We start from the raw sequence: 288358 nt of genomic DNA, 5'->3' as shown, positions 1-288358 counted from the left end.
AACCTTAATATAAATTTGTAGTTCTCCCATGGTCTCTCTTAAATAAATTCCTTCCATTTGTTGCAATTCTGAACACCTCCAGAAGTATAAACCCAGTAGGGATACAGAACCAACAGCCCCGTTACATTTCCTTTTGTAGTTTCTAAACTGATGATATATTATTGCAACTCCTTCAAATTACATGGGTTTAATAAATGGAATTTTGAAAACATGATTTCTCCAGTAATTACTATTACTTGAATCATCAAGAATATTTTTCATTGATGGAAGCAGATATCAAATAGCAATCACACATTAGTCCTCCAGTTTCAAAGCATCAGTTATAAAGTACCTGAATGGTTTCTCCTCTCTCTTAGGCATGTGTGTGTGTGTGTGTGTGTGTACATAGAGAAGATTCTGCTAAGGCTAAACACTCCCTGAAATGGCTGTACCACTATCTCTATTTACGAATGCAAATACATATATGTATACATGCATTTGTATATGTGTGTGTGTGTATCTCAAACACTGAGCCTAGTACGAACATAGCATTGCAGACCACTGTTAGTACATGTGTAATTCTGGCACCCTCTCTCAGTGGATTCGACCTCTCCAACCAGAGAAATCACTGAATGCCACATTTTATGCAATAACCATACACTACCTGGTTTCAGGCAGACCACTGTTACCAGATTATGGATGAAGAAATCACCCAGCCTGACTTCGAGAACAAGAAGCCTGCCACCCCTCTCTTTCCTTGAATGCCTAGAGAGTGTATTGTCAACAGTCCTTGCAGGGATTTGGGCTCAACGACTGAGAGATTCTGTTGCAAACTTATCCAACCTAATGTGTTCATTCAACAAATGCCTGAAGCTTTTGGTAAATAAAACTTTTGGTCAATAGCCACAGGTAACTGGACTCAGTGTGAGGGAAAGCTTCCCCATATCCTCAACAACTGCTAGGTTTAAGAAAAAAGTCATTCTTAAGCCAAATGCTACCAAATAGTCAAACACTTATTAGCAAGCAAGCACAAAAATAGTCTCCTTGAACTGGTAAGCTTGGGGACATTCCACTCTGTCCTCAGACATGCCAGCAAGCACTTTGCCCGGAAGCTTTCACTCAAAGCTGGAGGCCACGATGCTCTAATGGTGAGAGCAACACTATTCTAATCAAGACAGTGGTGCTCTGTGAGGTGTGGGGCCCAGGACTACATGCACTCTATGCAGAAGGGCTTTTCCGAATGAACTGGTGGCCAAGCTTGCCAGATTTCCATAAGTTTTCATGCGAGAATGGTTGGACTTGGGAGTCACTCTATATGTTGAACACCACCCATTTCAGCAGTGAAAAATTACTTCTTATATTTCTTGTGCTAATTAACAAACCCTCATGTGCAGATTTCCATAGCAGTATTTAAAGTGGTAATCACAGCTAGAATATCCTGATCAGGACACCTAAGGGCTAATGAACTGCCACTGGGATATAAATGAAAAATTAATTTCATTCAAACATCATACTATTTATCATGAGGTGGTTTTTTATTTTATTTTTTTAATCTACAATTACATGAGCAACATTATGGTTACTAGACTCCCCCTATTATCAAGTCCCTTCCACATACCCCATTATAGTTACTGTCCATCAGCATAGTAAGATGCTATAGAATCACTACTTGTCTTCCATGAGGTGTTTTTAAAGTAAAGTTTTACAATGGTGATAAAAATAATCGAAGGCCCAACTCTGGAATGCTGTAGCTTTTTATCTATTTACATGACTGATAATTGATTAACACTGACAGCATTATCGGAAATCCCAAGGCTGCATTGACATAGGCAAAATGGTGAGTCAAGTTTCTACTTTCTTTATCCCCCACCTTAAATTTGGCATCCAAAACTGCATGATAAAAACATCTCTTCTAATGTCCCCTTTCTAGGTGTTTGTCACCACAATCTTCCCATCTATCCAGATCAGAGATTTGGGGTTCACCCTCACTGGCACTTTCCCAGTCAAACAAACGAATGTACTCAAGTGGCCACTGTCATGAGCTGAATGGTGACCTTGAAAAAGTGTCCATGACCTAACCCCCAAACACGTGACTAGGGCCTTATTCAAACAAAAGGTCTTTCAGATACAATTAAGTAAAGGGTTTTGAGATGAGAACATCGTGGATTATCTGGGTGGTCCTTAAATTCAAAGACAAATGCCCTTTTAAGAGAAAGGCAGAACATTTGACATAGAGGACAGAGAATGAGAAGAAGGCATTGTGAAGATGAGGCAGAGATTGGAGTCATTCAGCCACAAGCCAAGGATCACCTGAGTCACTGGCAGCTGGGAAGTAGGGAAAGATTCTTGTCTAAAGCCTTTGCAGGGAACTTGTTCTTGCCAATACCTTGATTTCACACTTCAGGCCTCCAGGTGGAGAGAATAAACGTCTGCTGTTTGAAGTCACCAAGTTTGCGGCGGCAGCCGTAGAGAAATAATGCAGTCACCAAATCCTCTGGACACTGTCTTCCGGGATCTTTGAAGTCATCCCTTTATCTCCATCTCATGCCACTGACATAATTCAGACCACCATTAATTTCCTCAAAATTTTGATTACTGGGAGAGAGGTTGATAGGCAGTGCAAAGACAATCTTCTAACCCGAGTTTTACTAGGGTTACAGGCCCTATGCTTTGTACTCACTGTCTACTCACTTCTGAAATGGGAAAATGCTGACGTGCTGACTGTCATCATCAGCTGCGTCCTTACCACACCTGGCCATCGGGCAAGCCATGCAGCAGAAACACACAGAGTTCAACTGTACCTGAGTTTGAGAAACTATGAATATTTCTCATGTATCCATTGAAGGAAAACAGTTTGCTTCCTTTTTGCCACATAGGTTTGATATTGGTGCAGTATGCTGGCAAACACAGACCTCTTGCAAATCTAAATATTTTTCCCTTCACCTGGGACTGAGGCAGAGCTACAGCCGAAGAGGACTCCAGCGCTCAGTGGGACTAACCAGAGTAGACCCTGAGCTGACTGATTGTAAGGGGACTTCAGCAAAAGCTTCAGGGCAGGGACAGCAATGAACCCACCTATTATACTGATAAGTAGTTATTCAGCACATGGAGAGCTGTTTTTCTGAATTCTTCTGAGCTTTAAAACCTACTCAAACATGATCTCCCTGCTAAGGCGGGTGCCCGTGCTCAGATATTCTGGCAACTGTACCCCTCTAAGTCTAAAGATCCCAGTCTCCTGGAGCTAATTATGGTATTGATTCCCAAGAACAATTTGGCTTCAGGCGAGCTACCCACTCCCAGAGACTGAAATCTATTCTAGAGTGAATATGGCAGTATGTTTTCCCACTAGCTTAATGCAATTTCAATAATCTTTATCTATAATGTAGGTATTTAACAAATACCATTTCAATGGGTTACTAATTACTGATTACATGCAATGATGCCAAGAATGAATTCTTTAAACCTTCTCCAAGCTTCAGGACACTTCAGAATTTCTCTTGACAGCTGTTTACTCATTTTCAGATTCCAGCACTTCATCTCTTCTTTCTCAACATCTCCACCCTGACACTGTAATAATAAAACTAAAAACATCACTGAGTATCAAATTTGGAGGGAGGCGGTGAGAAAAATCTGGGGGAACTTTCCACTTGAAGCCTCTTCTGTTAATGTCTGTCACAGCTTCTCATTACCCAAGAACAGAAATCACAGTGAATGCTTCTGTCATAACACATGAAGAAATAACTAACTGGATTGTAAAGAGACAGTTTTTATTGCATTTATTTTGGGTTGGGTATAGAAATAGGCCATAAAGGAGCATGTATATAGGCATAAACACAGATATACATTTTGGCAAAATAAAATTGTACTGTCATAGAAGTGTGACCATAAAGTGACAAGATTCATTTCCTCATCAGACTTGTGGAAATCGTTTGTCATTCTGCATATGTATGTATTCTATAATTGTATTTCAGATACAGCAACACCAAAATAGCTAAACTCACAAGTATGCTGGGGTCCCTTCCTAGTCCAACACTCACCTAGTTAGTTTTATGACACTCACAAATGCTCCAAAAACTCAAGATCACAAAGAGCATGAAGACAACTTAAGGAGACATACACAGTAGGGCATAACACACACATCCACCCTAATTGAGTAAGCAACCATCACTGCTCATTCTGGTGACCCAGTTTCCGTTGTTCTTGAAAGGTCCTCTTGTCAAAAGGAAAAGAAAAGCCAAAGTTTCCATCCCCTGCATACGTGACACTTACATGGGTGACATTCCTTGACTATCTAGGCACCAGGCACTTTATGTATACGATCTATATATAATTCCTACAGCCAAAATGTGCAGATTATAAATAATATCATCAGCACTTTACAGATAAGCAAACAGAATCATAAAGGTTAAATGACTTGCCTACAGGCTCACAGGTGATAGATGTTTACAGATTAAAACTTCTGTGTAATTACCAATTTTCTGTCTCATTACCAAGCCTTGTGACTCAAAGACAAAGTCCTTCGTGCCTACAATTAATGTTAAACCATAAATGTATATAACACTGATACTTAAGACTCTGTGTAACTCACCCTACAGATTTAGTAAGGAAAACAATGGAAAGCCCATACGTGGTAAAGATGGGGCAGGAAGAGGTTCTGGGAGAAGAGGCAGGGTGTCTGGGGGCCTAGGAACACAGCGTGCTTTCTCACAATTCTGTCCAAGAAACCTGTGAGTTCTCAAAGCCCTTTATTTCATCTCATTGACTGAAAAATTCCACTTTCATTCTAGAGCTTCAAAAGTATCAAGCACATTTGAATTACCCAAATAATTGTGAAGGATTGCCAACACTATCAAAGACGAATTTAATTTTTCTGACACTTGAGTCGGACTCATGTTACTGGATATGGATTTGTTATTACTTGGGTTTTCGCAATCTTGATAACTCTGCTTAGCTACCTCTATGTCCTAGAGGCAACACCCCCAGCCACCAGGATATCAAGTCAGGGTTCAGGTCTTCCTGTCTGAGTTCCAATGTTCAGGGTTAGAAGGAAGGCAGCCCAAAGGTCACTGAAATGATAATAACCAAAGGGAAAAATACACCAAGTGAGGCTTTATGTCTTACTCTCCAGCACACCCAAGAGAAAGGGGTAGGAAATAAGATGGCTTGCGTGACACTTTTTGTTGCTGTTCCTACAGGTCAGAGTTTCTTCAGCTCTAGGTGTATTTTCAGCTTCCGTGACTCCACATGTCCTGCTCAGTCCCGGGTATCTCCGCAGTGTTGGGATGGTCGCTAAGAGAAAGTGATGAGTCACCAAATGGGACATCAGAGGCAAGCAGCTGAGAACACCTATGGGCGTCACAGTAAGATGTAGTGAAGTCAAGAAGTTGTCTTTTCAGTGAGGCAAAACTATTCCCCCTGGTGTGGTTGTCTCACTTCATGGCTTTCCACTTGCAGCATTGGTGACCAAAAAATAAAAGAAGAAGAGGAAAGGAGGGAGGGAGGCGGGGAGGGAGGGAGAGAGATAGGGAGGAAGGCAAGGGGGAGGGAAAGAGAGAGAAAGAAGAAAAGAGGGGGAGAAAAACGCATAAAAGGATTTGTTATTAGTGCCCGCGTTTGGAAACACGCTGAGGGTGACTCAGAATCCCAGAGCTTTCATCAGAGAGCTAAGCGGCTCCCGCCCACAGACAGCATCTGGCTGCCGGGTGTCGCACGTCACTTGGCTTTGGCATGATGTAGTGGCAGGGCCTGGACTTAAAGATTAGGAATTTTGGATTTAAATCCAGCTTTTGCTCCTAACCTTCTATGATTTGGGGTATGTTATTTAAATCCTTTGGTTCAGTGTCTTCAGTATGGAAGGCGACAGATCTGGATTAGAATCACCAGAGGGTATTGTTAAAAGTGCAGAATCCTGGGTCTACTCCATTGTTGGAATGAAACATCAGGAAGAGGGATAAATCTGAATTTTAAATAATCTCCAAGGAAATTCTTAAGTTACATTCTAGCTTCAGTTTTCTGATCTGTACAATGATTTTCAAATAAGTAACCTATAAAGCCCCTCACAGGTTTAACACTTTGTGATTTCACAAAACAAAAGGAATGATTATGGAACAGGTTAACAAATTATGACATGTCCATACAATGGATAACTACTTGGCAGTAAAAAGGGATGAATTATTGATACATGCAGTGACATGGATGAATCTCAAAGTTATTATGCTAAGTAAAAGAAACCAGGCCAAAAGAAGAGAAAGATTCCACTTACATAAGATCCTAGAAATGCAGTGTAATCTATACTCACAGCAGTTGTTTAAGGATAGGAATTACCAAGGGTCACTGTAAAACTTTTAGGGTGAAGGATGTGTTCATTATCTTGATTGTGGTGACAGTTTTTTGCATAAATGTACATGTCAAAATTTATGAAACTGTACACTTTAAATCTGCATAGTTTATTGTATGTCAATTGCCTCAAAAAAAGATTTTAAAAAATAAAAACAAGGAAAGAAACAGACTAGGAGCTTGGGGAAGCTTGGTTATCCAAGATTTCCTGTCCTAGTATGGAGGATGACTGAGTTTGAGGGCAGAAAGAACAAGTGTGCCTGGATAGAGAGCAGGGGGCATTCATTACACACAGAGGATCTGAAAGGCGTTGTAAATTGCTCCACTTCAGAGACCAGAGAAGTCATCTGGAAACTATAAAAGAAAAGCCTGTCCTGTGGCCTGTATACAAACGGGTGCCAGAAGACTCTGCCTGCTGCCCAGCCTGTTGAGCCCCGTTGCCAGCACCACCAGGCTACTCCTCACTGTCTCCTGGTCCTGCCTGAGACAGGAGAGTACCTGAGCCTGTGCCTGCAGTTATGTCACTGGACTGCCCACCATTCAGCCCAGGCTGGCACCAGGGCTTTTGAGACTCTAATACCAGGGAGACAGTGCCCATTTAAGATGGCCTTTCTGGCACGAAGGACTCTCAAACTGAGACCATGTTGAGGACATGCTACAAGTTCTTCCAGAAGTCCCCAGCCACTGCTGTCACCTAGACTGACACTGGTGCTGCCGTTTGCATCCAGCTGTTTCCTTCTACCCAGCTGGCTTCCCCCACCCCTTCCACATGGGGGAAACCTAAAAATAACTGGCCTCGTTTGGGGTGGAGTGTGTACACTGGCATGGGAGTGCAAGGGAATTGCCTGTACCCTGAGCTGAGTTCTGCTTTCTGCAGACTTGAAAGAACTTACTGGAAGCTCTGGCAGAAAGTGAAATTGAATAAAGATCAAAGTTGATAAAATTCCTGGTAAACCCACAGATGATCCACTTTAAATGCAATAGTCCCATTCATTTCTGATTAAAATGGAAAATGTCTATAAAGAAACTCCTTGAAACAAAGTCGAATGATGGCCCTAGATTAAGAGAGAAGTTCATTACTCTTAAGTGAAAAATGCATAAAGCCATCATTCAGAGGAAGTAAAGGGTGGTAATATAAAGAGATAATTAAAAGGACAACCTAAATTCAGTTGAAAATTTTTAGAGATCTTTCAGGACACTGAAAATAGAACAAATTCCCCCCAAATACATAATATCCTCAGACTAGCTAGGTGATCAGATTTTGTATGTCCGTTTAACTAACTTTGAGAATCACAATACAAATATTACGCACAAGTTCTGCCCATGTTCTCTAGTTTTTGAAGAAGGCATTTATTTTTGTTTCCTTAGCAACTAATATTTATCTCAAGCGGCAGGTGCACATTTTACCTGACCAGTACTGGGGAGGCATGTATTTGCGGATCACTCTTCTCCCTTCCCCCCATTACCACCACATCACATTTCCAAACTCCAGGAACAATCAACTTGATAGAATCTTATCACCTTTATTAAAGAATAGAAAGAAAGGTTAATTACACAGAAACCATTGGCAACATTAAGCTCTAGATCAGGGCTGTCCTTCACCTTTCCTTCCATTTCAGCAGAGCACGCAGCCTCACTTACAAAAAAGACCTTTGTAGGATAAATAGAAATGATAAATTCTAAATTCCAGATGTTAGCTGCTGATTGTTTTGCAAATCTTGGTGGGTCTTGTTTGGTAAAGAGCACGATAACCTCAGAATAGTTGGAAGTTTGTAGACCAACTTTGGTCCAGTTTTCCTATCCTCTCTGCATTTCAGAGATGAGAAGTACTAACTTTGGGGTGGAGTATTTCCTGTATTTATATAGACACACACTGTATATACACAGACACAGAATTTCCTGCTCACAGAGTCAAGAAACAATTGAGCCTATATGGTGACAGATGTTATGGTCAAAGTTCATCTTAACTAAGCAACCAGGCCACTCAAATCTTACCCCAATTGCTGGTGACTTAGAATGTGCTTGGGGAGGTCAATTACCATCATTGTAACTCCTTTTTCTTCTAACACCACTACCAAATTCCTCTAGGTATATGGAAAATCATTAACAAAACACTTTGATTTCCTCAGATGAAAAGGAATCCAGGCAGATTAATAAAGCAAAGTATTATAATTTTTAATCATTGAGATTTCTGAAGGCTGGCAGCTGTAATTAAATAGTCATCAGCAAATAAACTGCAGGGTGAGAGTCCAGTGTTGATGCATGAAGTTGGACACAGTTAACCAGAAGTTTCACCTGAAGAATTAAACTGGTAGACACTCAAGCTTTTAAGTGCCCCATAAAAATCAGGCAGTAATTATAAAATAGCATTCATGGAGGGCTCTTTCAAATCACATTGAAAAGCTCATTTTGAAGCCATTTGTTGTTATTGCTTCTGACTATCGCCATGACTGCAATCTCTTTTGCAGAGCCAAAAAAGAGACTAATTTTAGCTACATCTTCTTTAACCTCTTACCTTTCCTAGGAAAGAATTTTCCTCAGAGAATCTGAAAGTTGAATCTTCTAGTAATAAATACTTTAGAAGAAAGGAAGAAAAAATCTAAGTTGAGAATCTTTTCACAAACTAACCCAAGAGGCATTATTAAAAACACGTAAAAAGAAATGTCATACTGGTCACAGCTGTAGCTGCCTGATCTTAAAAGTAGGAATGTGACAGAAGTTACTTTTATGGAAAAGTTAGCAGTACTATTGATGGTAGAGATGCTTGTTCTAGGCTATGTAATCACCCACTTGTCTTTAACCAGCATAAAACCCTACAGAGCATTAATGTGGCTCTCCTTAGGGCTCATCACACACATCTGGGCACTCACAAAAAAAGGCATTGCCCATCTGGGGGCATGATGGTGCTGCTTCACGCAGAGGCCTTTTCATTATTTAGGAACACAGTGAGTAATTTAAACTTACTCCAGTGCTTGGGAGCAAGCACTTTACCCCACACATAATTTTTTGTTTTATACCACCCAAAGCAACCTACAGATTCAATGCAATCCCTGTCAAAATTCCAATGGCATTTTTCACAGAAATTATTTTTAGAATAAATAATTCTAAAATTTATATGGAACCACAAAAGATCCCAAAGAGCTAAAGCAATCAAGAATGAAGAACAAAGCAGGAGGTCTCACACTTCCTGATTTCAAACTGTTACAAAGCCATAGTAATGGAGACAGTATATTAATGGCACCAAAACAGACACACAGATCAGTGGAACAGAACTGAAACCCCAGAAATAAACCCACACATATATGGTCAATTAGTTTATGATAAATGAGCAAAGAATATGCAATGGAGAGAGGACAGTCTCTTCAGTAAATAGTGCTGGGAAAATTGGACAGTCACATGCACAAGAATGAAACTGGACCCACATCTTATACCATATACAAAAATTTACTTAAAATGAATTATAGACTTGAATGAAAAACCCAAAAGATAAAATTTCTTGAAGAAAACATAGTTGGTGAGCTCCTTGACACTGGTCTTAGTGATATGTTTGTGATCTGACTCCAAAGTCAAGGGAAACAAAAGCAAAAATAAACAAATGAAACGACATCAAACTAAAAAACTTCTGTACCACAAAGAAAAAAAATCATCAAAACAAAAGTCAAGCTACTGATTGAGCAAATGTATTTTATAAATCATATATCCAATAAGGAGTTGGTACCCAAAACATATATCTCACACAACTCAATAATAAAAAAACAAACTGATTAAAAAGGAGGTTTTGAATAGTAGACATTTTCCAAAGAAGATATATAGAAAGCCAAGAGGTATATGAAAGATGCTTAACATCACTAATCATCAGGGAAATGCAAATCAAATTTATGATGAGATGTCACCTTATACCTGTTAGAATGGTCATTATCAAAAAAAGATAAGAAATATCAACTGTTGGAGAGGATCTGGGGAAAAGAGAACCCTCATAGATTGCTGGAGGGAATGTAAAGTGGTACAGCCATGTGGAAAACAGTATGGAGCTTCCTCAAAAAATTAGGAATAGGTCTATTTTAGAATATAGCTATTCTACTTCTGGGTATTTATCTGAAGCATATGAAAACATTCATTCAAAAATATATATGCACCCCCATGTCCATTGCAGCATTATTTACAATAGCCAAAATAGGGAAACAAGCTAGTATCCATCAACAGATGAATGGATTAAGAGGATGTGGTATATGGATCATGGAATACTACTCAACCATAAAAAAGAATGAACCCTTGCCATTTCGAACAACATGGATGGACCTTGAAGGTATTATGCTAAGTGAAATAAGTTGGAGAAAGACAAATACCATATGATTTCACTCATATCAAATGGGGAATCTGAAAAGACAAAACAATACAAAAGCCAACTCATAAATACAAAAAGCAGATTGATGGTTACCGGAGGGGAAGGGAGGGAGAAATGGGAAGAGGAGGGGGATGGTGTTGAGTCATTTGCTCTCGGTCATGTTAGGCCTGCAGCTTGGGATGGACATTAGATGGAAATGTAGATCTGGAACTCAGGTATTTATGATACCTATTTTTGTATGAGAAAACTGAGACTAGGAAATGTTAGATAACATGTCTAAGGATCCCTAGTAGGTGGTGATGTTTTAATCATCTTGAGTCCCTGGGTTTTATTATGGTACCTGAAATTAATATTTCACTCTGTGATCCCAAATCTTTGATCCCAAATCTGTGATCCCAAAACTGGGTCTCCCCTAATCTTTTAAGGTCACATATTGTGAGAAACGAGAGAAGGGCAGGATCTGGAAAACACTAGATTCTACAGACAGGCAGAATGAGAATGAGCCAGCAGAGGCTGAGAGAGAGCAATGGGCTTGGTACTGCAAAAGCCAAGGAAGAAGAATTCCAGGAAAGAGGAAGGGCTAGGAATGTCAAGTGCCTTAGAGCTCGGGGGAGAGGAGAATTTGGCAACCTGGGATCATTTTTATCTTCACAGAGAGAGAAATGTGAAGGCTTGTTTGGAAACAATCAAAGGAGAATGGGAGATAGAGCAATAGAAGAGAAAAATTCAGACTACACTGCCAGTGAATTTAAGATTTACAGACAGAAGGTACAAAGGGTTGGGATTGGAGGGACGGTTTTCTGCATTGGGTGGATACTCGGTTTTAAAGGATGAAATAGACTAAAGTGTGGTTATGGGCAGGGGAAATGGCTTTGGTGGACAAAGAGAGGCCATAGATATAAGTTGGTGGATTATGTGAGGATAAACTAAAGAGAAGAGGTAGGGGAGTGACTTGTGGAGACCATGCTCACATACAATCCTCCAAAACAGGAGATGAGAAGAAAGTATAAACAAGGAGACTCTTTAAAAATCATCTCCTAGGTTTGTGATTATTTCTTGATTTCATGTCATGAATTTCTCCAGAAGTGCCTAGTTGGAAAAACCTTCTATAGCACTTGCTCTAATGCTTGCTTGATGTTGAAAAGTCAAAAGTCTGGGTTTTCAGTTCTATTTGGCATGGGCCAGAGATTTTACTTGCAGCTCTTATTTTCAGGTTTTTATTTTGTTCTATTTCAACCTTGAGTTAACAACTGAAAATACCAGACAAAAAGTGACATAAAAAGAAAAGGCATTCGGTTTCACCATTAACTCAGCCTTCCAGGAAATACTACCACTCAACTGCTGAGGTAAGCAGCACTGCAGCCTTTCGCTGAACCTCTCCACCTCTCGGTTGTGCAGGACCAATAAGGGGCCACTGACATTCTCCAAAACAATGGGGCTCAAACCATAGTGCTGACATTACAGACAGGAAAAAATAAATTGCTTCTACTCCTCATCCCCCTAAATGGGATCCTTCTAAAAGAGCAAGAATTTGGGAGTCTATGGTTTTTCACAGCTTCAGTTTTATGATACACCCCAACCAATGAGGGTTTACTTCAGTCACCATTTTATGTGGCAAAGAAGCTTCGGATTTTGTCGTAAGTTTATTTCTCTAATTTTATAATAATTATCCTACTTCCTTATCTCCATGTACTATCCTTATCCTAAAAAGATACCAAAGCTGAGGTTCTATATAACTGAAGCTTTGGTTTGGATATTATCTAGATGAGGGAGAAATGAAAAAGAATTATTTTTCCTAAACCACTTGCCTCCTAATACTATGAGGATTTGATGAATGTTGCATATATCCCCCTACTGTCCCCAAATGTACCTTAAAAAGTTCTGCAAATAGCAAGTAATGAATGGCACGAACACCACATACCTTTGGCAGAAAGAGCTATGACCAATTTTAAACAAAACGTATGCTTGAGTCTTTAATGTTCTGATCAGACACATTTGACAGCTTGATGACCACAGCGCTCCAGGCCGTGCGGTGTCCTCATCAGGGTTCCTCTGCCATCGGTCAGACCGCGTCCCACTCTGCACTCCGCTTGGATCCCACATCTGCAAAGCCTGGATGCATCTTCATTTCTTGTTAAACTTTCATTCCACATTATTTATCTTCCCCTTTTATATACATAATCGTTCTTTAAAATAAGCCAGAGAATTTTAGATGAAAATGTTGCTTATGTGAAACAAAAGAAATCTCAAAACTGGGTCTCCCCTAATCTTTTAAGGTCACATATTGTGACAAGAAGATTGTTGGCTAATGACCCAAAGGTCGCCCCCTAATGGAGAAACGTTTTCAGGAGCTGAACTGTTCAAATGTACCATCCTCAAGGTCATTCAACTTTTTGTTCTGACTCCATTTAAAATTTGTTCTGACTTTAAAAAAATTCCTTTACACTTCAAACTAAATTCTAACTCTTCACCTTTTTTCTAACAAACCAGTTCCTCATTTTATTTCTAACAATTTTCCTTTATAGAACTGATACATGTTAATTGCTTGTTATTCAGAAAACAGATCAAAGATAATAAAAATCCCATGAGTCAGAAATAATCACTGTTAACACTTTGAAATTGACAATCCTTCCAGTCTTTTTCTCTACACCCATATAAATCAACACACACAGACATGCACACATATCTAATTTTGGATTGCTTTTCAAAATGGGATTTATATATTTTTTTCTTTTCACTTAACAATAAATTATAAATAACATATTATTTAACATTATTTTATCTTTAATAAAAAATTTTACTTTCTAAATATACATACTTGCTGCAACCAATGAAATAACCTAAAGTTGCATAAAGGTGCACACACACATGTACATATGCACACGCACACATGCATGCAAGCACACATGTGCACACACTCTCCCCTTTATGTTAACCACCTGAGGTAGCCACAGTTAATATCCTGGTTTGTAACCATCCACACCTTTCTCCACAAATAAACTTTCACACACAAATACAGATTCTTGTTTGTTTTTACAAAATGGGATCTTGCTCTACACATTACTGTGAAAGGACTTTTCACACACAATGTATCATAGACAATATATTAAGATCTAATTCATTTTTAAAGAGCTGCATTAATATAACATAACATGGATGTACCATAATTAGTCACTGGCCTATTGATGGACATTCAATTATTTCCAGAGTTTTACCTTATGTAACTGGGTCACATTCTATTATATAGAGTCTCATAAATAAGAATTGTTGGTCAAAGGGTTGCACATTTCTAATTTTTAAACATTTTAGAAGTTTTTGTCAAATTCATTTACAGAAGTCATCACAATTCCCACTCTCATCAGCAGTGTAGGAACATGCCTGTTCCTGCATCCTTGTTAGCACTGAATGTTACGTCTCCACTTCATTTTTTCCATTCTGATGGGTAAAAAAAATGGTATCTGGTTCTTCCTTTGCATTTTCCTGACTAGGGAAGTTTTGCATTTTGTGTGTGTGAAGATTGTTTAAAGGCTCTGAGTTCTAACACAACATACCATTGTTTATTTATTTATTTAATCATTCAGCTCTTATCAAACATAAACCTAGTATTCAGTTTTTTCAAGTCATTAGAGATATTGCAATTAAGGGCCAGGTGCATTATTTTCTGTATCTAACAATTTACTCGGATTAAATTTGTGGAATGGAAATCATGTTCACAAGCATTAGAAAGCAGAGAGATTAAGGGTGTGGGTTCTGGAGTCAGAATGCTTGGACTGAATTCTAGATTTATCACTCTAGTAGTGTGGCTATAGGCAAGTTATGTAGTCTTCCTTGCCTCAGTTTATTTATCTGCAAAATGGAGATGATTATAACTTACTGGATTATTGAGAAACTAAACCTGTTAGCACAGATAAAGCTCTTGGAACAGTCCCTGGGAGAATCATAAGTGCTAAATAAGCATTTGCTATTAGTATTACATCTTGAAGCCTTTCGATGCAGACATAACAGGATGTAGGTGAAGTTTCGAGTGTGTCACTTGGAAACAATGGACTCCAGAACCCACACTCTCGCCCACTGTGCTTACTAGCTCTCGTAAACACAACTTCCAGTTCTAGGCACTAAGTCTGAGAAAATAGACAGACATACATAAACTGACGTACATGGACCTTAACTAACAAATGTTCCACACCAAAGTTAGGTGCCCAAACAAAATATTCAAAGGATGGAAACAAAGCTATTCCTCCTCCCTTGGATCACTTGGGCAAAAGGACTGAGAGTTTGGAAGGGGAAGTGGATCTGTGACAAGGTTTCTCTGGCTCAGCTGTGCCATGGAGCCCACCATGAGGGTGGGGAGGGATGAGCACAGTGACCCTGACCTCACGCTTGATTTCCTCTGCCTCAACCATGGTCCATCTTCTGAGAGGCCAAAAGGGGCAATTAGCCAGTGGAAAGAGGGGAAGAGAGGAAGGAGAGAAGGGGGCCGCCCAAGGTAGGTGGCCCATCAGCCACAGGCCTCAGCTGGGGAAAGAGGAGGAAAAGGCTGACCTCCCAATGAAGACTGAAGCTTGATTAATAGCTTGGACTGTACACTCTTCATTTCTGAATTGAGCCAGTTTTGGCAATTTTGACCACTGGCCAGTCTATTCCGTATGTGTAATCAGGAAAGTCAGGGGGCCCGGCCAAGTTTTCAGCCAGTGACAGGGGCATAAATTTTCAACAGTTGACAGAAGACATAAATAAAGGACTCATCATGCTTATTCAGTGTAAGGTATCCGTATAATAAAACATTGTCTTCCAGAAAAGTTGTCTCAATTTACATTCCAGTGAGCAGTGTATCAGAGTCTGTTTTCTGCTCACCAAGGAAGCTCATGACCTATAATTTGGTTTCCCACAGACTTTAATTGTGTGAAGAGAATGAACTGAGGAACTGACACAGCTATATTGCTTGACAAGTATATTTCTAATAGTAAGAAAATTGGCGTTTTAATTGATCAGGCAGTCTTTTATGAAATGGGTTTACATCAGTACAGTCCACAGTATGAAATCATTTTTGGAGTTGACAACTCGAGTTCCCCCACACCCACCAGAGGACCAGACCTGGGTCTCCAGCAGCCCACCAGCTCCAGGGATCCTCAGAGGCCCTGCGGGAAGCCAGCTGGCTGCCAGGTCTGCCTCTCTTTAGCACCGTTTAAACGGCAACAAGCAGAACAGCGGGCTTGGAGGAGCGAGGACATGAAATGGCCTCCGGAGGCCAAGAAACTGGATGTTCACAGACTAAGAGATCTGGTCTCTAATTGCAAAGCAGCTAATCGTAGAGCATCTAATTGAGAGGGAGCATGTGAACAAGGAGTAGAAATAACCCTGACTCCCTTCAGGGCAGAAGGAGACCTGGGCCTCACAATGAACAGCTCCTACAGATAAAAATTGCAGGTCTGCGGGGCTGGGTAAAGGTGCTGGCAGTGGGGCGTGTGCACGTTACCGTGACAGGCAAACACAACATCAGAAAAACACTTAATCTTCCTGTTTATCCCCAGAAGGACTAATAACCAGAGGGAGAGGGAGAGCTGCATTCTTCTTCATTTAGAAGCGAGCTACCACTAATGCTGTGCTCTCCCAGTTTATAGACCAAATACCTACTTGCACTAAAACTGCCACATATTATAAACCTCACTGCGGAAGTGAATCCATCACATCCTTGCTCCCTTAAGAATAGCTTTTCCCTGGAGTACATAACCCATTACTGCATATCTTGTAGAAATCAAATGCAGACTCTATCTTTCACCGCAGAACAAATCGGTTTTGGAGAAAAAAAATGCACAAATCATGACATTTTGTTTTTCCTTAGCTTGAAGGCTTTTATTTCATTATGGTTATTGTTTTGTTCTTTTTCTTTGTTTTAAGGCAGCATTTCCCCTGGCTTCACTGCTCTTGGGTCTGAGCCAGAGTTAAGGAAGGAATACCATTGTCACCTCGGTCTTTGGGTACAGAGTCATGGGTGGCATTCAGGCCCGGGCGGGACCACAGTGAGAGGTAGATTGAGGGACCAAAAACTCCCTTTAGTTTATCTAGTATCCTTCTCAGACTGTGTCCACCTCTCTCACAAAGGTCCCTGGCTCCATTCCTCCTCCAGGGTAGCAATCTCAGCTGAGTCACTGATACTGGACTCGTTGCTTGGCAGGTTCAGGGGTGGTTCATTCTCCACTATCCACATGCCCAGCACCAGCTTGGCCCACAGTAAGCCATGAACGAATATCTGGTGGAAGAATCTCTATGTGAATGAAAGAAAAAGTTGAGTATATTTCAAGAGGACTTAAGAAAGAATCCAAAGATTGATTCAAATGCTGGACTTTGAGGAAATTAGTATTTATCCAACACCTTCTGTGCATCCATGATAGGCAAAAGGCTTGAGATCTCATTTAATTCCCATACCCCTCAAATCACACCACAGGCTTACTGCGGATAACTGGGCTTGCTTCTATCCGCACAAGCTGCTGCTAGAAATTGGGTTATTTTCATAAATTTTAAAAGATAAAAGGAGTGATAACTTTAAGAAATAAAGCTGTCAGTGGTTTCTTGAGTCAACCTCTTCCTTGTCTTACTTTTTATCAATATGCCCAGCCATGTCAATTGATCTGTCAATCAATTTGTTTAAGGTAAATTATGCAGGGAAGGTGGGAGGAGTCAAAAGTCATGTTTTATCAGGGGAAATTTTATACCCTTTGAGAACATTGTAAACACCTGGGGCTTAGCTCATTAAGTCTATCCTTGGTTTTAAATTTACCCAGGATGGGTAGAGATGATTAAAGAGAGGGAAGTAGCACAACACAGCTAGGAAAATGACATGGGAGTGGCTTAATTTCTAACCAGGTACAAGCACCCCGTGTTCCTGGGGGCACCACCAGGGAAATCACACAAAAGTGACATCATCTCAAGCATGGGCTTAAGCCAAGGAAGGTGACTGTTGCTTTGCTGTATACCCTAAACCATACAACTGTAATTATCTCTTTGTTTTAAAGATAGAGTATGGGCAGAAAGGATTTTCTTGGTTTCTGTTTTGTTAAATTGTGGATAAACAAGTGTACATAGTGTTTTACTTTAAGGAACAAATAATGCCTGGTGTGTGCTGAAACCCCCACTGGCATGGGGTCGCTCCTTGTAGGACCAAGTTTTGACAGATGGCCATGATGAGATTGGATAAATTTCCAATCCCTAGTAAACCATATTTACAGTCAAGTAGTTTTTCTTCTAACTTCCCTTCCACTGTTGCATCCAGGAGGCCACAGTGTTAAGCAGGGCTGACCACTACAGTCTCAAAGGAAGAACTTCTTGTGTTGTGTGGCTGAGCGGTTGAGGCCTGCAATTGCAGCTGGAACCTCACTCAAGATAAACCGTTATCGCTAAATTTTTGGAAGCTAAGGATAAAGCACAGCTGAGCCCTGCTCATTTCAGCTCAGAGAGAGCTCAATGGGCATAAGAACTCTTTTTAAATATTTGCTTTCAAGAGAATTACTCAGAACCTGCCTATTGCACACAGTCTATGAGAAATAAGTTAGCCATTTTAATGATAGCAAAACCTCATGGCCAAGTGAATTTAAAATAATCTCCAAAGTAATTATTTAAACACAAAGTCATATCAGGTTTTAAGTGTAGGTTCTTAGGAGAGCTTCGGGGGCCATGAGCTAAGGACTTTAATCTGTCAGCTCATATAGAAATGGAGCAACGGGGGCTCTCCTCCAGGTCCCTATGTTCATATTCTCGGTCTTTGTGTTGCTGCACAGGCAGCTAGGGACTCACAGGATACTATTTCAAAGTCTGCCTCAATATTCCATGGCAGAAAATTTGACCATCTCCATCATTTTCATACCCTTCTTTCTTTCTTTCTTTCTTTCTTTCTTTCTTTCTTTCTTTCTTTCTTTCTTTCTTTCTTTCTTTCTTTCTTTCTTTCTTTCTCTCTCTCTCTCTCTCTCTCTCTCTCTCTCTCTCTCTCTCTCTCTCTTTCTTTCTTTCTTTCTTTCTTTCTTTCTTTCTTTCTTTTTAATACTAGATTTCATCTCCATGGAAACTTTTTATCCCCTCCTCCATCTAGCCTTTGAAACACAGAATCAAAGGAACAAAGCTTTTAATGGACTTATCTTGGATTCTCCACCAAACATCCATCTTTGTGCATTTTCCACACATTAAATTGCTTAGGAGATGGCTCCACTGTTCCACCGGGCCTCAGACACTAGCACTGCAGAAGCTCATAGACCTCATTACACACAGCCCTCTGATCTCAGTCCAGGAAGCCAAGGCCCAGCCTACAGGACCCATGCTGATGAGGAAAGGCAACTCCCCTTCCAGTCAGGTGAGTTCATGGATGCCCCCTCTCTGTCTGCAAACTACCGTCCCATCCTGCACTGTTCTCAAGCCTAACTCAAGAGAAATTCAAAACTGAGAAATCTCCCCCGTGTCTTATTGTGTGCTATGCAGTTCTAAATGCTTCGTTTCAAATACCTACTAGATGGGTGCACTCAAAATACTGGTGGACTATTTAGTGCACCAATGTTGATTGTTATTTTTCTTTGTATCCTTTGAATACTATAGAGAGAGACTTCCCCTTCTCTTCTCTAATGCCACCCTCTCTTCACCCATCACATCCATGGCTGAACACACGTTTTGATCAAAACTCCTTTCTCCACGCATCTCCTAGACCAGGTCACTAGCATTTTTTCTTTTTTTTCCACTTCAAATCTATTCTTTTCATTCCCACAAAGCTTTTAAAAAGGACCCATCTCTATGGCTCCTCTTCCATCAACCCTAAGTGACCACCTCTTTCTTTGGACACCTGTTCGCCTCAGGACTGCCTTGAGGCATGTCATCCTAACTCATATCTTGATACTGATGCTTGCAGACACGCACAGGGGGCTTGTCAGGGGCCCAGCAGTGTTCTTGGTTCTCCCAAAGGCTAACTCAGTTAACCTTTACAATAACCTGACACTAAGTTCTACTGCTATTATCACTTTACAGAGTGGACATCTGAGGCAGAGGGGACGCCTGAGTTGCAGAAAGTATGAGCAAGGTGGCCCAGTGTTCCTCAGCAGAGAAGTGGCTGAGATAGGATTTGAACAGAGGCAATCAGGCCCTGCAAACCCCATACTAACTGCTGTGTGACACTGCCTCTCCATGTGTCGGGGGATGGACAAAGAAGTGGGCTACTTCACCCACCAGGACAAACAAGTAATTGTATATCCATTCAGGTATTACTGAGATCATTAGAAAGAGAAATACAAAAAATATTTTGGTCTGTGAGCTTTATTTACTATAACCATTTAATAACAACTTTAGTTCTATTGGCAGGAGAATTACAGATTCCTACAGTACTAACAGCTATGGACTGGGGCATAAATAAAAAGCTTTAACCACTTTCTCTCTCTTATAGAGGGGAAAAGGAGTTTTCTGAAGCCCGTAGGCATTTTATTGGTGGGGGGGCCAAGGGGTCCTTCTTTATGCAGATGGACTTTCTAACTTTAAGTCTACTGAAGCCTTTATTTTCTAAATCTTGCCTGACAACCAGTGTCTCACTCATTCTGGGCTCCACACAGCTTCACACAAAATATTTTGCTTCGGAGTGAGTTGTGGAAATGGGATTCACAAAATGATGACAGAAATATTGCTTTAAAACCCCTCCAGAATTCTTCACGGTAACAAAATAGAATGTATGAGGCAACAAAATGCCTGGTTGGTGTTACAAAGGTGTAAAGGAAATGGAAGAGGGTTTCTTTTTACTGGAAGCAGCTAAAAAGATTCATTTAAAACCATAATTTGCTCATCTAATCTCTTTTGTTAAAAATAATATTAAGATGGCACTGAAATAATTTCCACAGAAATTACTTAAGACACAGTTAACAGTAATTTCAGTGACTTATTACTAGATTAAAAATAAGGAAGAACTAAAAACTGTTAGAGAAATTAGAAAAGCATTTTCTTTATGAAATTTCAACCAAAGGTGAGTGACAAGAAGATATCCCAGATATGCAAACCTTCAGAAAATATACTACCCATGCACTATGTCTGGAATAAATATTAAGGATGTATTTCAGCAAAACACAAAAGCAAATACAACTAAGTAGGAAAGCTGAGATCTAACAAACAGGGAAACCAGTCACACAGTGCAATGCAAGGAAACCCAGAGTAACAGAGGCAGAACCGACCCACCAAGTCCATGCTGCGCCATTCAATTGGTCATGTGCTCCTGGGGCCAAGTCCTAGTGGTTTAACAAACAGGCACATTTTCTTCTAATGATCAGAATAAGAAATGGCAAACTGAACCTTTAAGAAAACAAAATAGTACAACAATGTCATGGTCCAGATGCAAATAAACCAAACATCGTATGATGTTGACATGTTGGAGAAGAAAATCCATGGGACTTTGATGATTGAAGAATTCCCCTTACAAGGACATGAGGTCAGTCAAAGAGCAAGACATGTTTTTCCTACTGGCCATTCACAGTGCTCACTCAGTTAGTTCTGTAGTAAATACTCCTTGTGTAATTATATCACGACTGCTCTTATTTACCAATAAGGTTGTAGGACCAAATGTAAAAATTACAAAACTTGACAACATAAAGGTATAACCAGCCAAAATCTGGGAAATTTATGAGTAGTAGAGGTATAGAAAAGCCTGGGGAGATAACTTCTTCATCGTGCCTGATAAGAGTGAGGAGATACTTTGAAGAAGTAGAGATTTAAGTGTATTATTTAGTAAAAGTGCAAGAATAGATAACCCCCCACTCATGAATATTCCCACAGACACATAACACGACATAAAATCTATAATGTACTTCAGGCTCATATAGTCCTAGAAAGAAAAAAATCACTCTGTCCCGTCTTCAGAGCACAGTTCTCCCTCTGGGTCAGAACTCCTCAGATGCCTAAGAGGCTCCTCCTGATTATCCAGACAGCTCAGATTTAGAAAGCACTATCAATCTCTTACTTCTTATGACGAGCACAAGTACTGGCACATAAAACAGAGAGTACACAAGCAATAATCGTATTTCGTCACCATCAAAATCTCACTGTATATTTCCTGCTATATACTGGTAGTTCACCCTGACCCCCAAGCCCCCTGCCAAAGCATACTGTGGTCCAATGCCAAACCACCCGTCAAAGGCTATTTTGGCCAGTGCTCAATACTCCCTGTTGCAAGAGATGGTCTGACAACAGAAAGGTCATGGATTTATGTGGTCCAGCTAAGCTCACATCCTGCCTCTGTCACTTACTTCTGTGACACTTGAAGTTATTTAACCTACCCCAACCACAGCTTCCCCATCTGTAAAAATAGAGACAGTGGTATCCATTTCACAAGGTTGTATTGATGATTAACTGAAATACCATATAAGGCATTTAGTAGAGAGCTTGGCACGTAGGAGGTGTCAGGAAACGTTACAATTTCCCTGCCTTCCCTTCACAGATTGAATTTATTGTGCTGGATATGACCTGTTCTTAATATATGCATTCTTTTTCCTTCATTCAAACATATGTGGTCATCAATAGAACTTTTACGAAATTCTCTTCCATGCATTCTATGACCGGCACACTAATTAAACAAAACAGAGCCGTCCTAATTCAGCGTTGCCCAGGCTAGACCAGAAACTGGATTGCTGCTGCCACCTGATGGTCACAAGGGGAATTTGAGGCAGCGTTTCCTAGAAACTTGAGTGTACAGTCCAAATGGCTAAGGGCTGCCCTGCACCCCCAGCTCCCTCATTGTGTTAGAGGGAGCTTAGAGAAAGCAAGAAGACAATAAACAATTTTCTGACAACGGCGTCTGGAAAGCGGCTACATACTGGTATTTTGGATTATAAATCAAGGTCAAGACTGACCATGGGCAAAAATGTAAAGTTGGCAAAGGTTGACATTGAGGATCTGAGATTCTTTCCTATTCCTTTTCTCCCTACCATCTTTGATTTCCCTTGTCTTCATGACATATACCCTATTTGTTCTTCCTCAGATCAAAATCTGCTCAGAAAAAAAATTCTGATAAAATAATTCACTTTATGGTATAAATGACTAATAAGGTTTAATGTGACTTCTCTCCCTGCACTGTTTGCATTTTGGATTATTCTTTTTTTAGTAAAGGAATTATATGTACATAGCACAAATTACAAAAGGTGTCCTCCATCCCAAGCCACCCAGTTCTATTCCACAGAGGCATCTCTTTATCCATATCCTTCCAGAAATGGATATGCCTGCAAATATTACTTTTTATTATGTTTAAAAGAAAAATGCTATACAAGCTATTCTGCATCTTGCTCTTTTCACTGAATGTTATCTTGGAGATTATGTCATAGTATTTGCACTTCAACAGGAATTAAAACTATCTTCCTCAGGCTAAAAGAATAAATCTCTCTTTGTGAAAGCTGAGGGATCAGCAATCTGGGATAGAGGAAGTTTGAGGCACTGGGTCTCAAACTTCAGTGAAGATGTGAATCACCTGGGGAGCTTGTAAACTGGGTGCAGTCCCACTTCTCATTCAGTAGGCCTGGGGTGGGGCTGGGAATGATATGCTTAATGAGGAGCACAGCTGATTCTAATTTCGGCTCTGTAACCACACTGAGAATCACTGTCTCAAAGTAGAAGTTCTCAGGCCTGATTGCATATTAGATTCAGCTGAGGAACTTCTGAAACCTAATAAACTTAGCCTAGGCTGGTTCCCTGGTGAAACTGAGGCCAGAATTGAGAATCCAGGCAAGATTCTCAAATGTGGCTGCTTATTTGAATCATTTAGGAAGCCTTAAAAAATACTGATGCCTGGGTCACACTCCCAGAGATGATGATATAACAGGTCTAGGGTGAGGCCAGAGCACTCTATGCTGTCAGAGCTACCCAGGTGATTCAAGTGTACAGTTACGGTTTAGAAAACCTGATTTAAGACCATGCTTAACTAATTAATCCAGAGTCATGACAGTTTAAGGCTGACAGATCAAGGAACATGTCTTCCACTGGCACCACTATTCTAATAGATGGGAAAGCAAAAGTAAAGCTAACATGTCCCCCTCTATTCTTTGGTTATAAACAGTTTGTGCTGTTCAGTAAGCATTTGTTCCATCAGAACTCTTGTTTTCTGTCACTAGAATAAAAGGAGGACAATACAATGACTAACTCTCCATCCTTGATCAACAAGATAAATGAAATGAATTAAAAGTGAAGACAGGCCCAAACCCCACTTCCACCTGAACTCAGATTTGGGCTGGTTGTGCACCTGAAGAAGCGTTTGCTCCGATGGGGCAGTGACTCCCCTATCAGAGAAATCTAGTCTTGGGATCTTTTCTGTCATTCTACCCAAAGGTATTACTGTCTCTGCCTCACTTCCGCTGGCCAGAGGCACTCCTCACTCCTCTGAGCAATGATGATTCCATTGAGGGAACCATCTCTGAAACTCTTCCATGATGAGACCCCATCAAAAGAAACAGTTTCCATGTTAAGCTCCATTAGCTGCTTTCTACAAAGACCACCTTAGAGCAAAGACTGACCAAGTTTTCTATTTCCAACTCCCAAAGTAAGTTGACAGTTTTTTTTTAATTGGGGTATCATAGACATAGAACATTAGTTGCAGGTGTACAAATAATGATTTGATATTTGCATACACTGCAAAATGCGTTTCTTTTTCTTACTCATCCTTTCTAATGACCCCTTTGGATGGTAAACAAATTACTTTTCTGTTTTTAACTTGATATGGTGGAAGAACAAGGAGAAAACTGTTAACATTTCTCTGGCTGTGCATTTTGGCAATACACCAGCTTAGGCTGTTTAGTTTATAGCAATAGGGCTGCGGGCAAGTCAGCCTAATGATGGAAACTAAAGCTTTAGAGTGAATATTAAATTTATCTTAGTCTTTATTTCTTGCTGTTCCAACCAATAAAAAAAATGCCTCTGGGATATTCTAGTGTGAACATATCTAGAACATAATTTGAACTCTAAATTACACATGGAGCAGCCACAGTGCTGGTTTCTTCTTAATTTATCTACTAGTTGGGAATGTGTTACACTAATAGGGTTCATGTGGGAAGTAGCTTGGCCTAGGTTTTCCACTTTAGGATAATAGTAGGTCTTTTTCTTTGGGGAATTTCCCACAAACTGGTGCACTGAGTAAGCAGACCAGCAAGGATGCAGAGGATGGCCTACGGTGGAGGCTTTTTCTGACTTGGGCGTCTTGCTATTTAAATCCAAGTTCATGGTTGCTGACTAGGTGCTGGTGCCATGATCAAGGAAGGGGAACGGCGGTTTGCTTTCCTCTTACCGTTCACTCCCTGAAGCGCCACACACTGAATCTCACCCTTGATATACTGGTGAAACGACTGTCCATCACTGTTCCCAGTGCCTTGATAAGGTGCTGCTTTCTTCTCCAGCCTTTCCCGAGTGGCTCCTCTCCTGCTCTGGCTACCCACGTCCCCTGCTTTCCTCTGAACATCTTCCTCAGCCTTTTGAACCTCCTCAGTTCCTGCTCTCCTCCCTCATCTGACTGACGCTTTCTTTTTTTAATCACGTGAAGATCTTTTTATTATGGGTTTGCTCACTTAAGGATCCAAACAAGCTATCATTGCATTCAGTTGATATGACATCTAAATTCTTTTTTTTTATTAAGGTATCATTGATATACACTCCTATGAAGGTTTCACATGAAAAATATTGTGGTTACTACATTCACCCATATTATCAAGCTCCCCACATACCCCACTGAAGTCACCATCCATCAGTGTAGTAAGATGCCACAGAGTCACTACTTGTCTTCTCTGTGCTGCACTGTCTTCCCCGTGACCCCCAGCACACCATGTATACTAATAATACCCCTCTGTGGGGAAGTTGGGGTTCCTATGGCCAGGATCCTCACTGAACTTAAACCACCTGATGATGTAACTGGCCTGTTGCTAGGCTACTGCTTCCACACCTTTAGGCAATAAGCTATTATTGTGCTATATAGAGATGGGCCCAGTGCTCTGGGTGGAGACAGAGACACTAGTGCTCGACCTACCACCGTAGAACAAGCCGGGTAATAAACCCTTTCACCCCAAAGAACGTTTTGCTGTCAATTTCTTTGGTTGCACTGAATCCATAGCCAACTTGCCCAAGGCTGAGACCCATTGGCAAGACACTCTCAATTCCCTTCTCCCTCCCTCCCCACCTGCTGCTATCCAACACCTCCTCTTTGGTAACCACTAGTCCCTTCCTGGAGTTTGTGGATAGTCTCTTTTCTTTACACTCTCTCTCTTTGATAGTTCTCGACCCTTCACTGCCCCCTCCAGCATAGACATTCACAGAGTTCTGTCCCACACCTCTTCTGCTCTCAGCCCAACCTCTGCTCCTGTGGTCTCCACTCGGCCCATGTGCTGATGACTCTCACCTTCACATCTCTAGCCCCAGCCTTTCCCAAGCCTCAGGTCCAGGAGTCCAGCTCAGTCTGCATCCCACATCACTGCAAAGTCAACCAACCTGATTGAACCACTTTGGTCCTGTCTTGCCAATGGGTCTCAGCCTTGGGCAAGTTGGCTATGGATTCAGTGAGACTGAAAAATGACAATGGAACATTCTTGGGGTGAAAGGGTTATACCCAACTTTATTCCCACAGTGGCAGATGAATCACTTGAATCTCCCATCCACTCAGAGCGAGTCTGCATGCAGCAAGCCAGTCTCTGCTCTGGGCCTCTCTGCCCCACAGCCATTTCAGGCTGTCCTCAATGCTGCCACCACTCCAGCCTCTTCTCTGCTCTCCTGCAGCTGTGCAGCAGTCCAGAACACTGGGCAGACCTCTTTATACAGAGTCAATAGCAACATATTGCCCACATGGGTGTAGTGAGCAAGCCAACCAGGGCCAGGTGAGGATCCTGGCCACAGAAACCTCCACTTTCTCCATGCTCTGGGTAGAAGTTACTTCAGGAAATGAGGACAGCATGAGCAAGAGGGGGAGGCACTGAATCACAGGGTGTCCAACAAAGTCAATAGATTTAACAGATCTAGTTATTCACATTTTACTATGTTATCAAAAGAATGGAGTCAGATTATATAGCTAGATAAAAACCAGACCATGGAACCAGGATTAAGGGTGGTTGACAAAGGTGAATTTCTGTTGTATTCCTGGCAGCAGCTCAGAGCTGGTGTTATAACAGATGCTCAGTAAATTTTTTTTTAAAATGAAAACATGGAATGGTGTTTCAGGTGATAGAAAGAGTTTGGCACAACAAAGCATGGGAGAATGGCAGGAAATGATGCTGAAATATTGGGCTTGAGCCCTGTTGTTGGTAAATTTGTGCCTTGTTGTAGAAGTTCTCCAGTGTCTTATTCTGTACACAGTGGTATGTCAAAAGATTTGAACACATTTTATTTTAACAAGATTTAAAAAGCCTTATGGAAAACAGAAGGGGAATATCCTGGAATTAAGGAGAACCAGGCAGATAGTTACAGGAATAGTCCAAGTGGGAAATGATATAGTACAGAAAGACAAAGTGGAAGTAGAGATAGAGAAGATGAATCTGGGTGCTATTTCCCCCATGGTAGGTGTCTTGCCTGATGGCTTCATCCCTGGACAAGTTCACTACAGATTCTGTGAGACCTAGAAATCACACCAGAATGGTAAAAGGGTCTCTACCTGACTTTATTGTCACAGTGGCAGGTAGAACACCAGAATCACATCTGCATCCAGCAGTCTACAAGTCCATAATCCACCTCCATCTCTGCCTCTACCTGAGCGCTGGGTGGGGCTCTTTATACAGGGACTCAGTCAGTAATAGCTCATTGCCTACGGGTGTGGAAGCAGTAGCCTAGCAGCACGCCAGTTACCTCATCAAGTAGTTTGGGGTCAGGTGAGGATCTGGACCTTGGTAATCATATTATAATATGTACATGCATCAAAATAACACAATGTACACCTTAAATTTACACAATGCTACATGCCAAATTTATTCAATAAGATGAAAAAAAGAAGGAATTGGTTATTTGAAACTGTGAATAAAATGAAGTGTGTTCTTACGGCCAGGATTCTCACCTGGCCCTGGTCGGCTTTCTCACTACACCATGTGGGCAATATATTGTAATTGCCCCTATATAAAGAGCTCCACCCAGGGCTCTAGGCTGCTGCATGGCTGCAGGAAAGCAGAGGCTAGGGCGGTGGCAGGGCCAAGGACAGTGACTGAGACAGCTTTGGGGGCAGAGAGGCCCAGAGGGAGAGACCAGTTTGCTGCATGCAGACTCGCTCTGAGTGGAGGGGATTCAAGTGATTCATCTGCCACGGTGGGAACAAAGTTGGGTATAAACCCTTTCACCCCAAGAATGTCCCATTGCCATTTTTTTGGTCTCATTGAATCCTTAGTGAATTTGCCCAGGCTGAGACCCATTGACAAGACAATTGGTAATGTTGGCATGATTCGATTCACTGTAGACATAAGAAGGGAACAGGCTGTGCTCATGGAATGAGTGTTTCAGTGGGCTGCCCCTATGGATGGGAGACCTTCGAGTGTCCCCCAGTGGACATGTGGTCTGAGATGACTTGCCTCCTAGAGGAATGGGCTCCACCCCAGGACTGGGAAGAGGTGGAGGCAACACCTGAGGTAACTGGCATGTCCCTTGGTATAATAAGGAGGTCCTTACAGAGACAGAGTGCCCGTGAGGCTGGAGGAATGGTGGGGAATTTTCCTCTCACAATATTGAGAAAGGCCATAGGGGAGAAAGACATCCTCCTGCAGGAAGCACGAGAAGAGGAAGCATGAGTACATGAGCTGTGAAGTGCCGCAAATGAGGGAAAAAATGTGTTGCTGACTGAAATGGCGTCACTACGAGGTGCTGTGGAAATGGTAAAGGATGTCATGGTAGCCGGAGAGGAAGCAGTCCAAGAGGTGGCAGCCAAGGAAGAAGCAACATGAGAATGTGGGCTGCGAGGAGCCCTGGGGCAGGTGAGGGATGTAGTGGAGCATCAGCCCCAGAAATGAAGGAGGAGCTGAGGTTTGAAGAACAGGTGGGGATGGAGGCCCTGCTGGTGCCAGAGGCATATAACCTTCTGGGTTGAAGCCTGCCTGGTTATAAAGAAATAACAGCCGGGGGTTCCTCCAGGAGAGGTACAGTCTCCTCCCCAGGGCATGGAGCACTCTATGCTCCGCTCCTATACTCAGGCTCAAGCAATGAAAGCACAAAAGGAAATACTGTCTGCTACTCAAAGGAAGAATTTAAAGGGCCTCATGAAGGTTCTGAGGGCCCAGATGTGGGCTGATTTGGTAAAGGCAGGAGACAGAGAGAAACTGGATGGAAAGTCAAATAGACTCTTACAGGAGCTGCAGCAACAACCAAAACTGGAGCAGCAGTTCTAGCAGCTGAGGATGAAGGATAAGAAGCCAGAGACAAAGCAACCAGACCAGCCTGTTTGTCTGCAGGACTTTCTGCTGGAGAGGCTGGAGAAGGCAGGTGTTATAAGGGTCACCCCTGGTCCTTTTGGTTAATTCATCTGCATAGAACTGGCTTGAGTACAGCCAGGATGACAACTTGGAGGCAATGGATCTCCTCAGGTTTGAGAGTTATAATTTCTGTTATTTGTATATTGTTGTACCTTCTGTTGTTATTGTGGAATTTGGTTACAATGTTCCAGCTTTCTCACACAAGGGACCATTACAAAAGATTGAGGTTTGCATAGATTGAGAGGCGAGAATCCTGGAGGGTTGGAGTGTAGAGAAAGTGAAGGTTCCTGTGGAGTGTGGAGAAAGTGAAGGTCCCTGTGGCCAGGATTCTCACCTGGCCCTGGTTGGCTTGCTCACTACACATGTGTGGGCAATACATTGTTACTGACTCTATATAAAGAGCTCCACCCAGTGTTCTGGGCTGCTGCACAGCTGCAGGAGAGCAGAAATGAGACTGGAGTGGTGGCAGTGCTGAGGACAGACTGAGACGGCTGTGGGGATGGAAAGACCCAGAGGCAGAGACCGGCTTGCTGCATGCAGACTCGCTCTGAGTGGATGGTATTCTAGTAACTGACCCGCCACTGTGGGAATAAAGTTGGGTATAAATCCTTTCACCCCAAGAATGTTCCACTGTCATTTTTTCAGTCTCATTGAATCCATAGTGAACTTGTCTGGGGCTGAAACCCATTGGCAAGACACTGAGTTAACCTCTCTTCCTGCTCTTTCACTTCCACCCACTTCTCATCTGCCTGGAAGATTCCTGCGTGGAGAAGGGCAATGGGCTGCGGCTGAGAAGGAGGCTGTCCTAGCTGACATTCACTGAGCACTTATCACCCATCAGGGCCTGTGCTGTGGACTCAATGCTTTGTCTCACTGAGCCCTCCCAACAGCCCTCTCAAGGAAGTTTCAATGTATCCTCACTTCACAAATGAGGAAACTAAGTCTTAGGGAAGTGAAGTGACTTTCCAGGCAGCTTGATCCAAGTTCTAGCAGTCACTAACCATCTACTGCCCTATACGACTCATAGCAGGTGACAAGTTTGTAGAATACAAAATTATATTTGAACGATGAGTGCAACCGCATATAATAAACGTTAGAAAGGAGATTGTTAAGAAATACCACAAAGGGTACAGTGGTGATTGTGTGCAGTGGAAGGAATATTGAGGACCTCACTCCCACCCCAACACCTGAAATGCCAGCTGTCTGTCTGTCAAGACTGGCCCATTCCTCCACTGCCCAAGAAAGGTTGCGTACTCTGTGGTATTGTGGCATTTTTCATACATCTCTACTAAGCACTTATCTCAGAATGCAGTTTTTCTATATACCTTGTTTCATCTGATAGATTGAGTTCTCCCAGAGAAGAGTTCATGTTTTTCCATGTCTTTCAACCTCCAATGTCTAGCAGAGTGCCTAGCACATTAAAAAGTGCCTAGTGGGTATTTGATAAATGAATGAGTGGTCTCTATATTCTAGGCTCTGTGGCCCATCTGATATCTTTCACAACTACTCAACTCTGCTTTTTTGTAATATGAACGCAGCATTGACAGTACATAAAGGAATGCCTGTGGGTGTGTTCCAGTAATTCTTCGGGGGCAAGAAAATTTTAATTGCATATCATTTTCATATGTCAAGAAATAATATTCTTTCTTTAATTTTTTCCCAACCATTCTTAGAGTAGCAGGACAAGAACAGGAGGTGGCCAGATTTGGTCCACAGACCACGGTTTGCCAAACTCTGCTCTGAGCCCTTCAAATTCCCGACCATGGTTCTCAGCCTGGGCACTGTCTACTGCCCCACATGTAAAAACTGAGTGGGATACAGCCCACCACGCAGGCTACTCAGCATGCCAGAGCATGGCGACGGCTCTGCCAAGAGCCAGACCACTGTGACTGTGGGAGACGCCCAACCCAACATCATGAAGCGACTTGAGGGGTGCCACAGAAAGTTATATTCTTCTGTTCATCCACAAACTTTCCAGTTAATCTCTTAGGGAGCAAGTTGAAAGGTTTGCAAATAGAGGGCAGTGGGCACACCACGAGCATTTAGGAAGCTGCCAAGGCCCGTTAGAGATCCTGCGTCCAAATGCAGCTGGTGTGCCAGATAGCTTTTCATCTGTTACAAATAAAGGAATTTAAAATTCCCAAATAAAGCAAAACTCCTGAGGGTAGTGCCAAGGTAATGGAGTTATAGCACTGAAAACAGGTCAATGGAAAGACACCTGCCTTTAACATCGACACAAACAGCTCAGAAGTGCTGGGCTGTTGCTTCTCTTAACCTGAAAGGGTTTCTGGAGCTCCATGGAAGGCCACTCCTTACATAAAACTTGGCTTTTCTGTTGAAAACTGGCAGTCATTGCTTCTTGAGAATCTTGCAAAAAGGTCACTAGGGCAATTTGCCAGACTTCAAAGCAAGGAAAAGAAAAAACTTAACAAGAACTCATTCTGGCATCTGTGTAAATATGTCACCTGCCCCTTATCACCACTACTAATCTCTCACTCACTAGGGTCCTGAGAAGTTAGAGACAGTGAAAGCTAACACTTTAGGAGAATGTAGTGAATGGGGCGCCTGCAACAGCTAACTGCCGGCTTCTGTGTCACAGGACCCGCCTTTGACTTCTTTGTGCTTACTGTGTATGGGTTTGTAACATGAGGTGGTTGCATCAGACTGTGAGGTTCTTTTCTGCTCTAAAAGTCTGGGATTATAATATATATATTCCCACATGTGCGTAACCTGAATTTTACCAGATCTCACCAATACTTGGGTAGGGAAAGATTATATTACCAATTTATTATTCTAATCAAAAATCTTTTGCCTAGACTTAATCATGAGAAAACAATCAGGCAGGTTCTACCTGTGAGATAGTCTACCAAACAACTGGCCTGCCCTTTTCAAAAAATGTCACTGTATGGAAGAGAAAATTTGAAATTTTTTCAAAACAAGTCACAGGTACTATTCCAGATTAAAAGAGATTAGAGAAACATGATAACATACAACTATTGGGACCCTTGGAGTAATTTGACTAGGAACTATATATTAGTTAAAATATACACAACATATAATTACATATATTACATGGTATATAATATAATGATACTGTGGTTATGTAAGAGAATGTCCTTTTTAAAAAAAAAATACAAGCTGAACTACTTAGGGGTAAAGTGTCATGGGATCTGTAGCTTACTTTCAAATGGTTCAGAAAAAATGTGTGTGCATATGTGTAGAGAGGATAAAGCAAATGTGGCAAAACGTCAGCGAATGAGTACAGAGGAAAGGTATACAAGCTTGTGCTGTACTATTCTCTCTACTTTTCTGTGGGTTTGAAATTTTCCAAATTAAAAACTGGGGGAAAAAACATGTCAGACTTCCTGCCAGGGCATGTGCCCCAGAGGACGGGAAGGCAGTAAGGGTAAGCGGTGGCTGTGGGGTAGGGGGCTGCTAGGGAAGCATGCCGTTTCTCTGGGGGAGCTTGAGATCTTGGACACATCCAAGAAGGAAAATGAGCTCTCAGAGGCTGGGCTGGGCAAATACGGTCAGAGGGATGTGTTCCAGGTGCCACTGCTTCTGAGGTGGGACTAGGAAAGAGGGCTCCCTGGGGCCTGAGGACACCTAACACAGGAAGAAAGGGCCCCTTCCCAGAGCCAACCAGAACAATCCTCTATGGGGCACAGGACTCAGCACCCAGGAAATCCTGGTAAGACCCTCATAAAGCTGCAGGTGGCATCCCTAATGGGAGCAACCGGAGCATCACCTAAATGATTAGGGTAGTTGTGGCACAAACTTCCAGTTAGAAGATAAAGAAGTACTGGGAAGGTAACGTATAGTTAACATTGCTGTGTGGCTTTTTTGAAAATTGCTAAGAATAGATCCTAAAAGCTCTGATCACAAAGAAAAAACAGGCTTGCTTGGTGACTCTGTGAGGTGGTGGATATTAGCTAAGCTTATGGTGGTCATCATTTTGCAATATACGTATGTGAAGTCATCATGCTGTACACCTGAACCTTACACAGTTATGTCAACTCAATAAAACTGGGGGAAAAAGAGATTGGGGCAATTGTTCCAAGTAGATACTCTGGACAAACTCGAGCCGGAAAATCCAGAAAGGTCATTGTGGCCCACCAGAAGAACCACTGGGGTCTTGAGATGATTGAATTAGTGAAAGAGGGGAACATAGGTGGGCAGGATCCTGAGGAAAGACAAAAAGCCAGTTAGGACAGGAATCGGTGTCTGCGTAGTTGCTAGCCCTGGAGGAACCCTTCCAGATCGGATTGTCCACCTCAGGCTAGCGAAGTCCTTAAACAGCACTAGATGGAACAATGGATGCTTTCGTCAGATACATAGTCCTTACTTCACAGCCGTCACTGTGGGGCTTCCCAGGACAAACCAGAGAAGCATGTTAGAGGTAGAATCTCAGGACACCGAGAGCTGGTTCTCGCATGTCAGTGGGGAACGGAGGACTTGTTCAAACCCAGACTGCTGGGCCCCACCCAAGAGTTTCTGATCACTAGGCGTGGAGTGGGGCCCAAGGATTTGCATATTCAACAAATTCCCAAGTATTGCTGATGCAGCTGGTCCTGGGACCACGCTTTGAGAGCTACTGACAGCGGGGAAAGGAAATGAGAGTCCCATCCTGCAGCTGCGCTAGCCCTGCTCAAGAGAAAGGATGAGGGGCCAACCTTACCTTAAGCTGCATCAAGAACAGGTGAAAGTATTAAAAACCTGGTTTTATGTCTTCAAAAGAGTTATGGAACAATGGAGGACATTCCCTTGCTGCAGGAAGAGAAAGAACCATTACTGGAGTGGTGGAATTGAGAAGTGAGGGGAGACAGCAGGCTAAGGAGCAGCCGGCTGAAGTCCCAGACCTCAGCAGGCCCCCAGAAGCATGGGCTCCAGTTCAGGAATCTACTGAGGGCGACTCTCCCGGAAACCAACAGGAAGAGGCAGATGCCTAGCGCCGAGCTGCGCAGCGGTCCTCAGCCAACGGGGCCGACCCCTCCAGGCTGCACGGTCTGCTTCCTAAGGCCTTTCCTGACACCTATACCGGGTACGTAACAGGTGAACCGAAGGTGAGTAAACTATTATCTCCCTGGCTTATCAAACTATTTTCTTAATAATAAGAACTACCATTTATTAAGTGTTTACTAAGTGCCAGACCCTCCTCGTCACCCTATGAGTGGCATTATGTCACTTCTATTACAAATAAGAAATCTGACACTTGGACAGGTTGGGTGTTGGTCACACAGCAAGTAAGCATTTAGGCACTAAGCGCTTCCTCACTTTTCCTCCAGGGCAAGGAGGGTCTGCTTAGGAAACAGGTGTGGGGGCATAAACCAGGAGGGACAAGGCATGTGGAGCAGGAAAAGACAGATAGATGCCCACAGCAAAAGGAAAGCATTAGCATTTTGTGAAAACCTAGCCGCTCCTGCAATCATCCTATGAGAAAAATCTTCCATGCATGAACTGACCTATTTTCATCTTGGTCTTATAGTTAGAAATCCCTCAGAATGTAAAGCAAATAAAGCAGAATGTCTGAGTCTTGTGTTCCTCTCAAGGCCTGCTGCCTAACCAACAAGACTGGGTTTTTGGTTCAAGCCTGTTCTCACTTCCCAGTGCCAATAGCTGGCCCCTGAGCACGTTGCTGGCAGCTGACACTGCGAAGGGAGGAACTGTAGTACCTGGGGGAATCCTGCAGGACTGAGAGGTGCACTGTGGTTGGAAAAGGCAGGCAGGCACCACAAACATGAATAAAAGCCTGCAGCCTGGGCTTAAAGAGCTTTGATCTGTTTGCAAAACCAGTAAAAACTGCTCCACAGGAGCCACAGCCAAACCCAACACTGGAAAGGGACGCTTACGAGACAGCAACTGCCTCCTGGGTGCATGTTTGCATGAGGAGTAAAACTGCTAACCATCTGAAGAAGAAAAAATGTGGAAATTTTAGGGCTTAACTACAAGATTTACTAATCCCCCAAGCCAAGTTTAAAACAGAAACAATGTCTTCAGCCTCTACAACTACGCCAAGTATTGTCAAGATAAGAATTTGCTTATTTTTGTCATTATGAGCAAAAACAGAAACATATTCATGTATCAACTCTAGAAGGAAGTTTTACTTTTAATCCTGTTTTTAATGATAAAAAAATCAAGTAGAAGAGCATTTTTCCAGCTTTTTGCAAGTCAGTGATGACAATTTAACTTAAATTCTTACCTTCTAAATTATTTCTTCACAGAACACCATAGTTCCTGGGTAAATAATGAAAAAATCCTGAATAACTGAAAAATGGCAAATATCAATTGAGCTCACAGAGCACTAGGGACAAGCACGTGAGAAAGGTTTAACTTTAACTCTTTAACTCCCATGGTGCTTTCTCAAAAGAATAAATGTCCTGAAAAGATGTTTCATCTATCAGTTGACAGAGTTTCAGTGATACCATGTGATTTCAAGAGAACCAGGAAGAAACTGCTGGCCACTGGAGTTTAATGAAAAGCAGTAAGTAATCAGCCCAAAAGGAAGAAAAGCAAGCTTGATATTTTATATTCTATGTCAGTACCCTCTGCTATATTTAGTTTCATGGGTAAGATCTATGTGATGAGTCTGTACAGTTTTATTCTTGGTAATTTCCCTTTAGTCTATCAGTTGATCACATGCCATGAGAGTTGCAAGCAGGTGGTTGGCCCCAAATTGCTGCAAAAAATGGCATCAAGCCTGTGAGAGGGACAAGCAGAAGGAAAGTGTCATGAAAAAGAGGATGGAGAATCATACTGATAAGGAGTACAACCCATTAGAAAGAGACTGTTCCTTTTTATTTTGTTTGCAGTTGCAGGACAAAAATAGGCAGACTAGGCTATCTATGGTTCTTAAAGTTAGTAACTCACTGCACTCAAGTCATCTTTGAATCATTCAATAGGAGGTGACTCAGAGATCACTGCGGAATTCCCATGGAAATTCCAGAGGGGAGGGAACCTCCATTCCCCAGTGAAGCCAAAACCCGCTGCCCTTCTCTTACCGCTCCCAAGGAGTACGATGAGATGCACAATGCATGAGCTAGGGAGGACGAGTTGATCACGTCCAGCGCTGTGCCTCTTGCCTCTTGGCCATTCTGTGGGCCTCCAGCCTGCCAGGGAGGCAGAGAAGTATAATTTAAAAGACAAAATACTTGGAAGCCCACTGGGCAACAGATCTTTGCTTGTTCACTGGTCAGCATTATTTATAAAAAGGCGGATAGTTTTCGTCAGTCTCTCTCCCTAAGAGGACAAGGTTGTCCCCTACCCCAACATCTAGGAAATTCGAACACATCCTTTTTCTTTGTCAGCAAAAATGGTACAATCTGATACAGTTTCTCTCAATACAGATGGGTCAGCAGGCGGCCCGTTGAGCATTAGCCCTCTGCTGAGAAGAGACATCCCTTCTGGCGCAGGCCGCACCTCAGCTCAGACCCTCTCTGCATGGTTGTGTATCGCTGGGTCAACTGAAAACATCACTTCTACCCAGGCTGCTTGCTGCCACCCTGTTTTTGTTTTCCATTCAGCACAGAGTTGGTTATCATGTGCTCCTTTACTCTTTAGACCCACGTAGAACAATGCCAAGTAGCTCTTTATGTGGGAGAGTTCAATTGCATTTCAGGAACATGACATTAATGAATCCATATGGATCAAAAGTAACTTGCAAAAATATTCATGAGACTAGAAATAAAGTTATTCACAGGCCCAAGTCTTGTGTTTGTCTACTTTGTAGAATACCTCAATCTCTATCAACTCTCTCTTTGGTCTTTACACCACATCACCTTCTGGGCTTTCAAAGAACTGACATAATTAATATTAAATAGCTGAGAAAGTAATGTGTATTTAATAATGTTTATGGAACACCTATCATGCAACCAAGTAGAAACCTGGACACTACACACAAGACATCAATAGGGAAAAGATTATAATCTAAAAAATACAATAATGTTTAAGTGTCATAATAGAGAATAAGAGACATAATAGAGAATAAGAGCTGTGTGGCATTATTTCAGCTCTTTGAGATGGGGTGGGTATAGTAATATATCATCTCTTAGGTTTATATTGAGGGGATAAAAGAAGATTGTATACATAGAACCTGGCATAAACTAGTATGTATTTCATGTAAGTTTTTTAGTCTTGTTATTGCTCCTACTACCTCTCCCACCCCCATACCTATGACAGAATTATGAGTGATTGCAGCACACCCAGATAGTATTAAACCTTTAAATCTCTAAGGGAAGACTGCTTGGTCTTCCTACTATGGTTGCTAGATGTGTACTGTCATTGTCAGCTGGAGTCTGCTTGGACCGAATCATTTGGTTCAAGGACATAAAATTAAGTGTAAATTATTGAACCCACACAATAGATGAGAACCATATGCAGATAACTAATGTACAACAGAATATAACAATTATAAGTAGCATAGCTCAGAGCACTATTATTGCATGAGATTCCAATTTCCTTCCACCAGGAATTGCGGGAACCCTATGCTTAGCATGACTAAGGAAAACTGCTCCTACTTTGATCCGGCCCAGATACTCTTCTTGTTCTTTCAACAGTGGGATCCACAGATCCCCTTGTACGTACTTCTGCTGCCTGAGATCCAGGCTAACAGGCCCTGCCTTGGACTCAGAGCTGAAGAGAAGCCCATCCTGCCCTCCCTATGAGGCACATCTGGAATCCAGGCCCCCTTCTCGTCACTCTGTGAGTATCCAAGACTCTAGAATTCTCTGTTCAAATAGCTGTGAACCTACTTCCAAGCTACACATACTTCTTTCCTGGGCTGTCCTCTAGAGGGTGGGACCTTGCTAATGGTCTAATGCAACCCTAATGCCAAGAATGACTACTGGCAGGGGTTATATCTAAATCTTGGACATGCAGACAGGCCATGAGTATACAGAAAAGCCCTCTCTGAGAGAGAGCCTGAGGATAAGGAAAGGGTCATAGGTCTGAGGACAATAAAGTGTCTCAATTTGAACCTGACCCTCCCCATCTTTATGAAATTGCATTTGTCAAGATAGGGAGATAGAACGTATTCTACTTAGGAATTTGTAAGCCTGATTAATAATTTTTTAATATTTAGCCATATATTATGTGGTCCTCCAATTGTACTCTTGTCCTGGATTGTCACTGGGATAATTGTCCCAACAAATGTTAGGAGTAAGGCTGCCGCTCTGGCCCCTTACCACTATGTGTCTCGTGATTGTTTCCTCATATCAGACCCCCATTTACTAACTGCAGAATATTCTCTGTGTCTGCAGCTGCTCACAGTTCAGATTTTATATATAGTCTTTATCAACTGCAAATGCCACTAATAAACATCTGCTGCTTATCGCTTATTATGGCTTTTTATATATTCAGGGCTTCAGAGCTTAGACTTTAGTCTCTTTCTCAGTCCTTTCTATTTTCACTCTGTCATTTTACTGGGAAATGCAGTTTCCAAATGGAACATGGCCTCCAAGTCCTGGAGACATGTTCTGGGTGTCACTGTGGAACGTGCCAGCTGGCTGAGACAGGCCAGGCCACACAGTCAAACCACTTCACACCTATACCAGGCCTTCAGCTGCCTGCCATGCAGTGGGTGGTAGAAGAGGTCCTGTCTGCCTTGCTTGAGGAGCTCAGAAGGAGGGAACTAAGACAGGAATTTCTATCTGTGGGACAGAATGCTAAGGTTACATCCCAAATTTAGGATGCACTAGGTAGATTAATTAAAAAGCACAAAAGCAAAAAGAGTCAGGTACATATTTGCTCTAGGGAACCACCCACAAACAACCAGAGATTTAATCCACGCTACAGAATTGGAAGCCCTCTCCAAGTGCTGATTCCTACGTAGCAGATGGAACGGGGATACACTGATCAACACAGTGCTGAAAAATGAGAAGAGATTGGGTCCTAGCAGCATCCCCGTGGCCACGCCCTGCTCTTGGTGATAAATATGATTCACTAAGAGATTAAGTTAGAGAGAAGACAGCTATGGAGGTAGGATTACTGTGGCTTGCACAAGTTTTGCATCCCCCAGGCCCTTGCATAACCCAGAAAGATGATAGTCATTTCCAGATTTGTATGCAAATTATTCCTGTGCAAGTATCTGAAAGCAAAATTGGTCCATTGAGTTAATCACTAAACAGGACACTTCAGTGTGCTCTAGTTCTGACATCTAATCAGCAATACAGCTGCACTTAAATATTGAAGACTTAAAGGATTTTGGCTTCTGAAGCAAGGGATTCTCTGGATAATCTTGCCTATAAGGTCCTCGACTTGGGCAGTCAAATGCTGCCAACTGCAATCCACACGAAAATCCAGAGCAGTACTTACAGATCTGTTTTTCTCCTGTGTATATATGCTTGGGAGGTTTTCATAATAATTAGCATGTACTAGTAAAAAGCTCATTTCTCAGTTTTGCTGTTGGCTTGGTATAAACCAGATGTGCAAGGATGCCTGCACGCCTGCCTCCGCCCCCCTGTGATTACCTCCCACACCAAACAGGGCACACGGTGAGATCCAGCACCGGGGCCCTGAAAACGAGTCAGAAGGTTTTGCTCCAAACCTTTCTAGGCTGGAGCTCAGGCCAAGATTTTGTTTTTTCTGTGATCTTATTTTCTGAATGGAATGAATCTAACAGAGCAGAAACCAAAATTTTAAATTATGCTAAAATAAAAATGCTTCCAAGTTATTGCTATGTAGATTATGCAAAAAAAATAATAAAGAAATAAGAACCATTAAGATAGGGTAATCAACTTCCATTAAATAAGCTTAAAATAAGGAGCTGGAGGATAAATAAAGAAATAAATAAGAAAAGGGAAAAAAGAAAAAGGCATGCTGAGACATGGTCCTGGTGCCCCTGCCAGAGCTCTGGTAATTACACTTGTTGGAATCTTTAGCATAATTAGTCTTTAGCTGCCCATTTCAGTTTTGCTCAAGATATAAATGTCAAGTCAAAGCTATTAAAAATCATGTTTCTGAGAAACAGATACTCAGAAGGCGAATTGCCCAGGTAGCAAATGCGCTGCCGGAAATCACAGACGTCGCTGTACACCCGCATTGTGCCGGCTGGCTGCACTCATTGCTGTAATTCTTTTATAGCATATAAACTCTGGGCTGCTTGATAGCCACATAAAATTAATTTTTATGTTAATTGGCCTCTTGTTCAAGGAAAAGCTACCCAAAGTCACAAGCTCTGCCCTGCGCATCCTTTGTGTGGGTTATTTCCTCTCAGAAGATCTGCCATGTGCCATAGGTCAGTATCTCCTATTAAGCGGCAGGGTTCCTCTTGACCCTGAACTACTATAAACCAGGCATATGATTTACTGTCCATTGATGATCTCAGTTCAAAATAGATTTTTGTTCTCCCCCCACAGGCAGAAAACACAGCCTGGTGTCACCAGCTGAGCAGAGGGCCGTTGTGCTACTTTGCCTTTATCGCAGGCACTTCCTTTGGGGAAGATGAGAAATCCCTGTGGGTGACAGAAAAAAGGAGGCTGCAGTTGCCAGCAGCTTCCAGAGCAGCTTTAAGCTGAGCCCCGAGTAGGGATGGAAACAGAAGGCCTGATGAAGGACAGCCTGGGGAGAGGTCCCCACCCCAGCAGAAAGAGGCTATCTGGGAGCGGGAAATGCATCATGGGTAGGGCACTGGGATGGGTCGACTAACCGAAGCTTAAAAGGCCTTTCCCCCTCCTCACTTTACAGCTGAAAGAACTAAGGAACATTACGCAGGGGGTAAGGCTTCCAAAATGATGCACTGAGTTGTTGGCAAAGTTGAAGGATGTGTGCATATGGCTCTTTTTATCACAAACGTCAGAAAGGATGAGCTCTGCTCTGACCATCTTGACAATCAAGTAAACATGCCTTAGAAAAAACACAATATTTTGAAAAATATGGGAACTTGGGAATAGGGTGCAAATGTGAGCATAAATAAATGTAGCTCCATAAATAAAGGGGATGAAACTATGAGAATAGGCAGGCCAGATGAGAACTCTGGCACATTTTTCAAATAGAGCCCAACCTTCCAGTTGTCTAATAATTTCTTTCTGTTATTTGTGAGATTAAGTTCCACAAACCTCACTTAACATGCAGAGAAGTTGCCCACCTTCAGGCTCTGAGGTAATGGGTGATTGAAGGTGGTAACTGAACATAAAAGACACGTGCTTTCTAGAATTGCCAAGGCATACTTCCCAGGCTCTCTAAGTGGGGCCCAGGGTCCTTGTCTGGTCACAAACCAATTAAGTTAAGTGCTATTGAAATTGCTTTTTATCATCCAGATAAGAAGCAGTTCACAAGTGAGATACAAAGCTTGACACATAAAAGCTTATTCATAAGCCTGGGTCTAGTGACTTAATAGCCACACTAAGACCCATATAACACATCTGTGACTTGGAAATGAGTTGTCAAAGAATGAGAGATCTCTGGGGGACCACAGATATTAGAGCTATATAACTCCTCCTCATTCTCCACAAAATTGTTTGGAATCACCAACTTTAGCTCTCTAATAATTCCACTGATGACCATGACTGTTTACAGCAAAGGAACGATATCTAATCTGCGTGGCTGAGCTGGTGGAGGAGGTGCTGGCATCCTGTGGCAAGGTCCTGCCTTGGCGGCCCTGGAGAACATGACCACCTCCCACCTGCAGCAACCATCATTCTTCTGCACCTAAAATCTCTGCTTCCTTTGGGAAACCACTTCCCACAATCACTGCCTGTGGAGGGAACAGTTTTGGTTGGTTCCTTCAGTGTAGCAGGAGACCATGCTCCCTGGCCATGCCTGTGAGTTTGCATTCATTCTTCCAATAAATATATATTAAATACATAGTCTTGGCTCTGGGGCTTCAGCAGTAAGCCAGGCAGGCAAACTATCTGCTTGTGTGGAGCCTGCATCCTGCTAGAAGAGGTAGACAAGAGCTCATAGTGTAAGACTGGAGGGAGCAAAGAAAGGGACAGGTCTCACTGGAGGAACCCAACTCGAGCCAAATAAGGAAGAGAACGGCAAATGTCACTCAAATGATTCAATGGGAGGTCCCTAGCCACAAGTCCCGCCTAAAACATGCTTCACGGTACTCTCTCCCCAGCAACCCAGCATGGCCAATCATCAGTGATCATGCCCTCAGAGCTGTCCCAGTGCCCTTGATAAGCCTGTCGCCCCTCTTGCTGGGCGCGACTTCCCTGGTCCGTGCAGGGACCAGTGATCCTCGCCCGGGATTGCGTTAATAAATTTTCTTTTTGGCTCCTTTGTTGCCGCTTGCCTAGTCTGGTTTCGTTTACCTTATGCATAGAATGACAAGTCATCTCATTTCTGCAGTGCTTAGCGTCAAGAGGCCCATGAAGCCAGGTGGCTGGTGGAGACCCTGTGGGATCCGAAGAAGTGACCTGGAGCAGAGACCTGAATCATGAGAAAGAGCTGGTGTGTGAATACCTGGGAAGGAGTGTGTGACCTGTGACGAGACCAGCCAAACATTCCCCAGCCTCAGCCACTGCTCCAGAGCTGAGTATGTGACCCAAGCCAAGCCAGTCAGGAGGGGTTTTATGTGAAGCCAAAGAGAGGGACCTTGTCTTTTGGGTTATGGGGAGGCGGCCAAAGCTCTTCCTCTCTCTATAGAGGAAAAGCCCACCTGAAGTCAGAATGAAGCTGACAAGAGCGCATCCTGGATGCAGTCTCAGAGGCCAGGCCCATCCTGGGCAGACAGCAAGTGACCCTTTAGGTCCCCCTTCAGAAAAGCCTTCATTTTCATTTGTGGGGATGTGCTTGGCTGTGGATAGTGTGGTTGGCCTCCAGCCGCCAGCTGCGGTAGGGCTTCCCAGCACTCAGACTGAGGCCACACTCCTCGGATGGCCCCAGCCCATGACAGAGCAAAGCAGTGATGGCCACGGTCACATTCTCTGAGAGCGTCCCAGGGTGCCAGGGCCTGCCCCAAGAATCCTCCAGCTTTCCCAGCTCATGGCACACTTCGTGTCTCAGAAATGCTTTCACGGCCCTCCCTGAGCCAGAAGAAATTGCCTATCAGTTCATTTTATGAAATAGGTCCAAACAAGGTAATAGTAGTCATTTGCGGGGTGACTGACAAATGTTGCTGTGTTTCCCTGGAAATTTAAAATATCCTCTGGTGCCCCTGTGTGTTCACCACGGTATCTTGGAGAATCTGAGGGCACAGTCCAGGAATCACAGGCCTAACCATTTCTGTTCAATGCGGGGCTCCCCCAGCCTGCAGCCCGTGCTCCGGAGCTCCCTGGCGGGCTGGCAGAGATGGTCAGATCTGCGCGGTCCACACTGGCTTCTTCCCTTTTCCTTTCACAGGTGTCACTGCCCAACACCACCTCTGCATTCCTAACTCCATGTGTGCGTCTGCTTCTGGAGACACCAACCTGCAACATACCTCTTGATTTTCAAAAGGCTGACAGTTACCTGGGACAACGTAAAGGAACTTCACAAAATCTATTCCTGAGGTGACATTTAATGAACAGATTCCAAAATGATAAAACCGATAAATTTACCAGATCATCATTCCTTCTACTGTAAGCTCATTATGGCTATATTATCCACCTTTATATTGCATACTACTGGTCCAAGAGAAAGCACTCAATAAATGTTGTATACATTTAATGAGTGAATAAATCATGCATAAAAACACATATTATATGTCAGCATTTTAACCAGTTTTGAATAAAAGTAAGACAGCTACAATACACTGAATTATTCTCTTCTGCTAGATTTCACCCAAATCTTTAAAAAGTTCTACCTATCAATTATGTTTTCCTCCCCAAAACTATGTCATAAACTAGTAGAAAAATTTCTGACAGAAAATAAGAAGTTGGGGAGAAGCTATTTCTCTGCTAGGTGATATATTGCATCATTGACACTGCATGTGGTTGATCTCATCAGTAAGATTAATAAATAGAGTGGAAGGAGGATTTTTTACTAGATAGGAGGAAACCAAGTGAATTTCATAACCCAATCATTAATGGATGAGGCCAAGCTTGAAAACACAACTAGACAAGAAGTTATGTCTGTGCTCTGTAGTATCTGTCCCTAGGCATTTTATTGCCATATTTAATATACATTACAAGAAACACTAAAAGCATCTAAGGAAAAGAGCATTTAATGAAGGCAAGCTCAACTTAGAACAGGATTTCCAAAGAAAAAAGTGTTTAGCAAATCCTATGATAAAGCTCTCGAAGCATTTTCCCCAATGTGCTTCATTTATAAGCAAGAGCTTTCTCTAAATCAGATTAGAAATGAGAAAGGTATCAATTTGACTTCAGTTTCCATACATGCCAGGTCGACCTCGCCTCTCTGGGACTCCTCTTTATCATCTACAAGCAGTGTGTATCTTGTAACAGAGAGAATCTTCATTATAAGTAACCCAAACTGCATTTCTATTAGTGGTAAATGCTCTTTTAAAGTGAAATTCTTTTTCTTTTTTGTCATAGTAGACAAAAGACAAAGCTCCCGGAGGCTTGGCCCTATGTTCCCACTCCCTTTGGATCCTTCTCGAAGGCAGTAGTGGGGAGCTATGATACCATCATGGTTTTAACACTCCAGTCATTTTTCACACTCTTCTAGAAGCAATTCTGGTTTCCAACTCAGGTGTATCAGTAGGTGCCCTGGGACTTCTTACCTGCTGTGATGGAAGACATAAACACAAGTTAATTAAGTCTATTGTTCAAACAATTTGTTTCTTACTGAGGCTGATGCACTTGCAACTACTTCAGCACAGTTTTATTTCCAGAGGTAGGCTGCCACCTGCACTCTGGTGTGAAGATGCCTTCTTTAGAAATTCATTTTATTTCAGAGACTTCCAGGTCGCTGTTTGAGTAACACTTGAAAAAAAAATCTATTACTAATGGATGACAAGCTGTTTTAAAAAAAAGTATGTGTTGCTGGTATTTTTTTTCAACGTCATAAAAATTTTCAGAGTAACAGCACCAAGGTGGAACTGGAATAAGTCTCATGTTGAGGATTTAGCATTGTGTAGCATTCTCACTCCAAGTCAAGACTGAAAACAGCTTTTGAAAGGTTTTCATAGTCTCTCTGGCAAAGTGAAGCATGGAAAATGAATGGAAGCTTGAGTCCTAGGAGAAAAATGCAGGCAAGAGACCCACATGCAGCAGGTTTTGTTTTTATAGGAAGGGATCAAAGGACATTTCCAGCATTAATTGCTTCTGTTTTTACTTTGTATCCTTATTGTGCTTCCATTTGTTCTCTCTAACTGATGTTCTGGAAACTCTTTTTGTCCTTGTTACTCTCATGTCACATGCCACATCATTTCTGCCTGGGATCACCTGTCCTCTCTCTCATGAGATCCTCTATTGCAATGCAGCAGATATGGCCAGAGACACCCTTGTGCCATCTTCGTCTTCCATGGTGCAGAGATGTTCCTGGGAAGCAGCTTAACCAGCCAGGGACAGCATTTCCCAGCCTCTCTTGAGTAAGTTGAAGCCAGGTGACTTGAGTTCTTCCCAGTGGAATGTGAGAAGATGGATGCACTCTGCTTCCAGACCCTGGCACACCACACCTCTGGGCTCCCATTTTCTGCCCCAGCTGGCTGGGTGTGGATGTCCTGGGACCTTCAATGATCCCCACCTTTAATTTCCTTTCTCCCTCTTTTGGCCTTTCTGTAAATAAGTAATAAACTTCTTTTGTATTGTGCCATTGAGATTTCAGGCATTACTATTAAAACAGCTAGTGGTACCATAACTAATGCATGAGACTGATGAAAATAATCAAACCTACTACAGTAATTATTCATGCCATAAATATTCACTGAACATCCTATATACTAGACCCTGCACTAAATTTGGGGGCTAAAATATTTTTTTAAAAAAACAGATAGTCAAACCTTTGCAGAGTTTATACAAAAGTCCTTATTTTCAAATGACCTTATTTTCCTTGATAGCATCTCTTCTATTGAACTTCATGTGAAACCTCTGAAGTTGGAGAACTACTTATGCTTATTTTACAAATAGAAACTACAGCCCAGACTGGTCATGGCATTATGATAAGCCACATCCAGATCTCCCTACTAGAGCATCCCACACAGCCTGGTGTGTGGAGCCACCAAGAAAAGTAGAACTGACTTCTCCACAAGTCCTACCAAGTCAAGAACAAACCACAGTTTCTAACCACCAAACCATTAGACCTCAGCTGCTCACTCAGTAGTACACTATGGGTTTGAAACAAAAGAGAGTGAGAATCAATGGATAAACAGATAATTTCTTAAAATACAAAGTCTGGGTATTTTTCTTCTGTCATCTTGTTATACAACTTGAATAGATAATTCATTTTAGGAACATCTGCATTTAGCCACTTGTTTTTACAATTTAAAAAACAGCCTATCAAGAAAAGAGGCATAGCTAACTCAGACAACGGTAAATCTAGATTTGTGAAACCTGAAATTTAAACATTTTGGAGCCTCATTTTAAAGAAGAGAATACAAGATTACAAAAACAAATTTGTTATAGGGCCTAGATAGGGCTCTGGCAAATGAAAGATGGTAAAAATTAAGCTTCATTAGTTTTATGGCAAATCCACATGCAAGCTAAATTTTTTGAAAGGATAGAAAATTTTCTAGATATAATCCCACTTTGATCCCTAGCTCAGTTAATTATGAATCAGTTGTCTATAACCAGATGGAGGAACAATCCATCAAAACTGTTGAGTTCCTGTTTTCTGAACCATTTATCATGTTGCATGCTTCTGCTTTGAGTATCTATTTATATCTACATACATAAGAGAAGACAACATGATTTTTTTAATGAGACTACAAATATGGATCCTGGAACATGAAATAATAATGATGGAAGCCTTGTCATAAATTTAGGAAATTTATTTTAATCCTAGTTGGAGAAAAATGGTATTCTCACTCATTCTTGGACCAATGGAAAACCACTGTGCCATTGTGTATGTAAATCAGTTAAGTACTGTAATTAGAAAATAAGCTAATTTGGTCCCTGCCCTCTACCCACTCCCAACAAATAAGATTTTATTTTTAAAATTTCCCTTTTCCCATCTCTTGAGAATTAATGACTTTATGCTCTGTTGACTTGGGAAAGCTCAGCTGCCAATGAGAACTGTCTACAGTGAACTGTCAGCTTCTAGCTCTTTAGATTGTAACCCAGAGAGCAATTACCAAGAACACATGGCTCATATTTGCCACCAGGGGGCTTGGGAAGCCCAGACCTGCAAACTGACCAGCTAATTGTACTTGTCCTCAGAAGTAAACATGTCACCTAGTTAGAAAGCAGACGATTTCCACAAGTGCCAAGGTAAATGTTCTCTTTTTAAACCCCTAGCGATCAGCCACAAATTTGAGTTGACATTAACAAAAAATTATCTTCTAAGGTCCTAAAAAGTAAAGGGATATCAAGATACTTATTTTCTGGGTCATGACTTTCAATTTAGTTCAGGCAGTTGTATGTTTTACTAAATTACAAGCTCTTACTATGACCAAAAGTTCGAAAAAATCTGTTCTATATGATCAACATATAGGAAACCATTGTTAGATCACCCCACCCCAAAGACAATGGAACCACATTTTCTCTCAAAGTCACCTTAAAAGACAGGCTACCTCTCTGGTTAACATACCAGAAGAGCAGGTCCCAGAAACTGAATAATATGATGAAACATTCTAAAATACTTTGGATATTAAATGATAATGCCTAAAAATATGATTTTAAATGTTTTTAAATTTTTTCTAAAATTAGATAATGGTGATGGCTGTGCAACCATGTGAACATACTAAAATATGGCCTTGATATAAAAAAGATTTGCAACCTACTGAATATTTACAGAAAGATCACGTGAACAGCAAAAAACTAAAACAGAAAAAAAAATCTTCTTTGAGCCTAGAAGTTTCAAAAATAAAGAATTCCATTAGTTAAACCACTTCAGTTCACCCATATATAAAAATGCACTTAAAATGGATCAGCCCTAAAAGTATGAGATAAAACTCTTCAAAGAAAACATAAGCATAAATTTCCATGACCTTGGATTTGTACATATCACATCAAAAGCACAAGCAACAAAAGAAAATCTTTATAAATTGGAGATCATCAAAATTTAAAACTTTTGTGCTTAAAAGTATACCACTAAGAAAATGAAAAGGGAATGTACAAAGTGGGAAAAACTATTCACAAATCATGTATCTGAGAAATGCTTATACTCAGAAAATATAAAGAATACTTACAACTCAATAATAAAAAGACAAATAACTCAACTGAAAAATACATAAAGGATTTAATAGACATTTCTTCAAAGAAGTCTTTTCTACAAATGCACAATAAGTACATGAAAAGATGCTCAACATCATTAGTCATTAGGGGAATGTAAATCAAAACCACAATGGGATGCCATTTCATTCCCACTAGGATGGTTAAAGTTTAAGAGATAGACAATAACAAGTGTTGGAGAGTATGTGGAGAAATTGGGCCCTTCCTACAATGTTGGTGGGATTATAAGAAGGTACAGTCATTTTGGAAAACAGTCTGGTAATTCCTAAAAAAAGTAAAACGCAGTTACCATATGACCCAACAATTCCACTCCTAGGTATATATGCAAGAGAAATGAAAATACATGTCCACACTAAAATGTGAATGTGAAATGCTCATAGCATCATTATTCATAATAGTTGAAAAGTAGAAACAACTCAAATGTCTTCAACTGAAGAATCAAAAAACAAAATGCAGTATTATATCCCTACAATGGAATATTATGTAACAATAAAAACGATGAAAAACTAAAACATGGATGAGCCCTGAACACATTGTGCTAAGTGAAAGAAGCTAGACAAAAAAGACCCTATATTGTAGTATTCCATTACATGAAATGTCCAAAAATGGCACAGCCATAGAGACAGAAAGTCAATCAGTAGTTGCCAGAAGCTGAGAGGGAAAAGGGGAAGGAGTGACTGCTAATGGGTCCAGGGTTTCTTTTTGGGGTGAGAAAAATATTCTGAAATTAGATAATGGTGAAGGCTGCACAACCTTGTGAATATACTAAAAACCACTGAATTTTACTCTTTAGGAAAGTGAATTTTATGGTTTATAAATTATATCTCCATTAAGCTGTTATTTTTTTAAAAATAAAGAACTCATTTCTGTTCAGGGACTACGGTGCCCTGGTGTTGATTCGTCTTGGCAGAAAGAGTCAAGGCAATGGATGCCATGACAGCACTGGGGCCACCGGCCAACACCTTAGAGATGACTCTCTTTGTTCTGAATCTAAATATAATTTGGCTTCCCATTTAGGTTTTCTCAGGAAATAAGCTTTTTACCAGTGGATGTGAACATGTGTTCCCCTTTCATTCACGCATTTGACAAACATTTCGAGCCTCCTCTGTGTGATGCACTGAAATCGTGGTCACAGAAAAGTGACTAAGACAGGTGTGGCCCCCACCTTCACAGTTCTCCAAGATGGGGGCAGGAAACATGAAATACAGGAGGAAACAAATAACTAAATAGCATTCTGCTTCACTATCTATTGCCTCACAACCTATCTCCCCAACTATACTCCTAATCTGTCCTTACATAATAATAATTATTGTATCTATATAATCTTTATATCTCATTATAATTAATATATATATAATCCATTAAGATAAGACCTATGAGCCAGGCACATAGTAAGTGCTGAGGGACTGTCACTGTTATCATTACTGCCTCCTGAAGAAATGTCTGCGATCGCGGCGCTGTACCCAATGAAGACTACTTTAGGCCTTGGACAGGTCTGGTCTCCCTCATGGGAGTGGAGCCCCCTGGCATCTGTCATCGCAGAAAGCAAAGGACCAGTCAGGAGACTCGGTATGTCTGAGGCAGGGGTGGCGGTATTGTGGGTAGACCTCCACTCTCTCCCCTGACCTCATTCTTTCAGGTCTGAATTTCAAGGACTTTAACTTGTGTTTCCTCACTCCAGTTAATCAGAATCCTTGGTGAAACTTTTGAAAAAGGTACTGGACCCAAATCTGGGTACATCCTAATGCAACAAGCTAGCAGTGAGTGTGCTTAGGGCATTCCCGAGTGGTGGGGAACAGAGGTTAACAGAGGCAGGCCCAGATATAAGCCACTCCACATTCCCACAGGGACCCCACCCTGAGCCCTGCACACAGTATCTGGCAAGGCACATTATCCAATTCATGTAATTCTCTACAGCGTTGCTAAGAACAGGCATCACACCCCCTCTGCCCAGAGAAAGGACTAGGAAGTTACTGCCGTGTTAGGGAAGCCGCCAGGGACTTTCCAGTAGAGAAGAATGATTCAGGCCTTAGCAGGCCTGCACCTTCCCAGGGATTCGTACTCCACGGCCTGTCAAGGGGCACAGGCAGTCACTGGACCTAGGCTTCATATTCACAAAACAAATGATGGGTCTATAGTCACACAGATACACTAACAAGATTGAATATTTAACTAAACCACAATTTTTGTAACCCTGAATTGGCATTTATTTTTCTCTTAACATACCAAGAGCATTTTTTATGTCATCATTATAGTACCTGAACTTCATTCTTTTTTTTAATAGAATTAACATTCTTGTTTTTTATTTCACTAAGGCTATGTGATTTAGAGCATATTCCTTAGCCACTCTAAACTTCAGGTTCTTCATCTATAAGAAGACAGATGTGGGAGCAATGACCGCAGGAAGTTGCTATGAGGATTAAATGAAACATTTAAGATACAGCCTGGTGCATGATTAAACCTCTAAGAAATGTTAACTAACAGTACTGGTGGGGGGCGGGTGGGGGCAGTAATTTTTGAGATAGTGGGAACATCACTGTCTGAGCAACATCATGCAGGTTCTGAATCTGCAATGTTGGTGGCCAGACCTCACACCATTGAGCCCTCGCCAGCCAGTCAGCTGTCTTCTTTCTTAAACATTCCTGACAAGTCTCTAGCTAAAGACTTTAACAGCATCTTTATAAAAATGAAGCCACAAATATTACTCCTCACAAAGTTCATGGTAATCTTTTTTTCTAGGTCTAAGATATAGATGGAATATATATGTGATAGATGGATAAATATAGATAGACAGACAGATAGATATAGATAGATAGAAAATAGATAATAGATATAGATATATAGATAGATGATTGATTAACAGATCAGTAAATAGACAGATGTAAACAGTAGAATGTTAAAAGTATTGTCATTTGGATGCTTTAGATTTTGCCATGCCAGCTGTCACTCATTCATTCCTGCAACAAATATTTATCAAATGCTTATTACATGCTAGACATTTTGCCAGATACAGAGGATTCAATAGTGAGCCAGCAGGGCTTCATCACATAAGCTGGTGATCTGTAAGATGCACTCCTTTCTTAACATATAAATGTATAAATCCTTTATGTTCCTCAAGAAACAATATCAAATAATTGCTCATTTTAATTTGCCAGGGTATAAATTACCCATGTTTTGTAGATCATATGGAGATCAGGTTTTGCTGGGTATCATAACTGCCCTGCAGTGGAAAATTTATAAAAGGATATTCTGGATCCCCAGACTCTTAGTGTCAACAATCCCACAATAGGTCATCCAGTCCATCTGCGCTCCTGAACAGGGAATGTCCCCATTAATACATCTGAGAAGTGTTCTTTAGACTTCAGAAAAATACAATTACCTACAAAAACACATCACTCCCAAAAATAGATTTTTCCTGATAACATCATGCAAATTAATTGGAATGCTTGCCCTTAGTGAACATATTGTAATAAAATGATAAATTCCCTCAGGCTGAAATTTATCATATCCAGTATTGCGGTAGTGGACCTCACTAAGCTTCCTCAGTCAACTCTACAAGACAAATAAAATTAGATTCATGATGTTTGAAAAAAACAGAATGATTATAGTCATCATTTAGAAGAAAATGGGGGAAAAAAACTGCTAAAAAAATAAAATGAAAACAATAAAAAGAAATTAAATCCACAAATCTAGCCCCAGACAATCCAAAAGGTACTTAAACTAAAACAGAGACAGAACCCAGAAAGTTTTAACTCTGGTTTCAGCTCAAATCAAGGGATAGAAGATGTTGAGGGGAAAAATGTTCAATTAGAGCAATTGGGGAATATTTGTTAGGATTACATAATTCCTAAATTAGCATAAAGCCCTGACTGAGGGCCGAATTGCTTCTTACACCTGCGCTAGATAACCACTAAATTCTCTTTTGTCAAAACCTTTGGTGAAAACACTGGAGTGGTAAGGAGAAAATCTAGAGGGAAATGAGGGAACTATTTAGTACTGAGTGATTTTTACTTTAAATCTCCAAGATAGTCAATATCCTCAAGCATGATTTTATAAGCCTTTAGTTTGTATTATTAGAAAGCATTTAATTTTCATATGTCATTTGAATTTTTTTTATCCATTTGCCTACAATCTCAATAAGGCAAATAACTGTTAGACTAAACACAAAGAGCAATGCATCTTTCCAAGTCCAAAAAATGATGAACTTCCTGCATTTGATTTGAGGTTTTCATTTTGACATGCAATGTAGACACTCAAACACCAGAGGACACTGTGTGAGTGAAAACAAAGTTCAATTACTATTCATCTAACTCAGTTCATTTACTTAGTATGTAAAAGAAAAATCTTAATTTTAAATTCTTTCCCCCAAAGACATTTTATGTCATTTCATGCTTCAAAAGTTAAAAGTAGAGGTTGATAGAAATGTGAATCATGAGACCAACTAATCATGTTAATTTGAATCATAATGGAAATTAGAAAGATTAATTTCATAAGCAATCATTAATAATGGAAACTCTCATGTACGAATAATCAAAGCTTTAAGTATTATATGGTAATTAATTCATTACTATGGGTTGCATATTTTAAAATAGCTCAAATCTTTCTTGCTTTGGTGTACTTATTAATAGCAATCCTGAGGGAAGAAAAGCTAAAAGGTTTCTTTAGAAAAGTTTTTTGTATGTGATTTTAAATGGGCAAGAGAGAAAATGGAATTAAATGATATAATAAACAGGCTTGCTCTTTGGTAATTTGCTTTCAACCATGGATGAAATCAATTGTCAGCCCTTTGTGAAAGAGAGGAGCATTGTGCTTTTGGTGAAGAGATGGCCTAAGGTGGAGGATTGATGTATTATTTTATTTGTCCAATATTGATGCTAATATTTTGTATAGGAATATTTTAATGTTGTCATTAAAGAGTTGTAAAAACCATTATATAGCTCCCTAGTGATGATATGAGCTCTAGAAGATAACATATCATACGCTGAAATGATACCTTATGTATAAAAACCTTCTTATAGATAAATAAAATCGCCTTTGTTTTCTACATCTCTTCCTCCATTTTGCTGAGCTTTCCAGGTGGCCTGGATTTGCCCTGTCCTTGATGGTACCGTGACTGCAATATGTGACTTCTGTAGTGCTAACTGTATCCAGTCCTTCAGCCAACAGGCATTGACCGAGTCCACCGCATTCCAGTCATCCTTTCTGGGACTAGAGATATCAAGGCAAGTAAGACAGATTAGATCTAGGGAAAGAGTTCTAGGCAGAGGCTTGCAAAGGCTCTATGTTTCTGAGAGTCTAAAAGGAGCCCTTTATGACTGACCCACTGAACTAAATGGAGGAGAAAGTGACAGATGTGGTCAGGTGTCAGAGGGTCTAGGCAGGCCAGGTAAAGGCCTCAGAATTTATTCTAACTGCAAGGGAAAGCCACTGGAGGTTTTTAAGCAGGGAAATGAGTTGACCCGATTTACCTTTCTAAAGTGTCACGTTGTGAAAGCGGCAAGTTGAGAGGCCACTGCAAACATTGGATGGTGGTTGGGCTAGTATTGTAGCAGTCAGGATGATGGGAAGCAGATCGATTTAGGACGTATTTGAGGGTTTGAGCTGACAGGGACTTCTGATGGATCAGCTATGGTATCGGGGAGACAGCTAAGTCAAGGATGGCTCCTACGTGTTCACTGAGAAACCTGGAGACCAAGAAGCCTCAGTGAGAGGCAGATTTGTTGGGGAGGAAGAGTTGCTTTAGCCATGATAAATTTGAGATGAATCAAATATTCAAGTAGAAAAAATTGGGTTGGCAACTGGATATAGTAATCTGAAATTCAAAAAAGAGGTCACGGCTTCGTAGATGGGGATACCCAAGAAACTGAAAAACTACTGGGAGAAGAGAGATATTTAGCAAATATTTAGCAAAACAAGAAGTCTTCTGAAAAAGTGCAATAGGAGAACTATATATAAGTGAAGGATTTAAGACAGCCTCTTAGAATGCTGAAGGCTCTGGAGACCATGTGATTCCTTTAACAGTATCATATTAAAGGGTTAAAGATCTTAGATTAGAAACAGGACCTTTACCTATAAAATGATAATTGCTTAGGGAAATAGATCCATAATTACATGCACTTTCTTTTCACAGCAGCACTCGAGACCACTTTACTTCCAATTACAGAGATCATCCCTCATAAATATTATATGGAGCATATGCTCCCACAATGAATTATGGCCAAGGAGCTAAGCCCTTGTTGTCAATTCTTTTATTATTCTCTTTTTCATAACTCTTTGTAGGGAAAGAGGGGGAAAGCAGCATCAATGAATAAGAAGCAATAGATGTTGAAGAAACTAGCATCATACGCTTTACCTTTCCTTCCAACACCTCTCAAAATTCCACTTTTCTTTTCCACTCTGAATACCCATTATTATAATAAATTAAAGCCAGCCGTCAAACCTCATTTTCCAATTTCTCTTCCTTTCTTCGGGAGACTTCAGCAAAGCTTTTACCATAGTGGATGTCATGTTGGTCACAGGTAACAGGACTCTCAAGTGGCCGAAATTCAAAAGAGCAACTTGCTAAGCCTCATCTGCCACATAATTCATTACCAGGGTTTTTTTTTAATCTTTTTCTTCTAGAATAAGAAGTTATACCTCAGAAAAGAAAAAAAAAAGAACTTTCCAAATAATATTTCATAATTCCCCTTAAACTCCAACCTTGATGAAGCTAAGACTACCATTTTCAAACTAAAAAGCTCCTCCCCACCCAGAAATTAACACATGAACACACACACATAAACACCTAAGATGCGGGCAGACAGACTAAATCACTGGGCATCTAGTTATTTCTCCTGAGTTGATTGAAGCAACTAGTTTGTTGCCTCAAACTCTAGCAAAACTACTTACGTGCTTTCTAGCTGGTACTCATATTTCATTAATCTTAATTTAGTTTTCATTAATAAATATTAGTTTCTCAGCGACAAAATCTGACTGTTAAAATTTCTTCCTTCTCTGTGTCAGCACTGGACTGGATCGTATCCCACTGAACGCCTTGCAGAGTTCTTCTGCTTTACCTGCTTTACCTGCAGCACCTCCAGACCCTTCCTGATGCAATCCTTCCCATCCAACCCCATCAGATTATGCTTCTGCAATTACCACTTTGATTATGTCACTTCCCTGCTCAAACGTACTGATGATGGTTCACTACTTGTCCACAAAGTTCAAACCCAAAATGTAACAGCCACCGATACCTCACTTCTCTGGTACAGAGACTCTACAGGTCAGCTAAGCCCAGCCACCCCCCAACACTGTGCCTTATTGGTAAAGAATTCTCCCTCCACATCTTTGTTCAAGTACTATGCTTCCTTTAAGGCCCAGTTCAAATGCCATCTTCAAGACAATCTCCCTGATCACCTATCCCTTAAAAATATCTCACATTCTCTGTAGCTATTAGCAGATGGTCCACAAAGTGCCACTTCTCAAGTGCTGTGTACCCTTGTACTATAGATCCTGTGTTTGCATACGTTTTTGGTTTCTGCATTTTTTAAATCTTTCCCAATAGAATGTGAAGTCTTTGAAGGCAGCCTCTCTCTCTTTGTCATCTCACTCTACACTCAACCATAGAATAGGTACTCAGTAATATTTATTAGCCTGAATTATAAAAACTGTCTGCAACTTCAGTGACATTAATTTATCCTGATCCAAAGAATGGCTATTTTTAGATTATTTATATGGGAAGAATGATCCTTCCTATTCCCTCCCTCAGAATTCTCTTAAGAATTTTTTGTGGTTTATGCTGTGTATTTTCACTTTTGCTGTTTCCATGCATTCCATGAGAAGAAGCAGGCTGTCTGTTTTGATAAGATGAGAACCATGTTTGAGAGATTTTTAGACAGAACTCCAGCTCCATTCCTCAGTAAATCAATGGCTAGGCAATAGGAACATCGAAACCAGTTTTCAGTCTATAGCATTCTATTTCTACCCACTGCAGAATTTAGCTTGAGTCAGAGAGGAATTGACTTGTTTCTCTAAGAATTTCTAGCCACTAAGGTTATCCATGCTGTCTTTTTAACAACTTAAATGTAATAGACAAAAACTAACTAGCATCTAGTCATTTCAGTTTTGCAAAACTAAGTTAACAGGCCCATGGCAGCCAAAGTCATGATGTTTACTCAAGAGGTTTCTCATCTGAATGTCTATAAGAGCTCCCTACAAAGGACTGCTGGAGTCATATTTGCAAAATAAAACCCAATTTGAGATTCTTGTAAAAATCTGCGCTCTTCTGTTTCTCTCTCTCTCAATCTCTGTCTCCCTCATCAATGAGTACTATACTGCCCACACCCCAGTTGCCATTTAACAATAAATTACATCGATGCCCAGCAGGAAGCACAAATCAACCAGCTGTCCTATATTCTTTATTTTTCTACAAAGAGTTCAGGTTTTTTGTGGCAACAAAAGATACTGAAGTGGGCAACAATTACAGGTTTGATAATTTTGAGAACAAGAGATTCAAGAACAGTATTCACTAGGGAGAAAAATATTACACCTATTTCTAGCCTTGAAAACCAAGTACGAGTGGTGTGGTGATTGTTGTGTAGCTCAGATCAAGTGGTCAAACAATGGAACTTAAAGGAATGTGCCAGGATTTAATCAAGTGAGTACAATTTTTGGATTTTCAAATCCTTTTTTTTTTTAAGCATGTTGATTAGTTTTCAGGAGATCAGCTCTTACCTAGCTGATGCTGTCTGCATCCACACAGCTGCTGGGCTCTCCCCACAAAAGGATGGGAATGTTCACTTTGCCCCAGACAATTGGCCCCTCCACCCACACACCTTCATAAACCATTCAGATATTTCCCTGCTCCGTTACATGTGGCACAATCACCTATGCAATCATCACCCTCCTAACTAGATGTTAGCATAAGTAACCTCAGTAACACTCATGATAAACTAGGAACAAGGAAGAAGGGCTCAGCCAGGATTTCACAAGAGGGTTTTAGCAATAGACCCTGTCTGGAAGCCAAGAATGATTATTACTACTAATAATAGCTATCATTTATTAAATTTCCACCAGGTGCCAGCTGCTTCATTTATGAAATAATAATGGGAAGTAACATTTACTGAGTTGCTTATCATATGCTAGGTACTGTTAAAGATTCTTTACACATATTTTCTCTTTTAATCCTCCCACCCCAACTACCCTATGAGGCAGATGATACTACTGTTTTTAGTACCACTGGATGCATGAAGAAACAAAGATACAGACAGGTTAAATTACCTGCCAAGGTCAGATGAGTAGTAAGTGCTGGAGCTGAGAAATGACTTCTGGAAGCCTAATGTCTGGAAATGCCAATAGCCAACACCGTTAACCATCATGTTATTTTATCTTCCCTGTTCAGCCACTTTTTATCCTTATAACAACTCTACTTTTATATCAGGTTGCAGATGAGGAAACTGAGGTTCACAGCCATTAATTAAGATAGGTAGTAGCTGGGCTCACTGTTAGGTCCGTCGGACTCCAAAGTCTTAGCCCCAAAGCAGGTGTCTGGCCTTGGACAAAAATGTCTATTTTTCTTTGAGAGCGACCACATCTCTCTTCTCCATTCTCTATCCCCTTTCCATCTCCAAACCCCTGTGACCCATCTTCCCCTTCCCAGCCACCCCTAAACCATCATCATGAAACTGCTCTCTCTTTTGTGTCCTCAGGAAGGGCTCCATAAGAGAACAAGTAATTTATTTCTCCCTTTTTAATTCACAGTCTAATGTAGCACTTCAGAGGGCTCAGTCTGCCAAAAATACAAACCCCAGGACCTGGGAAAGAGTGGCTCTGATGAGGCAGAACTGGGTGGGGCCCCAGGATGTGCATTTTCAGTAAGCATCCCATCAGTCAGATGCAGGCAGCCTGGCTTCATTTACACTAGTCCTATATGCCTCTACTTTCTGGCAACAGATTTGCATCATAGAGAGGAATTTCCAGTGATAATTTCAGACCAGGGTGGGAAAGATATTTTAGAGCAGAAGGGTCTTTGTTTTCCTCCCCTGCTATCATATAGGTCAGTCTTGAGTCTAGATTTTATATATGTAGATTTTAAAGTAAGGGTCTTTCAAATACTCTTTTCTTATATTAAATTCAATGAATTGGTATTTTTAAAAAAGATTAAAAGCAAAACCTTACATTTATTACCATAAAATTCACTATTTTTTTCCTTTTTGATCATTAAATATATATGTATATCACATATGTGAAATAAACAATGTTTCTTATATCCTTCCTTGTAATCAAGCTTCTTTCCCCAGTGCTCCAAAGGAAGCTTCCTGAGGAATAATATAGTTCTTAAAGACACGCTTTACCAAAACCCTAAAAGTTGTATTATGAAAATGGATCATTTTTCTCTACATTTCATGCACTTTCCTCTAATAACATTCAACAAGAAAAAAGCTAAAGATACTGATTGTAAGAAAAATATATAGCTAACAGAGAAAATAAAGAACTAATTCTCAATGCCAATAGAATATTGAATACTTAAGCATTTTGGACTGTTGGGCATCATGAAAAGGATGAAGGCACCCACCCCGAGGGGACATAACAGTTTGACAAGGACAACCATAATATCATAAATAAATTAAGCCAAAATAAATACTAATATATGCCCTCACTCTTTTACTTGAGTGCAGAGCTTTCTTACAGAATTCTTATTAGTAATAAATTCCCTTTGCTACCATGGTGACCTTATAGTTTAAAATGTTCAGTTATTTTTCCAGGCAACTTGGGTGTATTCTGAAGGCTTTATCTGTACCTTTTTTTTCCAGCTACTCCTCTGGTTGACATTTGCATAGTGATTTGCATAATGTTATTCCTGATAAAGCTCTGGTTCTCTGAAGAAGAAAATTAGCAATTATTATTTTGCCACGGAATGAATGATAGCACAGGATGTTAGCTACCAACCTTATTTAAAAACTTTTGAAACAAGGGCATAAAAATAATATGAAGACGTGTAATATTAAAAAATTACCATCCCATCACACATAGCACAGGCTCCTCTTTTAGTGATTAAGGGTAACCACCGAAGGGCTGGGGGGAGCAGGGGAGGGGCGGACTTGTCAGTTGCTCAAAAGACAGGGAGAACAGGAAAATTATTCCGCACAAACCATTTAATGAGGGCTTTCTTAGCATGGAGGGCTGCCATGCCGTATGACAGCTGGCACTTAAGAGCCACATTATTAAGGCAACATAATTCATTCCATCTGCAGCTCAGCAAAAGGGGCAGTAATGGCTCATCATAGCCCAGAGCAGCACTTGGTTTTAATTAGAATTTTCTCTTATTGAAAAAACACTATATATGATATGCTACACACACCCATTCACCCACACATTTTTGTTTAGAGATAAAAGAGGATTTTTAATAATCTCAACACATCTTTTAAGTGACTCTCCATCTTCTTATAGCCATCAGAGAAGACCTCTCCAGTTCCGTGAGAAAAGTGCCCAGCTGTACTTTTTCCCCAAGTCACAGTGACAGGCGTCAAGTCACATCATTAGCAGGGCTGCCACAGATGATGGGGTGAGGGAGAGGGGGCTGCAAGCAAAAGCTAATCAGCGTTGTCTCACACACTCAAAATAGGAAACAACTTCAGAATTTCTAGTGGGTTGAAAAGGCCAACACTATTTAAGGGGCAATAACAAACTCTATAATAAAAGAATGCTTAAAAATAAATTTAAATTTTCTCTTACAACTGAAATTGTAGAACATTTAGAAAATGAAAAAAAAATGAAAGAAAAATACTGCAATTTCACTTCCTGGAGCTAAACAATATGACATAATGATATCCTTCATTCTGTATACTAACTATCATCTATTTACTATAATTTGTTAAATGGTGGTATCCAATGATAGTGGTTTATAACCTGTTTTTTTCAATATAATAATATTCTGCTAATGTATTTTCTTCATTATTCAATATTTTACTCTACACATGGTTTTTAGTTGCTGCCTAATATTCCATTTATAAGAATACACCATCTTTTATTTAACCAATTCCCTAACGTTGGGCTTTTAGGTTTCCATTTTGTTTTGCTATTATACAAACCCTTTCTTAAACATAAAAAGAAATTATCAGATAACCAAATGACAATAGTCATACTCCTAGTATCTCACTGACTGAACAAATTTCTAAAAACAAAAGGCTACTAATAATTTAGCAGTTCTTATCAATGAATTTGTATTTTATTAATCACAACAGTGTCTACACACATTTAATAAGTAGTCATACATTAACCCAGGTAGAAAAACTATTCAGTGCCTGTATGATTCCCAAATGCCCTGAAAAATTATGGAGGCTAATTGAGGGTCTGGTTGCAGCACTCACTTGGGAAGGATGTTGCAACAATAGGCATGGAAAAGTGGCATTAACATTACCTGAAATTTTAGAACCACAGTGTTATTGGTGCCTTAAAATAAAAGGCAGGCATTAATTTGCTGTCAGTGGTCTGTATTGGTTTTATGTAATATTTAAGAAAATCCTTAAACCTCAAGGTTAGAAATCATAGTTTCAAAGAGGGCACATCAGAGAACAGGTCATATGAAGGAAAAGAGGGAAATCTTAAGTCCCTGTTTTGAACCAAATGCTCCAGCTAATGCTTTCATGTAGGTTACCACAGGCCCATGCGTCTGTTTGTGTTAACAGCTGATATTCAAGATCAATATTTTGCATTAAAAAAACCAAAGAGTTTGCATCTACTAAGAAAATCTGTCTATATTGGTAAAAAAAAAAAAAAAAAAAGAAAGAAAGGAAGGAAGGGAGGAAGTAAACTACTCTCATGGTGGAAGATTCATAACCTGTCTTAACTCTTACTTCCAAAAGTTGAAGAGCAATATAGAAGATAAAAATATGTTTTGAAGGAGGAAAACAACCACACAAATCTGTGTTAATTGTCTGCACCCATTAAATTCAGCTCAATCCATCTACTTTGATACATTTTATGCAATTTAACTGGTTAAAATTCAAGAGGGCAAGTCATTGGCTATTTCAGCAATTCTTTATTTACAGGTATAAATACTACTTTTTAAAAATTACTTATCCAAGCCTACTCAAATGAATTTATAAGGCCTGTACAAATATCTTTCACTATCATCTGGAGTAATGGGCCTATAATAATTTGTTTATGTATTTTTAATTTGAAATAAAACATAACTCATAATAAAGTTTTTAAGAATTTGGATTTAGATAGAGTATATTTTCAAAAACATACAAATGGTTATGACACATGGGGAAAAAAAACAATACATAAAACTATGCCCAGTGTCACTGTAACTATTTTTCATTTTATCAATACAGCCCAAGTGTCCTCTGACACCTTCCTGCCTTTAAGATTTTTTTAAATATAATTGTTCTTGCCTCCTTTATAAATTCCAATGGGCGGTTGGAACCATCTCCAAAATTTCCATGCATTCTGGGGTTTCCTGTCAGTCACTTGTAGTGCTAGGTTTCACCTACTAAACTCTGGATCTCATACAAACATCACCACCGGAGCATCTCTCTGACTCTTCCTCCATACTGATCCAGATGTGGAATCCAGCCATTTTTATTTCCCCCCAAACACCCACAGAAAGCATTAGGATGTGAAGCAAGACATCACAGATTTGGGGTGACCAAAAAGGATCATATATCATACAAGTCCAAATGAAATCTTAGACATGCTTGTTCACAGAAGTCCTCCGATCACCCTGCCACAGGCATTTCTCATCTTTAATTTAGGCTGCAGCTTCCTGCACCGCTGCTGGGCTCGCTTCTCATCCCCTCCCTTTCCTCTTCTCTGTTCTCTTCCTGTAGATATGCTCCTGTTCATTTCACGGGCAAGGCAATTTCCCTGTCTCTTTGGTGTACCTTCTAAACACTCCTCAGAGCCTCATTTTCTGTATATGAGAAACTTATTAAGCACTTTTCCTAAACAACTACAATTTCATTCTACCACTTTCTTCTCTCTCTGTCTCTAAAACATACACACACATACAGACATGTAGGTAGTGTGGTGAATGTTAAAATTTTTTTACTATATAAAATTATTTTTATACTCAGGAAACATGATTTAAAATATATAAACATGTATTTTGAAATAATTACTTCATAGGCTTTCTTCTCTCTACTGGTCAGAAAATGCTGATGAAGTTGCTTGGGGAATGTCCATTGTCACACTGAAATGTGAAGTTAGGGTACTAAGCACTGTTTAATCTTTGTAATTCCATTATGTCAACAGAGTTGAGCTCAGAAGTTTCTTCCTTTCTTTCTTTTCTAAGAGGTGTTTCACTCACAGTTCCTCTGGGTTTGGGTGTGGTTATTTCTGCCAAGTTACATACCAAATAGTTGAGATGGGGCCTAGACTAGAAACAGTATCCTTAAATGGTTTTCAATAAAGTAAATACATATACACATACTCACATATTTCAAACCATATGTAGGAGACTTTGGTTGCTAACACAACGATCCCCCTGCCTTTTTGTTGTAATGGCAGAGCCCCTATTTCATTCCAGAGGCTATTCCTCTCCCATATGACTGAAGAATAAACCTTGATTTGTCTAAGCCAGTCATGGTAGTACAATTTCTTTCACCAGTGATTGTTTTAAACATGGGCATGTGATCTACTCTTGGCCAAAAGCTATGAGTAAATATCTACTGGGGATGCTGAGAAGTGTTTCCTTCACTCTTTATAGAAAAAACACAAGGAGATAGTATTTCTTCTACTGGATGTTTTCATGTCTGCATGTAATATTACTTGGAGCTTCAGCAGCCATCTTGTGACTATGAGTACAGTAAAGCTGGACAATGAGTCTTACAAGATGAGATGGCACAGTGAAAATACAGCAAGAACCTGAATCCTTGATGGTATCATCTTACCTCTGAATTAACTAACCTTTGTCAACACTTTTTCTGAGAGAAAATAAATTATGCCCTCATTTAGCCATTTGAGTTTGGGTTTTTTAGCTTATTGTGCAGAAATCATATACATGTGCTGTGCTCAAGCCCATTAACTAAAACTAAACCCCTTTGAACACAATATTTACACTAAGTCAATGCGAGCTGCTATCTCAGAGGCTATCATTTTCATTTTCATGATTAAAGATGCTTGGTCTCATTCATCAGTCACTCTAGAACTGCTCTGTTTATGTTACCCTCTTGGTGATTAATACCAGCTGTTTCTGCTCAGAAAAATGACTATCGAACCCCTTGTTTTTTTTCTCCATTATAACAGATGGTCTCTGGAAGGAGAAAGGTGTTATAAAGGTGATAAGTTAGTCATATCATAGGAATGCCTTCTCTGGAATAACAAATTTATAAGAAAATGAATCAGCAGGGCAATCAAGGGTCCATAATCTGTTGAAGGCCACTAACATATGACAAAGAAAATCTATTTATTCTTTCTCTTGTACGTAGACCTAAATTCAGTTCAAAGACGAGATTGGTAGTTTATAGAAATTGACAAAGACACCATAAGTCAATTTTTAAGAGTGGCTTGTTTCAAAAGAGCCACTGTTACCCTACCCTTTTTCGCTAATCAGCCCCAGGGGTTTCCAGATCAGCAAAGCAGCTTTGTCATGTCTTGCTCATGCTGCTTCATAGTATCTGTGTCACACAATCAGTGGAGTGGGTGCGGCTAGAAGTGTTAATGGAGCAATAGTGACATGAGGCAACCATCTCCACTCCTGACATCTGGGTCCAGATCCTTTGTGTCATGAGTGATATTTCACTATCACTTAATCATAAATATTCCATGTTTTAAAGTTTAATTTAACCTTGCAAATAATTATAAAATATGATCAACCCACATTATTTACAAGCCCATTATGTTTCAAAATATTTCAGAAGAAAAAAAAAACCTATGGATTATTTACATATCCCTCAGCTCATCTCCCAAAGGCCAAAATTTGGAAGAGCTATTTAAGGTGTTCTTCTGTTATTCTTCGTTTCTTGGTCTCCATTTAGGATCATTGATGCTAATCCAATTTAAACTTCATCAATTCGTCAGTGCAATCTTAGGCAAGTATTTAACCTCTTTAAACCTCAGTTTCCTAGTAAAATTAGACTAATAATTTTATTGCCAAGAGTAAGTGATATAATTTCAGTGAGGTGGTTGGCCTAAGGCTTGGCAAGAAGCAAGTATTGTATTATGTCATTTTTGCTAGCAATTCTGCAAAGAACTGTGGAGGTTGGCCTAGGAGACATAAATTTAGTTTTACCATAGTCCACTTTTCCTTTCTTAACCATGAATCGGAGAAGAAATTCAGCCTAATATTGAGGAAACAAGTAATTTTAAGCTAATGCTAAATCTATATGCATTAGATTTCACAGGCAGAATTTTGGCACTAGAAAATGTTAGATCAAAAGTTCATTTCAAAATGCTCAAGTCAGAAAATCATAGTTTTTTATGTAATAATTACGATAAGGCTTCTTTTCTTGTTCAAAGAAAAACATTAGAGAGACAAGGCAACAAGAATTCCCAAAAAATTTCATTCAGATTTTGCTACATACTATACAACCAAGAGATAAGATTAAATCCACAAGGGGGAGACAGGTTCATGCTAAATGTCCTCAGGGATAGAAAAATAATAAAATTTAACTATGATTGTTCAAGGACTTCTTGAAATTACCAAGATATTTTAGGTTTAGTCACTGTTTTAAGGCTATTAGATTCCTATTCCATGAAACAATATAATATTTTAGAACAACTTAGCCAATCTTTGAACACGTAGATGCTTACATACTCAAATGTCCAATGGGTGATTCAACTTACAAGAAAAAACAAAAGGAAACCGTGAAGAAACAAAAGAAAGAGGAGGGCAGGCTAAGAAGGACAAAGTAGAAGTCCTTTAAACAAACCCAGGCTACAGAGCTGATGAGCTGCAGTCCCAGGCTCTCTGCACGCAGACCCGCAGCCTGGCCGGCGTCCCCACCCTGTGTGATGAGAGCTTCGCGAGCTCCTCCATTTAACTGGTTTAGTGTTTAGGAGATGCTGGGCCTCGCATGCCTTCCCTTCCTCCCTGGGCTGCTTTGCCAAGTACCCCCATCCCCAACCAAACTGAAGCCTCTTCTGCTGGCCTGTCCCCATCTGTTGCTATTCACCAAGGATGCAGGCAACTCTCTCTGGGTGTGAGACAGTTCCCATTTTCCTTTCTTGCCCCCTGCCCTTAGGGTCAGTTTGTGTGCTCTTCCCGTTATATCTCACCTTCCAAGTGGCCATTAGAAAAAAGGGTCCTGCCTAGAAAGAGATACGAATTGAAATCTGGTTCCCAAGCGGACCTTTTAAGAAAGGCCACGACCCTCTCCCAACACGACCTTTGCTCCTCCAACTTGGCCCGACACAGCATCCCCTGCTCCAACCCCTCCTCTGCCTGCTCTCAGCCTCCGCGCGCACTCAGCCCCTGTTCGCCGCCCAGCCAGAACCGAGGGCGGCAGAGCACCGAGGCAGCTGCCGCGGGGCCGCCTGGATTCCGGCGTGTGCTTTCCACCGGGCACCAGGCAGCCTGTGTGTCTCCGGCTGAGATGGCGAGGCGGAGAGGAGGGACCCGACCATGTGGGATTTCCCAGGAGATGAGAATGATCCCAGTCTGGCTCTGGCTCCGCCTCTCCAAACTCGGCTGCTTTCCCAACAGATGTAAAGCGCCTTGTTTCCGGGTGCCAGAGTGGGTTGCAGGATTTGTTTTGGATTCCCAGACATCTCTTCCCTTTGAGCAGCACCCTTCAGCAGTGCATGGTGTCCGCTGAAGGGCGAGCGCAGGTCTTCAGAAGGAGCCTTCTTCGGTCGGCCACTTACTGACCTGTGGGACTGTGGCCTTGGCTTCACCATCTGTATGTGGGGACAATGACACTTCGTTTACCGAGTATCCTAAGAGTTAAATGAAGCCAGGCAAGTCGGGCATTTTCAAATCACGCCCTGAGCAGCCCCAGGACATATCTGAGAGATCACTCGGCGATGTGGAGTGGGGCTCGGTCGATCGATGCCACCCCCTTCCGCAGGCACACACACGCCAACCAAAGTGGTTGGCCTTGACTACAAGAGCTTGACCGACTCTGAATTAGAATCCCCTCTTCCTCCATGTGCTCCCGTATGTCAATGACCTTTAAGGCTGGAGTTGTTCATCACTAGCATTCACCCATTTCAGAGGGGGGCTTCCCTGGAGCTACACCCGGGTTTGGATCCCCCAGCTTCACATCTACCCTACCCCCACCCCTTAAAAACAGCCCCACTTTTATTTGTCTTAGGTAATTTAATGTTATTCTGAGTAACACTGTTGGGGAGGGAGTGGTGTAATGACTTCAAACAGCCAGAAGAGTCCCCAGCAGAGAGCATCTGGAACCACTTGGATGAGCAGGACTGAAGGGATATGATGCTCAAGAGGTGTGGGGGCTTGTGAGTAAGAATTCGATGGTATGGGGACGTCTCAACTACAGTGGGCTTACTATCACATTCTGGGCCCAAGTTCTAAGTGGTCTTCTATCAGGGGGCAGCAGACAGGAAGCTCTCTCCCTCTCCTTCAAAAATATAAGGTGGAGTTTGGCTGCTAGTGGGAAGAGAAGCAGGAGCACTAAAAAGTACTGACCCCCAAGATCCAGTGAAAAGGGGTTTATCTAAGACTGATGTTGGATCAAGATAACAGAGAACCATCCCCTGATCCCTACCACCAGGCTAGCAAGCAGCTAATAACAAGCAACAGCTATTTACTGTTGAGGGAAGGGTAAGGGCATGGAGTAGATCCACCCTGAGGTACAAAAACACAAAGATGAAAGCTAATGGTGGAAAAGAGAGCATGGAGAAATACCCTCCAGCCACCCGGTCTCCACCTTAAGCACAAGATAATGCTAAAGGAATTTTAAGTTGGAGGTATACTAACGGTAAACACAATACAATCCAACCTGTCACAGTCTGACTAGACCTCCTCAACTCCCAACATGGATGGCCTAGCAGAAGAGGCATAGTCATTTTTAAGCATGAATTCAGTTTACCTCAGTCTGTCCTGTTCTCTACAGTACATCTAGCGTTCAATCAAAAATTATAAAGGAAAATCAACAAAAGAAACTTTAAGGCAAAGTAATCAACAAAGCCAGGCTCAGAAATGACACAGAATATCAGACAGGGAATTTAAAATAACTGTGATTAATATGTCAAAGTGTCTTGTGGTAAAGGTGACAGCATAAATAAACAGAGGGAATTCAGCAGAAAGGGAAAGATTATTTGAAAGATTCAAATGGAAATAGTAGAAATGAAAACAAAGTATCAGTAATGGAGAATAATTTTAATGAGCTATCAGTAAATTCAGTACAACTAAGGAAAGATTCAGTGAATTTGAAGAGAGGTCAACAGAAATTACCCAAACTGAGACACAAAATGACTGAGAAAAAAAAAAAAAGAACATTCAAGAGTTAAGGTCAATCTAAAATGGACATAAAAACATGTCATTGGAATCTCAGGAGAAGAGAGAATGAACTGGAAAGAAGAAGTATTTGAAAAGATTATGGATGAGAAATTTTTTAAATAAGAAAAGACATCAAAGCACAGATCCAAGAGCTTAAAGAACTACAATAAATAACAACAAAAACCTATTAAAACTGTTAAAAATCCAAAGATAAAGAAAAAAATTCTGAAGGCAGTTATATAAGTCAGAAGAAAATGAAGTAATATTTTTAAAGTTCTAAGAGAAAAACTGTCAATACAGAATTATACTCCCAGTGAAAAATGAAGGTGAAATAAATACTTTTCAGACAAACAAAAGCTTAGAGAATTCATTATTAGAAGCTCAGGCTACAAGCATTGTTAAAAGAAAACCATAAAGGAAATCAAAAGCTGGTTCTTGGAAAAGAGTAAATATAATATACAAATATCTGGAATGAAACATGGAACCTTGCTATAGATCTTACAGATACTACTCTCTAAGGATAACTGGAGAATATTACTGTAAGTGCGGGAAGAGGAAATCCCAGAGCAAAATACCTCTAAAAACTGAAATCAGTCAAAGGGAGAAATAGAGTTTATTGCTTACAAACTGCAGTCTGGGGCCATTTCTCTCTTTCCTGCTCCAGCAGAAGCAAAACCGGCCCTCCCCTCCTCTCTTGGGTACAAATAAGCCCTCCTTGCCTAGGTAATTACCCAGTGATATGGAGATGAACTTCTCTCCACCCCTGAGGAATGATGCAAATGTACTAAAACCACACTTCTTTCCACCTCTGAACGCCTATTGATATGCAGACATATTAAAGCCAGGTGAGATATTCTGGAAATACTATAATTTTACTCACAATTACCAACAATTTTATGCCCATAAATTTGACAGGTTAGATAATATAGACCAAAGCTTGCTCAGTAAAGTATAGATAACCTGAATAATTCTATATCTATTAAAGAAATTGAATTAGTAGGTAAGAACTTTTCAACACAGATAACTTCAGGCCCATGTGGCCTCTCTGTCAAGTTCTGCCAAATATCTGAAGAAGAAGAATTCTAAGAATTCCAAATTCTTCCAGAAAATAGATAAGGAGAGAATACTCCCCAAAATTTTATGAGGTAAGCATTGCCTGATACCAAAACTAGATAAAGACATTATGAGAAAAGGAACTTACAGACCAATGTCCCATATAAACCTGGATATAAAAATCCTCAAAACAATATCAGAAAATTAAATCCAACAATAATACATCATACTAAGTGGAGTTTATCCCAAGAATACTAGGTTTGCTCAATATATTTGAAAACCAGTCATGTTATTCCCCATATCAAAAGACTGAGGAAGAAAAACTACATGACCATTTTAATAGATTCAGGAAAAAACACTTGAAAAAATTACTATTAATGTTAAAAACTCTCAGCAAGCTGAGAATGGAGGGGAACTTCCTTAATCTGATAAAGGACATCATTAATAACCCATAGCTAACATCATACTTCATGGTGACAGACTGATTATTTTCCCCCTAAGATAAGCAATAAGGCAAGGATATTTGCTCTCATCATGCCTACCACATCATACTGGAGATTCTAGCCACTACAGTGTGGCAAGAAAAAATGTGGCATACAGATTAGAAAAGAGGAAGTAAAGCTATCTCTGTTTGCAGACATGATTGTCTACATAGAAAATCCCCCAAAGTCTCCAAATACATACTAGAGTAATGAGAGAGCTTTGCAAGGTCACATTCTATACAAAGTCAATATACAAAAATCAGCATAAATTTATATACTAAGAATGAACAACTGGAAATTGAATTTTTAAATGTGCCATTTAAAATAGCATTGAAAAACACAAAATACTTAGGAATACTTATTCTACATATTTACCTAATAAATATATGGAATATTCATATATTTAAAACAACAAAACACTGATGAAACCAAAGAAGATTAAGTAAGTGGAGAGATTATTGTGCTCATAGATTCAAAGGCCCAATATTAAGTCATTAGTTCTCCCCAAATTTATCTAAAGACTCGACCTAAATAGGAATCACAGCAGGACATTTTGCAAATATAGACAAAGCTGATATTAAAATGTATATAGAAAAGTCAAGAAACTAAAAAGCAAAAACAGTTTAGAGAAAGAAAAACAAGGTTGTGACGCCTTATACTATCTAATTTTAAGAGTTACTGTAAAGCAACATTAATCAGTGAAAGGAGCAATCAATGAAACGGAATAGAGAGCCCAGAAATGGAGCCATATATATGGTCAACTGATTATTGGCAAAGAATCAAAGGTAACTGAGATGGATGATTTTATGTGTTAATCTGACTGGGCCATGGGATGCTAAGAGATCTGGTTAAATATTATTTCTAGGTGTGTCTATGAGGGTATTTCCAGAAGATATTAGCATTTGGTAAGTAGCATTGGTAGGCTAAAGCAGATGACCCTCCCCAAAGTGGGTGAGCACAACCAGTCCATTGAGAGCCTAAATAGAACAAAAAGGCAAAGGAAGGGAAAATTTTCTTTCTCTGCCAGACTGCTTGACTTTAAACATTGGTCTGCTGCTGCTGGAGTGGGGTTTGCAACATCTGTGCTGCTCCTGGTTTCAAGACCTTTGGACTTGGGCTGGAATTACACCATTAGCTTCCCTGGGGCTTCAGCTTGCCTATGGCAGATGTGGGACTTAGCCTGCATAATTTCATTAGCCAATTCCTCACAATAAATTATTATATAATATATAATATAAATAAATTTATAATTACATACTGTGATATAATGAATCGTAAGAAATACACAGTTGGTCTTTTGTATGACCAACTCTATTTTTTCCAGGTAGATTTGCTTTTCATCCACAGTTACTGAAAACATTGCAGTTTTAAACGTGAAATGGGTATTCTGTCATGTTAATGAGAGACTTTTGGACCCCCCTCAAGGGCAGAGGATGGAAACTGAATCAGCCAATGGCCAATAATTTAGTCAATCAGAAACCCCTGAGAAAAGCTAACACTCTCTGCACTCTTGGATCCTACTTCTCTGTCTTAGAGAGCTTCTATGCTTGGGGTACGAGAATGCCTCCAGTGCCACCAAGCCAGGCCCCAAGCTCAAGAAGGGACCTTGCCCTATGCATCTCTTCATCTGGCTCTTAACTTGTATCCTTTAGGTATCTTTTATTAAACTGGTAAATTTAAATGTTTTCCAGAGCCTGGGGCTTGTGACTGGCACCTGGAGTGGGGGTTGGAGGGCAGTCTTGTAGGACAGATCCTTTAACATGGAGAATGTGGTGCTGTCTCTGGACAGATAGGATCAGAATTGAGTTGAATTCTCAGACACTCTGCTGATGTTCAAGAATTGCTTGGTGTGTGTGGGAGAAGACCCCCTCCCACTTACTTACATACATTGGAATCAGGTCCAGGAACCTGAAGAGTTATACTACTATTACTGCTGTGTATAATACTAATAGCATTGTTGTTATATGTAGGAAAACATGCCATCATATACACATCATACACACACACACACACACACACACACACATATGTGTGTGTGTGTGTGTGTGTGTGTATGTATTTATCTCCTATTTGTTCTGAGTCTCTGGAGAACCCTGATGTGGGAAAATTGTAATATTTCCAGAATATCTTCCCTGGCTTTAGTGCATCAGCATATCGATAGGCATTCCTCAGGGGTGGAGAGTGGTTCATCTCCATATCAATGGGTAATTACCTGGGCAACCAAGGGCTTATGTGAACCTGAGAAGTTAGAGGGAGGTCTTGCTTGCTTCAGCCCAAGCAGGAAAAAGATGGCCCCAGACTGCAGTTTGTAAGCAATAAATGGGTTTTGAACTTTATTTCTCCCTTTGACTGATTTAGGTTTTAGAGGTATTTTGTCCTGGAATTTCCTTTCCCCTGAGTTACACCTGACTAATACAGTAATATAATTGAGAAAGGATAGTATTTTCAACAAATTGTGGTGGAACGATTGGACATTAATATGGAGAAAAACAAACCTTGACCCATATCTTGCACCCTATACAAAAACGGATCTAAACCTAAATATTAAATCTAAAACTGCAAACTTCCTAGAAGAAAACATAGAGGAAAATCTTTGTAACCTTGATTAGGCAAAGCATCTTTAGATACCACCCTAAAGGCATGATCCATTTCTCTTTGAGAGACACAAATTAAGAAAAGTAATAGACAAGCCACAGACTGGGAGAACTATTTACAAAATAGTTCTTCAACATCTGTTGAAGCACTTATATCCAGAATTTATAGAGAACCTTTGTAACTCTGAGGGGAACATATTTTCCCAACCTGGGGCATATTACCTTTGAAACCAAAATCAGTCAAAGGGAGAAACAAATTGGGAGAAATCCATTTATTGCTTACAAGCAGTTGTCCACTTATGCTTGTCCAGGTCTCTCATGACCTGGCTGCAAAAAGAAGCTCCACCTAACCTCTTTGGTCCAGATATGCCCTCACTCCCCCTTGTAATTACCTCCTGATATGGAGATGGACTACTTTTGTCCACCCCTTAGAAACACCTACTGATAATGGAGATGTGCTAAGGCCTGGTGAGAGATTCTGGAAATACTGCAATTTTACCCACAACCTTAGAAATTTAATATTAAGAAATCAAACCACCCAATTTTTTTAAATGGGCAAAAAATTTGAACAGACATTTCACCAAAAATGGTATGTGAGTGGCAAATAAGTACATGAAAAGATGTGCAAAATTCTCTGGCATCAGGGAAAGTAAATTAAAACCATAGAGAGCTACCACTATACATCTATTGGAATTGCTTAAAGAAAACCTGACAATATCAAGTGCTTGTGAGGATGGGGATCAACTGGAGATCTCATACATTGCTGGTGGGAATGCAAGATGATGACATAGCCACTTCTGAAATGTCTTTATCAGTTTCTCATATGGATAAACATACACTTACCCCATGAAGGAGGAGGAAGCAAAGGAGGAAGGAGAAGCATCTGCAGCAGTAGCAGAAATGTCAGTTCAGTTGGGAAAATGTGGCATAGAATTTCCCCCTGGTATTCATGATGCATATCAGTACATCAGAGGCCCCAAAGAATCTTCCAGTAAGGAATCTTGCTTAACTGTGCTAGACCCATGTATATGTTACTCACTGTCCAATAGCTACTGAGACAAGAAGGCATTCAGTCACTTTTTTCAAATGAAGCCAGTATTTCTCATATTTTACTTGACCAGAGAATCCTTTCTTCTATAACATCTGTTTAACAACTTGCATTCAAATGTTCTCAGGAACTGCTGATTTATCTATTCAAAAAAATAAAAATCAATGCACAAATTCAAAAGAAAATTTGCATTGCCCAATAAAGAAGAAATAAGGTAAATTTGTATTAAAAAACCATTTGTATCCTGTCAGATGCAGTCACATCCTTCCTCCTCTGTTTAGAGTTCAATTAAAATATAGTGAGTTTAGCAGTTTTCAGATTTGGGGGCTTTTTTTCTTTGGCATCAGGAAGTTCATTCAAATGATATTCTTTTACCACTGTCATTTCATGTTTTTAAATGACAGGGCAAAAAAATAATAATGTGAGAAATAACAAATTATACATTTCAAAGGAGTTAAAAAAGTTCAGTTAATCACAGTCCTTTTAAGATTGATTTCTCACAATTTATCTGATCTCAGAAGGGTCTGGAAACAGGAACTGTCAAAAGAGATTAAGGAAGCCAGTCTTTAGCTCTGTAGATCAATTAGACAATAAGGATATCAAAAGTCTGTAATACAGCTCAGCCTTTGTGGAGAGGTGAGGCTTGGAAAGGTTGCAAAAGCTTAAGAAAGGCTTTTGGATAATAGAAACACTGTTCCCGTGAGAGGGCCCACCAGGATGTGTGGCTCTCAGCTTCCTCTATTCCCTTTGATTGTCCTTTGCTGTCTGAGTTAGGCACATTCTTTATCCACCTGAGTATCACAGAAAAGTGCTGACAACATATATTTGCCTGCACACGGTGAGGGCACTTCCTGGTTCCTGCTTTGCCACACTGCTTTCCTGGTGGATTACCAGTGCAGGGAGAGGCGAGTGCACTGGGCTGCCCTGGCACACCGTGGAGATCCAGTGTGAATGACTCCGGGTTCAGTCAGAGGGACAGAGTCACTCCGTACTACAGGATAAAGGAACTCTTACAGGAATTAGACTGCGGGAGGAGGTCGGGAAGTGAAGGTGTGAAAGGGCGAGTTGGAGGATGAGAGAAGGAGTCACCAACTAGTCAAACAGGGGAGTTAACCCATCCCAGCAACTGAAGGGGGACCGTGAGGTGGGGCTGTGAAGAGATCTACAGAAGCTCTTGCACGCTCCTCCTGTGGCCTGCAGCCCCGTGTCTGGTGGTAGGCCTGGGGCTGCTGTCAGTCAGCAGGGCCAGTGGTTTCAAGAACTGGATGCAGAGCAGAGTGAGGACAACATTTGTCCATCTGTCACCACACATGACCCCAAAAAGACCTTCAGAAAGTAATGGTCCCTGTCTTTCTTCTGCCTTTCAAATCTCATGTAGGTTCTATTTCTGGCCAACTCAAATCTGACTCATGCAAGGAAGGTTGGGAAACAGAGTTCCCAGATGAGATAAGTCGACACAGCACAACCCACCACACAGAGTCCGTACATTTTCCAGGTTGAAAACATGAAAAATGCATGAGGTTCCTCTGGCCAGCATGATCAGCTCAAACTCAAGCTCTGTATAGCTCCATAATTCCTCTGTTCATTTCTCTTTGTGCTGCTGTCTTTTCCAGGAAGCACTGAAGACATTGTCTTTGTTTGATGTCACTAATTGTCAGAATATTTCCAAACCTCAACAGGAGAGTCAACAAAGTGTCATTTACAAAAGAGTATTCTATCCTCTCTAATTAGTCTACTCAGACATCAGTCCAGGCTTTTAGTAACAAACTAAGTTACCCGGTCTCTCTTTGTTTCTCTCTATATAATTCGAGAAGGTCATCCCTTAAGGAGCTTTCTCACTCTAACATTCCATAACTACATCTGTGGAAATTTTGTGTTTGGAACAGCAAGTCTGCTGTTTTATGCAGAGGATGAAAATGGGCCAAAGAAAACCTCCAGCCTGTGGAAAAGAAAAGGCAGCAGTCATCTTTTCTCATTAGCAGCACCAGATTCCACTACCTCAGCTGGGTGCTGTTTAGTCACCTCTGGTAATGCCCCCAATCTCAGCTCCACACTGCTGTCTGGGTTTAGGGTACGTCTGTGGTTGTGAGTCACAAGCTCTTAGAGAGAGGAATCAAGACCACATAAGGCAATTTGCCTTCCATAGCTGGCTTCCTAAGAAGAGTTTCTTCCCAAAGGAGAAACAGCATTTGTGGTTTATGAAATATCAGAATATTTCCTCATAAACTCATGGCTCCAGAAATGAATTCTAATTCTCTACTTGGAAAAATGTAGATTTGTGTTTTCATTATTATTATCAGTTGTTGGAGCTACAGTTCTTTCATGGGACATTAATTCATAGCAAATGCCATGTTGAACAGAATACAATCATGGGTACAATCTGTTCTATCTGAGAAGTCTGATGTGCCTACTTGTCCTTTTGGCATTTTTCCTTTGCTAAATTTTAAGACAGTAGTTGAAAGCAAGGCTTTGCAATAGCAGTGTACCTCTAAGGCAATACTTCCTCCACCTCCCTGCACACAGGGAGGCTCCCCTGAGCTCCTAGGTGGGCTCTTATTAGGTGTCCAGTAAATACTCACTGAGAGTTCTCTGCCTGCTGCAACTCTATGAGAAGGCAGGAAGGAGGTGGTGTCAGCCCTAGTTTTAGAGTACCACACCCAGGTCAGCCCAGTCTGCCTAATTTCAAAGTTGAGAGGAAACAGGAAATGCAATTTGCAGGCTATAAAAAGAGCTTTGGAGAGGATCAAAGGTTGGATAGAAATGGAAACCTAAGTGGTGTCTTCTGCAGAGCTAGCACAGTGGGCCCCAGGGAAGAAGGGGGTGGGGAGCAGCTACATGGACAGTGTCACTGCCAGAATTTGGTCACAGGAGATAAAGGGCAAGGCTGAGGGTGGGAGTGTGATCCTGGGAATCCAAAATGAGTACATGATGGGATAGAAGCACAGAAAGAACAGGGGAGGAAGCCAAGGAGAAGCGAGGAAGACCACAAAGAAGCAGTGCAAGATTTAAAGACTGAGCGAGCTGCCACATGGCTGGTGCTCTTGCTTAAAGCCTGGGACACATTGTTTCTTCTAAGATGTCCCATGGGAAGGGGAGAGGAGTGGCAAGTTTTTCCCAGAAGATCAATTTCCCTTCCAACTTCCTGGGAGAGGTGACATCTGTGCTGGTCTTAAAGTCTGAGTAGGAGTTAGTGATACCATAAAAAATAGGAAGCCGGATAACTTGTCTCCAGCCTGGCCCCAGTGTGTACCTGCTGTGTCATCTTAGGTCTACCTGTGCCTCAGTTTCCTCATCTGTAAAGTGCATTCATTCAACAATCTTTGCTGAGAACTGCAGTGTGCCAGGCAGAATTCTGGTGAATAAAAAACAGAAATCTCTGCTCCCTGTGGCTTACCTTTTAGTGCATGAAAGCAATGATAATAATAACCACCTCATGGAGTTGTCATGAAGATTAAGGAGCGAATACATGTCAAGCCCATAAAAGAATGACAGCATATAATAGATGCTCAACAATGCTACCTATTATTATTATAGTATTATTATAGATGGCCCCCAGCTTATGATGGTTTGATAGCTCCTCTTAATTAAGAGCAATAAGCTAAAACATAGATCATGTAATTAATGAGAGAGGATTAGGGAAAAAAGCAGCTAAAAAGAGCCCTCCTGGAATCAGAACAAACCTCAAAAACTACCCCTGCAAAAGGGCCCAAATTTAATTAGATCAGACTATTGAGTAATTTATGCACCAACTGCTGTCAGAAAACAATTGAGGAATCAGCCAATAAATAATGGAGCCTAAGAGCTGAGTATGATGCCAAACGAGGCAGACAGCTTCACAAAAAGATCAGGAAAAGACACAGTCTTTGTAAAACCATTGTCATTCCAGGGTGATTGTGTGCACACCCACATCTCCACGCTCTGGGAAGCAGCACCAACAGAGGGTGAAACAGAGAACTAAAAAGGCTTTGCTAGATTAGTCTAGCCAGGTTACTAATAAATAAACAAAAAAATTAGAAAAACAGTTCTCAGAGATGAGGAAGAAGAATCAGTATCCATAGTTGCTTAACCCATTACCTAAAATACCCAGTTGTCAACAAGGAATTACAAGACAGTCAAATAAAGAGGGAAGTGTGACCCATACCTAGAAGACTTAAAAAAAAAAAAAAGCAAGCAACAAGAATTGCCTTTGATAGGACCCAGAGGCTGAATTTAACAGACTCTGAAGCAGCTACTTAAAAAGATATTCAAAGACCCTAAGGAAACCATACTTGAAGAAAAAAGGAAAGACATAATGCTAATGTCTCATCATGTAAAGAATATTAGTAGAGATAAAAATTGTTTTTTAAAAAAGAGCTTAATGGAGACTTTTAAGTTGAGAAGTACAGTAAGTGAAAGGCAAAATTCACTAGAAGGGCTCCGCAGCAGATTTGAACTGGAAGAATAAACAATCAGAAAACTTGAAGATAGATGGATAGAGATTATTCATACTGTAGACATGAGAAACTAGCTGCATAAGAATTGACAGAGCTTCAGAAAAATGTGACACACCTTTAAGTGAACCAACAAATGCATAATGGGAGTACCAGAAGGAGAGAGAAGCATGGAAATAACAGCTAAAAACTTCCCAATGGGAACGACAACACTTTAAATGCAACACTTTTTGTGTGGCACACAACCTGTTGAACTGTACATGGAAGTCTGAGTTCACCACTACAGCCACCACTGTCTCCAGACCCCTTTTCCTTTTTCAAAAAAGTAGTTCTGCTCTAGTCAGGTCAGTCTCCTAAACTATCACCTCAACTTGTCTTAGCCATTCTAGCCCATATGGCTTTCCCCTTGACATTTCCTATTCTTGGATTACCTTTCTGGTTTTCTTTTATCACTACAACCCATCATTTCTCCCAAGCACGCAAGCCCATGTATTTTTATCTAATTAATTCTTTTTCTTCCATGTTTTTCAGGAGTTCTATCGTTTTGTTTAGATATCTTACAAATATTTATTAAATGCCTATTATGTTTCAGGCGTCCTGCAAGGCACTAGCAAAGAACAAGACAGAGGCTCTGCCCTCCTTAGCCTACACACAGGTAAGAAAAGAACTAGCATAATTTTAGATAGCAGTAAGTGCTATGTAAATGCAGAGCAGGGCCACAGAGATGACCTGGGAAGGAGAGCTAGTTTCAGTAGTGTTCAGGGATGGCCTGGCTGATCCTTTAGCAGAGAACTGAATGAAGTTAAGGAGCCATCCAGGTAAGAGCACAGATAAAGGACTTCCCAGTCAGGGGAAACAGCAGGGGCGAAGGCCTTGAGGCAGGAACATTCACGGTGAGTCAGAGGCACAGCACACAGGGCAGTGCACTTGGAGAGCAGGAAACCAGTAGGAAAGGGTGGGAGGTGGGCTTGGAGGAGTGGGGAGGCCTCTATCATAGCGCCACAAATTAGAGATGAGCAGCCGTCACTTGCCCCTAGCAAGACGACACACAGAATACATTTATTGTAATATCACTCACACATAATCAGTGTCAAGGCTTTTCTCCACACCATGGCATTTAAACTGGACCACAAGCCTGTGACACAGGCATTATTCTCCTGTTTTACACAGGAAGAACTGAGACACAAAGACGGTAAGTAGCTTGCCCACAGTTCCCTTGTTGATAGTAAAGCTAGGATTTTAACCTACATCTATTTGCCTCCAAAGCCCAGACTTCTCACGGACCACTCCACAACCCCCTAGAAGCTCAAACGTTTAGCAGGAGAAACAGCAGAGGAGAACAGGAAAAGAAGGAAAGCAGCAAAGGCATGTGCCTGGAACAATTTCTCGATTCTGTGCCCTGAGAATGTTTCGACAACATAAGTAATAGTATTGCATATAGCCAGTCTGTTCTTCTTGTTTACCATAAGTAAGCAATCAAATCAGAATTGGCTTGGAAATATAGGGACCAAATCTGAGAGTTTTTATTTTAAAACCAGCAAAAAAATGATTTTAAGACTTCTTAGGAAAAGATTACATGCTCATTTTTCTCTACTTTAAAAAACACAGAGAAGGAAAAAGAAGAAATATTAAATTACCAAGAGAATACTCCTTTAAGTGCTGGCATGACTGTCTAGAATCTTCTGGGTCCTCATTGTAAATTCTTAGGAGAATCTGATTGGATTGGCTTGAGCATGTCCCTCCATCCTGTTAAGGAGTGCAAAGAGCATCAAGAGTCAGGAAAAAGACCTAATAACACTTAACCTGACTGCCTAGAGCAAGAGCCACCCATTTTGTATAAACTACCGGAAGCTAAGCTTAGAAATGTGCCTGCCCTAAGTTAGATAAGATAAATAGAAGTGGGCAACAGCCTGGGGGCATAACCCGTGATGAGTCACGTAGACATGCTTGGATGCAAGAGATAACAACTGAAGCGGTCAGGCAACTGGCGCGTTCCCTAAAAGGTTACAATGTTTCCCATTGGTTACAATATAGCGTGAGTTTTAAAATTATTGGTTGTAGAACTGCACGGGCTTTGGTGTAACGGCTGTGAAAACCCTATATTATCCATGCCTAAAGTTGCCTTGGGATCGACTGCTCTGACCCGGCCTGATCCCGAGCGAGGAAGTCCGGGTTGGTATTCCCGGCCCCCAGGTTAGCGACCCTGGGTGAAGCCCAGGTAACCAATCCTGGCCCTAAGGTCCGAGTGACTCAGCCTTAGGAAGGCAAGTCCAATTGGCAGAAAACTGGCACCCGAGGAGGAAAAGATCGAGCTTGTCACCCTGTGGTGGTCCGAGTGGACGTCTTTCTGGAGAATTACGAGAGTTTTTGAGGATCCTGAAAGTGGTGAGTGTGGTGCGCACCAGAGTGAGAGAAGGACCGGTCCGAGTGAGTGCGATCAGATGTGGTGTGTGTGTTTAGTGTTGTTGTTGATTGTTTTATTGTGTTTTGGTTTAGATTTCTTTTTGCACTTTTCCTTTTATGTTTCTCCTATTTTGAGGTTCTCCTGTTCTTTCCGTTCCTCCTTTCTGCCGCTAAATCATTCCCCCATGGGCACTAAGAGCCATTAGGGTGCCCGCCGCTAGAAGACTCCTATAACAGGATAAGGGGGTCACAGCCGTGAATCCCAGATAAATCCACGTCCCCCGCAGAAGAAAAACTGTGCAACGACAGGCACCCGTTCACAAGCACATACACCAGTCATCTTGTTTGAAGTGGCATCTTCATCCTTCACCTTTGTCTTCCTCGTATTCCTTTTTTCTTCTTTCTCACTATGGGCCAGACTCAGGCTACTCCTAAGGGTCTGGTCCTTTCCCATTTCCCGAAGGTCAAGGAACGGGCCTTAAATATGGGCCTTGGCATCAAGAAAGGTAAGCTCAACACCTTTTGCTTGGCCAAGTGGCCTTCCTTTGGAGTAGGCTGGCCGATCCAGGGGTCTCTTTCCCTGGACCTTATTGGCAAAGTCAAAGCCATTATCTCTCGACCAGACCCTGAGGGCCACCCTGACCAACTCCCCTATATCCTAGTCTGGGAAAATCTAGCTGAGAATCCTCCATCCTGGCTGAGGCCCTTTTCGGTGGGGAACCTCACCCCAACCCACTGAAGACCTCCGTCCTAGTTGCTCAGGAGAACTTAAAGCCCTCTGATCGCAGGGCCAAAACCCCAAGTGCACCACCTGTCCTCCCTGACAGTTCTCCCCTCTACCCGCTTCTGTCGATTGAGCGACCACCCCCATATGCGGTTCCGTGGGAGGGAAGGGGTGAAGCTGCGATTGAGGAGCCCAGCGGGGACCAGGCGGCCATAGCTTCTCCAGACTCTTCAATAAGAGAGGGAAGGAGGCCAGGAAGAGCAGGAGGAATGCAGTTAAGGCCTCGGGGGGCCAGGGAACAAGAAGGGGAGGCTCCCTCCTCCACCTCAGAAGGAGCAGTGCTGGTTCTGCCTGTGCGTGCCATCGGTACAGGCATCGCTCAACAATATCAGTACTGGCCCTTTTCATCTAGTGACCTCTATAATTGGAGGACTCAGAACCCTCCCTTCTCGGAGGACCCCAAGTGTCTTATAGGTCTGGTGGAGTCCATTATGTTTACCCATCATCCCACATGGGACGACTGCCAGCAATTGCTCTGCACCCTCTCCACGACGGAAGAGCGAGAGCATATCCTCAATGAGGCCAGGAAAAATGTCCTCAGAGAGAATGGAAGACCCACTACCCTCCAGCCCATCATCAATGAGGCGTTCCCACTTACGCACCCGGATTGGGACTTCGGGACTGCAGAAGGTAGGAAGCGTCGCTGGGTCTACTGCCAGACTCTGATGACCGGTCTCCAGGTGGCCGCCAGATGGCCCACTAACCTGGCTAAGGTAAAAACTATTGTTCAGGGGGAAATGAAAAGCCCAGCCGCATATCTGGAAAGGCTGTTTGACGCTTACAGGCAATATACCCCCATAAACCCAGAAGCAGAGGAACATAGATCAGCTGTAGTCCTCTCATTCATCAGCCAGGCAGCCCCTGATATCCGGAGAAAACTCCACAAGCGGGAGGACCTGGGAGAGATCTCCATTAGGGAAATGTTGCAGGAAGCGGAGAAGGTCTTCAATGCTAGGGAAACTCCGGAAGACAGGGAGGAAAGGCTGAGGAAAGAGAAATGGGTAATGCAGGAGAAAAATAGGAAAGAAGATAGAGAATTTCAGAGGAGGGAGAACAAGAAGCAGAGGGAGGAGATGGCCAGGATATTCCTGGCCGGGGTGAAGGAGAGCCCTGGGCCACCTCGAGGAACAAGACCTCGCCAATCCCGACTAGGACGAGATCAATGTGCCCTGTGTAAGAGATATGGACATTGGAAGAGAGAGTGTCCCAAAAGGAGGGAATAAGGAGGAGGGAACCCCATTAAGACCCTGCACCTAGGAGAGGAGAATTGACAGGGACGGGGCTCAGCACCCCTCCCCGAGTCCTGGGTAACCCTGTGCGTGGAGGGGACTCCCATTGGGTTCATGGTAGATACTGGGGCACAATATTCAGTTCTCAACCAGGCCCACAGTCCCCTGAACCCAGGACACACAAGTATAGTCCAGGCAGCAACAGGGTCCAAGAGATGTGCCTGGACCACTAACAGAAAAGTGGACCTAGGAAGGCATCAGGTCTTTCACTCATTTCTGGTCGTACCTGAGAGCCCCGCACCATTGTTAGGCAGAGACTTACTAACCAAGGTCAGGGCGCGCATCCATTTTGAACCTGAAGGGATAAAAATCATGGACAAAGAAGGGCAGCCCCTATGACCAGTGCATGTGTTGACTCTGTCCCTGGCCAATGAACATCGTCTGTTTCAGGTGGATCTAGAAGAGGGGGTCCAGGGAGAAATGGACTCTTGGTTGCAGGAGTTCCCTTCCGCATGGGCCGAAACAGGAGGAATTGGTCTCGCCAAACATCTACCCCCGGTCGTTGTTCAACTCAAAGCCGCAGGCCTACCCATCCAGGTCTGGCAGTATCCAATGCCGGAAGAGGCTAGGAAAGGGATAGCACCCCATATCCACAGACTGTTGGAGACAGGAATCCTTAAACCCTGCTGATCTGCATGGAACACGCCCCTGCTTCTGGTAAGGAAGCCTGGCAGTGGAGATTACAGACCGGTGCAGGACTTGCGAAAGGTCAGTGAGAGGGTAGAAGACATCCACTCTACAGTGCCCAACCCTTACACCCTACTCAGCCACCTGCCACCCTCACATGTGTGGTATACTACTCTGGACCTGAAAGATGCCTTCTTCAGTATCCCACTCTCTGAAGTTAGTCAGCCTTTGTTTGCCTTTGAGTGGCAGGAGCCAGGGGGAGGAAGAAAAGGGCAGCTTACCTGGACTAGACTGCCACAGGGCTTCAAGAACTCTCCCACCTTATTCAATGAAGCCCTAAGCCAGGACCTGGAGCCCTTTCGCAGGAGCCACCCCCGCGTGACACTGCTGCAGTATGTGGATGACCTGTTGCTGGCCACAGAAACCCGTGAGGAGTGCAAAGAAGCCACGGGGAACTTGCTGGCTGAACTAAGCGAACTGGGATATCGAGCCAGCGCCAAGAAAGCCCACATCTGTCAAAGGTCAGTGGTTTACCTGGGGTACAAAATATCTAACGGAGCCAGATGGCTAACGCAGGCCATGAAACAAACTATCCTGACTATCCCCGTCCCTTCCTCACCCCAGGGAGTGAGGGAATTTCTTGGCTCAGCCGGGTTCTGCAGGGTCTGGATTCCAGGGTATGCAGAAATAGCCCGACCACTATATGAGGCGACCAGAGAAGGGCCAGGCTGGAAATGGGATGAGGAACAACAAGAGGCCTTTGACAGACTGAAAGAAGCCCTCCTCCAAGACCCCGCCCTATCTCTGCCAGACCCGGAAAAACCCTTCATCCTGTTTGTAGATGAAAGAAAGGGAGTGGCTAAGGGAGTCCTGGCTCAGCAGTTGGGCCCATGGAAGAGACCTGTGGCCTATTTGTCCAAGTGGCTAGACCCAGTGGCCTCCGGTTGGCCACCTTGTCTGCATATCCTAGCAGCCATCGCTCTACTAGTAAAAGAGGCAGATAAGCTGACTTTTGGCCAGAACCTGAGGGTAACAGCCCCACATACTGTAGAGGGTATCCTCAGGCATCCCCCAGGAAAATGGATGACGAATGCAAGACTCACCCACTACCAAGGGCTCCTACTAGATTCTCCACGAATTGCCTTCTCTGACCCAGTGACCCTAAATCCTGCCACCCTTCTGCCAGACCCAGATCTGTCGACCCCCATCCACAACTGTAGAGACATCCTTTCCGAAATTATCCAGGTGCAAGCAGACCTGAAGGACACACCGTTACCAAACTGTGAGCTAAATTGGTATACAGATGGGAGCAGCTTTGTGCAGGAGGGAGTCAGGAGAGCAGGGGCAGCAGTAGTAACCCACGAAGGGGAAGTTGTCTGGAGCACAGCTCTGCCCCCTGGCACCTCAGCACAGAAGGCGGAACTTATTGCTCTAGCTGAGGCCCTGGAACGAGCAGAAGGCAAGCGGGCCAACATCTACACAGATAGCAGGTATGCCTTTGGCACTGTCCATGTCCATGTTCCGTTCTGTGGAAGGGAAGGGACTGAGGAATCTGCAAGAAGTCCAAAGACTACTAGCCGCTATTGAAAAACCAAAGGCGGTAGCAGTTATACATGTACCAGGCCACCAACCAAAGAGGACACCTGAGGCTATCGGCAATGACCATGCTGATGTGGATGCTAGGAGGGTGGCCCTCTCAGACTCACTTGTAATTACAGCCCTCGAGATACCTATACCTGAACTGCCCGCCCTGCCACCCAAACCTGAGTATTCCCCTGGGGATCTTGAGTGGATTAAGAAACAAGTATTGGGAGAAGTGTCTGGGGAGGGAAATTGGAGTAGGGACCAAGAAGGTAGATTGATCCTGCCAGAAGTATTAGGACAGTACGTGCTTGCTAATCTGCATAAGTCCACCCATCTAGGCTGGAAAAAACTGCTCAGCCTTTTCCAGTCTGCACAGTTGGTGTTTCCCCACCAGAATGAGGCAGCTCATCAGATCACAAAAGAATGCAGTAGCTGCGCAATGCTAAGACCAGCCCCAAGAGGGCTGCATCCGGCAGGTACCCGGGAAAGGGGGAGGGCTCCAGGGAGGAATTGGGAAATAGACTTCACCGAAGTAAAACCAGGGAAGTATGGATATAAGTATTTGCTGGTTATGGTAGATACCTTCTCTGGGTGGGTGGAGGCTTTTCCAACCAAACATGAGACTAGCCAGGTAGTAGCAAAAAGATTAATTGAGGAAATCATCCCCAGATATGGGGTCCCTGAAGCCATAGGTTTCGATAACGGCCCGGCTTTCATTAGCAAAGTCCTGCAAGGACTAGCCCTAGCTTTGGGAGTAGATTGGAAGTTACATTGTGCTTATAACCCACAAAGCTCTGGGCAGGTAGAAAGAATGAATCCAAATTTGGCTCGCTCCTATGGGTTTTATGCTTGCCAGGAACAGGTAGAGACCCTTTCTAAATTGGTATTGGAGACTGGCGGGGACTGGGTGACCCTCCTTCCCTTAGCTATCTTCCGCGCTCGGAACTCCCCCTATGTACATAGTTTAACTCCATTTGAGATAATGTATGGGGCCCCTCCACCCATAATTCGGCGAGTGCAGCTTCCCGGTGTAGAGGACCCGGCCCCCGACTATCTGAATGTGTTGCAAGCTCTTGCTAAAATACAGCAGGAAATCTGGCCCCTGATCAGAGCATATTACGAGAGTGGGAAAATTCTGAGCCCGGAACATGGCATAGGCCCAGAGGATATGGTATGGGTAAGGAGACACCAAGTGAGGACTCTCGAGCCCAGGTGGAAGGGACCTTACGTTGTACTGTTTACCACCCCCACTGCTCTCAAGGTTGATGGTATTGCTCCATGGGTGCACCACACCCACGTTCGAAAGGTCCTACCTCGTGATGATCCAAGGACCTGAATGGAAGAGTGGAAGGTGCAGCAGCATCCTGCTAATCCCCTAAAACTACACTTAAGCCAAAGATGAAGGGGATCCTGCTAATAAGCTCCTTAGTATGGACCTTCACAGGAGCCACATCTGTAGAAATCAGAGGCACCAACCCCCATCAACCCTGGAACCTGACCTGGATGCTGATTGATAGCGACAAGGGGGAGGTCCTCAACTCCACACAACACATTGCACCAATCAGAACCTGGTGGCCTGACCTGCATTTCTGCTTTTGGCAGATCAACCCCATTTACCGCCACGCCCCTCCAAATTTGGTTCACTCCTATGGGTTTTATGCTTGCCCAGGAACAGGTACAACCAGGCACTGTGGGGGTGGGGGGGCGTGACTACTTTTGTGCCCGCTGGGACTGTGTAACCTCGAATGATGGGGATTGGAGATGGCCAGTTACAAAAACCGATTCTGTCAAATTTACTTATGTCAACAAGGGCAACCCTAGTCACAGACCTTCCACGGCTTGTGACAGAAAGGACCAGGATTGGGTAAGAGTTCAATTCACCCAGACAGGCAAAAAGACTGAGGTATCGCGCTGGATAAACGGATTAACATGGGGAATGGTGTACTATAAATATAATGATCCTCTCATGGGTGCATTCAGGGCCCATGCTGGCTCAACCCTCACCATAAAATTAACCGTGTCAACTCCCAACGCTGCCGTAGGTCCCAACCCGGTTATAAATCCCCAGAAACCTTCAATTCAGGACAAGGGCCAGAGCACAGAAGATGAGAAAGTGCCGACCGAAACACTTGCCCCAGAGCCCACAAGAAGACTGGGTCCATCGACCCCTGGGTTAGGGACCCAGCACGCTCCCTCCGGGCTAGATAATCCTATGTGGGAAATGGTGCAGGCAGTAGTAGAGACCCTCAACCACACCTCTTCCTCCCTCACCGATCCTTGTTAGCTATGCTACCCCGGTTCACCCCCCTTCTATGAGGCAATCGGGATAAATGGCTCCTACACTATCAACAACTCCCATCCCACTTACTGGGACGGGAGACCATGGGGACTTACGATCGCTCAGGTCTCAGTAGCTGGTACGTGTGTAGGCACAGTCTGGACGACCCAGGGCCAGTTATGCTCCTCCTATAATAACAATATGTGGGAGCAAGGAAAGTGGATTATACCCTCCTCGGGATGGTGGCTCTGTTCAAAAACGGGCCTCACCCCGGCCCTATCCACCTCTGTGTTCAATGCTAACAGTGAGTTTTGTGTGCTTGTGGCCATTCTACCTCGTTTAATATATCATTCTCATGAATCTCTCCTTTCTTTTTGGGAAGAAGTGCCGAGCCCTCACCGGAACAAGAGGGAGCCTGTTACTGCCCTGACCATTGGGGTCCTCTTCTCCCTAGGGATAGCAGGGGCAGGCACTGGGGTCACAGCCCTTGTAACTCGGGAACGGGGGCTCACAGCCCTGAGGCTGGCAATCGATAGGGACCTAGAACAACTCCAACAGACCATGTCAGACCTGGAGCAATCCCTCACTTCCTTGTCAGAGGTGGTCCTACAAAACCGAAGAGGCCTGGACCTCCTGTTCTTAAGAGAAGGTGGGCTGTGTGCAGCCTTAAAAGAAGAGTGCTGTTTCTATGTAGATAAAACTGGTGCAGTCAGGGAGTCCCTAGCCAAGCTAAAAAAAGATCTAGAGAAGCGGCATAAGGAATATGAAAGCAGCGAAGGCTGGTTTGAGTCTTGGTTCAAACACAAACCATGGTTTGCTACCCTCCTCTTGGCCGTTGCGGGGCCACTGGTCATCCTGCTGTTGTTGCTTACAATCGGTCCGTGCATAATAAACAGGCTGCTTAGGTTTGTATGGGAAAGGATTGACACGGTCCAACTCCTGGTCCTTCGCCAAAAATACCAGGCCCTAGATACCGCTGTGGAAGAATCCTTAGTCTGATCAAGAAAAGGGGGGAAATGTTAAGGAGTGCAGAGAGCATCAAGAGTCAGGAAAAAGACCTAATAACACTTAACCTGACTGCCTAGAGCAAGAGCCACCCATTTTGTATAAACTACCGGAAGCTAAGCTTAGAAATGCGCCTGCCCTAAGTTAGATAAGATAAATAGAAGTGGGCAACAGCCTGGGGGCGTAACCTGTGATGAGTCACGTAGACATGCTTGGATGCAAGAGATAACAACTGAAGCGGTCAGGCAACTGGCGCGTTCCCTAAAAGGTTACAGTGTTTCCCATTGGTTACAATATAGCGTGAGTTTTAAAATTATTGGTTGTAGAACTGCACGGGCTTTGGTGTAATGGCTGTGAAAACCCTATATTATCCGTGCCTAAAGTTGCCTTGGGGTCGACTGCTCTGACCCGGCCTGTGTGTCAGGGGAGGTGCTGTCGGCCCCAGCTAGCTGGCTGAATAAAGGCCTTGTTTGTACTTACATCTCCGTGCCTGTGTGCTTTGTTCTCTCGGGGAATCCATGGATTTCTGGACCCTAACAATTCAATCACCTGTAACCAGGATGGTTAGGATCATACTTAGTTGCAGTGACCCACCTCCTTGGGATTTTAGGAAAGGAGGTCATGAAGGACCACAGAGGGGTCTGTGAAGTCTGCTTTGGGAAGGCTTTCTCTGAAGGCAATGGAGGATGTGGAGGATGGACTAGATGCCCCAGGGCCCGGCAGAGGAAGGAGTCATGGGCTGTTGCAGGGATCTAGTCAAGAAAGGATAGGCTCCTGTCCTAAATAGGGGCTGTGAGGTGGGGAGCTGAAGAAGGATCTCAGAACGTTAGGAGGTGGAACCCACTGTCTTTGGTGACTAATCTGAAATGGGAGATCAGAGTGGGTTTAGGTAAGAGGGTATGAGTTGGTGAGCAAGATCATAATTTTCAGGTGCCTGTGGGATATCTAAGCAGACATGTCCTATAGCCAGTTAAGTGCATTTTGACAGAAGGATAGTGAAAGGAGAGACTGGAGAGGTGGAAAACCAGTTGGAGCACTGCGGTGGAAATCAGGATGCATGGACGTAAACAGGAAATCCTGCAGGTGGATCCAGTAACACAGGGCCTGGAAAGAGCTTATTCAACCTAACAAGGTGGATTTGGTGGATAGGAGGGAGAGGGGATGAAGGCAGACTGCAGGAGTGAGCACGTAGTGAAAATGGAGGTGATGTGTGAGGCCTTTCGGGGAGCTTAGCCATGAAGGAAAGAAGAGGGAGTAAGAGCAGAAGTGGGAACAAACGGAGGGAGGTGTGTGAGTGTGTGTGTGTGAGAGAAAGAGATAGGAATGTAGAATGTGCGTTTAGGGAGCTGGTAAAGGATAAGATGCAGGAGATGCAGCTCCAAGAACAAGGAGAAAAGACACATCCAGGTTCCAGGGTCACAAACAGGAGAGAGAGAGAGAGAGCAGTGAGGGAGCAGGGGAGGGTGTGGAGCAGCAGGCTGAGGGTCTCTACCTGGGGGCCTCCGTTTGCTCAGTAACTAGGAGGAGGAGGTCATCAGATGCGAAGGTGGGAGGAAGAGGGAGAGGACCTGAGGAGCCGGAGCTCTTTGTGGAGTGAACTGGGGCCATAGAGAAACATTTCCCCCTGGTGTTGGAATCTGTGATGCTGTGCTGACATCAGCCCAAGCAGTGGGGCTTTCTCTGTATAACCCAGCAGCCAAAGCAGAAGGGAAAAATCCACACAATTAATTTGCTCTGATTTGGAGTTTTTGCTGAGTGTGGGGGACAGAATGTCAAAGGGGAAAGAGGGTGAAGATAGAGTGAGGCTGATGGTGCAGATGTCATGGGGGGTTGTGGGGGGGATAGGGCTCATGTGTGACAATGATCTGATTTCTCCACCCAGGTGTGCCCGTGTGGCAGCGGCTGACACAGCCTTGCTTCTTGTGCTATAGTGTTGTCACCCAGTGTTAGGCTTAGACTGTCTCAGTCAGTAGCTAAGGGATTGCCTTCCCACATGGATAATAATAAAACAGTAACAAACATATCTGAGCTCTTCAGAATATTTGTGTTAGGGGCTCCTCAGATTTTATATTATCTAATTCCCATGACAATTGCGTCCTTATGCTGGTATTATCCTCACTTAGAGAAGACATTTGGATTCAGAGTTTAAATAACTCCAACATCACGCAAGCTTGGCTGATTTTTAAAAATAGTCCCCGACACAACTCCAAATGGGGTGTTTGTTTCATTTATTGAGCATCCTGACAGTCTCATGTGTTTCCAAATAACCCAAAGTAGACCAAGAAATGTCAAAGAATACTAATTTTGATTTCCATGAAGTGAAGGACCTTTAAGCCCCTGGGGACAGAGCGATGAAGCAGGGAAAGGGGTCAGGATAGGGAGTAACCTGAGGGTGCTGGAAATCCCCCAGAACTGAGGATTCTTGACTGAGATGTATCTGGCAGGAAAACCCCAGAATGCCTAGAATCTTGAACACTTTGATCAGTGGCTTTTCTGAAAACCATTCCTCCCTCCACCTGCCCAACACGTGGAAGACTGAGAAATCTTATTAAAGGCCTTTCAAAAAGACTCCATGTCGTGGAGCATCTGCTTCTGGCGTGCAAGAGATTACACATGAGTGATCCTGGCCAGGGGGCCCCAGCCAGCTCTGGGCTCAGCCAGGGAGACAGGACTTCAAAAGGGAGGCACTCAATTAAGGAAACAGCCTTTCCTGGCCGGGATTCTGAGTATCACTTCCAGCACAGGCTCCTCTGGTTAATGATAAGAAGCCCAGGATAAGAGCCTGCTTGTCGCTTCAATGGCTTCCTTCCTGAGGGAGGAGAGAAAAGGGAAAGAAAAAGATTAGCGCAAGCATCAGGCTCCTGATTTAGCTTCTCTTCTGGAAAAAAAAAAATTATAAAGAGCCGTTTACCATCAGGGGCTGTTTGGATTCCTTTTCTTGCACTGCCCCATTCAGGCTGTGTTTTATTTTTTATGCTTGACCCTGCGCATTGTGCGGCATTGTGTTCTTATTCTATGGAAGGCACTTAATGGATTACATCTGAAAAGAGTCAGTGGTAACCAGACATCCATTAGAGAGGCCTATTTACATGCAGTCACTCCTGCAGTCTTTGAGCAGCACAGAATTAAAAGGAAAAAATTGCTGGAAAATACAATCATTAGCCTCTTTTGTTCCTCTAGCTCCACCTCTTCATACCCCTCCATCTGCTGGGGGCGAGGGGAAGGCAGGACCTTCGCAGGATGGACAGACGTCCGGGGTGAAAAGGACCGTCGGCACCAGCGAAGACAATGAGACTCCTCTTTCGTTCTTATTCCAATTCTGCTGCTGTATCTGAGCTCATAGAAAGTCTTGAACAGTCTGATTCAGAACAACTTCTTAAATTCTTTACAAAAAGCAAGATGGCCTGATTTGGAATTTCAGATTCAACCCTGTACTTAAAATGAATGGAGTCCTGGGTCAGCGAGTACCTACAGGGCTCTTTAGGAATTTTACATCTGCTCTCTGGAGATTTGTACCTGTGACTCCTTCATTGAAAGGACTGTGTTATTATTGGTAATGTTTTTTCAAATCTAGTTGCCATTTTGTTCAGCGAGCTTTGCGATCCCCACGTGACGAGCATCCTCAGCACGACACGTCTTACTCGTTAACGGAGAAGGCTGGTGGCAAACACCAGATTAATGCCATTTGCAGGTCACATTAATTCTGCATACAGAAATAGGCCTTTGATTTATAGAGAGCAAGTAGCTGACAGGAAATGCAGAGTCAGGGATCTCATCTGTTAAAAGATACACTGAGGCCGATTGAAAATTTTAAGAGCTTATTTCAGCAAAAATCGATTCTGGTCAGACAGCATCCAATCTAACAGACAGAAAAGAGCCCCAGGTTGCTGTACAAAATGACAGATTCTTATAACCAGAAGGGAGCAGGCATGTGGAAGTTACCCTGGACAACCAGCGGGTGGTTACTGTTAGGTCACTTTCCTTTAGCGAGTGGCAGGGGCCTAATCAGTTAGATTACCTGACTCGGCTGTACTGGCAATTCCTGATTGACTAGGTTAAGATTCCATTTCTGAGAGAGCTGAAACTGTAGTAAGTCAAGTCTCGGTTTGTTGATATGGGGCTTAGTGTTAAGTGACTGTTTTGAGCCTGTTATCTTGTTTTTTTAACACACCTCAAATCACTCTCTAAAGTAGAAAGGTTTAAAGGTTATGGAACATAAAATCAATAACAATTCAAAAGGTTTTTGTTAAGTTGCATTAACAACCTAAAGCAAAATGAAAGTCAATTCACCAAAAATTTATTGACTAACCATCATGCTATGTGCTTCTGGAATACAAAGATATTTGAACATGAATGAATGTCAAGTCCTACATTTAGGTTCAACCAATTGCATAAACCCACAGTACATTGTACATGGATGAATTAATCATGTGAAAAAGACCTTGAACCTCAGATGTGACTAGAAAACAGCTGATGAAACCTTGAGCTGCTCGAATTGAAATACGAATCTAGGTAAAAGGGAGCACTGCTTCAGATCTCCTGTCTGGTGGGACCACATCAAGGGTATTACATTCACTGGGGTATATATAGCACATGCACTGCGTCTTAAAGTGGACTTTGACAAGGTTGAATTCATGCAAAGGGAGACACACGTGTGTGGGTAAGTCTTGGAAAACATCATATGAGATACATTTGAGGGAGTAGAGGCTACTTAACCTTGTGAAGATCAGATTCAGGAAGGAACTAGAATCACAGAATTGATGAGTGGGAGTGACCTACTCTGCATCTTTTATGCTAACCCCCATTTTTTACAAAATGAGAAAATAAGCCCAGAAAAGGGGAAATGCCTTGCACATCTCCACCTACCATCTTGCCTAAACCTGGTAGTTCTATTCTTGTAATATCAGGTTCCCTAATACTGATACTCACTACATAGTTCCATTTATGCTTGCAGTCAGTTCACTGTGGTGACAAGGATGGAACTGCCCTGCCCTCAAATCTATGATGGAAAGAAGAGGAGGCCAAAGGTCCAATTCCTTTTCTTCCATCCTTTGCTTGGCAAATTCCTGATCATCCTTCAAGTCTTTCCTGAGTCCTCACAGTTCTCCACTGAAAATTAATTACTCTCTCCTCTCATATCCCACAACTCTCTGGAAGTATCTCACTGTAACATCTTTTGCATTGAATTGTAGTTGTTTATTACAATTATGTGTATGTTCATCTTCCCACAAGATTCTGAGCACCTAGTGTAGTATGACTCAAAGACTAGGCCTGCCTGATGGTATCACCTGGCACCCACATATGACCTCTCCATCTGACCAGGGTTTCCTCACAGCATGACTGAATTACGGTAGTCAAGCTCCAAGAGCAAGTGCTCCAGTGAACAAGGCAGAACATGCTGGCCTTTTATGACCTTGCTCCCGGAGTCACATAGGTCATTCCCATCATGCCTGCAAGATGCCAGGGGAAGACACAGACTGGACTCTCTGGGAAGGAAGTGTCAAAGAATCTGCAGTCATGGTTTAAAACTGCCTGACAGAAAATAAACTAATAAATATATAAATTACTATATATAATTTATTTAATGGTGATAAATGTTACAAAGAAAATTAGAGTAAAAAAGGGGAGAGAGAGTACTGTGATGTGAGGAACTGTGGGGGGGGGGGAGGAAATTCTAGATACGATGGTCAGAGAAGGCCTTTTTGATAAGATGGTGTTTCAGCAAACATTTTTCACTATTTGGCCTTTAATCCACATGCTTAATTGTCTTCCCATTTCATCTATGTCTTTAGGCCTTACTCTTATTGAGTTCATATCACTCAAAGTTGTTCCAACCATGCTTTCTAAATTTTTGTTTTTGTGGCATTGTCTGTCATAGTCTGCAAGGTGGATTCCTTCCTGCCTATTGCTCAGGAGATATCACATACAAGTAATCCTTGTTTTGCATGACATTGTCTTAATGGAAACTCATGCATCTCAGAACCATATCCTTGCTAAGATATGTCAGTTACTACAAAACCATGCAAAGAAAGCACACAGTCCCTTCCTAGTTGCATGAGCTGCAGTTAACATGGAGCTGTGCGAAGACTGCCTGTATTTTCTCACTTAGACAAAAGCAAATTAGTATTTCAAGCTTCTCCTCAGTATAAAATACTTCTTCTTTGCATGCACTGCATGGCATTTTGAACCAGAACACTCAGACATTTGGAATGTTGAATGAGTGTTTTCTAATACAGAAAAGTTCACAAAAGTGAAAGAACAGTTGAATACAACCTTGTAGGATAACACACAGTGTGAACTGAGGTAGCTGGTAGATGTTATGAGCATGTGTGCATACGGGCCTATGTGTTCCTATGGGCTCAGTTAGGTGCAGTGTTCTGCATTCCCTTAGTGTTCCTCACAGATAAAACTGCACAAAGCAAATGCAAAATGAGTGTTATGCTCAGATAGTCCCTAATGTATCAATCAAGTTAGAACAAATTCACAAATCTAAAATATGTTATAGTGAAACCTGTATTGTTTTAGATGCTTATTGTCAAGCAAATGAAAAAATTGAATAGGCATTTATCTAGAATTCAAGGAAGAGGTCAAAGCTAGATATATAATTAAGATCTTTCAGTTTATATGTATATTTAAATCCATGAGATCATCCAGGGATTGAGTATAGATGGAACAAAGGAGTCTAAGAAAGAGTAGCCTGTGTCGTTGGAGTAAAATAGAACATTGTTCTAGAAACAAAGGGAAGAATATGTTTAAGGAGAAGGGAATGATCATCTTTGTTCAATCCTGCTGATAAACAAGTTGAAGACAGAAAGTTAATAACTTGATGGGGTGGGAGGAACAAAAGTATTATTGCCGAAGGTTCAAGAGAGAAAGGAAGGAAGGAACTTGAAGTCAGCAAGTACAGAAAAGTCCATCCAGAGTTTTGCTCTATCAAGGACAGCAGAGACTTGGGGCAAAAACTACCATGGGATATGGGGTCACAAGGGTTTTTTGAGATTTTTTTCCAAAGATGGGGGCAACTATAGCAGACTTGTACGCTGGTGGAAATGGTAAGGGGAAAGGGAAAATTGATGATGCCCTGGGAAGATGAAAGGAGTTAACTGAAGGAGGTAATTCCTCTAGAATATGAGAGAGGATGGATGGGATTCAGTACCTGAGTAGGAGCAAGGGATGTGGGTGGTACATCCTTCAGGGATGTGGATGGTAGATCCATGGTAACAGGAGGGGAGGCAGAGGACATAAGTACAAGTATAAATCGGTATGTACAGGAGGTGAGAGCTCTTCTCAGAGCTTCTTTTTCCTCAGTGAAATAAGTTCATCAACTGAGTAAAGATTGGGGGTTGAGGATGTTGAGGAAAGCTATGCAGGTACGAAACAGTTTTCTACAGACATAGAAATAAACTAAGGAAAAGTAATAAAATGACAGGGCAGCAGTAAGGGGACCAGTGGCAATTCATGTTCACAAGATGATAAATAACCATCATATAAAATGCTTGGAGCAGTGCCTGGAACATAATTTAATCATCGGTGGCCATTTGCTACTATTGTTGTTATTATTATATCACACTCCATGCTCTTAAGAAATCTTAAACAGAGGGGAGAGAGATTTAATATTGAACTAATGTAACATCCTTACAAGAATTTTCCATTACCATTTCCTTCCACGAGGCCCTGATTCTAGCTCAATCAGGGTTTGTCTACTGATTTAGTCACTTATTTTAGGGCTGCTGTGCGGACTATGCAGGGACCCAGGAGTCAGTATGAACCAAGTTGAGCTATCATCAAACACTGATAACTGTAGTCAGTCTCATAATAGACATGTGACTAAATCAGATTCTTTCCCTGCATTGCAATATAGAGTTGGGGAGAAAGAATTTCTTGGGTTGCCTAAACTGCAAGGTGCTCTATACCATTGCCCAGTAGATGCTTGTAGCTGATTTTCAATGTATCTCCAACTGATGCCCTCTATTCCTTCTCTAGAACACACTGAATGATGCCCATCACAATTTGAATACTCATTTACTGCTTCTAAGGTACTCTTGGGCCTTAATTATTTGTGCTCCTTCCAGCTGAGTTATATACTTACCAAGAGTCAGTTGCATTTGTTCCCAAACCTGTTTATGACACCTGTTCTTTACCATAATTATATAACATAATATATGCTGTGTAAATCAATGAAATATGAGTGTGTAAAGAGAATTGTGCCTATGAAAACAGAGTCAAATGCTTTGGGAGGACTTGATAAAAGCAAAGCACTACACAGAATAAAGTTTCTATCAATTTAAGTGTGGGCAAGAATACTTAGGAAGAGTGAAAGAATCATATGATTTATATTTAAAAGCATCTTTAAGTTCTCCCTGCACCATGGAGAAACCCAAACTAGAAATGATAAACAATACACAATGGAATGGTTTATGCAAGAAAGGCAACTCAGAACTGTAATCAAAAAGAACTTGGCCCTTCCTAAAAAAAAAAATAGTGAATAAATGTATATTGTTTTTTTTAGGTTCAAATAATATGTTTAAGATAAGTACATACCATTTTTATGATTTTATAATATAATCAACTCTGATCCCACAGAATAAAAAGCAGCTTTTGAAAACTCTATGCTCCAAATTCATTAGGAGGCAAAAGATAGACAGTGGAGGGTTCCATTAAGTAAATGGCATGGAAGAGCCAGCATTGACTGGGGAGGGGAGGCTTGGATCAAGGGATGATAGGAGTCCAGCTTAAACTGGTGTGTGAGTATTCTTCGGGGCCCCAGTAGACCTAAATGGAACAGAAAAGTTCGCAGGACTTTAATAAAACAAGAGGATAAGTGTTTCTGAGCAGTATGTAGATGTGGGAGGTGATAAGACAGGCAGATCAGTCTAGAGTCAGGATTCAGAAGTCTTGCAAGCAAAGAGCAAGAGTGGAGGTGAGCACACACTCTAGGGGAGAGGCTTTTTGCTGTCTGTTCCACTTTATGCTGCTAATAGGGCCTGGTAACCCTGGGCTTCAAGATACTATCCAGAGCCAGAGTACATAAAAGAGCCTCAAGGTGAATCTTGACCCAATTTGAGAAAGAGCTAGAGATGCTGAGATTAATTCACATTGTGAAAAGTTTTGACATTAAAATTTAGTGTGTAGGCTAGTCTCGTTGGAAAAAATTATTTGAAGTAGGAATGCAAACTCTTTTCTATTTTGGAAAAATTATTCCAGGCATTATTCATGACTGAGATTTTTCTGTATTTAAAGACAAGTTAATATATACTCAATGCCTGCAAGCCTAGGAAAGAATTTTAATTCCCTTTCAAATGCCATATCAAAAGAACAAATTTCACATACACATCTTGTACTTAATCACTATCTCCACAGATAAATCGAATATGATCACAGGCTTTAAAGACCTCATCACTTTTACTTAAAAGTCAAAGGCCCCTTTCTGTCTTTTGAGAATCATAACATAAAGCTAAACTGATTACCGACACAAAGTCTAACTTACATTGTTAGACTGAATTTTTTGCTATATTCAAGATTAACTCTCCAGACTTTTATGAGGCTTTCTTAGACAATTTGACTACCATTTAGGTATAATTATACTTGACAATCAATTGTTACTTTTCTGAAGACGTCTATTTGCTCTGCATTAATACTAGATAGTAATGGTGGGATCTGAATTTATTTCAACAAGCAATTTAGCAATCACATATGTTCCATTTGCTTCATTAGATACTAACTTACTGAGCCTCTTTTATTACTAATACCTGTTTAGTGCTCTGGCTAGTATTTATTTAAGATTCTGTGAAATCAGTTTCTCCGTCTAGGGAGGAAAGAGATTGTAACAAATACACAGAAGGATCTGGAATTAAAACAGACTAAATCCTCCCAAAGTATTGGATTTCCTTCTCGATGGAAATCTAGCTGCATAGTCCTGAGGACAAGTGACAAATTCAATCCAAGGAAGCTTCAAAATGATCTTAAAACTACCACTGAATGTTTTTGGAGCAATTAAGTTGTAATCTTTCATTCATCCACTGCTTTCCTTCCTTCAACATTAAACACATCTACAAGTTTTATGTGGAAGATATAAAGCTAAGACAGGACATGCTTATATGGAAACAAGTGCTTAATAGCATTATAAAAACTAAGTACCAACAAGGTAGTCTTATTTGTAATTGCTAGTCAAGTGGTGTTGGACAATGAGTGTTGTGAATTAAAAGAATGCCTCAAAAGCTAACGTGCAGGATAGCGTCCAAGACAAGCTGGGACTTGAATCTGGGTCCTGAAGGATCCACTGGAATCAAGGAGGTGAAATACGTAGGATGAATGAGGGCAAGGGGGAACAATGAGATTTAAGTTGGAGTTTCTGAGATGCGCTCTCAGAAAAACTCCTTTAAAGGTCAGATTCAATAAGCATGCACCAATGTTGTCCTTTTTTGCTTTTTCCTTAATTCCCGAAAAGTGGAAGTGCTGACTAGAACCATGAAAAAAGGGCCAAGAGGCTTCCTGAGATTGTGGCCTTGATGATTTTGAGCCATCCAACCAACACAGGCAAATATCTACCCACCCCATGCTTGTTAGATGAGAAAAACTGGTGCTTATCTTGTGTAAGCTACTCTTACTTGGATTTTCTGCCCTGAACAGCCAGTTTTCACCTCTACTAACTTCTCTTCCTTTATTTTTCAATTTGAAATTTCCGATTTTCCCCCATCCCATTCCCTTATTCTGCCTTTGCACTTTCTGCTCTAACAACAGCCAAAACTACTTTCAGTCTCTTCAACAAGTCATGGCTTCTCAGCTACAGGCCTATATATGCTCATCCTTTCATTTCTTTTCTCTCCCTGTAACTCTTCTCTTGGTTAATTCCTATTCAATCCTTACATCTCCCCATAGGTGGCACTCCTTCCTTGAAGACGTCACTTTGTGAACCCTCCCACCACCACCTACCACCCCCATCTGGATTTAAAGCCTTCCTATGTATTCCAAAACATATGTTACTCTCCGTAGGAAAAATGACACATCAAAAGGGCTCTTTTGAGAATGCCATGCCTCCCAATATGCTCCACATATGGGAAAGGCACAGAAGGTAGTAAGGTTTACACACCCAGGTTGGCAATGCAGCTTTGGGCTTTGCCAGAGAGCCTCCTGCCGGGCAGGCCGGCAGAGATCCTGTGAGGTGCTGGACTCCATTACTCCAAGAGGAGACCTTCTCCCCAATAAAGTGGAAAACCATGCAGCAACTTGGTTCTTATCCTTCCCCACGCTGATGTGCTAGTCAATTCAAAACACAGGCTGGCTTGACCCACCCTTTTCCCCTGGTAATTTAATGCCTACCTTGCTTTATCATGCTGTGATGGAAAGATCCAGAATAGTCTGGCCTTGGTTTTATCCTGGTTCCCTCCTTTATAGCAGTTTATTTCCCATTTTAAAAATTGTAATTGTGGCTGGATAATTTTCTCCACCTTGTGTATCTTCCTTTTTCCTGGCCAGCCCATTCTCATGATCTCTGGGTAGGTTGGCAGAGGGCTGGAACAGAAGTAGCTTAGATAAAGTTCTCGCTTTGCCTCATGGAAACCAGAATCTTAAGGGAATGCTCCTTTTCTCCTCTTCCTCTCTCTCCCCAGGCCAGAAGAGGATCTAGGAAGAGGAGAAAGTGAGAGAGAGAGATGGAGACAGAGGGGAGTCTGAGACAGTGGGCGCTTCAAGCCAAGGGTACCAGAGCAGCTCTTTCCAGAAGCTCTAAGGGGAAATGGCTCATGGTGCATCTGGGGGAGGGATGATCTGGGCAAACATCCCCCTGCCCCAAGTATGTAGAAACAGCAGAGGGCCGCCAGGTCTGCAGGTGATAAACAGACGAGAGTGATGGACATCACAGTGGCAGTGCATGTGGACGACTGGAAGCTGTCCCCATGCTCTTCACTTCCCTTCCCGAGATCTTGGAAATTCATGGTACCCGAGAGCTCTGGCACCTACCCTAACAGGGTGGGGGCGGAGCTCAAGAAAGAGGAAAGTTGTCAGGACTACTGCACACCAATGTGCGGGTTGTATCCTACACAAAAGCATCGGCGGAGGTGCAGGTTGGGTGCAATCTATGTGTTCCCTGTGTCCCAAACCCTGCACCTAGAGGAAGAGAGTTTTTGTGAATTGCCCACCTAGGGTGTATTTTGTGATTCCCACCACCCAGAAGAGGCGCTTTGTGGAAATTAGATGCTAGTGGAGCCCTCTGAACGTTCACTCCTTCCAACCCAGAATCACAAACTAAGGAATTCTAGACAAGTTCTACCCTTCCACACCTGAAATGTCGATGAGATCTGTATCTGCTATATAATGTTTGCCAGGTTTACCTGATGGATCACTGAGAAAAATCAAATGAGGTAATGTATGTAAGAAAAGTGTTTGAAAATTGGTGATTTGCACACGAGTTGAAGGCATTATCATCAACGGCTTTGAGCTTTGGGGTCAGAATACTTGTTTTTGTGTATGATTCATATAATCAATATAAAACACTTAATTTCTCTTGGTTGCATCTAACTTGGATGTGAGAAGGTCTAAACCTATCAAATTGCAGATGCATTTTATTTATGCTCTTGCATTTGGCTTGTGGGATGGTCATTCTAGGACCTTAGATCATTTATTTGTTGAACAAAGACAATACATGCTCTATGTACTATTAAATAAACACTGATGATGGTGATACTAAAATTAAAAATAAAAAGTAACATGAAGCTCCATTAAAATTGTTCTCAAAGGACTCTGAAAAGCAAACTTTCACAATGCCAAAATAATTTCATTGTTAGAACACCAGACCAGGTTTAAAATGAAAATATTGTAAGCACGTAAAACTGCATGGTTTTGCCCTATATTGTCACAGTAGGAGCTGAACCCAGGGACTCTATTTCTGGAACTGGATCCAATAAAACTTCTATTTTGGCTTTATAAAGGCCTTTCTTTCTTTTCTGTTCCTGCCTCATTTTATTTTTTGTGAATGCTATAACTAAAATTGCTTAGTAGAAAAATGTTTTGAGACATGTGAATTCATTTAGAAAGCACTTCTGCTGTAAAATATTTTTTTGGCATCAATTTCAGTGAGCTCACTCTCCCTTTATTCTTTTGTTTAAAGATGATGGAAACTGGTAGGAGGAAAACTAAGTGGGAGGGGGATGGCTGGAGCCCTCAGGGCAGCCTGTGACAGGAAGTCCCGCTGGAACAACCCACTGTCACAGGAAGTAAGGAGCCTTTCTTCCCAGAGGCTTCTGCAGCTGTGTGGATCAGGGAGGCCACATTCCTGGACCGACCTCCATGTATTTACTCTGACCACCAAAGCCCCAGACTTTGTTCTCAAAGTTATAAGAGTAATTTATGAATTTAAAATAAGTTTTGACTCCTCACCTCTTCCAGGCCTGCCACTGCTGTGGGCTCCCCCCAAGGGAAAGCTCCTTAGAGCTGCTTTTCTCTGGGCAAACCATCTCCTGGTACCACTCCAGGCACAGGGGGAAAGGGTTGGTAAAACCTTAAAAAGAAGCCTTAAGGACAGTTTTAAAAGAAAGAGTATCATACTGAAAGTCTGCCAAGTTTTACTTGTTTTTACCCTCCTCCATTTTCTCTTAGTGAAGATGTAACTATCTCAGGGGATTCTAACCAACTTTGATTAAAAAATTGCATTAATAATTTTTTTTAATGTTACCTGATTAGAGGTAACATTGGGCCAGGGTCGAGAGTGATATATGAGTTATTTTATTATTGGACTTTCCTAATACCCTGGGTAGGAAAACTATCCCAGCAAGATATGCTTGCTTTTGACCTTGAAAGAAGAAACGTGATTGGTTTTCAGGTGTTTTCAGTAGGAGAATTGAATTCAATACCTTTAAGCAAAAAGAAACACGCTTTTTTGAGAGCAGAATGTTTTAAGGGGTGGGAATGTGATGCTCTTGAAACTCTGGCCTTTGTTTTCTCCATTACAGTGCTCAGCAACCAAACAAATTAGGGCCCTTGGGTAAGCCATAAAAACTCATCATTTAAAAGGCATGTTAATTCTTCTAGGTCACTGGGTGTCATTAAGCAAATTACTGGCCCAAAACATCTTAAGGTGCCTTTGGGACCTGAAAGAATACATACTCTTCTTGGAGGTTTCTCCTAGTTGACCTGCCTGCCCTTCTTCCCAGGAAAATCAGGACCAACCTATTATAAACCCGGATTTAATTCCAGGAGGTTGCTCTGTAACAATGCCAGGAACCAGCTTCTGTTGAATTGCAGCTGTGTGCTTTGTATAAGGGCTTGATACACTAACTCTTGACCCAGAAACACTGGTCTTCTTAACATTAGACCAGTGTCTCTCAACCTTTTTTTCATTATTGCACCCACAAGGAAACTTCTTCGACATTTTTCTCCCCCTAATCACTACTCCTCTCCCCATGAAATTAAATACTAAGGAACTAAAGAATAAAAACTTGTTTGGTAGCACTGAGTCATTGTAATATTTAAGTTACTCTCCATGTTGAGTACATGTGCTTTAATCAGGGCTTCTCAACTTTGGCACTATGACATCTGGGGCCAGATAATTCTTTGCTGTTGGGGGCTGACCCCACATAGTAGGATGTATACAGCATTTCTGGCTCCACCAGCTAGATGCCCGTAGCTCCCCTCTCCTCTGCTCCAGTGTGATAACCAAAAACATCCCCAGCATTGTCAAAATCAGCCCCATTTGACACCACTACAAGAAGGAAATATAGGAATGTAGGAAAAGTCAGAAGAGCATTATTACACAGGAGATACAATTTTAAAGTGACAACAAAAGGAAACACTGGAACTAGGTGAACTGAGGAGAGAACGTGGGAAAAGCGAAGTGCAAACGCAGTGCTGCGTGGGGGCCCGGGGAAAGGGAATGGCTGGGAAACCAGGCCTATTTACTGTCTGTCCTGGAAGGTTGCAAGCTGCTCTCACTCTCCTCACCCCTTCTGTCCCCTCTGCCCTCGGGCTCCAGCACATTGAGGGCCTGATGGCAGTTTGTTCGTTTCTGTTTTGTTTATGACTCTACATTAGTTTCTTGACTTCTAATCATTAACTCTGCACTTTTGGTGTGGGATTCTAGGGGAAGCATTGGCAGAGCTTGTCCTAGATTTGGTTGAGTTGCTACAACCAGGCTTTGGTTTATAGCTGGAGATACCAAAGTGAAACAGAACCTTGACTTCCTTGTCAAATTCCTTTTCATCATCAGTGGCACTCATTCCCTGCTAAATGATTCTCAACATGTTAAGCTGATCTATACCAGTGATTTTCCTACAGCCCTACCTTTGCTTCAATCAGTGCAATTGTACTTTAATTAATTTGGTTTGTTCATAAGATTTTATTTGAAGAAAGATTTCTTCCACTTAAAATGAAAACAGTGACCATTTAGAGACTGTGCATGACTTCCTAGGACCTCACTTTTTCAAGCAGTGCCAAAGAAAGAGCTAAAAATATCAGAACAAACACAAATAAAATAATGTCCATTTGCGTTATTACATCTTATCCCAAGGAGCTCTGAGGATCGGAGGTATACCCTTTGAAAACCAGCAATCAAGATTGTTTTGTTGTAAGGGAACACCTCTACCGATGATAGCATCACCTGGAACAGCCCTATTTAGATTGGGATGATTATATTTCATCTCTGCCTGAAAGAGTTGGAGAAGACTGAAGAGGTTTAACAAAGTACAGCCGAAATGTCTAAGAAGTAAGAGCCAGAAGGAAAGGATTAAAGAATACCAGTTTTTTTGAAAGGGAAAGGCAACGAGACGATTTATAATGTAAAAGGGAAGAAGATAGTTAATTTTAGTGTTCTCTAGACATCATGAATCTTAGTTGTTACACCATTACAATAAACAGAGAGGAAGGCTACCGCTGGTCTCCTAATATTCATTCTTCCCTTCTTCCATGGTAATAAAAGTCTCAACTAGGCCGATAGCCCTCCAAATAAACACAGTATTTTCCAGTCATTTTGTATGTGGCTATTTATCTCAGGTTTGGTTATTGGGATAAATATTTTGTAGTAGACTTTGAGTCTGTGCTTCGGTCCTCCTTTCTGTTGGCTAGAGAGTAGACCTAGTAGCTGTAGCAGAAGCAACCATCTTGGAACCTGAAGTGAACTTGGGAATGAAGGCTGCTATGGACTGAGTTACAATTATGAGAAGAGTCTGGGTCCCTAATGGCATGGAGTGGACCAACCTCCAAGCTTACACATGAAACCAATTTCTAAGCTTATACATGAAAGATAAATAAACTATCTTGTTTGACCCTTTATTATTTGAGATTTTTCTGTCACTCTCAACTTGATCAAATCTCAACTAATAAACCTGGAAGTGTCCATTATCCTCCTTTCTAAAACAAGGAAATTGAGGGTCAGACGTGTTAAATAATCCAAAACTGTAGCTAATAAAGTTCAGAACACTCTTTGTCCAATGCCAAAGTCTATGTGCTTGGTATTATACTGTGTTTAAACTACCGTATAAATTTGAAGTCAGACAGGTCGTTAAGAGAATGAAGCTTATTTTTGCTGTTCTCCATATTAGGGACTAAAAGGACTTAGGTTTGTTCATCTTACAGTAAGAGTTTGGTAGACCTATCTTATTGCCTGATCCTTAGGAGAAGGAAAATCCATCACTGAATTTGTATCTACAGTTTAAGCATTGACTTGTTTGATAATGAGGAATGATACAAATATATTCAATCTTCTTTGAACAAATGTCCAATGAGCATCTTCTAACTGCTGGGCACTGTTCAGGCAGTAGGAGACAGAAATAAACAAGAGAGACTAAAACTCTTGCCCTCGTGGAGCTTTTTTTATCCACTGCAGCTAGACAATAGATAAAGGAAAATGATAGTATTTTAGACAGTGGTAAATATTAGGAAGAAAACTCCAGAAGGGAAGGGAGATAAGGAATTCTGGTAGTTGTGGTGAGGAGAAGGGAAGAGGGGAGTTTGCATTTTAAGTAAAATGGTCAGGGAAGGCCTCGCTGAGTAGTAAGTGAAGTAAGTAAAGCAAATAAGTCAAGGTGTGTGCAAGGTAGATATTTGAAGGACAAGGAAACAGCCAGGATTAGGTCTTGAGACAGATGTTTATCTGCTGTGTGTTAGCATAGCAAGGAGGCAAGTGCCTAGAGCAGAACATGAGATATAATTAGAGAGATAATGAGGGGGCCAGATGGTAGAGGGCCTTGTAGGTCATTATAAAGTATTCTAAATGAGGTGAGAAATAAACAGAGGGTTATGTGAAATAGAGGAAAATTGTTAGGTCTGGGGGAAAAAAAGAAAAATGAAATGATATGGTTTAAATATTAAAAGGACACTTTGGACAGACTGCCAGGTAGGAAAGAGAACAAAGGGGGAAGGGTAGGAGCAAGGAGACCAATTAAGTGGCCATGGCTGTATTCTAGGTAAGAAATGATAATAGGTTCTGGCTCCAGGAATGGCAGAGTAACATGCATCAAACTAAACCTCTCATGGATGACAGTTACGAACTCTGGACAAAATGTTTTTTAAAAACAGTTAAGGCACTGTCAACTGGACAACTCAGAAGAAATGGACTTTCTAGAAAAGTAAAACCTTCGAAGACTGACCCAGGAAGAAACAGAAAATCTGAATAGACCAATTACCAGCAAAGAAATTGAATTGGTAATCAAAAAACTACCTAAGAATAAAACCTGTGGACCAGATGGTTTCACTGCTGAATTTTATCAAACATTTAGTGAAGATCTAATATCCATCCTCCTTAAAGTTTTCCAAAAAGAAGAAGAGAAGGGAATACTCCCCAAATCATTCTACGAGGCCAACATCACCTCTAATACCAAAACCAGGCAAAGACACCACTAAAAAAGAAAATTACAGACCAATATCCCTGATGAACATAGATGCAAAAATACTCAACAAAATTTCAGCAAACCGAATTCAAAAATGCATCAAAAGATCAGACATCATGATCAAGTGGGATTCATCCCAGGGATGCAAGGATGGTAGAATATTCGAAAATCCATCAACATCATCCACTACATCAACAAAAAGAAGGACAAAAACCACATGATCATCTCCATAGATGCTGAAAAAGCATTTGACAAAATTCAACATCCATTCATGATAAAAACACTCAACAAAATGGGTATAGTATAGAGGGCAAGTACCTCAACATCATAAAGGCCATATATGACAAACCCACAGCCAACATTATACTTAACAGCGAGAAGCTGAAAGCTTTTCCTTTAAGATTGGGAACAAAACAAGGATGCCCACTCACCCCACTTTTATTCAACATAGTTCTGGAGGTTCAAGTCATGGTAATCAGACAACACAAAGAAACAAAAGGCATGCAGATTAGTAAAGAAGAAGTTAAACTGTCCCTGTTTGCAGATGACATGATATTGGACATAAAAACCCTAAAGAATCCATTCCAAAACTACTTGATCTAATATATGAATTCAGCAAAGTTGCAGGATATAAAATTAATACACAGAAATCTGTGGCATTCCTATACACTAATGATGAACTAGCAGAAAGAAAAATCAGGAAAACAATTCCATTCACAATTACATCAAAAAGAATAAAATACCTAGGAGTAAACCTAACCAAGGAAGTGAAAGACCTATACTTTGAAAACTACAAGACACTCATGAGAGAAATTAAAGAAGATACCAACAAATGGAAACACATCCCATGCTCATGGATAAGAAGAATTGATACTGTCAAAATGGCCATCCTGCCTAAAGCAATCTACAGATTCAATGCAATCCCTATCAAAATACCTACAGCATTCTTCAATGAACTAGAGCAAATAGTTCTAAAATTCATGTGAAACCACAAAAGACCCTGAATAGCCAAAGCAATTCTGAGAGGGAAGAATAAAGCTTGAAGTCAGGGATTATGCTCCCTGACTTCAAGCTCTACTACAAAGCCACAGTAATCAAGACAATTTGGTACTGGCCCAAGAACAGAACTATAGACCAATGGAACAGACTAGAGAGCCCTGATATAAACCCAACCATATATGGTCAATTAATATACGATAAAGGAGCCATAGACATACAATGGGGAAATGACAGCCTCTTCAACAGCTGGTTTTGGCAAAACTGGACAGCTACATGTAAGAGAATGAAACTGAATCATTGTCTAACCCCATACACAAAAGTAAACTCAAAATGGATCAAAGACCAAAATGTAAGTCATGAAACCATAAAACTCTTAGAAGAAAACATAGGCAAAAATCTCTTGAATATAAACATGAGTGAGCAACTTTTACCTGAACGCATCTCCTTGGGCAAGGGAGAAGAAATAAAAAATGAACAAATGGGGCTACATCATGCTAAAAAGCTTATGTACAGCAAAGGACACCATCAGTAGAACAAAAAGGCATCCTACAGTATGGGAGAATATATTTGTAAATGACATATATAACAAGGGGTTAACATACAAAATATATAAAGAACTCACACACCTCAACACCCAAAAAGCAAATAACCCTATTAAAAAATGGGAGAGAATATGAACAGACACTTCTCTAAAGAAGAAATTCACATGGCCAATAGGTACATGAAAAGATGCTCCACATCACTAATTATCAGGGAAATGTAAATTAAAACCACAATGAGATATCACCTCACACCAGTTAGGATTGCCAACATCCAAAAGACAAACAACAACAAATGCTGGCAAGAATATGGAGAAAGGGGAACCGTCCTACACTAGTAAACTAGTTGAACGATTGTGGTAAGCAGTATGGAGGTTCCTCAAAAACTAAACATAGGAATACATTTTGACCCAGAAATTCCACTCCTAGGAATTTACCCTGAGAATGCAGGAGCCCAGTTTGAAAAAGACATATGCACCCCTATGTTTATTGCAGCACTATTTACAATAGCCAAGATATGGAAGCAACCTAAGTGTCCATCAGTAGATGAATAGATAAAGAAGATGTGGTACATATATACAATGGAATATTATTCAGCCAAAAGAAGAAAACAAATTCTACTACTTGTAACAGCATGGATGGAGCTAGAGGGTATTATGCTCAGTCCATAAAGCAAATGGAGAAAGACAAGTATCAAATGATTTCACTCATCTGTGGAGCATAAGAACAAAGCAAACACGGAAGGAACAAAACAGCAGCAGACTCACAGAACCCAAGAATGGACTAACAGTTGCCAAAGGGAAAGGGACTTGGGGAGGGTGAGTGGGAAGGGAGGGAGGGGGAGAATAAGGGCTATTATGATTAGCACACATAATGTGGTGGGGTCATGGGGAAGGCAGTACAGCACAGAGAAGACAAGTAGTGACTATAGCATCTTCCTATGCTGATGAACAGTGACTGTAATGGGGTATGTGGTGGGGACTTAATAATGGGGGGAATCTAGTAACTACAATGTTGCCCACATGATTTTATTTTAATGATACCAAAAAAAAAGTTAAGGCACTGTCAAGTGATCAGATGCAGGCAGAAACAAAAGAGAATTAAGTCCTTAATAAAAAGTAATCACGTTGAGATGGCGGGTGTTTACTGGACAGCAGGCACTGCTCCGTATAACATGGGGCAGCTGTGTTGTATGTTATATGTCACTCAGAAAGCACCGTCTTTGGTTGAAGAGACAAAGGACAGAGTTTAGGGACTGCAAAAGCTGCTGGAAATTGAGCAGAGAAATCTCGGATTTCACAGAATGGGGAGCCCCACAATTTGCCTATAAACTCCATTCAGCTCCTTGGATGACTCCTGAACTATAAAACACGTGGGATAAAACAGTCCAGTGGAAAGCAATAGGAAGACCAGAAGAACTGACTAGAAATTTTGACTAATGCTCACAGAAGAGGAGGCAGAGCTTAGAGTTTAAGCTCAGCCAATTGAATTGTTTGCTAGAATAACTGGATAACAGAATCTAAAAGTTACTACTCTATATCACTTACAGTATCCAGTTTGAAATCCAAATTACTACGTCTGCAAAGAAAGAGTAACAATGTGACTTATGGTCAAGACGAAAGGCTATCAAAAGAAACCTACCACTGGATAGTAGAGTTAATGGACAAAAACTGTAAAGCAGCTATTATAAATGTGTTCAAGGACTCAAAGGAAAATGTGGCTATAATTATTGGTGAATCTTAACAGAAAAATGGAAACTATAAAAAAGGTAGAAGTTATAGAATTGAAAAGTGTAATATCTTATATGAAAAATTCACTAGATGGGCTTAACAATAGACTGGAGATAGGAGAAGGAAGTCTGTGACCTTCAAGATAGATAAATAGAAATTATTTAATCCATGGAACAAAAAGAAAAGAGTAAAACAACAACAACAACAAAAATGAATAGAGTTTAAATGCCCATTGGATAATATCAAGTGATGTAATATCTGTGTACTGGAGTTCCAGAAGAAGAAAGACTAGAATCACAGAACAGCACCACTCCAAGGAAGATTTTTTTTTTCAAAATATAAAGAAGATATCAGATGGAAACAGAGATTTCTAGGGAGCAGAAAAGAGCACCAAAATGGTAAATATGTGGGTAAAAATAAAAGGCCATTTTTTTATCTCTCAAATTTTTTTAAAGATTGTCCACTTTTTAAAACAAAGAGTATGATATTATGCTGTAGGATTTATAACATATGTAGATATAAAATGAATGTGAATGAGAAGGATAATCTAATTAACCATTAAAACACATAATATAAATACTATGAGTACATAAATCTTAAAAATATATGTATAATAAAAGTAATGGAATATAATCGAATAAGAGTCCATGAGTTCATACAGAAATAAACAATTAACCATTAAACACATAATATAAATACTATAAATACATAATCGAATAAGATGTCCATGAGTTCATACAGAAATAAACAATTAACCATTAAAACACATAATATAAATACTATAAATACATAAATCTTAAAAATATATGTATAATAAAAGTAATGGAATATAATCAAATAAGATGTCCATGAGTTCATACAGAAATAAAAAAATACATAAACATAAATAAGTGGAAAGATGGGAAACCTTTTCTTCACAGAATAATGGCAACTAATAAATGTAAAAGAATGACAGAATTTGAAATGATCAGTGAAAGCTAAAACTAGTGATTGAAGATTTGATGAGAAATGGCACCTTTATATAGTTTTTAAAGCATCTTCCCACAAATTACTATTAATTATAAAGGGAGAAATTATTTATAAATATAAGGTTAATTATAACACAACACTGAAAAACTAGGTAGGTATCATTTCAATTAAGTGATCAAGGTTCAGAATAAGATACATGTTGTATATTTGTGTGTGTGTGTTGTGTTTGTGTATTTGAGAAAGGGAAGACAAGAGGCATGATTGAATGTAATTAAAGTAATTATACAAACAAAATTAAGTAATTGAAGTCAAATCTAAAACATTGGTGAATATGGATAATGGGTAAATGGAAGTTCCTTATACTATCTTGGGAACATTTTTTTATATGTTTGAAATTATATTGAAATAAAAGGACATGATGGCATCTTGAATCACAGTTGTAGGGGGTACATATCATAAGAATTTTCTGCATTTATTTTGAAAGTAGAATCAAGAGAATTTGATAATGGATTGTCATGGGGTTTGAGAAACAGAAAGGTGTCAAAAGTGGCCAAAGATAGGGGACTAAGGCAATTGGAAGGAAGAAGTAGCCTTTATTGAGATGGGGAAACTGTGGGTAGAGAAAGTTTATGGGGGTGGAAATCTGGAATTTGGTCTACAACATAGTAAGTTTGAGATACCTATTAGCCATCCAAGTAGAGTTGTTCAGTGGGCTATTGGAAAATATGTCTGGAGTTCAGGGGAGAGGTGTAGGCCGCAGAAATAAATCTGGTAGTCATCAGTTTGCCTACGGCCATGACAGGATGTGGGGAATTAACACAAAAGACTGAATGGTGGGACACTCCTCATGAAGACCTTCCTGCTCTAAACCTAGAAACAGCAGGCAAGTCCAAGTCTGGATTTAGTTATTTGCGTACTCATGGTGTGGTTTATCATGTTTTTCTGTCTAATTTATTCACTTACATTTTATAAGTTTATATTTAATTTTATAAAACAAGCATTTATGGAGAGTCTTCATTTGAAAGGTACTGCTTCCATGGGCCTGTAGTGCAAGTGCCAACAGGTCTAAAAGATTCCATCTAAGTAATATAACTTAGTAGATGACATAAATAAACAATCCAGAATCATGTGTCTTGTCATGCTGCCTAACTAATTCATAGAAATTTATTGCCCTGGTAAATTGTAAAGATGTTTTAGGTAATAAGAAGCAATGCTTTTGCAAGAGAAAACACATAGCTTTATTTTCTCAGCACTTCTAGGAGAGCAAGGGACAAAGCTTATCACAGTTTTGTTTACTTATTTTTTAAAAATAAACCTACTGCTCATGAAAGGTTACGATAAATTGGAGGAAACTTAACCCGAAGTCCCCTAGAAGTAAGTTTTCTATGTCAGATCAACCCCTGACCTCTATGAGACACTGCCTTCCCAAACTAACAATTATGTAAAAAATTCACTTTTGGTTGTTTTGTCTTCTTTTTCCTCATCTTCTTTTTTATTTTTTTGCAATTTTATTGTATTGTATTTAATAAAAATATTAATATTCTTAATTTTATTGCATTATAAAATACTAATGCCCAAAACCCCACAAATCAAATGTATGGCTTACTGAATTATTATAAGGCGAACACCTCCAAGGCCATGAAACAGAACTTCATGAGGCCCCAGAAGCCCTTTAATGCGCCCTCACTCAGCCACAACCCCTCCGTTCCTGCAAGTAACCATGATCTTTATTTACTCCTCTGTTCTCTGTATTTCCTACAGATTGGAAGATGAATCCAGAGACAGAGTCAACAGACTCTGGTTCCATCCCCTTGACAAATCTGTAGGTGGTATTTTTGAAGACTATAAGGATACACAATATCTGGTTGTTTTATTGTGTGTGTGGTTTTAGAAACTGCTGATACTTAGTACCTCATAGACATTCATTATTTATTTACACTTATTTAAACTTTTACATTGATTCTATGTTGAAATGATAAGATTTTGGATTTATGAGGCCAAATAAACTACATTAAATATATTATTAAAATCAATTTCACTTGATCTTTTTCACTTTTCTAATGTGGCTACTGGAAAATTCAAAATTACATATGTGAATTGCATTTATGGCTCACATTGTATTTCTGTATTACATACAGAGAACTTCTGAAAAATTCACTATAGTTTTGTAATTAATTTATCGATATTGTACATACATTTGGTTTGAATTTTAAAATTTTATTCAAAACTATAAGTTGACTTATTTGTTTTTTTTAAAGAGCTTGTGGGAACCCTGTTCAGTGTTGAGAAAAACAAAAATTATAATGAAAAATGCTATGTGTAATGAAAGGGTTATAAGAACAGAGAATCAGCACTTTGTGTCCAGAAGTTTAGCAATTTTCCCAGCTCACTGAATTGTGGGAACTCAGCTTTTCCAAGGAATAAATATGCTATTTTTAACATTTTTATTATACAATTTGTCACAAGCTGTCTCATGAGACTATCAACAATCAGTTTCAAACAGAATGCAACCACAAACACTTCTCCACATGTGACTCGGAACATCTGGCCTGCTCGCGTCCTGTCCACATCAGGCGAGTCCAGTCTGATTCTTTCACTCCTAGGATTCTTTGTCCCACTTCCCACCCTGGAAATAAGGTAGGATGGAAACTGTCTTCAGGAGGCCAGCCTTCAGCAAGCCTGAGTCCTAGCACTGTATTTCCTCTCCCTTAAGACTACAGGCCCTTTCTGATGGAGGCATGTGTTACATTCCAGGGATATCACTGACTCAGTGATTTATGGATCATTTTCCCTACTGGGTCAAGATGAAAGCTTTGGTCTAGAAAAAATTTAGCCAGCACCTCCTAGTAAAGAGATCATAATACCAGCTCTGAGTGGAGTGTTCCAAGTCGAAGGTGCAAATTCTTAAGAGACGCAGAGCTGCTGTATTGACTACACATTCACATAATGAAGAAAATGTTCATGACTGAAAACATGAAGAAAGAAAATGTGCCCCTTCAGTCAGGGATGCTAAAGCAGTGAAAGACACTGAAAGAGGGGACTCTAGTAGGATGGGAGAATTATGTAGAGGAAATCAAGGATCTTACCTCCCCTTTGAGCAGGATCAGTCTTCCTGAAAAGTTAGAAACTCAGCGTTTAAAATTCACTGATGTTGTTGGCTATCTAAACAAGCCTCGTGGTAAGTTCTTTCCTAAAGGGAAGAAAGAAACTGTGAATGAAGCAAAACTATCCTTAAATTGTTTTTTCAAATACAGATCTCCATACCAGTTTTTCTTTAAATGAAGGGCACATGTCAAAGATTCTAATTCATACAAAAGGTGGAGTCTTCAGAATAGCACACATTTATAAGTAAATGTTTGTTTTGTACTTTGGCTTCCCTGTATTCAATAGACAGACACACTAGACCTCTCACTATACCATGATTTTACTCGGGTGTATATACTTAGGTATTCTCAGCAATAACAAGAATCACAGCACTTGCCTTAGCAGAAAACAGATACTGTTTTTAAGAGGGTCATTATCATCATATTGGAAAATATTTAGGCAGAATTTTAAAAAATGTTCTGTAAGATTAAATTTATTTGAATAAATATATGCCATTCCTTTATTATCTTACATATTAATATTCTTGTTGCTTTTTGCCACACTCACAGTTGTAAGTAATAAATGTCAGAGAAAGTAGTGAAAGTTCCAACTTGAGTTAGGCTCACTTCAAAGTCACTGCTACCATAACTGTTAAATTAGGTCTTTTAGTTCAGTTTGCAAACATGTCACATATATGTTTTTTGCACATGGAGTACAATGTTTATTTCCAGACTTTTACAGGAAGTAGCATACACTTTTTGTGTTCTTAGATAGTCTTCATAATGTTCTTCTCTGTATCTGATGAATGAATGAATAAATGAAATGAAAAGGAGGCCATGATGCAAGAAAATAAAGAAAATAAAAGAAGTTCCCCAAACTCAATATAGTATTTTCACTGGGAGAAAGTTTTCCCAAAATGCCTTTTAATTTTAATACCTTAGGAGAATTTATGTGACTTGTTGAAAAGATCTGCCACCTTTTCTAGATGGTGAATGGTCTTCCTCGTCAACAGAGGTGACAGCTGTTTTGTTTGTTCTGTATCTTTGGAAGGGAAATCTGAGCAATGGATGGCCTGTGATCTGGGAGGGAGACACAGCACTAACATCCATGTTGCAGGGCCAGGACCAAGTTCTTCCTATTAATAACAATGTTGTTGGAACAATGAGTAGATAAAATGTTTGCATCTATTTTAAAAAAGAAAACCAGTTTACTAACACTCTGTAATACTTTTTTCAACATTTCATTGGACTTTGCCCATGTTGAAATACCCTCTAACCATGAAGATAGGCTTTATTTTAAGAGTTAGTTAAGTTCATTATTAGACTCATAGATATCTTTATCCATAAAAATTGTCCTAAAAGATAGTTGGGCTCCTACAATCATATCCAAAGCCTATTCATATTATTATGTTGCCAAAATAACTCATGTTTAAAAAGACACTTCACTGAAAATAACACTCTATAAAACTAGTCATTAAGAGAGAAAAATAATGAGATTAAATTAGAGTAATTCCACTTGAAAGGTGCCACTTAAAAAGAAGTTTTCATTAAAAAAGACAAGGAGATAGAATAATGTTTATTTTCAAGGATTTTAGAGCTTGATCATACTAGTTTTTGATGATGTCTGCACTCAGTTGCTTTTTCTTTTATTTAAATGAGGATAATTTGATGCATTTATCAATTAGGATGTAAGCTCCAGGAGCTCAGGGACTTGTCAATCTGTTTGTCATATCCCTAGCACCCAGTGCAGTATCTGAAATAAAGTAAGGGCTCAATAAATATTGCATTCATTCATTCATTCATTCATTCATTCATTCATTCATTCATTCATTTATCAGCAAATATTTATTAGAGAGGCTGCCATGTGCCTGCCACTTTAGAAGCTGAGAATATTAAAAAAAAAAAAAGCAGTGAGAAAAAAATCAAAGTTTTCACCTTCCTGGAGTCTTATAGGGAAGAGAGAAATGCACAAAATAATATCACTAATGGATATAAACATTTTAAGTTAGCTAGGTGTTCTAAAAGAGAGTTAATTTGCCATGATTAGCTCACATTTGTTGCCTCAAAAATGCTATGAACTTGGAGAAATATAATTCTCCTGAGAAATTAAGGGGCAAGAAGGAGATTGTTAAGAGTGTATGCAAGCAGAAAAGAACAGACTCTCCAGATAGACAGTGAAACCCAGCTGAGATAAGAGAGAGACGGGGATGAAGAGACAAGCAAAGTCATGTATGTCCCCCAGGGAGGGGCGGGTGAAAGGGAGGAAGTGTGGGGCGATGCCTTCCCTGGACATGAAGCGATGCTGTCCAGAGTAGGTCAGTGGGAGTGGAGAGGTGCAGGGCTGAGGGAGGCAAAATGCAACTTCATTCAACTACACAGGATGTTTCATCCCTTAGGAAGCTCCCATGTTAAAGTCTTTCAGAAAAGTTATGATTTAGACAAATGACTTTTGATAATAAAATTATTTTTTAATTGAGTTCTAGGTGAGGAATTGTAAGCAGAAATTGAAGGATATAATTTATAGTATTAACGAGAGAGCATGCTAAGGCATCCACTCAAACTGCCTCTGCCATCACTGCAGTGTTTCCTCCCACTTGACGGTCACCAGCCCAACCCGCCTCGTTAGCCCTGATGGCTGAGCCTGTGGCTGCGCCGCCCAGGCAGCTTGGCCACGCCCACCTCCGTGATGTCTTTGGTAATACCAACTCTCTCATCCTTTTTTACCCTAAGTCTGTCAGAAAGGCCCAGAGCCACACGGGCAAACACACCAGTCCACCCCGCAAAAAGCCATGGCGCATCTTCCCGATGGCACAAAAGAAAGCTACATTTTCCAGTGGCAGGAAAGGAATTAACAGTGAGATCTAGGGACTTCGCATCTGGGACTTTGCTTGGTTGAATATGGTGGATACGGTCCAAGCCAGCATCATGGAATTTTATTTTGTTCTTTTGCTTTTTAAAATTTTAACTTATGTATGATCTTTGAGGAACAGGACATGTTTTCAAGGGAGACAGAAAGATTAGCATTGTGTTGCAAAATAGTTACAAAAATATCTCTACTACTTCCTGATTAGATGCCTGACAGATGAGATCTGCCTGTTAGCAAAATAAGGTTAAAGTTCAAAGAAGCAAGCACATAGCAACATGTATACCCATGTGCATGCGCATGTGCACATGCACACACACCATTTTCAGGGCTGAGGAGTCCAGACACGTTTTATTTTGAAAAACAATTTATCCACGAGAGACTGAATCAAATGGTTTCAAAGAATGACATACATTGATTGTTTTAAATATCCATCTGTCAGTCACAAGCACAGGGAAATCTTATGAATGGTACTGCTAAGTCAAGAAAGGCCCCATATCTAAAATTTAAATGCAAATTAAGGCTTCCCATGTTGAGTAAGTGTCAGAAATAGAAGGAATAATAAGAGTCTATACCGTTAGTTTGTTTAGTATCTGAGCCCCAAAGTTTTAAAGGGGAACAGTAGTAAACTACACCCGCTAGGTTTTAAACGAAGCATAAATTAAACTTTGCAGATGCAGTTGTTTCTCTTCATGGTCCAAAGCTCCAGCTGTGTAGGTTTTGGAGCCATTTGGCATTCAGGTTGTCTCTACTATTCGCTGCCATTCACATCAAGTGCTGAAGGACATGCTTAAGATGCTGAAACCACTGTTCTTTGACTCCGTACTTCCTACTCCACACTCCATAGCTGAAAGAATATTCTCAAAGCCGTAGCCATTTTTGTCTGTAGAAAATATGTCTGATCCTATTATTCCAATTTTCTTCTAGAGCAGAATTATTTTATTAGGAGGTTTTGAAAATAAGAGGGAGACAGCAGAAAAAGTAACAGCGTACTTTAAAAAAAAAAACATATGGGCAGAATATACTCAATGACAGAGTATTTCCCTAATGGGATACTATAAACATGTCTAAGACATGTTCTGAAAAGTTTAGCACTTTTGTAAATTTCATTTCTCATCATTTTACCTTTAAAATTTCTTTTCGATGGCTCCTTTTGGTTTTTTATTTTCCTCCAAGTGGAAGTGGCCTCAAACACATCAGCTCCTCCTGAAGTGGAGAATAACCCCAGGTTGTAGCATGAGAAACACTGTGTAGTTGTGGGGCTGCATTTTTGGAGGGCTGCTGGCTATCTTGTGTGCAAGGCACCCAAGACCAGGATTCTTACCACACGTGGGCGAAGAAACAGAGGGTAGCAAACCTACTTTTTAAATGAGGACACAGTGCTCTTATGCTGGAGGGTAGAATATTCCAGAGTTGCTTCAGAAGAGAATCAAGGTGGACATTATTACTGCAGTTTTAATACAGTAACTGTCCTATCAAATTTTCATCTGCAACACAATTTTACTGTGTGCCATTTTAATCTTCATCAAGTTATTATCCATTTATTAAAAATACTGACTCTGAGTTACTAATTTCTTAAGAGAAAATTGTGAGAGGCCCTCTTGAGGTATCTTAGGATTGCTTCAGGGCCAGACCACGATGCCAGTAATTGGGCTCTTGCTGCGCACTTGTCCTGAGGAGGCTGAGGTGGAGGAATTAGGCTGACGAGAGGGGAGAGTAACAGGCAATGTCAGTGTTAGTGACGGTCTGTCTTTAAACAGCAAACATGAGTCCGTGTGTGCTACAGAAGCCCTGGGCTGTGTAGACATGTTTATAAATCAGGATTAAGATCTAATGAAGCTAATCAACTCTAGAAGGAGCTTCCAATCTGCTCCAAAATGTTCTTCGTATGAGATAAAAGATAGAGGGCCTCCAAGGCTAAGCAGTGTAAATCTGTACAAATAGTCAACATTATTTTATCAGAGGTAGGTAGGCATTGACTTTAGCCTCATGAAACTCAATCTGTTTCCCTGATCCTTCTCATTAAATAAATGGTATGTTACTAGAAGCCAGCGTTGTTCTTAAAAAAAAAAAAAAAAAAAAAAAGAAGTGCCAAGTCTCACATGGACTTAAATACTATTACTTTATATGTGGTCACTTGAAATAAGAATTTTCCCTAATACCTAAATGTCCTATGTCTTTTCAGGCAGCTGAAGGGACCTGTCCTCTCCTCTTCCCTTTGAGAGGAATTAGAAGAGTATAATCTCAACTGGTTGGTAGGGCCCCGGATCCAGGAGAGCACCTTCTGAATAATGCCAGGCTCTGCCTGACACAAAGCTCTCTTCCTGGAACATCTCCATAGGCTCTCCCACAAAAACCAGTCCACTGGGACTCAAGTAATTACTTCACGGATGTAGGGAAGATGCAAATGTTTCCCAAATGGGTGTTTATGCTTTAAGATAGTCTATACTTATGATATTAAAGATATAATTTGGTTTTGGAATATACACCATCTTATTTAGCTCAGAGATAACTCCTATAATTCTAGAATACATGAATAAAGATGGGAGAAACTTACTCAATTGTTCATATCCATGTTACTTTCCTTAGGACCACTAGAGAGAGTTTATGAAATATATGCCTGCCTGCAACATAACAGTCCATTTGCTTGTGCCCACTTCCTGCTGGGGGATGGTCCCCAAGTGTGGAAGCTAAGTCCCATAAACAGTTATTATACAAAGTCATGGGTAGTGAGGAGAGTGGATGGAAGTGGGAATTGAATTACTGTAAATAAATATCTTTGGGAAAAGCAAGTTTGAACATTCAACTGTGTAACTTGGGTGAACAATGAAAGTGAAACTGGAATGCCCGGGAATGGCAGAGGGCTGGACAAGGACAAGTTGTTTCCATCTGCTCTATTTATTGAACCATTACTAAGTACCAAGTATTGCCAGTTTTGGCTTCTACATAGGAGTCACATCTTTCCTGCAAATTTTTTGTATTGCACATTCTTTGTTAATATCCCCCAAGTAAATTCATAAATAAAAACTCTTAAGTTTGGGCATTTTAATCTTTGTAAGGGAGCCTGTAGTGGGGAGTGAAAAAAACCAGATGATATGCATTGTTGTCTAATTCTCCAAGTGACCATAAAACCTTGGACCAATCTTTGAATCTCTCTGGGCCCTGATTGTTCTTACCTGTAAAGTGAAGGAATTGGGTGATACAGATTGGCAATTCCCAAACTTTGGAGTTTTTGAGATGAATCCATGAGTCTGCATTAACCAACTCTGACTATATTAATGACTTATAAACAATATGTAATTCCACTTTGCAAATGTGTTCAGATACGTTACTTAAGAAAACGCAAATTTACTTGTCATGAGGGTATAAAAAATATTTTCCCAATCAAAACGCTGAAAGCATGACCATCATGCAGGTGTTCATGAATACATTAAGAAGGGGTCTTCATACTGGAAAACACAAGGCGCCACCCAACTAGATGACAGAAACAATCTTTTACTATTATTTCACTGATATTCTTGAAATTCCACTGTATAAAGGCAAAATTCTCTTCCTTTTTAGGTAAGAGTTTCAGTGTTTTTCCTTCCCTCACACTGAATCCTCAGCATTCACATTCTAAATCAATCAAAATGGCAACCTCTGAAACACAATCCACCATCTGATCAGCAGCGCAGGGGTTCAGCCAAGCCATCAACTGGCATTTCCGTCTGTTGACACACATTTGGTAACACTTGTTGAGGTCAAGTCTGAGATAGAGCAAAATGGCTGAGTCAGGGATCTGACCTTGGTTTAGTAGTATTTTATTAACTCCATGAAAAGAATGAACGGTGATGGAGCTATTGAAAAATAAGCGACTTGATTGCGTCACAATAGGACTAGATGGAAAAATTGCAAGAATTAAATCTCCACCTTCAGTACAAAGCTGTTCCCAATACTAGCCTATCCTGTGTCTCAGCAGAAAATATAATGAAATACCAAAGTGGTTGCTCCAAAGATGAAGTATTCAAAGACAGGTTTATTTGGGAGGTAAGTGTCCACCGTGTGACTTATGACAACTTCCGAGCAATCCAGGGTGAGTACAGCAAAACTGTACCAATCTTCCTGATTCAGTTAGCCAAGTCTACCCATCAGAAATGGCATCCTTAGACAGGGTTATGAATGGTGTGTCTGCATCTGCATGTAGCAAGCCACACTTGGGAAATAAACTCTTTCAAACAAACTTTTGTGTGTCTGGTGTGGTTTGGGGTAGTTCAAGACGCCCAGATGGCATCTTCATCTGAGGGATTTTTTTCTAGGGGAAAGAACAAATTGGTGGGTGGATTTCTTTCCCTTTTTATAATGGCTCAGCAACGGCTCCCAAGTGCTTTTCATTTAATAGTACCAGATCCCATTTCTTTTTCAGATCCAAGTCCAAATTGTGCAAGGAAATAAAGACAGCTGTTACCAAATAGCCTCCAAGATGAACAGAAAGACTAGATTTAAACTATTGCCATTTCCTGGATCTCTACCTTCCTTCACGCCAGTTGCCTCATTTATACTCAAAGCTATGATAAAGTGAAGGTGGTTTCCAACAATAATAAACAACATACCTGTGAACACCTTCCTTTTCATTTTTGTTTATAGTCATCCAAATTCTACAAAATAATGCTCAAGATAGGAGTAAGTTTTATCTTCTACTGTATAAATGGTATGTTTGGCATTAAACTTGTAAAGCTTTTTTTGAACTTCATTCTCAAAAATGCCAGATTGGTCCTTTGAATAGAAATGTACTGATTTTCCCTGATCAGGAAGTATTAGGTATTTTTTTTTAAATAAAAGAATGCTGAATCCAACCTGAGAGATACAGTCCTATCTTCCATGAGCTTCTATCCTGAAAGAAATTTTCAAACCTTAGGAAATTCATTTTCAGGTCATTTTTAGGGGCTGTAACAAGAAAAATGAGTCTTGATAATTATTCTGCTTAAATATGATACTATCTCTTACAAGTTAGGATTCAGGAGAAAATAGAATGGCCATATCACCATATACATTACTAAATAAACAAAGGTGAATTTGGAGCTGAACGACTACTTTGAGGTTTCCAAATGGAGGAATTTTTATTTTCTGCCATGCAATGCTTCAGCCAACTCTCTCTCTCCCTTCTGTTCATGAACTTAGAGTGATACAAACTTATTTCCTATTTGAGTTATAGACACATGTGCATTTCCAGGCAATTGATTATTATAGTTGCATATGAAAATTAATGGTAAACACGTTTTCCTTTGCCTACAATTTGCTACTGATGATAAAAAGATGAATGTGCCTGTAATGCTACTGAAAAAATGTTACTGAATGCCTTTTCCTTCTGTCAATTAAAATCTTGACTTCGGGAAAGCTGAATTTGCAGCGATCACTTAAGAAAGGCAGTTCTGAATTTATCTAGCTCAGAACTACATGCAAGAGAATGGATTGGGTAAGTACTAGGAAATGATTTAGAAAAATCATTTTTTAAATTAAAACAGAGTAGGGGAGTACTAGAGAAGGTCCACGGTGTCATCATCTGGCCTCATCTATAAGTTATTATCATTGCACAAGATAACCAGTTGTAAAAGATGTTAAAATACCGTGAAAGACTGTGAAAGAATTAAAAATACCACTCGAAGTCTCCCACTACCAAAGGAACTGAATCTGAGAGGGAAACACTCTTACCTAAAAACAAAAGAAAATGTTCATGTGCACTTACATATGTACGATAGTAATTTTATGAAGACTTCAGGGAAAATTTAAAATGGAGATTTAGTAATATGGTAGAAACCAGAGTCAATAGAAGGCCAAAATATCATACAATTAGAAATTGTTAATTTAATTCAAGCAAACATTTAATATTTCCCCCATATTATTCTATTAGGAGCTCCCAAGCCCAAATCCCTGTGACTAAAGAAAAGGGCTAATTTTATGTTCGTATTTTTATAACTCAAACTTTCACTACTTCAATACCTGAAAATGTGTTTATTAGTTTTAATATTTTCCTCCCTCCTATCACAAGAGTGTAGAACCTCTAAATGAGTTATGAGTTTCACTTCTAAATGCCAACATGTTCCAAAACTATAATATTTGTTTAGTATTGACACAAAGATAAATAAATAGAAGAATCTAGAAACAGTACAGTGGGGCAAGGATGCCCTTTTCTTTAAATAAAGGGTGCCAGGTCCACTAAATATCCATATGGAATAAAAAAGAATCTTGACTCCCTAGTTTACATCATTCAAAAAAAAATCAGTTCCATAGATTAAAGAGCTAAGTGTGAAAGGCAAAAGAATATAGCATTTAAGAAAAAAGTATATTTGTAACACTGGGCAAACAAGTATTTCTTAAACAGGTAACTGAAAGTACTAACCCTAAAGGGAAGTACTGGTAAACTGGAATACATAATAATGGATTGTCTGTTCATCAGAAGATACTTGTAAGAGAGTAAAAAGGTAGCCACGGTCTGTAAGAAGATACACGACACATGGATTATCTCATAAAGGTCTTGTATCCAAAATACAATTGCAAACCAAAAAGACAACCCCAACAGAAAAAATGGCAAAAATACTTGAATGTGCACAATTTGCCAATATTGAAAAGCATCTGAGCTCATCATCAGGAAAATGCAAATTAAAGCTAAGATCCATCAGAGGGTCCAAAATGAAAGACTCGTACCAGGTGTGTCAAGGACATAGACTAACTGCTGGGGAGCGGTGGGGCAGGGGCATACTGGTACAGTTCCTTTGGAAGTCAGTTTGATAGGACGGCCAAAACTGAACATGCTTGTCCCATGAGACAGCAGCACTACTGCTTGGTATATACCTGGCAGAAATGTCTACAGAAGATTGCCAAAAGACGTATACAACAATGTTTGCAGCAGCACTATGCATAATAGTCAAATGCCTGTCAACAACAAAATGGATTACAAAATTGTAGTTTTACCCACATGATGAAATATTATATAGCCAGGAGAACAAACTTTAGCTACATACAAGAATGAATTTCACAATTCTCATGTTGAATGAAAGAGGAAGGAGTAAAAGCATATACCATATGACTCAACTATATGAAGTAAAAACATGGACCAAGTTAGTATCTGGCACCAGAAAATAAGAGAGAAGTTACTTTCGTGGGGGATTATGACCAGGATGGAAAAGGCGACCTCTGGGGGCTACCTCTAGGGTTCTTGTTTTGGGTGCTAGTTACATAGTTATGTTCACTTTGCAAAAATTCTTAGATAGGTACATTTCTGGTTTGTGTATATTTCTGATGTCTATGTCATTAACATTAGTATTTTTAAAGACAATATGCCAGATCCATTTACTGTTGAGAGAAAGAAAGGGAGGGAAGGAAAAAGGAAGAGAGAAAAAAGAAAAAAGTAAAGTTAGGATGAGTATACAGTGACATGACCTGAGAGAGTAAATCTTAAAAATTCTCATTATAAGGAAAAAAATTATAACTGTGTGGTGACAACCGTTAACTAAACTTACGGCTATTTTGCTATATATATATATATGTCAAATCACTATGTTGCACACCTAAATACAATATATGTCAATTATATCTTAAAACTGGACAAAATCCATAAGGTGGCTAGTTGATGTTTCTTTATCTCAGTACTGCCAAGAATTTGGGTGAACATGGAATTAAACTGCGCTCCCAGTTTCGTTCTTAAATGCTAAGAAGCTGAGACTATTTTCCTTGGTTACAAAGGCAGATTTTTGTTGAATTTTATGAAACTGAGCAGAGGAGATCTGGCCACCATGCCAGCTAAAAAAATAAAAAAGTTAATGAGGAAGAGATTGTAGTTTATGCTGTATTGTACTCCAGATTTTTTAAACGATCTTCAAACCAAAGAGAATTAAGGCAAACAATTCTAAGATCTGGGGGAAACCAACTCAAAAACAATTAATTTTCTACTGAAGGCTGTTGAAATAGAGGCTGATGAGACCAGAAAGCAAGCACCAGGCTATCAAGGCCACGGCTTCCTTAGGTTTAACTAACCAGAACCTGACATGACGCATGCGACGGAATGGTCAACATGAGAGCCAGAGGGAGCACCTCCAATGGTAGCAGGAGCTTCCTTACATCACATCTTCAGATGGGCAATGAAAACTCACAGCTGTTTCTCTCACCAGGAAGAAAGAAGAGGAACAGGACTCTTCTGTCCTCTTCCTTTCTATCCCCTGCGCCTGAGAGTGCTGCAGTATTAATGGAGAAACAATGCCCCACTTAAAAACAAAGGCTCTTACTACAATGCCTGGTAAACACTTGGTAGATACATTCAGGAATGTATTAAATCCTTCCACAAAGACATACACCATTTCAAAAAGAGTGCCTGTTAGTTGAGTATCTTAGAACCTAAAATACCTATTACATGAAAAAAAAGCATATAAAAAAGGAGAAAAAAAACCCTCTGATGTCTATTACATTTGGAAAAGAATTTTAAACCATGTTCTAATGATCATAATTATGCTTAATTACATGAACTTGAGAGTTCTCACTCAGCATATTAATTGAAATGGTGTAATAAAACAATTTATTGTCTTAGATTTCAGACAAATTCTCAATACTGAGGATGTGCTTATGATTCTCGGAACTGTTGGCCCTGCTTTAGCATTAGAGACACACCCCATAAGCCCTGGGGCACGGGGCAAAGGCTATTCAAACTTGAGCTGAATTTCTTCCATCCGAGTACTGGGTCCGGGTTATTATTCCAACAGTGTGAAATACAAAACTGTAACCAGTCTATTAGAGAGTAACTTTTCCACGTTCCTCAGAAGTCAAGGTCAGTAATAACTGTGTCAACCACACTGACTGCAAACTTGGCAACTACTGTGGTCTGATTTTTGGTACTTGTTTGGTACCTGCTTACTTCTTTCAAGCACATGTTAGTGTACAGCTAGGTCACTCAGGAAATGGGCAACCATGTAGTGGCTGGGAATGACAACCGGGCCAGGGTACCTTGGAAATCTGGAGTGCCAATAATCCTTTAATTTTCCATTGTAGGACAGTGACAGATATTCAGAGATGAAGTGTTGGTTGCTCACCTGCTACAATGCGACACTGTTACAGTTTACCAGTAACCTCTAGTCGGGCAATCTAGTTGGGGTGAGTGGGCAGCATGGGCAGGCCTGGCCAACAATGCCATGTGTAGCTGCAGAAAAGCCCTAGGCCAGTGCTGAGCCGCGTGTACATCAGTCACCCCTGCAGGACTTGTTAAGGCAGATGCTTGTGTGTAGCTACGAGAAGCTCTGATATTTTTCTTGGTTGTTCTTGAACTTCAACATGCCTGATCACTGGAGATTTTCCTTAAAGTGACTATTTTCAAACTCCATTCCAGATACTCTGATTCATTTGGAAAGGGTATGTCCCAGCAATCTGCATGGTTTTTCTGGTTTATTTGTTTTGTTTTTTAAAATAAACTTTCCTTGTGATTTTTTGCCCAGGCTGACTTGGTGATGTTCTCGGAAACACTGCTCTGCAGCAAGTCACATGGAGGGTGGTGGCTCTCTGCTCATTTCCAGTGTGTTCAGGCTCCTGCTGTTTTCCCCAGTTGAATGTGAAGGGTGTGCAACAAGCAAACGGTTTAGGTTGCTCCAGAGGCAGTCAACTCTAACCTCAGGATTGAAAACCAGGGCTTAATATTCTATTTCTAAGCTAAAAATCTCTAAGTAATTGCTTTTAGCAATTACTTTTTCCTTAATTGCTAGTTTGATCCCTACAGAAAGGAGGCATCACTACCTGCATCTGAACTACTAAGAACTCTCACTTCTAATTATATTTTTCAAGGATGCTCTCCCCTGCTGGCTAGCTTGGCCTAGGGAACTCTCAAGGGGAAAATTCCACCCTGGTACGTGAGGAAGCCCTCTTGCTAAGTTCAGAAACCTTTTCCACCAAGTTACCCCACCCAGAATGAATTTCATGACCAAAAATTATTGAATACTTCAGTGACAAAACTGCAAGGGATGGATGGATATGTACACATATTTTCATTTAAAAGGCTCTATAGAGATATTTTTAAATCCTTGCAGAACACCTATCATGAAGTTTGAGATTAAACTGTTTCTCTATTGGAAATAAACTCTGGAAAACTTATCACTGCTAATCATGATAGCAAACAATCTGCAAGTGAGTTTTTGGGAAAATGTAACGAGTATATCCCTGGAATATCGGTCTTCTCCATCCTGGACTTAAACTTCCATTCAGGAAACAATCCAATGATAATCAGTAGGAGACTCTGGATAAACACACTGTATGCATCCATAAAATGGGAGACTCTACACTATAAAAAGAATGAAGAGTGAAAAGGCAAAGTGAACAATAATATCTGTAATATTAGCTTCTGTCTACTAAAGCAGGAGGAAGATAGAATCTATATCTTCATTTCCTGTTTTAAGCATATGCATAAAATAATACAAAGCAACTAAAAATAATGGTTAACTTTTGGAGGGGGGCATGGAAACTAAGCAGATAGGTGACTGATGGGGGGAAGAATTTGTATTATATATCTTTTTATTCTTATTTGTATGTTGAACAATGTGAATGAATTACACATCTTCACAAACATATTTAAAAAATATTCCAGTTCCAAACTTCTACTCACCTATTTCAGGAACCATCAATCAACTGCTTTACGTATGTGTTGGAAAGACTAGAAGAAAGTAATGGTATCCTCTGCCTGCACCAATAAACACAAAGGCTTCTGAGAATTTCTTTATAGGAGCAATATTTTTTAAGTACAAAAATTAAAAGAAAATCTCCAGAAAATACTTACAATGAATGTTTCTGGTTTATAAAAAGGTAAGTGAAATTCAATTACACAGAGAACATATAATGTCTGGATTGTAAAGCCTTACTGTGCAACAATACATCAACATACAACATAAGAAAATAGCTTGAAATATAAAAATACAGTTGTGATTCAGGAAATGGCACCAAATTATAACGGTTTTATTATTTAACATACCAATGTATATTAATTATCCTCCCAAATAAGAAACAGTTTGACTCCAAAGTTTAAAATGCAGTTTCCAAAATGAACCCTTACCGTAAATTTGAAAGAAAAAAAAAAAGCCCTTCAAATTAACACAAACAATTTTGATCCTTGACTTAAGTATGCAGCCTGTACTAATCACCTCTCATATGAAAAAGTGTTATTATAAATAAAACTTTCAAGAAAGATCTTGGATGTTTATTGCACATTGTACAGAACGCTTACCATACCACCACCCTAAAGACTTTCAGCCCTAAACTGTATTAGCTGTTTAAAATAATATTTGCACAAATTAGGGTGAAAATTCTGCAGATATCAGCATATGTAGGATCATATATGATGTTTACCAGAAACAGGAAAATATAATCTTACTGGACTGCTTCTGTCACTTTTTCTAAAATAAGAATGACTCCGTTTTCTATGGTGAAAAGCAGTTATAAGAGATTTAAGCAAATTAAAAGTACTGTTCAAATGTCAGTTTCCCCTTTTCAAATAGAAATCGCATGTAATGGCATTTTACCCAGTTATATATTTCTACTTCCTAGGACCAGCCCTTCTTGAAGTACTTTTTGTCAAAAGATCAGACTACAGGGTTACTAATAATGCTGTTCATCATCAGCAGGTACTGGTCTGGTCTCAACATTTTCAAAATCTCTCAGCGCCAGTAAAGCCAGCACAAACCAACTAGAATGCAATGGCCCTATAAAAACAAAAAAAGGCTCCTAAGTTTCCATACCATCTAGCACAGTGCCTCGCATGGAGTAGGCATTCAATAAATATTGGAGGCATGAATGTACTATCATTTAAGACCATTTCCTATACTTAGAAATATTAATGATTTATGAGTAATATGTTGATTTAGGGTACATGATGACTAATGATGACTAAACAAAGAACAGGTATGGTATGGCACAGACACTGTTAGTTTCTACAATCCTGTCCCAGGACAGATTGTGTACTTTAAGGGTTAAAACTATTCCAGTAATAAAAAACTGATTAGTCAAATATTTTTATTTTGCCAAAGGACTCTAACAGTATTAGCCTTTGGGGATTCCCAAACACACAATGGGCCCCAAACGAAAGCAAACCCAATTGCACTATTACAAAGACATAAGTCCGTGAAAGCGGAGAGGGGGTGCCAGTTAAGGAACAGCAACTTCAAGGAGACGGTTGTTTTTTCGTTTGCACGTTGGGACACTCCCATTTTTCTGGTTGCCCTGAATAAACTTCACACATACTTTGTCCTGTCTGAACTGCACCAGGAACCTAGGAGGAATGAGTAAGACAAATTAAAGAAAAGTACGCACCAAACAGCTGATGATGATGACACCAACACTAGCTTGTTTTTCATGGACATTGATCTCGGCAAGTCTTCCCATTCCCATTAGCACTTCCATACAGACAAATATAATCAGGTAGCTCACTGCGTTTTACTTCCAGCCTTCATCACCAACCCCTATGTAAACTGGACCTCAGCGCCTCGCCGTATTCCAGTAAGGTAGGAAGAGCTACAGATAATTATTTCCATGTTTCATTCAAATGGAAAAACCAACATCCACTTTTCCTTTTGTCTACACTTTTACAGAGCAAAAATATAAACTGGGGGAAGGATCCTATTAAATTATCAACAAATTGAGGAAATGAAACAAAGAATTTCAGAAAAGGAACGGGTCTCGAGACCCTCCATTCTATGGTTTCCAAATATTGGTAACTCAGACTTCTTACACCATTTTTATCATATCCACACACTGTGCCAAGTTACCCGAGCCTAAATAAATGTTCTTCAACATAGCTATGGCCTATATAATAAAAATGATAAAATCATGAGTTTGATCTGCCACTTACTTACATTTTTAAATATCGATTAAAAAAAAAAAAAAAAATATATATATATATATATATATATATATATATATATATATATATATAACTGTAACATTTTTAAAGTCTATCAGTGTATACCTAAAGCTATCTCTTAGAGGTACATGTGGTACACTGTGGGAAACCATATTCTAGTCAAAATCTTCCCTTTCACAGACCATCAGGGCCAAGTGCTGTCCACAAGATTATTCGTCACAGCTTCCTACAACAAACAGACCAGCTTCTCCTGGGCTGAGTGCAGTGAGGGACACCAGATGTATGAAATGAGGTCGCTGCCCTCAAGGACACTGTCACTGCGAAGGCAGGGGAGCAGCAGGGCAGGAACAAAACCTGGGCTTGCCCATCTCAAAGCCAGTGCTCTTTCCTCTCCACCATCAGAATCAGTAAAATGTTACCATGTTGTCAGTATGTTTCTCAGGGAATAGTTTTCTGAGTTATCAGCATATAATTAGGTGAGTCACTCTTGTGACAGATTGCATGTTCACTGGTATTCACAATAGCATCAATGATTGAAATAGCTCTGCTCTGCACATCTCAGTCTCAGTTTCAAGGTCTAAGGAGATCACGTTTTGCCAACACTATCTATTGGAGTGAAGTGGACACATAAGCTTCCAATGCTGCTTTAACATGACAATATTTTTGAGCTTTTAGGTGGGTTGTTTCTTTTCACTTTGAAAGCACTGAAAAATGGAGATGTAGTTCCAAAGTCGCCCATTTAAAGGTATCTCTCCAGCATATATACTTACGTCTATGTGTCTCAAAGAAAAAAAAAAGAATCTTTCAAATTGAACACAAATACACTTAAAAAATCAAATACTTTGCACTTTAATTTTCAAAGACCAATAGTGTAATGAAAGTACAACAATTTATTTTCCCAATTATGTGAGTATACATTGACTGGCTCCACGTTCACAGTTCATGATCTTGCAATGCGCTCTAGAAATAACAGTAATAGCTAAAATGTATTGAGTGTTTACCATGCACCACGCTGCTCTCAGTTGTACATATTAACTCAACTTTAAAACAATCCTATGAGGTAAGCACAATCATTTATCTCTAGTACATAAAAGAGAAAACTGAAGTATGGCCCACAGTAAGGACATAGAGAATCAGAGAGTTGAACTCCAGCAACAATAATGTCAAATGCATTAATTCACACCTTCAGTAGTGGTTAGAATTTCACAGTGAAAAGACTGTAGATGAGTTGTTTGGATTTAAAATATCCAGAAAATAATTGTACAACTTAAATGATATATGTGTGTCTGTGTATTATGTGTGTGTATACATATATACACACGAATACTTAAAATGTTTACTGAATTCACTTTAGTTTCCAATATATCCAAGACTTCTTTTTTAGAAAAACTATGCTTCTTATTTAAGGTTATCTTTAAAATGCAATTTATTTACAGATTGAACAGTTTGGGATGTGAAGTACTGGGAATTACAAAGCAGCTGAGTCTCTCAATGACTTCAATTCTTACTTCGACGTGTGCAGGTTAAAACTGCTCTGACTGAAAGGGACTTGAGTTGTCTCTTGTAAACTGGCATCCAGCTTACCCGGATGACCATGGAGATTAGGTTTGTCAGAATTACTCCTTCAACTTCTGAAAAGGATGTACTGAGGAAGGTTCTGTCACTGAACTGCATGCTGTTTACAGCACTAGTCTGCACACCCAGCCAGCAGTGAGGTGGACCAAAGCCACTTAGGGCTGAAAAAATACATCAGAGCGATTCCTCCCCATGACTTTGTAAAATGTTGTTCAAATTTCAAATGCTCCAAGGAGGTGTATAATCCACGCTAAGAAGTTATAGAGGAACCCTGCTGTGCTATAGCTTCTGTGTTGTCTGGATAACAGACAGCAGGCGCTATTCAAGGTTCCATTAGATACTGTATTTTTATGAGACCAAGCAACAACTAGGAATTGCAGAAGGTAAAGTCCTATGGACTGATTTATAATGCTACAAAATGTTTTCTTCACATGGCCATCTTATAAATCTTCATTCAATCAAGCCTGTTTACTGACAGCTTACATGCCCAGAACGTCACACCCTTCCCTGTGCCACAGCAGTGTCCCGGCCACCCAGAAACAAACCTCTCCATCCGTGTTCTGTGATTGGGTGCCTTGAACACAGACTGTGAGAGCCACCGGAGGGGTTGACTATGTATGAGAAACATAGCACATTACGTACCACCCTCCAGAGCCTCAGGAGAGCCATGATGTGCAGCCAGACTACAGGGGCTCTGAGAAGTGCTGCGGTAAAAGAAGACAGTAAATTTCCACCAGAGAATCCTTTCTTTACAGCACATCACTATTAACATCCTGCAAAGGCAGTATTCTTAGAATACCAGTCTGGGAAATGTTAGAATTAAAAGTAGCAAGCCTTTGTGGCCTGGGTGCTGGTGTGATTTTCTTTATAAAGATGGCCTTCTTAATGTAGTGTCAACTATGAGGTTGCTTCCTCCATATACCAAGAGCTTCTGCATCTGGGATCCACAATTCTTCCCACAACGAATGGGAATTACCAGACCCACCGAAACAAAGGCTCAGGATCCCAAGTTATGAAAAATTTCAACTAAACAGAGAATAAGGCTCTAACAGGTCCTAACAGGTTAAACCTTAATTGACTGGAATCCAACTAGCCATTACCTTTGTTCCTAATACTCTTTGTCTTATAAGAAAGGACCCCATAACAAGGAAAGTTATTTACTCCAAACTGCAATTTCTAATACAGAGGATACATAAGGGCGGATCTCCCACCCAATCTCAATACCATTCTTGGTGTACAGTGAGAGTGGACATTGAACCCAAGGGTATTTTAGAAAGACTTTTAGAAAGAGTTGAAATAGAAGAAGCTGGCAAAAATCTTAATCAGAAAATAATTTCCTGAGCAATCTGATTATGCAAATTTTTACTATACATGCAAAGATGTATGTAAGCAAATAGCAAACAATCTATTGAAAAGTAACAAGTACCAATCAACATAGTAACTCAGTCATTCAAACAATCTATCAATAGATTTAATACATGGGGGGATTCTCCAACCTGCCTGCAAATAATCAGAATCTGTAATTAGAGCCTGAATGTGAAATAAATACAAAAAGCAAATTTCAAATTTCTAGCTGTCTTAGCACTAGTGAACCCTTGTCAACATGGAATGCTGTCCTGTAATTTTAGTTGTCTAGAAGTGAAGGCGTCTCAAGTATAACACATCCAAAATGGCACTCTTGATTTAATCCTACCTGAGCCACCCCAAAGCTCCTCTTTCCCCAGTGTCATCTATTGCAGTAAATGGTACCATTTGGGCTTCGGCACAAAACCTAACACCCGGTCTACTAATAGATCCTCCTATTTTCCTTCAGATTACATCTGGAATCTGACTACTCCCCACTGTATCCCACTCCCCCTCCCTAGAGTTATTCTGCACACTACAACCAAAGTGATCTTTGAAAACCATAGGTCAGATCATGCCACACCCTTGCTCATAATGGCTTTTGATTAACCTCACTAAAATCTCAACTCCTTATCTCAGCTATCAAGCTCTACATGGCTGGGTTCCTGCCTCTCTCTCCAGGGTCCTTTGCTACCATTTCACACCACCACAAAGTTTACTCCTGTCTCAAGGCCTTCTGCCCATCCTTCAACTAGAACAAATACCAGATAAGCCATCTACCATGTCACACACTTGGCACTTAATAAGTAGTGGTGTATAAAAGAATGAGGACAGATTGCTCAACAAAAACAAGAAAAGCTTAAAGTGAAAAGGTATATTCAAACAATTCATGAACATACTCATCAGAAATTTCAATATTGAGCTTCTGTTTGGTTTGGCTGAGAGTTGTCCGATAGAGCTTGGTGGCCATTTCGATCAGGTGATCACTGCTGAAGAGAAAGTCCCCTTTACTAGCTGCTTCAGAGCCCTAAGTGGACAAACCAAGAGTCAGACGATCATAATTAAGGACAGTTTAGGAAGCACATGTTACAGGTTTGGCTGAAAATTTATTTGCAGTCCCTTTAAAACATCAGCTACTGGATTCCATTCTTGGAAATGAAACGAAAAGGACAAAAGCAGTATTTCTCCCAAATTGCTCAGAGCACTTCTGCAAGGTTACCTAACCCCTTAACACCCAAAGTTGGTCCGCGGATCAGACGCACCGTCAGCACCACCTGGGAGCTTGTTAGTAAAGCAGAAGCTCCTGTCTTACCGCAGGCCCACTGAATATGAATGCAGAACAAGATCCTGGGGTGCTCCGTTTGCACATTCAGGTTGAAGGAACACTGACCTCACCTATAACTCATTCTGAAAGAGCTGTTTAAAAACTCCTCAGTGATTTGGTTAAAAAAAAGTAAGACCAACACCACTTCCCACAATGTCCTGGGGTAGTGGCTCTCAACCTCATCTGCACGAGGGGCTCAGCTGGGGAGCTTCCAAACAGAGCATGCTTGTGCCTCATCCTATACACTCTAATTTGGTTGGAGTAGGGGTATGGCCTGGGCATTAACATTATTTTAATGTGCAATTAAGGTTCAGAATCACTGTCTTAGGATTTGATATGCTCCCTTTAGGTTAAGATCCACAGTAGGGAAAATGGGCTAAACTAAGCTTATGGGATTTTCTGAAATTCAGAATCAGCTAGACAGGTGCACTACTAGCTAGATGCATGTCCCTAAATATGAATAATATGTGCTAACATCTGCTTATTCAGTGACTGTTGACAAGCCCTATGCTAGTCACTTTACGCAGTGTCTCATTAAATTCTTTTAATGACACTAATGAAGTAAGTACTATTATTCTCCCCATTTTAAAGAGAAGAAAAATTAAGTAGGCATATGAAAGTTAAATGACTTGGCCAAGGTCACTGTAAAGCTCGTGACACCAACTCTGCACTCTTAATCACTCCCTTCAGGAGGAGGTCCTGGTTAAGCTAAAAGCACAGAACATTAAAAATTCATTATGTCAAAATTATTAGGCTGTTGTTTTATTGTAGTTGTATTCATTGATTAAAAACCCCCAAATTAAAGATGATCAAGAAGACATTTACTAACTTGGCATAGAGAAGAAACAAGAGGTAGCATAATTTAAAACATCTTGATATTTCTACACATTCATTTCAAAGTAATGCACATTATGGTGGATACAAATAAATGCTACTCAGTGAAATTAGAACTCAAGTGAAAAAGTCACTAAAAGTGATTTGTATCATTCAGTTATTGAAAAACCAAGCCTGAGACTTTAAATGGGAGTGAATATAGCCAGAATTTGCAAATCCATAAGGATATATAAACTTCAAGAAATAGGACTATTCAGATGTGGAAAATTTTAAATCAATAGCTGAGAAATTGGACAAAGGCAGACACCTTTCAGTCAAATCAATAGTTAATCCTTTACCTCTTTGAGGTGGACAGCAAAGAAGCCATCATTCTGTGAGCTCATCGATACTTTAGTCACGTCCACCAGGGGAACCTCTGATTTGATTTGTCCAGACTTTTGATCAGCAAGAAGGAGATTATTATTTGTTAAGAGGAAAATCCGGGATGTACTCTAAAACAAAGCAAAACATAAAAGGCTGTAAAACTAATGATCAGAAATGGTCCATGATTTTAAAGCACTGGTTATTTGCAGACATGCACAATTTATTCCAGTATCTTTCAGCTTGCACACTATGTAAACTGAAAACACACTGAAGAACAGAGGTAATAAATTCTAAGTCATAAAAATTTCAGAGAACCAAAATTCCACTGAAGCTTACAGGCAAAGGGAAATAGCTCCCTTTACACGTGCTCTGCTGAAGATATGAGATGCACATTTGAACATTCAGACAACTAAAGATTACCGTCCCAACTGATAAACACTCTTACAGGTCTTTAGGGCTAGCCTTTTTACCTTCCCATTAGCACGGTTAATTTTGTTCACAACTTCAGCAATGATAATCTTTTCTTCAATGGCATCTTTGAGTTTCTTATACTTGGGATTCTTGTTGATTTCCAGGTAGGCCCCTTGGAATGGCTGCCCAACACTATGGGAAAAAAAATTCCCCCACATTAGAAATGGTTTCAAATGCAAGTACTACCTGAAAAAGTAACAGGTCAGTTGATTCTGAGAGTGACACATTCCTAAGAAAATTAATTTATTTTATAAATTTTATATATTGTACTTGCACCTGTCCTAAATATAAGTTGGAAATGGAACTTTAAACCAATTTCAAATGTATTTTTTGAACAATCATGGCATTTGGTAGGTAGGACTTTAATAAAAATCTTCACATGTAACAAGCAAGGTAGAAATCACTCACAAAACAATAGCTGAGACCCAAGTGCATGGGCTCATGTGAAGGAAAAGCATTTGCTATTGATCTGTTGGTATGAAGTTAACAGCTGCCCACAAAGGATTTATTAATGCCTTTAAACAATATGTGGCAATGGAAAAATAGCACAAATCATTACTATCACCTGCTCCAAAGAAATATTTCATTTTCTTGCAGAGAGTAAGAAATTCAATAGGCTTTCTGGGGCAGAACAGATCCACAGCAACCACTTTAGAAGAAAACTACATTGCCCTCAATATTACCATGTAACTCTGGCTCTAAGTAGGCAATATACAGAAGAAGAATCAGGCCTTCTGGAATGGACAGAAGCGGTAAAGGTAAACATTCAGATCAGAGCAGTTTTCTTGCAAATAAACAACTTCTTACAAGAGGCATAAATGTGCACAGAGCACTAAGATGTCAATTTCCCTAAGGACTTGCCGGTAACTCTCTTAGGGCAGTTTCCTCACAGGCACCAATTAAAGACTATGGCTTCATTTTGAGCTATAAAGTTCTGGCAATTTGCAAATACAACTTTAAATGCTTGTGTTGTGGGTAGAAGATCAGGGAAGAAAAATCCACGTAGGTGGTCAGTGTTTCACAGCTACCAGGATATAAAAGGCCAGCTCGCATAAGGGCTGCTGCTTCGAGGTGGTGGGAGGGTAAATTATTCCACCCCTCTGACTGCTATAGGGTGAGTACACCACCCTCCCTAAAAACTGGTAAAACTACCCAAAAAGAACTTGCTTTGACATTAATATTTTTTCTTGTTGTTCATACTCAAATGTATTTTTAATAAAAAGTGCTAAGAGTCTTTGTTTCTTGTGTATTTTTTTCCCTCCAGTTTATGAAGAGGGAATGTTAATTAGGAAGGTTACTATACAATTTTAAAATATACACAGAAAAAGTCACATAAAATTAGTTGCTGGAGAAAGCATATAGATAACTTTCCTGCTTGAATATGCTTTATATAGCAGGCACTCCAGACAAGTCTGGATTCAGATGCTGTGTTGCCTTAGCGAATATATAGCACCTCAAGCAGCCACATCAGCTGACCAGGGAAGTGTGTCATTTACAACATGTAAACTGAATGAATCTGGCAACTCATGTTCAGCAATGATAATCTTAATTCATTTAATTGTTTAAAAGGAAGAGCTTTCAAACGTGTGTAAAGACACAGAAAATATAAACACACCACATGTTAATGCATGTGAAAATACTTAGCATTCTAGGCCATTCTTTGGAAGAAGCTAAAAGTTTTTATAGATTTGGCTTGAAATTATACTATCTACTTTTTTATAAATACCAGATGAAAAAGGGACAGGAATTCTGGGGGGAAATGATAAACTTGGGAGATGTAAGAATATTCAGATATAAAAACACCAAAGACTTCACTTAGCATGCTTGCAATTAATGTCCCTTTTTTTTTTTTTTGAGTAGAAAGGCAATGAACTTGCTTCACAGGACATATGTCATGCCCGATGAGTCTGCAGACCAAAGGCCACACAGACCAGTGCTTAAGTAACACTCAGAAAATGATACACTGGCTCACTTTTTCATTTATCTTAGAAATGAGATTTCTGATGCAGCTTGTTAAAGCAGGAAGATTGGAAAAGTGATTACATCATAATGACAACAGAAATTGGGCAAGTCTCATAAAAGTAAATGAAATTTACGATGTAAATTTATCTTAGAAATATATACAATTTTTATTTTAAATGATGATTTCTAACTATTTAGTGTTCAAGCTATGCCAATGGAGTAAAACCAACAAATGTAACCTCCTGTTATTAAAGTACGTTGTAGAAGCTGTTGTTCAAATGTGTTTGTGTATTCATATCCAGCTGATCATAAAATAATTCATAAAATTAAAAATCTCTTGTGTATTACTGAAGTCAAACTCCATTACAGAAAAGAGCTCAAATATATTTGAGAAATTCTTAAAATACTGACTTTTATGGATAAAGTAAAGCCATACTACCTAGATGGGTATAAAGCCTTCTTGTCTTTGAAGAGTTCACTGGCTTCTAGTTTCTCTTCATAAATAAGTTTCTGCTGGTCTGTGAATTGGTCCCTGTATTTTTTACACTGTGAGATATGAAAAGAAGGAAAGAGAAAAAAAAATACATGATTTACATAAATAAATCATTACTCATTCTTAAATACGCTAAGCCAACTTAACAGCAGCAAGAATAAGAGTAAATGAGTATGAAATACTCATTTAAAAGGCCAAAGCATTTTTCTTTTCTGGATTTTAGAAGTGGAAAATGTCATAAAAAACTATACATTGTGGGACTTGGGACACTTCTTCAAAACACATAAGAGTCTTGCTGGACATTTCTCCATCAATCCTGAGGCTGCACACTCTTCACAGGGACTCACAGTAAGGAAAACAGTGTGCCTCACAAGCCAGGGCACACCTCACATACACACACACATAGACAATGGACACAAAGCATCACAAGATAATACTACTCTTTGTACATGTTGTGCACTCCTTTACTTTCTAACCTAGTGGATTTCATTTTAAAACACTGGTAGTAACCTAGTGACCTGATTTCCTGACCCACACATATGCTATGGCCTGTAGTTTGGAAAACACTGCTTTGAGTCCCCATTACCATTTTACAGCATGTACCTGTGATCTGAGAAATCTCCCCTTCATCCTGATTCTGCACTGAAAGGAGAAAGGGGATGGCAAGAGGGGCAGGGCCAGTTTTTTTTAGATAAACTCTCTAAGAAATTCAGTTTAGAGCTGTGACTAAACCACCACTACAACTGTATAAGGAATGTTAGTGTGGCTATCCCCCTTTCAGTAGTAAACACATGCACCTCATTCTCCACCCCCAATCCAAAGGAGGTAAGGGTAAGATTCAGAAGCCATGGACAGCAGAAGCCATTGGGCAAGTCTCAGAAAAGTAAATGAAATTTACAATGTAAATTTATCTTAGAAATATATACAAATTTTATTTTAAATGATGATTTCTAACTATTTAGTGTTCAAGCTATGCCAATGGAGTAAAACCCAGGCTTGCCAAAATGACTCACTAACTTAGGGAACAGAAGTTAGAATCTAGTTCCTATTTTGTGCTGGTACCAATCATTAGTCATCAATGAAAATGTCATTATATACATAATGTGACTCAGGTAGGGAACAAGCCTACAGTCCTGGGCAGTAGGTTTCCCACAAGACATATCCACCAATTAGTCACTAAATACCAACCAGCCCTTCAATCTAATAATTTTACTATACCTGATATTTGTATGTAATGAATAACACACATGTCAACTAAGTTACTGAAATAAAGTCAACATCTATAAATATACCCCATGTACTCCACGCTGAGCAACACCTAAATCACTTGTTCGGCTCTCATGTAAAATTAAGTTAGCCAAAATATAAGGCAGTACTACCTAACAGATTTTCCACTTCCCTTTAATTAAGGTAGAGCAAAATTTTAATCTCTTTAATGTCTTTCGGGAGATTTTAGAGCTTTTTTTTCCAGTCCATTAAAATATGTGTGTTCTCATGTACATCTATGTATCAGTTCAGTGAATCTTAGAAAGAAAACTCAATTGGTAGGATTTAACTACATTTTATGAAGACTGTCAAATTTTATTATTTCTATTGCTGGCAATATTCCTTCAGATAAAGATGAAAAGAAAAACAAAAGAAACTGCACCCCTTGAAAGCCACTGGAATCTGGAAGGACAAGACAATGTGGCCAATGTTCTTCCTTTCCAGCCACAGGTGAGAAGAGCCTGTCGTGGGAACACCTGGCTGCTCTAGGATTTCTCCCAGAAAGCCAAGTACAGTGCATGGTTCCAGAGTCCTCAAGGAATTCTCCTCAAGGCTAGAGGGAGAATATTTTTGGTAAGAATTTGCTTTTACATAACATTTCTCCGACACTCAAACTATATGATATAAACAACCTCTAAAAAACATAATAAGAGATTTACCCTCCACAAGTGGAAAATCCTTTTTAGCTCCTTGTGAGTAGAATCCAAGAATAGATAAGGTCTGGATGGCCAATTCTTGTCTATTGGAGATAAGGAAGGCATCTTATTTTTCATTTCCAAAAAGTATTTCTGCATCTGTGTTGGGTTTGACCAAAAATACCAGTGAGTAAAATATACCAGAAAAAACACTGTATAACATAAACTAGAATCAAGCAAATGAGTTTTAGTGAGATGGAACAAGTTTTATTCCATTAAGATTTTGTAACTCTTCTGGAAAGTCTCTATTTCTACTTTTCCTACTGGTTGGAGAACTCTGAGCTCCATCAAATACGGTTAAGAGAAAATACTAACACTAATACTGATTTTACCATTAACACTAATACTGATTCCAGCTAACACTAGTGAGCTTCTTAACAGGTAGCCTCTAGTTAGTCGTATGTGGCTATTTACATATAAATTTTAAGTAATTAAAAAAAAATTAAAATGCAGTTCATCTGTCACTTACTTACATTTCAAGTGCTCAACAGTCAGTGTGGCCTGGCCAGTGGCTACACTATTGTACTACAATGACACAGAATATTTTCATCACTAGAAAGTTTTGTTGGACAGCACTGCTCTCGAGTATTTAATGGCCAAATCTTACAGATTCTATAACAGCTTTACAGTATTACTTCAACTTAATCCTTACAATAAATCTATGAGATTGGTGCTGTTATTATCCCCATTTTATAGGTGACAAAATGAGGCTCACAGAAGTTAAGGAACTTGCTCAAGTCATAAATCCCTAAGAGGCTGAGCAAGCTGGCCCCAGAGTTTTCCCTGTTCACTACAACAGACATGCCCTCTGGAAGACAGAGGGAACTTTAGAATCCATCCAGTGGCACAGCCTCACTGTCCTTCACCCCACCACCCACTAACTTGTTTTCCAAATTTGCCCCGAAGCTGCTTATGACAGGTTAGAAGGGCAAGATCTTGGCATTCCCCTCAGATTCCTATGTCGAAGCCCTAACCCCCAGTGGCATAATACTAGGAGACTGGGGCCCTTGCAGAGGTATTCAGGCTTAGATAAGGTAATGAGGGTAGAGCTCTCAGGATGGGATTAGTGTCCTGATAAGAAGAGACAGGGAAGACTTTGCTTCTCTTCCTCTCTACCATGTGAGGAAATGGGGAGAAGGTCCTCACCAGAATCAAACCATGCTAGTATCTTGATCTTGGGCTGCCCAGCCTCTAGTACTGTGAGAAGTAAATGTCTATTGTTTAAGCCACACAGTTTATGGTACTTTTCTTATAGTAGCCTGAATGAAAACACTTGGCTTTCCTGGGTTGATGTTCCCCCAAATACGTTCTCTCTGTCAAAGAAGAACATTTTATTAATCATATTTGGGCTACTAATAACTCCCTCTGACACAATTCTACCTGAATTTGAAGAGAGAGGATAAAAATGTCACAATATCTCAGTGTCACTGTTACAATTTAATTGTTAGCAAATTAGTCATTTATTCCTGAGTTGGTGGTATTAACTAGTTAATCCAGCAATGCTAATTTGCCATGCAAAAGGTATACACTTACAATTCTCTGAAGCGTAAATTCATAAATTTTCTTTCCAGCATTGGCTCTGAAGAACTTTCTGTACTCCCTCCGTACCTTTAAAAAGAAGAGAATACAGAGTTTGATGTGTGGCCAGAAGATGCCCACAAAGATGATACACCTCTATTAAAAGTCAAAATAGATGGAATAAGTAAATTTATAAATGCTTTTCTACATATAGTAAAAATAACTGAAACATTGAAATAGTGGATTTTAAGTCAGAGGAAAGGGGTTTAAGATATGAAAAGCGATAATATCAGAATGTTTTGATTTTTAAAATCTTAACTAATTTTTAGAGAGCCTGATGATTCAATGAGAAACACTTTATAGGCATAGCTGCAAACTCATCACAAATCAAAATATATTTCAGAAAAAGTCATATAAGGTAATTTTCACTTCAAATTGTTCTTAAAAGGGGAAAAATACTTGAGGAATTGCATTCAGTTTCCAAAAACCTTAAAACTTTGCATATAAACAGAGGACTTTAGTACTGTACACTGGGAACATAGTGGGACTAAAAATAAGAATTTAAAAAGAAGCTCTTGAATGAACACTATCATCCACTTAATTGCATTAATTTTTCTCTCATCGCTATTACCACCAGATTCTTTCTGCTGAATACCATCATGATACTCATGACATCACTTTATAGTTTTAGTTTACCTACTTCTGCCTTGTTACATGGTCAGATTTACTTTGCATACTAATGTTTAACAAATTAATAAAATGTTTGTTGAATGAATGAGAGTTAAATTTTGAAATTGAGGGGAAAATATTTAAAATATTTACTATCACCTACCTATAAAAGAGATTTAGAATTCACAAAACAGCCTATTTGAATAATTCAGACACTGTGTATCTTTTTGTCTTTAGTTTCCTGGGCTTCGTTGCATATGTTCAAAATATTTCTACATTAGGGCTTGTAAGCTAGTAACCTTCTGAACAAACTCAGTTTGTAGAGACATGTTTCACACACCTTTTCATTAAGAAGTATAGGAATTGCAACTTTGGATTTCTCTTAAAATTTTCTAATCTAGCAACAGTGAGCTCCATTCCCACATGACAAAGTTTAAGTAAACGGGAGTAGCTGTTGCTGCCTAAGAGAGAAGCATGCCCCAGGCTGCAGGAGGCCCCCCCTAGGCTACAGGAGGCCCCATCGTTTGTAATCCACCTTCCATCTGCTACTTCCTCATCCCAGTGACCCACCTGGTTCCTCGGGGCATTTGTGTGCCAGACCCATTCCCTATACCTGCAGATTATTAAAGTTTGAAATTCTCGCCTACACTCTATGAGCAGGTCTTCCTTTTATTCATATTCTGTGTTACTTATTACCATTTCTCCTTTAGCCATGGGGTTGTTAGATTCATAACCATTTCACATCTCAAACTTACAAGGTTAGAAAGGATAAGGGGGAAAAAATAGTACATACTGATTGGCTCCTAAAATTCTAGTAGTATAGGAAAGCAGAGAAATTAAAGTGCAGTTTGATGGAAATATACCAGAAGTCCTATTATCTTCAGTCAAACGTCATTGTAATTGAGCTTATGGCATCGTGCTCTTTGATATTCAGAGGACAAGTCCTTTTATCTGAAACACAGCTGCATTTGGGAAAAGCCTGGTGACAACATGCCAGCATACAGAATGCTTTCCCCTCATAGGCCCCAGGAGTCTTCATGTTAAACTTTGTAATCAATTCCACAAGAATCAAATCATTTAAGAGGGCAAAACTACTGCTAATTTCAACATAGTTCTTAAAAAAAAGTACAAAATTATTACATTCTTGGACTTCAAAGAAGTTTAATCTTATTTCATAACAATAATGGTAACATATTAAAATACTTCTTCTTTGTTGCAAACTGGAAACAAAAAAGCTGTAACTAGAGCAAGCCCAGTAAACTAAACAGCATTTACCTAACAAACTGAATTTGGTCTATAGGTTGCTAGCACACACTCCTAACATGGAAGTATCTTTGAAATCATATGCAGTTAGTTAATTTCAGAAAACTGAAGTCAACTGTGATGTTGCTTGTAGAAAGCATTAAAGAGAGTAAAAATCCTGACTCACAGTTGTTTGTTCCTTCCTTTTATGAAAATCAGAATGCAAAATAGAATAAAATGGGAAATCAAATCCTTAACTTTGACTTTAAAAAAAGTAGTTACAGAATTTGTTCAGAATTCTTAAAACAGAACATCTTGAATTCATATTTAAGTTACTTCACTTCAAAAATTACTTGATGAATATTCAGTATAACAAAAAAAAGTGAATTTACTAAAAGTTTATAGGCTGAACTTTCAGGAAAAAATGCCAGTTGTTCAGAGTTTAGAGATACTGCTATTGCTATTCAGATTCAAGAGTCAATGGTGTCCTGGATAATATTTACATTTAGAAAAAGATGAATTTTTATAGTATTAAAGTAAAAATAATGAAGAGGAATAGTGTCAAAAAGGGGTCTAATTATCAAAAAAATAATATGGATGGTTCCCTATGGTGATGAGAAAGACAGAATCCTTACACTGCCTAAAGGGTGTTCTCAAGGTTTTCCAGAGTTCAGAGTCATATTTAGTTACATGCATCCTTACCTAAAGCAGTAAGCACCACTTTGAAATAAACCCTCCCTAAGTTAGATGGCATCTGAGTCTCTTCAACCTGACTGACCTACTGCTGGTCTTATTCATCAAAATCTGTACATTTATGCAAAACCCTTTGGTTTCCATGCTGGACAATTAGAATGATGGTCACTTTGAAGAAAGCTCTGCTCCAAGAGCCATCACTGGAACAGAATAGGCAGATAAAGGGAAACAAAAGCCTAATGTCCCCAGGTTGGACACTGTGAACAGTGGGTCAGCTTGTAGCTCAACTATTTAACTGTCTCATGAATAAAAAAAAAAAAAACCGAATAAAAAATCCAACAACTGAACTTCATACAAGATTACATAAAATATAACTTGAATAATAAAGTGTTCTGGATAAACGATGCTCCATTACTGTGACTTTATATGAACAAATATACCACAGTAAAATCAGAAAACATTAGTATACAGGTTTGTTCCCCAAAAGAAACGAAATTAGGCAACATGACATTGTAAAGACTGTGCAGATCATCAGCAAGCATAACTGATCATTTTCTCAAGGTTAGTAGGTGCTAGGCTTCAAGGAGTTCACGGTGGGCAGAAAGAAGGGGTGGGGAAGTACCTTCAGTCCAAGCCAGTAAGCCCAAATGACAGCAACTGCATGCTTACGCCTAGCCTCCTCCTTCAAGCGTTTCAATTCCCTTCGAGCCTAGAATGTTTTAGATAGTAAATAAAAGAGACGGCCCAATGCAGACGGCAAAAATGACCAGAAAGAGATACCCCACCCAATAGCAGAGCCAATTTATGAACAAGGATTTCAGAGGAACAGAGGCACAGTGCACAATCGTTTAACCCCAAGAATCAATGTCAAGCTGGCACAGTCCATTGTATTTTTAATGCATTGAGACTCTGTTCCAAAGTGGGCGATCTGTGTGGCACCTGAGGTGAGCACTCTCCCACCCTCTTACTTCCCTTCATTTTCTTTAACCTCCCCTGTTCTCTCTCCTTCATTTCCTTCCCCACGTGCTCTGGTCCCTTATCAAAGCCTTACAACCAGGAGGGGCACCTAATGACCACTAGACTTTCCTCTGCTGTCAGCATGTGGAGACCAACAGGCTGTGAATCTCTGCGTTCACTCACTTGGATGTATAAAAAGACAACTCCTGTGAACAACCATTTAGAAAACTGAAAGGAATAAAGGTTGTTTCTCTGAAGTTCAAACAAACAAAAACCCCACCAAAAGTCAAAATTCTTTCCAATTAGAAAATTAGAAGCAGTATCAAAATTTAGTATTAGCTAAAGACCCAAACAGCAAAATCTACTAAAGCAAGACAAAAAGGGAAACAACTTATAGGTTAAAAAATTAATTTTAGGGAAAAGTAATTTGAGCCATGTTATTTTAAGAGACAAGGATAAACAGGTTTTGATTTTTCACTGCATTATAGTACTCAGCCTGGGAATATGCTCTCTCAGTGGAAAAAGCCCAGGGATAACAGTCCGAGGGTCCCTCTGCCTCTGCTAGGACATTTCCCTCCATTTACTAAAGAACCAGGTTTTCAAGGGGAAGTGCCAATGAACAACTTTGGTGAGTTTTTGGCAAACTAAAATCTTTATGTAGGCAAATGTGACTTCTCTCATTTTTCTCACAAGATGGGCTTATAATGCTGACAAGGTAGACTTAAAAACAGGACTATATTGATATTTGGGTTTCTAATTGGAATATGCATTTTTAGCAAAGATGACCTTTGGTTTTCTAAGTAATGAAAACATCTAAACCACTCGTCCCTTGGGGTATGTGAAATGTTCACAGAGCCCACGACTCTGCCTGGGGATTAGTGAGAGTATTTCAGGAGGCCTTTGTTTCTGAAAGCAAACAGCTGACACTGAAATTCCTGGGATTCTTCGGTGGCAATTACAGCTGGCTTTGCAGGAACATAGCTTTCTGTTCAATCACAGATGATAATTCTTTTCACATATAATACTTTGCTTATAATAATCAATAGTTGCCATAGACAGCCAAGAAAACAATTTCATTTGTGGATTAATATTTTTAAGGCATGAGTTACAGGTGTTTCTATGGCCAACATGTTGCAGAAGACCAACTGAAGCCCAGACCTTAGCCTTCCCAGCATGCCCCCCCCCACAAAAACTTCTGGAAAACTACCAGTATATAATGGTGGGGGGGAGAAAGAAAGAAAGAAAACACAAGTAAACATGCATCTATTTGAGGGTTTTAAAACACAGAGCAGCTATACTAGTGCCTCATTAGTAAGCAATTAGTCTTACTACGCAGGCTTAAGCTTCCTAACGTGCACTACTGACACTGACATCTCTGGGTTTATTAAATCTGGCTGCTAGGACATGCACCAGTGTGAGCCACTGTTAATGGTAGTCTTTCGCCCCCAGATACGCTAGAGAAATGGACTGATGATTGCGGACCCCAGGATGGAGTGATGGGATGTGCGAATCAAGTACCTTCGATCCAAGCCAGTAAGCCCAAATAACTGCAATAGCATGTTTAGTCCTAGCCGCCTCCTTCAGCCGGCTCAGTTCCCTTCGCGCCTGTGATGCATTTGAAAAGGAGTTACAGAAAAGGGTAAGGCAGGAAAGGTTACTGCTGCTTCCCAGTGGAGGAAGAAGAGGAAAGACACCAGTCACCACCACATGGTAAATGCAAAAGCATGTGCCACCACCCCACACCAAAAGGTTGGCAAGAGCGAGAGGCAAATGCGTGCTCAGTAGCTTAAGCCAGTAAAACATTTTGTGTCCCCCAATGAGAGGGCCATTGTTCCCCTCACGCCGGCCCCACGGCCTGCTGGGGGGGCCTCTGCCCTACCTGGGTACCATGCCAATATGCTGCAATGGTGGTGACTGCTTCCTCACAGCGCTTTTGATGCTTCAGTTCCCGCAGGATTTTTCGGGCCTAAGGCACAGAATCACCCAGGAAAAATAGAAAAGTTAAAAAAAAAAATGCAATCCATCTGAAACATCTGAAGAGATAATCATAATTAACTCCTTCTCAAGTGAGAAATCAATAGCTTAAAGAAAGGAAAGGGGGAAGTCCTTTAATAGCCCATGACGGACTATGAGAAGGTGGGAAATGAGGCCACCAGGGAAGCATGACAGTGTGGACCCCACCCACATTGGGACAGCAGCCCCCAGGCCCCGCAATACAAGCTGGTGCACACCAGGAGGAAAGAACAGTTCTCAGAATGTGGCTGGAAGATCTCCAATGAGCCACCAAAATCCATTTTATCACTTTTAGAGGTACTGTCTGGAATGCAACTGTAGCTGTACTTTTAAATCAAAATAGTGGTTTAAAATTTTGCTAAAATAAAACTCTCACTGATCCAAATCACTAGTTTCTTTACAGTAGCTACTGGAAACTGTTTTTTGTGGGGTCAGGAGGACACCCAGCTTGGGGGCAGACTTTGAGTTCTGTCTCTCAAGCCTCTACACTGGAGACCTGGATCCACAACTCAGTAACAAGGTAATAGAAGAACTTGCTGGCAGCAATTTCACTTGACCTGTGTGCTTGGATTTGTATTTTGGCTTTTGCTGTGGGATATTCAGCAGGCCCTTGGACTGCCCATAGGCCGAGAAAAAAGTCAGTCAAGGCCACTGGATTCCTGGAACTCTGCAGAACAGGTTCCAGGCTCAGGAACTATCTTGAAGTAGCCCTTCTTGGTCCTGCCCACTTCAGAAAATTTCTCAGTAGGCAAGTATTCAGAACAGGCCCTGAAGTATCTTTGACCTCGAACAGAGGTGCCCACTCCAGAAAATTTCCCAGTAGGGAAGTGTTCAGAACAGGCGCCCTGGTGTATCTTTGACCTAGAACAGAGGTCAGTAAACTTATGTAAGCCAGGTGGCAATTATTTTTGGCTTCACAGGTCATATGTTCTCTATCACAACTATTCAACTCAGCCAGAGACAGGGTGTAAAATAAATGAGCATGGGTGTGTACCAATAAAATTCACTTATATGACTCTGTATTTCATGTATGTATATATTTACATGGAATCTGTATTTAATTTTTACATGTCATGAAATACTCTTCTTGTCTTTTTTCTTTTTAAGAATGCCCTAAAAATATAAAAACCACTCTTAGCTCTCAGGTTACCACTCTTAGCTCTCAGGTTATACAAAAACAGCCAGTAGGCTAGATTTGGCCAATAGGTTGTAATTTGCTGATCCTCAAACCAAGTCTTGAAAGGAAGGACCTGGAACCAGGTGGTGTGCACACTGTGATCTCAGCTAGAATGGCCAGAGCTCAGGGTCTTTCAATCATTATGGGGCAGCCTGCAACACGGTCACCAGGAAGTTATAACTTGCTGGCACACTGGACAGAGGTGCTGAGGTCTTGCAGGACTCACAGGTAGGAGGCAACAGTGTGAAGCAGCCTTTTGGACTATGGCTTCCCTTGCAAACAGGAGGCAAAAGGATATTGAAATCATGTACAGTTTAATTTCAAGGACTTCCTGCTGGGAAAACAAAGCTCTTGATTAAAAAAAAAAGCCAGTTAGAAGGAAGCAGCCATGACGTGGCCACAAGGGCCCATTTGGCCCACAATATTTATTCTTTCCATTAAATTGTTTACGGGGCTAGGCAGGAAACAAGGCCCCCCCGCCTGCCACTGCAGGGTGAGCCTAAAGACATCACCCTTTGTGAAGAACCTTGAAACCCCAAATAGATAAGGCTTGCTTCTTTTCAACTCACCTTCCAACCCCGGATATAAGACTGAATTACTAAGGCAGAACTCTTGATCTGATGATACCTCTTTTGTTGCTGTGGAATGAAAGGGGAAGATATTAGCAGTTCTACTTACATATCCCGCAAAGACTGAAAAAGAGTATTTAATGCAATTAGCTCTTCATCATCCACATTCCTTCTGAGAACCAATATGTAAAGAAACCAAAACATCAAGCAATCTAAAATCACTACAGTTCATCCAAAGTTTGCGTCAAGGATGCTAAATATAACTAAATAACTTATAAATGGCTCGGGATCCACCATTATCAACATCTGTTCTTTTTATTATGCCAGTTACATATAATACAGGGTCCAACACACAGCAGACACTCAATAAACGCAAAATTAAATAAAAACACACTGGGTTCCGCATCTGCTTCTGTGTTTTCTCTTTTTGGTGCCGTTTCTCACCATGCTACTCACTGGGCTGACCTCTAACATCCCCAGTTCCTTTTCGGTTTGCTGCTTTTACTCTGCCTTGAGCTGGGAAATCGGCTAACACATTTAAGTAAACTATCCATCAACTGAACTTTACTGAGCTCCCGCTCTGCAAAAGGCCCTCCCATAGAACTGTGAGAACATAAACATGAATCCAACTCCAGCCCCACACTCAGGGGCTTGCAGGGGACACACATCAGCAAGGCAAGATAGAAAGAGCACCTCAGGAGAGGCGAGCACAGCAGGGGGGGTTCAGATGCAGCAGAGGTTCCTTCCAGGAGGTGGAGGTTCAAGAAGATCCCCAGAGGATCCAGGAAAAAGGCTCTAGGCCAAGTGGAAGCACAGCAAGCTCAATGCCCAGAGGTCCTTCTTGCCTCTAGGACTGATGCCTCTAAGACCGGAGGCGCTGGAAGATGATCCCTAGAAAAGGGAGCTTTTACTGTAGTTAGTGTAGAAGAGTCACGGGAATGTGGGCCTCTGCAGTGAAATTTCACTGTTTTTCAAACCAAGTGTTGAAGTCATGCTGGGACTCTTTCACTTTGGAAATGCTAGGCTGCTTAGCTGCCTTTCTCTGCAGTGGGAGACATGCCTTCCAGGATTCTAGGCCACAATTTGGAAGATCAGAGGAAATGGAGATTGATGTTATCAACTCATGGGCAGCAGAACAAAAGAGGATACCTGGGAAAATGGCAAAGGGGGCCCCGGTACTTTTCTGAGCCTTAGTCTCCTCATGTCAGTGAGGAGCTAGCAAATCTCTAGGCCTGCTCACAGAGTAAAATTTCATGGCTGTAGGAGTGAATTCTATTTGAAGTATCCGCTGTTACTTCTGACATCCATTTGGTACCTCTATGTTTTCATTTTAAATTACAAAATGGCTTGAAAATAACTCTACCTCACTTTATCTCAAGGAACCATGGAATATCATAGAACACGGATTTTAAAATAATCAGTAACTGAAAATGGGTCTCTGAGTTATTTGGTTGAGGGAAAATATTGAGTTTAATTCACTGGCCTGGATAACATATAGTTAACTGGTTAAGGTAATTTAGTTCAAATTCTGAAACAGACTAAAGAGTAGAGCAAAATTAATACTATCCCGAAAAGTTGGGCTATTATTTGTTTCCATTCTACAAATTAGTATTACTTCAAACCCTCACCATCATGCAGTAATGACAGGCCACATGGTGACACTTTTTTAATCTGGAGATATAAAAACTCTGTATTGAAAGGGAAGGTACAGATAGCTCTTGCTATTCCTGGTTCTTTGCTTTGCCTGTTTCTTATCCTTCTGATGAAATCACCCCTTCCAGAAGCTCTTCTCGATCATCCTATCTGAAGTCATACCTCATCTCCCCACTATCTTTAATCTCAGTTCTCTATTTCCTTTCTAGTACTTACTACAATCTGTAACTGTTCTGATTATTTACTTGCTCAAATGCATATTGTCCCTCAGTAATATCAACTCTGTAGGTCAGGAATCAGATTGTTTTGTTCCTCCTGTATCCCCAGAACCTGCCAGAGCTGGTGTTTCAGAAGTATTTGTAGTATTCAAGATAGATGAATTCAGTACTTCCAAACTTGGATTTTCTTAGTAATCTCAAAATAAGAAATGATAAAGAGGCTTCCTTAAGGACTGGCTATTTGCTGATCCTCCCTTTCTCAGATAAACAGAAAATAGGGCATTATGACTCTGCAGAAGAGCCAAGAACCTTTACTACATGCACAGAGGAGAATCCACCACCGCCAAGTTGGCGACAACAGTCCTCTGTGCCTCTGCGGAATACATAGTCATGAACTACCATCAGTGCAGCTGCTGAATAGGCTTACACTTCAACAGTTGTACTATTGGTTATACTCTTTCAACAAGAGGAAGGAATTTAAAAAATATGCTTTTGAAGATCAAGGAGTTTTTCTTTACCATAATTATTTAAGTACCTCTTTAATTTCTAAAACTTGGAAATAATACATTAAAATGTAGTATATGAGAACAGGTCAGCATAATGCTACCTTGATTATACACTGCATTATAGCAAAACTCCTCTATAGCTAAAAAAAAAAAAAAGGAAGAAGAATACCCTAAAGTAGATCTGATTGCAAATTTAATTCATTTTCTGACTCACTCTCTAGTGAAAAAGCATAGAATGAAAAAGTACTTGGAGACACTGTTTTCACCACTAAAACTTATTTTATGAGAACACAACTCAAGTTCAAGCTAGCCTAGAGGCAAACCTTTAGGTTTCCCTCAAACCTGTATACCTCCAATGAAACATCTATAATCAAGTGAGAAGGGAAATTCCAAAAAGAAATTCCATATCAATTAAGTAAATATGCTTTATTTTTGTCTATTTTCTCATAATTAATAAAGCCCAGATGTCTGAGGACTAAAGGAAATCCAACCCTTTAACAAAACCCAGAATTCTGCTAAAATGTGACAATAGTTTTCTAGAACTAAAGCTATTTTCAGCACCTCTACAATACATGGAGAACAGTCAACTATTTTGGAATACTGACCCTACCACACTCAAAGGGTTAAATGACATGGTCTCCTCCAATCTGATGACAAGATTCAAGAAGCGGACTTCCCAAACTTCTCAACAGACACCTTGACCGTGGGAGGCCGTGTGATACATTCAACCACAGCTTTGAACTTGGGAGTCAAACCCCACCTCTGCCACTTAGCAGCTGTGTGGTCATTGCCCAGTTACCTAATGGCTCCTGCCTTGGTTTCTCATTTTTACAAACAGGATCACAGGAGCACTCATTTCATGAGATTGTTGGGAGGACAAAATTTGTTAAAAATCACATACCTAGTTAAGCACATAACAAATATCTGCAAGTGAGCATCATCATTACAGATCACAAGCAACTCACCGCGAATCTCCTGTACCAGGCGGCAATCACGATTTGGCTTTTCTTCATCAGCAGGAACCGTGTGCGGCATTTCCACCCCCGATAGATCTTCTGGATGAGAGTGGCCAAGTCCTCAAGACGTTGCTTCCTCAGGTCTTCCAATTTGAATAACTATGATAGATGCATTTATCAAAAAATCCACCAAAAATCATCGCATACATAATAAACTCTCTCAGGAGGTAAAATGTCATGATGCTGGAGTCAGTCACATTTAGAAAAAAACGAATGACTGTCTTGATTATAGATGACATAGACAATAGCCCATGAGAAAACTATTTTGATGAATTCACATAAGATCCACAATTCAGATTATGGTGATTTAGAATTTAGGACAAATCAGAGATGGGCTGAACTGAGCTTAGATTTACTTTCACACTATATATGAGGATGTAATTATTAATGGGAGGGAGATGTTAGCAAAGTTTCTTTCTTAAACAATTTATGAACTTCCCAAATTCTCTAAATTTCCAAAATATGAATGAAGTGCTATGCTAATTGTACTTCATGCTGGTTGACATTCATTTATAAAAACACCCCCTTGGAGTTCTATTAGGTAGTATTTTAAGTGTTCTTCTTAATTAAAAAAAAATTTTAATTTGAGTGCGTTCATGCACCTCTAAATAATAGAATTGTATTTCCTAAAATTACTGTGTAATTCAGATATTACAAATATAGCCAGAAAACACCTCCAATTCCTATGAATTAGGGAGGATTTATGGTTGTAACAGCAGTTTATGATTTCTTAAGAGTTGTACAATATATCGCTTCAAAGATTTTGATGTTTCATAAAAAATACATCTGTTCTTCTACTACCCCTTGCTTGCTCTGCCTCTTGGACATTTGCAGACAAACACAAGAAAGTGGCATTTCTTGGTGGCATCTCAAGTCATGTTAGAAAGTTAAGCCTCCTTTAAGACCTTGCCTACATGATTGATTATAAATTAGCTCAGCATATAAAGGTTTTGAATACATACTGTTCTTGGGTTTCGGATGAATATCTTTGATCTGCCAAAGGAGTATTCTTCCATAGGAATCTCTAATTCATTAAAGAGAACCTCCACACCAGCCCTATAAAAATAAATAAAAACATTGATTTTTCTGAGTTACAAAAAGTTAAATTATGGTATCAGGTTCTCATTGGTAAATGAAAAATAGCTTCCAAGTATAATTGCTCTTCACTAGGCATCCTTTTTTTCAAAAAATTTTCAGACTGAATTCCCCAAATTAAACCAAATCCAGAAAAGGCTAAAGAAGTAAATTTTTTAATTTAATTTAATTTTATTTAATTTTATTTATTTTTATTTTTTTAATTTTTTTTATCTTTGAGAGGGCACCTCTCATATTTATTAATCAAATGGTTGTTTACAACAATAAAATTCTGTAAAGAAGTAAATTTTGATTTAGAACTATGTAGTCTAACAAAATACAATATTAAAAGTCAATTTCTTGATTTCATTAGCAGAGACAATACTTATATCAAATATACCCATAATGATGTGCCAATCAGGACCAGGAGTGTGTGTAAGAAACTCAGATCTATTTTGAACCCACTCAGTTAATTCCTGAAAACATTTTAAACATTGCTCCTGCCCCTCAGTGTGGGGAGTGCTAAATGCCAGACCAACGGGGTGCAATGGAACGTAGGACTTACATGGCAGGAGCAAGGCCTGGACTTGGCTCTGACCTCTCCATCCTGGGCCCTGTTTCTACACCAATCTTTAAAATTGAACATTGTATACCAACCTCCAGACTAGGTGCCAGGCCACGAGTGAATACATGTTCTGTATATTGTGGTATACACTGACCATAACACCCTGGAAATTAGCATGGGAACTGACACAGTACCCACACCCCACATTATTAGGGCACTGAATTATGCATCAGAGACCACACCATACATCTCAGGTTAATACTGTAATACAGGCTGAGCATCCAGTACCGCTGATGTTCCTTTGAAAGGCCAGGTCCAGTGAGAATATGGAGGCAACTCCAACATAGTAAAATGAAAATCCCCAGGGTAGAACAGGCATACTGCCAGCCTTCCTGTAGTAGTTTGGAGAGCTCTATGGCCCACAGAAAAGGGGCATCTCCTCTGACTGGAGAGAGCAGAAACAAGGTCCCTGCACAGGCAAGGCCTGATTTCTCTCTGCAGCATTCCTGTGCCAGCACACAAGGTCTCTGAGTGTGGACAGCTCAGAGGGGCTGCTCCGTGGGAGACGCTTGCAGTGGTCAGAGCTGTCCAGGACTCAGTGGGTGAGTGCGATTCAGGGAAGATGGGCTGAAAGCCCTATGGCCCTAGGTTCGGCCATATTCTCCAACCCAGCTTTACTAGCAAAAAACACTGACACTCTATCTGAACCCTCTCTGCTCCTGTACCTATCTCTCAACTGGTGTAGACCTGGGCAAAGAGTGGGATCTTCACCCCCACTCAATGACTGTGTTCGGGGTTAATTCCCCAGATGGGGAAAAATCCAAAAAGCTGAGAGAGAAGTGAAATGCTGAGACCAGTGATCCAAGATGCTAACTCTATCGTCTATGATGCTACACAAATATATGTATCAGTTACACATCCCCTCCTATAGACTGGCCACAGCACATTTAAATAATTCTATTGACATACAAATTCCAAATGTGGGTTTAATAAGCCCTGTTTTGACTTTAATGAAAATCAAGACCTGTGCAATTAATCAAGAATTAGCACAAAATGGCAATTTGGAAGAGGGCACAAAACAGAGGTTACATCCAACTTTTCATAGAATTCCATTTTATCTGACAGCATGTGAAGAAAACATGATGTTTGAACGCTTTACAACTTCATTATTAAATACGATCAACGATTTTCTTACCTTGCGGGTCCTTTCCAGTGAGGCCATGTTTGTTTACAGAGCATTTTGTATCTTTCTAAGCAAGGCTCATAGGCCTGCCGGAAGGCATAGCCTGCTCTCCTCACGCGGACATTCTCCAGGAGACCCAGGTACCTGATCTGATGACATACCAGAGCCTCACTGAAAATGTGTGCTGCTTTTTTATCATTTGGTTTGATACACCTAAAAGATTACAAAGATTTCAGGTTTTGAAAGCTGTCTTAGGAACATCTGTGTTTTACAATGCATCATATATAATGACTCTGTGGTGAGATTATTACTTATTATTTTTGGGAAACCTAGTCATTTTTTTTGAAATTCTTTCAATCATTTTACAAAGACCTAAAAGTAAATACAACACTATACATGTAGCAGTAAAAAAAAAAAGAATAAATTACTAATACATACAATAATATGGATGAGTATCACTGGTATTTTGTTGAGTGAACAAAGTCTGACATAAAAGAGTACACATTTTATGATTCCATTTATATGAAGTTCAAGAAAAACTAAACAATGGTTAGAGATCAGTGCTGCCATTTTCTCTGGGGAGAGGTCGGGATGGAGACTGATGGGGAAAGGGTACAAGGGAACCTTTTGGGATGATGGAACTGTTTTATATCTGATGTGGTTTCACGGTGTGTGTGTGTGTAAAAATTCAACAAGCTGCATAATTAAGACTCATAAACATTACTATATAATATATTCCTTAAGATTTAAAACACTGTTGTCTCCCTATATCCCTACACAAGCAAACGCTGTTCTTACACTTTGCAGATATTGTGTTTTTTACCAAATGAATGTTTGTGGCAACCCTGCATTGAATGACTTTATTTTTTCCAACAGTATTTTCTCACTTTGTGACCCAGTATTACATTTTGGTAATTCTCTCAATATTTTAAATATTTTCATTGTTCTTATGTTTGTTATAGTGATCTGTGATCAGTGATCTTTGATGTCACTATTGTAATTGTTTTGGGGCTCCATGATGCGCATCCATGTAAGACGGCAGAGTTCATCAATAAATGTGTGTGTTCTGACTATCCATGGACCAGCCACTTCTACATCTTTCTCCCTTTCCTCAGGCCTCTATTCAGAGACACAATACTGAAATTAGGCCAATGAATAACCCTGTAATGGCCTTTTTAAGTGTTCAAGTGAAGGAAGGCTCACACATCTCTAACTTTAAGTCAAAAGCTAGAAATAATTAAGCTTAGTAAGGACGCTATGTCAAAAGCTGAGACAGGCCAAAAGCTAGGCTTCTGTGCCAGTCAGCCAAGCTGTGAATGCAAAGGAAAAATTACTGAAGGAAATTAAAAGAGCTACACCAGTGAACACATTAAGGATACGAAAGTGAAAAAGCCTTATTGTTGATATGGAGAAAGTTTTACTGGTTTGTATAAAAGATCACACTAGCCACAACATTCCCTTAAGCCAAAGCCTAATCTAGAGCATAATAACTCTCTTCAATTCTATGAAAACTGAGAGGTGAGGAAGCTTCAGAAGAAAGGTTTGAAGCTAGCAGAGGTTGCTTCACGAGGTTGAAGGAAAGAAGCCACTTCCCTCCATAACATCAAAGTACAAGGTGATGCAGCAGGTGCTGATTGGAGAAGCTGCAGTGAGTTATCCGGAAGATCTAGCTGAGATCATTAATGAAGGTGGCCACACTAAACAACAGATTTTGAATGTAGAGGCAACAGCCTTCTATTGGAAGATGTGATCTAGGACCTTCATAAAGAGGAGAAGTCAGTGACTAGCTTCAAAGCTTCAAAGGACAGGTTGATTCTCTTATTAGGGGCTAATACAGCTGATGACTTTACGTTGAAGCCAATGTTCACTTATCATTCCAAAAATCCTAGGGCTTTTAAGAATTATGCTAATTCTACTCTACCTGTGCTCTGTGTGGAAGGAACAACAGAGCCTGGATGACAGCACATTTGTTTACATGGTTTACTGAATATTTTAAGTCCATTGTTGAGACCTACTGCTCAGAAAAAAAGACTCCATTCAATACACTACTGCCCACTGACAATACAGTGGTCACTCAAGAGCTCTGATGGAGACAGACAAGATTCATGTTTTCATGCCTGCTAACACACATCCATTCTTCAGCCCATGAATTAAGAAGGAATGTCAACTTTCAAGTCTTGTTATTTAAGAAATACATTTTCTTAAGGTATAGTTGCCATAGACAGAGATTCTTTTAGTGGATCTGGTCAAAATAAATTGAAACCTTTCTGGAAAGGAGTCACCATTGTGGATGCCATTGAGAATATTCATGATTCATGGGAAGAGGTCCAAATGGCAACATAAACAAGAGTTTGGAAGAAGTTCATTCCAACCCTGCTAGACGACTTTCAGGGGGTTCATGATAAAACTTGAGAGATGAGGAGATTTTTGAGATGAATCTACTCCTGGTTGAAGATGGTGTGAAGATTGTTCAAATGGTAACAAAGGATTTAGAATACTTTATCAACTTAATTGATAAAGGCAGGGTTTGAGAACACAGATGCCAATTTTGAAAAAAGTTCTACTGTGGTAAATTGCTATCAGACAGCATTACATGCTACCAAGAAATCGTTGATGAATGTAGGAGTCAATCAATGCAGCAAACTTCACTGTTGTCTTATTTTAAGAAATTGCCACAGCCACCCTAACCTCATCAGTCAGTGTTTTCTTTATTACAGTAGCCTGGAACTGACCCTACAGTGCCTCCAAGGAATGCCTGTATCTACCTCCTTTTTAACAGGGCACTTTGCTGCCCAAGGGAAGACTCCATTTCCCAGTCTCCTATGCAAGCAGGTGTGGCCCTGTGACCAAATTTTGGCCGCTATGATCAAAGCAGAAGTAATATAAGTAATGCAAGCCATTTTAAAGGAACGGCACTGCTCTACCCTTGTTTTCCTGCTAACTGCTGGCTGGGAATGTCGAGATGGTAGAGAACCACCTTTGACCACACAGATGAGGGAAACACCCTGGGAACCACAGAGCCACAAAACAGAAGGGGCCACTCTTTTAGTGCCAGAGTCCTTAAACTTAGAAGTTATGTAAGAAATAAACGACAATCTTGTTTCAGTCATTGTTATTTCTGGATCTTATTGAAACAATCTCGTATCTTAATTAATATACTGTTAAACATTTTGGTTAGGTCTGCCTAGGTACAACTGTCAAATTCTACAGACACAGATATTATGTGGACAATTAAATCTTACCTAGTTTGACCTTGGTGTTTTTATGTTTTTCCTATTACATTTATAAAAATAATGTGCACTCTTTGGCTTATGAATAGACAGACTAGCAAGTTTAACTCAGACTACTACACATAAATCTAGTTGATTTTCAAGAAAAGCATCAAGGTAACTGAATGAAAAATAGAAGCTTTTTTTCTTTTCAATATATGGTGCTTGAGCAACAGGATGTCTACAGGAAAAATATAGACCTTAATATGAAATTATTAAATTCTAGAAAAACAATGTCATAATATAGTCATAAGCTTAGAGTTTAAGACTTCTCAGAAACATATTAAAACCACTAAAAGAAAAAGGAAATGAAGGAATTCTAGGGTAATAGCATGTTCCAAGTTGACCTGGGCAGTGGTTCCCAAAGTGCATATACAACGATGAAAAAATAACTGAGCTGTTCACCTTGGGTCTGTGCATATCACCTTATGTGGATCATGCCTCAATAATACACAGTTCAATAATATTTGTTACTAAAATAAATATTAGGTAAACAAGGCAAACACAAAAACGTTCTTCACTCTACTTTCCTCTTAACAGAATTTTCAGAGAACTACAGAAGGTATGCATATGTTTGCACGCTATAGGAAATCTGACCTGTTAGACCACCTTCCATTATTTAGTTCAACCAAATACACATATCTGAAAATCTAACTGTAATTGGTCTTTACTGAATCTAAAGATTTCAGATGCCCTGGAGGCAGAAAAAAGAAATCAGATGCTCTATTGCTTTGAAAGAATTCAGATTGTTTCAGGAGTCATTTTCTCTGGGCCTGTAACTCTCACAGGAAGATTTCTGTGAGACACTCGTATTTCCTAAAACCAGAGTAACTAAAGCCCCACTTGCTTTAATCTGTGCTCTAAGTTACTGTAACAAGAATCCAAAAGAATCTAACAGCAGAGTTACACAAAAGCGCACCTGAAAAAAATTTACATTTTGTTTAACTTGTCATTAAATATGTGTGTGTGTGTGTGTGTGTGTGTGTATACAGAGTTAAGAAGCCCTAAATGCCAAAACGCCTATTTCATTAAGTATCTATTCCCATACCCCAGTATAGCCTTTTTCCCCTTCTTAAAATTCCTTATTCTGCGGGTGGAAGGAGTACTAGAGTATTTTTTACACAAACCCAAGACACCGTATTATTTGACCTGAAGGGTCCTCTACTTGAGCAAACGGGAAAATGACCTTCCCTGAGAGCACCTTACTGACTGACCAGAGAACCTCATGGGCCAGAAATACCTGATGTAGTTTGGATTCTTGGTCTGCAGGTTTTTCATCAGCGTGGCCACAGACGCTTTGAACTGGGAGCCTGCCGTAGGAGGCCTTTTCAGGTTGATCTTGGCGGGGTTCCCTTCCGGGAACAAAGATTTGATGAGGGCGTGGCCAGCCTTCCACATGGCCTGGGACAGGTCTCGGTAGAGAAGGTCGTTGTTTTTGTCAACAAACCCTTCCACCTGGTACAGCACCTATGAGCAGCACAGGGGACTCAACGGCTGATACACTGCACATGGAACACCAAACAACTGTAAAAAACATTCCAAGACTATCTGTATTGCAGATTCTTCTTTCTCCATCAAAAAATCCCCAACACGTTAGTCACACTCTAATACTGAATTAGCCTCCAAGTTGAAATTCCATCTGTCTCCATCACAGAAGAGTTCAAAATAAATTCTATTACCCTTCAGGATTTGCAAGAATAAACTCCAAAAATGTTATCATAACATTTTCAAAGGGTTTTAGGGCTTTTTTTTGGTATTTGAGTGTATTTTTGAGGTCTTACTTTTTTTAGTTCATATGTGCCAATTTTATTCTGTTTAAAAGTAGACAGGAAAAATAAGGCAGAGATAACTCTGACATTTTCATAGACATTCTAAGCCAGCAAAGAAATTGATCAGAAAAGTATCCTTTAATAACATAGGTTAATGAAAAAAGAAGTACCAAATTCCAGCGTTATGAAATGAAAGGTAATTCAGACATTAGTACTTAATTTTTACTAAATATGTAATTGAAGAATTTTTTCCCCTTTGAAGTTTGCAATCTTATGAATAAGAAAGGGGGTATTAATTCCAATCAATAATCTTCCAGAATGCTGAAATTTAATCTATTTTCAAAATTGTTTTTAACATTATCTTTATATATTAGATGACATAAAATTAATTCCCCCAAATATTAAGCAAATGAATAGTGTTTTAAAAAAGTGAGTATTTTCCCCCATTTCATTTCTAAATCTCATTCTAAGAATTCATTATTTCTGTTAAATGGTTTGTGCTTTTAAAATCTTATTGTAGTCTTTAGTGATTCCCAATTTTTATTGGCAAATCTCCTTTTATTAGTGTTAAAAGGTCTTTTTTATAGGGTAGCTTAGAGTTTGAAAATAATAATATCAATTTTTAAATTATATTCAAACTCTTTTCTTAAGTCCCCTAGAGCTTTCCTTTCAACTTTCAGTATTAGGATTTTGCTCCACAAGGTCCAGCTTCTATTCTTATTGAACATTTACTGATCCTACTATTTTAGCAGCTTGATTTATCCTCACAAGTTGGCAGTGGTCAGGATGCCGTATCTGAGGCACAGTCTTCACAAGGGAATAACTCCACAGGCCCGACTGGGCTCACAGCTCTCCCATACCTTGCCGGCATAATGCTGAATTCTGAAACAGCTGTGGGGCAGGGATGTGTCATTGAGGAACCGAGAGCATTTGCTCATCCTGCTCTCAAAGTGCTGGTGGGTGGCGCAGACTTGGTTCAGCTTTTCTAAGAAGGTCTCATCAGTGACGGTGCCCGGCCTTAGGCACTCTTCATCCAGCATGGCCAGGATTCCATTTGTGTTCTGGGAGGAAGGAAATAAAGAGGTTTCCTTCCTTCCTTACAGTATTGTTTTAATGATTATAGCTAATTACACCATTGAACACAATTAACTTAGTCACGAGAAAATTCCATTCAGTTACAACAAAAGCAGAAAATCAAAACAAATAACAAAAAGCCACAGAAGTCTGCCCCCTTCCAAAGCATCCCAGGTGTGTGTGTATGTGGGGTGGCTGGGGGAAGAGTCTGTATCAGTCTCCCCTCCTCCACCCCACCGAACAGGACTTAGGATGTCACCTTAGCCACCTGAGCTCGCTGACTGAAATCCAAATTGTTTGAAAAAGGCAAGTTAGACCTCAAAGATTCAAAAACAAATTCAAAAGTCAGAAACTGTGTGACAATAGTCTCTATTACATGTGTTCATAAATCACAAAGCACAGTTTTCTAAGGCCATTATTTCATTCCTAGCTTGAGAAGGAAATGGGTTTCAGATGTTTCCAAATTTTTCATGTATTCAACATATATTTTCTAGGAAAAATGGATGATGTGATTTGGGATGCTACTTTTAACAATCAATGCAATCAAGCTGTGTTTCAAGAATGTTTAGAATAAAATTCTTCCATATAACATTTCAAAATGAATGTTAACATGAGTGAGAATTTGTCTGTTGTATACACAGACCTGTGATCATATTTATTTCAAGAGCAGTCAGCCCAGTCAGACTGAATAAAAAATCAGGCATCTTCTTTCTACTTTGCTAAGTAAAGGCTGCTGTTCCTTTGATTGCCTCTACAGGCTCATATGTCTCCATGCTACAGAGAACAACCAGGGACCATCAACCCCACCCACTGTGACCAGAGTAAAGTCCCCTGTTCCGACCCTTCTCACAAGGCCAAGACATCCTCTGACCAGCATTTATTCACAAAACCTGGGGGGGAAATGTGGCCTCTCTGGAGTCAAGCTGTGCATAACAGCCCCAGAATAAACATTATTGTTCGGTGATACTGGAAGGAAACATATCCTGTATGTACATAGGCTCCTACGTGAAGAAGGAGGTTCTTCAATTATATATGCAAGGGCATTTGGGGCTGATATCATCTAGTTAAATTAAGTGTATTACCACTGTTCTTTTTTTTTTTTTCCTTTCTAAAGGGAAATATTTAAAATGCAATGTTATGCTGATGAAGGAAAAGGGGCTAGTTATGACTTCTGAAAGTTAAAGTTTCCATAACCAAATTATTTTGCTCACAAAATTTACCAGGAAAACATTTTCAGGATATCTATTAATTTTCTGGATTTTAAACTAGGGTTTTGAATTGCTTACATGGAACATTAATGTTCACATCCCAACACTGTTCAAATTTTTCAAAACAGTTTATTTTTTCTTGGAAAAATGGTAATGCTTCCAATTGTTTTTAATGTTCAATTTAATTAAAGATGCAGCTTTCAGGAGTATCTCAAATACTGAGGGAAAAGACATTGGCTAATTAGATCATTTCCAAAAGGTCTTGTTAAAGATGAATTGACAGTGATTTGTTAGACATTGAGAGCCTGTGATTCTATTCACCTACCACTGACAGCTAGAAAGTCTGTAGGACAATAAAGTTCAAGCATTGTTTCAAATTACTGCGTTATCAAGGCCAGAAGTGTTAGTAATCCTAAGCACAAAACAGCCATTTCCAGGTTTTCACACACAGATCAATCTTCCCTGAGGTCAATTCATTCATAATAAACTACAAAATATAGTGTAAAAACAAAAATCCTAGATTCAGAAAGGTTACTAAAAATTATCTAATTATTTTTCATACTTTAAGCCTTTTCACATACATACAAACATACTTGGTCACCTGAAAAATATCCCATGGCCCTTAGCCAACTGCAGAATCATATACACAATATCCTTTGCCTATCGTTCTCTGAACCAATGCTAGGTCTATACGTGAGCCACTCCTGGGGTCTTATTTAATTCAGATTCCAAGGTTGACCCTTCATCCTCTTCTGTTTTAACTTGAAAAGGATGCTTTTCTTTTGTTGCTTTTAAAATTTTTTTGCCAGCTTTACTGAGATATAATTGACAATGCATAACATTGTGTAAGTTTAAGATGTACAATGTGTTGATTTGCTACACTTATATTTTGTGAAATTATTACTGTCATATGGTTAATTAAAACCTCCATCATGTTACATAATTACTTCTTTTTTCTTACTTTTAAATATATAATACAGTACTGTTAACTACAATCACCACTGCTGTACATTGGAACGCCTAACTTACCCGTCTATAACTGGAAGTTCATACCCTTTGACTGACATCTCCCCATTTCTCCCACCCCCAATCCCTGGCAACCACCATTCTAGTCTGTTTCTATGAGTTTGGCTGTTTTTAGATTCTACATTTAAGTTCTATCACACAGTACTTGTCTTTCCTTGTCTGCCTTATTTCACATAGCATATAATACCCTCGGTCTACCTGTGTTGTCACAGATGGCAGAATTTCCTTCTTTCTCATGGGTGAGTAATATTTCATTGTATATACACATCTTTACCCATTCATCATCCACAGATGAACACATAGGTTGTTTCTGTATTTTAGCTGCTGTGAATAATGTTGCAGTGAACATGGCATGAAGATACCCTTCAAGATCCTGATTCTGTTTCCTTTAGAAAATACCCAGAAGTGGGAATGATGGGTCACGTGGTAGCTTTATTTTTAATTTTTTGAGGAAACTTCATACTGTTTCCTGTAGCAACTGCACCAGTTTATATTCCACCAACAGTGCATAAGAGTTCCCTTTTTCTAATCCTTATCAACAATTATCTTTTTGATAATAACATATGAATAGCACACTAAGAGGTCACTAGAATTTTGGAAATGAAATGGGGATTTTGATCTGGCAAAAACCTTTTTTCCATGCTTCTTCTGATCAGTGCTCAAATTCCCAGGAGCTGAGCATTGGATCTGAGCTCCCAGCATATGAGAGGAATGGTGCACCTCAGGGCATGGCAACTGAATGCCAGGAATGGGCTCTGTGGTGTGGCAACAGGATGAACACAGGAGGTCCCAGTCAAATTCCGAAATGTCCAGCTGTCTATGTATGTGTTCAAAAACTGTGTATGATCTCTTAGGGCTGTAATATCGTCTCCAGAACTCTATAGTTCTCTAAAGAAATGTGTTGAAATAGTGAAAATACTAAAACTTAACATGGAAGGTAATGAGATCACTGATTAGGTAGTGAATTTTATTACTAAAAAATTCTTTAGAAAATTCTACCTAATACTTACATTTTCTATTAGGTCACAAATGATAGCATTATTGAAGTAGTCAATGTGAGTCCATTCTATGCCCTGAAAAACAAAACAGAACAAAACCAAATTCCATATGATGATGGCACAACACTACCAACTATAAAGCAGACTTTGCCTGTTCTATTATATTTCACTTCCTCTCCGAATATTTCGTGTGTAAAATTAGGCTGCAAATGTCAACTTCCAGTTCCCAAAACTTCCTTAATGCAGCAGTCCACTACTGACATGATCTGATTGAAATGAACACCCTTGACCTGTTCTGAGACTGCCTCCCATTCCACTGTCCCAGCTGTGGCAATTTCCCATGCACTTTACTGGCCCTGGGCCAAATGTTTACTTAAGTGGCCTTTGGGCCAATATTACTGTATGGTTATTTACAATGCTTATAGGGAAATAAGTCAGAACTTGATCCCAAGAATCTAAGGCCTAGATTTTTCTGTTCTTAACTTGTAATCACAAGGAAAAAACTAATTTTAGAGTCAATCCTATGCTGTAGGGTGGTTAACTATTTCAGATGTAAAAATATCCCAGTGCTAGAACAACATGAGACACAAAAACCTATCCACTGATTCTAAAACTAGCCACAGAGCCAAGTCTGTGAGGCCAAATATAATCATTCTGTATCTGTTTACACTCTGTTCATAAGTATAAACATTTATTTTTATTCCAAGAGGAGGAAATTTAATTCATACAGCAAGCAAGAGATCTTCCTATATACTCTTAGAAGTGTTTTAAACAATCTGCACAAAACTGCTTCAAGTTATAGATCAAAGTTTGGGCATCCTCTTTATGATGAAAAGACAGGAAGAGAATGAATCTCGCTTTTAGGATGTTTACATTAAAAAAGGTACCAGACAAGTATAAAATGTTTCTAAAATATGATGATCATTCTAAAAGAAAGATGAAATATTTACAATTTAGCTTTTGAGTAGGTGGGTTATTTTACTAAGCTGCTGAGGATTAACAATCGTACTAGAAAAGTTATATTAAGAGGCCAAAAAAGAGGATTCGGTGTCCTTAATGACTTAAAACAACACTATAGAAAAATGAAGAAAAATAGGTAGTAGCATTATTGAAATATTAAAGAAAATAAATGGAAAGGAGACAAAAATAAAATAAAATACAGATACAATAAAATAATTCCTCCTGTTTGAAATAAATCTTTTTATACTTGGGAACACATTCGCTATTTAAAAAATAAAAGGGTGAAACCAAATGTGTGTTTTACAATTAAGGATGGAAAGACTTTGTAAATATTACTTCTGACTATTTTAAAGTTAAATTGAGACAATCTACACACAGCACTAGTATAATACCTGACATATATTAAGCACTTAACAAATGTTACCTGTCTTATTATAAAATTTTAGAAAATTGATGCTTTTTAAACTGAACAGCCTCAAAATTTTTCCAAATTTAAATACCATGCCATTGACTTTTTTGGTACACAAGTCTCTTAAGTTTTGGTCAATGTATAGTAGTATCTCATCGCCACCCCCCACCAATGGGCCTCCAAAGTCCCTCACCTGCTGCCCTTCTGCAGCCATGTGCTCACAGCTCCTATCCCCTGGCAATGACTGGCTATTCTCTGCGTCTATCACTTTAGCTTTTCTAGAAAAACAAATGCATCATACAGCATATGGCCTTTTGAATGTGGCTTCTCTCATTGAGCACAATGCACTTGAGATTCCTTCCTGTTCCTGTGTTTATTGATTGTTTGTTCTTTCTTATTGCTGACTACTATTGCCCTTGTACGGATGGACCACCATTCCTTGTTCATTCATCTCAGACTATTTTCTGAACACACTATTATTTCACATCATTGCACTGGAATCCAATGAGGCTCCAGTCACTTAACTGTTATTACTGAGCACCTAGTATGTGCTGGGCATTGTTCTGAGCACCAGCAACAGAGCAGCAATGAAAATCCCAGTTAGCTTACATGTCATTCCAAACAAATTTTAATACACACAATATGGTCAAGTTTAGATAAATTTGATTTTAGGGTCCCGTTCATGCAGTCTTCTGAATTCAGAATTTGCAGTATGAGTGAAAAAGGAACATTTAAAAAATATATATAGTTCAACATTACCTCCCGTATATACTCCTCCTGCTCTTCCTTAAGAGTAAGTTCAATGAAGATTTGTTGTAGCTTTTCATTACAATAATTAATAATGAACTGCTCAAAGCTGTTGTCCTATGCGGAGAAAAATGAAGACAGCGTTATAAACCATGTCATTAGCTCCCCCAAAGCCATGACACACTGACATCTCAATCCACGAGGAACATCACACACTGTCTCGCGGATTGAACTGCAGCCCAGCACACAGCTCCTGGGACAGAGGATGGCAGAGCAGGCACTCGAGCAATGATTCACAAGTCAAGTGACTGAATACAGTATACTCAAGTTATGTAGCATTTGAAAGATGAAGACTTTTAGTTGACAGAGAAGCACCCCACAAGTAATAAAAAATAAGTAATTTTCCCCTGAAGGATCAAGAAAAAAACAAAAACAAAAACAGTGAGATTTACAATGTTTGTCACCCGCGTTTTCAACCTTCCATTCTCTCGTAAAACTCTGCAGCTCAAAAAAGTCTTCCTAATCTGATCTCTTATTCCCCTAATCAGGGTTAGACCCCCTCATTCTGTACCTTTTAAAATGTATGCTGTGTGTACATGTATAAATACGTATACACATGCATTGATTAGCTTCATATTTACCTGTCTCACTAGACTGTACATGCCCTTAGGGCGAGGGCTGACTATGTGTCTCATGATCACCATTATAAGCCCATGCCTTGCACAGTTCCCTGTGCCTAGCAAGTAAATGACATGTGTTTCAGGACTGACTGACTGACTGAAGCACCTGCAAAACAGAGACCCAAGGAAATCCGCACGCCCAAATCACATCTGCTAGCAACAGTCTTTGTCTTCTCAGAGGTCACATGTTTATCACTCACGATTCTCAGCGGTTTCTCCCTCATATTATAGTTATCACCTATGAACTCTGATGGAAATCCTGCCTAAAATATTTCCAAACAATCTGTAGGGCTTAATGTACTGCTGTTAACCTGACTCTCCCACCGAGGGGCCCAGTCCCGGCCCAGTGAGCTATGAAGGTCCATGAGGAACGGCGGCGGAATACCCAGAGCACTGGCCTTCAAATCTCTCTGTAAATGACAAAAGCGGAAAAGCCAGGGTTCTCCGAAAGTTGATCTTTCAAAATTAATTCTGGCTCTAACCAGGACAAATTTTTAAATATTTATGATGCAGCATCTGACCACATTCTTTCCAGCTAAGGATTTCTAATTATCAGGGATGATTGAACTCTAAGCAATAAATGATACATATATTCTCATTTTTTAATGTTAAATGTAATCAAAGATAAATGTTCTTCCTAAAGGGCATACACATTCATTTTCAATGCTTTCAACAAATACAATCTGAGACACAAGGGCACCCCCAGCCTCCATTCCTACATAAAGCTTTAAAAACCATGTGCTCTAATCCTCAGAGCTTAACAATTTTGATTAGAAGCTGAAGTTGTTCTGGTATAGAGGCCTTATGATTATGATAATCAGTACAAGGCCATTTTTTAATGAGAAACCCTGGGCTTCTTGGTTTGGCAAAATATACCTTTATATAATCTACTACCCAAAATTTAAAACTTACAAATAAAATTGAAATTTTAAAAGTTTATATGAGCAGATCTTTGATTTTTTTTAAAACAAATCCATAGAGTGAATCCTTTCTGTTGCTTAACAAAATCTGTGCCCATGGAGCTATTTAAACAGAATTATGCTATTTCTTCAAAAGGCAACTAACTAATGAGAAGTAAGGAGAGAATGTTCTGTGGCTATGAACAGCTTGAAGTACACTTCTAGAACAGGACTATGACATACACACAAGCAGATTAGGAAACAAAGAGCAAAGCTTCACAGTTAAAATACAATTTAATGACTAGGAGCTAAATTAAATTTCCTAATTTTTAAAAATTCTTAGGTGAATTCTCTATTTCAAACCCACACACAATTATCAATGACCATTTACTGCAAAATTCACACTTTGGAGAAGGTCTTAACACAAGAGCATGCAACAGACCATCACTGCAAACAGTTCATACTTACTGCATTCTGGTGCAAAAAGGGACAGATTACACAAAATGCAGTCAGTTCTTAATCTGCAGTAAACTTCTGGAAGTAAACACTTACTGACAGTTGTTCACTGGGTGCAAATGACAAACTTTACCATTCAGGCTATATTTCTGATTGGCATAAAACTTTAGATCAAGACAGGTGTCCAAACAATTAAAAGACAGGACTACAATACCTCCATGTGGTACCTGAACTGTGGTTCTGCTAGGTGAGAGCTAATCAGGATAAAAAGAGTTTGGAAACAATGATGTACCACATAACTTGCTTGAAGTCCTAAGTCTTTAGAATCTAATATTTTTCATTCTAAATTATCATTAAAAATAAAATGTGTATGATACATCCACCCAAAGACTTGGATACAGAGGTAGTTGGTAGGTCATGGAAAGAGTGAAGATATCCAGCAAGATCCAGAAGCACCTCCCTTTTCCCACCAGTGACCTAGCCCTGTGCTGTTCGTGCTGTGTTTCCCGTTCAAACACAAACAGTGTGGTAAGGAGAGTGTTCTGGAGACAGCCTAAGAACAAAAACTCCTATCTCATCCTGCTGCTGCAACAACAACAGAATTACACAATCATCAAGGCAGAAACCAGCTTACTTCTCAACAGAAAGATATCAGCATCCCTTGTAAACATAACTCCCCAGCCTCCAAAACATGTCATTAATTGCCCGAGCAACAATTACTGCCAAAAATGAAATCAATCACATTTCTTATGATTAAAGTTTAAGTTCTTGACATTGTCCAAATCTGGGGGGAAATGGGACTTTACAAATCATTAAAAATAACTTGAAAATATTTATAATTTTCAGAAAACTAAGGGACAGACTGATAAGAGTTCGTATAACAGCAACTTGTACAGTTTCAATGCGTTTCTCCACTTATACATGCAAAACCCAGTATCACTGGGTTTTCCACTTGGGTCTCTCTCCCTTTCTCCCTTTCCAAAATAGCTAAACTGGGTCTAGGAGCCATCACAAGAATATGAAGGCCCCAAAACAAATTGATATTTGTACTTTTTCTGGTTTGTCAAGGACTGTGTGAACCCGGCACTCTCTCACATGTCAGTCTCATGAATCAAAGTGTCCAAAGGAGGAAGGGGCAGGAGCTTGCTCCCATGAATGCCTCATCATCTCTCTCTCCTATTTTCTACCCAAGCTCCATGCATGGAATTTTTCTTCATCGTCTAACCCACATTTACTGCTAGAGACTCAGGGATAAAACTAAAACTTTTGGGAACACCTTCCAACAATTACATCCAGAATTTTCCAATGTACAATCTTCTTAAATGAAGTTCAGAACCACCCCAGCCCCACTGGATTGCTCTAGAAGACACAGGTAAACAGCAAGGTGTCTGGTTCTCTACTGTTTTACATTGTATTTATCAAGGGTAGGCTGGGGTACTGAGCACTTACTAGATTTAGAAATACATAACATATCAAAAATTTAAACTCCAGGGCTCCTTTCAAGAATTCTAGAGTTTGGTTTCACCTTTCAACACTGAAGAAATAGAAAATAATATGACCCAGAGTTCATTCCTATTGTACTCATAAGTATTCATCATGAACTTCCTGTTGAGGATGATTTTTGAAAGATGGATAAAAAATATTGGTCCGTTCCTATATTTGTATATATTCTCTCAATAGAGGAGCTAATGATATCTTACACTCTTTAAGAAAGATAGATATTTAAACCTAGTACTCTTTAAAAAACATATAGCATTCTTCCAGGTGTACATTCAAACATAGTAAATTTTTCAAGAAAAAAAGCATTACAGTGTTCTTCTTAAGTATTTTAAAACAGGCATTGATTAAAAAGTCAAGCAATGTACTAATGTACATATACATATTATGAATCATATTCATTTCCACCATTTTCATTCTAAAATGCAGTTTAAATTGTCTCCTTCCTCTTCAATTGTTAAGTTCTCTAGCACATGAAAAACAAAATGAAAGGCAAAAAACTGGAACAGAAGGTGTTGCTTATAACCAGAATCAATTTTATTTTAAAAACGATTTTAGAAAACACATCCTATAATCACGAGACAGACTTATAGGCTACCCTGACTCTTGCCCAGCTAGTAGATTATTTTATTTGGAACAATCAGTGCATCTATCCTATCTTCATATCCTTCTGTATACAGGGCACTTTCAATGAGGTGCATAAGGGTGAGATGCTTGAAGAGTGATTCAAAATCACTAACACTTTGCTTCTCTGAAACTACCTCAACTGTACGGAAATTGAGAGATTCAGCCAGTGCCTTTCTGCTTTGGTGTACAGGACATGAATAATTAATAGACTTTCTCAGGAAGCTGCCAATTTTAGTACTATCAAGATAAGCACATATAAAAAAGCTGAATCAATTTACATGGCTCAACTTAGTTTTGAATCTTATTTCATTTTTTTTAAGGACTAGCATTTGTTACTTTATGGTGAGGCAATGATTATTTCTCAGAGATCAAAGGCCATGCTTTCAGTCATAAGAACATCCGAACTTAATTGTGAGGAACTGTAGTGTTTGGATTATAATTTTCTTTCCTTGCAAAACTGGACTTCTGTTTTACCAGGATTTATAGAGAGGTTTTTTTCCACTATGAATTTTAATTCACTTCACCTTTTTTTTTGGTATCAATGTTTCATTAATCTGTTTTCCAAACCGTCATCAGATCACATGCAGCCAGCAAGACAGAGCTATTCACCCAGCTGGCACTGGAATGTTTTACAGTCAGATCCATGTGTCATCATCTCATGCTTAATACCCCAACTCCCCTCTTCCGTTTAGAGACTGACCAAAATGAATGAAAGATTTCCACCAGCTCAGCTGAAAACCATTTTCATGGGAACCGTTAGTGGTGGTCATGAGGCAGAATTAGAAATGTTAAAAAAAACTGTTGTTTCTGGCCATTTACTGTCCAATTTTTAAAGAGATGCCCAGGGCATTTTAAAAGGTAGAACCCTTAATTCCAGCACGCATTGCCCTGGATTCTGAACACTTCATCCTAAATCAGAGCCTGACTCCCTGTCCCTGCCTTGTGGTACTGTATGTCCTTAATTACGTGGTTCCTTAGTGATCAGCACTATGGGCTTCTAATGTTTCCACGGGTTTAGTTCTGCTGAGAATCCAGGACATGTCGGATGGCATCAGGGGGTGTGTACGTGAATACATTAAAAGAAAAAAAAACCTTTCTAATTCTGTATCAAAGAGCAGGGAAAAGTATCTAAAAGTGCCCAACCAAATCTATTCTGACTTCCCTCAAATCTAATGATTAAATAAATAAACTGATTATTAAAAATCAAAATGTTTGGAAGGTTAATCTGAGAAGGTTTAGACAGAAAAAAGGAGAGAACAGTTATAATGGAAAAAAATTCTAATTCTCTCAAGGAACTGGAAAAAAAATCAAAGTAGTTCTCAGATTCAAAAAGACATATGCACCCCTATGTTTATTGCAGCACTATTTACAATAGCCAAGATATGGAAGCAACCTAAGTGTCCATCAGTAGATGAATGGATAAAGAAGATGTGGTACACATACACAATGGAATACTATCCAGCCATAAGAAAGAAACAAATCCTACCATTTGCAACAACATGGATGGAGCTAAAGGGTATTATGCTCAGTGAAATACGCCAGGCGGAGAAAGACAAGTACCAAATGATTTCCCTCATTTGTGGAGTATGAGAACAAAGCAAACCTGAAGTAACAAAACAGCAGCAGACTCACAGACTCCAAGAAGGTACTAATGGTTACCAAAGGGAAGGGGTGTGGGAGGGTGGTTGGGGAGGGAAGGAAAAGGGGATTGACGGGTATTATAATTAGTACACATGGTATGCGGGGATCATGGGGAAGACAGTGTAGCACAGAGAAGACAAGCAGCAATTTTGTGGCATCTTACTACTACACTGATAGACAGTGACTGCAATGGGGTATGGTGGGGGGACTTGATAATACAGGTGAATGTAGTAACCACAATGTTTTTCATGTGAAACCTTTATAAAAGTACATACAAAAAATTGTATAAAAAGTAAAAGTATTTACTGCACAGAGAAGAAAAATTAATTTCTAATGATTTTATGGCCAACATAGGATCTTCTATAGACATGACTGGGTGGATTAGGCCTTGGATGAAAATTCTGTTTAAAAAAAGTAAAAATGTGGCCTATTTGGTTTTAGTTACACTATACATACACAGACTAGGTTGAGGTGAGATGAACCATAAGTGAGGCTGGATTTTTACATGGGCATTTATTTCATACAGAAGTCAAACAGCAAGGACATGACTAGGGTTGGAGTTTACTCTGGAGATTTCTGTCTATTACAGAAGTTGGTTTCAACTTCAACTACATACTGGAATCACCTGGGAACTTTAGAAATCCTGCTGGTGGGGCCCCACACCTAGAGATCCTGATTTATTGATCTGGGGTGCAACCTGGACATCTGAATATTCAAAAGCTCCCTAAGTGATTTCAACATGCAACTACATTTGAGAACTACGGAACTGGAGCATTTCTCTGAAGAAAAGAACAAGAGCATTCTCATAACCTAAAGTCCATGGTTGTAAAAGTGTTGAGAAAAATGATGATACAACTTGCAGAAATAAGGCACATTCAGAAAGATGGACTTAGAGAGAAACTTGAATTGACCGCAAGTAAAAAATATTCCTTAACTGCTAAAGGGTATTTCCCCCAGTGCCTATTACAGGATGTTTCCATCCAGAACATCCAACTTTTGTTCTGATTAGGTCTGCAGCAAACACTTAAACATACTGATCTAGTTTCCTGATTAGAAGACCTTCCAACCAGATAGGATGTGACCTCAGCCAGCAATAGACCTTCGATCTTAGGGCCAAGACCTAAGCTCCATGCAAGCAAAGGGTGTTTCTGTCTTGTTTATCACAGGAATCTGACTCAAATAAGGACTTGAGAAATGAGTCCCTCACTTATCCATGGTCAAATTGCTCATGAGGTATGATGCGGTTCTCTGAGTCTGGTAGGGGTCTTTTCTCCCATGGCCATTTGGACCTTAGCCAAGTCAAGTGATGTTCCATCATAATCCCATTATCCTATGAAAAATAGTTTCCATGTATTGTGACATGTCATTAAGCACCTGCCCACTGGCTTAAGGACCAATACATCTTTTTCTGGCAAACTAAAAATAACATAAAATCAGAAAAATAACATATTTCAGAAATATCAACTGAATATCTTTTTTCTTCTAACTTACTGGTGAATCTTTGCTCTTGCTCTATTCATGAAACCATCTAAATATAGATCAGCAATGTGTCAGGTAAGAAATCTTTTTCCTTGCCAACTGTAAAGAATGACTTTGACATGCTGACCGCTTACTGACAATAACCTGAGGTCTTGCTAGAAAGAAACTAATTTCAGCATCATGATTCCTGAATATACTCAAGTCACTCTTGAAGGGCAGTTTTCCTGAGACAGTACAGGGGAGAGCACCTGGGTACAGAGCACAAGTGTCTCACACTCTGCCACCCACACACAGACGGGAAGGGAAGTCTCCCCACACTGGCCAGGAGCTTGCAGTGATGATAGTGGTGCAGAAATAGGGCATCAAGATATCACATTGGGGTATTTTCCTTATTTCCAGATATTGAGGGCCCTGTAAGCAGGGAGGAAAGTGAATGAAGAAAAGGCCCAGTAGCAGGCCTTGTTTTATGTTAAGGAGGCATAGTGGTTCATGTGTTAAGGCTACCATTTAGTAGCCATGTAACCTCGGGATAGTAACTTAGCTTTCAGACCTTCAGAGCTTCACTCTCTCATCTGTGGTTAGGAATAACAGCAGCTACTTTATGAGGTTGTGAAAATTAAATCAGACAAAATACACAGCCCTTCAAGCAATACTTGCATAGAGTTAGCCCTCAATAATTATTTACCACTAGCTATTAAATATGGAACGTGATCAAGCACAGAGAAGGCACTAACACAAAAATAAATGTTATAAGAAAAAGACACAGAGAGGCCTGGCACAGCTACAGAGAATGGCTTGATGTTTTTCTGTGATTCTCTGAACCTGATCATTTGGAACATGTAAATCTTTAGTGGTCATTCTAGTCAGGGCTTGGTTATTCAAAGGAATTCACAAATCATCATTTGTGGGTAGAATTCAGAAAATAGGAGCCTTATCTACTTGTTTTCCTGAGCCCAACTGAAAGACCACTCCTAAAAGTAAGAGTGTTTTAAAGGTCCTTAAAATGGCTTCTAAATGCCCAAGTGAGCAAGGGGATAAACAGGAAATTCTAATATAAGTCTATCATGTTTAAATGTTTAACTTGCAATAACATGGAGTTGCGTAGAAACGTTTTCAACCTATGCAGCAGAACTCATGCTGGAAGACCACAGCTAGATGAGACCTGGGTGAGACCCAGCAGGTCATCTAACCCAGACCCTCTCTCTCTGCCTGAGGGCAACAGAGAGGAAGCGACCACCTCCAGGCAGCCTGTGGCAGCTGGCTCTCCCAGTCCTGGCTTTTTTTCACGGCACCATCCTGACTTGTTTTCCAAATTAACAATGAATGAATGACTACAGGCAAAATGTCCGTCTATCTTGACGGAAATTTCAGTGAGAATTTTGAATCTGCAATTTCAAAAGTCAAATACTAACACAAGTTCTTTTTAAGTAGTACCATCTCCAAAATGCTGGCTCTCAGCATCTACATCACACACACACACACTCACACAAATTTTGTTCCATGTGCAAAGGTTATTTCAAAGGTAAATTCAAAGTTATACTAATTATAGTAAATGTCCCTAGAATATATGATTTAATTTCTAACTATTATACATTAATTAAGGAAATATAAATAGGAAAAAACTTACCTCGAAAATTTCAAAGCCATAAATGTCCAAAACACCCATGACCTTCTTTCTCACTTTTGTTTGTGCCTTAAAAAAGTTTCAAATTGATGGGTTAAAGTAGGCATGAAATATAATGCTAAAAGCATACCAAGGAACTTAGGACATATACTACAAGTTAGCTGTGTTTCATAACTAGGAAAATAAGTGTAATCTAGAAATATAGGTTGTTTTTTTTTAACATGTGAGATAGAATATTGGTATGGATCTTCCAAAAATTTTAATAATAGAATGTCTTATTTAAAGAAGGCATTAGTGATGCTTAATTATACAAAAAGGAAAAAAAATCACTGAATCTTATAACAGGTAGGGTCATTCAAAATCACTAGTCTAATAATCCTCATTTTGTTGAAGAACTTGTCAGTAGTAGAGAGGTCAGAAGACCTCTTCAGCCAAGTGTGTACAACTAGTTGGTCGATGAGCCACACCAACACCTGGGGTACTAACTCTCAGAGCCATTCTGCAAAGACCATGAGACTATTCACCAGGGAGATTTCTGTAACATGCCAGGCACTATCTTCTTCTTAGATAGAAGCCCTGAAAGATTGCAACACTATGCAAGGTAAATTTCTTAAATTTGCTCTCTTCAAAGAACAATTTTCGTAAGTGGGAATCAGTGATCTGATAATAAAATTAAAATACTGCTCTTGTTTAAACTCTAAATACCATTTATTACAACTGACTTGTTTAGTTACAAGATTCAGTACCTTAATGCTTTCATTGATTCGATTTACCAGCCATGAAAACAATCTGCTGTAGAGGTTTTTAGCCAGAGCATCACGAGCATAATAAGCCTATAAAAAAGGAAAAGAAAAATTCAACACCCACAATTACCACAATACTCAATTTCAGTAAAATTATGAAGATTTTTGAAAAATATTTAAAGCTTGTTTATTTCGAATTTCTTTTCAAAACCAATTCTATTAGACTCTGGGTGAACAGTCAAGCCACTACAAGAATTAGGCAAATTATTTATACCCAGTTATTATGCTCTTTTGCATCCCCGGAAACTAATCAGCAATACAGTGAAAGCTTTCTCCTCAAAGATATTCATCTCAGTGTCACACAACAGAGAACAGAGAAAAATCAGAGGCAATTTAGAGGTTCAACAACAGGAGAGCAATAAAGTAAATAAATAAATACCCACTGAAAGGGAAGGAATATGGTCACCCTATGACGATCATTATGAAAGTAGGTGATGAAATGGAAAATGCTTATGTTTTGCAAAAACAAAAAGGTGTATATTTAATACAATGGCAAACTTTTTTTTTTAACCCCTACACACAGGAAACTCTAGGATGTATGTTAAAATGGCTTTGACTGATGGGATCTGTAAATTTTTGTTTCTTCACTCAACCTTTTGAGCATTTCTAAAACTCTTGTGTGATGAGAAGTATAACAATACATTGTATGATAAAAATAAAACCCTTTTATTTGTCTATCTGTTTATTTGAGAGCTAGTCAGAGCTACTTACCAAAGAAGAGGCAGAAGATACATGTCTCTCTGACCCTGACTTACCACCCACAGGCCAAAGAAAGTTAGGTTTGGTGGAGAGAACCTAACAGCCCGTAAATGTACCGAGTGCCACGGGCAGGCAGGGGATGGGCGCTAAGGAAGTGTGCGCTGCCAGTGCTTCGGGGGGGCCTGGAGAGGGCGTCAGCAGCCCCGAGAGAGCGAGCTAGAGGTCTGGCTGTGGCTCTCAGCACTCTGGCCACATGTGTGTATTTCGTTGCTTAGATGTAGAAAGTTGGGTATTACTGCTAAAATAAACCATTACATTTTTCTCTTACAAAGAACACAATTCATGGATTATATGGAAATCCTTTTTCCACATCTCTTCCTAACTGAAGTGTACCAAATTTAATAACAGTCACTTCCCTGGCAATACCTTGCAGCCAAAAAGAGAGCACCTTTTCCCTTCATCTTACATTTCTGTGCTGATCCCAAACTGTTCTCCCTAAATCTCAGGCAGCTACTCCAATGAGGGTTAGAAAATCCACCTAGAAGTGAGCAAAAAATAAAACCCAACTGTACAATGCTGTCTTGGGCAGGAGAAGGTGGGTAATGAATGATTCCATAGCAAAAAATGCATGTAAAAGGCTGAAACAGAGAAAGAAGCCTAATTTAGGTGAATAGCCTTTCTCAAATCCCTTCCTAGTTTTCACATTCTTAAAATAGGTGACTTAAGTGCCTAGAATAGTGCCTGGCACACAGTACGTCTATAGATTTACTTATATTATGATTTTTGAAGTATCCTTTTCCTTTAGTACTATACCTCATGAGCCTATATGATTCTTTCTTAATCCTTTCCCCCTTTCTTCTTGTAAATTCCAGTTCTCAAAACACACATAATCTTATTACATTTTTGTAAATGTAAAGCATTATGTATCTGTAAACAGACCCTCCTTCGTTGTAATGTCACCCAGTGCTTTTAGTTGTTATGATACCTGCTTCCAACAAACCACCATTTCAATATGCAGTTCTAGTAACAGTGACACCTTAAACTCATGAACTGCTTTGTATTTTTGAAAGTGCACATTGTCAATATTAATCATCTTTGCTTCCTTTAAACAAATATTTATCCCAGGAATCTCAAACTCAAAAGCTTCCAGGCACTGTATGGGAAGTAGTGGAATCTACAGGGGCTGGAGGACTCATTCCAAATTCAAAATTTAAAAAGCAAGCAAGCAAACAAAACTAAACAAATAAAATACGTCTATCAAATAAAATACTACTTCCATCAAATAAAATACGTCTATGAGCTATCTTTGGCCCCAGGCACTCAAAATTTGCTTACCTCTGACTTCTTGTGTCTGATTCACACCACCTTACCTTCACAATAATATCCTCTGAAGTAAGGGGAGGAATGTTTACTCCCATTCAAGGCTCACTAACAAGTTGGGAATGACACCCAGTGCATTGATTCACCATCTCACATTCAAAGCACAATATGAAAAGACTATGCATTTCTGCAGCTGTGTAAAGCTCAGTAAGAGAAGTCCCAGGCAGAATCTGCGTCAGAGATGACTGGTATCCAATGTGGCCCGGGACAGTACATGGAGGGACACACAGATATGCATGGCTGTGGGGCCCCAGCCTCTAGGAGCTTAAGGTAGTGTAGGGGAGATAAAACCAATATGAACAAAGCAACCAGAAGGCAGGTGTCAAACTGCAGAGAAAAAGGAATTCAGAGAAGGGAGAACCCAGGGGCTTATATGATTAAGGATCAAGGAATTACACCTGGATTGGGTGTGATTAGATGGGCCACTGAAACGGGCAGAAGGAGTTAGCAATAACAGGGTTGTATGAGGCAGGCAAAGGCAACAGGTAAAAATAAGTATGACATTTAAGGAACTAGTAGGGAATAAACTGAAGTAAGCCGTGTAGGATCAAATTACAGAGGTGCTTGGAAAGCCAACAAGAATATGTGGTGGAGCTGAATGATAACTCTAAAGTTCCTATTATTTCATCACTAGTCAGTATATCTGGAGATCTAAATGCCTTGGGGAAAATGAGACATGAGACCATAAAGATGATAATTGTGCCCAAGAATTGAAGCTATGAGGAAAAGTTAATGAAACAAATCACCTCTCACTGGAATCAAAACCTTCTAGGCAATAAGATCAGTAGAGACAAATACCTTAACCCTGCATTATAAAAAAAGAAAAAGAAAAAGAAAAAGAAAAAAAAACTTGAATAAGGAGCTGAATAATTGGGAATCTCAAGCCAAATTCTTTGATGTCAAAGGTTAAAAGAGTGTGGAAAAGTTTTACTCAGTGATGCAAGATGACTCAAGTTTATGGAGTAGGAGGCACGGGCCTGGTTTCTAGAGAAGATGGCTACAAGGCAAGACTAAAACACAGTAAAACAGACTGAAATACACCCACAAATATATTCCACATGTATCTATCTATCTATCTATCTATCTATCTATCTATCTATCTATCTATCTATCTATATGGATATCCTAAAGGGCCTTCTTAATCAACAGGCGTTTTCTCATTGCATCACTGTATACAGGCCAACCCCACTGTGGCTCCTGAGAATGTCTAAACCCAGTGTAACCGTCCACACAGTGGTTCTCAAACATGGGCCCTGAACCAGCAGTTATCTCTGAACTTCTTGGAAATGCAATCTCTTCAGTCCTACCCCAGACCTACTGAACCAAGCACTCTGGAACACGGTCTGCAAACTGTGTTTAACAAACATCAAAGTGATTCTGACACACACTCAGGTTTTAGAACTGCTGCTGTAGACACTCCACTCTATGTGACTCCAAGAGACTCACCATTCTGGCCATACTCCTTTGAATCCTTTTTGCATATCTGAGGCTGTGGCCAAGCTTGATCAACCCTTTTCCTGACATGTACTCCAAACCTGGCATTTTACACCATTTTCTTTTTAAAGTGCTCTTTCACCCATTCTTTATACACATAACTCTTCAGGACTGGCTAAGAAACCATCTTCTCCATAAAGTCTTCCTTAATCCCTTATTACCTGGGGGCTGTGCTGAGCAGGCTCTCAACCAATTTTTCTTGACTAAGTCTGTCACTCACCAGCTGACTTTGAATTAGTAAGGTGGCCTGGGATGGGCATGCCAGCAGAAGTAGTAATTTAGGAAGGACACACAACAGTTACAGCTAGAAAGGATTATTACAAACCTAATTTACATTTAAAAAGTTAGTATTTTTCATGGCCAAATGGTTCACCTAAAATAAGAAACTCAATGATGAAAGAAAGCTGAAGACATGTAGGCACTCTCGGGTTAGTAGAAAAGCCTCGTTCAGGGCAGCTGAGAGTAAGCTAAATCCACCCTACTGCTGTGTAGCTGCACAAGGCCACTTGAAAGGAGGATGAGAACACAGTTGGATAAGGAAGGTCCAAGTGGGACAGTCCTGAATCATCCATTTAGTTCCAGCCCAGATCAGCGCTGACTGATGGGAAAAGGTCTGTGCCACAGAACAAAGGGTTTATACTGAAGAGGCCCCAAGGCCTAGATACACACACACGCATGCATCCTCCATGCATCCACCCGTTCAGCTGGAACCAAAGGAGAGAAATAAGCTCAGATTTGTGTCTTAGAAAGACTTCACGAAGCTCAGTGTGGAGGATGGAGTGGGTACAATAAGGAGGGAGGCCACTTCAGCCATTTGACTACAAGCTGTCTTATCCTACCGTCTTCTTGAAATCAATAAACAGCAATGCCGTTTTCCGTTTGCTTGGGCAACAAATGTTGAATTCATGCTTGACTCCTTTCTCTCATATCATGTATAAAGCCATCATCTTGTTGCCTGTACCTTCAAAATATATCCAGATGTGACCACCTCTCACTGCCCTGCTGCCCCCTAGTTCAAACCATCTTCATCCCTGGGTTGGTGCCCAGCCCCTCGCAGCTCCCCTCTGCTATCAACTATGAACTGAATGTTTCTATCCCCCTAAGATACGGATGCTAAAGCTCCAGTCCCCAGTGTGATGGTACTTGGAGCTGGGCCTTTAGAAGACAATTAGGTTTTAGATGAGGTCTTAAGGGTGGAGTTCCTGTGAGGGGCTGGTCCCTTTGTGAAAGGATGAAGATAGCAGGGAGCAGGCAGGTGTGTGCTTTCTCTCAGGCTCTCTTGCTAGCTTGCTTGCTCTCTTTCCCTCTCTCTGCCATGTAAAGAAGATACAGCAAGGAGGTGGCCACATGTAAGCCCAGAAGAGGGCCCTCACCGAGAACCCGCCGTGCTAGCACCCTGATCTCAGACTTCCAGCCTCCAGAACTGTGAGAAACAAGTATTTTAAGTCCCCAGTCTATGGCATTGTTATAGTGGCCCAAATGGACTAAGACACCCTGATTTCACTCCCTCTTCCCTACACTCTACTCTCCATACTGCAACCAGGATGACCCTTTGAAATAGAAGGCTGCCAACCCACTCACACTCAAAACTCTTCAGTTATTTCCCACCTTACTCAGACCCAAATGCCCACCCCCCAGCACCATGGATCTGCCTTCCATGGCTCCAGTTTTCCTTTGTCCACTGTCAGTTTGCTATACAAATAATTTTACTTAGTAGATACACTGGCTATTGTCTGGCTCCTCCTGCCATAATTTTAAGTTCCAGCAGGGCAGGGACCTTTATCCGTTTAGTTTACTGTTATGCCCTCAGTGCCTAGAATGAGACCTGGAATACAGGATGACTGTGAAGATAATAGCCCGCAAAATAAAATTTTGTTTCCACTTATATAAAATTATCACAGACTTTTCAAAGACTCGCTTCTGGACACTGCATTTCACCTACCTGAGCCACGTTCAGTGTAGTAGAAACTTTCTCTTGCTTGGCCTCGACTGTTCGGAAACTGAAAGCCCGTTCTAGAACCGACTGATCGATGCTGGTCAGCTCACAAATTTCTTTTAACTCTGTTGGGAGGATTGGACACAAAAGGTGACTGCGTATGTGCTGCTAGTTATCATTTTCAAGGCTTGCAGTGTTCAGGCTGAATCACATTCCAACAGAACAGTATGAAATGCAGAAATCAAAAGACTTAAAACTTGGCTGTAATTATGTTTCTGCACAGTTTCACTACAAAGCTTTCTCAAACCAACAGAAAGCAGAAGTTTTTCTTTCTTTCTTAGATAAAAATTGGTTTTATCTAATTTTTCTAGTTTTTTCTAGTTTTCTAGTTTTTTCTAGTTTTATCTAATTTATCCAAGTTTTCTAGAAAAGGTGACTCTCCAGTGACTTACCATTTTTGTCTTTGATTTTGCTTTCATCTAAACCATTGACTCGCGATTCGGGCTTGAACTCGATGTTCCCCAGTTTCAACACTGCTGCCACCACCTCCAAGACAGACTCGGCCTCGTGATCCATAAACCCAACGATCTGCATGGCATTCTGAGGGGGAAAAGCACCTGTTTTCTTTATGTAGTTCTTTACTGTTTTTTTTTTAATGAACCATATAACAGACTTATTTCTGAAAAACAAAACAAAACAACAACAAAAAAAAGTGTCCCAGAATAAACTTTCCAGACAGCAAACCTATGAACAGACCTGATGTAGCACCAATGTGGGATCATGACTTGTTCAGTGGTTTCAAGGAGCCCTCGGGTACCTCTCCTGCTGCAGCAAAGAGGGCCATTCAAAGAGGAAGACAGAAGGGGAGGCTAAGAGCTGAGCCTTCGGTTCCTACCCTCTCTTCAAACACAGCTCAGTGTGTGTGTGCGTGTGTGTACATGGGCAAACATGCACGTATCTTATTTTACACTGAGGTTCTGCTGTAAGAAACAAAACCAAACAAAAAGCTTTCATAACCCTCTACATGGAAACCTCCTTATTTATTTACTTATGAGAAAAAATGTGATTTGCAAAGGTGAAGTCTCTGATTCAAGGCACTACTGGGTAACAAGGAACATGCAGTCATAAATTTTTATTACGTGCTAATGATTTGTCAGGAAACGTAGGTACAGACTAGTCTTCAACTCAAGTCTTAAAATCATGTCCACGTATCAACAGGCTTCCCCCGTGAGGATACATACACAGTTTTTTAAAAATGACATACTCATTGACTAAATGAGTAAAAATGACATACAAAATGACTAAAGAAATGCTTTCTTTTTGAGAATAACTCAGCTCATTCATTCATTCATTCATTCATTCATGACTAGGCTACCTAGCAATGTGAGTAATTTAAGTTTTTTGTCATGGAAAGTTTCATGCATATACAAAAGAAAAAAGAGTAGAACAAAGAACTCCAAGTCATTTTCACTCCCCCTCAAAGATTAACCAATGCCAATATTATTTTATCTGTAATCCAACCTACCCCTCCCCACTACCACTACCATAGCCATCACATTGGAAATAAATTAGTTACCACATCACATCCTAATAGAGTAATTTTCAAAGTGCCACATAAACATAGAATATAAGACATTATTTAAATAATTTCTTCTCTAATGAACATGAAAGCTAATCATTCTGATGTATACATGATTTTTCTAAAACTGAATAAAAACATGATTTTCTGTCTCAAAAATGGTTTTGCTTTAACATGTTCCTAGGATAGTTTTCACAGCTAGAAGTTAACTACTGAACTATGGCTACAAAAATATTTGGAATTTAAATATAACATTAAAAGAGTTAAGATAATATAAAAAAAGTTACTTTTGGTCAACAGTAAAATCACATATTTTTATTAAGCATGGCCTTCACACTTACTATAGGACATCTGAGCTAGTAAAATAATAAAACTAACATGAATACAACAAATTTTTGTATAATTCTCAAGCCTTAGGAAGCATAAGTTATACTTTAAAAAAAACTCAGAATTGTTACCAATTCCCACTAAGAAGTATAGTGTTACCCATTTTAAAGAGTAATAAAAAGATTATATCTTACCCTAACAGTTCTGAAATTTGCTGCATCGTCCACTCCATTAACTGTGGCAGAGTCCAAACTCAGGTAGTTGTATTTGCTGAAATCCCGCTCGAGTTTCAGTTTATCTATTGAATCACACATACAAGTTCATAGAAACTTCAATAAATCTAATCATTTTTAATATCTCATTTTTTAAATCCTTCAGATAAAGTGACTTTCATATTATATAGTGAATTAACAAAAATTGATGTCTAAATATCAGTAATAGCATTTTTCTAAAATCACTGTTAACACTGTTGTACATATTTCAAACTCTGTTTTTTTACATTTACTCTTATTTGGTAAGGCCCTTTCCATATTTTTGTAATGTAAAATATCTTCGATGTACTATTTCATTGTAACATATGATGTCTGCCTAGTGATTCCCCTGCCATTGGACATTTGAGTTGTCTCCAGTTTTAATAACAAATACAGGGCAGTGATAAATGTCTTCATACAGAATGTTTTTTGAATTCATTTGAATTATAGCTTTGGGATAAATTCCAAAAAAGGTGTGTGTAAGTGCTGGGCCCAGATGATTTTACAACTGATTTTGAATTGCCAATAGTCCCCCAGGACGAAAGGGTCACTTGGGTGCCAACCGCAAGCTCTAAGGAGACCAATGCCTGCAGATAAACTCTCAGAGATAAACTCTGCTGGCTTTATCCTTTTAAATAACTTTTGCTAATGTATGTATACTGAGTACTTCAGGGCTGTTTTAATTTACACTTTTGATTATTAGTAGGCATGATTTTTTTCACAAGTGTTGCTGACTTCCCATAGCTCTTCTTGTTAGAAAAATTTGTTCATGACTTTTCCTCACTTAGCTCTTATTGGCAACTGGATACTGTCCTGATGGGCTTAATTCTCTGAAATATCCAAGGGTCAGATTTTTAACATCTGTGTATAACTTACAAATGTCTCCTTACTATTTTTAAACTTTCACTGAGTAATTTGTTCTTTTTATAATTATATTCATCTACAGTTCCCTTCTAATTTCCTCTCCCTAGGGGAATATTTTTCTTTTCTCTTAAACATTTATGATTAGCCCCCTCCCCCATGTTAGCTCTCCACTGTCAACCGTTGGAGACACGCAGCATTGTTGTCTGGTGAAGAACGGGGATAGTACCAAACAAACGCTGGGATGTGATAGAAGCAAACGCACCGTGTTCTTCACTTCAACTGTGGAAAACTTTTAGGAAGGAAGGGTAAAGGCATATGGGATACTCTGAAACAATTTCCTTTGGAAATGATGTGACACTAAAAATTAAAACACAGAAACATAGACATACCGAGGAGCTCTTCAGAGGCACCAGAGAGCAGCTGATAAAACACATGGAAGTTTCTTTCACCTCTTGGCTGCTTAACAACTCTAGACTTCTCTAAAAGATCTAAAGAGCAAGAGAATCAAATCATAGTATAATACTAATTTTGCTTTGAAATCCAGCATGGGTCTCCTCCCCCTCTTTATCGATTTCTGTTTTGTATTAAAAAAATAGTAACAGAAGCTATATTTTTAGTTCTACTTTCAGGAAGAAGCCTAACTCAAACAAATTACCAAATTAAACAGACCAGGTTCTTTTAAAACAACAGTGAATATCCAAAATAAGTCAAACAATACATTCAACAAGCTGATTAAAGACAAAAGAATTTTTATAGGAATACTCTCTTGGTTTTATGTGATTTAGGATGTTTAGTTCTACAAAAGGTAGGTACCATTATAAATCTAAGTAATGGAATTCAACCATCTAGTTACAAAACCACTTAGTGATTATAATGATAAAAAGTAAGTTAACATTTTGAGATCTCATTACATGCTAAGTGCTTTATAGACATTATCTCAGTGAATTCCCCCAACCATTTTATGAAGTATTATTTAATGGATGAAAAAAGTGATGGTCCAAAAGTTTAAGTAAGATTTGAAATATGACCATCTGACCAAGTGCAGACCCCATCTTGTAACCACATGCCCTGCTACCTGGGACAAAAGAACCAGATTTTCTTGATATCTTGAAGTATTAAGAGAATGAAATGTAGTTCTCATTCACTGGAATTCAGTGTTATGTAACAGAATACTCTCATTGATTCCAGATAATTTTTCATCCTGCAAATGTGATGTCTCAGTAAGTTTTTAAACTCTCATCCAGAAATGAAGGAAGGAAGGAAGCGAACCAGAGAAGAGCCATCGGCCACACACCAGAGATGGGGAAATACAGCAGCAGGGAACACTCCTGCCTGGAGACCTGATTGTCACTGACTAGTGACATAAAAGAGACTCTGGATTCTATGGGCAAAGGCCAATTTTAATTATAAAATTCCGAATCAGTGATCCCATTATTGAGCACTAATTCTAGAGAACACACACATTTTATTTCCAATCGGGTTGAAATCTAAACATTATCAAACAAGTAAGGGAGAGAGTGATGTGCAATGTCTCTGGGAAAGGCCACTGAACTGCTTATTTGTATTTCTGGAATCCACACCAGCATGTGAGGAGGAGCCTAGATAGAGTTAAAGAGTGTAGATTGATGAATAACAAGCCCTAAATGCTCCAAACACATGAGGTCATTTACAAGAATGAGGAGATGGGTCACAAGATCATAAAATTAAGTTGTCTACAAAGAGAACAAAAATATGTAAATACCAAACATTAGGAACAGGATGCTGTAGAGTTTCATTTTCAGCTCCAGCTCTCATTTGATTTGGATGACTGCCCATGCCCTCAAATCACAAAGACTTCATATTTACCAAAAAGAAAGAAGACAGAAATTGAAAAGCAAACAAGTAAGAAAAAATGTAGAGAAGAAAGGTCTATGTAGTATTCATCATCTCTAAGGACTGAAGATTCCCATCAATAAATCAGTAAATACTGACATACAGAGCAGAAGACAGACTGAACAGATAAGGATACAAATGCAGTACGATTGTACTTATTTATCATGGGACCGAGCTCCTGGGGTCTTAAGAGTACTAGCATAGGTTCAGAAGAAAGAACCCACAGGTTCTTCGTTGAGAAGCTAATCCTTATAGGAAATTTCTCAAGTCTGGAAGAAAGTAACTCAACTACATGAAAAATATAAACAAATGCTATAGTTTACTTCATCTGTTCATGCACAAATTCATTCCATCAACTCACTTATTGCTCACCCACTATGGGCCAGGAGCTATTTGGGAACAAGCCCAGCCATGACTGCAAACACCAAGACCTTCTTCCTCTTGGTCTGCAAGTCACACATGCTCCCAATTACCCGTACCACCCAAACCAAAAGCAGCTCTTTCCAAGGCAGGACTGGCAAGACCCTTAAAGAGAACAGGAGGTAGGGATAGGGAAGGCAGAATGACCATATGTCCTACACCTGTCAAAGCCCACAGACCCCAGGCTCTTCCCATGACACTGAGAATCCTGCAAAACTTTGTAAGCATTAACAGCCTGCTGCCCTCTCACCTCACAGGGTCACCTTAATGATGACAATTATTGGGTGGCGCTTACCCAGTCACATTCTAATAAGCAAATTGTGGTACTTCAAGGCATGAAATAATACCTTTAAAGCATGTAAGAGCCACACTGTGCAACACACTGGCCAGCCTCATCCACTTTTTGAATAAATGTCATAGACAATGGAGAGAAACAGCAATGGCTATAAAATTCAGCAGAGAGCAGCCACCAAGTTAAATAATCCTCATGTGTGAACAGCGTGGAATAGAATGTTGACCAATGTTGACTCCCACCACACATGCTGACGAGAGTGACTGCTGTCATATTCAAATATGAAACATAATATGATGTGTGTTTAAAAGGAAAGGTGCAACGGGGAAGCAGAAGGGGAACTTCCACTGACCTCCCATCACGCATTCAGTGCTTTTCTTTCATTATCATATTGAACCCTGAACACCTCCCCTGAGGTTGGTTCTATGACCCCTATTTTATAGATGAGAAAATGAAGCTCATACCACATTGTTACTAAGTGATAGAGCACAAATTCAAAGCTTCAAGTGACTAAGGTATCATGCTTACATTCTTTATAATTTTCCAGCAAAAAAAAAAGGAAAACCCATAGACATTGGGAAAGACTGTACTTTACAAAAAATATATGACTTCACCTAAGCAACTCAATCACAAAATGAGGAACCTTTTATTACAAAACAGTTGAAGGCTTTACCACCTATAATGCTTATAGTCTATTACTCCAGAGACCCCTATTTCTTTATGACTTTTCTTGTAAGTTACAAGCTTCTAGGTAGAAAAGTATCATGGAAAATGTTCACCTAAAAATAATTTACTAATACTTAAAAGCACTCCCTACTCAACTTTTTTTAATGTGCATGCACCAGCATAACAGTACAAAGCCGTTTCAAATAATTACTCACATATAGAACGTAAATTCAATTCACTATAATGATGTGCCACCTGACCATTTTAATTTACTGAAATGTGCCCCTGAATTAATTCAAAGCAAAACACTGGCACAGCCTTCTCTTCTGCTTTAGACCAAGCACCTGTTAATAAGATTCAGTAAAGAGGAGTACAGTCCATTAAATTAAATATTTAGTAGAGAAGAGAACAAAAGAGTCTCCATATATTTCAATGTAGGTACAGTTCCCCATCAAGATATAAATGTAAGCTCACCTTAAATTTGATTTAAATTTAAGTTTTAAGGGAAGAGATAAACCTATTAAGCCATTCTAAAGGGGAAAATCAATAGGAAGGGACAGATGAAATCCAGAATTAGAACTTCTCCACCTACTCCGCCATGCCTCTGCCACTTGACTACTAGCAGAACCAGGCCATCATTTAGGGACTTCTTAATTTTGACTAGTTACCAGCTGGTCCACAGCATGTCCATGTGTGCATGCATGTCATACGCAACCTCCCCACAAGATAACGAAAGAAGTAAATGTCCAAGCTTAGAGATGCTGGAGAAGGACACCTTTTAATAGGCAAAGAAACAAACAGGAGAACAAGTAGTGGTTGTGAAGAAGAAAAAAATACATTAGTGTGGAAAATAACTGATAAAAGACTGAAGAGTATGATCAGTTTCTTTATCTTTTGAGTGATCTCCTTTCTGAAAAAAAAAGAAATGGTTTTGACTAAGGCTTACGGAAGAATCAGCTTTGTTTTAGTTTTGCAGTAAGGCCAGAATGACAAGGACTGTCCGTAATACACAACACTGACTAAGCCCCAGAGACCCCATGCCCCTCACCACTGCTCGGAGACAAACATGAAAAAAGAGTTTGAGTGGCATTTAGGCTCTTCTGATCAATGTACGCCCTTTCATTAAAGCAAAATGATACACTTAACAATAATTACAGATCTGCAATCCAACTAACTACAATGTCTCTCTCTTTTGTCTCTTTTGTCTTGGATAACTATCCCTAAAGAAAAAGTGTCAAATAACCAGTGAGTTACTGGGCATACTTTCAATGGAAAACTGACTATGAACTCACATTTGTTCGTATGTTGGGGTACATATTCTAAATCCAACTCTACACTTTTTCTGGAAACAGACAATATAACCCTCAAGACTGACAATCAGGAAGTTCCACTAATGACAAATTTTCAAGCCAAAAGGTGCATTATAGTAAAAGAAAGTAAATGTGAATGGTCACCACAGAGTCCTTCTCAGCCTAGGTCTCACTCAGATCTCCAGCTATCTGCAGGTCATGGGCTTTGAGAGATCTAAAACACCTGGCACGCTATGACATTACAGTTTTTCCCCTGCCTCCACTTCCAAAAGCAAACCTTTACTTTTTAAGAAATCAGCTGAAAGTTTCACTCAACATTCAGTCACCTGAGGTTGTAAAATAAGCACTGAAGCCACATGCTATGTGACAAGCTGGGTAGGGTTCCCAGGGTCTGCATGTGAAAAACTAACTTGGGCTTTAACACACTAAGAAAACCTGGGTTATTATCTACATAACCAATGACTACTTTTTATTAGGTTCTGGTTACCTAGATGTATGTATTTTCATAACAAACTTTTTTCTAATACAAATTTAATGTTTATCTAATAACTGAATACTTATTCATAAATGCATTTATTTGAATCTAAAATTCCATGCCCAACCCTGAAACAAAATTAATGGAATATCTAGTCCATAATATCTTATTACTGGACAAACCACCCTAATTAATTTACATATACTTGAACATCTGGCTCCTTCCATATTTGTATATAATCTTGTTTCATGATAAAAAGCCTTTTTTCTTTTGTAAAAGAAAAAACACCAAAGTAAAGTCAAGACAACGGAAAAGTACCTACTTTTCTATAAAGCCATCCATTACAGAGTAACAGAACTGCTCTTTGAAATTTGTTTTATTGCTATAGAGACTTCACAACCCACAGCTGATCACTGCTGCCTTCTTCAGGAGCTTCAGAATGAAAATGTTAAAAAATCCCAGACTTGTACTACAAACTAGATAATATACTGTTTCAGTTTTTGACCCTGAAGAAGACACATTAAAAACAGACAGTTTACTGCTGAGGATACCAGCTACTGAGAACTGACTCATGGACAGGTAATCTCCAATTTCATCTCAATATATGTATTTTCAGAAACAAAGCAGACCAGAGTTCCTTTCGGAAGTGCTATAACAGGCAGTTTCCCTCCTGATTTGACTTATCATCAATGGTAACAAGGATATCACATAAAAAGAATAAAGCTATAATCTCAAACCATTTAAAAGAGTAAAACGTTATTCCATATTCCAAGCATGAATACACCACACATATAGATTAAACAACATGCCATGAAGTAGATCATCAGCACAGAAAACTATAGGCCAACTGTATCACAAATTCAAAAGAAATGTAAAAGAACAGGAATTCAGTGATTCATTCCACACCCTCATCTTCTCTGTGGGCAGGGTGAATGTTTCTTCCTGCTTTAGGATTCCAAGTGGGAGGATCTCCCTAGACTAACTCCCTTGCCCCTCGCAGCCCCTTACTCACTCCTCCCATTGGCAGGAGGAAGGATTTCTCTGAGTAGCGAGGTCTGGAGAAGGAAACGGTCATGCACATTCAGCTCAGCCCGCCCATGCCTCACACTGTGCACATGTTCAGCTCCATGCCCCAGGGCTGTGAGACAGGCAGGCTGACACAAGGAGAGGCCATGCTTGCCTAGCTGCCGGACCACCAAAGCTACCAGCACACCCATTGGGTAGTAAACCAAAAACTGCTTTCTTCAACTTTGCCTCTAACAGTAATAGAGCTGCTGCCTCTCCAGCTTGATTCCTGTGCCTGTTTCCTATGTGTTTCCAAACTGGGTGGGGGAAAGGATATTATCTATTACACTTTTATATCAGTTAGTTTTCGTTGTATTAAAGCTTGGCAGCTTAGAACAATACCATGTATTAGCTAGAGTCTGAGAGTCACCTTTGTAGTTCTGGTCTGAGCTAGTTGAGCTGATCTCAGCTGGGTTTGCTCATGGGCTGCTGGCCGGTTAGCTGATCTATGCCACCCTCACTCATATGTCTGCTTATTCGTTCCATGAGTCTCAGCACCCAGCAGACCAGTCCAGGTTCATGCACATGGTGATAATGAGACAGTTCCCAAGAGGAGCAGGAGAGGGTAAGCTCCAGTGTGCAACCGATTTACAGGTCTCTGGTTGTGCCTTATCTGCTGATTGTTCCTATGACCAGAATAAAAATGTCATGGCCAAGCTCTGAGTCACTGAGAGAAGAGGGGACTACCCAAGGCTGTGACAGAAGGTGAGGAATTGTGGCCATTTCTGAGAGCACTGTATCAGACTGAGTTGTTTAAAATAATATGGTCACAAATTCTTTGATACTCTTCTCATTGACAGGTGGCATTTACATCCCCCGCCCCTGAAACTGGGCATGTTTGTACCTACTGTGACTTAATAAGGTACAGCAGAAGTGAGGCTGGAGGATTTCCCAGGCTACTTGAGGCTTCCTCCTGGGTCTCTTGGAACACTCCCCATCAGGAGGATCCCTCTTGGAACACTTTCTCTCAGAGCCTACCAGCCATACTGAGAAGCCCAAGCCACATTTAGGGGGCTGCAGTCAGCAGTCCCACTGAGCACAACCACTGGATCATCCCACCCACAAGCCCTGGCATGTGAATGAGAAGGCCTCCAAAGGATCCCAACTTCCACTCATGCAAACCAGCCCCAACCATTTGAGTCTGATGCCCCACGGAACACGGAGACAAGCTAACTCTGCTTCGCCCCATCTGAATTCTTGACCCACTGAATCCAAAAGCACATAAAAGGGCCTCTGTTTTACCCTACTAATTTTGGGGTGGTTTTCTGGGCAATAATAATAACTAAGCCATACAAATGTCAACATTTGCTTTCCTTCATAATTCCCAGGATTATATTATTTCCTTCAAACTGAACACAGAAGGAAGTAACAGATAATGTCTGAATACCAAGAGTTCTGTTGCCTTTCTGGAATTTAGGAAAACTACTTTATAGTTATTAGCATAGACTATTCATATATATAAAATAAAGAAGTCCTGGGGATGTAATGGACAGCATGGCAACTATAGTTAGGGATACTGCACTGCATCCTTGGAAGTCGCTAGGAGTGTAAATGCTAAAAGTTCTCATCACAAGAAAAATAATTCCTTAATTATGTTTTGTGACAGATGTTAACTAGACTTACTGTGGTGATCATTTCACAATATATACAAATATTTAATCATTGTCATATATCTGAAACATGTTTTATGTCAATATCTCTATTTTAAAAATCAGACAAAATTATCCAAGAAAGAAATTACTTGTGCATTTGTGTGATTATTAATTAACTAAACATATATCTATTAGGTGTTACCAACAATTTTTATTGCTGTCATTCAGCAATGAACCAACACACAAACTAAGGCTCTGTCCTTATAGAACAGATACTTTGGCTAGGGGCTAGAGACAGTAAACAAATAAGTATATAATGAAAAAAAGCAAATATGTATTGGGTGCTTACTATGTGCCAGGCACTATTACAAGTGCTTTAGATGTTAGCAAATAATTTATATCGCATTGCAACCCTGAGAGATCAGTACTATTATTATCCCATTTCAAATGTGAAAACATGGGGGCACCAAGAATTAAGTAACTTGTTGTCTTTTTGTTTAGACTTTGGAAACCACATGATACAACAGTAATAGGTACACAAACAGGCTCATGGATATGTCCTAAATAATGAAGCAGAAAAAGGTAGGGTCTGCCCGTATTTAACCAATTCCATACTCATCTCCAGCATTTACTAAGCACCTACTGTGAGTTGGATGTTACAGTAGGTTCTTGAGAAGCTACTATGAATGGGCCTTATCCTTTCAGTTGATTCAGGTACATAAATACTTGAAATCTTAAGGTTTTTTCATAGCATATATATCTCTGTGCTAGTCTTCTTTTAGGAGAAACAATCCCTTAAAACTTGTACCACATTTTCTCTACAGTCTACATTGCTATCAATGCCACAGCTATAAGAAAGTGTCTGTGACTATTAATAAAAGCAGCAGGTTTCCCAAAGTTTCTAGTTCATAACACTAGATCCAAAATCCTCAAATACAAATGTACACATTTTACGAGACCTATAAGCATTAACAAAGTAGGAGAAATATTATCTTACATCAGCCAAACATCTGGACATGCTTCCATATTTTATCTTCTCTACTGAAGCAAACATTTGCCATTTTCTATTTTTCTAACACCTCTCGCGTAATGATACTAACCTCAGGGATGCAGATCTGGCCTTTCAAGTGAATGCCAGACTTCAGTTTTACAGCACACCTCTTTTAGAACAAGGGAGTAAGATAGTGGGCTTCCTTTCAACTTCCTGGGTACACATCTGGCTCAAGTGATCTTGTACTTTTTCTAAGGTAGTAATTATAGCCAACAATGATCTATGGTTTTACTAGGCAGGTGCTGGGAAAGGGGGTAAAATATACTTTCTACAAAATAGCAAATCTCGTCTTTTCTAGACTACAAGAAGCTAACTTGTGGCAGCTTGAAGAGAAGAGTGGGTTTGCCCATTGATGTTCATCCCTTGAAGCCAGCAGACAGCAACTCCCAGTGACCACCATGACTCAATCCTCTCTCCATAGAGGGTGAAATTTCCTGCTCCTACCACTAATGGAGTACTTTCCTTTCCAAAACAAGATACTCTAAAATACCAGGGTGTTCCCACTACCACAAATTTCAATATAATTTCACTGTGGGAACAAATGGTAACAAAGACCATATGAAATCCAGTCATAATGATATATTAATCTTAATTGGAAAAGAACTGAGTGTTTTAATATTTATTCTCCATGGATACTGCAAGAATTAGGCAGCAGAAAGGCATTTCTGTTTGGAACTTAAAACTCCAAAATGTAAAACCTGTTATTTTCTAATACTTTAAACAAAGTGATCCTTAAATATTTTCCTGGAGTTCTCAAAAGTACTATTGATTCAATCATTCCACAATGTTTAGATGTAAGTTCTATAATAAAACCAGGAAACTTAACCTCATTTTTAAAAAATTGTGAATTATTAAACTAAGAGGTAGAGTTAATTTATCTTATAAAAAGTGCTAAAGATTTATGAATATGTTTCACAATAAAAATTAATCATTCAAATGGTGGTCTTAAAATTGAGGCATACCTTTTCCTATCCAGCTCTCATCAGCTACATTGTGAAGGAAGTTTGCCTAACAGGCTTGGCAGGGTTATAATCACTTGCTTTCATTTACATCACATATAGTTTGTATAACTACGTTTGCTTCAGTATTTGACATATAAAACCACTTAACTTAAGTGGTACTATCCTAGCCTATCTTACTTTATATTAAAACTTTCTCCTCAAGACATTTCTTTAATAACTATACATTTCTATAAAAACACTTAATCCCAATGCATGGCATACAAAGTATGTAGTCAGGCAAACTAAAATGGAAAATAAAACTATTTAAAAAGTACAAACAGTATAAATGGCAAGAACCATAGAATTCATCCTAGTGCTTCAAAGATGAGGAAACTCTTGCCCTATAAGGTTTCTCTATGAATTGTGAATTAAAAATTAAGAAAAAAAAGCTGCATAGTTTTCCCAAATTACTTAAAACACTAACTTTCAAATGGCTCTCCTCTGGCTCTAGAGCTCACCAGGAGGGTCTCGGGGGCCACTGGGAATTCAAAGGTTCAGATACTCATCTTCCCTTCAACCAGAGCAGGTCTTAATAGGCTACACAGTTAGGATTAGGCATAAAATGTAATTTGAAGAAGGAATGCCACTGCTGAAACAACTCCAATGACCACTGCTTTGAGTACGGGAACCAATCTATCATTCTCTTCTAATCCAAACCAAGATTTTTTTCATTCTAACAATCCCTATAGCACTCTGGGGTGGTAAGGAGGCCAGGGGCAGTGGGAAGTTCAGTCATGTGTTGCTCAAAAAAAAAAAAAAGGACTCAATAGGATAATCAGAGCCTGGCTCCATTAGGAAGTGCTCAAACTTTGGGTTGTCATCTTAGACTTTCCAAACTAACTACAAAAGCAACAGGAGCAGAGACATCAGGGCAGTGCTGGCCACACCACAGCTCAAAGCACTGAGGACAGGTCCGTATTTATAACAAATACCCACCATTAGGCCCACTTATAAAACTCTGGCCCTGGGGCTGTTAGGCAGGCCTCACCTGACACTGTTCATTTTTTCATCCTTGACAAAGAACATTTCACTTCTATAATCACAAAATCATAACAGAAGGCTAATAAATTTGTTTCTACCTAACAGGTGTATCACATTTCAATTACCTAAATACAGTAAAAGACAAACAAAATTTCTCACAAAACCATCTGAAGTATAGGTCCACTTGTTTTATTGGATGCCACCCAAAAAGTTATTAAGATCAATGATTTACAATTGGCTTTAAATCATAAAATAATTTTGTGAAAGTAAATACTCATTGAACAATCCTTTTTTATTACTGGATTAGCTCAAAGACCTACAGAATGTAAAATATGGTTGGACTAATTCTTTTTTCCTTAGCAGACTTTTAAAACATTTTTCAAACATAAAGACCTTAAGTGATCTTTAAAAAAGACTTCAAAATTGAATTATATTATAAAACAATTCGAAATCATAGTCTAACACATGGTCTGAAACAGTGTAAGAAAAGGAATTTTTTTTTATTTTTTATTAAGGTATTCAAGTCCCCACCCATACCCCAATGCAGTCACTGTCCATCAGTGCAGCAAGTTGCCAGAGATCCACTATTTCCCTTCTCTGTAATACAGTGTAGGAAACATATTCTTATACTTTTTTCTTGAAGTCGCGAGTATCTAAAATATTCTATTATAATGTATGTTTTGCTAATCTGAACTTCTTTAAAAGGATTCAAATAAAATACTCACAGTTACTTATCACTCCTCCCAGTGGATCGCCTTTAAAATCAAATTCAATATCCATATATTTGCCCTGCCAAAGAAACACTTTGTGAGTTTTCAAGTTCCCCTGAAATATTCAGTCAGCCTATCTTCTTAGAGAATAATATATTGTCTTTTATACATTTGTTTAAATGTAACAAAGAAAGACACAGTTTTGGTAACCATGACACAAGACATTCTGGATACATAAATAATTCACACTAAATATCCCATTAGCTCAAAGCTAACTTACCATGTTGCTAATTTAAGAATAGATCTTCTTAGCCAGCATGTGACTTACCACTCCAGATATGTGTTTCACACTTCTGAAGCGTGTGTGTATTCAATTCAAGAATAAAAACTGGAAAAAATTCCTTATATATGCACTAATTGTGAATATAAATTATTTTGTTTTTATAGGCAAAATGTGTTTTAAGCCATGGATAGAAACTGCAAGAATAATGGACAGTGGATAAAAGGGAACACTTAAAGTTCTGTTTTTATATCTGTTCAAACCAAATGCATGATTATATGGTATGACAAACCCAGAATAAAAGATGATGATTGTTACACTCTTTGGCTTTTGATCTAGATTATATAGCAGTATAAAAACCCAGGTTCATATTACACTTTATAGGCTGTATCTTAAACACACAGAAACACAGATGGAGTTTCATATGGTGATTTTTAAAAAACTGGTCTACAATGTCTAGTTAAAGAGTAACAAATATAACAGAAGAACCCTGACAGCTGTTTTTTGTTTGGAAAAGGGTGTGCTGATTTAATAAGTACTCTTTCGTTTATTTCATATTCTACCTTAGTAATAGTCAGATAGATGGCTTGTAAATAATTCTCTCAAAGAATTACTTTAACTCTTTCTATTTCCAAAATAATGGTATGGGAGAAGAAATGTGATCCAATGGTGCTCAGGCAACAATGCAATTTGTGACTTTTGATTAGTTCATGCACGCTCCCTTGCCTTCTCCTTCACTGTTATGGGGCACCTGTCCTTTTCAAGACTTCATTTACTCATTAAGCAAATGTCTATCAAGCATTTCCTAGATACTAAAGTAGACACAAGCGAAAGCAAGGCCCAGTTCCTGTTCTCAAGGTACTCAGAGTCTAGGGGGAATTGAGACAGGTCAACTGGACATCACCATGTATGCAGATGCATCCTACGGTGGGTCATGGTGCCATGCACAGAGAAAAGGGAACACCGTGGGGGCAGGAAGTCTGCCCTCGCTGAAACATGCAGTGTCAAACATTAGGCAGCAAGGAGATGGAAGAGCAGGAAGGAGCAGGCAGGGGATGGTGAGAGATGTTGCAGCACATCATGACATGAAGACATTATCCTGACAGCAGTCATGTCACTAAAGCTTTCTACACAAGGGTGCCTGCCATGGTCAGACTTGCCTGTTTACAAGATCACTCTGGCTAGTGTGCAGTGGACTGAAAAGGAGCAAGACCAGATGAAGCTGATGGGAGGGGGCAGTCATCAGGGCACGGTGGCTTGAAGCAGGAGCAGCAAAAGGGACAAACTGTAAACAGAGCTGAGAGCTACCCAGAGAGTACGTCTACCCTGATCGGACATACAAGGCAAGAGAGGAAGAGTCAAGGATTAAAATGTCCAGGAATGTGGGACAGGCAACTGAGTAAATAGATGCTCTTCCTGATGACCAGGGTCAATGCTGGCGAAACAGCTACCCAGGAGGAGAGAAAAGGTAACTTCACAGTCAAATGTCCGAGGCGGACCATACGAGAGGGGATGATTTGGATGGAAGGTGGTCCCTGGACATAGGAGGCTACAGGATGTAAAGCACAGGTAGGGGATTAGTGCGAGCCAGGAGCTGAGACTCTCCCAGCAGGACAGAGATGTGCATGCAGATAAAGGGACAGGTGAGGCTGGGATGATGTGGAGCAGGAGGATGGGATGATTGCTGTGAACTAGGCATAATGCTATCAGCTGACCGTAACGGATAGGAGATCTGAAGACAGCAGCATAAACACTGGGAGAGGATGGAAAAGGAAGCCAACCAGGGAGGAACCACGGGACAGTGCAGAGAACTCAGGTGAGCCCAGTAAGGGCTCTTCCCCTCCTTTCACAGACCTGCTGGTCTAGCCGTTAACTCTGACAGTCCAAGTTCACACCGGTTTCTCTCCAAGGCTTCCTCACGCTGCACTCGTTTTCCCTGCTCTCCACTCGATTTTGTCACACTTAAATCTTATGGGCCCCTTCAGAACTGTCCCCTGCCCCACATTCCTCCAGCATCTCTATTCTGAATGTCCTGAAAACTTAACCTATACCTTTCCTGGGGAACTTACTATTTTATGTGTGTGTTATCATTGCTTTTAGACATGTCCATTTTTTCTGGCTAGTTTGTAAGCGTCTTAAAAATAAATATTCATTCATCAATGAATATTTTCTGAGTGTCTGCTATGGCGCCAGGCACTGTTCTAAGTACTGGAACCACCAAAGTGAGCAAGAAGAATGAGGTACGTGTTCCCACGGCTCTACTGTCTAAGGCCAATGATCACATAAACAGGGGAAGTGAACACAATTCCAGAGACTGGTGAATGCCTGAAAAAAATAAAAACAGGATGAAGTCACAAAGTCTAAGAAAGTCACCGTGGAAGTGACATTTGATGTGAGACCTCAATGATAAAAGACACCAGCCATGCAGAGATCTAGGGACAGAGCACATCACACAGAAAGACAGCAAGGGCAAAGGCCTAAGGCTGCAAACACGTGGTATGCCTGACAGTCACAAAGCCTTGCGGGCTGGGGCTGAGTGAGCGTGGGCAGGGGCAGGGCAGGTTCCCGCGCAGCGGGGCCAGAGCCTGCACTGTGTTCCAGCGGCAGGGGGAGCCACCGAGGAGGGCTTTCGGCAGCGCAGTGAGGGACTCAAGTCTATGAAGATTACTCTGGCTGCTGGTAGGAAAAGGACTGTACACTCCAAGGGGAGATGCAGAGAGACCTATGTTCAACTGTTTACTAAAAAAAATTTTTTTTAAACAAATAAATAAATTGTGTGTGTGTGTGTGTGTGTATTTAATTTTCACTAAATGAGAGGTTTGGTAATGAAATTCTCCTGACCCTAAGGTTCCCCCTCTCCAGTGCCTAGCTTCACTCTTTGCAAACTGCAGATGCTCAGCATATTACTCCTCTCCCCTCTCCTGAAGTCCTTGGTCAAGAACATGATTTCCAAAGCTTAAAATGTATTTTTCAAAAACATTGGGCTCCTTTTTAAATAGAAGCTCAGTATGTCAAACTACAGATATTGGCGGAGAAGTGACCACTGTGAGGCGCCCCCATGGGAGCACTGGTCTAAACGTCAGATACATGAGCACGCATAACTATACCACCACAGGGTCTACCAGATTTCTCAGAGAGGAAATCAAGAAGTTCATTCAGATTAACCTGTCAAACACAATTCCCTTGGAGTAAAAATACATAATACAGAAACCACTGTTATATACAGTAGAACTTTAAATATATTAGAGTCCTGCTATAAAATTATAAAATGGACTTGAGTAGACTACTGGTCAAGTCACAGATCACAAAGCAGAGAAATTACTAAAAACTGGACATGAAATGATTCAGCCTATAATCAAATATTAATCTCATATCCTAATACCTGTGCTATAATAGGCTTTCTCTGAAGTTACCTAATAAGCCAAATCTCCTGCCAAGGCTTTCACTAGATTTCAAATATCACAAAAGTAGTAACGACCTTTAAACAATATAGTTTTCTGCATTGTTATGGTCTGAAGACAAAATATATGTGCAAATATGTTTTTTAAGTGTGTGTGCAATTTGTAAACAGCAAAAATTAAATCTCCATAAAGAAGCTTGATCTGTTGGAATTATTGCTATCAGTCCCCACTTTCCTTCTAATTCTATTTATGTAATCAGATTAGCCATGTTATCACAACAGGAAAAGGCATGGCTCAAATCAGTCATAACAACTTAAGGTCTAATCCAGTGGAAAAAATTCACAGCCTTGGAATTAGGAACCTTACCCTTCCACTTTCCAAGCTCTCAAAACTATCTCCACCCAAGGCCATTTTCTTGCCTTGGGCATTGGGTAACTAATGAAGAAAAGACAAAAGGGGGTTAAGAAGAAAGAGAGAAAGGGTAGGAAGGGTCTCTGGCAGAGAGGCATGTCCCTTCAAAAGTGGTCCTGAGTTATGTACATGAGAAGGCAGGTCATAAAGTAAGTGATCTTTTATTATAACATTTAATGGACTGGTGAAACTATAAAAAAAGGGGACCACATTCAAAATGCCACCATCACACTCAACATTTTCCCCCCAGCTGCCTCCAGGCAGTGCCTGTGTCTCTATAAAGACCAGAAGCAAGACAGAGCCTGGCACTGCTGGAGAGATCCCAGCAGGCTGATGGGCACAGCGAGTGCTGGGGAGCAAAGCAAAGGAGGCCAGAAAAGTTTCTATTAATGGAAGTAGCATTTTCCAATTCAATCTAACTCAAAACATCAATTAGCTTCAGTTTTTAACATTCAGTCCTCTAGCACTCTCCTGCATTAGCTGCCAAACCTAATGATTTTACCTCTATAAAGCTTTAGAATACACTGCCACCCTTTCTGGTCCCACTGAAGAAAGGACAAAAGCTGTAGAATACACAAACTTGACACTGGTTTACTCTTCTACTTAAATTTCTGATTCTTAATTATGACTTCTATATACCAAAACTGAGATAAATAAAGAGTTGCTCTAAATAGCCTCTTTTACACTGCTCATGAAATTTAATGATAGATGGCAAGAAAACATGAGAAAAATAGCCAGTCGCTCCAAAAAGAATTAAAAAGGAAAGTTCCAGAAAAAAAAAATAGTCCTTATCGAACTTTCAGTGTCTCAATATTCTTACTTTTTAAATGTGTGTATTAGGAAATATTAAACATCTACTGGTTGTTTAAACATACATGAGCTAAGTATTAATGTTAACACTCATGCTTATACAAATACTTACAAATCTAGAAGAGTTGTCATTCCTTACAGTCTTGGCATTTCCAAAAGCTAGTAAGCAGGAACAAATGCATTATTAAAGTTAACAGGAAAATAATTTGAAGCAGAAATTTAAAGCAAATGTAATATTTGACATCTATAAACCCTAGAAAGCACAACTTGTAGCCATGACATTTCTGTCTAAAATTTCCATAGAAACATTCTTAACAGAAGTCTTAATAAGTTGCTAAGCTTGCATGCTTCATTAAAAGTCATAGAAAAACAGAGTCATTCTTATGACTTAAGGGATTTTTTTCAGGATTACTATAAACTTAATCTTGTCTAATACAATACTTTTTAAACATTTTGATAGTAGTCAATTGAGTGGCTAGCAAGCAAGGCCTCTATGCTCTTCCACCATTATCATCAGTAAATAAGGTTATTTCAGAGAAAATTACTTAATGTTATCAAAGGTTTTGTGGAACTTGATGAGGTTTCCGGAAGGAAAAAGGCACAAGAAACTTTAAATTGTTTAATTTTAAAATAAAACTATTTAAATGTGACTAAATATATAATAATACTATAATAGAAAAGAGTAGATTTGGAAACTAATACCATTTCCAATAGGCTAAAATGTTACATAGTTTCCATTTAGTTTATGTCCATCAGACCTAAGTGAAACTTTCTATAAAATAAAAAAATAAATAAATCGGCCCATAATGTACAATTTAAGTTTATTACAATCTTGGCTGCTTCTAGGAGCCAGAATCTCCTACAGGACTCCCTTTTAAGTGAAGGTATGAAAGAATCATGGGTTGATGCTGCCCAGGTACAGAGAGCTCCTGTTCAACAAAGACAGTTCACAGTATCATGAAGTAAAAGGATTGTTTCATGAAGCTGTGTACAAGACAGGGGCAAATCAATCTAGATCATGGTAGGAAAGGATTAAGTCAAATTAGTCAGATCATCAGAGGGGATCCCTGCTTGATGCTTTGGAAGCCCAGCAGTGCACCTCAAACTTTAAGGTACAAACCAATCCCCTGAGGATCTTAGGCAGACTTTGGTTTGGTGTCTCTGGGGATGGGCATGAACTTCTGTTTCTAGCCTACCAATACCCCGCCCCCAAAACAAAGGCTGTACTGGGACCCACAGGCCACACTGCAACTAGCACTGAAGGGTACACAGTGATGTGGTGAACAGAAATGAATCTTTAGGTAACATAATGTTTAGCTCACTGAATGCCTGGAAGTCCCCGTAACTTCACTAAATTAAACAAAGAGCAGACAAGAGCTCAAATGATTACTACGGGCTGAAAGCAAGTCCAAGTTTTGAAAGCAATCACCTGGTCAAAGCATGGAAGTATCTGTTAAAGCTGAAATTCACTTTGGACATTCACCAAAGCTGATGCCTTATATTTCATACTAGCTGGCTTTTTTATGGTTTTGATTAAAAAAAAATAGTTGGCCCCTGATCAGTTAAGATAAATTTACAAAGTCAACCCAGGGAAAGTTCTGTGCATCAGAGATTCTGCTTGGAATGGGTATGGTTTAGCAGGCCCCTGACACCAAATTTTCCATTCAACAAGGTACACTGAGATGCTACATTAAGTGAGGAATCTGCACCTGGGAAGTACTCAGAAAAGAACACTTGTTGAAGGGGCTCACATCATCATCCCACGTCCACCACAAGCCGAAAGGCTTTCATAAAAGCATCCTTGACAGTGGTGAGTACCTACCTAGCCATTATGAAGACCATGACAATATTTTTTTGTGTTTTCATAGGCCAGTCCTTCCTGGTGGGTTTGTACATGTAGGGGTGCCAAGTTAACTAACGTGCACAGCCCCAAAGTCCAGCTCAAGATGTTGATACATAAAGGACAGTTTATTGTGGCTTGAAGGTCAAGGGCAAATGAAGGAATTGCTTCAAAAAAACTTTATTCAGGGTGCCATTTGCAAGCCATAAACCATCTTTTCATCAAGCAAATCTGAGTTGCACATTACTAAACACAGCTCTAAACACTAAAGTCTTTTATTGTGAGCCAAAGAATCAAAAACAAGTGTTCCATTATAGAACACTTGAGACACATTCCTCAATTGTTTTTTTAAGTTCATTGTTCTACATGTTCATTTACAGTAGCAGCTCCAGTTAAAAAGTAAAGCATTCCCACAAAAGAGAATACATGCCCACAAGTAGACATTTCTTCCATATCCTGTACTGGGGCCTAGTTTCAAATACCACTGAATAAAGGCCCGGATTCTAAGCACAGATGCAAGCTATAGCATTCCACAGTGCTTCTCCTTTAGATCATAGCATTCTTAAAATAAACATATACAGTAATACAACACATTGTATAGCACCCTAACTTAAAAGCAAGAGGCAGTAAATGAAAAGTCAAAAACTGGAACAATAAAATGAAGATACAGCACTTTCTGGAATAGCTTCTTTATTTGTTAAGGCACTGAAGTGGAAGAAGGATCAATACCAATATAAGAGATGTTTCAGCCTTCGCATTTCACTGAATCAAAGTACGTTCATGACTCTTCACTATCTGGGAGATAAAGATGCATGGCATCTCCTTGCAATAAAGCGGAAGGAGGAGCAGGTCTGAATAACAGACAACAGGCAGAGTTCTGTCCCCCCACACGGGTATCCCACCCTCCCCCAGGCAACTCCACTTTAATGCATGTGAAATCTTGACCTTCCAGCTTTGAACAAAGGGATGAACAAACTACTCTTCTACACCACCCCTGGGGGCCATCTGGCACTGTCCAGAGACTTTTCCAGTGGTAACAACCAGGGGCAGGGTACTACTGGCACCTATTGGGCAGAGGCCAGCTTTGCTTTTAAGGCCCCTACAACAGCCAGGACAGACTGCACAGCAGATGTATCCAGGTCAGAATGTTAACAGTGCCAGTCAAGAAACTATTCTACCCCAGCTGGGTTAAATGACAACAAAGACCTGCCTACAATAGAAGGGGACACTAAGGATTGCCATCAATGGGGAATGCCTTTGGCTTACCATTTCCAAAGTAAAGAATGGCTTAGAACAATGGTTTATGCCAACCTCCCCAGCATTAAGGGGACTCATCTCTGGCTTTGTTTTCTGATGGTTATTATGAACTGAGTGTCTGTGTCTCCCCCAAATTCCTGTGTTGAAGCCCTAACCTGCAGTGTGCCCTAACCCAGATACCATGTGCCAGTATTTGGAGATGGGGCCTTCGGGAAGTAGAATCAGATGAGGTCGTGAGCCAGCCAGGGTCCCATCCCAACCAGCTTGCACAGGAAGAGGCCATGTGAGCCCACAGCGGGATGGCAGCCACCTGCAAGCCAAGGGGCCTTGGGGAAACGTAGCCTGCTGGCACCTTGATCTTGGACTTCTGAGCTTCCAGAAGTGTGAGAAAATACATTTCTGTTGTTTAAGCCACCCGGTCTATGGTATATTGTATGGCAGTTCAAACTAATACATAGGGCCAACCATAGAATTTGAGCTCTATGCTCAGGTTTCGGCCTTCTGCAGCCCTGGCAAGCTGGCCCTTGAATGGTTCTCTGACACAGCCTTCTGGCAACAGAAATAAGCAGCCGCAGGTATTATCCTGAATGATAAAATATTTTTTCATTTCCACCAAGTTTTTCCTAGTCAAGTCAAATGCAAATATCAGTTGACTGTTTTTAAGCAAAACTGAAGGAATTCAAACAAAAATAGATAGGGAAAAAAATGATTTTAAGGGGGCAAGCTTCTTTTACATGAGTAACATATTCCCTCCTTGAAGCACCTGAAGCCAAGAGTTCTTCAGGATGCAGCTCATTTGCTCAGCAGGTCTGGGCCTCAACCTCTTCCTGCCTCTTCCCTCCCAGCCCACCAGGCACCTGAAGTGCCCTGGAAACTGGATCTACTGTCCGAGTCACACTGACTGTCCGAGTACACAGAAAAGCTTACCTTCCAGGACTGGGTTGGACTGTAAAAGCTGCTCTTTCACTTGATTAACTTCGGCTCCTTTTCCACAAACAGCTGCTACGTAAGACATAACAAGCTTGCTGGCCTCTGTGGATGAAAACAACCTATATTAATATATTATGCAGAAATTTATGACAAAATTTTTGGAGGGAGGAAACTGTGTGGGGAAGACCCACTAATTGTTTTTTCAAATGCCATATGTCTATGAGTAAATAATGTTTTGGAAATCTTTTTAAATATTTATGCTTTCTATTAAATGACATGGCATCAATTCAAACATAACAGGAATTGTGCTTAAAGGTTTTCACTGGGCTGCTGAAAAATGTGCTGAGTAACAAAGCCAATGGAATCTCAGGAGAACTATCTTCTTAAAGCTATCATTTGTATACTATTACAATATTATACACAGATGATTCAAATCAAAAATAACTTGGTAATCTAACTATCTTTACCAAACATATTTTTAAAGTTTAAAAGAACTGTTCTCCTCAAACACATTTCCTAAATCAAATGGGTTTGCTCACAACTAGACTAAATTAATTACTCTTCAACTTGATTAAAAATTGAAGCAGCTCATCTAAGGATTTGATAAGAGATACAGACCTTTCAGGGAAGAATTGTTTCCACAGGCTTCACTAGTGACTCTCAAAAGTTAAGCTGTTATAAGAAGCAGGACACCCACGACATAGGTGTCCTTAGGTCAAAGGTGGACAGAACTTGTTTTTGCTTGTCATATCCTCGCATGGCTCAGTCCCACATCCCCTCTCAGCATCTACCTCCTAGAACAGATCCTTTTTATACTGAGTTCCAAGGAATGTTAATAGATATTCAGGGAAAATGAGGTCCCATGTCAAATGAATTTGGGGCCACAATGAGTTAGATGACATGAAACAGATCTCCTTTTTAAAGGGTTCCCAGGGGATCGTGTGCACTGTGCAACTCCAGAAAAAGATCTAGAATGCTGCATTTCCCAGACTTATTTGCCATGGGATCTGTTTCTTGTTGAGCTGTCCTAGTTAAGTTTCATAATCAGAATCTGATTCAACTATTAAATGTTGGCTGAATGAAACATATGCCCTCATCTGGGCAGTCAGGGAAGGAAACCAGTCTCCCCAAATCTCGCTTTCTCTCAAGTCTTGGCTCTGGTGCCACTGTCCAAGGGCAGGAGGGCCTCACACTGGTGTAAGGGATAGTACCTCTGCTTACGGGTTTTAGGCAACAAGTCCAAAACTGACATTTCTCATGTGGAGACCTACAAGTGACTTTCAGGCCCATTTCCCACCATTAAAGAAATAATAAACGAATAATTGGCATGCCACCTTCAGCACATTGCCCAACACTTGCTTTCTGGCCTTTGAGCAACTCAAAGCATTGACGAACAGGAACCACTGAGCACCAAGAAACCATTCAGGTCACTTAAGTTCTCAGGGCCTAAGATGGCCACTTCTAGAGTTCTAGCAAATAGGCCACAGGGAAGCATGCAATCTTTCAGGGCCCTGAGAACTGTGATGGGAGGCTAGGTACTTCTTCCATGGTCAGAGTTAGGTTTTCCACCAATTTGCTTTCTGGGTAATGAAAATGGGTCCAAAGAGATTCTCCAGTGATCTATGATGCCTGAGTTCTGCTGTCTGCTTCAAGACTATAACTGAGAAACGTGAGCTTTTTCATTTTTTTGCAATAACCCTCCTCTAAAGGACACTGTCTCTTACTACATCCTCTGTCACGTGTAAAGTTCCTGAACTATATTTTCCTTGGTTCTCAGGATTTAACATTCTAAAAGCTGGTAAATTAAATGTATGCACTCCTATTGTTCAGTACAGGGTGACCTGGCCTCAGTTACGGACAAAGAGTTTATGTGCTATTACATTCCATTTGGCTTCTCGGCACCACATTTCCCTCTACCCACCAGTCCAAACTGGGACTCTTCTTCTGGTCACTGCAGGATACTTTCTTTCTAGATGCTCTGGCTTCAAGTTCAAGGTGAGGCTGCCTTCCCAGCAAATTCCTGACATCCTGTGCTATCTGGTCTCCAACTCTGGACCAACTCTCCTGAATCACCCATGCACTCCAGCTCTGGTGTCTGGCCTCTGAAGCCATTCACCTCCAGACTTACTCTTCATTCTGCCTCCGCAGCATGAAGAAATAGCGTTTTTAGCCATCCTGAGTCTGCAGTGCTGCAAAGACCCAACCAGCTGCAGCACATCCAAACTGATCTGACAGGCAGCCATGACTGCACCAACGATCATACGGAAAACATGGCTGGGCAATGAGAAATACAGCCTTTACTCTAAGAAAAATCATGACTGGCAATGTTTTTATTGAAATACAGCTACATAAAGTTGGTTTTGCTTCTGAAAGTTGTCTGTAAAATCTCTGATAACTCATATAGAACATGCATGTTAAGAAAGGCCTTTCATCACATGAGGAAGAAACAAAACAAAAGCTCGTGGTTTTGAGTTTGCTTGGCTTCAGTGTAGATATATTCAGCATTTTGAAATATTCATCAATGCTTAGGGCACAGTGAGTCAGTGGCATCTCTGTCACCGACAGAGAACTATCACAGATGTAAAAATAGTACAAGGTCACTTGGGATTCAGAAGCAAAGGTCTTAATGAGAAAGGCAGCCTTCATAACTCTTTTAGCAGATGGCTGAAGAGCTGCTAAAACTGATAAAACTGTAAAATTAGAAACCAAATAACTTATGTATTTCTTAACATGTTAAGAAATACATATGTTATTTCTATACAGTGTTTCCATACAGTGGCTCTAGGATCATCTCCTCAGACCCACAGATTTATTCTGATGTCCTTGGAAAAATGTAGGTATGATGCCTCCCCGCCTCCATCAGTATTTAAATGGTTCTCCATAAACTTCCTGTATTCATAGATTCATAGTAGTGGTCTGTTGAGTTCCCTGCCTAGAAATACTTGGCATTTTATAAGGCATGATGAATTTTTTATTTAGCACAGCAGTAATGTATTAAATGGGACCCTGAAGGACTCAAAAAGAGTTCACGCCTCTCCCCCAGTGCCCACATTATATAATCCTGCAGCCCAAGAGTGTCTCCAATGTTTGACCAATAGTATCATTATCTGCCAAAGGGGGTTTACAACCTAGTTAAATTACTTACTTCTTATAAATTAAGCCTCTGATCCCATACAGTGGCTCTGTGCAAGCTATTAAATAGTCTTAATGAAAAGAGATACTTTACGTAAAGTACCTAGCACATCCTGGCCCCTCAATGAATGTTAGTTTTCTGTTTCTTTTTCTTTCATTTACTTACTAACACACAAATTTTAATAACCGTATACACCCAAAAACAATTTTAGTGAATAAGAATGTGGTATTTCAAAAATCATCTGGCATCCCTCTTCCCCACAAAATTGAGATTAAACCCTCTCTCCAAATTCCCCACACTACCAGCCGGCAATCATTTCCCCCTAAGTAACTTCCATGAAACAGACATTCTCTGCTTTACACGATTTTATAGTCAAAAAACTAAAACCATAATAAAATTTGAAGCAATTTTTGTACCCCCACTTTAAAAAGGAAAGAAAGTAGAAAAAGATGGGAATATTTGAGCAAAATAGTAAATGTCTCTGTAAACAGAGGTAGAGATGGTTGGGCTCTATAAATGAAAAGAAGGGGCTCAGCAGCTACCAATGGGTCACTGAGTGGGTATTTAAAAAGAGCAGCTCTCAGGAGTAGTGTCTGCCTCCCAGCACTAGGAGGTTTAGTGCTAGTGGACACCTAAAGAGCTAGGAATCACAATAGCTCAAAAATAAGACAAATGCTTCAGGTGACGTCTAGGAGTGGAGTCTGAGGAACAGCACTACTCAAAGGTGGCTGGTCCAGGGGCTGCTGCTGGTCTACGCAGGCGAGTAGGCTTTTGTAGCAATATGGCCATTTATTTTGTCTGCTGACACTAAAACAAAAATCAGAAACTGAATTCTCTGTGTCTTCTCTTACTTCACTTTTCTGCTATCAGTCAGCAACAGGTCTGGGGAGGGGGAGCCCATTGCTTCACAGGGGAAGGTTTGAGCACGGCTCTAGGGCAGCTCTGGTGCCCCCAGCTCCCTGCTTCCTGTAGCACCTTGCCCTACCAGAGGAAAAGGGGATGGCCCCAAGAAGCAGCTACCACAGAGGCAAAGGGGTCCTAAGAACTGAATCCAGGGAAGAAAAGGACTTCAAGTGGTGAACAGGGCCCTGAAACCAACAGGACAAGTTAGTAAGTGAAAGAGAATCAAGAGAAGAGAACACTACAGAAATGACTGGCATCCTACAGATAAGATGAACTCCGTGCCATTCAATTTCTACCAGAGGAATGAGCTGTTAGTTTTTCTCAGAAAAGAAGGAATAGCCAACCCTCTGAAACAGCACCAACAATCTCCACTCAGTTTTCCAGTAAGAAAGATAAGTGAGCCACAGGATACTGAATCTTGCTCCAGGAAGCAGTGTGGTTCACAACTCCAAGAGGGAGGAGGTCACAGAACGACATGACATGGCTCATTAGCAGATACGCTGTCTTCTTGGAACATATGTTCCAGAGGAGATGAAGAATTCGCCAAGGCTCATCAAACCAGTGACCACAACCCACTTCTGATGACTCACTTAGGAACAAACTGATTCGATTAGACCTTCAAAAAATGCATTTTCAATCATGATAAAGAATGAAAAAAATTAATAGCTTTAGGAATATTTTCATCTCTTCCTCCCTCCCTCAGGCTTAAATAAAAAGAAAGAAATGTGAAATGAAAAAGCATATAGATACAGTCAAAAGGACTGGGGTGGGCATAGGCAGCACGGGATACATCACCAATACAAAGTCTTCTGTCAAGGGACAGTTTTTAACCTGCCTTGCTACCATTTTCATAGGTCAACTTGGAAACAAACGAGAAGCTGTAGTGCTTCTAATTAAATCGTGTTTCATAATTAAGAACTGGTTAGTGACAGAAAAGGGGCAAAAAACGTCTCCCAAGACATCAATGTCCTCTTAAAGTACCTACTGGGAAGAAAGAGTTCCTGAGTAGTTAACAGTTTCACAAATGTATAAGGAAATTAGGTCAGAGCTCCTATCCAGAGACTCAGATGGGAAACTCTAAATAATGAAACACTGTCTACACACAGTAGAGAGCAAGACTTTTACTGAAAAGTACCATGAGCTACAATTACTGAAGTGGAGACAATCGTGAAAGGAAGGTGCAGAAGTAGGCAGGGGCTGGGTCACATGGAACCTTGTGTAACAAGCCCACCGCATTTGACTTTTTAGTACAATGGAGATCATTAAAAAATCTTACATAAAACACATCTGAACACAAATAAAAATGGAAAAACAATGTACCAAACAAAACTTACAAAATGCAGCAAAAGTAGTGCTAAGAGGAAAGTTTACAGCTATAAATATGTACACCAATAATAAAGAAAGATCTCAAATAAACAACTTAATATTATACCTTAGGCAACTAGAAAAGAAGAACAAACTAAGCCCGAAGTTTGCAGAAGGAAGGAAATAGTAAACACTAGAACAGAAAAAAAATGACACAGGAAATGAACACCTGAAGAAGTGCTCATCACCACCAATCACCAGGAAAACGCAATTCAAAAACCAAGATATCCCCTCACATTTGTTAGAATGGCTGTTATCATAAAAAAAAAAAAGCTAGAGATAACAAGTGCTAAAGAGGATATAGAGAAAATGCAATCCTTGTGTACTGTTGGTGAGAATGCAAATTGGTAGAGGTACTATGGAAAACAGTATGGAAGTTTCTCAAAAACCCATGTGATTCAACAATGCCATAAAAGTATAAAGTTGATCCTTGAACCACATGGGTTTGAACTGCATGGGTCCCCCTTACTTACAGATTTTTTTCAATCACTACAGTACTGTAAATGTATTTTCTGTTCCTTATGATTTTCTTAGTAACATTTTGTTTCCTCTAGCTTACTTTCTTGTAAGAATACAGTGTCAACAGCGGCTATTAGTTAAGTTCTGGGGGAGTCAAAAGTTACATGTGCATTTTCAACAGCACAGGGGTTAGTTAGCATCATAACCCCCACAGTGTTCAAGGATCAACTGTATGTCTGAAGGAAATGAGATCACTCTCTGGAAGAGGTACCTGCACTCCCATGTTCACTGTAGCATTATTTACAACAGCCAAGAAGTGGAAACAAACTAAGTGTCTGTCAGTGGATGAGTGGGTAAAGAAAATGTGGTCTCCATATACAATGAATATTATTTAGCCATAAAAAAAGAAGAAAATCCTGCCATTTGTGACAACATGGATAAAACTTGAGGACATTATACTACATGAAATAAATCAGAAAGAGAAAACCAAATACGGAATGGTCTCACTTATATATGGAATCTAAAAAAAAATCAAACTCACAGAAACAGAGAGTAGATTGATAGTTGGGGTGGGGAGGGACAGTTGAAGGAGGTCAAAGGGTACAAACTTCCAGTTGTAATATTAGTAGGGTTTTAGAGATCAGCGTGGTACAGCATGGTTACTGTAGCTGGCAATATTATTGTGTTGTATACTTGAAAGTTGGTGAGAGAATAAATCTTAAAAATTCTCACAACAAAAAACAGAAGGTAACTAAGTGAGGAGATGGAGTATTAATTAACCTTGTTGTGACACTCATTCAGCAATATATACACATTCATCAAATCACAGTATACACCTGCAGCTTACACAATGTTATATGTCAATTATATTTCAATAAAGCTCAAAAAAGTGTTCAACCAGCCAAGGGTAAGACCCAGTTTTCATTTTTACAGATCATTCATTGTGACATCCATGAAAAGGAACTGTCGACAGGCATAGGTAAAAGGGAGAGACCTGTTAAACAAATAGTCCTACAAAGAGTCCGCAAAGGAACAATGATTGGTTGCTTGGACTAGAGTCTCCATGCAGACACAAAACAAAGGAAGAAACAGCACTTGGCATAAGATATATTCTGGAAGGAGGATTAGAAAATGGCTTTCATGTGGGAGATACAGGAAAGGAAAAAAATCAAGGATGACTGTTACTATATTTCTAGCTTGAGAAACTCAGTTGACTGGTGGTCCCATTTACTGAGATCAAGAAGTTTGGGTAGAAAGGTAAAGAGAGAGATGAAGAGTTCAGAGTTTCTGTGCTTAGTTTGAGATGAGGCACCAAGTAGGTATGTTAGGCAGGTATTAGATATGTAAGCAGATATCCAACAAGAGATACTGGCTGGAGAATACAGTTTAGGAAGCAATCATATAGAGAATAGTTGAGATCCCCTAAAAACAAAAAAATAGAAAGATAAAACTATAAACAAAACTTTTAATAGGATGGACCTATATTTTAAATGAGATTGAGCAATTTTCATAAGGATCAGTTTTTGATTTGGTCTTATTCAGTATTTTTGTCAATTACTTAAAGACACAGACGCAGGCTCAGGCTGGAGGTAATGTTTATTCAATCATTCAAATATGTAGTGATTGCCTAATGTGTACCAGGCAATAAGTTAGGTTGTGGGGACACAAAGATGAAGAAAATGTACCCCTACTTTATCAAGACATTGGAAGCTACTTAAAGGAACTTACCAACAAGGGCAGTGGGTTTCACTGCACTCACACAGATTCAAAGTACAGAGTTAGATGCTACTTAGTACAGTGGATAAAAATGATGTTATGGACTGAATGTTCATACCCCTCCAAAATTCATGTGCTGAAACCATAATTCCCAGGGTGGGGCCTTTGAGAATTAGGTCTATATGAGGACAGAGCATAGGACCCCACTGACAGGATTAGTGTCTCTTTTTTTATTAAGTGTCATTCATTGATATACATGCTTATGAAGGTTTCACAAGAAAAACAATGTGGTTACTACATTCACCCTTATTATCAAGTCCCTCCCTATATCCCATTGCAGTCACTGTCCCTCTGTGTAGTATGATGCCACAGAGTCCCTATTTGTCTTCTCTGAGCTACACTGTCTTCCCTGTGACCCCACACACACCATATGCACCAAGGATTAATGTCTTTTTAAGAGGAAGAGAGACAAGAGCTCTCTCTCTCTCTCTCTCCCAGCATGTGAGGATACCAAGGAGAAGGTCCTCACCAAGGAACAAACCAGCTGCCACCTGATCCTGGACATTCCAGCCTCCAGAACTATGAGAAGTAAGTGCCTATTGTTTAAGCCATCCCGTCTATGGAGTCTGTGGCATTTTATAAACGCAGCCTGAGCTGACTGAGACAAGTGGGGACTCTAGAGCTATAAATACTACCAGTGTTCAAAATCCCAGCTCTGCCACTTTCTCACTGTGTAAGTTTGGAAAAGTTGGTGAACCTTTCTGTGGCTCAATTATCCTCTCATTAAATGGGGTTATATGAACACTCATCTCACCCATGTATTATGCTAAGCACAATGCCTGGCAGAATTTAAGTGCCCAGTGTAGGTTAGCTATTATTATTCCCCAGTGGCCTGGCAGTGGTTCAATGGGAGGGGACAGAATCAGAATCCGTCAGTTTCTCAAGAGACTCCACCAATGGTCTAAAATTAATAAAAATAAATAAGAAATTCTACAGTAAGCTTAAAATAACTTTGTTGAACAATACTAGATTGGGAAGATCTGACCTAACAAAAGTTAATGTATCAAAAAACTGTATCTTGCTTGATGAAAGGACCAATATGAGTAATACACTGTATTAATAGACACCTCACATGCACATTAAGAGGGATAATAGTTACACTAAGACCAAGCTTGAAGTATTCTGCTTACTTCTTGGAATATAATTTTATGCAGCATGGTATGATTCCAGAATGATATGATCATGATAGCAAGGGATTTGGGAATAATATTTAATCTTCCTATTACATGCTCTTCAAGCAGCCTGTATTTTCTTCACCGTTATATATATATAAATTGTATATAAACTTGCATACAAACAATGTATGTGTATTAATGCAGATCCTATGCATGTGTATATATAGTACAAAGCTATTGTTTATTTCCTCTACTAGACTACAAACTTGACAGACTAGAATGGTGTCTGGCTCACCAATATATCATTAGTAATCTCATACAGTACCTTTCACCTTATAGGTACCCAGGAATTATTTCCTGAATGAATAAATAAATGAATGTGTATCATGTGAGATATTTTTTAGGAAAAGGGATTTTTAGCCCTAGAAAGATGACTGATGACTTCAAATAATGAAGTGACTGTCCTGTAGGAAAGAAAGTAGACTAATTTTGGTAAAGTTTCAGACTGCAATGGGTAGAGGTAAAATTCAACTACAGTTGGTAAGAACTTTAAGCTACTTTGCAAAGCAGTGAGCTCTCCATGATTACAGAAGAAGCAGCTTGGCTGTCCAATGGGGAAAACTACACTAAGTGGTCTATAACTAAAATCCCTTCCAACTTTGAGACTCTGTGTTCTGCTACTTTACATTCCTTTGGCCAGTCTTTTTCCCTCCACTTCTGCCCATCCAGAGCCTAGAACCTACACAACCTTGCAAAGAGACAATGTACTTAACTATGTTTACAACGGGCTCTAGGAAGGGAGCTAGATACACTTACCTAACCAGTCCTTCTTCAGCTACAGTGGGGACAGGGAGGAGGTACTCTTACGAAAGTGGAAGAAGGGATATGTGTAGAAGGAGGAGCCATTTCCAAGTAGAGGGTGAGACTTTAAAGGCACAAATCTTAGCAAGGGCTTAAGAACAAAACAGATTCACTCCACTGACTGAAATATCCATAGGGGATCTTCTCTTAAACACTGGGGATTCAAAGTATATTAATCAGATCACTAAATAGCCAGGCAAATTGGTAACATTCAAATCCTGCTTTGGCAAACTAGCAGAAATCACCAATCATCAGAGTACTATCTGTAAAACAAGGATGTTTTACAGATGAAATACTTATGAAAACACCACCTTCCTCCATCATTAACTCAACAGTTCCATCAAAGAAACTCACTGACAAGAGCGGTTTTAGCCTGTCTGGATTTGGACTCAGAGAGCACAGCTCTTTTGAATCTTTTCCAGGTAGCTGGGCACCATGTGTAAAATCACTTTCTCGTACAAGGCCATCAATCGTACAACTGCTTTTATTAAAAGCACAAACAAAAACGCATAATCCCTCCATTTGCGGGTTTGTTTTATGGGGAGGTTGCCAGCCCATCTAAAAATATATATAACAATCTCAATTCTTTAGGCTTCAGAGGAAGACTTCTCTAGAGTGAAACTAAGTGTTTTTGTGGTGCCTTCCTTCCTCACTTTTTAAGCAGAGATGATACGTGTTTGTGGCCTCCCAAAACCCAAATAATCAGCATTTCTTATGAAAGTGGTAAGATTTCACAGGCCTTGGTGTCTTGAAAGAAAGGTAAAAGACCTTGAAGTGCTCTAGAAAGATCTACCAAGATCTAGTATCCAGAAACATCCCCACATTGGTTGGTTCTCTATCTACCTTTGATAGTAACTGTTTCTTTATGTGACGGATGAGATAAGTCCCTCCCAGAAAACATTCTGAGATCTTAATCAGAAACCTCCCGGTGGCTCTGTGTATGCTAATGAGGCCCTGCCTGCCCTCTTTGCTATTTACCTTCCACAGGGGAGAAGTAAGGTTGTCAGGTAGTGAGTGGCCTTACCTGTTTTTCCTGCTCCGCTTTCCCCAGTAATGAGAATACACTGGTCTTTATCTTGATCTCTTAGGGATCTGTAAGCTTCATCTGACAGGGCAAAGCTGCAGGGGATAATGGGAAAAAAAAGTCCTTAGAACTCAGCTTATGATTATTTGTTTACTATATTTAACTACAATTTTTTAAAGGGCCACTGATATGCTTTAGACAGAAAGCTGGAACATCACATTTTATTCCCTGCAAATTCTTAACGTAAATAAATAAACCCGTCCATCCTTTGTGACCCTTGTTACCTTTTTCTATGCATTCCCTATTAACCAAAATGATACTATTTATTGTACTCTAAAGGTAAGTTTTATTTAACCTACATGCTACATTTATAGTTCATTTTATTAAAATCTGGGCAATTCAGAGAACCAAGGAGAAAAGACTACATCACCTGTCCACAACTCAATAACGTTTATATCTTCAGGGCAATACACTGGAGTTTCAGAACAATGAGGAAAAAAAATTGTTTTCAAACATTAGAAAAACACTATCAAATACTGAAGAGTTGATATACCCTCACTAAGCTAAATACAGAACCCACTGCCTTCACAAACAAATGGCTGAAACCATCAGGTCCTCCAGAGGCGAGTTGGTGCCATGGGTCTGCCATGGTTCTTGTCCAGTCCTCGTGTCACACTGCGCCCTACGGCGACAAAGGGCCCCTATCAAGTAAGGCCAGGCCAGCCCTCAAAATGTACTAGTAAGGTAAGTTTTGCCCTTCGTAGCTAACTGGAAAATAACTGATGATAGGATATTGCATTTAAAATAAAGTCCCTCTTCTGACTGACTTATCAACAAGCATTTACTGAGAGTCAAAGAACATACTGGGAATATAAAGACAATTAGGACTTGGCTCTCTGTCATAAATTTTCAGTCAAAAACAGGGGAGAGAGATACAAATAGTAAACAGCAACCCAACAAGATGAGTGCAATGATAGAAATATGAGCAAAATACTGCAAAACAAGAGAGGAATATCAAGGGAGGCAGGATTGGAGTTGGGGAATCTTGAGAGGTAGGAAAACCAGTCTTAAAGCCTCAGCAAGACAAAGGGCTTTTGGGCAAAAATGAAGATGAAAATGTCCTAGAGGTGGGGTAAGGGGAATGAACAGTTTCATGTTGCAGGAAGGCAAAGTCTAAAGAAGGGCCAGATGAGGATGAACCAGAGAGACAGAAGACCAGACTCCCAATTAGAAGACTATGGGTGGCAGGGAGCCTGCTGCAGGACTGCAAGAGGGATGGCGTGCTGAGAGAGCAGTCACAGCTAAGAGGAGCAACATTCACCTGTATCAGCACTGTCCCCACACCTCTGGTACTTAATCATCTTAAATCTCACAACAAAACTAGAGAAAATAAATTAGCAATCCCACTTGCAGCTGGTGAAACTGTGGCACAATGTGAAGACATACTGGGCAGGCCCACACCGCCAGCAGTGACAGAGTGGCACCAGAACCGAGCCTGGCTCTTGACCGCTGGCCTGCACCACCTCTGCCCACTGGACAGAGCACAGGGCCACAAGTGCCAAGAGGAGAGAGACCAGTCTGAAGGCAAGCAGACTGATCAAGGGAGGAGATGCAGGAAGGGCTTCAAGCTGGCTGACTGGACCACAGAGGCCCATCAGGGACTTGGACTCTTCTTCAGGACATGTGGACAGTCACCAACACTGACAACACAACACTGGATGTACCAGGAGCTAAATGAGGTGTCATCACATTCATACTCAGATTCAATCCTTAAAACACCTCTGGGAAGCAAATGCTAGTCTCCTTAAAGAAAAACGATTCATTGAGCCTAAGAGGTGACATGTCCATGACCCCTTTCTGAAGACGGTCATATGTAATCCCAGAAGTACTATGTACAACATTCTTCCCCTCTCATCACATTTTCTTATGATGATTTATGATCTTATCTTCTGGCTGGCCTAATGTTGAGACCCTCTAAGAGAGCCACCACAAACCTTATTTTCTGTCACATCAATGAATCCAATGCTTTGCAAACAGTAAGTACACTCTAAATCCATCTGTTGAATGAATGTATGAATGAAAGAAAAAGAAAGAAAAAATAATGGAAATATCTGGCACAAGGGACTTTTTTGAGTAACAGGTTGTTTTGCTCATCTGCGTAAACAGTGTACACTGACCTCTTTCTGCCTGACCAACTGCTCCCACTCAAATCCCTCTCAGCCATTCCCGTGTGACCAGTGCCTTGTTCACCTACCGAGGTCACCCAGTGGCCTCATCCTTCTCTCCTGTTCTGATTCCTCCAGTTGAAAGTAACCATCCCCTGTGCATACCACTGCATACGAAAGGCAGTGGGGGAAATAAACAATGAATATGGAAGCAGAATACATCCTGGCAGGATTCCCTGGACCTCGGATCCACAACTTTCCACCTACATGACCTTGAGCAAGTCACTCACCCTGGTGGAACTTCAGTTTCTTCATGTACAAAATGGAGAAAGCAGCCACATACTTTAGCTCAGAAGATTAAGTGAAAGTGTACAAAAGTGCTTTAAAAGTTACAAAGTCATGGGTAAGTGTCCAAAGTCTTTCTTGTATTATAATTAGTTATGTGTACATCTTCTTCTCCCTTACCAGAGTATAAGCCCCTGTAGGGCACAGCCTTTATTTCTACCCAATTAATTATTGTGCTTCCTGTAGGGCTGTAAACATAAGACATCATCAATACCAAAACATGAAAGAATAGATAAGTGAATTCTCTCCAAGTACTGACAAAGTCACTACTGGTGTGAGCTCCATGAAGAATGGCAAACAGGAAATTAATTTCTTCTATGACCTTCGTGAAGGAAAAGAAAGCACTGCTTAGATTTCTTACTAGCCTTCTCCACTCCCATTCCTCCAACCTCCAGACAATAGTTCAGAGATGCTACTACCATTATCATCATTGGCAAGAAACTCAGGGAAGCCCATTACAGCAAATACAAATGAACTTTTCCAACCATACATATTTGCCAACCTCTTCACGGGTTACAGGCCTTTCCCCACGCTCCTAGGATTACGAGTTCACTTACTGTAGCACACTATCACTAGATCCCAAATGATGCAAAATTACTTCTAAAAAAATACCCGTGTGTAATTGTGCACACGCATTCACACATGTGTACATACATATACACACATACTCACACACACAAGGCATCGGAAGATCACCAAGTGACCCTGCTGTGGTTTTACTGTAAGAATACTTTCAAAACACTGAAATTGAAGACTTATTTTTTTCTTTTATGTCCAGACAGAAACACTGAACTGCTGTCCCCCAAAACTGGCTTGATTTGGTTAATGGAGAATACATATGAAGATGAGATAAAAACTAACATGGATCGTTATTCTTTCAGGACTCTAGAGAGCCACTGATTTCAAATCGCCATAAAATTTAACAATCAAAGTTCTTAAGCATTGGGAAAATGAGCTTGGACTCCTGGCACACCCATCTCAAGCACAGTATAAATGCCATCATGCTTATTTTGTATAAACACAGATCTTGACTTCACTTTTTAAAAAATGGCAAAAGGGCAAGCCCTGAAGGACACAAGCCTTCCTTCCAATCTTGTTGTCTTTCTCTCTGGCAACATTAGCACATACCCATCCCCACAGCCCACATTTATAACTATAAACTGAAACCACATGCCAGTCTTCCAACCACTCCATAATTAAGGATCCTAAATAAATCTTTAGAGAAGTTTCTACTTAAAAACAGTTATGACCCATACGCTTTGAATTATTTTGTGAGCATGTCAGCATTGATATTTACCACACACACAAATGAATGGTTTATTATGATGACGATAACATAAGGGGCAGGCATGGTTTTTATCCCACCACATCAAGAGCACAGTTTTATCCACTTCTTCTATCCTCTAGTTGAGCTCTGAGAATAGAGACCGCCTGACATTTGAACATAAATCTCCCCTTCATTTCCAGATCAGCTAAATGGCTGCTTGTTGAGAGCCAGACTTTCCCCGACACCAAGGGCATTCACTGCACATTTCCAAACAGCTTCATCTATTGCTTTTAGGTTGTAGAAGTTTGGTTTGGGGCTCATCTGTTACTTTCTGCCAGGGCGGAATGCTGGCTTGCACACTCAAATTTATCTAGCCGGTATTTATGTTCCTCCTCCATCTTATTTCTGCTCAGAATGCTCATCTCCACAGTGGTTCTACTTCATGGCCATCAAGGGTGACAGCAGGACTTCTTTTCTCAAAACTACATGCTCTCCAGCCTGCCATTTTCTTTCTAAGTTTTTTCACCTGCAGTAAGCAGAAAAGACACAACACCAAATACACCACCACCACTACCTAAAGCTTGTTCTTCCAAGAAGACCCCTATTTTTCAGTCTCTCAAGCTCTCCTCTAATGAAGTGCTTGATAAATCATTCCCTAAAACAGTCTAATCCATTCTGAGGTCTTTTAGTTTGTCTCAGGAAACTTTCCTGAATTTAGACAACTATTTCTATTTTTTTTGTCTCATGTCTTTGCTTTCAGAAGTTCTCAAAATGGTATTTATTCCCTTTCATTCAACCCTGAATCCTAGAATACTTTCAAATCACACTAGGGAAATTCTGCTTCTGAACTTAACCCTGTTAAAATAGCTCCATCTTCAGATTCTCATTTACAATTGATATCTACAAATCTCAACTATTTCTTTCCTTTCTAGCTCTGGGTATTTCTAAAGCTAGTCAACAACAACAAAAAAAGTATGTTTTAAAAAATTCCTAACCCCAAACTGTTCTACAAATTTCTAACTTCATACTGAACCTGATCAAGGGCCAAGGTAGTCCACAAGAAGGACATGGAAAGGAAGGAAAGGAGAAGGAATTTGTGTGGAGTGTTTTGCACAGTAACCTTAAGGTTTGCTTGCTTGTTTTTTTTTTTTTTTTTTTTATGTGGAATCTCAAAACTTTTAATTTTAATTTAAAAAATGAATTCATAGATACAGAGAACAGATTGACGGTTACCAGAGGCAAGAGATGGGCAAAAAGGGTGAAGAGGATCAAAAGGTACAGACATCCAGCTATAAAATAAAGGAGGCCTGGGACGTGCTGTACATCATGGCGATTATGGGTAGCAATACTGTATTGTGCACATGAACGTTGCTAAGGGAGTACATCTTAAAAGCTCTCATCACTAGAAAAAAAGATTGCATGTGGTGCGTGTGTGGTGGTGAATGTTCAGCAGACTTACTGTGGTGATCATTTTGTAATATATACATATATGGAATCATTCACCTGAAACTAATACAGTGTTGTATGTCAATTATATCTCAATTTTTTTTTATTATTATTATTTTTTATTTTTTATTTATTTTTTTTTTTGAGAGGGCATCTCTCATATTTATTGATCAAATGGTTGTTAACAACAATAAAATTCAGTATAGGGGGGTCAATGCTCAATGTACAATCATTAATCCATCTCAAGCCTAATTCTCGTCAGTCTCCAATCTTCTGAAGCATAACGAACAAGTTCTTACATGGTGAACGAATTCTTACAGAGTGAATAAATTCTTACATGGTGAACAGTACAAGGGCATTCATCACAGAAACTTTCGGTTTTGATCATTGCTTGCTTGTTTTTAAGGAGAAGTACAATGTTGGCTTTCCTTATAAAATACTACTGCAGATATGTACATCTGTAATTGTCTCATACTCTCAATTCAGAAAACATTCAACCTCTTGAAAAATATCACCTCATTAAATTAGTGTCATGCTTTTCCACCAGACTTTCATCCTATCACACCTTAAGGGAAGACTAGGGAAAATAAGTTTTTGTAATTATTTATCACAATTAACTATAACTTTTTATCATGGAAAGCTTTATTGCATTCTTGTCCTATGTCAGTATAAACATGGTAAATTAATATATCCACAGCAATACAGTTACCCCTACATGGTCACAACATTGGTAAGCATTCCTAAAAATCCAAGACTCAGAACAAGAGAAGACAGAGAACAAAAGTAAACTCTCTTCAAAATAAATAGCAATGGGCAAAATGTACAATATAAAGTAAAAAGGGAAGAATATGAAAACGAACATAACAGGACTGGGGGGAGGTGGATGGTAAATGGACTTAAATGCTTTCAAGGGAGAGCTTCTGTATTTTACATAAAATGGTAATATTAACTCTATACGGATCCTGAAAACTTCAGGATGTATATTACAATACCTAAAACAACCACTAAGATAATAACACAAAGTGCAACTAAATAGCTAACTAAAAAACTCAAATGAAATTCTAAAAAAAAAAAATTCAAATAATCCAAAAGAGGCAGAAGAGGAGAAAAAGACAAAGGTGATAAACAGAAAATAAATTAAAATAAATCAATAAGCCAGGCAGAAAAAGACAAGTATCAAATGATTTCACTCATATGTGTAGTATAAGAACAAAGAAAAAAAACTGAAGGAACAAAACAGCAGCAGAATCACAGAACCCAAGAATGGACTAAAGTTGCCAAAGGGAAAGAGACTGGGGAGGATCGGTGAGAAGGGGGAAAAAGGGGCATTACGATTAGCAGACATAATGTACAGGGTGGGGGACACAGGGAGGGCTGTACAACACAGAGACGACAAGTAGTGATTCTACAGCATCTTACTACGCTGATGGACAGTGACTGTAATGGGGCATGTGGTGGGGACTTGATGATGGGGGGAGTCTAGTAACCATAATGTTGCTCATGTAATTGTAGATTAATGATACGAAAATAAAAAAATAAAGTAAAATAAATCATTAAAATAATGATAAATAAACCATAAAATAATGATAGACCTAAACTCAATCTTATTAATAATTAAATTAAATATGAATGGACAAAATACTTCAATTAAAAGGCAGAAAATCTTAGAATGGAGAGAAAAGCAAAACTCAATTATGTACCACCTACAGAACTCATACTTAACATAACGAAGACAGAGACAGGCTGAAAGGAACTGAGATGCACAAAGGCATACCATGCCATAACGATTAGTCAAAACAAAAACAAAAACAACAAAAACAAGAACTGCATTGTACTTTTCTCACTAAACATTAAAACTTAAGGAGGTCCCTAGTTGCCATCTCAATATAAGTGGGATGCTATGCCATGCCATGCCATGCACCAGAGTACAGGTGAGGCTTCATCATCTCAATAAATGAGCTACAACCATTTTTCTAAGAACATTTTATCACACAATCTTCTAAGTTTGTGGATACATTCACATATCTTAAATATAAGCAGCCATACTGCTGTCTTTCAGTTACATAATCAGAAAGGGCTTGTTTCTATTAGCTACAAGCAGAAATAATCTCTTCGAGGATGAATCATTTTGAAATGACATCTGTTCCAAAATGACAACAGTAAAGCATCAAATAAACCTCAAAGTCAGGCTTTAAAACAAGACATGACAAGTGGGCACAATAAGTTTCTCTTTCCTTTAAAATTACATTGGCTTTTGAAAAATAGACTTCACAGTGTTTTTGTGATATTTCATAGTTTGTCTGAGTCAACCTCAGTGTACATCAGGTCTCTCAATATTTAATATTTTTTTAATCTTGAAAAACACAGTATCTGAATGTTTGGTGTATACATAAAATGGTTCGCATGTGTTATAACGTTTTAAGGAACATCAGAAATCCCTGTGTAATTAAACAAGAAACTCTTCTATTCCAGTTTTAGAATTTACAGGGAAAAGCTCTTAATTTCAAAAGTTCACGTTAGTTATGGAAGGTAATCCAAAACAAACAGCAAAGAGCACTTTTAAAGAGTATACTCTTCTTTCAAGATTTTTGAAAATTTATTATCCTCTTGGGAAGAAGTTTTAGGCACATGTAAATGCTTCCAACTCCGTGGGCCTGACCATTACCAAAATGACAATGGAGATCCTCAAGGCTGCCCTTGTCCAGGGCTGGCTGGCTCAGAGTCAATTCTGGAAACTGATATGCAGGTGGACTGGGCCAAGGGGTGGGTCTTTTTCAAAGGTAGACTGCAAAAGCCAGGTACTAGAGACATGCTTTAGGGAGTGGATAAGAGGTTTGGAGAGACTAAGTTATGCCAGGAAGGAAAAGGACTGGACTTGAGATATGAAAGCAATGCGAAGGAAACATCTGCCTCCAGGGCCTGGAAACAACCCTCTGGAATTTAGGAGTAATCCCTTGGGCTGCTGACAACTTCCTTCTGAAAATGGTGCGCTGAGACACCACAGGGGAAAGCGCCCGCTGGGGTAGCATCCTGCTCTGGGCTTGGCAAGCAGTCAACAGCACACAGGCTGATTCTAGTTCATCAGTCTTCCCAGCTGCAGAGCCTTATCTCACAAATTAATGAAGTGCAAATGGTTTCTACTGTCTTGAATCAATCCCCTATTAACTAAAAGGGAAAAGCACGTGGAATCTGGAGAACATTCCCGCTTGGAGAGTTGATGGGCATCAATGGAGGTGAGAAGCTCTGTACTCACTGTGCAGTTCTGAGGACAATGATTAAGAGAATCTATCCTCTAGAAGCTTAAAATCTAACAATAAATGGGGGTGGGAGAAGGAAATTAATACATCACAATCTATCCTCTAGAAGCTTAAAATCTAACAATAAATGGGGGTGGGAAAAGGAAATTAACACATCGCAATATCCTGAAGACATGGAGAAAAGGACAAAAATTACTATTACTGAGAAAGGCATGTCATGGAATGCAGAAAAATCTGAACCCAACGCATATGCCAGCACACAGGCTGGAAGGAAGCAGAGAGCAAGAAGGAAATTATGTTATTTCCCCTCTCCAGAAATTAACAAAACACACCTGATTTGGGGAAAAGAACAAGTAGACAACAGAGCTCTTAATTCAAATTCAATAAGCCCTTCAAGTATTTTTAGTATCTCTTTTAACAAAAGAATCCTAACAATTTTACTACCCAACTCTTGTAAAAATTATTACATAGTTACAAACTATAAGAATAGCCTTTCTCGTTCAAGGTAAATACATTTAAACAAATTCCCGACATCATTGTTTCCAAACTTTTTGGTAAAATAACTTATTTCAACTAATTTCATAGTTTCTATGACTTTATTACAGGTGGCTAATTCCTGAAAAAAACAATCCAGGAGAAGTTATTCCAAAGACCTGCCTAATGATCCCTAGGACTTAATGTTTTATTCATTAAACACAATGATTTTCCAAGTAGATGTTGCCTACTGATTTAAAGCCTAAAAATGTGCCACCTCCTATGTCTTTGTCTAACTTTGAAACACACATTCCGATCTAAGGTATTTCACAACCGATCCCAAACAAGACTGGTCAGTAAAGTGATCCTTTTTAGTTTACAACATTCGGCATCATCTAGCTTTGTCAGTCCCCATGCCTGCTATGTACACAGGATGCAATGATGGGGAGGGAGAGCAGCAGGGAGAGCAGCAGGGAGAGACACAGGGACGCCCATCCACACAAGAAGACACTGTACTGGGGACCTTGCGTGACACTACGTACATAAGAATTGCACAGAAATCCATCTGCGGTTATCATGGAAGGCACTGGGTGGAGATGGCATCTGAATGGGAACCTTAAGTACATATTCTTTGGTTTATAAAGAAAAAAATGCATAGAGAGGGAGTGGGCAGTAGTAGTTTACCAACATCATCAAGCTTTGTTCTGTGCTTCCAGCCTCACTGAGCTGTGCAGAGGGTGTTTACAAAGCTCCCTGTACAGTGTCTGAAATGGAGCAGATGCTCAATAAAGGATCAAAAGGACAGCCAAGGTTAGATTTGCATGTTTACCACAAAGAATCAAGGCCACAAATCTACTCACATTTTGGAGAGCGAGATCTGCCACCATTTCATAGAGTGGATGTAAAATTCAATGATGTCAACAAATAATAATATGCCTAATTATAAAGAGAGATGCACATGTACACACATAAGTACACAGACACAACAGACCACTGTATTTGTACAATGGAAGGTCTGAGTTTGGACATATTATTGTGTAGAAAGGAAAGTGAAGTGGCAAAGTAATAAAAATAAGGAGACTTCCTGGTTATCAGCTAAATTCATATCATGATACACGAAAAAGAAACATTTTGGAAATAATTTTAAGGAAATATAGTACTCATTAATTCAATAAGCATTCTAAGTGCCAGGAAAAGTGTCAGGCAGAGGAATACAAATGATATTATTCCGGCCTTCAGGTGCTCAGTTTAGAGAAATCACATACTATTTAAACTATTTGGTCACTTGATGACAGATCTTGGTCTAAGTGGCTTACTTACAAACAACAGCAGCAAAACCTTTCCCTCAAGCATGAGGGATGCTTACCAGCAAGAAAAAAATTTTTAATTAAAATTTTGATTCATCCAGGTACTCAATGCCTTTCAGATCCATCCTTTCCTCTCCTCTCCATCACCAGTTTTTTGTATTGCTAAAGGCAAGCTCTTCATTTCTGGACCAAACTTCAGTAACTCTTTTCTAGACGTTTTTTCCAAGCTAGAGATTTTCTGTGCAACCAAGACGTTTTCACAAGCCATCTCAATACAATGCCATCAAACTATAATGTCATTGTTTCACTACCATGCTCTTTCTCCATTCCTAATCCAGTCCCCATTGCATCTTGCTTTTATGTGTTCCTGTAACAGTATTTTTTTCTCCAAATTTGTTAAAACTAAAAGCAAGTTTGTATCATTTGTTCTCCATAACTATGGTTCTGTGATTCTCCAAAACTACTCTGGTTTTAAGTGTAACACATTCACTTTCTTAAGCACCATAGAGAAGTGTTAGATAAATGTTTGAGAAATTCCTACACTGAAAGGATCCTATTGTAGCCCAGAGGCTCCCCTCCCCCATGGGGTTTAACATGTACCCAATTCAAATAAGGTTTGCAAATTCAGGACATAGACAAAATGCAGAAATCTTTCCTCTGGATTCCAAACAGTAAACAAATGAGTTTCATTATTATACAGCCAAATCCATGTTTCAATGTTAAGAAGAAATTCAGCAATTAAAAAAAGGAAACCAGGATTGAGCATCAGACCTGGAGCTAGAAGCCTTCTCAGAGAAGGATAGTGCTCTGGGCTTGGGGTGACTGACAGCTCTCTCTGGGAGGGCCGTCATCTCTGAGTGGTCAACAAAAGATAATTATTCTTTCTTTGGGTGTGTCTTTCAGATGGTTCTCACTCCCACTCTCTCCCTTATCCCATTCCGGGAGCTCACCCTAGAGAAGGGACTTCAACGATAAGGTAAGGAAGGCTCAGCGATCCAGGAGCTCTATTCTGCACAGTACTGGTTACTATTTTCACGTGTTTTTCTTTTTCTTTGATGCTAAAATGCCTGCCTTTTAAAAATGGCTTCAAAGTGGCCACATAAGAATGGGTAAACCCAAAATACCATATGCCACTCAGCAAGCAGGCTGGCTTCCCTACACCCCTCCACCCCTCCTCCTTCTAAAATGTGAACACGTCACTCCCTGCTTGACAAGCTTCCCTGGCTCTTGACCACTCTGGCAAAGCGTGGTCCAGCACTTTTGGCAGGGGATGATAAAGCAGCAATGCTTGGAGCTACTGCTAGAGGAAGATTTAATGTTCATGCAAAAAGGCTCCCTGACAGTTACAAAGCAGGCTGAAATAACTCTTGCATCATTCCATCATACAGAAGCAGAGCTCCAAGATGAACTCAAATACAGAGCACTCAAACATCTGCTTTCAAGTTTTTTCAGCCATGTCATTATGACTGGATAGTGGCCACAAGAAAATGACTGCCTTGAAATGTCACATACACAGATTCCATATACATATTTGTGAGGAAGAAACACTCAGATCCACAAGCAGGCAGTTGGCATTTATTACCACACATCTGCAAAGGGAAAATATCTTCTGATAAAGACTTAGCCCTTAAAGACCAAACTTGGAGAAACTAAGAATGAAGTCCTGAAAACCAGCAACAATCCTCCCACATTAGCAGGAGAGGAGAGAACAGACTGCTTGAGGCACTCAAGATAGAAATAGCTGGTCCTTGAGAGCTATCCACAGAGCCGGTAGATGTTTTTATTATGGAACATAAACTCAGGACAAGTTCCTATCTTCAACAAAAAATCTGGACCTTCAAAACGTCCTTCATATATATCCAGATTGGTTTCTGCTTACCCCGAGAGGTCAAAATCAGACAGGCTATTCACACAAAATCCAAGCTCTGAGAGCTTCGGTCCTCATGGGTATGCTACAAACTACAAAGCAAGCCAGGCCCTTCCATGAGTTTATTGGCTATCTTTACTGGATCATCTCCCCATCGGTCCTCTGCTCTGCCTACTGTCCCCACCTAACACCTCTTTTCTTGGAAGCCCTCGATGAGTACCTTTGTTCTAAAGGCCCCTTACCTATGTACCTATAAAATTCCATTTATGCATCTATTATACCACTAGCATGTGGTGTTTTAATTTTTGGAGACTTTTTTGCTCATAGTTTCCTTCCCTTGAGAGCAGGAATTACAGCTCACCATCTCAGTGTCTGACACAGTTTATGCTCAAAATAAATTTGTGTAATGAGTTCTAACATGGTCTTTTCTCCAACTCATGCAAGAAATGGACAAAATTAATGTATAGCCTTTTCAAAACCTGCTTACCAATGGTTTATAAATAGGCTAGTAAAGGAGAAATCTAAAGAAATGTTACTCAGTATGTAAATGTAAGTACACATTCATATATTTACAAAGAAAGAGTTCTATGGATTTAAGATACTCAAAGAAGAAAATTAAAGAGAAATGGGAGTCTATTTTATATTCTGTAGCTGAAATTCTTCACTTTAGGTTATTAGAATTCACCAATTCTCCCTAATGCTAGTCTGTATAGATTCTATTTGAAGACACAGGCAAATGATGACATAAAATTTTCTGCTTTAGAAAGGCAAAGTGTGATTATATTTGCACTAACACTCTAGAATCTTGGTAGTTCTTGAACCAAAAGGCAAAAAAGCAATTAGTCATCTCTAGAGTCTGATGAGAATATCCCGCTTCTACCCTTTCTAGAGCCCCCGCTGATACGACCTCTCTTCTCCAAAATATGTATAGTCACTTTCTTAGGTCCCCCTTAAGCAAATTATCATGTTTACCCTAGCTTTCTTCTTGTGTTCTATATCCATCAAGCCCCTACAAGCCACCAGGAACTGTGCCTAGTCTTGGAGGATTGGAGGGTGTAAAGATGGAAACAAGACCGTGTCTGCTCAGCAGACCCTCAAGTTCAAAGGCTCTCCCTTCGCCATGGCCTCTTAAGAGTCACCCATCACAGTCCCCTTTGGCCCACCCACTCCACCCCAAACAAAAGACCTCCTCCCTGGAAGAAGGCACAGAGTTTCACTGTCGTGGAATCTATGTTCTTCAGAGCACAGTTTCTACAGCAAGAAAATCACTGGGACTTGCAGAGATGGGGCACAAAATATTTGTTAGATAAATAAGCCAATAAATCTTCAAGACTCCACACATTACAACTTTGTAACTTAAATTGGTTAGTAGACTGACTAGAAAAGCCATAATAACAGTCCTCTCTCTGCTCCTTCCCCATGTGTCTTTCTCAGCACTGAGAGCTGGCATGCTGTTGGATCCAATCAAATCAGAGATATGTCCTGGAATGGTGCCAAAAGACCTCCACCAGAGCTTTCTAAATGCCAATAGCAGGCTTAGTGAAAGAGAAAAAAATCTACAAAGATTTGGAACAAAGCCCTGTTTCTCAGGAGGCTTCAAAACTGTGAACACTTAAAGGAAGAATTCTCTGCAATTTGTATAAACAGGCATTCCAAAGGGAATCCCAGTTCTTAAAAATATTCCATGGTTCCTAACTTTATTGCTTAAGGTTAAAAAAAGACACACACATAGGTACATATATTTCTGCTTTCTCCATATATGTGTACTTAAACACCTACTAACCAGAAAAACACCAATTTCTGCAAAGACTTCCAAGGCCCAAAGACCATCTCTGTGCCCTATATAGTTGCCTAATCACCATTATAAATTAGTTCCAGTCTACAGAATCTTCGGTTTGTTATGTCTTACGGCCTAATCTCTAGAGTGGTGGGATCATCTATTTAAACAAGTCTTGCTTTGCTTCTTCAATCTTCATAAAATGATGACAGCCCACCCTGTTACTCAGTGGGTTTTAAAATTAAGGTTCTGTCTTTTATTGACAACAGAGTATATGTACTCCGGGCCCTTTCCAGAGAATACAACCTCTAATCTAATTGTTTTAGACCACCTTTACTTCAAAGCCCAGTTATAAAAAAACAGCATACAAATAAAGGAACATATAAAACTGTCACAAAGTATCACCTGAAAGAGAAACTGCAATCTACCTGCTCTTCCTGTTCCTGAATCAAGTCAAACCATCACTAAGGTACTTGTACCACTGGCTCTCAAGCTTGGATGCACAGTGGAGGCCCCTTGGCAGCTGATGCCTAGTTCCCCCTCACACATGCTTCACAGACTCAGGTAAAATTCTGGGGTGGTTCTGTGGAGTAGCCCAGAATGACAAGCACTGACTTACGTGTCTTAGAGACCTGCTTTTCCTAAACTGTGCTGTGGTGCTATGTTCTATGCTTCCACTTAGGGAAATGGCCTAAGAAGCAGTTATATAAAATTCATGCTATTTTCTGCAGGGAAATTTAATGGAGATGTTGTGCAAGATGACATCCTTCATATCCTAAGTCCCATAAGAGAAATCAAACTTTGCTTCTCTTGAGCAACTCATGTGCTTTGATCTTATGTGCAAAAATAATTTTGTAACTGATATTTCCCTTTTTGTTTTGACTACCAGGAAATGAAAAATCTAAGTTCAATAACGACAGATGACATCATAGTATTAACATGCACTTGGGTCTAATTTATTTTGTTTCCTTTGCTCTGACTTTTAAAAAGCTACTGACTGTAAAATTTTAAGCTGCCTCCAATCAAGTTTCAATATGAGGGGATATAATAATTAGGCCCTGTTCAAACTCCTCATATCTTTGAATTATAAAAGGCCAAATAATTCAACCGGTCTAACTAAAATCCATGCATACATATACAGATCTTCTTTGTTTCCTAGGGAGGGAGAGATGATGGATGGATGGATGGATGATAGGTAGATAAATCTTCATTAACATTTATGAGCCCCCTCACAAGCATAGCCAAGAAAGGCAATTTCTCAAAAAATTTTCATTTATCACTTAAAACTGTAACATTCAAAACTATTCACACCATCTAGGAAATCTTCAGTGTGCAAACACACAGACGTAGGTTTACCAGAATAAAAAGACTACAATTTGAACATTACAGCAATATTGAGTCAAGAGAAATGTCAAAAACCTATTGCCCTGCCTCATGTTATAGAAATAGGAACTGTTGATTGCATTACTACTGGCATGGATTCTTTATTTTCAAATAATGCCGTTTTAGGTAACAGTCACTGACAATGAAGACACTTCCTAACGAAAGTGAGGGAACACGTCAGCCTCTCTCGGGCGAAGAGCAGGCAATGCAGGGCGCTTGGCATGTGGAGCAGCAGCAAGGAGGCCCCTGTGGCCTTGGCAAAGGGTTGAGAAGCAACAAAGGCAGGTGGGTGGACAGTGCTCACAGCAAGTGGAGCCCTGCAGGCTACCTGTGAGTCACCACAGGTTTTTGAGCAGCAAAGAAAAGCAATCTAGTGGGCATCTTTAGAAAAAATCACTTTTGGCAGCAACTACAACATCTGTGGAGAAAAGATGGTTGGAGAGGTGAGGTGTGGGAGGAGGAGACAACAGCAGACTTGAAGCCGGGAGACCAGGGAGGAGGCTACCAGAATAATCTAAGCAACACAGCAGGGTGGCTTGGACAAGCATGGTGGCACTGAAGCTGGTGAGGATGGATTATATAAAGGCAGGACTAACACACCCCAAGACAGACTGAATGTGGGGCAGGAAAGAAGAGCACAGAAAGCCTGTGGCATGAGCAGCCCAAGGAGGATATTCATGCTGACTGAGATGAGATAGAGGAGGCAGATTGGGTAAAGCCAAAGTCTGCTTTGAAGCACTCTAATGTTAGAGATGCCTCTTGGATACCCAAGGAGATACTGAAGAGCTGACTTAGCTGAAGTGCCTGGAACTCAGGGGAGAGGTCCAGTGGGAGACCTAAATCTGGGAGCATCAGCAGGCAGAGAGTATTTAATGCCCACATGGGCTCATCTAAGCAGTGCCTACAAAGGAGAAAAGAACAGCCCCAGAACCCAACCCCTGGACGTCCAAACATTCAGAAGTAGAGAGGAAGAGGCACTGAGCAGCGGCCGGAGAGGGAGCAGCCAGTGGGAGTACAGGAAAGGGTGCAGGCCAGAAAGCCAAACTTTAAAATGGTTTCAGGAAGGAAATGGTCACAATGTCAAATGTCACTCGTAATTAAAGGAAGAAGACTCAAAAATTGACTCTTGGATTTAACAACATGGAGATCACAGATGACCTTGAAAAGAACAGTATTAGCTTAGCAGGAGATATGTCCAATTAGAGAGAACTCAATTAAGAAAAAGAGAGAAACTAGAGACAATTTTTTCAGAGAGTTTTATAATAAAGGGAAAGGAATGTTGTGACAGCTAGGAGACGTGGAATCAAGAGAAATATTATAGCTCGTATGTTGGCAGGAATGGAACAGAAGAAGGAAAAGTCGCTAATATAGTGGAGAGGGAAGATGATTAAAGAGCAATGTCCTTAAGGACATAAGGGGTCTGGATGGGAGCCAGGGCAAATGTTGAGAGGGGGCCTGAGGAAAGCTCAACAACTGAGCCTTCAGGACATTTAATGTTTATTGAATTGAACTGGTGAACTACCCTGAAGTCACTTCTTGAAAAAAGGAGACCCACTAAGTCAGATTTCCAGGAACCATACAGAAACTCCAATATTAACTCAGCTTTGAGAAGCTAACACTCAAGGGCAATGTATGTACACGTCCACTCGGGGTATAATGAGCAATGCATCTGCTCTCTGTTGCTGGTTCCTGACACAGAGTTCCTAAACCCTTAGAATTACCTGAGTACATAGTAGCAGGCATGAAGTTCACCCCTTCACCCACACCTACATTTCTGCTAATGAAGTGACTCATGGTGGGACCCCTAGACAGCTTGGGGAAGTTGCGGGGGGTGGGGTCACCAAAAAGATCAAATGCATGATTAGAGGGCAGGAACTTTTAGTCCCACTTCCCCATCCCCAGGAAGGGGAAAGGGGAGGGAGCTGCAGATTGGGTGAGAAACTCGTGAACTAGGAGATTTGGGGAGTTTGGAGTTGGAGAAGGCACCAGCGTGCTGGACGCTGGTGTGCCGGGGAAGGCATGGAAACTCAGTTCTCCTGCCTCATACTTTGCCCAGTGCATCCCTCCCATTCACCTGTGTCTGAGTTGCATCCTTTATCAAAAACCAGCCAACATAAGTAAAGTGTTTCCTGCCTTCTGTGAGCCATTCCAGCCAATTACTGAACCTGAGATGGGGTGTGGAAGCTCCCAAGTAGTCGGCGGTAGACAGGTGTGCTGCCTGGACACGCCATTTGCAGGGGGCATCTGCCGCGGGGCCGCCTGTGAGACTGAGCCCTTAACCTGTGGGATCCCCAACAACTCTGGGGAGATGTCAGAAACAAATTGTTAGACACCAAGCTGGTGTTGGAGAACTGGCTGAGGTTAGAAAAAACTAAATATTTGGTGTCAGAAGACACACAGCTCCTCTTAGGCCTAGGAGGAGAAAATAAATGAGATAAGGAACCGTGGGAATCGATGACAAGAGGGAATGTCTCTGTGTTGAAATTTCAAGCAATCAGATTTAAGGAGTAAGAAAACAAAACTACAAAAACTGCACTGTCTTAAAAATATACACATCTAACCAAGGACCCTAAATGCAGAAAACACAGGGGTGGGGAGGTAGCACAGCAAAGCTGGTCTACTCACTTTCCAAACTGTAACTGTGTCCTGAAGAGGAAGTTCAGGTCAAAGCCACATACAGCCAAAGAGGTGAGAGGTATGGACAACTAACATCCTGAATAAATGATTTCCTTTAAAATAGAACAGCTACACGGTGAATTCATATGCTCGGGAGAAATTCAAAATTTTACTTAAGAACTTTCAGCAGCGCATTTACAAACAGTAAATGCTGAGTGACTGACTGCCTATGAGCAGAAGGTATCCAATATTGGGAATGTAAGCCTATATACACATTCTCTTCCCCAAGTTCAGACAAGTTACTCTGTCCCCAAATTGGGAATCAGGCTAGGGAAGAAGCCCCCTTATTCCAAGTCTCTTTCAAAAGACCACCGAAGCCACGCTCTTCTAAGTACCAGCCACCGCTTTACAAGCCTGTCTCCAGGCTGCTGTGGCTTTTGGGAAGCTGCTGGGCCCCCTGCTCCGCAGCCCAACCAGGAGTCATGACTGGCTGCTTTCTGAGCCTCCACCTTCCTCCTCACTCCTCACCACCTCCAGTCACCTCCACTAGTTCTACAGACTTGCCGCTGACATGCCCCCCATTTCCAGGACTTCTGTCCCTCTCCCTTCTAGCCTAGATCACTGCCAAAGCCCCCCAGACGCCTGAGCTTCACTCTCCTTGAGCTCCTCTCCCTCTGCGCCTCCAGAACAGTTCACACCTCAAGGCCAACCTCCCGTTCTGCCGGTTCAAAGTGCAAATCCTTAGCACACGAGCTCTTCATGACCCAGGTCTGCTCTTCCTTTTCTGCCATATATTATTTCCCTCTTCCCAGCTAGCACCCCACATTCCAGCCTTTGGAAACCACTTGAGTTCAGACCACTGCCATGCCATGTTGTTGTATGTTTTATGTCTCCCCTACAGACTTTTGTACATGCTGTTCTGCCTACCTAGAACACTCCTCCCCCAGTACTTTACGTAGCTCTTCAAGACATTACTGAAATGTCCCATCTAGGTAAGGCGTTCCTTGGCCACCCTATTTATTCTCACCCTATTCCCACACAATCTTTATCACCCTCCCTGGCTTTATGTTCCTCCAGAGCACCTGTCACCATCTAAAACACCATTTATTTTACTATTATTGTCTCTCTTTATTATTGTATCTCTTTCTAATTTATTATTATTGTATCTCTTTATTATGTCTTTATTATTATTATTTTATTGTTTATTGTCTCTCTTTCCCTGCTAGAACATATGTTTAATAGAGCTGAGATTTTGCCCAGTACCTGAACTAGTAGTACCTGGCACATGACAGGCACTCAAATAACATATGTTGAATGACTGAATCAACAGCCTCGCTAATTCTTCTGATGGGAAAACTGTTCCCTGGGCCTAGAATCCTGTGCCTTATCTAAGTGGCAGCTCATCATTCAAGACTCCCCTGCCCCAACCTCCAGCTCCTCAGGCAGGGCTGCCCACCTCCTCCAGGATACACCCCCAGCACCTTGCCCAAAGGAGACCCACACTTCTGGGAGTGCAGGGGGCCCTGACAGCAATCCTGCGGGTATAACGGGAGTGGCCAGGTTGGACACAGCACGTGGTTGCTCCACACCTCCCGCCATTTTCAGGGCAGCTCTTTCCCTTCTGTAGTTATTTATTTATCGGTCTCCTCCCACCTTAGACTGTGAATCCTTAAGGACAAATTCACCTCTGCATGAACAGCACCTCACACATACCGCAGATGCTTAACAATGTTGATCAAACAAATGAACAATCACCTCTGCTTGGGGATTTGGATCCCTGAGATGGGCTGGAGTTGGGAGGAAAGCAACCCTGGACAGTGAGGGCTGGTACCTCTGCATGGATTTCTGCCTCACGACATGCCCAGCACCCACTCTTAGTTTTCAAGTCTTGTAAGCATGGGTCCCTTACATGCTTTTCTGAACTCCTGTTTCTATTATCTCTGGCTTTGCTGATTTCCGCAGCCTGCATCAGGACTAGTATTTGCCGGCCCCTGTTTAGACACTCACCCAGCTCCCTTTGCCCCACTTCCCTGTCCTATGGCCACACGAGACCCAGCAACAGACCACAGCAGTGACTCTTATTTCAGCAATGAAGGTGGTGAGCCTCCAAACCCACCCTCAACTCACCCTCTCTACACAGGGCTCCCCACGTGGGTCCCTGCAGTTCTCTTTGCCAGGGAGGAAGTGTTAAGACTAATCCTTTTCAGGGCTGAGGCCTCAGTGCCACTCTTTGGGTGAAATAGGTCTTCTCTAGAATGTTGTAGAATTTCTCAGGGCCTGTCAAAGACCTGTAACATTCTGGGAGGAAGCAACCTATTTTTCTGAAACTTTTCCCTTTAAGATGGTATCACTGAAATAATCATGTATGCTGGTATGAATGTGTGCTTGGCTTTGCAAACAGACTTTTCAAAATAAACTCTCAAGTCTGAGATGTGCAGTTTGTGAAAAGTGATATAAATTTTAATTAAGGATGTAGGAATTAGGGCTCTGAAACTTCTCAGACATATAGAAACATTTTAAGTAACACATGCATTCTTTTTTTCCATGATAGAAACATTGTGGTGGTATAGAATCAACCTTCCAATGTTAGTTTTAAAAGGTCCATAATCTAAAAGAGAAAGCTGAGGTCTCTTTCTGCCAAGAATATGTCTTCAAAAAAGAAAATGTTTTTTTTTTAAATAGCCCCAATAAAGCAATAAACTGAGAATAAAAGATTGAGAGTCAAAGGTACTAAGTTCAGTTCATGGAACTTATAAAAGCTGAATATGTGCTAGGCCCAGAAATGTTTCTTCTCACTCAGGAAGCTTTCAATTTAACTGTCCTTCACCACCACATCGCCATCACCCTGCTAATATGAGACTACGCAGTCTCTCTAAATCAAGTTTCCTAATCCATGGTTGTCCAGAATCAAACAAGTACCTGCCAAGACTGAAATCTAACACAGTGACTGCCACTGCTTATTTTGACCCACAACAGTCATGCAGAAAAGGAAAAGGGCCATTTTAACTATTTTCAAGATAGTGTCATTCCATATGAAATGCTAATTTAAGGTATCTAAACTGGAGTAAGACAGAGTTCAGATTCGCTTCTGCACAAGTCATTCATGCAGGCTAGCGACCAAAGCAGATGCAAAGTCTTCCAGACCACACCTATCAGCTACTGACTTCAACTACCTGAGAGAATATGGCTCAAAGGTGCTTTCTAAGACTACTCTTTCAATTCATTTTGTCTTCACTTAAAAACTTCCCTCCCTTTGCTCTACCTTTTCCCCAGCTGATGGTCTGAAAAAGCTTGGCTTTTGTATACTTAAGTTTGAGGACTGTCTCCCTCATTAGGACAAGAATTTTATCTGCTGGCTTCACTGCATCCCAGCACCTAAAAGAGAGTCTGGCACATGGTAAGTTCTTAATATTTGCTCAGTAAATGAGTAACTTTTCTAAAGCAGTAAGCAGAAAGAATGCTAGAAGGGAAAACATAAAATCCTTTTTTGCAAGTGGTTTTTGAGGAGGTAAAGAATTAATGAGAGGCTCAATTATCCCAAAAGTGAAATAGGAGAAATAATACAATAGCCTCAGCGACATGACATTGTGTCAACACATACGTATTCATTCTGTCCCTCCCTCTCTCCTCCTCTCCCTCTCTCTCTGTGTCTTGAGAAAGTACATTCACAACCAGTTATATACGCAACTTCTATGAGAATTCAGTATCTAACTGTCATAAAAGTTCTCAAAGTAAATACAGTTTTATTCACAGAATTGCAACTCTGTTGTACACGAAAACATGGCTAACATAAAAGGGACCATGCCTGGATCTTCTGCCCTGGATCCTTATCCTCAGCTGTGGACACCCAACCACAACACTGGTACAGTTTGAGATGTAGCCAGAAATGTTCCTTATAACACTTACTGTGCTCACCTTGAATACAGCAAAATGACAATAGGATTAACAACCCACACTCATTCCAGCAACATCATTCTTAGCTCAAAGGCATGCGGTCCTGCAAAATTAGTCTGGCACAAAATTGGGGGGCCAAAAGCCCCTAGTGACAGAGGGCTCATGTCTGGACAACTGATGTGAACACAATTCAAATCCTCCTATTAATCACTTTCCCATTTTTAGGTGCAAGTAACCAGAAGTTTTTCAGTCTTAAGACATTTTTCTCAGTTTTTAAGATTTATTGCGAAGTTTTCATCTACTAAAAAGGAGAGATTGTTTGCTTCAAATAGTGCTTGTAATGCCTAACGTAACATGGCCACATTATATTCCAGTCTGAGCTCGCTCCTAGGCTGTGACCACCCAGAGGAGTTGTCGGCAGGGGCTACAAGCATTCTTCCTTCTTTTAGTGGCAAGTCCCCTGGCCTAGGTGCTCCATATGATCAGATGGGCAGTGCCCTACACCATGAATAAACTGAGCGTCAACACTCAAGGTTAAAGAATACCATAAAAATAATTTTTAGCTTACTTTTTTAATTAAAATTAGAAAAAGATTCTCATGATACTGCATGAAGTTTTGAATAAACTCTGCAAATATTCTAAGAATAGTTAAAGTTGTCAGAGATGAGATAATTCAAGTAAAATACAATGAAGAATTATTTAAAATCTCTTTTGTTCTATAGATATTGAGCTCTCAATAGAAAAGCACTGAGAGAGCCATAGAGATGTTCAGGATAAAGTTCCTGACCTACAGAAGCTTCTCTCTCAGTAAACAGGATGAGACAGTAAACAATTAACCACAGTAAGAAGGGTGACATGTAGGATACTCAAAAGCAGGAAAAGTCACTTGTAGGTTAGGCTGGGGCCGATCAAGCCTTTCAGACAGACACTAGGAGACTGGAGGGATTTTGTCAGTAGAGGTGGGTTATGGGTTGGGAGAGGTAGAAAGGAAAAGACATGAAAGGCTATGACTCGGAAGGTTCTATGAAGGATCTGGGGGCTGGGGAGCTGACGCTGGACTGTGGAGAATTAGCACACCAAGCCAAGGAACTGAGGGTTCACTCAAACAGGGAGCCCGTGAAGGTTTCTGGGAGGGAAGAAGCAGGATTCAATTTTAGGAAGAGCCATCTGATGGTGATAAACTGTATCTACTATGGCAAGGTCAAAAGGCAATCAATCACCCAACAAAAGGCGAGTGGATTAGATAACTAAAATATCAGAAATCATCATGGTGCTACTGAGTGGAGAGAGATTAAACAGTTCAAGAATTTCCCTCATCTCTGCCCTATCATCCTTTCCTCTCTATGAGGTCTGGCAATCTGAGGCAGTTCTCCATAAACGCAATTACTGAGCTGTCTGAAGTGTTCTAAGTCCTCACTGGGATAAATTTTTTAAATGCCTTATGTGCGAAGAATTTGAAAACTACAAAGATACTTCTTAAACAATTAGAAAGACAAATGGTGTCATCTAAGCAGCCAAGGTGCAGGGACTGGGGCCGGGGGTTCCACATTTCTCTGGACATGCCACCCAATGATAACACGCTCAAGGTGTGGCTCCAAACATAAAAGGCACAGGAGCTCAGAGAAGGGGGCAGAAGAGGCATGACAACCTACCACTGTTGTTGAAAAGGAATACAGGTAAGAAGCCACTCCCTATTTTCATTTTACTCATTCATACTTCTCTGCTATTTCAAAGTCATGTACTTGGATGGAATGTAAATATTTTTCAACTGTCTGAAACTTAAAGAAAGACCATTTCTGGATGTTTTACAGACCAACAGTGAACAAGTCAAATTAAATTCCAGATGTAATCTGGGGTAAATTAATTGGCAAAATTTTCAAAGTATAAGTCAGAGCAGCTGCTTAAGTTCTTCTTTATTCAAATTGGAACCAGATTCCTGAAATAGTTATGATTAGAATGCATCAAAAGCCTAAACTTGTCTTACCCTATTATGCCACAAAAATCCCACTAAAAATGTCAGGCTGGGTTTTAGTAGGGAACCTAGCTAGCTAGCATTGACCCTGTTTCAGATACTGTCAAATATGGACATTTACAAAGAATAACACAGAAAAATGGATTAAAGGAACTGGAATATGTCCCACCATGAAAGAGAAAGTGGTAAAAAAAAAGGGCATGTTAGAATGTTGGAAATGTGTTCTACACATCTCATTATTATAACAATTATAATTATCACTGTTAATAGCAGATGGCAGCAGCTATCTTTTACTACACGACCATGGCAGATTCCATGCTAAGCACTTTACCAGAGCACTTTACATATACCAGATAATTATATTACCTAAATATGTACTAGATATTTATCCCTCACAAAAATCTTATGATTATTTCCCATTGAATAGAACAAATTACTTGATTTCTGAGTTGAAGTTTTCTCAAGTAATTTGCTTAAGATTACATTGCTTGTAAAAGGAAGTGCTGGGACTCAAAATCGAGTCCTGCTCAGTATGTTTTGAACACTTATTTCCAGGTACATTATGGTGAACAAAAGCTGGCATGGCAGGTGAAGCTGACATGAATCAAATAATGCCATAAAGAAATGTTAAGTTTTAACTGTGGCAAGAGCAACAGATTTGACCCTGGCAGGCAAGGGAGAAGGGCTGGCTCTTCCCTGAAGAGGTCTCTTGCAATCTGAGATCTAAAGGTGTATCAGAAGTTGCCTTGGGGAAAAGGGAGGGAAAAGCATTCCAGACAGAAGGCACAGAATGTGCAAAAATGACTCAGTGAGAAGAAATATAGGGAGGACTGAAAGAACAAAGCCAGATGGGGAGGGGAGTGAGACAAGAAGCTAGCAAATTCAGGTCCTTTTGGTAAGATCATACCTGAACCTCAGACACAGTGTTTTAGAGATCACGGTAAAATATTTTTGCCTTTATCCTAAGCACATTAGGAATTTATTCTACTTTACTGCTGGTTGTGGTTGTTTTCCTTAGAGGGTACAGGGAGGGGTTAACTACAGTTAGCAGTGTCATCTCACAGGAATCTTTCAGGGGCAGAGGTAAAAAAGTGATATTCCAGGGCTTGAACTTTTATGTTCTAGAATAGATGCTTATTATATACTTAAACATCCCTAAAGTGGAGATTTACACAGCAAATGGAAGACTGGCATGCAGTCTCTGGAGGTAAACTGAGGCACAGCTAAGGTTCTCTTGGAGAACCCAGGCTGAGGGAATACAGACACTCCAGGGCAGAGGGACAGAAGTACACAGTAAGAGGGCCTAACGTGAAAGTGGAGGAACCCACTTCTAGCTGAGAGCCACAGCACAGGACTGTTTTCATATGCCGGCTTCCCACCCATGAGTGGTGTGGTTTTGGATAAATTACTTGTCTTTTTGTGATAATTTCCCCACTTATAAGAGTACCTCCCTCACAGGATTATTTTGAGAAAGAAGTGAGTTATAATAATGTAAAGTGTTTAGAATAATACCTGCACATAGTAAATATACAATAAACACAAGCCATTATTATTATTATATTACTATTAATGCTTTTGTAAAGGTTCAAGATTTGCAGTAAGTTGGCAAGGAAAGGAAAACATTTGTAAACATACATCTAAAATAACATGTTTGCAAACTTGCATGTACATAAGAATTACTTGGAAAGTTTATGAAACTATGTAAATTCCTGGCTTTTTAAAGATAACAAGGAAAAACAGGAAACTAGATTTTTCAAAAGCTCCTGGGGGATTCTGGAACAGCTGTTCCAAACGTCTTACTTTGAGAAACACGGCTTCAAGGCCTAGTATTTCAAATAAATATTCAGGCATCAAATAAAGTATTTCATTACAGGGACTTCATTACAGGAACAACTTTCTAAAACAAATTTCAGATTTTGTTTTTGTTAAGGGAAAATGAAACAAAATAACTTGCAAAATCTACCTCTAGAAAAAACTGAATCATCAGAATCTGCCTGATTGGTAACATATGTAAGTGTTGAGCTTTTAATAACCATTTTCACAAATAATTTAAACCTTTAGTTCCAAACAGCCCAAACAGCCCACTGTATACTATCAAGAGAAACTAAAATAAACATCTGGACTTGTTATATATGTTCACTTATTAGGTTTTATTTTCTATGAAAATTAAAAGAGTCCACCTTCAGTCACAGAGAAAACTATTTTCTGCTAGAATCCATGTAAAACTCAAGGGTTTCTCATCCTCAGCACTATGTAATTACTGTGGATTATTATTTACACTAACAAGTGACCTTCAGAAAAATCAAACAAGTGACTCATTTAGGGAAGGTGAAATCACTGGCCTAATGCACACATCTGATGTACAATGTCCATGAAGATTATAAACTGAAAGCAATATTTATTTCTTTTACTCACAAGTCATTACACAACCCAACAATTGCGATCTTTCTTGACCCAACAAGAGCATGAAAATGTTGCTTGGGCTCTTTTTAAGAATAAACACTGCAGCTTTCTATTTAATTTGTAAAAACAATTAGCAGTAGCTGCTACTTATGCCAAAATTTTAACAGAAAATATTTCACCTACTGTACCCAAATATTTCAAAGAACATGACAGCAAGTGAAATATTCTGCTTTTTTAAAAATTTCAAAAAAGGTCTAACAATTAACTTCTGCATTCCTTCTTCCAATGAAAAAAAATGACTCGAACATTTTCCTGAGACTCAAAGGAAACAGCTGGACACATCTGTCAACTACACATCTCTATAGTGAAAGAGAAACTTAATGCTTTAATACTGTACTTACATGTGAGGGCTCAGTTCATAAAAATTTCTATTCCTATAATCTTCTACTTTCTCTGGTGAATAAATGGGCAATGACCGGTATGGGTTAACAGATATAACCACACTTCCAATGTATGTCTGCAGAAAAAGGAATGAAATGTACCCATTAGCACATAGGATGTATTTTACCATCTTACATCTTAATGTCGCATGGTTTCACCCTTTTCAAAACAACAGTCATACAGCCTGACCATTCATTTATACTTTTCAAAAACACTTTATGTCTCTGAAGACAGATAGTCAATACTGTTTGTTCATTTTGCTGACAAATGGAAAATACAGATTTATACATTGAAAATACCTTTCAAAGTAAATCTCTAGATAATTTATGATCCTGGATAAAAGTTCTCCAAAGCCCTATCATACTTGCCAAAAATTTTGTCACCAACCATGGCTAATTTTGAGTCAGAACTGTGCTTCCCCTGATTCCAGTTAGAACTGGTGTTTCGTTCCCTTCTCTCATCTTTATCCTCCTGTCTCAGCCTACAGTAACCCAGGGCTTCCCTTCCTCCCCGCCCACACCCATTTCTATCAAATAGGGCCATGACTTGAGGCTGCCTTACACAAGCCTGTCAATATTAACAATGGGCTCTAGCCACATACAATTCAGTATTAGAGCCACAGTCATCCCTTCGGCATTCAAACAATATAATTTCATATTATTTCTAATTCATCCTAACATCAGAATTTTAATGTACTTTCTGAAGAAAGTACACTTAATACCATATTTGAATTTAATATATAGAATTTAAATGTACTTTTTGGAGGGATTAACGCTATATTTTAGCAGACAATAACACTCTCACACCACAAACCAGAACACTGTCTTCCTTGCCATTTCGATCTTAAATAATCCTGACAGCAAAAATAGTGTGGGTTTAGTTCACTTTGTACAACTAGCACAATGCCACAGGCAGAAGTAACTTAGTAATTCATCTTAGCAGCTCTGTTTTCCCTTTCAGTTTCAACATCATAAACATGGGGGAGGATGCAGAGAAAGGGGAACCCTTCTGCACTGTTGGTAGGAATGTAAATTGGTGCAACCATTGTGGAAAGCAATATGGAGGTTCCTCAAAAAACTAAAACTAGAAATACCATTTGACCCAGGAATTCCACTCCTAGGAAAAAGACATATGCACCCCTATGTTTATCACAGCACTATTTACAATAGCCAAGATATGGAAGCAACCTAAGTGTCTATCAATAGATGAATGGATAAAGAAAATGTGGTACATACATACAATGGAATATTATTTAGCCATAAAAAGAAAAGAAATCCTACCATTTGCAACAACATGGATGAATCTAAAGGGTATTATGCTCAGTGAAATAAGCCAGGTGGAGAAAGACAAGTACCAAATGATTTCACTCATTTGTGGAGTCTAACAACAAAGCAAAACTGAAGGAACAAAATAACAGCAGACTCACAGACTCCAAGAAGGGACTAGTGGTTACCAAAGGGAAGAGGCTGGGAAGGGTGGGAGGGAGGAAGAAGAGGATTAAGGGCCACTATAATTCACAATCACAATATAGGTAGATTACACGGAAGACAGTATAGCATCTTACTATGCTGATGGACAGGGACTGCAATTTTGATAATAGGGGTAAATGTTGAAACCACAATGTTGTTTATGTGAAACTTTCATAAGACTGTATATCAATGACACTTTAATAAAAAAAAAATTTTTTAATTAAAAGGGGGGGGAGGATATCAACAGATGTATATGTAATAAAAAATTTTGAAAGAAAAAACAAGAAAAAAGGTCACTTCTATCTTTCCCCACCTTTCCTATATCATGCAACAAAAGGTGGCATTTTAGAACAAGTTTTTCAGTATTGCCACCACTTGATTCAAGGAGATTGTCTGATCTTCCTTGAAAATTAAACAGAATAACAGAACAGTAGAAATGTTCCAATTTTTGTTTAACATGGATCACAATTATTCTAATTATAAAAGACTTTTCTCCCAACCTGGAAAACTGAACAGGTCATTTTCATATATACTTTCATCTTATAAGAATACAATCTTATCACGAGTAGGCAAGCCCACTGCCGTGAAAGAGCTCTCAGTTCCCATGTAACTCTTTTGCATCTATTGCTGACATTCTATCACTAGGGCCCAATTAACCTGACCTGACAAGAGATGACTCCAAATTCCTAATTTTCCCATTTAGGTAAGACTTTTTCCAAGAGCTTTCCCCATTCCAAACCACCTGGGCAAGGAGATGGTAGATGCAGGAGACTGAAAAATTGTCTGAATAGCTTCTAACGAATATACTAGAATTAGTTGTATCGGTAGATATGATAATACAATGATTGGTTATTCCTTTAATATCCGTTGATTGAAAGATTCGCCTTCTTTACCAGAAAAGTATATGAATCTCCTTTTGATAATTTCTTTAATACAATAATTAAAATACACATATGCTGTTAGCAGAGGGACTAATTATCAAGTTGCTCTTTAAAACCAAATTTCACAGTGGCTAACTTCTTGATAAAAATCTGTCTTTGTGGCATTCTTGCACAGAGAACAAGATGCTGCCTTAAACCCAAAACCAAAAGCCATATTACTAAATTATAAATTTTTCTTTGTTACTTGTGGCTTTTACACATACTGAATTATGCATGCTTTTATCCCCAACTGTTTCCCTTTCACCTCGAACAGGTCTGACCCATTAATAATGTCCCATAAATATTTGTTAATTGAATGACAGATTGTTACAGGGCCTGTTAATCAGTAAGAAAGTAGATGGTACAAACCACTAACTCTCTTCCAATTATTCCTCTGTTAAAATATAATAGCACGTACACTGTATACAGTACCTAGCATTTCATTAAACCTGGATGCCATGTGTTGCCACTAAACAAAACCTTGAACTATATTCCTTCCCCTCAGGTTCCTTGTCTTCCTGTAATAGACTGTTTGCAAAGATGGCTGAAACAGTTCCTTCCACCACTGTATGCACAGCCCTTTTGAAATGTGACTTTGCCACTCTTTTCATTGAGAGAGTTTATTTCCCCACCCCTTCTTGTCTATGTGACTTGATTTGACCAAAGGGACATTATAAGATGAGACACAAGCAGAGGCTTGAAAAGCTGATTGTGTATGAGGAGGTGCCCCTGCTTTTTATGACTGATGGGAACCCATGGTATGAGTGAGCTTGAGGAGCTGGCCTGCTGGACAGGTCACCCTGAACTACATTGCCTGGCGACCATCAGACACATGCATCAGGCTATTCCAAACCATCCAGCCCCAGGCAGGCCACCAGATGCCTAAAGCCACATGCATGATCCCAGGAGAGACCAGCAAAAGACACAGCACACTGAACTCAGCCTCAATTGCTATCCCTGAGAACTGTGCACAAATAAATGACGATTGTTTTAAGCCATTAATTGTGGAGGAGTGGTTTGTTACACAGCAACAATTACTGATACATCAACACAGCTTAACAAGTCAGGAAAGAGGCCAAGCAGAACAAGGCTTATCAGTTGAATATGCCAAAGAAACCCTGCTCTCTCTCCATTCCACTTCATGTATGTTTCAGATACATATCCTCTCATCTTAAACTCCTAGGTTTGTCCTCTACTGTGATACCTGTACTTGCTCTTTATGGGTTTCTTCCTTGAAGGTTCTGTGTGCACTAGCCACAGATTTAAATATTCCCACATGTGCCAACAGAATACAATTGAATGTTGATAGTCACAACCCTTCTTTCTCTGATCAAAGATATGACTGATAGCAGCTGAATGGCTGGGTGGAGGTTATGGTTCTACTGTAGTGTTAGGCAGCTACCCATTCTATATTCAGGAAACTGCAGTACCAGATTAAACCTCCTTTTTGGGGATCAGAACAATAGTGACCTGACAGTTCATTTTTACATCGATTAACTTTGGACTTAGAAATTATATACTTCGTAATTTTAACAAGCAACTGCATTTTATTCAAAGTTTGCATGTTCATACTGCATCATGCTCTAAAAGGATAGTAAACTAACTTATTAAGCTACCCTTGGAATTAAGAAGTTGGAGATAAGACACAGAGCTTCTTAAAGTCCAATATGTGCATAAAAGGGCTGGGCACCATGTGTCCTTTTTACTCTGAATACGCCAAAGAGAGAAAAAGAAAAGCAAGAAGTGCACCGAAAACCTTTAGAAAAGGGAGCTGCAAAATGGGTGCACTTACTCAATTGGAATTTGGAGTGTGTCCTACATCTAGCACCAACAAGCTACTCTGGAGCTCAGATGGTGCCACAACCAAGAGGATCCATAAAGGGCCTCCAGCAGCTTGGTTCCGGCCCACCAGGCCACTTTCACGAGTGTGCTCACACTTCAACCTGGTCCGCATGCCCAACGGACTCACAGAAAAATTCCTACTCCACAATGCCAGAGGACTTCTTCTACTAGGCTGATCGCACTGAAAAGGTCTCCACATAATGGGCAAAACTACTTACCAGTCAGGTTCCATCTACCTTCTCTAACAGAGACGAGTCTGGCTCATTACCCTCAGTGATGTCCGTATGTGTGCAGCATGCACACACAGGTATGTATTTGCTCAATCAATGTACTTATTGATTCAGTGTAACCAACCTCCTAACCACCCGGCCACCTCCTAGTTCACCACCTCCAGGTCCTCTGGTGTGTGTACACCACCCCCGTGACAATGGAGCACTCCCTGCATTCCCACTGCTCTGTGGGGCCAGCCTCTGACACCTAGGAGGGGAGAGGGAAGGGAAAGCAAGGAAGAGGGAGAGGGAAGAGAAGAAAACAAGGACAGAAAGGACAAAGGATACGGGGAGAGGAAAAGCTCTGCCTTTCTGTAAATGACACATTCAATTAGCAAGCTGATACTTTCACTTCTCAAGGGCAGACATCAAGTCAAGAATGTACAAACACTCTGAAGTCAAGGCACTCTCCATCTTCATACTTCAGATATCTCTAGCATTCTGGAACGGACGCCTACTAGTGCTGGACTATCCCTAATGTGATCACAGTGAAAACTGACGTTTTCTCTGGAGGACGTGCATCCAGCAACCTCCCCTCTGCAGTCCACGATGTGGAACCCAGAAGAAAGGTCCCTGATCAATGTAACTCAAAGGCCATGTACCTTATTCTGTAAGGAAGTTCTCCCAGAACCCCTTCCTCAGAGACTCCATATCAATGTCTGGGAGGGGCCAGGCACTCACATCTCTTAAAGTCTCCCCAGATAAAAGTAATGTGCAACCGGGGTTGAAAAACCCACTGCTTATGGACTTCACCTTCAAGGACTCCCAGGACCAGGTTTTATTCTCAATTACAGTAATCCTGATAGTATTGTTGGCCTGTCTTTTATCTTACCCTCTCCTTTAAATATTCCTATGTAATTAAGTCTGTAAACATTTCAAAAAGTAAAAATATCCTTCCAGTTTCACACTTTCATTTTAGCCACATTTCTGATAAGCTCAGCATACGGTATCTCAGTATACTACAGAGACAGCAGCAACACCTATAAATTAGGGCCACTCTATACCAATGTACTGTAAATGTATGACTAGGACTCATTGTAAGAAAATTTTCTTGGGGTATGTGGGTGAAAGAGGTGAAGGGGATAAAGAAGCACAAAATCTCAATCATAATACAAATTAGTCATGGAGATGAAAGTAGAGCATAGAGAATATAGCCAATTCTGTAACATCCTTCTGTGTTGACAGGTGGTAACTACACTCATTGGGGTGAGCATTTAATAATGTATATAATTGTCAAATCACTATGTTGCATATGAGACCAATATAATATTGTACATCAATCATACTTAAATTTAAAAAATTAAATTTCATGTTTACATACACACAGACGTATATGAAATAAAAATTTCACAAAACCATTAATACCCTTATCATATGTGATGCACTGATACTCTCTGTTCAATTCTATTCATTAGAAAAAATTTTTAAACTGCTGATCCTAACCCACTAAATCATTTTCATCACCCATTCACGGGCTAAAACCTAAAATTTGAAAAATATTGCTACAGAGCATTCTTTAACTTTTTTTGGTTGTTGATCCCTTTGAGATGCCAATGAAAGTCATGAACCTTCTCCTCAGAAAAGCACATATATTTCATGAATGTAAAAGTTGGCACACAGTTGACATACCAGGTTAAGAACTCCCACTCTAAGGAAAGAAACTATGGTCACTAATGGAAAAAGGAGGAGACAGACAGAAAGAGAATCAACAAAGAAAGAAAGAGAAGGAGCAAGAAGTGATAGAAATCATTTCTAAAAGTGTAAAAATGAAGAACCATTAGTGTAAGAGCCAACAGCTCAGCTCAGCTGGGCCTAGCGCTTTATCACAGCACTGGGCCGGGAGGCAGCACACCAGTCCAGGGCCAAAATCAGAGGCTGTACTCCGCTTTGCATCACAAGGATATATGCAACACATTTTGGAAAGGCATCTTACCAAAAACATTTTTTCAAAGTAAATAGTGAAGCACACTTTTAATATTTTGTGAGTCTCAATTATGCAGAAATATACATTCCTCTACCATGCCAGACAAATGAAACATTAGTATACATACACAGAAAAGTCAGGATAGTTTCACATCTTACATATCATAGACCTCCCAGGGCTACCTTAACATCCTCAGAAGCTCTAACCCCTGAAAGTTTACATTTCAATTTGCTGTATGAAATTGAAAATAAAACTCTAACTAAACTATAAAATACACATAAAGAAATCCTACAATGACTCATTTTCACCATGATGACTTTGTTGCTTTTTTCCTGATATCAAATCCTTCCAAAATATTCTCTTTAAGCCCCTGCCTTCCTGAAACGCTAACTAGGCCTCCCATCTGCCTACCTACCAGCTTCCTGATTCTCTTCACGATGAATTTTAGTGATTTGTTTACTGTCTACAGCAACTTAAAAACTCACTCCCCAAGTGTGTTCAAGTGCTGGCATATAACACACACATAAACACCTTTTTACTGAACTCTTCCCAAATCTCCATGAGATAGACAGGATTCTCCAAAAAGAAGTTAAGTGGTATGACCACATTACTAACAAAAGTGGAATCAGGACAAGGAGCCAAGAATCTGTTCCCTTTTCATTAGGACACACAATCCATGCTGTCTGTTAGGCCTGGGAAGGCTTTGGCAAAAAGTGTCCCATAAGAATGCCTCATCACAGGCAACTTGCACTGCACAAAGCCTACAACAGCATCTTCACTTTCATACAATAGAGAATTGGGCAGCAGCCTCCTAGTTGACTGACTATCGGGGCACTGCTGAAACCCTTCTATCACCAGCAATAAACAAGGTGGGAGGTCGACTCATTAGAGGGAAAAGTTTCCCCTCCGCAGTTTTTTAAGTGTTTGTCCAAGCACACAAAGGCTAGGCTTGTATTATGAAGAAGTGCAAGGCCTGGTATCATAATGATGCCAGGGTCCTTGTTCATGAAGTCAAAGAATGAATTTAGCAAACACTCAAGGTAGGAAAGCCAGGGAAAGGCTTTTATTTAGAGATAAAGTGAGATGACAGAGCTCCTGGCTCATGCCAGGGGACAAGAGAGCCCATAGTTGTGCACTGTCTAGGGGTTTTATAGGCAGTTGAGGATTTTCGGGAATGTGATAAAGGGCTTAGGGGTGAGGACTTGTTAACTGGTCTTAGAATGTTTATCCTTGATGAGATATTAAGTCTCTTTTCTCATCAGTCCTCCAGGTAATTCTGCAAAATTAATATAAGAAATTCACTGCAGATTTTTTTCCCAGAATAGCAGCTTCTTGGTGTAGGAGCATATCAGTCATCAAGTCTGCCTGCCCTGCCTTCAAGGTGGGCTGAGTTATTGTCTGTTTGCTAAAGAGTTTAAAAGGCAATCTAAGATGGAATCTTTCCTGCTTTTACTATGTTGTTTATGGCTGGGCTTGCTTGCTATTATTAATTGCCCAGGTTGCAAATCGCCTGATCAGATTTGAGGAAAAACAGCATATAGGCCTCGGCCTTTTAGCATGTTAAAGTGAACCTTACGCATTATTGCTAATGATTAGCATAATAAAAACATGGGTTATGCTGAAGTACTTTCCTCTATCTGGGGAATATTAACTTATCTCACTGAAGAATGACTCTAGAGCTTAATGTTTAGCACGAGTTTGGGGAGGGGGTTTCTTTGCACATAGTTACACAGCTCTGACTGTATTTTATCCTGCCTTGCTTTTTCCAGAGGACTTCACCCTACTCTGTCTAAGCCCATGGTGCCTGTCTCAATAACAATCCTTAACTTCAGGAAAATAAACTAGGAAAGTGGCAATGCAACAGGCAGTATTTAAATATCATACTTAATGCCAATTAGTTAGCCTAAAATGAAATCAAAGAAATATTAATGAATGTTGAGACTCCTCCAAGGCCCGTTGTGCCCAAGCCATGTTATTCTCACCTCTGAATAACAGTTCACAGCCAGGATGAGTGAGGACTCAGGTAAAAGTAACCATTCACAAGGCTGCACAACTGCACTGATTGCCTGGAATCTAGGCTACAACTATTTAACAAGCAAGCAACAAATGTAGTACTTTTTTATACAAAACACTGTGTAAAGCACAGTGGGAAATACAAGACACTCCTGTGGTGTCTGCCCCTGCAGAGCTCACAACAGTGCTTAGGAGGTGAGACTATATCATAAAACAACATTTTAAGAGTTAACTACTCTAGACACCAAAACATATGAAATGGGATTTAGGTGATTCTTGGCTAAATGAGTCATTAGTCATCTTATCTTACTGGAGTGCTTTGGGTTTAAATAAAGGCAAGGTCACCGTGAACTGCAAAGGTCTGAGAATGCTTCAGCTAAATCAAGAGGATTAGAGCAGGTCTAAAAGGATGGGCATGATTCAGATAAACTAATGTTTCCCCAAGGCGTGCCTATGAGATTTTAAGATCTAGATGATAGCTGAATCCCTCCCTTTAAAAAAAAAAAATGTGTTAAGATACTTTTATCTTTCAAAATGCACTTTTTTAAAAGTATGAATTGCCAGAGACTCAAAACAGGTATCTATACACCCCATTCACTGCAGCACTGTTCACAATAGCCAGAAAGTGGAAGTTACCCAAATGTGGATCAATGGATGGATGGATAAACACATGTGGCATATAGATGCCACAGAATATTATCTTGCCTTAAAAAGTAAAGAAATTCTGACATACACTTTAAGATGGATTAAAACATGGGCAAAGGCACAGAGGCCACCCAACCGCATTTCAGAGACAAAGAATGAACAGCATGTCATAGAATATATATTATATATGTTATATGTTACTGATAGTATCTATATAATACTAATTTATATGTACTATTTTATGTATACATACATATAATATACTACATATATAATATATATTAATTCATAACCTATTTTTAACAGAGGAAGAAACTAAAGGCATTAGGTTTGGAAACCCTTCCCAGAGTCTCTTAATCAGCGGCAGAGGTAGTTCCGTGTGAAAGCTCTGTGCCCACGTCAGCGATGCCGGAATGGAAAAGTGTGATGTGCTCAGGCTCTTTCAGCTGCTCGGCACAGACGTGCTCTCAACGTATGTCAGGTACTGAAAGTTTTACTGTAATAATGAACACACCCTGCAACACCTGGGCACCCTGTCATGGAGCTACAAGAAAAGCTGAGCCCAAGAGTGAGGATGGGTGCGAGGCACGATGGCCCAAGGCAATGCAAGCCTGGGAAGACTTCCTTTTGGGCTCCAACATCCGTGCTCATCACCTGCTCAAGGCTCTGTGTCTTCTGAGCCTCCTATGAACTGGTTTTCTCAATTTCTACTCCACAGCTTGTCGACTTCAAAGGCTTTATTCATAGTTTCTGCTTGCGCGAGGCCCATCACGGCCTCACAACATCATGACTATGCGCTTCCATTGATATTTTATTTTTACAGCATTAATTCAAAGTTCTAAGAAAGAATCAAGCCCTGCTCATCTTTTTTTATCTCTGCTGTGCCATAAACCGCTGGCCTAGATGAGTCCATTCACAGGCCAGGAGATCGTGTACATCACAGCTGCCAAAGGAGGGATGGAAGCTTGTCAGGCACGGTCACTGTGAAGACTAGTCTGAAACATGCCTAAACTACCACCTTTGTTCCTGGTGCTACCAGTCATTTCAGACTATGAATGATGAACTACCCGAGTTCTATGCCACAATGAAATGCTGGCTAAAAATATCACCTCAGCACCCTCTATTTTAGAGCAGAATAACACAGTCCCACCATAGCTTTGTGATCGACTCTATAATGAGACAGGTATTTTCTGAATATGTACCACTCTCCAGACCTAAGACAACTCTCTTAACCAAGGTACAGAGCAGTCCTCTGTTACAGGTATACTGCTGGCCACACGTCTTGAAAACAGTTTTATATGGCTAACTGAAAGCAGTACTATAACAAAAATGAAATTTGTACAATGAATACCAAAGAAGCAGGGGGATAGGGAAAAAGGAATGGAGAGAGGAAGAGGAGAGAAACAGTCAGGGAAGTAGAGAAAGAGAAAGTTTCTTATTAGAAAATCTCAATGTCTAAAACCTTAAAGAAAAATCATCCTGGATTTCCAAGTTTTTCATACTCCACTCCTACTATGTGCCAAGTACTGGGCTAAGATGCCCTTTAATCTCCATCACATCTCAATTAAGATAAGTATCATGACATGTATCTCATAGAGAAAACTAACCCTCAAGTGTTTACAATGGTCACAGTGGTTTTGAGTGGCCAACATTCAACCTGAGCTCTGACTGTGAAAGGCTTGCCCCTTTCCCATTAGGCCATATTGTACCTCACCCTCCACCCCCTCCCAAACAGAATTTGATGAATAGAAAACCCTCTCTTTAGAAATTAGGATTAGCATTAATATTTACCTGTACTATAGACGTAACAGCAGAAGCAGATGCATGTGTAGAGGGGAGGGTTGAATTGGCCACAGGTCCCTTGTGCTGGATTAATTCCTCCTCCTCTTCTACTTTGTGCTCATAAAGATGAGGGACCATGTGCACCTGTCAATCACCCGCTATCCAGTGAACATGATGAAAAACAATCTCCTCCCAAGATCTTCTCCCACCTTCTAGAGGGGGAAACATCATCCTAATGGTTACTATCGCTTTTCTTTGACTAGTAAGTGCCGATAACTTTAGAACCTAACACACTTGTTCCATGTCGCACTAGCTCGTGTCACCGCACTGCTGAATGCTAAAACAACACTTGGCAGGGATACTGATAAGCATTTCATTTACAGGCAGACCTCGGAGATACTGCAGGTTCAGTTCCAGACCACCACAGTAAAGGGAGATCACAATAAAAGACACCAAATAAATGTTTTGGTTTCCCAGTGCATATAAAAGTTCACACTACACTGCAGTCCAATTAAGTGTGCAATAGCATTATGTGTAAAGAATATACATATACCTTAATTTAAAAATACTTTAAGTATTAAGTTCTAAGAGGAAGAAAGTTTCCAGTCACCAAAGGTTTGAAGAGACCTTGGACAGGTTGAAACTATTACCAAAAATTATTGCTTTAAAAAGTATTGTAAAACTGTCCTAGAAAGAGACTATGTTCAGAAATTAGACTCAACATTTCTTTTTAGCCATGTGATCTGCTGTTTTTCACCAGCTTTATCTAGTCTCTTCTAATGCTGTGTCTCCACTCCAAACACTGAGGCTATGCTAACACACACACTTAGTTCTCCGTATCTCCTTAACAACCTACCTTTTCAATGACACAAGTAGGCTGCCTGTTCAGGGTGAACCACTCATGGCCCATCCATCTACATGAGGAAGAACCTTTCCTACTTACAACTCCAGAACAAAATTAAAAATAATTTTTAATCAAAATAATATAATCTGGAAGATTACCCACCACTACCTTATTAACTACTACTCTCACTCCTGGAAATCAGAGTCACATATGCCTGTACTAGCTAAATTTCTTTTTTAAAAAAATTTGCTACTTTGTAATTTTTTTAAAAATAAAGACTTCAAAAGGAAATTCTAAAAAGAAAAATAACTTGGAGAGCGTCAGGGATAGCAAGAATAGCACAAAATTAAACATTTGAACTCTAGCACTGTTCTCTGCCAATAACCCAGGAACTTGGAAAAGCACCAAGCCTCTGATGAGACAGCAATCCTGGCCAACACCTTGATGACAGCCTCGCAAAAACCCTAAGCAAAGGACCCCAGGCTAGGCCCTAACTACTGACCCACAGGAATAGTGAGATAATACATTTTAAGTTGCTAAGTTTGGGGTAACTGTTATATAGCAAGATAAAATATATGTTGTACCCTTGGAGTTTTCATGTGTATAAATGAAGTGTTTTTCATTTATTTTCAAATAAGCATATAAATGGTAACTACTATTATTTTCATTTACTGTACAGTATTTCAAACCAAGTATATTGTACTTATATTTGTGTATCTTTCACAAAAGCTTGTGATCTTATCCTCATGGGAATCCTATTTCTAGTACTAACTTCTAAAAATTAAAGAGTTTTTACTACACTTGCAAAGCAGACATTCTTATATCTACAATTAGTTTAACTTAAAATACTAAAATCAGACCAATTCAGCCCTCTATATATCTGGATGATCCTCCACCTGACAATTCAGATAAAAAAAAAACAAACTAAATCTACTTGTCAGCACCAAAAATACTTCTCGTCAGAGAACAGACACTTTGGTTCTTTAGTTTCCAAATTTGCCCTAGGCCTTGTTCTTGCCCAAATTGCAGCTTTCCTGTTCCTCAAGACACTCACAGTCCTAACAAGTCACCCTAAAAACAGAAGGTCTGGGTGGATCTCCTGCATGACAGTTCCACATGAAATCCTGCCCCCGTTCCATCTGGCCGGGGTGGGGGTGGGGAGGCAGGAAGAAAGTCTAACAAAGGACAGAAGGAACACAGAAGAGCCACTAGGGAATGTTCTGACCAGCATTTCCCACCGCCAACCCCACAGAGAGGCCGCTAGACCCAAAGGCACGTCCTGCAGCTGGTCCCAGCTTGAAGCGCACTCTGCCAAAAGGGAGGAAAAAGCAAACAAAGCCTCTGGCCCTGCATGTTACCCCCATCAGGCCAACATTCCCTCTATCTGTTCTCACCTGATCCTCCTCCACCTGCCACTGAACAGCCCTTACCACAAAGGCCACGTCAACGTCTGAAACTGTCCCAGATTTGCAGACTCTGCCCTGCTACAAACAGGGTACAAACCAACTCAGGATTTGTTAAGCAAGTGCAGGAACCCACCTCAAAGTGAAGAACGTTTCTTCCTGGAACATGCACTTGACTACGTTTCATAAAAGTTATCTGATCCCATCTTTATGAGGATCCTATTTCTAGAATGAACTTCTAAAAATTAAGATAATTTTTACTAGCCTTTCAAAGCAGTCATTCTTACAACTCTAATTAGTTTAACCTAAGATTCTAAAACTGCAAATTCATACCTCTGTATCTAGATGATTCCCAACCTGACAATTCATGTAGAAAACAAACTAAATCCATTTGTCAGCACTAAAACTACTTCTCACTCAAAATAAAACCAATAAAATGCAACTGAGCTATCAAAAACCAAAAAACATTCTTACTCAAAGGATTTTCCTTACTCAAAAAACTTCTTAAAGCACTAATACAGCATATTAGATTAAAACAAACCTATATGCATTATAGAAAGGAATAAAGTTTGAATTACTTCAAAAGCAAAGAATTCAACAAAATTTCCCTCAAGTGGATGGACTTCAACTCTGTCCCCAGAGTCCCTGAACCACCTATTTACTGTTCTCTGCCACTAGGAGTTCTGCAGTAGAAAAGTCTGAGAAGCATGCATTTGGATCTACTTGAAGCCTAGAACTCAAACGTTAAATGCTTCCCATTGGGCGTACCCCAGGGTAGCATCAATACCAATCATGTCACCTCATTTCAGGATTCCCTACCAAACCTGTGGGGGCTTACAGCAGGTGGCCTCATCAGCATCCACTCCCCTTTTCCTCTTCCCAATATGTTGATGGATACATTTGGTTGGGTATCCACCTGCTTACACACAGCCATCTACTTAGGAAAAAGCTGACCCTGCCCCAATCCTAGGGCTTGTCATCATTTTCCTAAGCCATTCAGATCACTATGGTCACCTGGCCACATTCAGTGATTTGGGGAGTATGTGTGACTCAAGTGGCCTACCCAGAGCTTCAGGTTTAGTATGACAAGGTTACAAGGTATCCTACTTCCAGATCTGGCTGACTGGAGGTCCAGAGGCCACTAAGGGTTTTATGAATACTTTAGGGAGTTGATAACTCATATCAAGAGGTAGAGCAGTCCTTATGAGAGCTCTGTAAAGGCAGTGACTATTTCTTATCTCTAAGAGGGATGGAGGGAGAAAGGTGGATAGATGGCAGAACAGGGTCCCCTGACCAGAGCTGGTTCACACCAGAGGCTACTACTAAGGATGTGGGTAATGCCAGAGTTCAAAACTCTGGATCCTTTTATTTGCTGGCTACCGTATCAACTGTGGCTTCTGAAGATACAAATGCCTGTTCAATTCAGTTATATGACAGATCACTGTAGACCATCACCCACTTCTATAGCATAAAACAAAGCTATAAGACCACAGAAGAGTTTTTTGAAAAAATACATCTTCACTTTCTGGGAAAGAATTAAAAAACAAAGTGAAATACAAGACAGTAAATATTTCGTGTCATATTACCTTGACCTTTGACATCAGGCTAACCAATCTTGTAGCAACCCAGGAACAAAAGCAAAGCAGGAATATAATCAGAATAAGAGCCACACACCAGTTTCCCAAAGGTGGTGGTATACATGATGTGTGGGGCTGCAGCAGTGTGGTAATCAAATTAATTATAAAGTATTTTTTTGTTTATTTCAAAGACAATTCATGCTGGACTTACCAAGTCCTACCATATCAAGGTCTAAAAGAGTAACCTTTTTCCTTCCCCACAACCCAAAGCACCCCAGGGGTCCCCAAAGTTAGCATGCCTTTCTCTATACACATGCAATATATAAACATATGTACACATCCATATGTACCCCATTAAAAAAATAGGATCATATGACATACACTTCTTTTTTTTTTTTTGCTTATTGTAAAGAATTCCCAACTTGCAGTATGATATGTAGTCTTAAAGTACCACAGAAAACTTTAACTAATGTGAAGATCTGGAAGCAGAAAGCAATTTTCTGCTTTTATTTTATACCAGAAGAGGCAGTCCTAAAATAGTTAGAATATTATGTAGGGCTGAAACCCAGACATTTCGTCTGCTGAAGGCTCATGAATGTTAACACTTGGCATTTGTAAAAAGGGGATTGTTTTATTTATAGTGGGTACAACAAATCAAGTATTTGAATGCATGAAATGTTCTACTCTCCATCCTATTTTCAATTCACCTGAAAGGGAATTGCGCTTCTTAGAGCCAAAAAGAAAAATGATCAGCAGCATTCATTCCGACAGAATTGATTCCTCCTATCTCCATCTCAGAGACCAATGTTTAAAGTCTGTCTTTTATTTGTTATCAGACCACACTTTCAATTAAAGCTGCAGAACCGTGAGGTTTTCCCACCTGAAAGCCGAACAGCCGCACTCTGAGGGAAGGTGACACCAGGCCTCACTGCCAAACCAAACAATACCTCTTTCCTGCTCTGCAGCAGCATTTTGTACCTTTTCCTTTTGAATCAGCATTTTACATAGCTACATCTCCTCAGTTTAGAATCCAGCTATCAATTAATATTCCAAAAGCATTATCCACACCTCTCATGTTACTGTCAACCTCCCCCTGCCTCCAACAATACACATCAAGAAAGACGAAAAGTTCAACTCCCGGATGATAACTACAACTTCACTGAGAAATTAATTACCCACAGTTATCCTTGAAACATGACTGGCTATCTGGAAAGGAAAGCTATATGTATATAAAATAATGGAGCTTTGCAAATTCATTTTTAAAAATATATTCGTTCCACAGAAGTTGCAATTGTCCCTACTGTATCAGTTGAAAATCTCTCCTTTTATTTATTTATATTTCCTCCCATTGTTCCCACGTTGACAGATAAGAAAATATGAATCATGTCCCAATAGTCCAACACATCTCCAGACACAAATACACTATAGAAAGGGGAGGAAAGAACTCAGAAGCGAGGCAGAATCTATTACAACTACTTCCCATCTAATCCACCCTGTTTCCTTCTTAGCTGCTGGTATAGGGAAACAATGCCCCATTTTCTTGGATTAGTTAACAACACATCTCTAACCTGAACAGATGCAAATTTCTGTGCTTTATGCAAATTCCTGAACAGCTGCATATTAATGCACTTTTTTACTCATGTTTTAAATATATTTAAGGCACTTGTTAAAGTAACACTGTGAAATCTTATATAAAGAATTTTTACAACATAAATTCCTATTATTACATATATTTACCTATTTGCATTTTTGTATACCACATTATACTTTTGTATAGCAGGACATGACTACTCCCAAATCCTCAGGGGCCAAAGACTAAATACCTAGTAATCTGGTCCTATCTCTATTAACTACAAATGTCAAGAAGGTTCCTGTCTTTTCTGACAATCCATTGCCTTGTATTTGATGAGTAGCTTGTCAAAGGTTAGACTGCTAATCTTATGAAGACATCCAAGAAGATGCCTGAGGATTTCAAAATTCCTCCTGAACACGTGCTCCTGGGAGGGGAGGCGGTAAGAGCTCTACTCGCCTTAGCGTGGTCCCCAGCATCCAGTACAGTACGCTGGACACAGTACAGCACGTGGAAAGCAGACTCACTTGACTCTAATCGATATTAACTATGTGCCAAATGAGCAAACACAGAACTCTTTCTGAGGGTATAAACAGATCCTCTGGACTCTAATAAACAATCAGAAAAAGAGAGAGGAGAAGCCAGCTCTCTGCCAGAAAACACAAAATCTAAACCCCCTCTGCACACCTCTGCTCAATCCTCACAGACGGATACTCACATATATTTCATTATAGTCAAAACGCCTCTTGAGGTTGTTGATGAAGGTCTCCTCGCTGAGAGGCTCTAGAAGAACCATATCGCCAACTCCAATCATGTTGTCCAGAAGTGAGGTTTTCACCTCCATTTTGGCCATAGTCTCCTGCTGTAGAGAAGAGGGGAAAAGGGACAATTTAAGTGAGCAAAATTATTTCAGGTGGGTTGTTGGCCCCACTGGAGAAATGAAACACTGGCAGTTCCAAATGACCCTTGCCAGCCTCACAAACATCACAGCCTCCCCTCCCCACAGCCTAAGGCAGCATCTGAAATAGCTGCAGCCCTAGAAGGCCCACTTGCCACCCTACTGCCATAAACAGACCTCCCTCCCAGTCCACTGCCCCAGGCAAATTCTATCTATACAGTGGGAGGGTCTCACTTGGCTTCTTTAGATTCCCTATCCTGAGCCAGAAGTTGCATAACTCTAGCAAGAGAAACCAACACACCCCTTTCCATCAGCCTTTGCAGAACAATGTTCGACGTGAACCTATATGAGCCTGCTTCTCCCAAGATGATGTGCCCCAGCATCCCATGATGAAATTCAGAACGCACTTTCCCAGGAAATAATGTTTAAAAAATGATGCTAACACTTACTGAGTACTTGCCACATAGCACATAGCATACGAAGAACTTTACATGCATTAATTTAATCCTCACAATCAATTTATGAGGTAGGTATTGTTATCACTATGCCCCTTTTAAGATAACGAAGCCAGAGAGATTGAGAAATTTTGCTTATGGTTATTTAGGACTGTTACACTTTGTGTTAAAAAAAATTCAATCACCACTTGTAACACTGTACCTATGGGGGGAGATTTCATTCTGGGCATCAACAAGGACTTATGAAGAAAAGAACACAACCCACTTACAAATGAGAGGTTGCCTATATAATATAACCTGCCAACAGTGACCTCAATGTTCTTAGTTTTCATTCCAGCGACATCCCACGGTAAAAGCAAAATCAAATGAGCATGCAGTGAATAGAGCAGAAATACTACAGATTTCCTTCAGCTCAGTGTGAAAGTCCGCACAGCGGAACTGAGGCACACTATGAGGGCAGCACTCTGTCCCCACTGTGAAGGTGCAGGGTGCCACCCAACAGCAGGGTCTGATCCCAAGGCTTCAAATCTGATCACTGTTGACAGTACTAAAATTCTTTCAAATATATGATCAGGACATGTGAGGTGTTTGTGTGTGTGTGTTTTATGTTACTTTTTCTAATATTACCAGGATGTACGTTACCTAGGACATTCCCCCCAAATGCTTCCAACGTAGAAGTCAATTTGGTGTAACTTCAGTATAGTAATACCAAATAATACTTCAGGATACTAATAAATACTCACAGACACTCATATGGCTACTACTGAGGATAAAGTACTTTCAGTTCTTTTCATCAAGGAATCACCCCACCATATTATAATTTATAAGGATTGGTCTATGTGCTTAAGACTTAGCAATTTAAATAAACATCTTCCTATTCTAGTCTAGAATACCCAGTAGGTCTCGTACAGGCAACAGAGAGTATATTTAGTTGGGCTATTTTAAAGAGAACTGGAAGAGGTGGAAGTTCAGTAATTCTTTATGATTAATTACTAATGATGTATATGAATCCACAAACACATCTTTTACTTCTGACCCTATTTAAAAAAAAACTTTTTAAAGTGTGCACTAAAAAGCCAAAAAAGAGAGACCAAGAAGCAGAGAAGGAAGTTCTCCCACAAAAACAACCCGATATAGAAGGATTTCAAAATCAAAAGAAGAAAAAGAGTGTTAACTTTTTTGTTAAAAAATGTTTTTTCAATTTCATGCCAACTACACCTGGAATAAATAACCCCAGGTACCACTGAAACCCAACAAGAGTGACACTAAGAATGCTTTCCTGCACTTTGAACTAGACCAGTCTCGGTTTAAAACCAAATGGGTGGGGGTGGGGGCACCTGCCATTCTCTGGAGAGGGAGCAGAAGCTAGGGAGACGGCTGGTCCCATGCCAGGACCATAGAAAGAGTTGCACAGCAATTGGAACAGGAGTGCCCAGCCTTGTCGCAATAAATTAACATTTAAATCAAATTTCAAGTTCTCAGAGTCATGAAATGCCAAAAGCACTCTAGCCGCGATGCATTACATGTAATTTGGCAGATGGGAAGAAGGTTTAGGGATTAAGGGGGAAGTCAACCTGAGAAAGGCTTCAAAAATAACCACCTCAAACCAGCAATTAAAATAAAGCAAAGAGGCTGAATGGGAACTCTTTGCCCTGGGGTGGATTCCTGTATGTAAAGTCTATTTATGGAAACCACTGCAGAAAGACAACAGCTTCACTGCAGGTAACGATAATTAAGCAGCCAATCTTTCTCTGTAATTAAACCCACTTCACTATCTTTTCAAATACAAGTCTCAAGCAAGTTTGTATGGGTTCTAAATTTTACACTTCCATCCCAACTTTATAATCCAAAGCGGGGCGAAAGGCAAAACAAATGCTGAACTACAGGCAATTTGTAAAAGTGAAAACCTCTGAAAACACAACTTTGGCAAAACCGAAACACAATAAAGTTACACCAACTGAAAAGGTGATAGTGACATGCATTTAGTCACACAAGCAGTTTTGTTTCACTTTGTTGTTTTGTCTCTTTAGCATCCAGGTCCTCTGCGGGGCGTTAATAGTGACCACCCTCCCTAGTCTCATGGTAAAAATGGGGCACTAAGAAAATGGCATAGAGGTACGTTCCTGTTCTCCTACAGACGGACTGGTTTCCCTTATGGAGACTATTGCCAGCCTTGGTTTGCTTCACCTTCACATCTCCGAGAAATTAGTTGGCTTATTCGCTCCATCAAAAGAAACTGATTTGTTTTTGTCTCTGAAAGCAATGCTTACTTACCACTGGAACAGATTTCAGAATCACTTTGCTACCTACCTCAAGATTTCCATAAACTCTCAGAAGAATTCACATGGGAGAAAAAATGTATGTATAGCACAGAGGATACTTGTTGTCTGACACCCAGATGTGTATCTTCACCCTTCCCAAGACTCCCATGGGAACCCATGCTGTTGTAGGAAAGCTATTTTATCCCATGTTAACAGGACTATAGCCCATAAACCAGACTAGGGCAATCAACACATTTCCATCTTTCAGCCACCATAACTGATTCAGGGCTGATCAGATAAATGAGCCTGAGGCTTTGGCTTGGAATATTAGGACAAAGGTTCTACCAACCTCTGGATTGCACGATTTACCTTCATGATACTTGGAACCTCTGCAGCTATGAAGATACTTGGAACCTCATGCTTTCATGAGAGGGCTTGTGTGAAGAGGGAGACAACACAAGGAGGGCAGGACAAGAAAAAAGCCAAGAATCTGTGTTGGAGTCCTGATGGTATCACAAATTTCTAGATCGAATTGCACCTGAAGCCCGCCCACAGCTCTCAAGTTTTCAATCACAGAGGCCAATTAATTCTTCTTATTGTTTAAGTTGCTTGAGTTGGATTTTCTATTATTTGCAACAGAAAGCATCTCACCTAATAAAAGAAGCTGGTACAAGGAAGTAGAAGGTTGTAAGTAACACCCTAAAGGGCATGGACTGGCTGAGCCAAGGCCACAGGGGGCAGGGTAGGAAGACCTATTATCTTGGACTGGCAAGAGGATTACCTCTGATACTTAACAGTGAACAGCTGATTAAACCATGACCTGTTGTACCTTAAGACTTGTACCTTATCCCTGAAACTTTAGAGAATTCAAGAAAAAGTCAGATGCTGCAGTGTATGTTGGCTACTTCTTAAGGATCTACCCGAAAAAGACAGAAGTGCTATGACACTGGCCTGTCTGAAAGCCAGAGGGAACCTATGGGCTGCTCAGAGGAGTCACTCTGCCTGGAGCTGGGAAACGCAGAGGAGACGTGACCTATTTCAAGTGCCAACTGCTTCTCCTGTATGGCCTGAGAAAGGGCTGGTACTCCCACCATGCAGATGCAGCCCAGGAGAGGTACCAACACTACTGCTTCTTGTACTTCCTGTTTCCCTGGCGGCTTCTATTAACCAGGAGCTAACGCACTCAGCAGAGTACCAAGTCCAGGCCCGATTGTCAAGACCCAAGTCCTCAGGCCAAGTTCTAGGTTCAAAACCTTGAGAGTTGGCTGTATCTCTGGTTTAGGTTGCTAGTCCATGTAAGCAAATAAACCTGAAAAATCTACAACATTTTTAAGGGAGCTATACTATCAAAGGAGTCTAACCAACAGTGATTTACAATTGCTTGATCCTTAAGACAATGAGACCCAAGACCTCCCACTTACAAGAAGAAAAAAGAACTTCTAAAGTGTGGCAGCCCCTGACAAAGCCATCTTCCCCAGTGCTCATCTTAAATGTAGCAATGAAGACAACGGACAAAGGAGATATTCTCAAGGAGCAGAACCCTCTGAAGGGGGTAGCTAGGTTTTCAGCTACACAGGGAAGAGCTGTATTATGTTGGCTGAAGCATTTTATTTTCTTAAGTACAAACAGGGTAATAAGGTGTATGTGAATGCTGGCAGCCAAAGGCTAGAGCTGTAGTGGACATTTGTCTTTTTCTTTTTTTTTAACCAGGGACACTACCCCATATACAGTATACAGTCCAATCCCTACTTGCACCTAATGTCCCTTTTAAGGAGTCCCCAGTTATCTTGTGATAACAAGGAATCTAATGAGAGGTAATGCTCAACTCCCATAACAGAATTTAAAGAAGACAGATCTGCTTTCTCTCTACCCCGAGGAACATGGCTTCAGCATAGCTAATCACATCCTCCTAGGACTTTCCATCTGGGAGATGATGAAAGCCGGTGATGGCGGCTGGAGGTTATGCTCACTGCTGAGCGCCAGGGGCATGCACACAGGTGTTTCTGCACCACAGCTTCTGCCACGGATCCCTCCAGCCTTTTCTTGGTTCCTGCCGCTCTTCCAAGTCGGCCTAGCCTTCCTGGTCTTCTAATCTCTCTACAATTCCGAGTCTCTATATCCTTCCTGCACTGCAAGCAACCAAGATCCCTATGCTGACAGCAAAAGTGAGTTCAGTGACCAGCATACAGAATTATGCCACCGTTAGGTCTCCATTCCTGTGCAAAACTTAACCTTTTTCTCTCAAACTTGATGAAAGCAATCTGCAAAATACAATCACTAGGGAAGCCTTGAGAGGAAACACAGGGTAGTTCTGATTTAGCCCAGCCACCAGCCCACCAAATGATGCCAGGTGACTCCATGGGTGCCCCAGCTCCTTCCGCCTGTTTGTCCACCCAAGAAAAACAAAATACCTGATCACAACCATTCTTTCCCCCACCCACTGTCATCTCAAAAACTTTCAAAACTGCTACCTTTATTTCAATGCATACCAACTCATTTACTGAACCTTTGCCAAGTAAAAACACCTTTTTAAATATTGAAAACATCATTTCAAAAACTGTTCGAAACCCAAAAGAAAATGCAGCATAAACATCCTATACAACATCTTAAAGTGGCCATCAGTAACCTAACATTTAAATATCAGTAGTCCACCTCAGCTGCCAACCTTAAATTACAAGCCATCTATCATGGTAATATCATCTGTGCCTGGGAATGTCAAGACCAACATCCTACAGGCCAGTAGCCTCACACACATAGAGCCGGACCAGATGGCACATCTGCGTGAAGCGCATGGTCATTTTATTAATTCGATTATCAAAATGGCAATGCTGAGAAGCTATTCCAAATTAACAATTAATCCCACATTAATTTAATAATAACTAAGAAGAGATGCAGGATACCCTGAAGTAAAGCATCTGGTAGTCTCCCATGTTATTCAAAGTTCTGGGAGTACCACAGGTGAAACAAATGTGTATTTTGAAGTTGAAACAGTTTTACTGTAGAATTTGAAAGAATAATCACAAATCAGAGCTGAAGTTGCAATGATTAAATGTTAAATGTTTAACATAACTTTTTATTTGAAGGAACCCTTAAAGCGAAGCCATAAAAGCCTTTTGCAGGAAAACTTCATGAAAGCAGGTATCTCTTGCCTCAGCTACTGCCAATGAGGATGTCTGAAACATATCAATCACAATGCCGTCAGTCAGCAGCGTAGCCAGTGGCAGCCCCTTCAGGGAGTCTTCTCCGGGTAACAATCGTTCTTATCTGACTCCAGTTCTGCTCTATGACCTCCTCCTGTGGTGGTCATGTATGCAAGAGAGCCCCTTTCCTGGAGAATCTCTGTGGTGTCAAAAGTCACACCTTACTCGTCTTTATTTCCCCAAAGGCACGGCACGCAGCCTTTGCACAGGGTAGGCAGTCAGAGAAACACAAAGGGAAGACGAGTATGCGAGTGTACGACTGGCAGCTGAGTCTCTCATTAATGCAAGTGCTCACGGCCGCCACGGCCCCCATCACAGCCGACCAGAGGCAAAACACAGCTGCAGCTTCAAGCCACTTTGACCCATTCCCCTAAAAATGTATCACCAGCAAAGGACGGGAAACAGAACTGAGTCATTTGGCTCCCAAAGAGATCACTAATGCTCTTTAGAACATGAGAAACCCATTTTAGTTAAGAAAACTGGACCAATGGGGCAAGAATTCATGAACAAAATAATTTCAGCAAATCCTGATGGCAAAACAAAGGCAACAGAGGGACTAATTCTACAGGACATGGCTCTGTACCTAAAATAATGAGCTAAGTGACAGAAAAACCAGAATTTCCTTCCTAGATCTTTTAAAATAGCATAGAATCTCATCTCTGAGAGCAGTTAGATTGACTCTCCATTCAATTCAGTTTAACCACCATTTACAGTATTGAGTCCTATTGGTCCCTGGCTTTGTGTTAAGTGCTGGGGACACACTGTGAATCATCCCGGTACTTCCCCTACCTATGCCACCCTCAGGAGTTCATAGTCCACTAAGAGTCAAAAACGAAATAGGCCACTTGTGAAATCCCAAGGAACCGTTTTAATAATTAAAAGCAATACATGTTCTCTATAGGAAAAAAATCAGAAAATGTAGATGAGCAAAAAGAATATAAGCCAAATTCAACACCCTTATGCTTTAGTCTAAATCCTTTTGAATTCATTAGAACCCTTATGGAATCTGATTTTTATAACCAATGAATTGGCCTTCATTTCTGGTTTCATAATATAAACATATATATGTATTTCTGCCTCAATGTAGGAATAGGAAACAGATCCACAGGAGCTGTGAAACCGCGCGGCTACACCAGGAGAAGCCTCCCACTGGTAGGTTTGGCCAAACTGCACAGCCATCCACCCCTTTATTCTTTATCTTCTTCCCTCTCCCAAACCAGCACCCAGACCCTCAACAGTCGGCCCACCCGTCTTCTCTACGACCTCACCTCTACATCTAACACCTCAATACATGTCGAAAACCTCTACTTTCTACCGTCCCACACCCAAACACCCCCAAATCAAAGACAAAACCCTCTTATCCCCCCTAGATTCCAAGAAATCACAACTGACCCACTTTCTTACCCTTGGCTGCTCTCCCTGTCTCTGACTTCCTCCCCCCATCTGTCTCTTGATTCTATCCCCTTCATCGCTCCCGCTTCCATGCCATCCCCTCTCTCTTTCCATGGTGTCCTGCTACCTCAGCCTCACCCTTTCTCACCTGAAAGCCGACAGCCTGCTGAGTGGTCTCTCTCCTCTCTCGCCACCACCGCCTCTGCCCACCCCACTTCCCCCCATCCATGGCCCACACTGCCCGAGTCTCATGTCTCAATCACAACCTGATCAGCTAAGCCCTGCTTTAAATCCTTCAATAACTCTCCAGCATCTTTAAGCCAATATTCCTTAGCAGATCCTCAAAAAAATGAAACACACAATTGCCATATGATCCAATTATTTCATTTCTGGGTATAAAAGCAGGGATGCAAATAGATAACTGCACACACATGTTCACAGCAGCATTATTCACAATAATCAGAAGGTGGAGGCAACCCAAGTGTCCATCAACAGGTGAATGGATAAACACCGAGGTACGGCAGACAATGGGATTTTACTCAGCCTTAAAAAGGAAGGAAATTCAGAAATTCAGACACGTGCTGCAATATGGATGAACCCTGAAGACACTATGCACACAGAAATAAGCCAGTCATAAGAGGACAAACACTGTATGACCCCCACCCAGCCTTATATGAGGTACTAGGAGTCAGATTCATAGACAGGAAGTAAAATGTTGTTACCAGGGGCTAAGGGAAGAGAACAGGGAGTTGTCGCTTAGTGGGGACAGAGTTTCAGTTTGGGAAAGTGAAAAAGTTCTGGAGATGGGTGGTGGTGCTGGCTACACACATGTGAGTATACTTAATGCCACTGAACTGTACACTTAAAATGGTAAAAATGGTTAATTTTATGTTATGTATACTGTATCCTTACAGTATACATAAACAAAAAAATCCTTATCAGAGATCAAGATGCCAAACCTGACTTTAGCCTTCTTCCTTGGTCTCTTTGGTCCCTGAGGCCACACACACACAAGACATCTAACAGCTCCTTTGACCAGGTCATAGCTAACTGGCTTATATACCATCCCAAACAATGCCAGCTTCCAAAGATCTGGAATTAAGACACAGAGGCTACAGTCAGGTGGCCACAAAGAAGTTCATGTAGATCCAGGGGACAAGGTGTACCACTGAGAGGAGACCTTGCAAGGTTCCTGAGCAGAGAAATGAAACCAAGTGCAGGGAGAAGCAGCAGTGATGGTGAGACAGAAAAGCTGTTCTAGATCCTGAGAGTGGTTCTAGTCATAGGCCCTGAAGAGGTTCAGCTGAGTTTCTTGTCTTAAAGAAATCCCCCTACTTACACCAGTGCGAGGAGCCCCTCCTCAATGCCAGTGGGTTCTGAGCAAGCCAGTATGCCTCCAGGGCAACTCATGGTTTTCTGTCCCCTCCTCACTAGACAAGGCTTGAGTTCTCCATGTGCTAAGGCCCCACTGTCCAGCAGAGTACCTGGCACACAGGACTCAGGAGTGGACAGCAAATAGATGAATGCACATTAGAGAGACACAGCCCATTCTTCCCTCCAAAACTGTTTCCAACATCTCTGTCCTTGCCATCCAAGTCACAACTAGCAAAGGATAATCAGAGAGCCTCAGATAATACACCAGGAATTGGGAAAGATCAGGTTTGAAACCACGGGCAACACAATTCTCAGTCTTTACCAACCTGAGCAGCAAATGGCACAAAAACTGCATTATTCAGGGCAATTCACTCAAACTTTACGGTTCTCAAGAAGGGGGTTGATGGGCCACACAGAACCATATGGGTATCTTGCAGGGCTCCCCAAAATATATGAGAAATGTGTTTCACAGACATGTGTTTGTGAAAGAACTCAGACGATGCTGATTTCCATTCCTATCAACACTTCCTTAGAGAAATTCATGTAAGGTAGGTCAATTCATGACATTACTCCACAAAACATACTTACCTGACTTCCTAATCCTTTATTCCCCTGTTAAAGCCACTAAATACTGAGGTTTTCCCCCTTTCTCCAGAGCTTCTTGTTAAGAATATTCAATGGATTGCTGGAAGGATGGCTTTTGGTAGACTCCTGGATTAGGGAAGGAATAGGTTCACCTACTGGGCAATTTGCATACAGTAAATTGTCTTGTGCTCAAACTCAGGAAAATACAAAGGATATTAAAGTATCAGGTAAGGCTAAAATGGAACAGATTTGAACAGGGAGTGCAAACAAACAGCTACAAGCATATGGGCACCAATAGGCCATGAAGCCAGCTTATTAATAAGCTTTGCGGAGGACAGGGGCAGTTAATTCAACATTCTGGTTATCTCTGCATAGGCAGAGGAGGGCCAAACCACTCAGTGTCAATGTCAAGGTCTGCTTCTGTCTGTGTATGGAAAGGCTGGCTTATCAACAAAAGCCTTCAACCTGGAGCTGGCCACCCTCAATCTCCCGCACAGGCCAGTTACTAAGGATTTGAAAGATAACACCTAGAACTTAACAATTTGCAAAGTGCAGGTTAAAAAAAAAAGTTTTTCCAACTGTGGAACTGATGAATATGTTATCTAGACTAATCAGGATTTTATTTTAGTTAAAAATAACAGTGGCTGCTCTGACAACATTGAAGGTTTTAGATTACAAGCCATAAACTATCTCTTCTGATGTGTGAGCAAAATGTCTTAGGATTTCAGGCAAAACTTTCTTTTAACAGAGAGAGAAAAGGACCCAGGAGGTGGTATATGCCCGGTTTCTGGAAGAGCCAGGGCGAGGAGAAAGCCGTGCTGACCAGTCCTAGTCCTTCCCACTTATACTGCACATACCATTCAATCTAATGCCTAATCACCAAACTCTTCACAATACCCGCCCATATACAGACACACACACATGCACAGTTTTTCCAACAGAAGCTTCCCTTCTCGCTGGGAAAGCGTAACTTTGTGCAGAAGTTTTAGAACAAGAGTGTGCCGCAACTAAAAATGCCCATTTGATCTGCCCTAGTATGGGGCTGCACCGGCTTTAGACCACAGAACCAGGCTCAAATCCAAATGAATTCATCTGTGGAATCTGAATTTCTGATCTAAAAACTCAGGATGACAACATCCATTCCATCAGGTTATCATGCAGGCCGACTGATGAAGCAAAAAGTCTTCACATACGAAAGGCCTCACTAAGTACCAACACCCTCCCTTCCCAATGCCTGTTTCTTCTGACCCTGAAGAGCTCACCTACTCATATTACACTGCCTTCCGGCAGGTGCGTCCAGATAAACAACCTAGAGAGTTGCTTCATTTGCCGTAGACATTCCATGGGGCTCAGTACTCTGAGGAAATGCAGCCAAAATTCACTGTCCCCACCGTCACTTCCCAGAGGAAGCTCTGCAGAAACAGGGCAGGAACAAGTGTCAAAGGGCAGGGCAACTTCAGAGAATGCCTTCCACTCCCCAAAGCCTGGGTCTGAAAGTCACCTACAGTCCTCCATCCCCACTTCAGAGAATGCCGTCAACCCCCCAAGCCCAAGTCTGCAAACCACCTCCACCCGGAGCTGGTCACCCCTCACCAGCAAAATTCTGGAAGATTGAGAATGGGCAGTCCTGGCTTTAGGAGGAACCTGTGATCATGATATCCCTACTCACACTGAATATTATGGGGAATTAATGAGCTAATGTCTGAAAAGGCCTATGAGTTCCTGCAGGACAAGGTAGCCAAAAACTATAAACCTCTGTTATAACCAGAAACACAAACTCAGCTGCACGTGGGATATGCTAATTATAACCCACAGACCTCTCAAGTTGTTCCCTTAAGGTAGATAAAAAAAAAAATTCCAAGAAGGCAAATGTATTTAGATTGGCAAACCTAAGGCCCTGGATGCCCCAGGTGAACGTAAAACTGCTCAACGCAACTGGCACACCCGACTGTTCCCAGCCAGGGCACGGGCACCAGACACAGCCGGAGATTATTAAACTGAATACAGCCACTGGGGAAAAACCAACTTCGCTTCCAAATGAATTGGCTTGCTGATCGGAGGGTCCCAGTCTCTTCCCATATGCTAACATCTTCACCAAAGTCCTCCTGTCCTTTGCCCCTTCCCCTGCTAACAGCACTCCTATACTCATTCTTTCTTTATAGAAATCTTTTAGCAATTTCTCTCTAAATCACTCTAGGCACTCCCTAAAATGTACAGGGATTTGCACCTGGTAGCCACTCACCTAGGGTTTTGTGTACACTGCCTGTCAGTTTTGGGGACCCCTATGGGTTGCTGTCTGAAGACCACTGGCTGAACAAAGATGCCTGCGTTACAGTCTGGGGTACACAAGAGCAGAACTACCTTCTTCACAAAAGACACCTTCCCATCATTCAGACTCATTAAAGAGGTGACAATGGAGGAAATGCATTGGATTCAGGGCACTCCTTGGGGTAAGGAAGCAAGTTATCTCTCAGGGAAACATCAGCTGTCACTTCCGTAACAGACCACAGAGGTGAGAATGACTATTAAAGTGGCTCCACATAAAAACCCAGAAGATCCATCCACATTGCAGACTCCACTCTGCCTCTGGCTCACCAGGAGACCTGGGGCACACTGCGACTCTCAGCCTCAGGTTCCCCAGAGGAGGAAATACATCATCTGCTAAGGTCCTGCCCAGCTTCCATCACTACTGATTTAACAAAAACAGCTCACCTCTGGGAAGACTGCGTCCCTTCACTTTTGGGTGAGCACACACACATCCTGGGTCTAGTTATAAAGAATGTGAAAAACCACAATGTCAGTCCACAAGAATCTTGCTCAATGACACTGACTCAGAGCAAGGAGAGTAGCTCCCTTTATTCTGACCTCACCAGCAAAAAAAAAAAAATGTATTAAGGGTCTAAACGTAGTCAGCACGGAAAGCAATACACGACATCAACGGGATCATCTAAGGGAGGGCATTAGGGCGCATGTGAGTGTGTTCCGTGTGTTTCCAAACTGCATGGTTAGCTGCAAAACGACACTGGCTATTTTAATGACTTAATGTAGTAACAAAAGCAAAAAGAGGCAACTATGCATTTTTTTTAGTGTATCTTTTTACTAGTGGTTTAGAAAAAGGTTTTTTTAAATAATAAAAATTCAGTAGCCTCCTCAAGCAGTTTTCCACTGTAATAAAGTCTAACAAACTATGTAACCTTAAGGGAGTGATGTTTATCAATTTACATTAGGATTTCAAAATGTTTACTAGCTGAGAACTGATCAAACAGAAATAGCTAAGATGTTCCAAAAAAGACACTGATAGTGTAAATTCAGAAAGCAAAACGACTTTGTCATTTAAAAAGAATTTGTAAAGAAAATAACTAAACTGCAGTGGGTTACTTTGCCCAAGTTGATTAAAATCAACAATCATATTAGAATTTTAAAGTATTTCCTGGGCCCATTTTTCCTAATTTTTCTAATGTTGGAAGCATTACTGGATTTAAAATTAAATGCACCACAACACATACCTTACATATCTCTAAATACATTCTAAAGTATTTATGAAGAAAGGAAACATATACAGTACAGCCAACCAATGTATAAGGCATGCCATCACTCAATAATCTCTTTTAAGTCACAAATTAAAATGTCCACTGAAATTTGTTTACTAAATTTAAATTTATGAATGTCAACTAAGTTTAATAACAGTTCTAATTTCCAAAAGTTCTGTAGAAGACAACAATTATTTCCTATATATTTATATAAGGCTACAGACATACAAATGCCCCCCCCCACACAAAATACACTTTTTTTCTCTTGAATACAGCATACACTTGACCTCTAAAGCCATACAAAAAGAAAAAAAAAATCAATTTTAAAGTTAATCAGCTTGATCATTCATAGAACCATACAAGAAATTTTCCCAAGGGAAATTTTAGTAGGAAGCAAAATATTCTAAAGTGAACTATATTGTATATGCCTGCTTAAGAAAAGTTCATTTCCTTCTACAAGTAGCTTATCAAAAAAAAGTTTTCAAAATACTGCATCATTACACTGTAAATCAGCATTTTAAAAGGCATCAAAACTTAAAATTTACAATCCACCCTTATGTCTCTCAATAAGGAGGTAGGTAGGTAGGCAGGGAGATAGATAGACAGACATAAAAATTATAGAGTTCTTTTTAAACGATGTAGTTATAAGTTTAGAAATTAAAACTGCTTACCAACTTTTCTTCTCCATTTTTTTTCCCTCTGATTTAACTAGCACTTAAGCACTCAGTTCATATAAGGGAGAGACAAACATTCGTTGTGACAGAGAGAACACACTAAGTACAACAAATATTTTGCACACAGATAAAGGAAAAGTAGGTCAATATCCTGTGGCTAGGAAGAAGCGGCCTCAGCTTCCATCCAGAACCATATTTTATGATTAACCAGGCTGGACTCTCTCCTATCAAGAGCCGACCACTCTGCCCTGTGCACTTGGTATACCCAGACACTAGGAGAAGAGAGAATTAGAGACATATCTGTTGCTCCCCAGGTCTCTGCAATCTAGCCAGGGAAAGGAAAATACTTAAGAGCAAGATAAGAAATAAAACAAGTGCTCCCGTAGAGCAGATGACTGACCCCTAAAAGAGGTATATAGAGACTAACGTTTATGTCTCGAGGTGGAGCGATTATCATGGCATAGGAGGATCAGAAAAGGATGGCTGAAGAAGTAAAATTTGACCTTGACTTTTTGAGGACGAGTAGGACATAAAGCAGGATGTACGAGATTATATTATACATTTGGTACAAATTTATGCAGCGGGTGGGTGTGCTTTGTTTTTTGTTTTTTTTTTTTGCTGGAAATATATGTTGCTGTAAATATCCCAGACTCCCAACACTATAAAGATAATTGCCAAAGCAAAAAAAAAAAAATGTTGCTGAATGCAGGCATATGGACACACAGGCTTCACAGCAGCTCCTCTCTCTGCAGCAGGATCGGCAGAGCTCCAGAGGGCTGCTCCGCTGGACTGTGCCCCGGGGCAAGGATGAGGGCGCCCTGCAGCAGGGCCCCCACCTGACCTACAATGTACACACAATGTGAATATATAGATTATTACTTTGAGCCACTAAGATTCTCAGGTTTGCAGAACCACAACTTAACCTATCTATTCGGAATGGCTGACAATATCAATGAAAGAATATTTTTATTTGATGATCCCCCAAGCCCTTTACAGTTATCTTAGCCACTCCTGAATCAGCTGCAATCATTTTTAGAAACTTACTCTTATTTAGATGGTTTCCAAAACATTCAAATGAGTTTTCATAGAAACAATTCATTTTGCACATAAATTTAAAATCATTGTATTAAATATAGGAAGTACAAAAGGTATGAAGAAGTTTGGGGATGAACACAGTTAAGTCTGGATAAGCACACACCTCTACCACAGGAACAGAACTCAAGAGCTCACTGCAGGGCAGCCCTCTAACTTTGAGCCTATAGTGTGTTTTGGGCACCACGTGAAATATTTTTCAGGGGAAAAGAACACCAACTAATCCAGCAAATCTGGAGGTCACTAAGACTCAATGATTTCTAAACTGGGAGCCTAGACAATCGTAAAAATGAATAGCACTACCATATTGCCAAGTTAAAAATCTGGTTGGCTTTTCAAAACTATATCCAACTACCAGTTTTATTCTGTCCCAAATCTACAGTCATAAGTGCTTAAGTCATTTAAGAAAGCACAAAAATAACACTGCAAACCCACAACCAGACATAGAGTCAAGAGTACAAGGTCACGTCATTCCACAACCTGGCTCTTAAAGACAGAAAGAGTGAATACATTACTATTAAATACTAAATTTGAGTTTCATACTTTAAAATCACATACTTCTTTAAAACTGTCAACAGAGATAAATGTTCCTCTCAAGGTTGCCCAGCAAAATCTGGATGCTTCTATTTTAGGTAGCCAAACAGTCAACTGTCCATAGTTTACATACCTTTAGAAATCTAACAGTCAGCCTCTTCAATAAAAATATGAACTTTTATGTAGAAATCATATTGATAATATACTTCAAAAGGCTATTGAGAGAAAAACTATGTAGACACGTACAGGCCAGAAACCCCAAAACAACCAAGCATAGTTTAAATAACATACACTCAAAAGTCAACCTGGATGTTTTCATATCATGTATGTAAAGGCCCCCTCCTCAGCAACAAATAGGATAACATTAACCTCTATAAACCTTTAATTCAAAAATAAAAAACACAGCTAGAGAAAAAAAGGTAGTATAATTAGAAGACCATAATTGGCAAATAATTCTGCCCCAAGAATCTACAGGAGAGCTACCCACTCAGTCTTATTTTAACCAAGGGAGGCTCTTGAAAAGAAAGGAACCCAAAATCAAACTCTAGGGAGAAAAACATTAATTTGTAAAATATGAGGTGAACTCAAATATAAATTCGTACTGAACATTGACCTAAATCAATGTTCCCACTGTATATCTTTTTGGGTTTTTTTGTTTTTTACCTGTGTGATGAGCAACCACAGGGACAAGATTACAAAATGGTTTAGTCTTATCATCAAATAAAACACGCTACTGATTTAACTTGCCACAGATCCTATGCCTGGGAGAAGGATACTCTGCTATAGAAGACTGAGTTCGAGTTGAAGAGGAATTGAAGACAGATGAACCTGGTATCAGGAAGAGAAGGTTTAGGCCCAAACCCTGTGAACCTGGACACCAAGGGACCAGGAGGACATGAGGGGGGACCAGGAGGACATGAGGGAGGGCCAGGAGGACATGAGGGGGGGCCAGAAGGACATGAGGGGGGACCAGGAGGACATGAGGAGGGGGTAGAACAGGTGACTAAAGCCAAGAGATGGGAGCATGTCAAGGAGGAGCAGGTGGTCAACAGCATGGAAGAGGGTGGAGCACAGAGGAAGGAGGGAGCCAAGTGGATTGTCAGGCCTTGAATCCATCCATCTGGGGCTGAATTGTGGCCCTCAAATTCCTATGTTGGAGCCCTAATTCTGAGGACCTCAGAACGTGACTGTCTTTGGAGACAGAGCTTTCGAAGAGGTGATTAAGTTAAAATGAGGCCCTTAGTTGGGCCCTAATCTAACTGCTGTCCTGATGAGAAGAGAAGATGGGGACACACAAAACATGGACGAGGGACAACCATGTAAGAACGATGAGATGGCGGCCATGTGCAAGCCAAGGATCAAACCTGCCCCCACCTTGATCCTGGACTTCAGCCTCCAGAATTGTGAGACATCATATTTCTGTTTACACTACCCAGCCTGCGATGTTTTGTTACAGCAGCCCTCACTGACTAACACGCCATCCTACAACCCCTTCTGCCAACTGCCTACTCTGTCTCTTCCTCCACAGCTAAGGTTTCTGACACGGCCTACCTGACAGCTGCACCCTTCCTAGGCACCCAGTATTCAGCACATGCCCCTGAAACAGCTTCAACTCAAATGCTACCACCACCTGTTTGCTGCCCAGTGATTGCTCCATAAAACTCCTGCCCTGGGTTCCACATGGCCATTTCTTCCAGGCTGCCCACTTCCCACCCCCACCACTCCTCATTCTTCTTAGAGATTTCCTCTACTGTCACAATATAATGTTCCCAGAGTTCTGTGACCCACCTTCCTCTCTTCCCACTCCACCCTTAAGCAATCCTATTGATGCCCACAGCTTCAACTACCATACCTAGAAGCCAGTGAGCCCTTCATCTGGACCTTAGGCCCTGGCTTGTCCCTGAGCCCCAAGCTCTGCATTTCAAGTCTGCTGAACCTCACTCACTGCCCGGAGGCCCCACATCCCAAACAGAACCCATCCCATTCAGGCCTGTCTAGGCCAGCCACTCCCGACGTCATACAGGCCAAAAACTTGGGAGCCACCCCAGACTCCAACTTGCCCCGCTCCCTTCAATCCAATCATAATATGCAACCCACTGATTAAAGAGGGGTACATCAGAATGTTCCCAACTATCTCTGGTCCAATCAGCTCATTCACAGTATCCACTGTCAGAAATCATCCAACATAAAGAGAAGGTTATGTGTAAGAAGATGTTCATCACCATATGATTTATAACAACCAAGTGGCGGAAGCAAATCAAAAGGGATGTTTGGGGAAATGATGGTATTTGGCAAAATACAACTACAAAATTTATTTCAAAACCTATGCAGCAATACAGATTTTAAAACATGCTCATAAAAAGCTTGGACAGGAATTTTTAGAAATCACCACAGTTGCTATTTTAAAGTAGCTGGCTCAAGAGACATCTTTTTTTAGCTCCACTTTCCAGACTTTCTATAATGTTCTTAAGATGATTCTCTAGTACAAAACATCTAAATGAGAGTTCTAGTAACCTTGGACATTCTGAATTGCTTGGTTTTAAGATAAATGGGAAGTTTACTACAGAATTCCCTTCACTGCCATTCCACCCCCAGGCTACGTCCATTGCAAGATTCAACACAAACTCCCATAAAATAAAGTTTCCCCCTAAATCCTATTATACTTGCTGCCCTCAGCATAAGATCCTTAAAAATTGATTAATTCTTTCAAGAAATCCAAATGGACATGGAAACAGCTGCACGACTGCAGAACTGGACTCCCAACATCTGCTGCAGTTGTTAACAGTTCTAGTAAGAAAAAATCACCATACACAAGCCGCTGCCAGGAGAGCAAGCAAAGCTGGAAGCTGAAACACAGAAAATGAAGCCACCTCTGCACCCGATGTCTGACAGGCTGACTGCCAGGTAAGGAAGGGGCGTTTTCTCCATCCCAGGAGGAGGGCATTTGTCAACTATTCCATCCTAGAATCCATGAGATAGAAAACTGGTCACCTCTAAGGATGTAAAATGGTACAAGTTTCCTTTAACATTTTGCCAATACTTTTGGGTTGTTTTTTTCAACGGGCAACAAATGGCAAATATTAAAGTTGGGTGGATAATTTTACCATTACTTCTTCAACACTCACGTCCCACCAAGGGTATGCCTCAACTACCCCAACAAAGTTCTCCCTCTCCACATATTGGTGTATATGAAATGCAACAGGCCAACAACCAACAAACGTGATACGAGATGAGGCTCACAGCTCTGTGAGTCTGTGATAAAACCTAAGAGCAGCCTTGGATATACAGACCTTCTAAACCTCTGCCTTACTCAAAACTGGTATATATAATGTTTCTCCTTTAAAGGATTCCTATGATCCTTTTGAAAAATAAATACTAAATTCTAGTTATACCCATTCTGTAAATCTAAATTTTACTGAATTGTACTAAACATCTTACAGCAGAGAAAGAACAGTCATAAATATTTGTTATTCTTCATTAGGTGTTTGTGGTTAGAGATGAAAACCAATATAAATTGCAGAACAAGGTATAGAAGGCATTATCTTATTTAAATACCTACAACTAGCTTTTACATTCAACTGTGAAATCTCACTGAAATTCATAGTATTTCTCAAGTAAATAGCTCTTCCGCTGATGGCAGGCAACTCTGCTGTCGTACCTTCTTTGAAATCTGTGTCAGTACTATTTTGAGATACTTACAGAATGCCACTGCTTAAGAATAAATTCCTACAGGTAAAATAAAGTTAGCAGGAAAACCCATTTCTCCACTCACAATTTTACAAGAAGCAGACATGAAAGGAAAGCTGGGAAGCTCACTGCATTTTTTAAAAAGTAATTAAAATCAATAGGCTTTTGAGGAAATGTGTCATAAATGGCAATGTTTTTCTTTGTAAAAATATATTTTGGTAATTTTCCAGATTTCTGTTCTTCCAGTCTAAAAGAGTTTTAAAAATTCTGACACATAACAAAAAACAGTAGCAACATAGGTAACCCTAAGCAAAAATAGGGAAAGAGGCAAAATACAACTTAAGCATTCCCTCAACCTTCCCTTCTTTCCATCCTCCCAATCCCCTCAAGATTTTTGGTGCTTTTAGGAGGCACTGACCTGCAGAGATGAGTAAGTGAATTAATTAATTAATTTGAGGTGGAATAAATAGGAGGCAACTTAATTCAGGCTTTTGAGAGTGAAAATCTGTTTATTTTTTACAGTAAATAAGAAATAAAATATACTCTTTATACGGCATTGTAGAAATGTGTGCATCATTTCTGCATGAGAGCCAGTAAAGGGAAAGATGGGGTATACATCTATAGCTTTTCTTCTTCCTTCCTAATTACAAACCTTAAATAGAATTCGTGCCTCATATCGAATTTACCGAGTATCATAATTCCTCCAGGTGGTAAAGATACCTCGAGACAAGTGCTGGGCATAGAAGCCACAGGGCATAAATCTGCAAAGAAGTAAAAAGCTAACCTTTGCAAACAATATGGCTTCTCTCTCACTTACCAACTTTACATTTCCCTGTATGGCCCCGGAAGATGACTGGTTAGCCAGAGACGGGTAAGATTCCTCAAGGGAGGAACAACCTAAGACAGGCACAGTCGCAGGGGGGCCATCAGGTGAGAATTTGGGGATCAACAGAGGTGAGGCTCAGAACCTCACCCCCCCTGCTTTGAGAGAAATCTTCTGCATCCGTGGATGTCTTGCTGCCCTTGTCTAGCCTGGATTAATACTTAGTCCATAGGCACACACCTGATCATCTGATCATCTACATTTGCCTTCTTACAGCACTAAACTATGTATTAAAAGGAGCCTCCAAAAGAGAAAGATGGCCAGGAGCCTACCAGAGCACAAGAAGAAACAAAAATGGAAAACACTGACAGAAAAAGGAGCATTCAAGGAAAAAAGAGTTTCAGAAGGAACCATTTCCCCAACCTCCTAACCTTCGGGGTCCCTTCTACTAGACTTTTTTAAACACCATGCATTTCTGCAACTATAGGCATAAATGGGAAAGGACTCCACCTGTGAATGCAACGGCAGCAGGCAGAACCCTGGCATCACACCCTCTTCTGCCCCGCTCTAATGAACCACTTGGGCAACTGCCAGCCTGACCTTTCTTCGTAAGATTTTATTCTATTATTATTAGAACAGAGGTAACATAACCAGATTACAGAAAATGTGTAAAATAAAAGGGATAAAAGAAAAGTCACCCTAATCTACTACACTAACACAATCACTTTTAACATTTTGGTTTCTTTCCCACCTTTACTCCTACATGTTTTTCAGAGGAGTAACTAGAATCCCATTTCAAATCATATAGTATATGCACTGCTTGGATTCAAACAGATCTGCCGGGAGGTTGGTGGAACCCTATGAATCCATTTTCAGGAAAAGCTGAGTAGTAGTAACTCACATTTACACTGAGCACTTGTGCTTGACACTATTCTAGACAATACATGTGTTAATGCAGTTAATCCTTACTATAATCCAAAGAGGAAAATTCTATTGTTACCCATATTCTGCAGATGAGAAAACAGGCAGAAACAGATTAAGCTTCAAGCCCAAAGACATGGGCTACTACGGCAAAAGTGTCAAGTTTCCAAACCACTACTTTCTCCAGAGCCCAGCCTGCAACCACTGCACACACTGCCCAACTGAGGCAAGGACCCACGGCCATGTAAGAGAGAACAGGGCTCAGGCACACGCCCCAGGGGCAAAGCCTCCATGATCAAAGGGCTGTTATTCTGGCTGGACTCAGGTATGTGTAACTCAGACTGGACCCCTATGCCCCCCAAACCCCCATTATTAAATAATACTATTATGATGATTTACTAAGAAGCAATAACTTGATTTGTCATTGATTACTAAAATTCTCATTAATCTACCATTAACAGCAGAGCCCCACTCAAGGGCTTCAGAGCCCATTTTTCACCAACTGAAAGCTCTTCATCCTTCTCTTCCAGCACCAATCTGAAAGCCCATTTCCTCAGAAAGGCCCTCCCTCTACCCTAAATCTAAACTCTCCTCCCCTCACCTTTTTCTTATTGCCACGGCCTCCTGCACTTTTCCTTTCACAGCATCTACCACAGTTCATAAACATGTCATAAATATCTGAATTCATTTCTGCAATGTTTCTCTCCTGTCATATTCTGTGAGAGCAGAAACTACACCTGCTCAGACCACCACTAAAGACTGAGTGCCTAGTACAGGTAATTCCATGTTATTTTAAAAGTCGAATGAATTGTGACATTTTACAGGTTGTTATTTCATGCTCTATTATTAAAGCCGCCCAACTTCAGGTTCCAATAACAAACGTAAGTTTAAAGGTAAACTTGATCCATCAAGAACCATCTACAAAATACAAAATCAATCCCATTCTTGAACTCCAGCAACACCAATCAGAAAACTCATTAAACAATTCCATTCACAACGACCACAAAAACCATAAAACATTGTGGCACAAATCTAACAGAACACATAAAAGAGTTTACACATAAAATTATAAAATTTTACTGAAGGGCATGGAAAACCTCAATAGAGAGGTATATCAGGTTGCAGATGGCAAGCCATGAAACCATAAACATATCAATTCTCCCTGAATTTCTATATAAATACAATGCAATTGCAATAACATAAAAAAAAATTTTTAAGTCACATGCTTGAATAATATGTCCAATTTAATCTGGTGGAGACAAAGAAAAGAATGCAATGTGCATGTGATGAATCAACTGATGTAAATATGGAAAATGGCATTTTGTGTGAATTCCAATAATTTAACTATTATGGGTGTGCAATGTTACTTTCAAAATTTTGACCATTTCAAATATTTTCTCTTTTTTTAAGTTAAGAAATAGTAAATTCCATACGTTCAGAAAAGCAAGAGTCTGGGGCTAACTGGCAGAGAAGATGGGAACAAAGTTGGGTTGTGAAAGATATGTAGGTCTGATAGGTGAAGAGGGGTTTCTGGAGTGAAGGAAAGATCCAGAACAACAAAGTAAAAACGCATAAGACAAATCTGACAGTGAACCAAGTGTGGCTCACACAGAATACATATTCCACTAGAAAGTCAGACAGTGATGGTCCTAGAAATAATACAGTGACGTGACTACAGCATTGTTATCTACAACATGATCCCCCCAAAAAGTGGTCCAATGGTCGCATAAGTTGGGACATGTGCATACTGCCTAGTCAAAAATAAAAAGCCACTAGAAGTCATTCTAAAAAGAAATATATTTAAAACACGTAACTAGCCAAGGAACACTTTTTTACACTAAGACCTATTAACTTTGCAGGTTTGTTTTTTTTTCCAACCTGGTATTATTGAAACATCCATCTGGGAAATGCTACATTGTAACCCAGCCTTTCAAAGGTCTGAACCAGAACAGAGGCTTAAAAGATTTGAAAATAAAAGGCAACAATCCAGCAAACACAGCAAATGAGTGGATATATACATGGATGGGTCACAAGAAGCAGAAGTAGTGGATACTTCTTAAATCCAAAGTCACAATAATGACAGGTGTGCTGTTAACACAAATAGTAAAGTCAAAATAAGATCAACTATTAGGTAATGGATCCTAAGCATGGATTTAGATGGGTGTGGGGAGACACTGAGATATTCCCCTAGAAAGAAAACTGAGCAAGAAAAGACTTGGGGTCAAGTTCCCAGATCTGTCCCATAAACTTTATTAGCCTGAGCAAGTCTCAAATACAATGAAGGGGTTACAGCAGTGATCTCTAAGGACAATTCAACTTTACTACTCTACCATTCCAAAAATTGGGCATTTGAAGTCAAAATACCAATACAATCAAGTTCTGCCTTTATGAAATATAGGATAAAAATAACTCAAGAATTTGAATATATGAATTTAAATATATGGATGAGAGGTTTTGAAGAGTTTATGCAATTATGGATGTTTAAAAGATATCCCCAAAACCTATTAAGCTATAAGGTCCAACTCCAGCCTGTTGCCCGAACATGACAAAACACTGAGTATTCTGCTTCTACAGGAAGCAAATTCCTGAATCTGACCCAATGTGGCAATTCAGATATTTTTATGAATCCTCTCAACACCCTGAAGATTTCAGGCAAGTGAGAACTTTTTCCTAGATGGTTCACCACATCAGAAGTGGATCAAAACTGTGGTCAACTTACTATAAATGTACACAAACTGAAAGAGAGCTATTAAAAAAAAAAAAAAGCTAGCCATGCAAATTGGCCTAAGCCCAATATTTTTAAAAATTAAATTCTTCCTAGAAGTATTTTAGAAGGACTCTAAAATAAATAAAATAGTGATGATCCTTTTGAAGCACCTTCAAGGGAAAAAAATGATCAGCTAGGAACTGAGCATATTTGCAATCTGCACATTGCAAACAGTGCTTCAGGGTCTAATAAAATTGAATTTAAAATCAAGCAGCAACTGAGGAAGGAGAATGTGCACACTGGAAAATGTTTAAGTGGGGCCAGGGGGGATTTTTCAATCAAGACTTAAAAGGTTTTGAAAAAAAAAAGTGTTTATTGTTATGTTTTGGTTTAAGTGCATGAAAAATGGCTTTTATGAAACCAGTGAGAATGAGTAGGGAAATGATGTGCACAGACAAGACAATAGAGCCAATAATTAATCTGGGCCATTGTCCTTCTGATTCAACTTTTTCAAACCTCTTTAAGGATGTTGAATTTTTTTTCACAAGTTTAAAAAAACTGTACAATTTTGACCTGTATTTTCATTTTAACACAGCAAGAGGAAGGCATCTGGGCAATTTCAAAGCATCTTGAGTCCACATAGGATTGGTGGAAAAGTCCCCAGAGGGAGAGACCTGGTCTCCTCTGGCCTCTGAGCTCTCAAGGAAAGCCAGACAGATACCTGGTATTTTTTTAGAACCTCAGTGTTTTTATCTGATAAGCAAAGGAAGACTATCAATTTTCAGTGTTCTCCAGATCTCTATTTCTAACACTATCTACCTTGGAAGAAGAAAAATTCCCTACCAACTCTTTCCTTCCCCGTCTTGTGCAAAGTTATATTCTCTGAGCCCTAGCTCTGCAATGGTTCTCATACCACTTCATCCACATACTCAGACCCTGAGTTCAGTAGTATACCCAGCAGGGTGGGTACTGTGCTCAGATAGGCCAGAAAGCAGAGAGCTCACGAACCCCTGGGAATCTCCCTGACGGCCATCAATTCTTGCAGATAAAATGTGACAGGCAGAGAGTAAGGAAGCCCAGCAGGCAGGCAAGCTCACCAGGCTCCTGAAGGCTCTCACAGCAGGCTGAACCCTGCTTCTGAGGCGCCTTCATCGGGGGAAGAATGGTGCAGCAAGGAGAGCCAAACCCAGAAACGAAGGAGAAACTGAGAAGCATTTCAACCAACTCTCCCAGCTCTGGACTAACTAAGACACCCACAGAAATCCTGACTCCTGGGGACAAGGGAAGCAAGCCAGGAGGGAAAGAGACTGTCACAGTGGGCTCCCACTCTTACTCCTTAAACAAACTCCTTAAAAATGGCCCAGAGTTTCAAAGGACACGCAGCATGAAGCAGTATGTTGTTCTGGAAAGAAAGCAGTCTTGGGTTTGATCTCTACTAGCGTAGGCAAGTTGCTCAATTCCCTCATGTATAAGCATCTCCAACTGAAAGACTGCAATGGGGATTAAGTCAAACCAGCTACAGAAAGCACCCAGGATGAGGCCTGACAAAGAAAAGCACCCAATACTTAACCAACAGAGGCATGAATGTCATACAAAATATGAATGGTTCATTCTTTGGCGACCTGGCATTTCTTGTCCACAATGCAAACACGCCTGAAGTCTATGAACAGCTTTAGCAGGCTTGAATCGACAGCCATGCTAACACACGATGGGGACGGGATGCCGGCAGGTGTGGACGGAAGAAAGCAGGAGGGCACCAGGGACTTGCCATATCCAAGCGATTTAACACCTCCCAAGGAACAGTGCTGTTCAGGCAGAAACCTCACCAGGATAATGCTTCCCAACATCCCAAGCAATCTAACCTTCAGAGGCAAGAGTTCAGAGAGCTGACCCCTCCATGTCTCTGACCCCTCCGTACCACCACACGTTGAAGAAAATGAAACCAGGCATTGGGTTCAGTTTCCTCCCTTTCTCTTGCTTTTGTTAGTTTTCAGCTTTTGTCCCAGCAGCGCGTGTTGGTGTAGCCCAGGTCACTGCTGCTGTTACAGTCATTTTCTTCCTTTCACCGACATCCATTCTCTGGGCACACATGTCCACCCTGACATCTATGTCCTTCAAGGCATAATGGGTTTTCTTTATTGATTCTTAAGGCAGAGCCTCGCATGTACTGTGTGCTTACTAAACAACAAATGGGGGAAGCATACTGCCAACTGAAAATAGATCTGCAAAGCCTGCAAGAATGCGATGCTACTGAGCAACCTCCATCTTTCTCCCCTGGAAAGCTGGAAGATGCTCCCTGTTAGAGCTTAGCAGACCACAACATTCACCTTCCTCTAAATATCCAGTGAAGGGGAATTTAAGGACATGAGGAGACAAAAGTTGCTGTACTACATCACAATCCCTGTAGTCCCCAAATGATGTCCTAGCTTGAAATAATTAAAGTAAAGGTAGAACTTTCAGTCTTCAAAGTCTTATCCCAGCAACAGCAGAAAAAACAATATTGACTTTTCTATTTGTCCAGGAACATTCTGAGAAATTCATAAACAATTCATGATGCCAAATGTTAAAATGCATGCCACTCATGCACTTAGTGGTCACTCTTGGGTTAAGGTCAATGCCTCCTGCTCGGCACCATGCTCCATCCCACCACAAGGGTGGACACCACTTCCATTCCCGGTCCGTGTTGATGCTTAAGCTCATCCACTTCCCCGGTGGGGAAAGGATGAGCACTGAAATCCTGTGGAATGCATGTTCCCACAGAGCTCAGAAATCTGATGATCTCAGAGGGTATTGTAAAGAAAGACCCTTGACACTTCCCTTCTTCTGCAAAAGGCGACTGCCTGGACAAAAAGCATGTGCTGGGAAAATCTAAGGCCTGCTGCTGTGTGTGTTTCCAGTTCTGATGCCTCACTTCCTCTTTATAATCACATTCCTTCCCCCCTTATTTCTCTTCTAAAGAGACAGTCTGGCATTGGGTCTCACTAAAGAAGCAAAGTGTGGTGTTCTAATAAAAATTATTACGATGAAAGCATTAAAATGGATTTCAATAAATACAAAATACTTTAATGCTATGTAAGATCTACTTCATTCCACCACTTTTAAAAGTTTCCAAAAAAGAACTTATTTTTAAATGTTGGCAGCCTTGCTTTTTAAAAATAAGGCTTCATTCACTTAAAGCTTACTCACACAGGCCATCTCACAGAATAAAACTTTTTAACAATATAATTGTTTTTTCTCCTTTAACAAAAGGAGTTGTGATGCCACTCATCTAGCCTTCCAAACCTATCTCACAGTGGTTTTGGGAGGATCGATTCTGACAACATACCTGAAAGTGCTCTGAAATCTGCAAAAAGCTAACCAAATAGTAATTAAAGTGTTGTTATTCCTATTATTGAAAGATATCATACCATACAGTGTTTACTTAAAAAGAGTATGGACTTCAAAATCAGAAACCAGAGTTCAAATCTCACTTCTGCCACTTACTAGTTGGGTATAAGTAGGGTGTAAGAGGCAAGTTAACTAAACTCCCTAGGCCTTGGTTTCAGTTGTAAAATGGATATAATACCAACCTTATCAAGCTGTGAGGATTCACAGTGTAATGTATGGAAAACCCATTGTACATGCTAAACACTTACTAAATGATAGTGACAATTATTGGTAGGCTATTTAATTAAGATTTAAGTTATCTAGCTATTGGAAATATGTGTAAGAGAGGCAGAAGGGAGAATTACACCCATAAGGACAAATGCTAAAACATAGATCCTACACTCTGAGGATCCCTTCTTAGCCAAACACCAATCCAACCTCCACCCCTTCCCCACTGATACCAAAGGTCCCCTATCGCTTTGCCTAACTGCAGTAACCAGGCAGAGCCAGTCTTAACTCCAGGCTTGACAGAGTGATGATTCATCCCACCCCATGAAGTGGGTACAGCCTGTAGACAGCCTCATCACACAACAGGGGATCCACCCGGAGAGCCCGCAGCCAGAAACCAGCTATTTAAAAGGGTCCCCATCCTTGTCTCCAGTAGCAGTTAGGCGGTCTTATGCTTTGCATTTTCTTAATGTTTATTCCAATGGGTACTTGGGAAGAATTCAATTGTGCTGTATTTTACAAAACAATTCACAACATAAATGAAACATCCAAAACGGCAAAATAACAGTAAGAAATCTCCCTCTGCTTGCTGCTATGGCACAATGTTTGGCCAGGCAGAGTATTATAACTAATAACAAACAGCTTGACAGTTGGACAACATCTTACTTGAACTTCATTCATTCACATCATGGCTCCTGAGGACAAGTCCACTGCTTTTCAGCCTGGCCTGAAAATCTGACCACATCCCCCAAGAAATAGATAAACGCTCCGCAGCAGCTTATAAAGCCCTTTTCCATTACCACTTAGTGGGCAGCACACATTCTTTCCCCCACAGTAAGCTCCTAATTCCCCTTCTACGGTTAAGAGGCTTTCAAACTTGGTTGCCTTCAAATGCACGGCCAGGGGGTGATTTAACACGGGCCCTCAGGCTTGTCAGAGAGGCAACACTGAGCCCCGTGCCAGACCTGCCCGCAGCCGGACTACTGTAACTGAATGTCTCCTAAATTATCACAGTAAGTCTAACCTGCAGGCTGACTGTGGGATCCTTCCACCAGTGTCCCATAGGCACAAACCATGAATGCCTGGAAATGTCAGCCTCCTCCCAAAACAGTTTTGCTTGGAATATCCCATTCAAAAAACATGCACCATCCAATCCTCCACGGCTCCATTCCAAGGGCTGTCAATCCTCTTAAATTTCTTGATTCCAATCTTGGGAAGGGTCACTTAACTAATAATACCCAACATATTCCATTTAACTCCACTTCCCCTTAAAAAAAATTCCTATTCACCATAAAGGTGTTCTCTTCCTTATTCCAGATGATCCACGTTAGGGGTGTGAAAACACAGAAGCGTGGCTTCTCAACTCTAGACCCCAACGCTAATTGTGTGTGCTGTGTTTTCTGGGAAAGACTGAAAGAAAGGGCTTTTCAATTCAGTGTTACATAATCTGATTTATTTACTTAGCAGTATCTAATTTTCCAGTGGTTCCCCCACCCCAAAAACATTCCTGGAAAATTGTTATACTATAGTATATTGCAACGGAGAAAATTACTTTATGTCAGAATCATCTATATTTGCCACCTACCCATTCAAACTAGTATCCCCTAGCGACACACACAGATCCACAGGCACACACATACACACAAGTACCCTGATTCACAGCAAGAAAAGAAAAGTCTTTCACTGTAACTAAGATCTGATTTCAGCAAACTAACATTGGGAGCGCCTAGAACTCAAGGAAGTGCACAACTTGTTGCAGCAATTAATCAGCCTGAACAAAGCATTACAAATAAAGTCCAGAAACCCACACGGCCTTTGGACATAATGTTGTGTGTTTGTAATCAACCCTCCAGGGCGCTCTCATCACCGCCCCCCCCCCACCACCACCACCCAACTCTCTTCGCTGCCTCCAGCAAGCACCCCTTAGGACTCGCTTTCCCAATCTGGTTTCCATTCCAGCCCCGCCCCCTCCCCTTCCCTCTCTGGGACGGAGAATCAATCCCATCCCCGGCAGGAAACGAGACCCAGAGCAGCCCCCTCCGCTGCGGTGGAACAAAGGAGCAGAGCGCAGCTGCACGCGCAGGGCGCCCTATCCGGTCCTGGGGCCCCGCCGCCCGGGCACACCGCACCTGAACCCCACTCCCCAGGGCGCCCCATTGTTCTACCTCCACTTTGCTTCCTGGAGGCCACCTCGTGCCCTTCCATAGAACCAAGGGGCCGGGAAATAGCCGTGGGCCAGAGAGATGGAGGGGATGTGGGTGAACACGAAGCAGACCTGGATTCCACTCTGCCCCCAGGTACGAGGGGATGGAGCAAAGTAAGACCAACTTAGTTTACAAGCCCTCTTCGGTCCCGCCCACTGCCGACACAACTGCGGAATCACGACCACCCTGCGCGACCTCCAGCGTTCGCGGGTTCTCGCCGCAGCGGCGCCTCGGCCGGAGAGGAGAACCGTAGACCCCACTGACCCTTTACCCCTTGGGCTGCAGCGGGGCCACAAGGACCCCGGGCACAAAGGCGCGGGGCGCCCGCTTCACTCGCCCTGGCGGGCCACGGCAGGACGGAGTGGGAATGGCAGGGGAGAGAGGGAAAGTGACCCCGCTACCTCGCCGCGCGCCACCGCGCCTCCTCGTCGTTCCCCCTCTCCGGCGGCAATCCGGGACGCGGGCCCACCGCGAGCCTGCGGGGCTCCCGCGGCGGCTGCTCGGCAGAGGCTGCCGGGTGACGCTGTCCCGCGCTCCGGTCCCGCTCCCACGCGCCGCAGCTGGGGCTCCGGTGAGCGCCCGCTGCGGAGTGCCGGGCGGCTGTGGGCGGCGGGCTGCGGCGGGAGGCGCCCGGCCACTCCCCTCTCCCCCGCAGGCGGAGGGGCCGGCCGAGGGGCGGGGGCGGTGACCTCGCCGCCCGGGATTCGCCCCTCCGTGCGCCGGGGGGACCCGCAGCCGCCGCCTCCCAGCCGACTCACCTCCGGCCGCCGAGTGCTGGTGGCACAGCGCCCCCCGGTGAGCGCGGGCGGTAGCCTCCGCCCCCGGCGCCGAGCCTAGGCGCGGCAAGGACTGGAAAGAGGGAAGGAGAGGGTCCGTCCCAGCCTCCGCACGGTCCTGCGACCATTTTTACTTCCGAATTTACTAACAACAAACGAGAAATGTAGAACTAGGGTGGGGGGAGAGGGTTGACAACCAGAAGCCAGCCTGGCATGAATGCGGACAAAGAGTGGGAGTGTCCTCAGTTCTTCCTCCTCACCTAAATAAAAAGTTTGGACACTGCAGAGTATCAGAAAATAGTAATTTGACCAAAAGAGAAAAAAAAGCATATTTAGGGGCTAAGTGCTTTTTACTTATAAGGTTTTTAATATCTGTTAACGCACTTAATCTCACATTATGCTAAGTAGACACTTGCCAGTTCTATTACAGAAAATTTTTAAAAATTCAAAAGAAATTTCAAATACCAATATATATCCGAATACAGTGTATTAAATGGCATTAGTTAATGATCAGTGAATGATGGGGTATCATTTTGCATATTCGTTAGACATGTTAGAGGGCGTGGGAAGGGCAGGGGAGAGAGGCTGCTGGGCTGA

The 288358-nt window shown here is 40.3% G+C and overlaps 1 protein-coding gene and 2 long non-coding RNA genes across 8 annotated transcripts; 1 reads left to right on the top strand and 2 right to left on the bottom strand.

The window, feature by feature from the left end:
- Positions 1 to 33669: 33669 nt before the first annotated feature.
- Positions 33670 to 45651, top strand: LOC140844756 (uncharacterized). The gene is made up of 5 exons (XR_012123246.1): positions 33670 to 35554; positions 36417 to 37770; positions 42361 to 42547; positions 43354 to 43502; positions 45380 to 45651. It is a non-coding gene; the product is annotated as an uncharacterized lncRNA (long non-coding RNA).
- A 52970-nt stretch (positions 45652 to 98621) lies between these two features.
- LOC140844755 (uncharacterized) lies at positions 98622 to 113701 on the bottom strand. Its single transcript, XR_012123245.1, has 3 exons — positions 113322 to 113701; positions 112388 to 112491; positions 98622 to 98759 (listed from the first exon to the last, which is right to left on the bottom strand). It is a non-coding gene; the product is annotated as an uncharacterized lncRNA (long non-coding RNA).
- Positions 113702 to 126026: 12325 nt separating this feature from the next.
- Positions 126027 to 287732, bottom strand: MYO1B (myosin IB). 6 transcript variants are annotated; one of them, XM_037009122.2, is made up of 31 exons: positions 287387 to 287732; positions 257773 to 257916; positions 240757 to 240872; positions 214183 to 214277; positions 203544 to 203648; positions 199632 to 199678; positions 194633 to 194696; positions 183572 to 183670; positions 182262 to 182365; positions 180614 to 180761; positions 180168 to 180286; positions 174596 to 174682; positions 173853 to 173918; positions 164959 to 165063; positions 162843 to 162905; positions 159385 to 159585; positions 157996 to 158222; positions 153499 to 153699; positions 151627 to 151720; positions 150614 to 150763; positions 147272 to 147340; positions 145392 to 145478; positions 145031 to 145117; positions 143178 to 143264; positions 139967 to 140041; positions 138398 to 138532; positions 136419 to 136525; positions 134017 to 134149; positions 133522 to 133674; positions 131925 to 132052; positions 126027 to 127515 (listed from the first exon to the last, which is right to left on the bottom strand). In XM_037009122.2, the coding sequence occupies exons 2-31, from the start codon at positions 257905 to 257907 to the stop codon at positions 127392 to 127394; spliced, it is 3411 nt and encodes a 1136-aa protein (XP_036865017.1). In that variant the 5' UTR covers positions 257908 to 257916; positions 287387 to 287732; the 3' UTR covers positions 126027 to 127391. The 6 variants fall into 6 exon arrangements, with proteins under 6 accessions (XP_036865017.1, XP_036865015.1, XP_036865013.1 ...); XM_037009120.2 differs by having other exon boundaries at positions 257773 to 257913; positions 287387 to 287543; XM_037009118.2 differs by lacking the exon at positions 287387 to 287732 and adding an exon at positions 271421 to 271521.
- Positions 287733 to 288358: the final 626 nt, after the last annotated feature.

Source organism: Manis javanica, chromosome 12 (assembly GCF_040802235.1).
Source record: "Manis javanica isolate MJ-LG chromosome 12, MJ_LKY, whole genome shotgun sequence".
Classification (NCBI taxonomy): Eukaryota; Metazoa; Chordata; class Mammalia; order Pholidota; family Manidae; genus Manis; species Manis javanica.
This window is presented reverse-complemented; position numbering and strand designations above follow the sequence as displayed.

Coding starts and splice junctions, on each gene's coding strand:
- MYO1B (XM_037009122.2), bottom strand. CDS start 257,907: ATGGCCAAAATGGAGGTGAAAACCTCACTTCTGGACAACATGATTGGA. Junction 180,762..182,261: donor CAAATTTCAGAACTGTTAGG/GTAAGATATAAT, acceptor TTTCCCCCTCAG/AATGCCATGCAGATCGTTGG. Junction 136,526..138,397: donor GGATTTTCCACTTGTGGAGG/GTAAATCTCTTA, acceptor CATATCTCACAG/TGTAAAAAATACAGGGACCA.